Raw genomic sequence first — 288,358 nt, 5'->3', positions numbered from 1 at the left:
CTTCATTTTATGTGGCAAATTAGGATAAAGACAGCCACAGACAGCCTTCCAGTTAGGTGTCTTTATTCTTAATTACTAAAAGACTGAGGCTCAGAGAAGTTAGGTAACTGGCCCAAATCACACAGCTTTGGAACCAGGAATTGAACCTAGGTCTCCAGACTCCCAGTCCAGATCTCAGTGCAAGGATGTGGCTGCCCTCACTCCTTGCCCCTGCCCAGCACCTCTGTGGGCCCTGGGAGTCAGGAAGTTCCCTCATCAGTCCCTATTGGGGGCTCTGTCTTTTGGGGCAGAACCCTGGGTTCCCCAGTTTTTCTGCCCACCCTCCCTTGCTCCCTAGGGAAACTGGGCTCAGACCATACCAGCTATGGGCCACCTCCCAGAGGGTCAGTAGGAAAGGAGAGCAAATGTTGCTGGGTGTCAGCTGTAGGAAGGAGTTTGTGGGCAAGAAGCCAACACTGGGTGGTTGGGAAACAAACAGTTATAAGGGGACTGGTGGTACGTCCCTTGCTCTGAAGAATAGCTCAAGTGTTAAATGGGATTAATGAGGGCTTGCAGGACTGGGCCTGGTGCCCGGGACTTTACTTGAATTATCTCCTCACAGCCATCAAGGAAGAGGGGACTATGATTGCCTGTCTTTTATAGAAGAGGGACCGAGGCTCAGAGGGATTCTGTGACTTATCCATACTCACATAGGTAACAGATGGGAAAGGGCAGGGCACAGCAACCATTCCCATCTAAGCCCTCTGACTCCAAGGCCCTTGTGCATGTCCAGCAATTGGCTTGGCTGGTTTTCTGTTCTCACTGAGGGTACAAGTCACCCCCTCACTGGGGTCCTCGGGGCGACCAGTGCAGGGGAAACAGGTGCTGGTGAGGCCCATGTGCCCCAGCTGCCACACCAGAGGCTTCTCGCTCTGAGTCTGGTCAAGGAGAACCGAGGCTGAGGAGCCTGGAGGCTCCCAGAGGCCCCGAGGGAGAGAGGGGATATTAGGTGAGAAAATTCGAGACTGGGTGAAGCAGGATCAGAAGCCGTTCCACACCTTGACTAGGCTGTGTCACCGACCATGAAACCACAACTCTCTGCAAGTGCCCAGGCTGCTGGGAACCTGAAGGTTTGTCCCTTTGAGCCACGCAACTTTTTCCTCCATTTTAACCATTTGAAGTTTAAACCTGACATACCATTTTCTTGATGATTCAGGGTTACTGGTATGGGCTTTGGTTGGCCCATGATGTCATAAAATGTTATCTTCACTTTAACAACAGCTACAGAGCCAAGCCCAGTGTGAGACAGCAACAGATATGTGAGTGCCTCTGAAGGCAGCGCTAATTAGAAGAAGGCCACCACAAGGGACAACTCATTTCCCTCTGGCAGGCAGTCTCAGTTTCTCATCTATAAAACTGGGCAGTCATTCTGCCACTTCAGGGGGATGTTGAGATGATGACACTGTGAAAACCTGAATGGTGCAGGGGTTGGGTCAGTATGATTATTGATATTACGGTCCTCATGTGGAAGTCAGTTTGACTGAAGGGACCTGTTGACAGATGGAGCACTCAGTGATGGGAGACAATGACTGAGAGGGGACTGAGTTGGGGAGACTCTATCACTGCAAGCTCAGTGGTCCCAGAGCAGAAGTAGCTCCAGGCTTCCTTGGGGATAATGGCTGTGGCTCAGATAGGGCATCCCATGGTGGAGGTACCTTGCCTCCAGAGGTTCCCTGGAGGTCCCTTCCCAACTTCCCAATCCTTCCCAACTTCAGATTCTTTGCTATGCTGAGCTCCCAGCAAGCTGTAGGCTCCTGTCTTCATCTGGGTGGTCAAAGCCCTGAGGGCTGGTAGAGCTTTCAGAAACAGACTCATGTGTACCCAGATGATCCCTACAGATAATGGTTACCTCTTGAAGTGCCAGAGAATCCCCTCCCCCACCCTACTTCCTTTCACTTGCCTCACATGAGGTACTTACTCCCAGTTCACACAGCAAGCTCCTCAGGGTTCTAGCCCAGGTCCTCTCAAACTTTGGAGAGTATCAGAAAGAACCCCCAAGGGTATTAAAACAGACTGCCAGGAATTGTATTTTCCTCCCTCTTGAGTGGCGTGAGGAGGGCACAGCTAATGGAGATAAGCAGCCAGGTTTCAGAGAGAGACCCACCTGGGTTCCCATCCTCACTGTACTGGCCACTGCTGTGTTACTTTGAGTTGGTGACCTCACCTCTCTGAACCCATTCTGTCTCTGTAAAGTAGAGCAATGATGGGCAACTAGGGCTACTTGAAGAGTAAGCTTCTTTTTTTTTTCTTTTCTTTTTTTTAATATATCTTTATTGATTTCAGAGAGAGGAAGAGAGAGAGAGAGAGAGAGAGAGAGAAACATCAATGATGAGAGAGTCATTGATCTTCTGCCTCCTGCACGTCCCCCTCACCAGGGATAGAGCCTGCAACCCGAGCATGTGCCCTGGCCTGGAATCCAACCTCAATCTGGATGCTCAGCAGCTGAGCCGTGCTGACTGGGCAAGAGTGAGCTTCCAGTGCCCGCCCACCCATGGTACTCGCCCGACCGGGCAGGGCCTGTGATTCCCGGCCGGGTTATTTGCGTTTTTGGCAGCAGCTCTATCTTCTTCATGCTGGCTTAGTTCAGGGAGGGGCATAAAGTGGTTTGTGAAACTTCCCCTGGCTGTGCTCAGGGGATGTGGGGAGGGGACCTGCTGTGACTGCCTTTCAGGGGCAGTGAGAGTGGGCAGCATTCCCATTCTGCAAGGGACAGGTGGGGCCCCCAGAGGATGGACGGGTGGGCGGGGGAGCCGAGGCCTGGGCATACCCAGCTCTCACTGGGACCATCCTCTTTGGCACAGGCCACTGTGACCCAATGTCCCACTCACATTGCCCTCCTCCTCCTGACCATATGGCCTTCCTAGAAGATGTCAAATGCCAGCTTTTGGGGGAATCTGCCCTTAGTGGGACAGGAACTAGCTCAGGTCATACAGCCAGGAGATGCCAAAGTGGAAGCTGCAACTCTGCCTCTCTCCGCTGTGCTAGGTTGTCATGCTCCCCCCGTGGCATCCCTACACACACACAAGCTCCCCCATGGACACAGTACACCGCAGAAGTGTACTCCCTCCAACAGACACACACTTACACACACCCTTCATATGTACCCTCAGACACACAGGCCACACAGGGGCACAGTTCATGAAAACAACAGGCATCAACCTCACACAAAAATTTCATGCAGGCACACGTGCTATCCACAGACATTTCAAACATCTCACAGGAACACTCTCAAAAGTGACCACACACAGATGCACATGCCCTCACATATTCAATTCTCATATATACAGCATGGGTGCAGCACACAACACAGCATGCACATTCAACATACATGATGTGCACACAGAATATATATATATATATATATACACACACAGAAATATATGTATATATAAGTATATGTACACATATATACTATATGTGTGTGTGTATATATATATATATATGCACACAGGGTGTATCAAAAAATATATACACATTTTGAATAATTATTTATTCCAGTGGGTTAAATTGAGCTATCAGCTGTTAAAGTGTGTATACATTTTTGGGAAGACACCATATATATATATGGGACACCAAACGCCACAGTCACAAACACTCCACACACATTGCCAACAAACACAAGTCAAAATCCATATGTACAGTGAAGACTTAAAACAGCCGGGCTCCCAAACGCAGTGCACACACATCAGACACAGTGCGCAGATGGGTGTATGTCTGTGTGTGGACATGTACATGCACAGACAAGTGCACAGGTGCTCTTGCCCATGGGAGCTAGGCTGTGATCTTGCATTGCTGTGACTCTGATTTTCTCAGAAGCACACCACATAGAAGTCAAGAGGCTCCACTAGGGTTAACTTCCTGGAGTGTGATGGGGAAGAAGGGGAAAGGGCACGGTTTGACAGGCCACTGTGCCTCCCAGGGATCCCATGATTAATTTTGATGGGATGCTGTGAGCTCAGAATCCCAGGAGTCTAGAGGCTAGGCTGGGGCTCCAGGGCGCAGAGGGCTGGATCCTGTCTCCTAGCTTTGTCCCCTGAGTCAGCCCCTTTCTTTAGGTCTGGAAACTTGGGAATGGGTATTCAGCCTTCAGACTGCTGCTCTCTGGCCTCTTCTGGGCTATGTGGCTTCTGCCTGCTTGCCTTCCCTCTATCCTGTGTGCTGGGGCAGGAGACCTGGGTCTGAGGCCTGAACCAGACCCTTAAAACCAACCTCACCTCTGCCTGCATCAGGGCCTGCCTGGCCTGGGAGTGGGCTGTGCTTCCTGCTGGCAGGGCTGCCTCTTGGAAAAGCTTCTGGGCAGCCCCTTTCCCTACAGGCTCTCCCATCAGCATGGACATTCCCATTTCACAAACCCCTTCTAGGCCTCCCAGGTCCCCAGCCAGCTACTGCCCTGCCCTCTTGTCTTCTCCTAGCCAGACCTGTCAAGGTTGTCACCTACTCTTGCTGTCTCTGCTTCCCTCCACTCTCCTCACTTCTTCCTCCACGTGTTTCCAGCCCCATCATTTCAACCAGCTCATCCCTGGCCTCCACGTCTAGAACAACAATGGATAGACCCTCTTCTGACCCCAGCTGCCTCGGTCACTTGGTCACTGGGCTGCATTCCTCACAACTGCTCCCTCCCCCTTCCTGAGCTGTGCTCTTCCTTGGCACCTGTAATGCCTTCTACTGGTTCACTTACCATCTCTCCAGCATTTCCTCCTGGATCCTTGGGCTAGCCCCCCTCTTCCTTCTCTTCCTCCACCTGATCTTTGAAGTGGAAGCTCCTGGGTCTCCCTCCCCCTTTGGCCTTGGCTTTTCTCTCCCCCCCCTCCCCCCAGGGGAACTTCCTGCCCCAGGGTCTCCCTTTCCTGTTCATCCATCCAGCCGCTCATCCCCCACATGGCGGCCAGATGGAGTCTCTCCAAACACAGATTCGACTAGGTCACTCCCCTGCTTAAAACCCTTTGATGGCCCTGGGGGTCCAAGCACATGTCACATTTCCCATTTTCCTGTCTCTTTCACTACTCAGGGGGGCCAGATTCCATATCATGCATCCACATACATCCTCCATCATCCCCTCTCCTTCCTGCTCTCTCCCAACTCTGCTCAGTTATCTCTGTCAAACTCCCTCTCCTCTCTCATTCTCTCTGTCTCTGTCTCTCTCTCCATTTAGAGTTGCCAGAGGTGAGCACTGTAGGAAATAACTTATGAGGCTCTCATACAGAGTGGAGATTGTGGTCACAAGACTGAAAAAGCCACTCTCCACTTGGGGTGTCCACAGGGGTAACCTTAGAGACATCCTTTCCAGTGCCGAGAAAGCCCGAAGCAGCTCTTTAAAAGGGCTCTGGATGGCCAGGGGAATTGGCTTTCCTGCCTTTCACTCTCCCACTGCCCTACTTTCACTGCAAGTTATGACCTTGGCCTCTGTTCACATCACACTCTGAGGTCTGCTCTATTTAGCTCCTCCATCCGCCAGCCGGACACCTGGCTGTTGGCCTTGGCTTTACCAGGGTCCCGGGCCTCGCCTGCCTGCTGCTCCAGACTTCACCCCAGAACTCACCCCATTTCCTTTGGCTGGTCCCACCTTGTGTCTGGTGACTGAGGCTGTTGCTGCATGTGCGTCACCTCTTTCCATGTAGTATGTGGCAATGGCTGACAAGGCAGCCAGGGTGGTGTGCGTGGTGGGGGCTTTGGAGTCAAGGTCCAGTTCTGCCATTGGCTTGCTGGGTAATTTGGGAGTCTCAGCTTCATTGAAAATATGGGGAGAATACGGTCTACCTTACATGTGTGTAGTGAGGATTAAAGGGCAGATATTCCATCCATTTCAGTTCCTTCTTTTCAGTGAAATAAAGACCCTCCCGCAGGCTGCCTGCAGGGGGAGCCTTGAAGACCTGAGCCTGGGAAGGCCTGAATCTGCCCTGTAAAAGGCTCCTGGGCTTGACATTGATCTTGCAGTTGCTCTCTGTTTAAGTATCAATGAAACTGGAAGCTGAGACTGGGTGCTGGCTGGCTTGGGACAAGAGGGGGTTGGGAGGCAAGGGAGTGGTGAGGAGGAGGAGGGAGAGGGGTGGTGGCAGGGAGGGAACCAGGAGGTTTGGAGGAGTTCATGAAGCTTGGCTGCTCGATGCAGGATGATACACTCTCTTCTCTGGTTCCCAGGAAAGCTCCAGCAAACTCTCCATTTCTCGTTGATACACAGGGAAGTCGGGTCTGATTTTAGGGCTGTATCAAAGTGTTAAGTGTTGGCTCAAGATGGACACACGGAGAAACAAAGGCTGCCGCCATGGCTTAGCTTCCCCCAGGCCACGAACATAATGACAATCCCTGAAATACACTGAGTGGATATTCCCATGTTCCTCAAGCTGGAAAGATTCTGCACGTGGACACAATGGTGTAAGGGGAAGGTTATACAGTCTCAAGGTGACTGGTTCCAGGTCTTGGGGGGGTTATTATCACTGCTAATAGAAATATTTTTATAATAAAAATCCTCTAGGTTGACACTGGGGTCTGAGCAATTTGAGAGGACAAGAAGTGGCTAGGCGTCAGGGGAGACGGAGGGGAGAGGGTCTGCTGGCAGGAGCATCATGACAAGGGGCCCTGGCCATCAGCAGTGGAGAGCCTGCTAAGTAGGAAAGTGACACGGCGAGGTCTGTGCTGCAGGTAGTCTAGGAACGCCACGAGCTGGTTGGGGAGTGGAGGCAGGAGAGCAGCACGGAGGCCGGTGCTGTCACTGAAGATCCAGGCGATGGGGCCTGGACAAAGGCAGAGACTATGGTGGTGGGTGGGACAGACATGGGGATTGATTGTGGGGGTGGGGGAGAGGGTTACGGGAAGGCCAGGGCAGAGCACAGTCAGGGTGATTGGGGAGGTGTTTGGCAGGCTGGGCCTGGACCCCAGAAGGAAAATCTAAGTCAGCAATGAAAGGTAACTGCCAGCAAGAGCCTCGTCTTCCTGTCTGTGCGTGGAGACCGTCACACCTGCCTCCTAGGAGGGGGTGTGTATGCCATGTGAGCCAACATCCAGGATAGCATTGAAGGGCACAGTGTTACCTATGTGCTATTTAACAGGAAATGCAAGTGACTGGAGGCTGGACAAACCTCGGACATATGCTTACTTGGGCCAGGCCTTTTAGATGGGGACAGGACACTGAGATCTGCTGTCCTCTCACTGTCCTTTAGTAGTCAGGGAGATTCCTCAAGCAAGACTTCTCTGTGGGGTGGGGCCCCACCTATTACTCAGTGCAGCACCATCCTAGCTCTCTGAGAAGTCCAACCCAGGGAGGCTGCAGGCTGAGGAGGGGCCAGGAATCTCCAGGTTGCCAGAGGGGCTTCTGGTTCTCTCTGGAACAGCTTGCCTGCCCCCTAGTGGACTTCTGAAGAGTCTTGAGGACTCATGGAAACCCAGAGCAGGAGTGTTGTGCAAGCAAGGCCAGGACAGAGTAGGAACAAGAGGCAGCATGGCAAGCCCTTGGGAAAGAACTGAGGCCTTGCTGTCCTACTGCCCCAGGTGAACTCAGGAACAATGGGGATAATGACATCCACTTCCTAGGGCTTTGAGGACGGCTCCCTGAGACAATGCACATGCAACAACACGCTCAGTACATGTGTGGCCCCTTCCTCCTGCTCTACATCACTCCCCCTCCCCCTGTAAGAGTATAGATGCAGCTCTAACAGTCTTTGAGCACACCTGGATTTTCATGCATTCATGTAGGTGAATCTCCTTAAAGTGGGGTTCACCTGCCACCACAGTGGCCTCCTCCACCTCCCCTACCTTGTTATATTTCTTCTCCCACCAGGGTCACAGACAGAGGACTTAGACACAGCCCTGCCCTCAGGAAGCCCGAAGTCTGCTAGACAGGGTGGCCAGGAGGCTGAGGAGCCAGAGAGGGAGGTGCTCCTCTCACAGCACTTGGGGGTGGAAGGGAGGATTTCAGGGAAGTCTTCCTGGAGGAGGCAGCAAAGGAGCAGAGGTATGAAGGGTGAGGAGGAGTTATCCAGAATGCAGTGGGAGGGATAGGGACTGGAGAAGAGCACCCAGGCTGGTGCAGAGGTTGGAGGTGGAGTGTCCATAGTAACAGGAGGAGTGGCAGCAAGGAGAGAGAAAGCAGCCAGGGAAGCCACAAGCTGACCCACCTGGCATGCAGGATTCCAACTAAGCATTAGACTAAGCAAGCCCAGATGTGGAGAATAGCAGAGAAGAAACTAGGCAGGAGACCTCAGGGGCAGAGATGGTTCACTAGTTAGCCTTTGGGCTACCTAGTTCACTAGCCTGTACAAGCATTCACCCTCCCACACACACCTCTTCATGGACATTGGAATGAAGGAATGAACTAGATAAGGTTGCTGCCATCAGGTGAGAGTCAGGCATGGCAACAAATTATAAGGGGCAGTTGGAAAAGGGTTTCAGGAGGAGGTAGCTTTTCAGGTGGGCTTTGAAGGATGTGTAGGAGTTCACCAAATGTTGAAAAAGGGATAAGGTCATCTAGGTAGAGAAAACAGCGAGAGCAAGGTGTGGCATTACGAGGGGCCTGAGGAAGAGTAAGCAGTCTGTCACAACCAGAGAGCTGGGTTGTAGGGGGCAGATGAAGTGAGGGCAGCATGTGTAGGGCTTTGAATGCCAGGTTAAAGTATTTGGACTTTTCCAAGGAGCCCATCCCCAGTTATACCTGCCTGAAGAACCAAACAAGTCCAGATCACCTGGCCCTTCTGGAGCCCCATGGCCCCATCTATGACTGCAAGAACCCCATCCCCTAGAGATGCCAGGAGTGTCCCATTGCTGGGAACCATCCAAAGGGACTGGAGGGTGGTCTCAGGCTGGCAGGGGAAGATAAGGGGACTTCATAAGGACCAGCTGGCACTGACTCATCATGAAAGTCATGACGTGGGGGCCCCACCCCATCTCTGGGGTTCCACCTAGGCATGTGCCCGGAAGCCCCATGCAAATACTGGGCTGGCTCCTCATGAGAGGAGGGCCAGCTTTGAGGGCCTCATCTGTCCTCACCCTGGCTTGCAGAAGAGAAAGATGTGTGCCGCCTGAGACCATCCCCTCTGGGAAACTCCAAGGACCTTTGCCATTTCTCTGGCTGTTGTAGCACCGGGTAACCACTTCAGATCAGGAGGCAGACAGATGCTGGCATGAACAAGCCACTTCACCCTCTGAGCCTCTGTTTCCTCATCTAGAAAGTGGGCAAATAACTCCTATCTCAGAGAGTGGCTGTGGTTGAGATAATATGAGTGGAAGCTCCAGGTGTGGGATCTGTCCCACAGCAGGCAGTGGGGTAATGTGGAATAAATGAGCCAAAAGCCTCCCAGGACAAAGAAAACCAGCCCAGCCCCTGCCAGGCGTATAACACAGGAGCCAAAAGGGCACTGGCCTTCCTCCTCGGAGCTCTTGTTCCCAGGTGATGGGAGAAGGTTGGGGAGAGGTGAGGACCCCAGCGTGCAGTGGTCTGTTTATTTGCAGTATGTCAGCTTTGGAGCCAGAGCTCCCTTCCAGAAGCCCCAGGTTCTGCCCTGGGGGCCTGAGCAGGGTCATCTGAGAACAGAGCTGCCTCAGTCCTTCTCAGAAGATGGGCACGGGGCCAGCCAGGGGCTGGCCCCCAACACTATCATTCTGGAGGGCTCAAGAATAAGGAGAGCCATGGCTGGATGCAGACATGCCCTGACATACAACCGACACAAGTACAAGGCATGCACTTGGACAGATACCACACATGCAGACACACAATGTGTACACAGACACCAATGTAAAGAGATCCACCACTGCTCCCAGACTGGTGCCCAGACAGACATACTTGGACACATAACATACACAGCTAAAGCAGCATACATGCAGACACACCAAGGGCCACGTATACACAAGTGTATACACAACTCACACAGACACTTAAATGCACATAGGCACAGACAGGCAGCATGCACACACATTCACAGACATACACAGGTACATGGTCGCTTGTTGCGCAGGGCACTTTGAGCTCCGACATCCACACAGCATGCACAAAGCCATGCAAGTCTGTCACACATACATGCACCCTAAGTCATGGCTGCAGAACACTGCTCAGTTGGGAGCATTCGTTCACAGCTGTTGCCGCCTTGACCTAACAGCAGCCCGTAAGGCCGCAGGGCCAGGGTCCCCTTGTGCAGTGAGGAGCTAAGGCTTTAGAGAGGCCCACTGACCAGCTTATGGTAGGACAGCTGGGTCCTGGTTTGAATTCTGTTCTCCTTGTATCTGCCCACCAGGCTGGGCCTCTACTTGCCTAAAGTGTGCTCATGGATCCTCATACCCAGAGGAACCTCACAGACACCTCAACCAGACACTCCTTTTACTGATGAAGAGACTGAGGCCCTGAGAAGAAATCTACAGTCCTGAAGTGGGCCACACAGAGGTCAGTGGAGGAACCAGGATCGTGCTTCTGTTCCCCACCCCATGGCTGCAGCACACGCACGGGCCCAATCACGCATATAGCCATGGGCACGTCCCACAGACCGGTAAGTGCGGATCCTCCCTTCTCAACACTCCCACAGGCTTGCTTGGGGCCAGACCCACGTGGTGTTTCCACAGTCCTCTCCATTAATTCTCACAATAGCACGGGAGGTAGGGTGACTGGCCTCATTTTGCATTTGAGGAAACTGAGGTGTAAAATGTTTAGGTCCAAAGTCGTACAGGTAGGGTATCTTCCAAAGCCAAGTCCAGCACTTTCCACCGCACAGCAGCGCATGGCTCCAAACATACATCGCCCATGTATGTCCCTTTCACATCACCTCTCTCTCTCTCTCTCTCTCTCTCACACACACTCAGCCTGGCCTCTGAGGGCACAGCATGCAGGTAGAACATTTCCCCAACAACTCCCAAGGGGTCTTTTGAAGAAGTTTCTTTAGAGCTAAACCTGGCCCCTGGGCCCTGGCCCACACCCCCACACCCCCACACCCCCATCAGGAAAATGAATTCCACATGCTCCTGGTCTGCCTGAGGGTTTTGATGAACACTCTTTGATGTTGGAAGCCAGTCTAATGAGTTGACTGTGGATTTGGCTTTTTTCTATAGGACAGAAGTCTCATTTTCCTAAGAATCAAGGCATTATCATTCCCCTTCTCTCCCCAGAGATTCTAGGAGCCCATGACCTGGACTCCCAGCACAGTGCTCACGGAGGCCCTAAGAATTAGACTCCGGGAAGAGAGGCAGGGAAGGAGGCAGCATTCTTTGAGCATTTGCTGTGGGCTGAGACCTGTGTTTGGAAAAAGCCTTGTGTGGGCCCTCTCAACTCCCATTTTAGAGGTGACAAAACAAAGGCTCCTGGAAGAGATGCAATGTAAGTAGGTGGCCCTGCTGAGCCTGGAGCCCTCTTCTGCCTGGCTCCAGTTCCTGGCACCTATCTTCTTTCCGCTCCTGCCACCAGGGCAAATGACCTCCTCTCTGTGCACCTGGGCACCTTGGCTGCACAGTGGAAGCACTGTTCTTGGTGTGAGGAGTAATGAGCTCTAATAACGAGCTCTCAGAGTCCAAACGATTTGTCAAGAACAAAGCACTGCTTGAAAGGAAGGGAATATTTCTATTTTTATTGTTTATGTGTCAAGAGGCAGTTACCCATAGGATTCATACTGGAACACATCAATTAATATTGCTCTATGGTACTTATTAATGAGCACCCAGTTGGCTGCTAGGGGGCTCAGCAAGAGAATTCTTTCAGGGGAGTGAAGCAGGGAGAGGGGTTGGGGGTTTCCAGTCACAAGAGTCTCCGGGCTGGTGCAGGCCCCTGTCCCACTCTGTCTTTCTCCTCAGGGCCCAGCCTAGGCCTTCCCTGAGCTCGAAGGCCCAGCTGAGCCCTGGCGGACTTTGGCAAAAGCTGCCCTAATTTCTTGGTTTATGAGGTCCTTCCAGGGATCCCTGGGGAAAAAGGAGAAACAAGAATTATAAAACCCCACCCAGAACAACAATGGGGGGATTAAGAGACCACACTGCTTCCAAGGAGCCCCTTTCCCTTCCTTGGCTTCTCCTGGTCCCTATACTAGCCCTGCTGTGGGCTTACCAGTGCCCTCCCCATTTGCACTATAGGGGACTAGGCTCGGAGAGGTGCAGTGCTGCTAATCATCTGCACATGTGGCTTCGAGTCCAGAGGTCTCCCAGGAGATGGGGATCTAGCCCCAGCTCTGTCCCTTACTTAGCACATGATCTTGGGGGGCGATAAGGGTGAGGGGCTCTGTGACTTTCTGGGTATTATGCAACAGGGTAGGGACACTGGACCCCCACCCTGCACACACTCATTTTCTAATTCGCTTCCCGAATGTGCCTAGAGGAGGGTAGAGTGGGGTTATTGCCCTTGCACAGAGAAGGGAGCAAGGCTCTGAGTGACTCAGAGCAACCTGTCCAGGGGGCGCTTTCGAGCCTGGTTAGCCAGAGCAGGGGGGGAGAGAAGCTGTCACTATATGGACTGTTTCTGTGACACACGACAGGAGGCATTTCTGTGGGCCCTGCTGCCTGGGGCATGGCTACACCAAGACATGGAGGGGGCTTATGCCCCCTTCTCCTAATCTCCCTGAACATCCCCAAATAAAAAGATGAATAACTTATACAGACATGGCAAATACAGAAAGTGGAGGTAAAAGCATCTTTAGAAAATTTGACTTTAAAAAAAATCAAGCTATAGCACGCAGTTCAAGTAAAATTCAGTAACTGCCTTGTAAATGCAACTCTAAGACAAGTTCCCATCCAGCTGGCATCCTAGCCCTTCCTGTAGAGATGCTGTGTTTCTGTGTGTCTGTTATCTGCCTGTTATCTCATCCCCAAGCAGGCTGATGGGCATGTGGTGGTGTTTCTATGTGTGTATATGCCTGATGTCAAGATGAGTGTAGTGTGTGTGCACTTGTGTGTGTGTGCCGTGTGCACAGTCCCCTGTGAGCCCACGGCCTCGGTTGGTGCGGGATTCTTCCTTGCCCACCTGGAGGCCTGGGAGAATGACCTCTACTCTCTTCCCTCCCTGAGCCAAAAAGATGAAAACGTTTCTGGCACTTTCTAAAGTTTCTGTCTGGGAGTGGAAAAGTCATCAGCTGAGGGAGTTCAGAATGACAAATGGCTGCCAGACCTGCCGGTTCCCACTCCCAGGACAGGGTGAGTCGGGGAGGGCTAGGAGCTGGGCTGCCCAGGGCCTGCCTAACCAGAGCTCGCCTCCCCTGGGCGCCGGGCACTGGGGCTGAGCGGGCACATGGCGGCCAGGATATCCGGGCTTGTTCATGCAGGGGAAAGTTCCATACACGTGTCAACAGGAAATATCAGGGAGTAACAAGTGCAACAGGGACATGATTCTGGGAGATGGGGCAGAGGGTGACAGCAAGGCTCCATTTAGAGTTGTGATCAGAGCTGTCTCATGAAGGAGGAAGCATCATAACTGAGACCTGCAGGATAGGAGGGGACCAGGTCAGGGAGCTTCAGGTACAGGAGACAGCGAGAGCAAAGGCCCCGGGGTGGGAAGAAGCTCAGTGTATATTAAGGAACAGTGAGAAGGCCCCAAGCAGGTGGCTTGGCAGCAGAAAGTGGCCGATGGGATGAGGCCAAGGGGCAGGCAGAGGCCGGAGGGAGCATGAAAGAGTTCGGGTTTGAGCCTCAGAGGAGTAGGAAGCCCCAGAGGGTTAAACAGGGGACTTTTCTATTGATCATGTTTGTGTTTTCTTTAAAAGATCACTCTGGTTGCCAGTGGATGAGGGGAAATGGGAGGAGCTCCTGCAGCAGCCAGAGAGAGGCGTGGAGGTGGGGAGCTGGCAGGTTAGGGGTGTGAAGGAGGCAGAACTGCTGAGGACTCTGGGACAGTGTCCCTGAGGGAGGATGGCAAGGCCATCCACCAGAAAAGAATTCTGGAGGAGGGCCCAGCTGCCAGGTGGGCCTAGGGGATCTGAGATGCTGTGAGGGTTCCAGAAGGAATCAATGAGGGGCAGTGTTGAGCTGTGTGGTCCTGGAGCTCAGAGGAATGGTGGGGGCCCGAGGCCCATCTAGACAGGACAGAGAGCCCCAGGGAAGAGCCCTGTACATCCCAAGCATTTAAGGGTTGGGGAGAGGAGAGGAGCCCCAGGAGGATGAATTGGAGTGGACAGAGCACAGCCGGAGTGCCCAAGAGCACAGCCGGGAGCCCATTTCTAGGAAGAAGGAGGTCAAAGGGGAAATGCTGCTGAGAGTCAGTTGAGAACTAAAACTGCCCACGAATCTAGTGACATGGGTGGAGGTCACAGGTGACCTTCACAGAGTTCTGGGTGGGTAGTGGTGGAAATAAGACTGAGGGGGCTGGGCAGGGAGTGGGAGGTGAGGAAGTGAAGTCAGCATAAGCCGACAGGCCTTCTGAGAAGTGCAGCTCCGAGTGGAGGCGAGAAGTGGGGTGGGAAGCGGAGGGCTGTGCGGTCAGAGGACTGCTCGCTCTCTGCTTGCTCTTCGAAGGGCAAGAGAGGTGAGTAGGAATAAAGAACCTAGATGGGTGGGGAAAGGGCACAAAGGGCCACAGCGGCTCTCCTGGGGGTGGGTGCGCCGAGGCTGCTGTGGCACATGGAAAGGCGCAGGAGGACAGGGACCTGCCCAAGGCCATACCAACAGTCATGTCCCGGACCCAAACCCCATCTTCACACCATGCTGCAGCCCCAGTGAGCTGTCTCCACAAAGACTTCCTGCAGAGTTGAACGACCTGGGCCGTGTGGAGGCCTTTCTGAACATAAGCTGGTTCTGCACCCAGGAGACTGATGTGTCCTTATAAAAAGAGCACACCTGTGTGCTCTGTACCCTGGCAGCTTCTCCATATGCCAGCGTGTGCCCATCCACGCCCTTCCCCTCTCCCTGCCTCACTGGGCCCCGCTGTTTGTTGGGGGAAAGCACTCAAAGTTGGATGGGGCCAGTTCCTGTCTGGCAGTGCTCTGCCCTGGGTTCCCGGGGGTCCCGAGGCCTTGGGGCGCCCTGACAGCAGGGTGGAAAGGAAATGGCTGCTGCAAGCGGCTCCCTGCCAGTCACTGCTGTCCACATCAATCCACCACTTGAAGAACACACAGCCTGGGCTGCTCCAGCACTGGTCCTTTTCCATGAAGCCCAGGTGTGTCCCACACATTTCTCATCTTTGAGAGATGGCAGGAGTCTAGGTGGAGGGGAGGCATCCTGAAAGAGCTGGGAGGAGCCAGTGGGAAGTTCTGATAAAGGAAAAACTTTGGTCAGGAAGCTGTGATGTGGTCATGCTGGGGGACCCTGGGTGGGTTCTGGCCATTCCCAGGCTCAGCCTCCCCACTGGTGTGATAACCTGTGGGCCCTGGGACCTTCTTATTTATAGGAAACTGTAACTCTCAGTAATTGGCAGCACCTGTGACCCTTACCCTCCAGCCTCCGCAGATGTAGTCTGAATGGCAACAAATGCCCAATGTATTACCTACAAGCAGCTCAAAATGGGAAGGTTCTACACACTCAGCAGCAAGAGAAAGGTTGGGCTAATCGTGGTGCACCCGCATGTTGCAGTCCTGATGCCGTCACTATGAGTGTGTTTATGAAAGTGCTCTGAACAGTACAGAGGACACTTGGGGCGTGGAACTGAGAGCACAGATCTGAGCAAGAAGTCATCAAGGCAGCGTGATCTCATCCACGACAAACGCATCAGAAACAGGAACTGTGCTACGTGCTAATAGTGCTGTCTCTCAGGAGTGGGAAGGTGGCAATTATTTAATCGTCAAAGAATTCTGTAATTTCCAAGTTTTATACACTAGGCAGGTAAGACCCTTATAATCAGAAAAATAACAAATATCAAATTTCTCACACAAAAAGGTCAAACTTCTGGGGAAATTTCTTACTCACTCAGGCTTGATGTCCAGAGGTGTGGGGAGGGGGCTGGGGAAGCCTTCCTTCCCCACCAGCCAATAGGTCTCTTCCACGCCCTTCCCCTGGGAGAGACAGGAAAGAGGACTGAACGACCTTCTCAAGCAGAGGGCAGGGCAGAGGCTCACAATCCCGACAGCTTGGTGGGCAGCAGCCTAGCGCCTGGAGGCCGGCTGTCTGGGCCCAAACCTAGCATTTTCACTTGCTGTGTGACTTTGGCCGACTTACTTCACCTCTCTGTGCTTTGGTTGCCCTAATACCTCATAGAGTTGCTGTGTGGATTAAATGAATTAATATTTATCCGTCAGAGAAATAAAGAATAAATCATATATTTTATGGCCAGCAGATCTGGAATGCTAAGATGCCAGGATTCTATGGTCTGGGATTCTCCCCAACTACTGAAGGACCTGGTAGCCTCCCCTGGGATGGGGGTGCAGCTGCCTGGGGGTTAGGAGTGGAGGGGGCATGACGGGCACTAAGGTGAGGGCTAGCTGATCTAGATGTTCTATACCCCACCCTGGCACAGAGATGGATATTGCCCCTTGGGTCCCCCACGCCAGCCTGAAGAACCTGAGGTTGGCTTGCAGTCCTCTTCATTCCCTCTTGGCATCCCTTTCTGTCATCAGAGTGTCTCTGTTCCTCAGGACACCCAGTGTCCCTTTACCCAAACAAGGCACACCTGCCCTCACTTACTCCAGCTCACTTTCCCATAACCTCAGCCTCCAGGGTAAAGGATTCCACATTGGCAGCCCCCACAGGCTGTGTGACCATGGACCAGTCATTCCCCCTCTCTGGGCTACACCCTCCTGCTCTAACATCCACAGCATAACACAGTAAATCCCCTGGAGCACCCAATTTCTGAGGCCCAGTCGTAGCTCTGGGTGTTTAAATGACTAGGCTGCTCTAGTCTCCCCACCAGGCCTGACTCTAGTTGAGGAATGGGGGAAAAGAGTGGAGGTAGAGTAGGAAGAAAAATCATTCATAGGAATACTGTACCATTTAATGAACATTAACATTAAAAAAGAATGCAGAGGTTATAGAGTTGTCTCTGCCTTTGAGGTGCTCATGGGTAATTACGACCGAAAATCACACCTACAAGAGCAGAGGGCTGGTCTTTAGACAGGTGGGTGCACAGAGAAGGCATGAGAGTCACTGCTGGGGGAAAGGAAGAAGAGTGTTCCTGGGTCAGGGCAGGCTTCAGTGAGAGGTCTATGTTAGGGTTCTGAGGGATGTGTAGGAGCCCAACAGTGCTATGGAGAAAGCTTTGGAGCCACCAGACCTAGGATACAAGCTGTGGGACTTTGGACAAGTCACTTTGTCTCTCTAATTTAATTTTCTCAACTATAAAATGGGGACATTGATCCCTATTTCATGATTGCTATGAGTAATAAATATGTTAATGTATGTTGTACACCAGCATGCTGCCCAGGTAGATCATCAATAGAAGTAATTTCTTTGCCCTGGTCCTTCTCATGAGGAGCCAAATGAAGGACTGACTCCAGAAAGAAATGTTTCCTTAGAATTTGGGCAGTGGAGAGAACATGTAAAGGTGATCAGCTCCATCCCCAACACCAGGCAGGCATTTTTTTCAACCACATCACTCAGATGAAACTCTCTCCTGCTGGAACTGGACCTTTGGGAACTTTTCTCACCAACACCATGGAATAAAGTCTCTCACCTTTAGCTCAGTCTGGCCTCTGACGTCAATTTTGTAGCCTTCGTCCAGGCTGAGCAGTGTCTGGACAGTGCTTCTGCTGACATGAATTCTGTATGCTGAGAAGAAAGGTAGTAATAATCCAAGTCACCACCTAGTGGCAGCATACCTAGTGTTTGGTGAAATCATTGAGACCTGTCAGAGCCCCAGTTTTAGCCAGAATAAGCACAATTCTGATTCATGTGATACCCTTTGCCTGGCTCTTTTGTCCCTCTAGTAGATAGCTAGTCCCTAAAATAGAGACCCCTAAGAAAAGCATATTACATAGATTGAGTGTTAAGAGGAACTCAAGATGAAGTCAGAACCTCTAGAATATAATTTCCACTTGTAGGGATGTCTATGAAGGCTGAGTCAGGACAGATAAGCAGTTTTTTTCTTTTATAAACAGGACTCCCCAGTAGGGCCACCAGGTCTGGTTTTGCAGAATGTGCACTGAACGGCCTTACAGAGCACACAAGCTCGGTAGCCAGAAGGAGAGGTCTTAGGACTTCAACTTTTTGGCTGCTCTAACCAAATGACAAAGTGGCTTCTGCTGCCAGCAAGAACCTAAAATGGCATTGTAAAAGCAGGGAAACCAAGACCTAGAAGACGAGCATTTTGCTCAAGGACCCTAAGCAAGCCAGTTGCAGTCAGTCCTTTCCTTACCTCTTGAGTCATCACTTTCTCTACTAATTTTCTCATGAGGTCATCACAAAAAGCTCTTGGAAAGTTAAAAGCACCTGTGACATACATCATCTCCTTACAGTTGCTTTACGAACAACTAAGGCACGCTGCCACCAGGTGGTGATTTGGTTACTGAGCACTGTTTCTAACAGCCAAACTGGAGGGTCATTGAGATAGACAGTCCTTTCCTGCAGGATAGAAATAGGAGACACTCACGTAGCCCTGTGGACTCCATCCGAGATGCAGTGTTAACAGTGTCCCCAAAGAGGCAATACCGAGGCATGGTGAGACCCACGACCCCCGCCACACAGGGCCCTGAAACCCAAATGTGTTTAGTGAGCTCCAGCAGGTCCAGGGCCACAAAGAAGTCCCTATGACAGTTTTGCCCTTCCCTACCCCGACTGTCATCCCCACCCCATATCCTGGGCTCCAGCTGGGGGGTAAAGATGAAGCTATCTGGAGTTTTCAACAACATCCAGAGAGGAGATGACATCTATGTCAAGCTCTGTGCTGGGGATAGAGGGGCACAGATAAACCAAAGCCAGTCTCTGCTCTTGGGGAGCTCCCAGCTCAGTGTGGGGAGATGTGTAAACTATGATCAATGCTCTGAAAAGGAAGCATGAAGACTATGCCAATCCAGAGAGGAAATTCTGACCCAGCCTAGAGGACTTCCTGGAGGAGGTGGTGCATGAGCTGTGTCTTGAAGGATGAGAGAATGAGTCAGCAGGGAACATCAGGTGCCAAGGAGGAAGGAATGGGGTGTGAGAAGGATATATCAGAGACTCTGTGGTCTCTCCCAGGCCCATCCCAGCAAACATTTAGTTGTTTTTGTGACCACAGAAGGTCTCTGTCCTGCCTCTTCCATCAGACTATCAGCTCCTCAGCATGGATTTAGATGCTCTTGATGGATGCTGAGACATATATATATATAATATATGTGTGTGTGTGTGTGTGTGTATAAATCACAGAATCACATGGATTCTGTGATTTATAACATCTTAGAACCTTAAAATAATAGAAGAAAAAAACAGCAATGTAAATTTTTTCTATCACAGAGTTCTAGAATCTCTGACTTCCAGAAGCTCATCATTGGGTGCCTCAGCTAGGCAGGCCTGGGAGACCTGCCCCTACCTGAGTGCAGGCCAGCCCTGATGCAGACGGGCACGTCGGGTGCGTGCCCCATCCGGAAGCCCCCCACGGAGCTGAGGAGGTCCAGGGCCATGTTGGCGATCTCAGCTGCGTGCCGGCTCCCGTTGCGCCGCGGCAGCCCCGATGCCACCATGTAGGCGTCCCCGATGGTCTCTACCTAGAAATCACAGCCTTCACACTCCAGCACGAGAACACGCTCTCCCTGGTCTGCCCTGCGTCCCACACAAGGCTGCCTCTCGGGAGCCCATGCCCACCCCTCTGGTCTGTGGCCACAGGGCCGTCTCTGCCAGGCCTCTCATTCCATCCACGCTAGCAATGATTGGACCTGCATGTTTCAGGTCGCCTTTGTCTAAATTACACGCGGACATGTCTGTCGCATCTCCTCTGACCCCAGGCCATGAGCTCCTTGGTGGCAGAACTGGGTGCCCTGTCTGCACAATGCCACAGGGCAGATCAGGGCTTCATCTGGAGAAGAGTATGTGTATATTGAATATATATCTTATTTTCCAAACCCCATTGGCTTCCAACATGTACTGAGAAAGATGTAGATTTTGGAATCAGATAGATGTGGGTCTGCCGTTTACCTTGGGCCACTTCACCTGTGTGAGCCCGTTTTCTCTTATGTGGAATGCATATTAAAGGTAAAATATTTAAAGAATCAGGCTCATCATAGATGCTCAATAAATGGAGACTTCTGTCTCAATCATCATCATCATCATCATCATTTCCTTTGGCTAATGGTTTTGGTGAAGAGAGAATCACAGAACCTCAGAATTGGGAGGGATTTTAAAGTCCACCCAGTCTTTTGGAGAGAGAGGATCTGCCTGCTGTGTGCATCTCCCTTTGGTCCTGTACTACCTGTAGTTACCTCATGTGTCTGGGCTGAGTCCTGCTCCCATAGGCAGCCTGGGAGACCTGCTGCTTGATGGGCCCCACCACCAGCCCACCAGGTGTGCAACTGCCAATCAGGGACAGTGCACCTGCTCTGGGGACCTAGCATTGCCTCAGATGGGTGACCCCAAAGCCCAGACTGGGGAGGAGGAACAGTAGAAAGCCCCATGGTGACCACACATCCACGTTCAACAAACTGCTAAAGCTGACCTCTAGCCTTCCACCTGCCTACAGCCTGAGCTGGAAAGGAGAGTATGGTGCAATCAACAATCACCTCTACAACCCCAGCAACAGAAAGATAACCAGGCACAGATTCTGCTCTCTGGGAACTCAGACTCCTAAAGATGATCTCTCAAAGATTTAGTTAGATCTTAGATCATGGCTGTAAGTGAGGGCCATGACTCCTTCTAGTACATAGTTGTGGTCCTTTTGCATATGGGAGAACACAGCCAGGGGAGAGGTGAGAGCAAAGGTTTCCATACCAACAAACAGATGTGAATCCCAACTCCACCACTGGCTTGCTATGTGGGCCAGTCACTTACCTCTCGGAGCCTGCGTTCTCATCTGTACAGTAGAATAATGATCCATCCCTCTGAGGGGCACTACAAGGGCTAAATGAGATACCCTATGACAATCCGTAGGCTGGGCCAGCCCTCTGTAGATGCTTAAATAGTCCTGGGGCCCCTGTTCTCAGTCTGCGCTTTCAGGGAAAGGCCTCAGTGGCTGTACCTCCAGCACTATATGTTGTATCATGTTGGTGAATGAATGAACGATAGCACTTTCTTTCTCATTACTTAGTCTGCAGAACAACTGTAAGCCATAGACACTTTCATCTCTGTTTACAAATGGGAGCTTGAGGTTCCGAGTGGTGAGGTGATTTGTCCAGGGTCACTGGGCAGTATGGCTGGGGCCAAACTCACCCCTTGGGACAGCCCACGTGGGCTCTGCTCTAGAGTTCTGTCCATAAAAATGCTCACTCAGCGCGTGCCGGGAGGGAATCACAGACCCCCGTGGAACCAGGAAATGATTGCCTGGCTGCCTCCCAACCCAGACTGGATTAAAGAGCAGTAACCAGATCCTGCTGGGGACGAAGGGGAAACCAAGGCGGATGGCGTGAGTGATGAGAGACGCGCTCGCACATCATGAGGAATGGGCCTCCTGTTTCCCCACATCTGGAGGGGTGTGCACGCCTTGTTTTATTTCATTTCACTCTGCCAGAAAGATGCAGACCTCTTGGCCAGAGTTCAGAGTAGATCAGAAGGCATGATTCAGAGCTGGGAGAGACACGTGTGAGAAAAGATTAACAGGGGAGGAAGAGACAGGCCAGGGGTGACTCAGGGCAGATCAAAGCCGCAGGGCTCAGCAAGACGAGACGAGATTAGGAATCTTTTCCTGGGGCCCATGGGCCAGGGTGGCTCTGGAGGCAAGAGAGAAATTCAGCCAGCACAGGAGACAACGCCTCAGAACCACAGACTGGGGCAGCAGCATGGGGTCCTGAACAGGGAACAGGAGGGAAGCTGCATCCTTGGAATGTTGACTCGGGTCTCTGCAGGTCTACGTTGGGCAGTGTGGTGCAGTGGGCAGAGCAGGTGGTGGTGGACATTGCAGACTCCTGTTCTGGCTCTGCCGCCTACCTGCTGTGTGACCTCAGGCAAGTCACTTCTTCTCCAGGCCTCAGTGAGCAATTCATTCAGCTAATATATTTCCTGAGGACCTACCATATGTTGGACATTGCCAGCACTGGGGACAGAGCGGTTTAGGTTGGAACCATAAAGTGTGGCTGTTGTCCAGGAGTAGTTATGAGAGCATCACGCAGGAGCCCAAACCATGTCTGGAATGGCAAGGAAGCTAACCTGAGACCAGGATAACCAACGGGGAGCCAGGTGAAGAGGCGGGAGGGCAGTGTTCCAGGACAAGGGAACAGTATGTGCAAAGGCCTAGTGGCTAGAGAGAGCAAAGCACGCTTGTGGGGGTTGAGTAACCAGAGGTGCAGCTGGGGAGGTGGGCAGAGCCAGCTCCTGGAGGAACTTGTGGGCCACTATGAACCTGTGGCTTTAACCTGAGAACATCCATATCATGGGGATAGCGGGTCCCTCTAAAGAGGGGTCTTGGGACTGGAATGCCCAAGTTCAAATTTCAGCTTCATATCCCGCTGGGAATATGTAATTAGACAAACCACTTAGTTACCTCAGTTTCCTCATTTATAAATTAGGGGTACTGGTACCTATCTCACAGATTATTATGATTATTAAATAGGTTAATACATATAAAGTACATAGAATAATGTCTAGTATACAGCACTCAACAAGTACTGATTATTGTTGTTCAGATACTGTACGTAATGCTATCAGCAGGCTGCCTGGCACCTTTAATAGTTCTCTCCCCTGAAGCTTCCTGTCCAGGAATCCTTTCCACTCTGGCTTCAGCCCCAAGGCCTGGCTCACCCCTTCCCTGTGTCCTTGGAGAGCTATGGTAGGAAGGGAGCTGGGGAGTCACAAATGAAGGCTGAGGCCAGTGGAGCTTGAATATAGCCATTTGCTGGGACCTCCCTCCTCACCTCCTCCACCGTGTCTGGAGCTGATCTAAGACCCCCAGCAACAGGGCAGGGTTGGGGTGGGAAGGTCCCCACAGCAGGCTCAAAGGGGCAGGAAGCTATTTTCAGTTTACGCCACACTTATACAGGGGGGTAAGATCCAACAATTATCTGTGACCCCCCGTTCTGGGACTGGAGTCATTGTTTCTGTTTTATACATAAAGAACAGAGGCCCAGAGAGGGGAAGCCGTTTGTCCAAAGCCACATAAAAGCTAGTGGCCAGGCTGGGATTCAAAGCCATGGTCAATAGGTGCACAGATCATGAAGAGTCTTGACAGCTCTACCAAGGCCCCTACCCACCCACTTACTCACACCACAGACCCACTTCATGTCCAGCCATCACAATCCATTCAGCATTCTTCACGCTCACCAGGCCCACTCTCTTAAGCCTTAAACTTTAGTATATATTCCACTATTGCTTACTGGGAGCTGCCACGCCCAGAATGAACAAAACTAGGAAGACATCACCTCTTCCAGAAAGCCTTTCTTACTCTTTATTCTGCGTGTCTACCCCTGGCTGGGTAGAAGGCCTTCTCAGCCTCCTCTGCTTCCCCTGCTCATCACTTTCACTCTGGATTGCCTTTATCTTTTAGCTACAGCACCAAGAGCTCCCTGAAGGAAGGCACAGGAGCTGACTTACCTTTTTGCCCTTGCCCAGCTAGCCTGCTGGAGGCCGAGAGACTCTGTGGACCAGAACTGAGTTGTCCCAGCCAAGGCTCCAGAGACGTGAAGAGCCCAACCAAGATCAACAGAGCTTCCTATCTCATCCACAGCTGACCACAGATGTATGAGTGAGTCCAGAGAACTTTCCAACTCACCCATAGGCTTGCAGGCAATAATAAATACTTATTGCTTTACATGCCTGGATTTTGGGGTTATTTGTTACACAGCAATAGCAACCCGATAAAAACACATGAATAAGTGAATGGAAGTAAATGTGTGACATAAACCCATCTGGTAAAGTGATAAAGGAAGGAGAGATGGAATGCCAGCCTCCTGGTACTCTCACCTTATACACATCATGACTGCCCAGAACAGCATCAAACAGTGTGTAGAGGTCGTTGAGCAAGCCTACCACCTCAATGGGCTCGCTCAGGGCTGAGATGGTGGTGAAACCCACAATGTCACTGAAGTATATGGTAACTTGGTCAAAGTACTCCGGCTTCACAGTCACCCCCATTTTCAGAGCTTCTGCCACAGACCTGGAGGGATAGGAAGGGTCAGAGTCACAAGGCAGAAGGAACCCCTTTCCATAGTTTGGAGGTAAAAGGGGGATATTTAGGGAGAAATCCTAGGTTGAGCATCAGGGAATCTGGCACAAGTCTGCTGGTAAGCTGGCTGCCCTCCAGCAAATAACTGTCCCTCTCTGGACATTACTTTTTCTGAAGTGAGACAGGGGACATTATGCCCTCTCCTTGGCTCCCAAGAGAGTGAAATAGCAGAAATTCCAAACCTGTGTGCCCAGCATAGTACCTAGCACATGTAAGGGCTCTATGAAAATATGTTGGATAAATAAATAATGAATGAATTGAATGAATTCATGGAATCCAGATTTACTAAGCACCTATGTACTATGTTCCAGGTCTCATGCTCAGAACCTCCAAGGCTAGAGGCACAATCAAGTCCTAAGGGCCCACTCACGGAGGGAACATCTGAGAGAGCAGCCTTTCTGTCTTCTGCCTCTCCAGCTCCAGTTCCTCAGTCCGCTCCTGGACCAGGTCCTCCAGGTTCTGGGAATACTTCTCCAACATCTGCAGCATGGAGTCAGCAACACTGGTCTTCTTGCCTTGGTTGATGCTTTTGAACTGAAGATGGAACAAAATTCCCAATTCATCCATGACGGTCAATACACCCAGCCCAAAGCTTGGAAGTCTGGGCCACAGGAATGAGCCAGGCACAGGCCTTGCCTGGAGGAGATGGATTGGTGAGGGCCAGATATATAATAGACTGATGATGGCAGCCCCACTGAGGGAAAGCACAGATGGCTGGGAGGAAAAATGGGTTAGTTCTGTGTGAGGTGGGCAGAAAGAACTTTGCAAAGGAGCTCATGCTCAGCACATTACAGTTAATAAACATTAACCCTACTCCATTGCTCTTACAATACTGTGGAAAAGGCATTCTTTGTTCTCAAAGATAAATGGATGGACAGAAGGATGGATACTGGGTGGGTGGATGTGGTATATGTATGGATGAATAAGTGGATGGGTAGATGGGTGGATAGATAGGTAGAAAGAATATATGTAGATTATTTATATAATAATCTATTTCTACCTCTCTATTTCTCTGTGTGCTCCCAATTTTTTTTAAGCACTAGGAAATAGAAAGCAATGACACAAAATAAAATAATAAATATATAAGGACACTGGGACCAAAGGAGAGTAAAGTTTTAAAAAAAAGGCTATTCTAGGAGTGAGGTCTGTGTGCAAAATGCACGCTAAAATTTGGCCACAAGTTTGGATACGAGCTTCCTGGCTACAAGGCAAAGAGAAAGATCTAGATTACATGACCCATAGAGCCTGTGAGACAATGGAGCAGTAAGCTAGCTGCTCAAGAAAAACATGCCTACTGCTGGCACTGCGCAGAGAGAAGTACCTCTCTTGGGTCTTCCTGTGAAGACATTCATGTGTGGTTACAAACCATACCTTCAACAACAACCTCTCCTTGATGATGTCCTGCTGTGGCGGGGTGGTGGGGGGCAGGAAAGAGAGGCTTGAAGATGCCACTTCAGGCTGGATGGGTTGGCCCAGCGGGAGCCATTAGCCAGTTCAGCCAGACCCACACACTCCACTGCCCCACAGACTCGTACAGACTTGCCTCGTGCCTCCCGCTGCAGTCCCCAGGGCAGGCCCAGTGGCCCCAGTGCCCCTCACACGCCCCAAGCACTCCTCGGGGAGCCAGTCCTGCCACCACAGCCAAGAAGGGCCTCTCTGCTCTGGTGGCAGGAGGCCCAGTACAGGGTTGGGGCTCCCAGTGCCAGCTCTGCAGACAGACAAACCTACGTTTGGACACCAGCCCCATCTGTCCTTCCTCAGTTACCTTGGGCAAGTCCCCTCCCCTCTCTGTGCCTCAGTTTCTCTCCTGTAAAGCCCAGATAATAACAAAGCTTCTTTGGAGAATGGTAACTAGGATTAAAGGGAGTAAGCGGAGCACTTAGCATGGGGCTTGGCGCTCAGGAAGGCACTCAGAGGGAGTACCTCCGGCTCCACCCTCAGGGGTTGTGGTGCTGGCCTGTTGCCTCCTTTCTGCATGGGGTTCAGGGATAGCTTGGGGCTCCCACTGGGCAAAGTGAGGTGAATTGATCAGCCATTTCTTGTGAGCACCCAGCTCCTCCTGGGAGCACTGACCTGGGTGTAGATCTGGTCCAGGTTGGGTCTGTCCTCCGGAGCCTCCTCCCAGCACTGTTCCATCAGCTGGATGCACTCGGGTGGCCCACAGTCAGGGGACACCAGTGGCCGGCACAGGGGAGGCGGTGATGCCACCTTTCTGATGATTTCTGCAACAAACACATGTGGGTGGTGGCCCTGAGGTCCCCTAACCCTGCCACTGATCTTCCTGTCCCCAGTGTATGTGATAAAGACCACCAGACTAAGTTAAGATCAGACAGATCAGTGTTCTAGTTTTGGCCCTGCCACCTGGCATCACTCTGCAGCTTGGTTTCTCCACCTAACAAAGGATAGCGATAACCTCCGGAAGCTGTTGGGGAGCCCAAGGGAGCTGAGAGATTCATAAGAACACTGGGAAGAAGTGGGGCTGGGCACAAGTTCAGGCTTTCAGGGGACCAGGAGGGAACTTCAAGATCATCCATTTACATTCTGTACAAGTTACATCGCCTCTCTGAGCCTCAGTTTTCCTCACCAATAAAAGGGCATAATAATAGCACAGACCTCATAAGGCTGTTCTGAGGCATAGCTGATTAATCTCCTCCAAGGAGACTGTGACCCTCCTCTCCTGGGTGGGGAGGAGGGCATCCTGGGGGCTGGTGAGAAGAAGTCTTTCTGGATTTTACTCTCCCTCCCATCCCTTTGTCGGCCTTCTTGTTAGAGGTAGTACCTGCATCACTGTCCCATTTTACAGACAGATAAACTGAGGTTCCTGCTGTTAAGTAAGTCTCCCACAGCCACAGGGCAGCTAAAAAGCAGACTCTAAAATTGGGCTGTATCTCCTCGCGACCTGTGCAATTTCCTTCGTCCATCCAGAGGTTCCCAGCCTGTGGGCCTCAGACCCGAGGGCCTCTGAGTAAAGGGTCTGGAAGCTGTATGTGCTCACAAAGGAGTGTGTGCAGATGGAACCAATAATACATCGCGCACACACATGTACAACACTTTTTCAAAAGTATTCAGCTGGTATTATGATGACTAAAATACAAATCCATTTCAAAGTGTTACTGATTTCAGAGCAGATTTTGTCTTTGGGTATTTTCTCAGTCAGCGGATATTAAAAGTCAAATAGTAGCATGTGAGGCTTCGACCTTTCCTGACATTGAAACGGAGTCCTCCTATGCGAACATGCTGGGAACCACTGGCCCAGACCAGGCGGGCCTCGTGTTCCTGCACTGTGCCAGGCCCGCTGTCCGCACCCAATGCGTCACCATGATTGATGGGCCCGGGGGCGGTCGAGGGAGCAGCCTGCACATCCAGCTCCACGGGGAGATGCTCCTTGGATGACGCCGAGAGATTTTAGGGCAAAAGCACTGAGCTTGGATCAGGGAACTTTCACCCAAATCCCAGACCCTCTGCTTCCCACTGAGAAGTCCCTTCTCTCTGAGCCTCACTTAACTGTCTATGAAAAGAGTGCACTAACCCACCTCACAAGTGCCTACACATACAGGATCTTAAAAAGATGCTATTTCTAACACGGTTTGCTTCTAAGTGGGAGAGTCAGGAGAGAACCCAAGATCCTCATTAGCACAACCCTAAAACCACTCGGGCAGATATTTATTGGGTGCCCATTGGGCAGATTTTTATTGGGTGCCGGGCACTTTGTCTAAAGTATTTCATTGAATCCTCGCAACTACTCTGGGAGGCAGGCATGATAGTCCCATTTTACAGAGGAGGAAACTGAGGCTCAGAGCCTGAAAGGGATTTACTCAAAGTCATGAATAAATTGGTGTGGAGCTGGGCTTTGGTCGGTGTCCTCCAATGCCTGTGCTCTTGACATTTTACTCCGTGAGACCAGGAAAAGCACCCCAGGAAGTAGAAGGCCCTGGCCTCACAGCCCAACCCAAGGGTGGTCATGGGATTCCAGGCCTGGTCTCTGAACCTAAGGCGGAATGGAGCCCCAGCCTGAAGGGCCCTGCACTGGTTGCATGGCTTGCAGGTCCCATCTGGTTGGTCTTCCCTCTCTCAGAGGGTAGATGGGGAGGAGGGCACAGCTGAGGAGTGTTGAACAAATGGCCTGATGAAGCCCCCTCCTTCCCACTCCTCCACCTCATAAATTTGGGGCCTGGAATGCTCATTATTCACGGAGCAGCACTTTGGTGGAGAAAGGAAGCAGGGCTGGGCCTCCTTGTGAGTTACAGATTATCCACTGGGGGTGGGAGGGGATGGTGGGCTCGGCTCCACCACTGCCTTCCACTGCCTTGCACTTTGGACTGAGATGCCAGGGCACCTGTGGGGACAGGTGCCTGGGACTGGACAGAGGCAGCAGGGGGACAACTGGAAGAGCAGCCTGGAGTCCAGGAAGCCCTGAGAGAGAACATGGAAGGGGAGGAAATGTTTTTGAAGTTGGACCCTGACACTGAGGTCAGAAGAGAGAAAATGTCTAAGACCGGGTGACAATGGAGAAGGTGTGATTCTCTTGTACACCCAAAAGTATGGGGACAGAGATGCTCTTGAAGGAGTCCCACCCAGGCAGAGAACCAAGCCCCCAAGACCGAGCAGCCTGGCCACATCAGACATGGGCCAGATGTCTGGCACATTTTAAATTTGATTCCCATTTTAAAGGGGAGAAAGCTGAGGCTCAGAGAGGGTGAGTGATTTGTGTTAGGTCACACAGTAGGCAAGTGATACAGCTGGGGAAGAACTGACATCTGTATAGACACAACGTCTGTGCTTGGCAGTGGGTTGGTTACTGCATGAGCATCTGCACACTTGGCAATGACACTGGGAGAGGCAGGAAGGGGTTGAGGCTTTCACTCAGAAACCAGTGTCTTTAAGGCCAGAACTAGTCAATTGCCATTTTGGCAGAAGGCTGCCTGGCTTAAGCCAAAGAATCCCAACCCTTGCGGTCAAACAAGGCAAGTGTGTGTGTGTGGTTATTTTCAGGCCCGAATTTCCTGATGGTCACAGAGCTCCCTGACTATGTGGGGGGGAGGGGGGGAGGATGCTGTACCTTCTGCTGAGAGCCCTGAGGAGCCGTAGGGTGGGCCTCGAGTCAGAACCTCCTGCAGGATGATGCCAACACTGAAGACATCTCCACTGAGGGTGCCCTGCCTGGGCGCCCCGAACCCCCGCAGCAGCTCCGGAGCCGTCCACAGCAGCTCTGCAATCACAGGGCAGCGTCACCCACTAACCACCAAGCTGGGCTGAGCTGGGCAGGCGTTTCACACATGTGGTGACACCACCCGCTCCCTCCAGCCACAGGAGGAAGCAGGTTCTTCCCCATTCATAGGTAAGGGGCCCGAGGCTCATAGAAGACAGACATCAGCTTCAGGTCACCCCACATGAAGTGCTGGAGGGCTGGAAGTCTCACCCACTCCCCTGCCTCACAAGCACCCGATTTAAACAGAGGACTCAGAACCAGCTGCCCACCCATGAGCTGACCCTCCGGGGCTGGCCATGGGCCGGGGGCCCCCTGAGCATCCAGGAGCGCCGAGTAACCATGGTCAGTGATCTTCAGCACGAAGCGCTCGTCCACCACACAGTTTCGGGACTTGAGGCGACCATGTGGGAAATGTAGATGGTGCAGATACCGCACTCCCTGGAGTGGACATAATGGGGGCCATTAGGCCTGTGGTGAATGAAGGGGACTCTGGTGCCTTCAAAATTCCCACAGAGCCCAGAAAACCTTCCTGCCTCCCCTCACCCTTTGCCACACTATTCAGACTTTTCTCACACAAAGTGAAGAGGGCCCAGGTCTGGGAAGTCTGAGCATCTTGTCTCCCTGCCCGCCCCAGTTCCTCCGCAGCTCCAGGCCCAGGGGAGGGTTCTCACGCGAATCAAATCCAGCAGCAGGGAGGCCTTGAAGGTCCAGTCCAGCCGCAGAGCCTCGTTCTGCAGCAGGTCCTCCAGGCTGCCCCGGGCACAGTGCTCCAGCACCAGAGCACTCGCCCCAGGGGCCACGAAGAGCCCCAGGCACGCAGCAACGTTCTCATGCTGCAGCTCTCGCACCTGCCAGGGCAATGAGCATCTTTAGGAGCCCCCAGGGGTTGGGCCAGGTGAAATCCACATCAGGGCTCTCAGTACATCCCGCACAGGGCTGAGCACAGAGAGGCACCAGAAATGTTGGGTGGGTGGATGGATGGGTGGGTGGATGCATGATGAACAGATGACTGGATGGATGGATGACTGGATGGATGGATGGATGGATGGATGGATGGATGGATGGATGATTGGATGGATGGATGGATGGATGATTGGATGGATGGATGGATGGATGGATGGATGGATGGATGGATGGATGGATGAGCAGATGAGCAGATGAGTGGATAGATGGGTGGGTGAGCGAGTGAGTGGAAACATAATAGATGAATAAGTGAATGAGCTGTAACCAATTCCACAGCACAGGGGTCTAAGCCTGACTCAGATCCTGTGTTCGGTCCTCCCTCCCACAGCACCTCTGAAGATGGTGACAGTTTTGAGGGAGAAGGGACTTATTTGATTAGTGATGACAAGTTGCTGGAAACTCACTTTCTTTCCCAAGGGAAAGAATCCTGTCTCTTCTCCATGGTTGTATCCTCCAAACCCAGAGCACAGCTTGGCACAAGGCTGATGCTCAATAAATGGTGAATAAATGGGTGGGTGGATGGAGGGATGGCGGGTACAGGATGAGGCCCTTTGATGGTGTCAATTATGCATGTGGTGATACTGATGGAAGGGATCATGCCTCTGGTGGCCATGGTGATGATCATGTTAAAGTGGTGACATGACTTTGGGATGGCGTTGTGACGGTGTGTATAACTGTGATTGATGCGGTGGCAATGTGGTGGCGATTGTGATAACAGGACTTCCTTCCTGAGGCTAGAAGCTTCCACACTGAATAGACACCAGTCCAGACCTACCTGGCTCTCCTGAGCGCACACTGTCCCCAGCCCCCTCCAGGCCCTCCACAGCCCTACCTTCCTTAGGAGGCCGAGGCAGCTGGGCCGCAGCTCAGGAGCCGTGCCAGCTTCAAACTTCTTCAGCCACACCCACTCGCCCTGCTCAAGGAGGAGTGCCAGTTCAGCTTCTGCGAGGTCCCAGCTGTGCGACCTCGGGCAGGTCCTTCAGCATCTCTCAGCCTCAGCTGCTTCCCCATAAATATGTTCTTTCCGTGTGCTCCAAGGCCAGGCGAAACAAAAGTTGGACTTTTACTGCAGCCCCAAGGAACAGCCTGACTTGGCTGACAGACTCGAGTGCCTGTCCTAACTCCACCTTTTTCAAGTTCTGTGACCTTGGGCAGGTGACTTCAGATCTCTGAGCTTCATGTTTCAATTCTGTAAAAGGAGGATGATACCTCCCCACCCTTACCCCAAGGGCTAACTAGATGGTGGATATAAAGTGTTCGCTCCCGGGCCAAGGTCAGCTTTACTCTGCAGGGCCTCAGACACCCAGGACACCCCAGACCCTGGGAGTGAGGGGGCTCTGTGACCCAGGGGCTCCAGAGGAGGGCAGAGGGGAGGGTGGGAGCACTGTGACCCTAGCCCTCTCCCCTCTCAGCAGTGGCTTCCTGCCTCCTCAACCTCGGTGGCAGCCCATCAGCCAACTCAGAGGAGCAGACAAAATGTGCTTTGTACATCTTTAATGCCTCCTTTCAGTAGAAAAGAAAAAGAGATAGAATTCCCCAAGGAGAAGGTAGAAAGAAGCACAAGCCTCATCCCTTCCTGTAGAAACAATTAGCCCGGCCCGTCAAGCGTGAGTCAGGGAGCAGGAGAGACGGAGCATCAGGGGACTGTTAGAGAGCACAGCACCTGAGAAGCCGCAGTGTCCTCAGTGACTCGAGAATCTTGTCAGTCCAACCCCTGACCTTCCAGCCTCCTTGCCAGCGGGTGGCCCAAGCTCTGCCCAGAGGCTGTTCTGGGCTGGGTGCTGCCCCCACATGTCAGGGCCTCAGGGACTGGGATCTCACTACCCATCACCAGAGCAAGCAGGAGGGTGACCTAGGCCGGCCCCCGTGCTGAGAGGGGAGTGGACTCATCACTGACAGTGCCCAGCAACAAGTTGTTTACCAAGGTCAGATCACGAACCATGCTGGACTGGAAGTTGGGAGTCCTGCTTCCCAATTCTAGCCCTGACACCGACTTGCTATGGGACCCAGGAAAGCCATTGCCTTTATTCAGGCCTCAGTTTTCCATTCTGCAACAAGGGTGGGGCATACAGAGACCCAAGAGGCTGTGGGCTCCCTCTGCTTCTCCCAGACTGACTACAGTTCCCCAGGTCTGGGCACGGGTGTGGCAGAGGCTCTCACCTGGTACAAGGCCACGTTGGTAGGCTCCTGTGGGGCTGACAGGCTCCTTGCTGACCCCTGGGCCACTGACCTCGGGCTCCCACCATCTGCCACATTTCTTGATTCACTCGCACTGTCCATATGCAGCCTCTGAAGGGGGCGGCACGGTCAAGAGCTTAGATTGGGCCTCAGTCCACTGCCTGCCCACCCAGCCCAGTGCCTGCCCACCCACCGGTCTGCTCAGGGGTGTATGGATGAAGGTGAGCTCCTGGGCTGTCAGCAGGATCTGGCGGCGCCCCTGCACCAGCTGCAGCTGCTGGATGCCCAGTCTGGAGGCAAGAGAAAGTGCAGGGGAGAGGGGATGGCGTGAATGTCGCAACTGCCGCAGACTGGCCCCTTTCACTTGCCTCTGACCCACAGCCCTCACCTATCCTCTCCTTGTTTTCCTTCTCGCCTCCCCAGCAGTCCCAGCCAAGCAGTGCCCCCACAGAGGCCCTCAGCCCTGGCTCAGAGCTGGACTCCCAGCTCTGGTCTGAGCCTCAGTGTTCCCATGTCGCCTGGAGACCTCATGGGTGGCCAGAGCCTGGAGTGAGCGCTGGGAATGGAGGGCTGCCCCTTCCTGGATGTGGCTGAGGCTCAGGAAAAATGGGGTCTTGTCCTAGGCCCAGGCTTCTTCCCCAAGTCTCCCATGGGCTTCCTCAGAGGGCACCCTGGCCTTCACAGAGTCTGACAGAGGCTCTAGGATGGACAGGAGTGCGGGACCACCTGAGATCCTAGGGACCAAGGATGGGAAAGCCCCCTGCGGATTGTCAGGGTTATGCCCACAGGAGAGAGGCCCTGTGGGACCACAGGGACAGAGGGGCAGTGCCAAGCTCAGGCACACAGTCTCACCTGATGAGGCAAGTGAGGGCCCCACCGGCCAGCAACAGGACACAGGCCAGGGCCAGAACGAGAAGGCTGCCAGGGGGCTGTGTACCTGGTGGGGGAGGCGGAGGCAGAAGTGAATCCTACGAGTAACAGCCGCACAAGGAGTCCAGCCCCTTCACTCAGCCCCTGCACCTGTTTCTTGGTCCCCCTGTAGGAAATGGGAACACAAACCTCTGCCCACGCCCTCCCCAGGGGCGAGGCTCAGAATGGCCTGCAACTAGGGAAGTCCTATCTGTGGCTAGATCATCACACACAAATATTGACTTCCAGTATTGCTGTCTAAGTTCTCACCTCCGGCTCCCTGCCTTGGGACCCCAAGGACCCCACTCAGGCCCCATTACAGTCCTGATCGCACTGTGGCCTTTTGTCCACCGGATGCCAGGTACCTTTTTACTAGACTGAGAGCAGCTGAGCGGCAGGGCCTATGTCTTACTCATCTCAGGGTCCCTGGCTCCTAACACTGGGCCTGGACAGGGCAGGTGCTGGGTACAAATTGTGTATCCCTGTCAATTGTTATCCTACTTCTTCTTGCATCCCCTTCACAATGGACCGCTCATTGCTTGTTCTGGCAGTCAGCTTCATTGTCATTCACTTTGACTGTTAGAAGAGTCCTCCTGACACTGAATCCAAATTTCAAGCCCTGATGTCAGGAGTTAGATGAAAAGAGGCTGCTCTGGAAATGTTTTAGCCCTGCTCAGCTGAGGGGAGGCCTTGCTAAGCTAACCTTCCTTGGCACTTCACAACTGTTGGTTCAGTCTTCTCAAAGAGTGGCAAGTCTCATCTCTATTTTTAAATCTTCACCAGAGAATATTTTTTCCATTGCTTTTTAGTGAGAATGGAAGGCACGGGGGGCGGGGGGGAACATTGATGTGAAAGACACCCATCAATTGGGCCAAGGATCCAGCCTATAACCAAGGTACCTGCCCTTGACTGGACTTGAACCTGAGACCCTTCAGTCCGAGGTGCCAAGACTTTAACCACTGAGCAGAACTTGCCAGGGTGGCAAGTCTCTTCTTTGTATCTGCTCTGCACTTCATGTGACTGACTTGACTGTCCACATGGAAAGCCTTAATGAGGGATGGATGGATGGATGGATGGATGGATGGATGGATGGGTGGATGGATGGGTGAATTACCTCTCATGCATAGTGTATTGGGGTCAAACCAGCAGCTGGAGTCACGTGCCGGAGGGGCCCCTCCTGGAAAGTGTATGGCCCTGCCCAGGGGCTGCACTTGCCATGTGCCTGTGTCCAGAATGTGGGTGGGGACCAGCTGGCTTTCCCAGCCATCTGTGTCCAAAATGACGTACTGAGCCAGCCTCCTGCCCTTTTCATCCGTCCTGATCCTCTGGCTAAAGCCAGCCACATCCAGAGCCCCTGTGTGGTCCCCTAAGCTGGCCCCCGAGAACCCTGTCCCGTGGCTTTCAGAGCGGTTCAGGGCATGAGCCAGCAGGACAACAGCATCATAGATGGTGCCAAAGAGTGGGGACACCTGTGGAAGAAAAGGTCCCTCAATCCCATAACCCCACAGCACAGGCTCCCAGACATCTCTGAGTCCTGGCTCTCCTGCCAGCAGCAATTATTTGTATTGTCCCCTAACCATCACCACCCCAAATACACTCCTCTCTTTGATCCCACCATCACCTCAGTCCTCACTCAGCAGCCTCACACCTCCATGACTACCCCATCATGACCATCCCCAGCCACTCTGATGCCCCACAAGCCTCTCAAACCTACCTGTCATGCCCAAAACAGAACTCCTGGTTCTGCAAGGTTCTGCTTGGCTCTACCACACCAAGCCCCCTCCTCCCGCATTTTAGGAAATGGAACTACCACCTGCCCAGTGTCTCAAGCTTCAGCTTGAGTCCCAATTCCTCTCTTCCTGTTCATCGTCACATCTTTTTGGCTTTATTTCAGAATTTATTCCGAACTCAATTGACTGCTCACCAACTGTGTTCCTGCCACCTGGGTCTGAATTACCCTCACTGCTCACCTGGACCACACAGGAGCTTCCTAGGGGCCTCCTTGCTTCATTTGGCCCTCTTCAGGCTATTCCCCATAAAACAAAGTGATTTTTTAAAGGACAAATCAAATAATTTCTTACTTAAAACCCATTGATGCTTTCTCTTGTGATAAGTCCAGGCTCCTAACCCTGGTCTGCAATGCCTCACATGATAAAGGCACGCTCATCTCGGATCCCTCTCCCCATCACTCATGACAGTCCAGCCGCCCCACACTCCTTTCTGCCTGCTCCCCTAGCCTTTGAAGCTCACGCTGCCTCAGGTCCTTTGCACTTGCTGTTTCCTCTACCTGGTTGCTCTTCATCCAGAGCTTCACCTGGCTGCCTCCTTATCAATCAGCACTCAGCTCAAGTGCCACCTCCTAAGTGGGCTTCCCTGTCCAGCCTATTTCTTTCTGCCCTCTACTCCATCCAGGCCACTCTCTGTCACTCTACCCTGTTTTATTTTATTGGCAATATTATCACTATAAAATCTTGTTATTGGGTTGCTTGGTTTTTGCATATCTCACCCTAACAGAAGGGAAGCACCTTGAAAGACAGATCTGTCTTGCCCATCACTGTGTCCCTACCACCTGGCACAGTGGCACATGAGAAAGACTCAATTCACATTTGTCAAGTGAATCACTGGTTGAATGACCCTCCATCAGCATCCAAATCTCTGTCACCACCTCTACACAGCATTGTCCTCTTAGCATCAAGTAGCACAGACATCTGAGTTCTATGAGCTAAAACCAAGCAGGCAGCCACATCCCCCACCCAACACTCCTCAGATTCACAGCGGTGACTTCAGAAAACCTTCCCACTCTCCCACCCTCCCAACACTCTCTCCTTCTGACCTTCACAATTTGCTCAAGAGATACAGAGAAAGGAGAGGAAGAATGTCTACAAGAGAAAGAGTAGCTGGGCCAGAAATGACAAAGAGAGGAACTGAGTCAGAGATAGAAAAACAGAAGCAAAAGAGACTCAAGAGGAGAATTGACCCAGCAGGCCAAAAGAGTGAAAAATATGAGAAAGAAGAGAGACAGAGACAGACAGACAGACAGACAGACACACACACACACACACAAACCCTATGAAAGGAAGAGAGTGAATATACCAGAGATTAGACAAAGTCATTTTGTCAAATAAGGGGCTGGTGGTGTGCCCACAAGGAAGGTCAGACTGGTAGGCCAGGTGGGCAGCTGGCCAAGGCCAGAAAGGCCCGAAGTGGGCGAGGAGAGCATGCACACCCGCTCCTGGTCCCCTGCTCAGAACCCCTGACCTACCTGTTCTGGCTCCAGGAGGGTAGCCACCTCTCCGCTGGCCCCAGCAGCTTTGAAAACCTTGTCCATGGGGCCAGACTCCAGGGTGACGCTGAGCACTGCATCATAGGCCTCTCGGAGGAGCCCACTGTGGCCAAGAGCTGGGTAGGAGCGGTTTCGGTAGGGCAAGGCGAAGAGCATGGTGTCGTAGGGCAGGAAGATCAGCCTCCCATCTGCCAGGCCCTGGGCCCACGCTTGTCTCAGAAGGGCCATCTGCTCTGGGCCACCCAGGAGCGCCGAGTGCATGCACAGCACCACGACTGGAGGCAGACGGGGCAGGCTCACTTTTGCAGGCCTTCCCGGCAGCCCAGAAGTCGGTGGCCCTGGAGAGCTGCTCAGAGCTCTTAGGTCCACCCCCACCCCTCTGCTGCTGCTGCCAAGCTCCCTTCCCTCCCCATCAGTCTGGGGAAAGGAGAAATATCCCCTCTATCTGCTCCCTCTGTAACAATAACATCCAGGGCCACCAAATCTGGGTTCGATCTGGTATAAAAAGGTCGGCTCACCTGAGGATAGATTTGTATTAATATGTCCCTTCTAGCCTGCACACCCAATCATTTTGACTAACTCTCCACCTTCCCTCTGCTGTCTCTGACAATTGCTAATGTGTATTGACAGCTTGCTCGGTGTCATCCTAAAATACTTTTGCAAACATTTAGTCATTTGATATTACAACAGTAAAAATAAATATGTTTATTATCTCTACTTTCAAATGAGGAAACCAAGGCCCAGAGAGGTTAAGGAGTGGCTCCGGTACATTTACCCCCATGGTGACAGGGCCAGCATCTGAACCTGGACAGACTGGATCCCAGCTTGTATTTTTTTTAAGATTTAAAAAAAAAATGACACAATTCATATACCATTAGATTCACCCTTCAAAAAATGGACAATTCAAAATAAAAGTCAACTCAGTGGTTTCAGTATATACACAAGGTTGTGTAACCATCACCACAATTTAATTCTAGAACATTTTAATTACCCCCAAAACAAACCCTGTACCCATTAGTAGTCATTCCACATTCCTCCCTCTCCCTAACCCAGTTAACTATTCATCCACTTTCTGTCTCTATGGGTTTGCCTATTCCAGACATTTCATATAAATGGAATCATACAATATATGGTCCTTTGTGACTGGTTTCTTTCACTTAGCACAATGTTTTCCAGGTTCATCCATATAATAGCCTGTATCAGTACTTCTCTCATTGTTATAGCTACACAATATTTCACTGTATGGATAGATCACATTTTGTTTATCCATTTATCGCCAGCTTGTAATCTCAACTGTGGCTCTGGGTGGCATCCTCAAGGTCTAAGCAGACATGAATGCATTCCCCTTTGCCTCAGTAAAAGAAATCGGCCCTGGGTAGTAAGATAGCCAATTTCATCCCCAGGTACCCAGTCCAGAAGGGAGTCCTGCCCAAGGAAAGGGTCCCACATCTCTGCTCAAGGTAAAGATGTTTTGCATCTTGGGTCCCTGACCAGGGCTGCAGCACAGCCAAAAAAAGGACTACCACTTGCTTTGAGTGTGGCCCAGGTTTCTGCTGCAATCCATTTCTCCAGAAAATCCAAGAATATGGAGCCACCAAGGAAGGCTGAAGGTCTCCTTGTTGGGGCCTGAGGAACCCTGGACATGTGGAAATCAGAGCCTGAAACCCTAGTCTCTGCTGAGCCCCTGGGTGGCCATGCTATGTGGGCATGTGCAGGAACCACCCCTCATGGCCCCAGGATAGTGAGGAAGGTCCTCAGAGAGAGACCCCTCTAGGACTGGGGGGAAACAGAACCAGGGCTTCCTTTGTCCCATCTCCTCTGCCTGGCTCCTGTTCAACCTCTCACCGAACCTTCCCTTTCTCAGACAAGGAGCCAGAGGCACTGCTCTGTATTGGGCCACAAGAGGGAGCTAATGCACAAAACTGGGGAGGTTAATGGGTAACCTGCATTGATTGTAGGCCGTGCTCGCTGTGTGCACAGCACGGTTCTCAGCCCTTTAACTGCAGTAATTCATCTCATCTTCACAACCTTATGAAGTAAGGACTTTTATTAGGCTCATATCATTGATGAGGAAACTATAGCACAGAGAGGTTTAATGACTTGCCTGAGGTCACACAGCTGGTAGGAAGTGTGGCCAAGGGTGGGATCATGACTGTCTGAATGCAGAGAACACACCCCTAACCACTCTGACTCCTGGCTCCTGAAAGTCACCACAGTGGCTGGAACTCAATCTCCTGTGAGTGATGAAGAAGGGGTATGATGTGGTTCCCCAACTGACTGCCACCATGCTCCAGCCACACAGGGAAACGGTTCATTGTCCTAGTCCCGTTAACACGCTGCCTCCATTCCTTTGCACACTAGCTGACCCCCCTGCTTGGAATGCCTTTCCCTTCATTTGGGCCTGCAGTCAACTTCTCATTTCCAGGCCCTGCCCTATTGTCACCTCCTCTATAAAGCCCTGCCCACCCCCAACTAGATCAGCTTCCCCAGCCTCTGGGCTCCTCTGTTGCCTAAATATACACCTGCCTCCAGCCAGACTCGAGCTCCTCACTGCTGGGACCCAGCCAGCTCCTCCCCACACTCCCGGAGCCAAGCCAGGGTCAGGCGCAGAGCAGTGCTCAGTGACTGTTGGTTGAATGGTGCTTACAAAGCACTTGGGCATACACATCTGCTCCTCGTGAGGGTTTCATTATTCTCATTTCACTTGCTCCAAAGTTGGGGCTCAAAGGAGTGAGGCACAGTTCCTGAGGGGCAGCGGGAACGCCTGGGCCAGGCCCTAGGCTCCCCTCTGCTCTAACTTGCTGCCCAGCCATGCGAGCTGGGGGGCTGCCAGCCCATCCCTCCTCACTGGAACTGGTCTCAGCTTCCTCAAATCTAGAGCACTTGGTGGGTGGTCTCAGTGCCTTTCAAACTGTTTTACCAGTGCCCAGTAGTAAAAAATACATTTTTTACCTTTGTACGCTCTTAAACCGAGTATATAAAACGAGTACACTCACGAAACCGAAAGTTTTCACAGAACGAGACCTTATCTTGCTACCTGCAGTGCACCCTCACATTCCACCCTGCTACCTGCAGTGCACCCTCACATTCCATCCCGCTACCTGCAGTGCACCCTCACATTCCACCCTGCTACCTGCAGTGCACCCTCACATTCCATCCCGCTACCTGCAGTGCACCCTCACATTCCATCCCGCTACCTGCAGTGCACCCTCATATTCCATTCTATTCTACTCTATCCCATCCCATCCCATCCCATCCCATCCCATCCCATCCCATCCCATCCCATCCCATCCCATCCCATCCCATCCCATCCCATCCCATCCCATATCACTTTCTATTTCATTTCCTTCCTTCCTTCCTTCCTTCCTTCCTTCCTTCCTTCCTTCCTTCCTTCCTTCCTTCCTTCCTTCCTTTCTTTCTTTCTTTCTTTCTTTCTTTCTTTCTTTCTTTCTTTCTTTCTTTCTTTCTTTCTTTCATGTTATTCTTGAGTCACCAAATTGGTTTACGGACCCAAATGGCCCACAGTTTGAACAATTGCAGTCTAGATTAACTCTAAGGTCCCTCTGTCTTCCAGGCGACACCTCTCCCTATACCCCACTCTACCATCCCTCTCCCTGCCTAACTACTTCCTTAAGGACAGGCCAAGTGTCGCCTCCTCCAAGAAGCCGCCTCAGATCCCCCAGGGCCCAGTCCCATGCTTCCTCTGATTCTCCAGGCCTCTGCTTCCTGGGGTGGCCTTGACTTCTCTTCATAACCACCGGCCTGTTCATTACCCATGCAACCCAGCACCAAGCACAGCAGGGGCTTGATAAATTCAGGAAGCTATCAATCAATCAATGAGTTCATGAATGTTCTGATTCTAATTTCAAGAAACTAAGAATGGCTCCCTTGCTGGGGCTCCCTTCCTGCTCTTTCATTTCCTTCATTGTACCAGGTAAGGACTAAGACAGTCCTTGGCTCCCACTCCACAACTGATGTTTGAGTCAGAATTCAAAATCCACTGAGCTCCTTGCCAGCTGTGTGACCGGGGGATGTTACTTCCCTTCTCTGAGCTGCAAAGTGCAGGCCTCAGCAGGACTAGCTCACTGGGCTGCTGGGAGGTTAAATACGGGGGCATTGTCAAGTGCGTAGCCCAGTGTTCGATGTGGAGGAAACTCCCCATCAGTGGCCCCAGGAAGTCCAGGCTGCCCACAGGAGGAAGGCGCCATGTGTACTCACTTTTCAGGCTGTCCACACTGCAAAGCTGCTTCAGTACCTCTGTGGCCCCCTGCTCCCCAGGTCCCAGAGAAGTCACCAGCGCCACAGGCAACCCATGTGTCCTGAGAGTCGTGGCCACCTGCCGGGCTGTAGCCACCCAGATGTCCTGGTGGGAGGACACAATGGCCACTCGAGCCCAGCCAAAGTGTTTCATGATGGACAGCAGCACGTGGGCAGCAGGAGGCAAAGTGGGCACCAGCTCACCGCCTCCCTCTGGAGCCCCGCATGCCCAGGAGAAGAGGGTCTTGCCCCAGCCTTGGGCCATCAGGGCTGCTGCTGGGCAGTAACCAGGGTTGACAGGACCCACGAAAGCAGCTACGGTGTTCTTGTGGGCCAGAAACGTGGCCAGGGCTTGAGGGGTGTGACAGCCCATGGGAAGGACAAGGGAAGCCAGCCGGGAGCCCAGCACCAGTGAGGAGTCCTGGTTGGCTCGGTCCACAGCCAGCTGGGCAGCCACACTGGGGAGAGCCTGGGCAAAGATGGGGTCACAATCCCAGGGGCCCAGCACCCCCAGGGTGAAGGTTCCCGCCCCCCAGGCCAGAGTAGGGAGGGAGCCAGCCCACAGGAGGGCACCCCAAAGAACCACAGAGAAAGGTGGCAGGGAAGGGGTTATTCTTGGATGGCTGAAAGTGGACTCCCACTGACCCAGGCAGGTCTTCCTGTGTGGCAGCTTCCAGTACCAATCTTCAGGGGACAAGTTCCCCTGCAGTCCTGGGAAAGAAAAAGGACAAGGTTTCTAGCATTTTCTGCCAGCAATTTCTACAATTTTGAGGAAGACACCCCCTCGCAGAACCTCAGCTTCCTCATTGGTAAAACAAGGGATTTGGACCCATGATGTTGGAAGACCCCCTGGATGCTCATGTATGGTCCCGGGCTGGAGCTCAGCGGCTCAGTGTGTGGGCTCTTGAGTCGGAGCTGGCCAGATCTGCTCACTGCTTCCCAGCCTTGTGGCCCTACACTAGTCTCTGAAGTTTTTGAGTCCCACGAATTCTGCATCTGATGGCCTGCAGGGACTCACAGAAGGCTAAGGCCTATAGCAGGGTCAGCCGGGGCCCAGCACAGGAGCCAGCTTTAGCAGCAGCTCTGCTGCTGAGTTGTGGGATGGAGCCCACATTTCTTTATGTCTTGGTTTTTCCATTTGTAAAGGGAGGGCTTAGTTTAGATGTTTAGGTCTCCAAAGATCCTTCATTTCTGATGTCCTAGTTGTTAATAAAAATCAGAAAACAGGTGACTTTTGTCTCTGAAGCTGGCCATGTCCCCTCTCCCAGACCTTCCCCCAGGAGTATGTGGGCCGTCAGTGCTCCCACCTCCAGCACAGTGGATTAGTACACCACCTCCTGGGGAGAGATCATTTGTATTTTTAACCATAGATTGCTTGGCTCATAGAGCCAAGTCTATGGAATTAGTCAACTCCATACTATCACAACTCAAAAAGATGAAAATGCCTTTAGCTACAATAACAGACAAAACACCAAAATAGGGAAGATGACGGGAACCCAGGGAAGTGGGATGGGGATTCCTGTCAGAGCCAAGGCTCCTCCAGCCTCTGTATCCAAGGGTCACTCTCCTGACCCCCAACTGGGCCCTTCTTGCCTTCCTTCAGGACAAGATCCCCGAAGACCCACCTGCCATACTGCGCTGCTGGGGCTGACTCACTGCCTCTTTGGGGATCCTAGGCTCTCGCACCAGGATCCTCGATGCCAAGCTCTTCAAACAAGCTGTGGCCTGGGGAGGCCCCATTGCCACCACAGCCTGCGTGGTCACCACTCCTGCTACTGTCAGCTTCCAGTGACTCCTGCCTGAGGAGTGCTTCATATATGGCTCATTCCCTCCCTGTCCCCCTCAGCAACCCGAAGAAGCCACTTGGAAAATTTGATCTGCTCAGACCCCAGGGCTCTAGGGAACCAAGCCAGAAAAGAAGGAGGGAATGAAGAAGAGAGGACCCAAGGGAGGGAGAGAGGAAGGAAGGGGAAGGAGGGAGGATGTCTTCAGCACTCCGGACAGCTCCAGGCCTGGCTGGGGCTCCCAGGAGGGAGGAAGTGTGAGCCTGCGCTAAAAAAACCGGCATTATTGAACACCCGCTATGTGCCAACACATTTATACGACCCACTGAGACAGGTATTATTACTGTATTCTCACTTCATAGATAAGAAAAGTACAACCCAGAGAGGTTAGGCCATTTGACCAAAGGCATAAAGCTAGTGAATGGAAAGGTGATTATAGATTCAGATTTCTGCTCATTATGCCACATTGATTCTTTGGGAATTATAATGAAGGCTTTTTTATTCTCTCTTTTAGGGTGGACCCTAATGGGGAGGTAGATGCCACTCCCCAGTGAACTGTCAGCCCTTCCTCCGCCACCTGCTCTCTCCTACCTGAGTGAAATTAGCCTTCACTCAGCACACTACCCGCCATGTGGTAGGGCTCATGCATACCCCTCCCTTAGCCTCACAGCAACCCTGTGAAGTGAACGTTTATTTTGCATCAACTACGTTTCAGGTACTCTTCACTTGAGGTACATCAACAAAGAAACAAAAAAAACCCAAGTTTTTACCCCTCACAGAGCTAACTTTATAGCAGAATTAGGGAATGATGTGTGTGAGTCAGCAGCAATAAACCTGACAAATCAGTAGATTTCTCTTTTATGTTAGGAAGTGGTAGGTGGCATAAAAAAGAAAAAAGAAAGACTGGTAATAATGTATAAACATTTTCCATAATTCTATACAAGCTTTAAAATTATAATTTGATGGTCAGGGAACACATTGAGCAGATGTATCATAACTCAGAAATTGTCTTTGTGCTGGATATTTTTATTTAGCCCTTATTTTGTTCTGGAAGAATTTTAGGGTCCCCACTGATGTGCCAGACATGTGCCTGTTTGCTCTCCGATCATCATTCCCTGACCTGCCCAAACCCGGCTAGGTTCCCAAACGGGAGGTTAGGGAGGGACCTCTGTCCTGCAGGGTGCTAAGCCTGAAAACTTCACTTCCTGGCATCCCTGCCACTGCCTTCTGGCCAGATTCAGCCAACAGGGGACACTGGCAGGGGACTAGAGGACAAGAAAAAGGCAGAAGCCAGGAGATCTCCCTCTCTCTCTCTCTCTCTCTCTCTCTCTCTGTGTGTGTGTGTGTGTGTGTGTGCACGTGCACACTTTGGACAGTGTCCAGCAATGGCTGGTCTCTCTGGTTCTGGCCTCTCAGATACCCCTCCCTGCATGGCCCCAATTTCTGGCCTCAGGTACCACCCCTCCTTCCTCCCTTTGTCCCTCCCTGCCAGGAGTGGGAGAGACTTCCTGCTGTTCCCAATCTCTGAACTGCTTCCAATCCCAACACCTTTGCCATCACTTCCCCGCTCTGATTTTCCACTATTTAACTACTGGTGAGGATCCTGTTTTCCACAGTGTACCCCTGACTGATACACTACACATCTGATTTGTTTGCAATTTCTCACCATTGTGATATATTAATTTCTTTAATAAATATCATGCTTGTATAATCTTTTGAATTTTTCCCTTATGATAAATCCTCTGGAATAGCCATCCTGGATCAAAGAATGGATATGTTATTCAGGTTTTTGTTGCATATAGTTTCATATTGCAAGTTCAAAAAAAATGTATTTGGTCAAGATATTCTTCAGATAATTGGAGATATTTTAATATGAACTGAGCATTAGCTGATACAAGATTACTTTTACGGTTTTTGGGGTGTGATACTGGCAAGGTGGTTATGCAAGAAATTAGACATTTTTCAAGTAGGCATCCTTGAATTCATGTAACGGGAAATGACATGATGCCTGGGACTTGTTTGAAATTATTATACAAAAAGAGGGATGGATAAATAAAGTATGAAAAAAAATCTTAATTTTTGAATCTAAGCCATGGTTGTATTTGGGTTCATTGTACTATTCTTCCTACTTTTGTGTATGTTTGAAAACTTTCAGAATAAAAGAAAATAGTGTTAACACCCATTAAAAATGTACAAGTTTCACCATATTCTCAGTATTTAGTATTCTGATTTTTTCTAATTTAACCAGCACTTTAAAATATCATGCATTGTATTAGATTTCCATATTGTATAACAAATTACCACAAACTTAGCAACTTAGAACAACATACATATTATAGTTTCTGTAAGTCAGAAGTCTGGGCACAACTTAACTGGAACTTCTACTTAGGGTCTCACAGGCTGCAATCAAGGCGTCAGTCTGGGCGAGTCCTCAACTGGAAGCTCAAGTAGGGAAGGATCCACCTCCAAACTCCCTCAGGTTGTTGGCTGTGGGGTTCCTGGCAGCTCGCTTCATCAAAGCCAGCAACAGAGCCAGTGTCAGAGAACAATCACCCTGGTAAATGACCACAGAACCCCTTGGAGAAAATTTATAACATATGCTTTCCTCAAAGCTGACCCAGAATTCAGCTCAGACAAGAGCTCTGAGCCTGCAAGCTGCTCAGTCTGGGGCCCGGGTAAAAGGCAAGGCATCCACATGGTAATGACTCAAGGTCTCTCCCCCACAGACCTAGAATTTTTCTTCCTGTGTGCATCTAGCAGCACCTTGGAAGGCTTCCATGCATTTCCCTCTATGGGCCTTGTGGTTAATTAGCCATCCCCACAGATCCCTAAAACACCCCAAGAACCACTCCGTACCTATGGCTTCACTGTGCTCATCTTGTTTCTGATGGTTAAGTGCTGCCATCTACCTGGGCTCCCATTATCCACACAGAGATCAGGAACCTTCGTTAAACACCCCCATGGCTACCTCCAGCTCATAGAGAACAAGCACCATAGAGTTCTGCGAAGATGGTGAGGTGCCCTCACCTCCATGAATGCATTTCTTAATGTGTTGGGGAAGGGAGTGTCCTCAGCTTCTCCTAGGGGTGTGAGCAGATTGCAGGTAATAGATCCACTCCAATGTGTCCATTTTCCTGAGCCTCAGACTCTTTCCTACACAGTGTTCCAAGGAAGGTTTGGCATTTCGATCTCATTTAGTGAGGCAAGAGACCCCGAAGATATTATTTATACAGATCAGCCACTTGGGGCCCAGAAGGGGTGGGTAAAAGCAGGGAGAGGATCTGGGCTGGCAAATAGAAGACAATGGCACAGTTTTACCCTGAAAGAGTCAATGGGCAGGCAGCTTTAGTCTATCCAGGCCTTGACAAAGGGGGGGAGGGTTTCCCAAGGGCAGAAAGTAGGTCACCTAAGGAGAAAGGAGTGACACAAATGAATGTGAAGATCAGAGAGTGCCTCTCTCTAAGCATGTCCTTGGGTGATGATTATAAATAAATAAATAAATAAATAAATAAATAAATAAATAAATACATAAAATGAACTATTCCCTCATCTTTTGTTTTCCCAAGAAAGCAGGAAAGCATCCCCAAATCCTTTCATGGTCCTCACATAGGTAATAACAATGATGTGACATAAGTGGCCCTTACATGGCACTGTGATATATGCTCATCTCATTTAAGCTTCATTATAACCTCCACAGTGTAAAGTTCAGAGGAGCAGAGGCCTTTCCAGTCTTGTTCATTGCTGTACCCCCAAAACCAAGCCTGGCACATAACATATGCACAATAAATATAAGTGGCATAAGTTAACTTTACAAATGAGGGACTGGGGTTCATACAGCTTAAGAAACTTGCCTGAAGTGACAATTAGTAAACGAGACAGCCCTGATTTGAAACCAGTCTCTGTCCCAAAGACAATCTCTACTGTACCATGCTGCCTGGTCTCTCTGGGCCTCAGCTTCCTCTCCAGTTAAATGGGGATCTTAAGGCTCCGTAGGGCTATAGTGGGGACAAAGAATATACTGGATGTAAAGGTGCTCTGCAAACTGGAGAGGGATCACAGGTGTGGGGCTTCCTTGTTTCTGTCTTTGTATCACTGAGACCTACTAAGATCTGGCACAGAGCAGGAGTTGGGGGTGTTGCAATGACAGCCCCAGTGAGTGACGATGGTGCCTACAGGACATCAGTGAAACTGGGATGGATAAATGGATGGATGGATGGATGGATGGATGGATGGATGGATGGATGGATGATCGGAATATGGATTGGTAGATGGGTGGGTGGATGGATAAATGATGGATGGACATATGGAAGGATGGATGGACAGACAGATGGGTGAGTGGGTGGGTGGATGGATGGATGGATGGATGGATGAATGGAAGGATGGATAGATGGGTGGATGAGTGAATGGGTAGATGGAAGGATGAATGGAAGGATGTACAAATGGATAGATGAGGAAATAGATGCCCTTTTGAAAAAGACATTAATATACTTGTGGTCTCAGGCTGGTATTTTCGTTTTTGTCCAGCAGAGGGCACCAAGGCCCCAATAATGGGCCTAAACGAGAGTTTCTTGGCAGTAAAAAGCTTCCTGCAGGAGGACACACCTGTAGCCGGCACTGGACCTGGCCTGTAGTTTGGCAACTCTGGCAGGTGAAAGAATCAAAGACACAGAGGACCCGGTCAGAGTCTTTGGGGAGCAGGGGAGAGGCATAAAGAGCACAGGCTTAGAGACAGATCCAGGAGCCCCTCCTCCAGTGACGGGGGACTCGGGGAGAGTATTTCACACCCCAGAGCCCAGTTCCCTTTTGTAAAGTGGAAAAATAAGTGTACCCTCTGGGCTTGTCATGAGGATTAAATGAGATACACTCGAGAATGCTCAGTCCACTGGAGGCCTCAACACTCAGGTGAGGCATTCACAGCCCAGACAGGTTTGCATGACGTACAAGCACAGGTGGGAAGTAAAGATGGCCTCTAAAGCCCCTGATGAGGTTTCTATGAGAACAGAGACAGTTCTGTTCAGATCAGAGGTTCCGGGGAATGAAGACAGTTGTAGGCAAGGGTGGAAGTTTTGTGGAGGAAGCTGCTCAGAAGCTGGGAAGGTTCTTGGAGTCAGAATTAAGTGAGCTCATCCTGCCACCAGGGTGGATACCAAATACCCACTTAACAGCCCACCCAGGAGCTTCAAGTGTGCCTTCTTAATGTGGGGATCTAACATTTTTAATGTGGAACTTGACTTTGACCTCCTCTAGCAGCTGGGTGTGAATTTGCCATCTTCATGGAGTGTTTCAGGCTGAGCTTTTCCTTCTGAGTTTATTTCTTGTGCTACTGTTGCTCTTGATCTCTGCCAGAGATTTATCACAGGGACCAGGCCTAGCTTAAACTGCCGTGGGCAGGCGGCACCCTGCAGAAAGCTAAGCCCAGTTCTACACGCTTTGAAAAAATAAACAGAAAACCAGCGTTTTCTGGAGTAAGCGGCTTTGCTGGGCAGAGGGAGTGTCTGGCCCAGAGCACAAACAGCGAGTGGGCTTCAGATGGAAAGCTGGTCCCCTGGCCTGGGCTGTGACCAGAAACATTGTCCATGCCACAGTGTTCCTATTTCAGAAAGTGGCTTGCATGGGGCAGGCCTTGAGACTGGGAGAGGACCCCAAGAGGGGGGATGCTTTCAGTTTGCCCTTTTTCTACTCCTAAGACTGTGTCTGGAACCTGCTGAGGTGCTGCAGGGTAATGCAGTGTTGAGCAGGACCACACCCAACTGTGGTCTAAATCTGCTTCTGCTGGGGCCCAAGACCACCTTTGGGTTTCGGCAGCTCCCAAAGTTACTCACCAGTGTGGTGTGCCACCTGGAGGGTCTGCCTCTTCCACCAGCAGCACATGGCCCAATTGCCTGTCCCAGCTCCAGCAGGATCTTGGCGTTCAATTAATAAAGTTACTCTGGGCACCTCCCATTCATGAGTCCAGCTTGTTGAGATTCGACCCTTCATTCATCTGGGACTTCAACATTTTCTGATCCCCTACTCTATGCCAGCTCTGTCCTTGGTTCCCAGGGAGACAGGTGACTAGGCCAGGGAGCCTTCTATAACCTAAGGGGGAAGCAGAGGATTGCAGCCTGGTGGAGGGTGGTGGCACAAAAGGCGGTAGGAATGTATTTTGGGTCCAGCGAACCTCGGGCCCTCCCCTCCCCAAACTTGCGCAGGCTGATGAGCTGACCTGCTGCTTCCCCCAGTCTCAGCAAAATGATTGAGCAGAGAGGCAACACCGGGCAGCCTGGCGAGATTCACCAGCTGATAGAGAGCCAGTGGCAAATAGAAAAGAGTGGATGGAAAAATCTAGAAAACCTGGAGCAGCAGCATGATGAGAAGGTGAGCCACGCTTGTCAGGTGGGTCCCGGCCAGCACCCGGAGGACACAGGGCTAAGAATTTGCAGCCCAAAGCACTGTCAAAGTACTGTCCATGGCCCCAGTACCCCAGATAGTGCAGGCCCAGCACAGCATCTGTAGACCTAACCCCAGGCTGGGAGCAGGGCCGAGCGCACAGAGCCAACACTAGGCCCTGGAGGCCCAGGAGCCGCTCCCACTCAATGCCAAGGGGCCGGGCAGTGAGCAGGGAAGAGGGCACCTCCTCCCTGTACCATCAGGCCGCCAGCAGAACACCTCCGAACAGGCGCTGCCACTCCTCACTCTGACATCTGAGGCCACTCTTTAGGGCCTTCTTGCTCCCTTTAAGGGTGTGCTACCAGTGACATGGCCTGCCCCCCGACCCTGATCGCCACACTCCCTCCCTCATCCCTGACACGCAGATCCGAGCTTTGCTCAGAAAACTTACCGCATCGTGGCGCCTACTGGGATATCAGACCTGACCGGTTCCAGTTCTGCTTTTCCTTTTTCAAGACTTGAGCCGGCTGTCAATGGTCGGCTTCCACAGGACCTCTCAGCCTCTCCTTCCACTGTCAAATTTCCGCCGTTGGGTTGTCATGGTGGATAGAGGACAATGCAGCAGATCAGACTTGTGTGGGCCTATGACCTTGGGAGCCTAAGTCTCCTTACTGTGGAGTGGGGGACCATTGTGCCTGCCTTCGGGGTTGCTATGAGGTTTGTGTGGGTGACAGGTGCTCCTGGCACTGGTAGGGAGTTGCCCAGTAAATGTATGTTAAATCTGGACTCTAGAAAGCATGGGGCCAGACTGCAAGGTGCAGAACCTGTGGGTTTGATGGGAATGAAACCGATCCTAACCCATGGATAGGTTAGAATTCTCTCTTCCTACTGAGTCTTGACCCATGTCCACGCGCAGAACATTCCAAGGGCTGGAAACTAGCAATTAAAGCCAGACTAGACGCCAGAGAGGAAGCACTCTTTAGGTGAACCTGAGTGCCAGCAGCATTTCTCAATGAGAGATGACTGCCAGTGCTCATGCCCCAGCTGTGTGTGTGTGCCTGTGTGTACATGTGTGTGCATACGCACAAACATTGGAGGAAATTGCTTGCGCAGCTGGTGCCCACTCTCTGGGTTTGGGCGTTGGCGGGATGGGGCACCCCATCTGAGCTAGTGCTGCATCTGATTTTCGGAGCTTCTGTGAGACGGAGGCAGCCAACTGGGCCCAACCTGCTTCCTGGAGCCAGCCTCACAGCTGCTGCTTCCATCACAGGGAGGAGCCCGGCTCCGGTAGGGCCACGTGGCACAGGCTCCCAGCTCCCAGCTCCCAGCTCCCAGCCCCAGGCCAGGCCACAAATGGGAAAGGGGACTCTGGGCAGGGATAGGAAAAGGGTGGGGACCCAGAAACATTGACTCAGGAATAGGCTGAGAGAGCGATGCCAGGCAAGGAGTGGAGGAGCCGTGATCAAGTAGTAATGGGCTGAGGAGGAACAGAATTCAGAACACACTTGCCATAGGCGGGGAAGGGCAGAAGGCAGAGGGAAGGGCAGGGAGACAGCGTTCAGGGTCGGGAGTGATGGAAACAGAGGAAGGGAGAGAGAGAAACAGATTCAAGAAAGAAAAGTTAAGATAGGAAGGAGGGCCTGGCCGGGCGTGGCTCAGCAGTTGAGCATCGGCCTAGGATCCAGGCGATCAGGGTTCGATTCCCGGTCAGGGCACATGCCCGGGTTGCGGGCTCGATCAATGACTCTCTCATCATTGATGTTTCTCTCTCTCTCCCTTCCTCTCTCTGAAATCAATAAAGATATATTTTTAAAAAAAGATAGGAAGGAGATGTTCAGAAAGGGAAATAAAGTCATAGAAAGGGGGAGGAGAGAGACAAGAGAATCCAGGGCAGAGAGGAAGAGTATGCGATAAGTAAGACTAGGAGCACAAAGAGGGGGCAAATAAAAGGCCGTGCGCCAGAGTCTGGAGCTAGGAGAGGGCAGAGCCAGCAGGGGCTTTAGACTCTACCACAGTTAACCCTCCCCCATTTTATAGGCGAGAAAACTGAGGTCCAGCAAATCAGTGGCAGAATCAGGCTTAGAATACAGGTGACAAAGATAGTGAAAGGAGAAAGAAACTTGGCATAAAAGTTGAGAGCCTGAAAGAAAACCCCAGAGTGGGGAGGAGCAGGAAGGGATGGGGGAGAGGGCCAGGGTCTGGCCCATAAGTCGGGCCACTGTGGCAGGCAGACCCAGGACACCCAGAGCAGTGAGCACATGGCCTCCCCCTCAGCTGGGGACCTGGCAATGGCGACAGACCTCCTAAGAACCTCTTGCCTGATCCAGGTCCCAGTCACAGGTAGAAAAACTGAGGTGTAGTGTGGGCTGAACAAAAACTAACACAGTGATTTTCATTTCCACACATTATTATCGATCCCAGTGATCTGGCAATAAGCACCCCTACCACTTAGATCTTGGCTTCCAAAAGAAGCCAGGGTTCCTTATACAAATAACTTATTTCAGGCCTGAGGTAGGGAAAGACCAGGATGAGCCTGGAATGGCTTGTTGTTCTGGAAAGTAAGGAAGAGTTCAAAGAATGATGGGGATATATACAAAAGACACAGACGTCTCTGGTCAAATCCGGAACACTGTGCACCAAAATAAATAGTGATCATAACAGATTACAGCTCACTGAATAAAATGAGAAGCCATGAATCCAAACAGTCAGGGAGGGAAGGAAGGAGGAGGAGAGAGGGAGCATTTGATGAGGAATGGAATATTTATATAGTTTCAAAGTACTTCCCCACATAATACTTATTTATTACAAATGAACAATGAATAATTTTCTGCAGCGTTTTTCCTGTGGAGAAGCTTGACAAACACCATCAAAGTGATCAAAGTGATCAGCAGTAATGGGACAAATTGGAATTAAGTACCATCTGATAGGATGCAATGAGGAGACTGCAGTGTTCCTACTGTGATATTCCTGCTAAAGATTCAAAACCTAAATTTAATCATGAGGACACATCAGACAATCCAACATTGAAACACACTGAAAGTATCAAGATCATAGCCCAGCCGGGGAGCTCAGTGGTTGAGAGTCAACCAGGAGGTTTCAGTTCAATTCCATGGTCAGGGCACATGCCTGGGTTGTGGGCTTGATCCCCAGTAGGGAGCGTGCAGGAGGCAGCTGATCGATTGATGTTTCTCTCTCACTTCAATGTTTCTCGCTTTCTCTCTAAAAATCAATAAACTATTTAAAATTTTTTTATTTTTCCACAATAAAGCTCACAAGATAGAGTTTTTCATATAAGCAATGTCAAACCTTAGATGAATGAATAACTAAATTCATACAACTGTCCCATACAAAAACCAAAGTGAATGTGGCAGAGGAAAGTTGTAAGCTTATAGAACTAATCAACAAGTATGTAAAAATCCCCAATAAAATACAAGCAAAGTCCGGGGCACCAGAATCCAAGAGCCAGTTTACCAGTACTTTGCCCTGCGGTCCTTCAGTCCCTGCAGCAAGTGACTGTGCTATAAGAGCGCCATCAGGGTAAGCTTCCTTGAGAGGTGACAGAGTGCAGAATGGGAGAGCCTGGGGCATTGAGGACTTCCTGGAGCACAGTTGCCAAACCACCCTGAACTGCCTTCTACAGACTTGTATGTGAGAAAGACAAACTCCTCTTATGTTTAAGCCACTATTATTTGGGGATTTCTGTAGTTCATAGCCAAGTCTTGCCTTAGCTAATGTCCAACAATAACAGATTAAAGGAGAAAAGCAATATTTTTGTCTCCGATGAAAAATAAAAAGATTCCAATAAAATTCAATGTTAATTCATGAATTTTATTTTATTTTTTTTTGAAAACTTCATATATGAGAGCTGCACTGAAGGTGAAGAAAGGACGAGTCACCGAATGGTGCTGACGCTTCTGGTTATCCTTCTGGGAAGAAATGAAATGTGGTCTGCACCTTACACTGTACACAAAAATCAGTTCCAGATGGAGCAAGGACTTAAATGTGAAAGCCAATTAATTTTAGGAGAAAATATAGGAACATTCCTTTATGAAGTTAAGGTAGAGAAGGACTTCTTAAACAAGACATTAAAAAATGCACACATAAATGGGAAAAAAGGTGCAATAAATTTGACTACTACAGAGTTTAGATCTGTTCATCAAGTGTAGATACAAGCTGCAAAGTGGTACGTGTGGCAGACCGTGTTTTCCATAGATGACGGCAATAGCGTCTCTTATCCCACAGGCTCTTTTAGAACCTCGCTGCTCCCCACCAAGAAGTAGAATTATGTCCCCTCCCCTTGGACCTGGCAAGTCCTTATAACTGCTAAAGCAAAGCGATGTGACTTCCAAGGCTAGGTCATAAAATGCCGTACAGGTCAACCTCCATCCCCTGCTTCCAACCTTGCCCCACCCCCACCCCTAGCACTTGGCAGGTGACACAGCTGCTGTCTGACTCAGACCCTGGCTTCACCACATCTGACAGGATAATGTTTACTTGGGCTTGACTTCTCCAGCTATCCCAGCAAAACCCTCCCCCAGGATCACCTGGCCTGGAGACCTGCTTTGGCCTTATTTGGGGCAGACACTTTCATAGTCTGCAACCTGAGAGGTAGAGGGAGGCACAGAAAACAGAAATCAAAGGCATATCCAACACCCATTTGTGCTGAAGAGTTGAGGAAAGGAGTGGCCTGGGGCCAGCCCATGTGGGTACACTCAGAGTGGGGAGCCAAGTCCCCTCTAGCTGCCTGGTGCTGTCCTCCAGAGTCATGCAGGAAGGGTGAGGAAAGGTTGGGAACTGAGCAATGAAGGGTCCCAACCTTTGAGCCCTTACTCTGAGCATGATGTGCTGAGTGACTGAGAATGTCACTTTGCTCCCTGGAACTCAGGTTCCTCAGCACCAGAGTTCTTGTGTTTCTCATTTTCATACAGCTACTACCTCACAGGGGGCCTGCTATATGGAGCAGGTGCTCCCCAAATGGAGCTGAAGGAATGCCCTCTTTCCCTACTCCCCACATTGATCCTAGCCAGCAAACTTCTCTTCACTCCCCAAGACCCATCTCGTTTATCACCCCTGCAGGAATTCTCCCTTGACTCATCAAGCAACTTGGGATCTCCATGCTTCCCTCCATCACAGTGCTGAACTCTGTCTCCCATCTCAGCCGGCCCTGATGGTGTGTCCTCTGAGAGCAGGAATCGTGTCTGAACCACCTCTGTGTCCCAGGACCCGCCCCAGGGCCTGGCACAAAGCAGGCACCAGGAAATGGCTGCTGAACTAATGGTTTAATTAGCACATCAGGAAACTTGTTCCTGTAAGAAGACACATAGGGTCTGCTCTGGCTGAAGGCCATGCAGCATGTTTCCAACAGAGTCCCCAGGCTTCTTTGAGATTCTGAGAGTCACGGGGCTGTCGGGGAAAGTCACCAGCTTCCAGGCAGCTGCCTTCTCAGCTGGTCTCATGATACACATGAGTCTCTCATTTATTCATTTATTTTCCAACATTGGCAATATTCCAGTATTGGCATGCTATTTTTATCTGGTAAGATCTACAGATATATATGAGGACATTAATTGGCATCGATGCTGATTTAAATACATCTTCATGCCTTTCATGCTTTAGTCAAAGGCACAGGGCAAACTCTCATTCACCTGCATGTGGATCGTCTGTGGCCACTGTGGACTCCCAGGTGTCTCCCCCCCTCATCAGAAGCTAAGGACCCAGCCTTTCCAGTGAGCCTGAACCAAATAAAATCTGACTTGCTCACACACCTCTGGCCTGCTTCAATCCAGTCTGACAAGATTTTATGTAAATATAAGATGGTGTATACATCGAATTGTATGTCAATCAATGGAAAGCTAAAGGCAATTGTAAAAATGATGATGTAGAATAATATTTAATTTAATGACAGGGAAAGATGATTCCAGGATTTTATTAAGTTAAAAAATAGAGCCTAAAAATTCGTATTTATAGATAAGAGTGTATGTGTGATTATGCATGTACGTGGGCATATATAATGAATTCCAATAGCAGACCACTCAGGCTCAGAAGTGCAAAACAAAGTGGGTGCTTCATTTTTATAATTTAATTTCTATTGGGAACCCCCATTCTATGAGATGGAAACTTAACCTCAGTCATTTCTGGGTCCCCCACCCACAAAACCCACCCCATCTCCTTTTCCCTGTTCTTACAGGTAGGTCCTCAAATGTCATCATCTGTCCACAATGGTGTCCACTGAGACCTCCTATCAGCTTCTCTGAGCTGTAGCTGCTAGTCCTCAGGGCACTGTCTAGTCAGGCCTTGCTCCCGACCACATGGCCCTTCACTTCTAGAAGCTTTCTTGGCTACTGCAGGGACCCTGTGATAGGCAGAAAAAACAACAACTCCTCTCCCCCAAGACATATTCACTTTCTAATCCCCTAGAACCTGTGATATTACCTTATATGGCAAGAGATGGAATTGCTTTATCTGGCAAAATATGTGATTAAGATAAAGATCTTGAGAGAAGTTTATCCTGGATTATCCAGATGGGTCCTCACTGCGATCACCTGTACCCTTGACGTGTATCTGTGTAAGAGGGAAGCAGAGGCAGATTTGACAGACATGAAGATGGAATGGAGAAAGATGCAGCCACAGGCTGAAGAATGCCAACAGCCACCAGAAGCTGGAAGAAGCAAAGGGAACATTCTCCTGGAGAACCTGAGAGCCTCAGAGGGAGCTGGCCCTGCCAGCACCTTGATTTCAATTCAGTGATTTCAGACCTCCAGCCTCCAGAACAGTGAAAGAATAAGTTTGTTTTTTTAAGCCAGCGAGTATGTGGCAGTTTGTTGCAGCAGCAGTCGCAGGAAACTGATCCAGCTGCACAGCAGGTGCACTTTCCACCTGTGTGTGAGCCAAGGGGACCCCGGGGAGCTTTCCATTCTGTCCTACAACACCCCCTCCCTGGGCCGGGACCTCCTTCTTTCACCTCCAAGCCTCTCCTGGGCTCTGGGCATTCTGCCAGGCTCCCTCAGCCCATCTGCTTGCACCTCTGCAGCCACCTCTGCTCTGCTATCCAGAGCTTCAGCCGGGGGCAAGGAAGTCACATGTCCTGGCCTCCTCCGGGCTCGTGGAGCCTCCCGCACGCCTCTGCCTCCCTGGGGCCGGGCCAGCACACCGGCTTCCTGGGGAAAATGGAGGTGGGTGGGGATGGATGATACTGGGCCCCTTCTTAGCACCCCCAATTCTTCATCTTCCCTCCACCTCTCTCCTTCTCTCCATTAGAACATTCCTTGTCTGGTCTGGAATCTGACTCTTCCTCAGTTCCTTCAAATGTGTTGCTTTCACTCAAACCTCGAAAGCCACTGTTTGCTGCCTTTATTATGTGTGTTCCACCAGGGCACACAGGTGCAACTGCCCAGCAGCCTGCTCAAGGACACTGGCAAGGGACTAAAGGAGTAAAAGTTCTTATCTCTGGGTCACAGATATTTTCTTCATGGCAGTTTACGTGTCTATTCCCCAAAATATCTAACATTGGCATGTATTATTTTGTAATTGAGGAAAAATTGTTATATGAAGGAAATTATTTAAAGCATATAACATTTAAAGTGTTTTTTAAAGTAGGCATGGAAAGGAACAAGCACAAGAATAAAGCTGCAACTGCCTCCAGATCAATGTATTTGCTCTGTGTGGACACCCGCTTTGCTTTCAGTTTCCCAGCAGCCAGGAAGCATGAGAAATGCCTCCACAGTGTTCGTGAGATTGAAATGAACCAACTGCTCAGAAGGACTGCTATTCTTAGGCCTCAAAGCAGACAGGAATTTCTGCCAAGGATCTGTTAGACACATAGTCTTAATATGCTTTTTTACAGAGAGGAAACTGAAGCTGAGTGGTAAAATGTCTTGCCCCGTGATGCAGCTACAAAGAGATAGAGCTGGATTTAAACACATAGAACAGTCATGCAGGATAATTCTTTTTAAAGATATGTCAAATCATGTCACTCCTCTGCTCAAAAAAATCCAATGGCTTTTTAGTTTATTCAGGGCAAAAATCAAAGTCCTTATGATGGCTCCTTATGGTGAGCTCAGCCAGTAACACCCAGTAACATCCATATAATAATGCTCCCTCTTCTCCTCCACCCCAACAGGTCAGGTCAGTTCACCTTAGGGCCTTTGTCCTGGCTCTTCCCCTCGCCAGGAACGCACCTCCCACAGATATTTCATTATAACCAGCTCCCTCACCCCTTCAAACCTTAGCTCAAAGGTTCTCTTCTAAGGGACCCTACACCACCTCCCTATTTAAAATTGTAACCCACTCCCCTTCCCCCACACTCCCCATTCTACTGCTCTATTTTCATTCATAGCACTGGTCATCTTCTAACATTTACTGTTTGCTGTTTGTCATCTGCTCCCTCCGCTAGAAAACAAGCTCCATGAGGACAGAATTTATGACTCATTCACTGGTGTTACCTAAGTGCTATTGACAGAACCTGACACATAGTAAATGCTCACTAAGTATTTGTTGAGTGTTTGAAAGATTCTCGAAGAATGCTTCCCATGTTGCCTGGTGCATAGTAAGACCTCAGAGAATGTGGCTTAATTTATCTTGTGACAGTCAGGACCAGGGACACTTCCCTTTGTGCATGTTGTGTTGGGTCCAGTCCTGTGGCAAGCAATGGAGGTGGGAATAACTCTGTCCTCAAGGACTTCCCATTCTGATGGGACACACATGCCAACTAACAGAAGGGGACAGCAAGACAAATGTTTTATTGGAGAAAGAAAGTGTCCATATAAGGGAGAATTTATGTGCCAAGATCACATTGAACACTCTCACATGAGTTTTCTCACTAAATGCTCATTAGACCCACAGGTAGGTATAAACAGCCCTATCCTATAGATGAGTAACTGAGGCTCAGTGCGGCAGGTAACTTGCCCAAGGTCGGGTTAGCGAGTGGTTCATTCTGACCTGGGGAAACCTTAGTGGGCTGCAGTAGAGCTGGCAGCTGAAGGGTGGCTGGGACAGTAACAGAAAGAGAAGGCCGGGCTGCACAGCTCAAGGCACAGACGGGTGGAGTGGGGGAAGAAGAAACTTACCCCTACCTTTCCAGGCTCTTTCATTTGATCTAAAAATTAAATCTACATGAGAAAGATTAATCAAAGAAGATAAACAAATGTAATTACATATATAGTCACCCCCAGGCCTATAACTTCTTTACTAAAAGGTTTATCTTTGTCTTAAGCAAGCCCTGTTCACTGTTTCTGTGCATCTAGGTTAACACTCCTTTGAAATGCCTCTTTTCAGACTCCTCAAGAGAAATCACCCTCAATTACCAGAGGGAAGGCGGCTAAGGGAGGTAGAGGAGGGTAAAGGGGAGATAAACAGTGATGGAAGGAGACTTGGCTTGGGGTGGTGAACACACAGTACAATATACAGATGATGTGTTGTAGAATTGCCCACCTGAAACCTCTATAATTTTATTAACCAATGTCACCTCAATAAAGTCAATAAAAATGTTTTCAAAAAGAGAAACGGCCCTCAAGAAAGCACACACTCTTGTTAACTACCCTATAATTCAATCCCAATCTTGCTTTCTCCACCTTCTTGGAATTTTCCCTACATTCCCTCCTGAATTCCAAATGCACAAAAGAAGCTGCAAACTGCCATTCTGAAAAGCACTTATTGCCATCTGTTGAGATCTTGCCTCCAGGCATATCCTGTTTGGCTCAAATAAATTTTAATAAAAGTTCTCTATAGGTTTGGATGTTCTTACATCAACCAAGGAAAGAGAAGTACAAAGAGCAAATAGAGAGAAAGGCAGAGAAAGAGAAAACAAAACCAGAGGCACAGAGGCCAAGAGACAGACACACAGAGAGAAACATGAGAAGGACACAGAGACAGGGAGTGGCACAGAGAAAGAAAGAGTCGAAGGAGGGCAGAGAGACGCTTAGGACAGCTCCTAGGCGGGGGCTGGGCTGGGGCCTGCTGGACTCCAGGAAAGAGGCAGGGACCACACCCATCTGGGAGCCTCAGGTCCCTCAAGGAGGAGGGCGTGGGGAGGAAGCCAAACAAGAGCCACATCTGGAAAGAAGAAGAAATAAGATTTTGCAAAGGCCTGAATTGGAGGGGGCAGAGAGGTAGCACAAACTGAGTTCTCTAGTCTGGAATTTCTTAGTGGGCAGAGAGGACAGAGCACCCCGAAGTTTGGGGCTTCCTGGGTAAAAGAAGAACTGGGTAGGTGAGGCTGTCAGAGAAGCCCAGCCCCCCACCCTCACCCCCACCCCCATCACTTCTTTGAAGATGGAAAACAGGCCTAGGGAGGGGGGAATGACTAGCCCAAGGTCACACAGTTTTTGGGTCTACTATAAATGCAGCCCTTCTCCCTCATTTATTCTTTTATTCACTCTTTTATTCAACAAGCCTTAACTGAGCAGCTGCCATGTGCTAAGTACTGTGCTAGATGCTAAGGGTACAATGATGCATAGCAGATGGCCCCCGTCCCCCAGAGCTCACAGTCTGATGGGGGAGGCAAGCATGACAACACAGTGAGCTAAATGCTGTGATAAAGGGAAGCTCAGGGCTGTGGAAGCCAGTCTGGGGATTCTAGGCAGTTCCCTGAGGAGGGAAATCAAGGCTAAGATGAGAGGAAAATAGGAGCTACTGGGAAGGGGGAGAGAGAACATGCCAGGCAGAGGAAACTGACCCCACAAAGTACCCTGCGTCAGGGTCACAAAATTCAGCTCACTGTGTGCCCCAACGAAGAAGGAAGCTGCAATATTTTGTTTGTTACTCAAGTGACTTTCCTCCCAAACCACTCCCCCTTGATTAGCAGGAAAAAATTACGTAATGTCATCTAATGTGGTTTAAAGCCTGGTCTGATCTGGTCATTTAAACAGTCTCGTTAGGGAATCTTCAGCCTGCCTGTCTTGTATAAAAATGCTCCACTCCTCAGGTAGCTTCCCCCTCCACCTGCCTCCCTAGGTGTGTATGTGTGGAGTGGCCTTAGTATGAGCACCAGGTAGGTGCCTGAAGGGGCAGATGCAGTCCGTATCTCTCCAGGGTGATCCTGTACCTGGCTGGTTGCTGGCTCCTCAAGTGAGATCTTGAGCTGGTGAACTCAGGGTCTCCTTCCAACCCAGTGGTGGCTCTGGCTGACCTGGCCACACCTTTCCTCGAGATGCCCGCAGAACCACAGTCTCTGCCTTGTCCCCCATTAGCCCCCTGCCCAGTGGTCTCTCCTCAGTCTTTGCCTTTACCCTCCTGCTTCATTAGCTCCCTGGCTCTCAATTCAGACTCTAGGTCACTGAGAATGCAGGACAGTCCAAGGAAGCAAACACTCAGGCCTCCTTCTCTGCACCACCTATAAGTCCAAGTTTACAAGGCTCCCTGCCCCTGTGGTTGCAGGTATTGCATAGAGTGAATGCACCATCCTTATTCTTGCATATTTTCCTCCAATTTTTCACTCTTGTGAGCAGTCCTGTAACAAACCCCTTTGTACCTTCCTCTCTGTGCACATCTCTGGGGTAGATACTAAGAGGTGAATCTCTAGGTCAAATACACCAAGGTGTGTACTTTCAATTCTAATAGTCTATCAGTTGACCTCCAAAAGAGTTTTACCAACTTCCATTCCAAAAGCTCTCATCAATGTTGAATATCATCAATATTTTCCAAAACTTGTCAATCTTATGGACTAAAACTAATTTCCCTATCAATGTTCATTTTAAACTTTTGTCTCCCTGAAGAGCAGCAGGGTGAGCATCTTTGCATGTGGAAGTCCTTATTTCTTTTGTGACTTTCCTGTTCATTTTGTCCAGTTTTCTATTGGCTTGTCTGTCTTTTTCTTATTGATTTATAGTTTTTTCTATATTCTAGACATTGATTTCTTCTAATACTTGTGGCAAATATTTCTCTTGATTTGTCTTTTGTATTTTAATGTTACATTGTGTCTGGTTACAAAGAAGTTCCTAACTGATATGTGCTCAAATGGAGCAAACTTACCCCTTTAGGACTCTTGTTATTATTTTTAATTAAAATAAAAATGTGCTCAGTTCTCCAATATGGTCTCTCTCTCGGGGAAAGATCTCCTGAATTGTCCCCTACACAAAGGACTTATTCCAAGTTTTCCAGCAGTGAGAGAGCACCTGTGTCCAAGCGGCCTCTGCCACCATGGCTCCTGCCTATGGCCTGGCATCACCACACAGAAACCTCCCCCCACCATCTGCAGCAAAAACAGGGCCCTCTGCCAGTCCACATGTGCCTCCCAGAGGCCATTCTGCCACCTTCAAGCCAAGTTCAGATCATTGCACACAGCACCTGGGCTCCATGCCTGGCAGATCCCCTTGCTGGGCCCATGGCCACAGGCGGTTCTAGCAAGGCGAGGTTTGGCCTTCAGTCTCTCTTGGATAAGAATTTGGTAACTTTTCCTCCTCCAGGATGTGGCAGCTTTCCCTTTTCAACCCACAAAACATGCTAATTACACTCTAAATCCACTCCCTGTCGCTGCCCAGGCTGCTGGTCCCACCCAGGGACGGCTTTTCTCCATACCTCCTGCCGCACCCCTGTCAAAGGGCGGCTGTGTTTCCCAGAGAGGGGCAGAGAGGAATGCTCCAAGTCCACCTCGCCCCCTCGCAGCCCCTCGCACCCACAGCCCAGCCCAGCCCACAGCATGGCAGCTCTTAGGGGGCCCTTTCTCAGTTTTCATTCCCAGGCAACCCCAGAGCCAGAGATTCAAGTTGCTTCCAGTGTCTGTCTTCTCAGCAACCCTGACCCACTGCCCCTCCCCCCAAAGGATCCCTCACTTTCCTAGGACAGGGAGGGGAAGGGGGGCTTCCCTAAAATGAGGGTTCTAAGAAAGGCCACACTTGGGGATTCAAAAGCTCCTGTCTGCCTATAATTTCTCCCATTGAAGAAAATATAACTTAATTCCTTACAGGACACTGCTTCTGATAGGATACCCAGTGCCCCTCTGAATTGTAGGATGACCACTAAGCTGCACCTAGACATTCAGAGTGGCACCCATCAGCCACTGTGCTGAAATGTCACCATGTGTGACTCCATTCTATTGTGCAGAACCTACCCCTTCCATTTCTGCTTCCAGAAAGTAGTTCTGTTGTGTGCTAGGGAGCAAGGGGCCACTATGGTAGGATGGAATTTTCTCCTGGTTGCCTGACCTTTAGCAAATTATTTCCCTTCCTTGGAGAGTCTGCTTTTTTCCTCTGTAAAGTGGGGATAATCGTCTACCTGCCAGGGCACAGAGGAAGGGGAGCTGAGTTCTACATGAAGGGCCAAGCGCAGTGTCCAGGCGAGTTCTGCTCTTCCCTTCTCCCGTGCTTGGTTCTCCCCACTCCCTCTCCCGCCAGAGGCCAGATCCTCTGCAGGATGGATCCAATGGTGGTCTTTGCTGTGAGATCTAAGTTAGGGCCACGTTTGCCTCGTGTGGCCCAGAATTTCTCCAAGGCCCCTGACATTAGCCTCCCCTTCCCCTTTCAGACGGAGGGTCCCCTCATCCCAAGACACCAAAAGACCCTGGGAAAAAGTAAAACTGGAGTCTCTTGGCTCGAAGCTGCTGGACTGGCCCACCAAGCCTGCTGACTGCTGGGCCCTCGTTCCAAACGCACACCTCCACTCCAAGGCGGAAGGCCAGCAGCACGTGATGGTCTTTGTTCAATGTTCTCTGAATTTTTAAATGTAATGAGTTTCCTTGTGTGGGTGCACATTCTCGCGCGCAAGCCCTGTTCTCACTATGCTCACATCAAGCCCACAGTCGCACGCACTCATAGCCAAGAATGTATAATCCAAGCAGTCACCTGCTGCCCACTGAGGAAGGGCTGTGGTTTGCAGTGGGTGGGCAGGATAAGAACTCTGTGGCACGGGAGGCGTCATAGTTCTGCACAAATGGAGTTGTGGTTCAGCTCCCACTCCAAAAAGGGAGTGACACTTCCACTTTGAATGGGCTCTGATGCTCCTCCATTGTAGCAAAATGGAAGGTGCTCACCTAGGAGACCAGACACAGGCTCAGGTTGGAGAGCGGGATGGGCTGTGTCAGGCGCACAAGTGTAAACTTGAGGCTTCGCTTCTGCTCTTGATGGAAACGACTCTGGTCAGTTCAGGGTTCTCTCAGACAATGCAGGGATTTCCCCTTCCCTTCCTGCCTGGGGTGATGGAGTTCTAGAGGCGGGTAGGGAGCATAGTGCCAGGGCAATGGCAAGAACCACCTGTCCTTGGTCACCTTCATTCCATAACGTGAAGCCCCTGCTGCCCTTTCATTCCCACTGCTAGCTCTGGTCACCAACACCTCTCCCCGCTGGCCTCTGTTGAAGGGCCCACATTCCCATCTGCTTAGACTCACTCTGACATCTGACACTTGACAAGGGCCCCTGCCTGGGCCTTGTGTTCTAGAGGCTCACGTATATCACAGAGACTGAAATACAGATATAAATATAGATATAGATATACTGTATAAATATAGTCTTGTAAGAAATTATTTGGGAAGCCCACTAAGTGGTTGAGCAAACAAAAAGACCAGAGAAGGGAGTAAGAGACAGGCTGCGTCCATCCCCACCAGGCCAGAGGCTCCAGGACTGAGGATGCTCAGGGTATGACCATCAGGCCCTCCTGTATCAAACACACTGAGATGCCAGGAGGCAAAAGAGCATCAGAGAAGTGGAGCCCTCACCCCCTCACATATCCAGGTGGGCTCTCAGCTGCCCCCAGCATGCTTGGACCCTTTGGAGCAGCACTATTAGCACGATTAACCTCACAGCAAGTCAAGCACCCCAGAAGTAATGAGATCGGACAGGTTTAGGTGCAGTAATTGAATCAGGGCCAAGGGGAGCAGGTGGCAACTGAGTGCAGGGAAGTGAGGCAGCAACCTCAAGGTCCTGAAGGAAAGCAGAAGTACAGAGGCATTCATGCAGTGAGCCTGTCAAAAGCTCTGGGGATGGCATGGGAAAGGGACAGTAGTCCACCGCTGTGGCCTCCTCCCAGACTCAGCAAACCTCAAAGCTGGAGGTCCCAGCAGCCTCTGTACAGCTGAGGAGGCAGCCCCAGAGGGAGGCAGGGGCTCCTTCGAGGGCACGTAGCAGAGCTGGAGTAGAAGCCAAGTCTTGTGATCAATGGGCTCTGCCTACCTCTCTGTGTACCCAGGAGTCCTAGAAGTTCTGGGGCTGTGACTTGTTCTCAAACGACTTTCTGCTGGTTACATGGCTTCCATCTCATCTGACCCACCCCCAGACCTACTCAAGGAAGCAGGCAGTCCGATCACATCTCAGGATGGCTTATCAGTGTTTTTTGATCAATCAAAGGTCAGGAGCTGGGCCCCACTCCTCCCTGGCTCCCTGGCTTCTCACAAAGGCCTCAAGGACACTTGATGAATGAGTGAATTAATTAATTAATTAATGAACTAACATCTGTTTTTCCTTGAATAGCATCTTCATACCAATAGAAGAGCCTCACACTGCACAATGCCAGGAGAAATATATAAGGTGGATGGGTGGTGTCTTCCTTTTGCAGCTCTAGATCTCTTGTCCACCTCTCTGCACCCTGCTCTGTGCCCCAGATGCTGACCTGAAGGGATTGCAATAACCGGCTCCAGTGCCTTTGACTTCCGGTTAAGTCTAGACAAAGGGGAGCCCAGCAAAAGATGGAAGAAGGAGAGGAAGGGAGGAAGCCAGAGCTATTCCCCAGGCCCCCTCTCTGAGTGGTGCCTCAGACTGGTGCACCTCTGGACAAAGGGTACCACTCCTGCTAGGCCCCTCTCCACATGTCTCTCTCCCCAGATTCTATTAACCTCTCCCTCCCCTCACCCCTTCAGGTTTAGGCAATACCAACTTTGCTTTTCCTGACTAGGATACTGCAGGATCCTGTATGGTTTCCCTTAGTACCCCTCCCCCATCTTTATGCATAGTCCTTATATTAATCTGTTTTCTACTGGAACCCTGTCTGATACAAATGAGTAATTGGTTGGATGGATGGATGAAACTAGTATAATGTAGTAGTTAGTCCAAGTTTTGTAGCTCGATTTGTATCTTAACTCTACAACTTATTAAGTGTCTGAACTTCGACAAGTTATATAATATCTCTAAGATTTTGTTTTCTCAGCTGTAAAATGAGAATAAAAATAGTAATTTGCTCACAAGGCTGTTGTGAGGATCACATGTGAAAATAAATGCAAAGAGTCGAGCATCTTGCTTTGCACACAGTAAGTGCTCAGTAAATGGTCACAGTTGTTACTATGGGGGGCCTGTCAGATGGTAAAAGGAAGGCCCATAATGTCTCCCTCATGAGTCAACTCAAGTTCATGAATCAGGAGTTGGTCATGGTGTGCACTAAACATGAGCTCTTTCCCTGGGGGCTGCCAGACTTCCCTCCCTTCCCTAGCCTGGCAGTGGAAATCACTAGTGTTTTCTCACTCCTCCCCTCTGATCTGAAGGCGGGTGGGATGTGGGGTACCTAAGCCAGGCAGACAGACAGCTCTGTCTCCTGCTGGGCTTGATCTTTCTCTAGAGTGGGAGTGGAGGAACATGACTGAGCACTTGGTGACATAAGAGACTGTGGCAGTTCAAGAGAAGCCTCTAAACACTGCAGTCCCCTAGCAAGCTTCCAACTCCCACCTTTCAGAAGATGCAATAAAGGTCAAGAGCAGCGGGCCTTTCTGTTGAGGGGCGTCTTAGGCTACAAGGCCCCCAGGGAGGCTGGGGAGTATTTCCCAGAATCTCTCCCTTTAGAGGCCTGTCTGAGGCCTGAGCAGAGAGGACTCACCCTGACACTAGGAAGGCAGTCTCCCACCCCACCCCTGGCACACTCACTTGGTGCCCGAGAGCCAACCCCTCCCCCAGCCCAGCCACATAAGCTCCCTCCCACCCCCACAGTCAACTCAGGTTCACTGAAGCCCACTCTGAACAAAGGGCCACCTCAGGTCCTGGGAGCACCAGCTGTCATACACATCACCATCCAGAGGTAGTCACAGTGAGGCATAGCTGAGTTCCACCCCTCCCTTTACAGATTGGAGAGTGAATCCCAGAGAGGGCAGAGACCTGCTCAAGGCCACCCAGCACTTTGGGACAGAGCCTGTTCCAGCCGGTTTCCCAACCCCCAGGCCAGTGTCTTTTCACCTCCTGAGTGAGCATGAGTTTCAGGACAGGAGACTGTACACAGTGACTCTTGATTTGAGGTCATGGAACTGAGGGCTTTGGAAACTGACCTGAATTCAAGGCCTGGCCCCACTACTGATGTGCTGGAAGGCATTGGCAAGTCCCCTGAACTCTCTCAGCCTCAATTTCTTTGGCTTTGAAATCAGAAGAATAACACCTTCCTTACAGAGAAGATAGAACGTCCTGTGTTGTGCCTGAATAACATGTATTAGGTTGAACCACAAGAAATTATTGGTTTTTCAAATAATGGTTTCACCTAATAATGTTCAGTTGATTAGTAGTAGCATAGTCACCATTAACTGTGTGCTCTTGTACATATTACTTTATCTCTGTCTCCTCATCCCCCCAAAAATAGCACATAGTAGGTGCTCACTAAAGCTTAGCCTCTTCCATCTCATTCCCCTTCTCATGCAGTTGTTTCTTCTGTGGCCAAAGGGGAACCTGACCTCTTTGCTGAGAATCACAGCCCCGTGGGGATAAAGATGAAATTGTGACAGAAATGTGAGAAGAGTAAGGAGCTAGCATCTATAATCATCTTCTCGGAAAAGTTTTCAAAGTTAGCCTTGGCCTGCGTGGCTCAGTTGGTTGGCTGTTGTCCTGGGCACCAAAAAGTTACCAGGTTGATTCCTGGTCAGGGCATATGCCCAGGTTGCAGTTTCGATCCCCAGTAGGGGGCCGTGCAGGAAGCAACTGAGAGATGTTTTGCTCTCACATTGATGTTTCTCTCTCTCTCTCCCTCTCCCTCCCTTTCTCTCTAAAAGTCAATAAAAATCCTTTTAAAAAATGTTTTAAAAGTTAAAAGAAAAAAACAAACCAAAGTCATGCTTTCAAAAACCTGACACAGTGCAACCCTATTAAGTTATGCCTGGGACTTTGGTGGGCTTGGGGACAGGAGACCAAAGTAATGTGGCTGGGGCCTCTCCCTTTTCCATTGTCCCTGCCAGCTCTGTCCCAGACTCCCTGAGCAGGATTTAACAAGAAAGTCAGTTCAGTGTGTTCTGGGTCACAGCTGAGCAAACAGCCAAAATGTTCTTTTGGCAGCTGGATGCCACCTGGAGCCATAGCAGAACTGAAGATGGCAGATCCGAGAAAGCCCCAGCATCTCTGAGTCCAGCCTCCTTCCCCTGGATGGGTGTCTGTCAAACACTGAGGGCAGAAGTTGGTTCTTTCCAGGGTTGGAGATGCCACCCCTCCCCTAGTTCCCCTGCAGAGTTTTCTCTCATGCCAGTCAGGAAACCCATTTGTCCAATCTCAGCCCTTCCTTTCTTTATCCAATAGTCAATAGCCCCTGACAGCATGTCTGTGCTGGCCTCAGGGACACAGGGACAAACAGAACAGCCCTGTAGACTCCCTAGTCTGTTTCACTGTTTAGCACCCAAACCCTCCACCAGCCTGGACCCAGGTGAGGGCAGGACCCAGGTGGCACAGGACACATGGGAGATACTTCCTAAATAGCTGTTCAATACTAAATAAAGGGATGAACAAATGAATGACTAGCTAGATTCCAAAGGAACATTTTCGATAACAAGATATTCACTGCTTTGCAAGTTGCCCTTTTCCCTGGAGGAAACAGGTTCGAGGTGGTGGACCCCAGATGAGGCAGGAGCAGGGGCGTCCCCAGGTGTCCTGCTATTGTCCATTAGAGAGGCCATGAAACTTCCTTCACACTGGGCTCCAAACCAGGAGCTGGGGGCTCCCCAGGTCTGGAAATTCCCTCATGTCTCGCCTTGGGCTTATCCCACTCCACCCTGCCTCCCACACAGGCCTGGACATTCTCAGAACCATTTCTTGGAAGGAGACAATGGCTGATTAGAAGTTCTGGAATTCAGTACAGGAAGTGGTCATTTGAACAAGGGGAGAGGATGTTAACTGAAAAGATAAGAATTCTGTGCCTGGTCCAAGTGGCTCAGTTGGTTGAGGGTCGGCCCATGTACCAGGATATTGTTGGTTCTGTTCCAGGTCAGGGCACGTGCCTGGGTTTCGGCCTCAGTCCCCAGTGGGAGGCGTGCAGGAGGCAGCCAGTCTTGTGGGTTCTGATCCCCAGAGGCATGGAACACAGGCAGCTCTGATGTTTAGAAACAATCTGATTTTTGGCAAGTCACTGCCCTCATGAGCCCTGGTTTCCTTTTTTTTTTTTTTTTAATATGTCTTTATTGATTTCAGAGAGAGGAAGGGAGAGATAGAAACATCAATGATGAGAGAGTCATTGATCGGCTGCCTCCTGCACACCCCCGACCGGGGATCGAGCCCGCAACCCAGGCATGTGCCCTGAGTGGGAATCGAACACTGATCGCCTGGATCCTAGGTTAACGCTCAACTGCTGAGCCACCCCTGGCCGGGCGGTTTCCTTTTTTTAAGAAGAGATTCTTATATCTGCCTCAGCAGATTTCTGTGAGGATTACATGAAGAACTAGGAGCACAGGTATTCAGCTGGCATACAAAGATGCCAGCTTAATTGCTTGGTCAATAGCTGCTGCTCAGAGCCCCTCTCAGGGCCCCTCACATCCAGCACACCACCCTACCCCGTGGTCCAGCAACCAAAGGGTAAACATTTAGCCCAAAAGTGGATCTCCAGGATCCCCGAGGCCCTTCTGATTGGTTGGTGCCCATATTAAAGTAATGGCTATGCAGAAATGCTCTGCAAACTGCCCAGGCAGGTGAACTCCTAGATCCGCACCTCTAGCTCAGATCCCTCTCCTGATCATGAGCATTCTCCCTGCCTCCTGGGCTCCACCTGGATGTCTCAGAGGCATGGCATGCTGTCCACTCCCAAACTGAACTGAGTCCTGTAAAATCCATTCCAGGAATTGGCTCCACTTCTGGCCAACTGCTCCAGCTATCTCCCATACCCAGGCTGTCTTGTCTGGCGATTTTGTTTCCTGTAAGTCTTCCAGATCTATCCCTCTTTCCCAGCCCCACCCACCTGTATCTTCATTATTCTTCTGCTAAGTCAGAACAACCTCCTCACTGGCCTCTGGGCTCCAGTCTCTCCCCCTATTTCAGTCTCACTCTGTGGGCAGAGCTACCTTCCAAAAGAAGGGGTCTCTCTTTGACCCCTCAATGAGATGGCAACCGTCATTGACAGCCTTCAATGATGGTTGTCGCGGATTGGGGTTCTTGGGCAAGGAGATTCTCAGATGAGGATTTGCTGGCAGAAGGTTGACTGGGGATTGATCTTAAGATCAATACCTGTGGGGCAGTGATTGAAGCAGAACTGGGCAGTGGGGCAACTGGGGCTGTGATGAAGACTCTACAAGGGCCTCAGCTCACCTTTTGGGAAGCTCTGGAGCTGGAATGACTTTTCATAGTTGTCCCAAGTTGGGGTAAGGGAGCTGGGTCTTAATATAGAGCAACTGCTGGATGCCAGCTTGTCCAGGAAAAGGGAGTGACATTAGATGAGGAATATCTCTTCAGCCTAACCCAATGGCAGGAACAGAGTTTCATCTGGGAGCTGTCAGCTGATGGAGAGACCAATGCTCCAGTCCGAGAGGGGAGGCGCTGGCAGCTGGGCAGTGTACCACAGGGTCCACTACAAAGGCGCTGTGAACCTAGTAGACTCTCAGGAATGTTTGTTTCATGATGAAAAGAATAAGTGGCCATGGCCTTCAAGATACGTTCTGAATGTCTTAGTTAGCACACAAAGCTCTTCGTGATCTGCCCCCAACATCCTCTCCATTCCACTCTCATCTCTCACCCCTCCCACTTGCTTCCAGCTTTCCACCCAAACTGTGCTTCTTGCAGCTCCCAAGCTCAGCATGCTGTTTCACACCTCTCTGCTTTTGTACATGTTATCTCATCTGCCTGGAATGCCTTTAAATGGAAAAAGAAATCCCATTCTCTCCTTCCAGCCCATTCCTACCCATCCATCAAGACTCAGGCTAAACTCTGCCTCCCCTGGGGAGCCTTCTACTAATTCCTCCGAATCGGGGCTCGCACACTCCCAGGGTGCAGTGTTGGGTGCTGATCTGCTTGAGCTCCTCACCCGGGCCGTATCCTGGGGCCGGGGCCTGGGCAGGGGCTTGGGCTGGGAGGGCCCTCGGGTACTCAGGACGTATTTGTGGTTCGGGAGTAGGTGTCTGGGGACCGGTCGCCAGGGAGAAGAAACAGTCGGTGCAAACCGGGAAGCGGGAAAGTACGCACATGCTGGGAGAGGGCGCGGCAGTGTCTCACACTGTCTGGTGTAACTGTTGTCATCAGGCTTCTCCCTACACTGTCATCATCATCCTTGTCATCAAGGCCACAACGTTGAGTGCTTACGACATACCAGGCTCTGCGCCAAGTGCTGCAGAGACTCACTTCTCTTTAATTCTTACTTTATCCTATCAATAACCCCCAATAGTGGGTACTATTATCATCCACACTTTATGGATATGGAAACTGAAGTTCAAGAAGGCTAAGAGCTCTGACACAGCTGGGTAACGGTCTGTCTGACCTAAGGACACTATTCACCTCACCAGCAGGCAGCTAGACTTGGCTGATCTCATGCTCTCCTGCCCCTCCCATCCCATCACTGACTAGGAACTCCTTTCCTAAATGAAAGAACATCCCGCTGAGGATGTAGGGTGGGCCCCGCTGCTGTCCCCAGAGACTTGGGAGAGGCCTTGGGAGCGGTTGGGGAGGACATTCAGAATCATGACTGCCCTTCTAGATCAGACCAAAACTGTATTTAATTCAGCTACAGCTGTGAGTGTTGCTTGGAGAGCTTGTCCCGTCCTCCTGTCTGAGACTAGGGAATCTGGAGCCCTGAAAGGAAAGAGCCAGCCAGGGCTATAGCCTGGGCTTGGGGCTCCCAGACCAGGGCCTTGCCACTGCCAGGCTACTGTAGCAAAGGCCATCTTTAAGGGGACATCTGAGGGTGCTGGGAAACCCCCTTCTCACCCACACAAAGGCCTACCTCCCAAGGCTGCTGGCAATACCTGAAATCCCTGCAGTGATGAGCATCCTGACCCTCCACCCCAGCTGGGAGCCCCCTGCCTTGGTTCCCTCACTTAAGAAAATGCACAAGCAGTCAGAGCTGATTCTGAGGACTTGTGAAGGGAGCAGACCCCAGATCATGTGATGACAGGGACAGATGGGCACCCAAGAGGCAGCCTAGAGAGAAGCTTTTAGCCAGACTGGTTTAAATTGGACTCCAAGAGCACTGACCATGTGAACTTTGGGAGGATACCTGATTGCTCTGGGCCTCAGTTTTTTCATCTACAAAATAGAATAAGAGTTACTATCTGGCAGGGTTATGGTGCGGATTCAATGAGATGGATATTGAGGGTATTTGACGAGGCAGCAGGGCCTGGCGCCCAGAAGGAGATGTAGATGGCAGATGAGATTATTAGTCATTCTGGGGTCAGATAGAGCTAGTGGATTTGGCACATCACTCTAGTCCTTGCTAGACAACATAGAAATGTCTTGGCCTGGCACTTAAGACACCCACCCTATGCATATTTTTAAAAAAAACCTAAAAGACTAATTTGAAAGACTGTATGTTCGTTGTAGCATTGTTTACAATAGCCCAGATATGGAAGCAATCCAAGTGTCCATCAATAGGCAAGTGGGTTAAAAAGCAGTGGTACATGTATTCAATGGAATATTATTCAGCCATAAAAAATAATGTGATCTTGACATTTGCAACAGCAAGAATGGACATACAGGGTATTATGCTAAGTGCAATAAGTCAGTCAGAGAAAGACAAATACCATATCATTTCACTTATATGTGCAATCTAAAGAACAAAATAAACAGATAAACAAAACAGAAACTGACTCATAGATACAGAGAACAGACTGATGGTTGCCAGAGAGGAGGGGGGTTTGGGAGGACTGGGTGAAAAAGGTGAAGGGATTAAGAAACAGATTGGTAGTTACAGAATAGTCACAGGGATGTATATCCTAGCATAGGGAATACAGTCAGTAAATAACTATGTATGCTGCCAGGTGTGTACTGGAAATATTGGGGGGGCACTTTGTAAAGTATATGATTATCTAACCACTATGCTGTTCACCTGAACTAATACAAAATAATATTGACTATAAACTGTAATGGAAAAAATTTAAAAAGGATGCTAATATATTTTTTAAAAAGACACCCACCTGCCTTTTCACCTCCTTCACTCTTGCTTTGCTCCAGCAGCTCCAGCATTCTTTCATACCCTAAGCTTTTACTGAAATTACATGTTTACTATGTGTTTATTGGTCTTTCTCCCCAGCTTGACAATGATCCCCTAAAGAACCATGACTATTTCTGGTTTCTCCATGTCCCTGGAGGCCAGCACAAGGTCTGGCCAGGGTGCCCAGTGCCTAAAGTTCATTGCATTATATGGAGTTCTGTGGCTTCTGAAGGCAGAACTGACCCTGTGGTTCAGTGATGCAGGAAGGAATGTGCAGTGTGAGGAAGGCGTTCCTGTCTGAACTGTCCAAAGGCAGAAGGGAGACGTGGTTAGTTTCCTGAAAGCGTTCAAGCAGAACCTGAGCGGGTATTTGGCAGTGATGTGATCACCAAAGCCCAACTGGATCAGCAGAATCTATGAGCCGGGGGAGAATGTCTGAGTTGGAAAGCTGTTCAGAGACCCTCAAGTCCAACCTCCTCAACACACAGATAGGAAGACTGAGGCACAAAAGGGGAACAGAGTTGCCCAAGGTAAGCCAATGCCAAATCCAGGATGAGGAGCGGGTCTCCTGGCTCTGCAGAAAGAGGACAGGTATTGCTATATCCGTTTTACAAAAGAAGAGACTGAGGCCCAGAAAGAGGTGGAAACTTGCAGAGATCTCCAAGGGAGTCTATGACAGATCAAAATCCACCTCTGGCTTTAAGGTTCCCCCATGGCTACCTGGGCTGAATGGTTTCTGGCTGCAAGAGGAGGTAAGAGCCAGGAGCCTGATTCCCAGCCTTGGTGAGGCTGGAATGGGTCACACTTCCTGGGGCCATTGGTCAGCGTCTCCTGGCTGGAAAAGCCACCTCACACACCCCTGGCTCCAATCACCAAAACTCTGAGAGTGGAGGCCCGCAAGGCACTTATTACCCACCCACTGTGGAGTCTGAGGAGGAAACTGGGCCTCAGAAAGGGGATGGCTGACCCAAGAGCCCACTGCCACCCTGGCCCAGCAGGACAGTCCTTGGCCACAAACCCTTTTTCTCTCAGGAGAGAGAGAGAGAAAGAGAGAGATTCTCCCCCCCCACCCCCACCCCCAGCTCAGAGAGGAAATTACACTAACCTGCTGGGAAAGCCAAGCAGCAAGGAGGAAGCATCTGCAACCACTGGGCACACAGCTGCAGCCCCTGGGCAGCCCTACCTCTCCTTTGAGAACATGTTGAAGCTCTGCTCCCATCAGACCCGTTTTTCCCTCAGGTGCCCCTCCCCACCCCCAGAATCCATCTTCTCAGCTGCTGTCCTGCCTCTACAGCATCAGATGCTTCTAACTCAGCATCATCTCTCATGCCTCTGTGCCTTTGTACATGCTGTTCTTGGTCTGAAATACTGTTCCCTTCCTTGACCCTCTAACTCCTACTCACCTTATACTCCTTCCACTGAGGCATCTCTGAGAGACCTCCCAGGCCCTTCCACCTGGCCTCTGCTGCTCCCTGACGTGGATCACATGCTATCTGCTCTGGCTTCCCCCAGCCCAGGTGCCTCCTTGCATCTGTCACAGCACAGGTCACACCAACGATCACTGTCTGTGTCTGTGTCTGCCTCCACCACCAGACTGTAAGCCTCTAGAAAACAGGGCTGGGCTCTGACTTAGGCAACAGCCCCAAGGGCAGCAAAGGGCTGACCACAAAGTTTCAACTCATTCATTCACTCAGTCACTGCACAAATAATGACCAAACACTGACTATAAGCCAGACATTGTTCTAGGTGCAAGAGACAGAGCAGGTAACAACATAGACAAGTCCTTGCTGCATGATCGTCAGTCATCCCGGGGAGGGGCGGCATGCAGGGGACAGTGACAATAAAGTAATTCAAATGATTTGAATGATGACAGGTGCTGTGAAAAAAGTAAAGGAGTCTTTATTGAACCAGAAACTACAAATAGGGGCACAGTGGTTTCTAAAAGGTACAGTAGGCTGGGGGGAGGTCAATTCCAGACCCACCTGCCCCCACCCCTGCCCACAGGTCTCTCTGTTCCACTCCTTTTCAAGAGCTGCCAGGCACTGGGGTAGGAGGCATGTGAGACCGAAGCCTTGCCTCTCTCTTTGGAAGTGCCAGATGTCTCCCCCACTCACAGTCATGCTGCCTGGCTCTCCTGGAATTTGATTCAGTAACCATTACTGAGCAGTTAGTTATGAAGCAGTAACAATAGCTGCCAATTATTACAGGCCTGAGAGTTCCAGGGGCAGATGTGGGCTCCCTCTCACACGGAGCCTGTCAACAGCCTGGCCAGGTGGGGAATTGCCCAGGGTCACACCACCTTGTCCCTGGTCCAGCTGAGGTTTGAGCCTAGGTCTGGTGACTCCTGGGTCCATGTGCTTCCCACCACAGCCCACAGCCTCCCGAAGCTTGAAGGGCAAGCAAGTAGTCCCCGTGGTGGAAAGAACCAGGGCCTGAGTCTAGATTCCAAGGTCCTAATCCCAATGCTAGTTTGCTGAGTCAGGAGAAGTCCTTTAACTTCTCTGAGCCTCGGTTTCGCTTTGTGTCAAGAGGAGCCTAATCCACCTGAAAAGGTTGCTGTGAGCATCAGATGAGATATGGAATACAAGTATTTTGGAAAATACCACCATGGCACACAGTCAGCCCCTTTGTCCCTGAGACCCCCTGGGCCACCCTCACTACCCCGCCAACTCTACCCGGTGTCAGGGCCTAAGCCAAGTTGGCCGAACACTCATGGCAGGTTTGCTGCTGAGCCTCTCTGAACCCAGCATCACGGCCAGGGATGGAGCTCAGGACAGGATTGCCAGTCTGCAGAAAGGTGAGGGCTGGGTCAAGTGTCAGGAATCCTGCAGGTTCATACTGCAGCAGAATGGCTCGATAATATCTCTACTCCCCTGCTTAGAGGGGAAGGGACTACTATGTGCTAGTGCTTTCTCAGACATTATCTCAATCTACAACATGAAGCACAGAAATGTTTATTAACTAGCTCGATGTTGCATGCTGAGTGTATTAGTCAGCTCTGCTGTCATAACAAAGTTCCACAGACTGGGTGGCTCAAACAACAGAAATTGATTTCCTCACAGTTCTGCAGGCTAGAAGTCTGCGATTAAGGTGTTGGCAGGGTTGGTTTCTTCCTGAGGCTTCCCTCCTTGTTTGTAGATGGCAGTCTTCATGTTCACATGGCACTCTTTCTCTGTGTCTGTGTCCAAATCTCCTCTTCCTAGAAGGGCACCAATCATATTGCATTAGAGACCACCCATAGGACCTCATTTTAACTTAATTACCTTTCTAAAGATGGTCATCTCCAAATACAATCACATCCTGAGGTCCTTGGGGGTTAGGACTCCAACATATGGATTTGGGGGATATTCAATTCAGCCCCTAACAATGAGTAAGTGACAGAGCAAGATTTGAAATTGGATCTTTCTGGCTCAAAAATCTACCCTTTTTCTAGAAGGCAGAAAATGCCAAAGTTCCCCTCTCCCTTGCCCCTGAACCCAAACACTTCTCATTGGCCTGCCACCAGGGGGCCTAATGTGTTCTGAGTGTCTACTACATACATAAAGGTGCTTTGTCACCATTATATCATTTAATATAACAACCCTGTGAAGTGGGCATCTTGAAGAAACTGAGGCTGAAGGAAGGGAAGGGGCCCAAGGACACACAGTATATTAGTGGCCGAGGCAGGGCATGCATTGGCATGTCTGACCCCCTCCATCCACCACACTGCTTCCCCTCCTGGGTTGATATTCTCCTGACTTGACCATGATACAGCTGCAAAGCAGTATGGCAGCATGGCCAAATGGATTTTGGCACTCCTGGCTGGAGCACCGGGCTACCATTAACCACTGAATTGCTGGAATACCTGGGAAGAATGGGGAGCACTAGGGGAAATTAAGGGAAATGGCTATTTACCAACCAACCAATATACGGTAAAAGTATATCAGCCTTTTGCAACCAGTAAAGCAGTTCTGATGCATACAGTCTGAATACCAGTCCTGTTCTCCTCTCTTAGTCATTCCTTTGGGGGTTAGGACCATGGCTAAAAGCCAGAATTAGGTGATGGGAATGGGAAAACTGCTAGGAACTCCTCCTGATCTAGAAGGTGCTTGATAAGAAGGCGCTTCCTTCCTTTGAGAAGAGAAGCCATGTCTAAGGAGCTATAGTTCAGAGCAGAGGGAGCAGGGCTGGAAAAGACCTGGGACATCATACTCTCCACTACCCTTACTATATAGATAGGGAGACTGGAGCCCAGGGGTAAGAATTGGACCAGCTTTGTGCAGTGAGCAGGACCAGAGCCAGGGCTGACTATATCTGCCCAAGTGCCCAGACCCCACCAGGACCAGCCTTTCATGTCCACTCATTGCCTCACCCCTTGAGGGCGTGAGTTCAATAGCCTCTTGGTCTGCTGGGTTCTCCCAGAGATAAAAAGCCAAGAACAGGGCACCAGAGTTCCCTGGAGTGCCCTGACCTGACCTGAGCTGAGCTGAGCTAGGCTGAATGATTCTGGCAGCCGTCCCTGGAGGAGATGCCTCATCCACCTGCCTGTCCAGGGCCAGGTCAGCTGACCTTGCTGTCATCCACAGGCCTGGATGGGCTGCTCTCCATGAGTGAGAGGGCAGGGACCTCATGGCATAATTGGAACTCCCTCCACCCTGACCCAGATGTAAGTGAAGCTGTTGAGAGCACAGTCTCTCTGAAACCAAAGGGCCTGTGTTCAAGTCTTAGCTGCATCACTTACTAGCTCCACAAATTTAAGTTATTTAATAACTCTATGCCTCAGCTTCCCCTTCTGTAAAATAGGGATGATAACTGTAGTGCCTTTTACATAGAGTTGTGAGGATTAAATGAGATAAGACAAGAACTGTACCTTGCCTGTTGTAAGTTTTGGGGAAGTTGTTAACTGTAAGTTTTATTTACTGGGGCTACTGTCACAGGTGCCAACAGCACAATTAACTTCAAGTCCCAGCTCTCCTTTCTCACTGTGTGGCCTTGGACAACCACTTTCCCCCTCTGAGCCCCCATCTATAAAATGAGGGCATGAGCCCTACCTCCTAGGGTCACTGTGAGCATCAAAGGTGACAATGGCATGAGCCCTAGGAAATGCTCTTCAAATATTTTATTCCTGTGACTAGCACAGAAATTTAAATAAAAGCATGTTGACAGGCAAATATCTTTTTCTTCTTTTTGGTACAGGCCCTCCCCTGCAGCTCCAAATAGTAGGACATAGAGCTCGCTGGGGTGGGAGAGTCCCCCCCCCCCCCCGACTCCCCGCCCTCAGCCGCAGGCAGTTCACTGACCCTGGCTGCTTACCATCCATGGAAACCTCCCTCCTTTGCGCAATTGTTCCTGGGATATCTGTCCTGATAGCTCGGAGCTGTAGCTAATGAACTTTCCTCACCCACCTGGAAGGCCCCGAGTTAGGTCATGCCCTGGCCTTGGGCACACACCCTTATATAACTGCACACTGGGTCCTGCCCTGCTCCTTCACCCCCTCCTCTTCCTCTTTCCCTTCCCCTCTTACTCTCTACTTCCTGCCTCCTAAACTGAGACCATCCTACTTCCTGCGCTCAGGCCCTGGTTTTGAGGACAGATCTTGACCTCCAGGCTCCTAGGTCTTTAACTGAAGATACTCAGGATTTCAATCTTTGGGGGTGGGGGTCAGGTATAATGAATAGTGGACACAGCCAGAGCAAAGGTTTAGAGGATGGAAAGCCCTGAATGTCTGTGGCCCTGTCATCTAGTGGAGGTGATCATTAGCCATATGTATGGAGGCGGGCAGATGTACGGTGGGGAATGAGACTGGACAGGTAGGTGGGACCTCATCTTGTGGTCCCTCAAGAACGTTGAGAGGTTGAGACTGGCAGGGGCAATGCGTTAAAGTCCTGATGGTCAGTGTGCTCCCTGGGACCACAGCCCACTTGGAAGATCCAGCAAGGCAAATCGCAGGGTGTGGCACAGGGCACCTCTCAGCAGGTGAGCTAGAGCTGAACTCGTTCTGAGTGAAACTGAGCGTGGACGGGTGTGGCCAAGTGCTCAAGGGCTCTCAGGTCCCACAGCCTGAGATTTAAATCTCCTTTAGCCACTCGTACACCACTTCCCTGCTCTGAGTCTCAGTTTCCCCAACTACAACATCAGACTGATAATTGCACCTGCATTCACACAGGCGATGGCAGCAATGACAAACGTTTATCATAATGCATGGCACGCAGCAGGAGCTCGATTAATATTAGTCTCCTCCCTTGCCCTCTGCTCCATTACCCTCTGGTTTCAGCTGAGGGCAGGTGTGTGAACTGAGTCACCCTATTATGCAACAGGGCTTTACTGAGCACCTACTTCTAAAATGTTTATTGTAAGAGATTATGATTATTGATAATAGTAAATACTCTCAAAGCAATTATTATGTGTCCAGAACTGTGTGAACCAATTAAGTGATTCCATTAAATCCCTTCTACTGCCTTCTAAGGTAATAATTTTCTTCATTTTACAGAAAAGAAAATGGAGTCTATAAGGGGATTAAAGGGAGCAGCAGAGCCAAAATTCAACCTCAGCTCTGTGTGGTCTAAGAGTTGCGCATTTTCCCACTTCTTCTTGCTGTTTCCACCTGTTTTTGGCCTGTCCATTTTCCCAGCAGCCTCCCTGCTCCCTCACTTCCCAGAGCACGAGCCAGTGCCCAAGGGAGGTAGTGTGATACAGCAGAAATAGCATGGGCCTCAGAATCAGAGACGCAGGTTCAAGTTCTGGCTCTTCCACTTGTGAGCTGAGTCACTTTGAGCAAGTTGTTTTACCTCTCTGAGCCTTGGTTTCCTCATCTAGACAACAGAGAGAAGATGAAGTAATGGTTGTACGCACTCAGCCCAGAGCCTGACCTAAATGCCTCTTTCCTTCTCTTCCTCTCACGCAGCGGTGTGAGAACCACCTTGTGCACTTGACCTTGCTGTGGTCACATAAGGAGTCCTTAACCAGAACTCTCTGTTTAGCTGGTGGCCCCGGAATGTAATGGTCTGGCATCATTTGAAGAATGGACCCTGAACATCACTGTCTTTAGAAATCTCAAGCATTGTTCCTGTGGTTCCAGACCAAAGCAAGTGCCTCCGGACAATCTAGAACTAGGGAGGTTGGGAATTTAAGAAGAAGCCTGACTTGGAGCCCAAAGGAATGGATTCTAGCTGTAGCCCTGCCCCAACATGCTGTGTAACCCTGAACAAGCCCCTACCCTCTCTAAGCCTCGTTTCTCCTGTAGAATCCAGGCTTCTAAGGTAGTGGCGCCTGTGCTGATTGTAGAGAATCCCTCCTGAAGGGTGCGTGTCCTTGCCCCCAGGCTCTAATCCTGTCCAGGCCAGGGCAGAGGCTCTGTCCTTTGGGCCTCCAGGAAAATAGGCCCCAACGCACAGTCAGCTCAGGAAAAATAGCCAACCGAGGTCATCCAGTCAGAGCCCATGGACAGTTGTTTATTACAAAGAGACTCAGTCAGGTGAGTCAGCTGCCTTCCCTGTCAAGGAGGGACCAAGATGTGCATTGACTGTGGGGGCAAGGAAGAGGGTCTTTGACTGCTGGGTGGGTGGTGGTAGCTTTCCCTAAGGTGAGGACTTGGGAGAGGCGTGTTTGAGTGAGAATTAAATCTTTGATTCAGGGAAATGGGGAGTACAGCCTGTGGGGCTCTACGAAGTGGAGACAATGAGCCGGCAGGTGGCCAGAGAGGTCTGACAGAGGCTGAGATGAGAGGTGGCAGCTAAAAATACAGATATGCAATATTCAGCATGGCAAACAACTGATGCATGGGGCTGGGTGGGGTGAGCTGCCCCAGGAACCGCCTGGAGACTGAAAGGGGTAGAGGGGTGCAGAGCAGTGCATGGGGAGCAGTCCTGAATGGGCTGGGGACCAAGAAGGAGTCAGCAAAGGAGACCAAGAAGGAACAGCCAGTGATATGGGAGAAAATGAGGAAGGAAGCCAGGAGAGTCGGCTGTGACGAATGTCACATGGTGAGGGTTGGTGAAGCATTGTTGGCAGCTTAGCAGTAGCAAAGGCCATTTTATGGTTTTCTAGAGGGGATGAATGGAAAATGCAAACAATGAATCTAGACTGCCACTAAGTTTAACTGATATAAGGTGAGGAACACAGTAAATGCTCAGTAAATATTTCTAAGTGAATGTAACAGAGAAAGGGTTGGAGAGCGAGGCGGCAGTGAACACAGAGCAACTAGGCTGGAGGAGGTATTCTTTTGCCCTTTCGGTTCGTTGTGTTTGAACATGGGAGATACTGAAACAGAGGTTCTCAAACCTGTGAGTGGGATGTAAAGTCAATTTTCAGGGTTGTGACCACTATTGTTATTCCTAAGATAGAGAAGAAATTAGCAGAGTGTATTACCTGTGGTCCAGGTAAGCATTGGTCTGTCAAACTTTTGTTTCAGCTCTCTCTCTCTATATATATATGTACCTGTGTCTTGGGTTGTGTGATAATATCCATTTCTTATCATGGGCTCTCATTTAAAAAAATCTGAAAACTTCTTGCTAAAACTTGTTTGCTCAGGGACTGGGAATGATTCTAATGTTCTGTGAGATTCAACTGCTGTGGGGAGAGCATTCTGTAGTTCTGTTTGACCTGGTACAGAAGGTTATAAATTGAGCACACATCCCTTTGCATGCCATAATATAATCATGAACCCCAAGCCTGATAACAAAGTTCCCTGAGTTCATCAGCCCTCAAAGACTAGACTAGCCAGGAAGGCTTCTGCGCCATGGTGTAAATGAGACATCATCATCAATAGAGGGTGCTGCAGTGAAGGACCAAGGGGATAATGGTTGAACAGATTCGTTAGGGGAAAATGGCCTTGCAAATATGTTGTTAGCAATAAGCTGTTCTTGTCCATGACAACTGGGGACAAAGCCAGGACTGGAATCTCACGTCTAACTTCCGGTCAGGGCCCTTTGCCTGCACAGTGTGGTGATAGGATACGGTCTGATTTTGTCAGGAAGACAGGCCAAAGAGGAAAGGGGGGAGGGCCCAAGTAATTGATAAGGACTGAGAGGTTAAAAGGAGAGGGAGAGGGAGGGAGGAACAGAGGAGGGAACCGATGGATGGAGAAAGGAATGAATAATGCCTACGGGGAAGGAGCAGAAGGCTAGAGAGAGTTGTCAGGCCTTAGAAAGGAGACTGACAGGCTCACAAGAGAGGAAAAGGGCCTCCCAGAGCCTTCCCTCCTCCCTGGGCATCCTTCTCTGGGCTCTCTCACATGAACATCTGATGATGCAGAGATCATCTATCTGTTCATGACAGAGGTGTCCTCACTGTACCACGGAAGCCCAAAGGAAGGACTCCAATGGTAGAGCTAAGGATTGGGAAGGTCAAGGGAGGCTTCCTGGGAGAGGTGGTACTGAGCTGAACTTTCAATAGTAAGTAAGAGATGGGATGGGGCAAGAGGCACTCCTGTATGGGGGACAGCAGGAGCAAAAACATGGAAGAAGCAAGAAACTACCCGAATCTGTGGGGAAACCCCGACAGCTGGGAGTGTTGGCACATCAAGTCCCAGCAAGAGGCAGGGCTGGAGAGGGGGCTGCATGGAGACGCAGACCAACTGCTTCCAGGCTTAAAGGAAGAAAAAGTATGGGAAATGGAAATGTCTTTGTGGAGGAGGCAGCCCACTTGCAAGACAGCAGGACTGCAGCTGGTAGGCTGGGCTGAGAACATCATTCCAGGCAGGGGGAAAAGCATGGAGGTGGGAGAGTGAGAGATAAATACTCAGGGAAGCATTTGGTTTGGTAGGAGGGAAGGAGTGTTCATCATGCAGTGACTGCTGAGACACCAGCAAAGCCCATGCACAGAATGTCACCCTGCTGAGGAATGGCTGGAGTTGTCTCAAAGATGAATCACTTCTGAGTCTCAGTTTTCACATCTTTGAAATGGAGGTAATAGGAGACTACCTAAGACATTTGCTCAGAGGTTTGAAAATGAGAATGTGTGGGGAAGTGCTTTGCAAAACCCTAAGGCATTCTACCATGTTCCCCAGTCCCTGAACTGACATCAGAATCACCACGGGGGCTTTTAAAAAACACAATATACTGCAGGTCAACCCAGATCTACAGAATCAGAAGGGGGCTTGGGCAGGCATTCTTTTTCTTCCAGCTCTTCTTTTCTATTATTTCTTCCCATGGTTCTGGTGCTCTATTAACGTTAGATCTGCCAGCTTCTGACAGGTGAGAAGAAGAAAACGCAGCAAGAAAAATAGTTAGAGATCCTGGGGGTTCCTGGAAATACGTTGGATTGGAGGGTTTTCTGGTCAGGGCTTGATAGCTATATAAGGGAAAGAAAAAGAAAGACCTCTTAGTTTTTTCCAAACAGTGGAAATGAGCAAGGTAGCCAAAGGGACTGATAATGCCTTTGACCTTCACTCTGGAGAGTACTGAGAGAAAAGAGGCCCTCCACTGTCACCTTCAGTTGCAGGTGGTCAAGAAATCAATTAAATCACACAACATCCTACAGCTTACACCATATTTGTATCAGTATTAATTCATTTGATCCTCATATCCCTGTGAAATGAAGCTTCTTACTTATTTTCATTTTACAGGTAAGGAAACTGATGCTCAGGGAAGGAAGTAACTAGCCAGTAAGTAGCCAGAGACAGAGCAATGATTTGCACCTGGGACTCTCAGTTTCCAAGGCCTCCCTACCACATTCTGCTTCTTATGTTGATTGGAAGGTAGAAAGAGCATTGGAGCTCTGTTGTTCGGGCTCTGCCAGAACATGCTGTGCAATCCCAGACAGATCTCTTGCCTTCTCTGGGCCACACCACTATCAATCCAACGTGATTGTCCTCAACACCGTCCTTGGTATGCGATAACCACCATGATGACCACAAGAGGGTGAAGAGAATGGGGAATGTGACAGTGCATATGTACAAAGGGTGTGGCAATATAACAGAAGGAGAGACCAACTTTGCCAGGTGGAGGGCTTCCTGGGAGAGGAGAATTTGGTCAGAGACTTGAAGAATGCAGAGGCACTTCCCTCCCTTCCCTTCCTCCCCCTAGTGCCATGTGACTAGAGGCCTAGAGCTTGGGATGTGCAAGAGGGGGTGGCTAGAAATGAGGCCTAAGAGGTGGAGGTTGTGGGGGGCTAAAAAAAATAATACCTTTCCTCACACCTTCTAAGCTCTTCTCGCTGGGCTTATAATCAAATCAGCAGGAACAGGTTGGGTATATATGACACTTTGGACAAAGGAGAAAGGGGAGGAACATAGTCTTAGATTTCAGAGGTGAAAATGGGTTATTTACAGGCAGTTGAAAAAGATCAGGGGCCCGGCTGGGCGTGGCACAGCAGTTGAGCGTCGACCTAGGATCCAGGCGATCAGGGTTCGATTTCCGATCAGGGCACATGCCCGGGTTGCAGCTCGATCCCCAGTCGGGGGCATGCAGGAGGCAGCTGATCAATGACTCTCTCATCATTGATGTTTCTATCTCTCTCTCTCTCCCTCTCCTTTGCTCTCTCTGAAATCAATAAAGATATATTTTTTTTAAATTTAAGAAAAAGAGCTGAACACACAGGCAGGCAAATTCTTACTAGGCATCTCAGAAAAAAATGGGACACGGTATCTAGCTAACAGGCCCCTATTTACCATATTTAAAGCCACCCTATTTACCATATTTAATTCCAATTAGGCTAAGGCAGCATTCTCTGGTTCCCTTTCCTGAAGGTTTTTCTATCTAAATCTCTTGTGCAGGTAAGGGCGGGGTAGTGTTAAAGGTTCTTTCTGAGTCTTTTGTTTCTTAATAACCAAGTTAAAATCAATATCCCAAAAGGCAAAACTTTTGGTCCCCTTCAAGGTGAAAGAGGCATATCACATGGGCCTTGAATGCCAAGCCAAGGAGTTTGAATTTTGCCACTGAAAGATTTTAAGCAGGTGTTCGTGGTCCATTTTGCAGGTTTGCTGTTTAGAAAGGCCTTTTTTTTTTTTTTTGGCTACAGTGTGACAGCAGACAGGAGGGGGAGCCTAGAGGCAGAGAGCATAGTGCAGGGGGCAGATAGAGCTGATGGAGATTCCCCACCGGAAGCCCTCTGGAGGCCACTTCCCAGTTAGAGAAAATCAGAGATTTGATGAAAGCAGAAGTGCTCAGAAACTGCCCCGGCCACCAGCCCAGGTGTGAAGAGTTGTTTGTCACACTTATGGTAACTAAGAGGCCCTTTGGAGGGGCCACCTCCAGCTCAGGTGGCTCAACCTTGCACACTAAGGGCAGTGGGAGGCATGTGTAGCCCTCCCCATCCCCAACCGGAGTTCCCTGGGAGTGGAGTATTCATCTCCTTTTCTGGGATGTTGAAGTGAGCTCACTCCACAGCACCACATCAAAGGAGAGGTTGAAAATCTCTAGGCCAGGGCCAAGAGGGGGTTCCTTTGAAAGAAAGTCCCTTCCCCAGGGGAGTGGAGGAGCTGACCACAGGTGGGCTAGAGGGACCAGAGGGGCCAGAGGGGCCGGTGACCTTTTCCCTATCTCCTCTCCTCTCAAGGGATTTCCAGACTCTACCCCATCCCTGACAGGAGATATCTTGGGAAAATAGTAATGGCTTAACACACAATGGCCCTTCCTGTGAGCCAGACTAATGCTTTACTTAGTTGCTTTGTTTACTCCTCAAAACAGCCTCTCAGAGACCTTAGATAACTTCCCTAAGGTTTCTAAGAGCTGGTAAGTGTCAGGGCTGGAGTCTGACCCCTGTCCAAGCTTAGGATCCTCACCAAATGCTGGTTTTGGGGTCCCTGGCGTAAGAAAGGCTCTGACTCCTCTTGAGGGCCTTGGGATGCACGAACAGAACACTAAGGGGCTGCAGAGTTGACTCTCAGCAGCCCATTTATTCAACTGGATTGTGAGGAGGTGACTGGAGGCAAAGGAGTCTCTGGTACAATTTCAAAGACTGTTTGATGAGAAGTCTGAGAGGGGTGGCCCCCACTGGCCTCACAGTTCCGGAAGCGGGGGGTTCTAACTGGGGGAGGATGACAGGCAGAGAGGAGAGAGGGGAGCTCTCCCTGCCCCACACTGATGAGGCCAGGTTCCCAGCCTTCCCCCTGCATATCCTTACTGGCAGGGTCCACAGGGCCCACAGGTCTCAGCCCAGGTGAGTGGAGTCCCCACCCCTCCACCACACAGAGCCTTGGAGTGCAGGGGGAGGACTTTGTTTTCTGGGCAGCAGATTTGATTTTGCTGCCCTGAGGCCTGGGGTAGTGGCCTCTACTTCCCCCTATCCTAACTCCCTACTTGCCTCCCTCCTTCCCCAGGCAGACATAAACACACAAGCCCAAACAACATTTTTTACAAATATTTTTATTGATTTTTTAGAGAAAGAAGAAGGGGAGAGGGAGAGAGAGAGAGAGAGAAAGAGAAACAGCAATGCAAGAGTGAAACATGGATTGGCTGCCTCCTGTTTGCCCTACAGGGGGCATTGAGCCTACAACCTGGGCCAGTGCCCTGACCAGGAATTGAACCAGTAACCCTTCAATGCAGGAGACGACGCCCAACTAACTGAGCCACACCTAAGCAAAATTTTAATTTTCAAATAAGTAATAAGGAAGAAAGAGCAAAAAGACTGGGTGTTCAAGCCTGGGCCACTGCATTGCCCAATCTCTCCACAGCAGGAAAGTTCCTGGGAGGTCCAGGGTTCAAGACTAAAGCCTCTCTCAGCAATGCCCCCCCCCATGCCTCTAGGTTGCCTAAGAATTGCCCCCTCCCTCCTCCAATCTGTAGAATGGGAGACGCAGACCACCCCCACCCACCTGCCCTTGTAGGGAATGCATCCACCAGGCAATTTTTAAAAGTATTTTGGATGCTTTTCTGCCCTTTTTACCATAAAGTGGGGTGAGAGAAGGCGGGCTGCTGAGGAAAGAATAGACTTACCGCTGCCTAGTCACACATGCAGTTCCCCTTCTTAGAATCCCAACCAGAAGTTCCACGGTTCCCTCCAGAAAAAAAAAAAAAAGAAAGAAAGAAAGAAAAAAAAAAAAAGTGTGTTGCTTTCTTTCTTCTCTCCTGCCAGGCTTTTTGCCTCGGTCGGGCTCTCTTCTCTGTGCTGCTCTGCGGGTTCGCCTTTCAGCCCGTCTCTCTGCTTCGGATGTTTGGTTTGCCTCTCACAAACTCTCTGGACCTCTTTCACCCTTTAAAAGGTGTGTGGGGGGGGGGGGGGACTAAAGAAGAGGGAAGCCTCACCCACCCAATCTCTTTCTTGCCAACCCCGCCCCCGCCCCCCTAGCGACCACCAGATGTTCACGACCACGCGGGCCAGCTGCCGAGATTGCTCGGTCTCCCGAGAGGGGGCAGGGATTCGGGTTCCTGGAAGCTGGGAGCCGGGCCGACTAGAGTGGGAGGGAACTACGTACGCACTTTTGAGACGCTCCCTAGGGTGGAACCCGGGCTCGGCGCGGTCTCCGCGGGCGAGCCTCGGACCGGGAGCGCTCCAGGAAAGGCCCGCACTTTGGCAACACTCCCTAAGTCTCCGGGCCGCGGGGTTGAGCCGCCACTGGGCGTGGGGCGGCCGGCGGGTTCTCCCGGCCGCGGGCGGGGACCGGGGGGCGGGCCGCGCGGCGCTGAGAAAAGCGCCAGCCGAGGGCCCGCGGCGGGGCCGCCTGGGTGAGCGTGCCGAGGCGGCTGCTGCGCAGGCTTCCAGGTGGGTGCGGGTCCCCGGGAGAGCGGGAGTCCGCGATGCGGGACAAAGTCTGGAGCCCCCGACCCCAACCTGGCCGCCCCATCCGGCAGGCGGGCGGCGCTGGACACCGGGGCGGGGACGGGGGCCTCTTAACTTTTCCTGGACTCGGGGTGTCGGCAGCGGCTGCTGGACGCCCAGGGCTGGGCCGGAGCGGGGAACCCAGACCGAGGGGAGAGGGCTTGAAAGAGACAAAGGCTCCGGCGGGGGGCGAGGGCCCGCGCCTCTGGGGTCTTTGTGCGGACATGTGCATCTCTCGTTGGTGGGCCTTTGTGGATTTGAATCTGGGGACGTGCATCTGTCTGTCCGCTTTTGTGTGTCCTTGGCTTTGCGTGACTGTTTCGCGCCTGTGTCCACGTTTTGTGGGCCCGCGTTTGGTTGTGCGTGCTGGGGGGCGCATGGTTGCGTGTCCGCGGACGTGGTCTGTGCCTGTCGACGTGTCTGGTCGGGGAGCCCGTGGAGCGTGTGCGCGCCGAGAGCCAGACGCCGCCCCCAGCTCCTCGCTCCCCTGCTGCCCACCCCGGGCCCCCGCTTGGCTTCAAACTTTTCTCCGGGTTCCTCGGCTAACAGCCCCGGTCCTCCTCTCACTGAAGCCTGGGGAAGGGGCGCTGGCAGCCCGCCCCCGTTTCGTCTTTTGGGGTCGGTAGAGCCCAGAGGGGATGAGAGGACGGGGGGGAGGTGGTGACCGGCAGCGCCTGGGGACCGGCCCGGCCAGGGCGTGAGGAACGTGCCGACACCCCTGTGGAACCCGCGAGGGGGAGAGGGGAGCGGCCGGCCTGGGGCCCGGCTGGGAGCCGAGCGGAGGAGAGGACAGGAGAGGGTTGCGGGTGTTGCCCACCCCGCACTTCTCGGAGAGAGTGTATATGACCGAGAGAGACGCGTCTACCGGCGAGAGGCCTGCCCCCGGGGTGGGGGGACCAGCCTTCGGATCCCGCAGGTGAGAAGGCGAAGGCTTCTCTAGATCCTGGCCTGCCCGCGGCCCTGGCTCCAAGCCCCCCCCCTCCCCGTTGGACTGTGGAGAGTTAGAAACCTTGCACATACTGGTTCCCACTGGGCTGGCCACCGGCCCACAGTACGACATTGGGCAAGTTGCTCAGATGGTAAGACTGAGAGCACTCCCTCGCGGTGCCCATGCCGATGTTTTTGGTCGGGATTACCAGTGCTGCCTTCAACAGCCGGCCTGAGAACCGTGCTGCCCACTTGGCCCAGGTGAGGAGGTGTCTCAGGAACCTCTTCTATCCTTCCTCCTTTCTTGCTCTACCCTTCAGAGAAGTCCATGCTTGCAGAGCCCAAGTTTGACCAGAGAGAGAGGGTTCAGACAGTGGGAGCCTGCTGGGCTTTTGATCCTGAGTGGCAAAGATAACCCTAACCCCTTCCCACCCCCATCTCTGCTCCAGTCTTTTTTTTTTTTTTTTTTAAACATATCTTTATTGATTTCAGAGAGGAAGGGAGAGGGAGAGGGATAGAAACATCGATGATGAGAGTCATTGATCGGCTGCAGCCGGCAACCCGGGGCATGTGCCCTGACCAGGAATAGAACCCTATCGCCTGGATCCTAGGTCCAGGCTCAACTGCTAAACCACGCCCAGCTGGGCTCTGCTCCAGTTTTAAACCTAGAATTTTGCCAGATGCTGCAGAAGTGAAGGAGAGGCACAAGCCACTCACGTGGGAAAGAGGCCACTGTAGGCACTTCCCTTTCCCTCTCTGGGCCTCAGTTTCCCCTCTGGAAAGATAGGTGTTGACAGCCTTTCTCCTCCCTTCCTGTCTGGCTAGACCCCAGAACCTGGAAACACTTTGATGTTTATTTTCACACACACCTCCATTCTGACATGAACAATCCCCAGGCACTAATTTGCTCTTTTGAAGGGGGAGGGGCGGCTTTGAAGTTAGGGAGGGATGGAGTGAAGTGGGCCAGGAGCCCCTGGAGCCCAGGAACTGGAAGGTTGGAATGCAGCAACCTGGGGCAGCCCAGTTAATACACCCTGGAGGGAGGAAGTGTTTCCCACAGAGGGAAGAGCACTGCATGGCTCTGTGCCTTCTGATAACAGCACAGAGGTGGTCAGCACTGTGGACCCTCAGGTGGGGGCGGGGGGTTAAAATTCAACTTGAAGCTGGGAGGGATGGCAGGGGCCAAATATGATGGCCTTGGATGCCAGGCCTAGGAGCTGGGATTTGAATCTGTAGGCAGCAGAGAGCTGCTGGAGGGCTTAAAGGAGCCCAATAGGGTGGTATTGGTAATTCTAAGAAACCATCCTTTGGCTTGTTTCTGGTGCTGGAGACTGGGAGACCAATTTGGAGGTTGTTGAGTGCTCCAGCCTCTTAGAGTCAGAAGGGTCTGGATTTTACTCCTACTCCCATTGTTTTCTAGCTCTGTGACCCTAGGCAAGTATCTTGACCTTTCTGTTTCTCAGTCTTCTCATCCTTCAGATGAAGATAGGAATTCCTGTCTCACTGATCTGTTGTGAATGTTAAATAAGATAATGAATTACATGTGCTAGTAAAATGAGAAGAGGTTTGTAGTCTGTATTATATTATGTAGACACTTGTTGAATTGCACTGACAGTAGAAGACAGAGACTGCATCTACTATGGTCCTACACCTCATTTCACCAACTAGCAAAGCCCTTAGTGTCTTACAAGCTTGGGTGACTTGTTAGTCTCTCCAAGTAGAGGGAAGCTTTCTGTCCAGGGCATTTCATTCATCTGGTTTATCCCCCTTCATATGGCCAGGCCCCGCGCAGGAGAGGAGCTGGACACAGTTCCATTCGGAGATGGCCGCAGACCACAAAGTGTGTGGTATTTGATGGATGGCCCAGGAGCCATGGAGGCCCAGGGGGAAGGTGACCTTTTGCCAGATGAGGGGCAGGTTAAATTGGGAAGGCTTCCTAGAGGAGGCGGCTTTGGAATCGAATGAGGGAGATAGACAAAGAAAAGAAGGCCACCTCTGACATCTTCCTCAGAGGAAACAGCCTGTGTAAAGGCGTAGGGCCCTGGGAGTGAGAGAGGCCTCTGGATTGATAAGCTCTCCCTGTGGGATGGGTTAAAAACAGGGAGCAGTGGTGGGGTACTAGTCTTCTGTTGGGATTGCACTCTGGTGCCAGGCAAGGCTGACCATTGGAGGCAGGAGGCCAGGAAGAAGGCTGTTGCATCAGCCCAGGCCTGGAGGCCTCCCAAGCCAGACTTGGGCAGGGTGGGTAACTGCTGGGCTTGGGAGTGAGGGAGGGGGAAGACATTGACCCCCCCACCCAGGGGTAGCTGCTGATTCTCATTTTGTCCCCATTCTGTCACCGGAAACAACTTCTTCAGCCTTCTTTGGCCTCTGAGACCTTTCAAAACCCCCTTACCAATTTCCTGGTAGAGCCCCAGCAAGGCCCAGGAAAGGTACATTGAGAGAATCCAAGGCCTCAAGGGGTGCATTTTGGATTCTTGTCTATCCTCTGCCCCTGCCTGGCCTTCATATCTGGTGGTGTCACAACTCCTTTTTGTTTCCTGGTCCCTGAAATCACCCATTATGGAGGCAAGCACCCACATGCAGTGAGCACCCATGTGTGCCAGGCGCCAGCCTGGAGTGTTTACTCTCTCTCGTGTCATCATCCCGGTTACTTACTGAGAGCAGTGCCAGGGTGCTCACTACTTCACACATGAAGACTCAGATTCAGGGGCGAGGGCACATGCAAGCCTCACCGTGGGGGAGGCACTGTGGGATTGCAGCCCTTTCTTCCTGGCTATGAAACCTGTTTCCTCTGCCCCAGACTGCCTCCCCGTGTGTACACACATGCTGCCTCAGACTGAAGGGAACTTGAAGAGCTTCAGAAAAAACACTGAAAGAAGAAAATGGTATTGGGAGCCTTGCCCATTTCCTGTAGATTATCCTCCTGAGGGGAGGTTGCTGGGCCCCCAGGGCCCACCTGCACCAGGGTTGATGTCATGAGGAGGCCAGCACTGCGTGTCTGGTTATCTGGTTCCTGGGTCCAGCCCCTGGCCTCCCTGGCTGTGTGACTCTGAACATATCACTGAACCTCCCTGTAAAATAGATAGGATGCCACCTAACCTGCTGCTGATCTCGAAGGGTGACTGAACAGATAACAGTTGGGGAGGCACTGAAAAAGCTGAGAGGTGTCTTTAGGTGAGGCGGTAGTATTCTAAATGCCTGGTACATCTTCATATAGTACCCACTGTGTGCCAGGCCCAGTGCTCAGCCCCAAGGTCATAGGCATGAATCTAACCCCATCCCTGCCCATGGCAGGACAGACAGGTGAATGTAATTATAGTCTAGCACGATCATTTGCCATCCACACATTTATACGTTGAGGCACATGGTATAAGAAGCACTGGATTTGGAGCTAAGACCTCTGGGGTTGAGACCTGGTTCCTCTACTACCCAGCTGACAGTAATCCCCACGGTCAGAGGTTGTGGTGGGCAGACACGAGGTGCTGGTGTAGAAGTGCTTGGTGAGCTGATGTGTTTGTACAGATGGGCGACATTAGTGGTTCTTTTGGGAGAGCCAGCCCCCAAGGCTCCAGGAGTTGGCTCTGAAATTCTTTTTGCCTTGAGTTTCCAGAGCTGACTAAATGGTTGGGGGGCAGGATGTTAATGGACTTTCCACCTGGGGATTTCATTGGCATCAGCTGGAGTGAGCTCATGAGAAAGGGAGCAGGGTGGGAGGCAGCTAGGCACTGAGGAACAGCTGGTGGAGGCAAAGGCCTGTCTCAGGTCGATGCTGGGGCTCTGGTCCAGCCTGAGGCTCAGCTCCCCACCCACCTGGTTCCTATGCCAGGGGCTCCCTCTTGAAGCTGTGGTGAGGAGCTGGCAAATCTATGGGCCAGAGATGCTGTGTTGCAGCGCCAGAGGCAGGCAGCTGGGGCCAAGAGGACCAAGCCGGAACTCCTAACCCTAGAGAAGGCTCAGAGGAGGGAGCTTGGGGCCTTGCCAGCAGACACCAGCACAGTGACTAGAGAATGTTGGCACAACAGCCACAGACCTGCAGGTGTCTGGCACTGCATTGGGTTCTTGGGTACAGAGGAACATAAGGAAAAATGACCCAGTCATTGCCCTCAGGAAGCTTAGTAAATCATCATCATCACTGTCTACCATGACCTGAGCCCTTCACATGTGGCAAATAGTGAGCTGAATGCTTCACATGCTGTCCCTTAATGTTTCCCCCAACCCCGCGCAGTCATCCCTACTAAGGACACTGAGACTGAACCAGATTGAGACTTTTCTGAGGCTAGTAGATACAGAACTGCATTCAGATCTGTGTCCAGCGGTTGACTCAACTACTGGGCTCTTTATTTATCCAGCAGTGTTGGCTGCCAGGCCTGGCTCTGGCCTCAGGTGGGGGAAGGGATGAACAGGTGAAGATGGCAAGGTCATTGCTTCAAGCTGCTCACACTTCATGTGAGGAACTGGGCAGGTAAATAACTAATGACAGAGAATTTACTCAGTATGTGTCTGAGGAGGTGTGCCCAAAGTGTGGTGTGGCAGGCCTGGGGAGCAAGGAAAGGAGGGAGGGGTGGCCCTGGAGCCTGAGTGGACAGAACGGGCTTTGTTCCACTGGCAGGCCCAGGACAGGCTGGGTGGATGCGGGCAATGCTGGCAGCAGTGTGAGGCATCGGGACCTATGTCCTGGGTCCTTTTCCTTGCCATCACTGCCCCTCTCTGTGCCTCTGTTGCTCTCTGAGGGGCCTTCCAGCTCCCCAGCCCTGGGATTCTCTGAGTGTGGGGAAGTGTGAGCAGAGGCTGAGATTTGTTCAGCGACTGTCACCATCACTGTAGGGTCAAATCAAGATAGGAGGAAGGTGGGGACAACTTGCGATGTCTCCATGCTAGGGAGAACTTGATTTCTGATGGTAAAAGTAGAAGTCAAGAGGTTTTTGAGAAGGGAAGTGATGTAGCCGACATCGTTGTAGGGGCTTTCTAGCAAGGCCTAGCGTGTCACAGTGGGGAGACTTGCCTGGAGCCTGTTAGGGCCACACTATTTACTCTTTTGACCGCACAGGCCATTAGCAAACTTTCATTAGGCACAGTGAGCACAAGGAATAATTCATGTTCCCTGCCCAGAGAATTTTATGTTATGTCCCCCAAACCAAGGGTGGGTACAATTTCTAAGCCCTTGTCCCCCTATCCTAGTGTTCTGTAACCTGGCTGATCAGTGACTGAAACCTTTTATCTGCACGTCGGGGTTTGGAAAAGACGTGATGTATCTAGGGCCAAAGATCCCTGTCCTCCCTCAGCCTTCCCTGGTGACCACCTGTCTGCCTTTTCCTTTCTCCAGAGGGTAGATCATAGCTCCCAGAGGGAGGCTTAATTAATACTTTTACACAGGTGTGAAAACTGAAGCTCAAAGAAATAAAGAAACTGTAAAGGTGACACAGATAGTGGTAGACCTGGGACTGGAGTCCTGGTCTCCTGGGCCCAAGGCAGGTGTTAGTGATCTTGTTGTAATTGATATCCTGTCCCCAGGGCTGGTCAGTAAGCCCTTGAGGACTTGGTATCCCCACTCCACCACAACGTACACCTCACACAGTACTTAGTAGTGATTTAGTAAATGCTTTTGTTAAATTTTGAAATCCTGAAACACTGGAGCTGGATTATCTAGACCTAACCTCCTATGTGGAGCTGGAGAAGCTGAGGCTTAGCGAGGGGAAGGGACTTGTCTGAGGATGTGAACAGGCCATACAGAGCAGGGACCAACACTGGGGTTCATGACTGTCCTCCAGGACCTGCCTCGTCACTATGCACAGCTGCCCATTTGCCTCCCCTTCACCCCTACCTCCACCCCCAGAGAGTGGTGAAGGAGGTGGGGGGTAGCCCGTGGGTGCCCTTTCTGGGGGACTTCTCCTACCATATAGCCTAGGAGAGACATGAGCACCCACTGACTGTACATCTGTCAGTGTTCTGGCCCTGTGATCTTTAGTTCTCAGAGCAATCCCTTGAGGAAGGGATTGTTTAGGAAGACACTTTCCAAAGTTTCCCAGTTTAGCAGGTGACTCCTGTTCCCAGTGTTGTAACTCCTTCAAATCAGAGAATTGATCCCAAATGACAGTTTTCATCTCAAGGGCCAACTCTAATCAATGGGTAGAGAGCACCATGTTGAGAAGAGCTCTGAGATCCTGTGCAGATTCCCTAGGAAGTGGTGCTGGGGTTGATTATGTCTGCAGGGGATGTGGGTATAGGTAGAATGAAAAGGAACAGTCTTTCCATGATGTGGCTTCCACCCATTGTGGCCTCATTTCTCTATAGGAGTGTTTAGCTTCTTAGTCTGATCTTCACAACCAGCCTTTCTGAGACCAGTGGATCTCCAGTACCACCTCAAACTCATGACCAAAGGAACTGGTCCAGAGAAGGAAAGTGACTTTCCCAGTTAGCACTGCAAGTTGGTGTCCAGGGCCTTCTTGCACTCTGTGAAGGCCTTTCCTCTCCACGGAGCTGAGACTGGTGTTTTTTGTCAAGAGGAACTCACATTATACATCCCTTCCCAGACCCAGCAGTCCTGTTGAGAAATAGCATAGTGTGGCCTGCCTGGAAAGAATGACTCCAGGAGAGCACCGATAAGAGCTTTGACATGTTTGATATATGCTGCTAAAGGAAGGAGGAAGAGAGATGGAGTCAGGCCCACCTGCAGATCCCCACCCCACCAGTTCCCTGTCTGCGGAGGAAGGCAGGCAGCCCACACTGTGCCCTTCCCCTGTACTGGGATCCCTGCTAGGTGCCTTAGTTCTACCATTTTGTTTCCTCTTCATGATGGTCCTGTGACGTGGCTATTAATATCCCATTTTACAGATGAGACTGAAGCTCAGAGATTGTGGCTACCCAAGACCAGAGAAAGCAGAGATGGCCATGAGGCAGTCCTATTAGGGGCCTTTGTTACTCATTGTTTTTTTATTTATATATTTATATATTTATATAAATATGTATATATAATTGTGCATATATTATATATATATTTACTATAAGAGGACATAGAGGGGTATGTGAAGAGATTAAGACAGGTCGAAATCACCCAGAGTTCTACCATCTAAAGAAAACCACTGTTATGTCGATATATTTTCTTTTGGCCTTTCTAAAATTAGGATTTGGGCTGTGTTTTTTTAATGCATAGTTACAGGTTTCCTAGACATGTAATTTATCCTTATGATACCTAACATTATGGCATCAGCCCTCTCCATGAGGTTGCCAGCTCTTCTGAGCATTATTGTGATCGACTGCTTGGAACCCTAGGAGAGTTGGCATCTTGAGTGGCTGGGGAAGCCCTGGGCCTGGAGTCAGGAGGCCAGAGCCTGAGCATCGGCTAGGGATGCTCTAGGGATCTGCGGACAAGTCACTGCACACTCTCTTCATCACTAAAGTGAGGGATGGCATGCCTGCTCTGGGTCCTTCCAGCATCACATAGGCAAAGGCCTTTTTTAACTATAAAGTTCTGTGTCCCTGGCAGGAATTTTCCTTTCTTCCCTCAGTGTCCTGGGAAAGTTCTGTACTTCCCTTGGCTCCTGAGCCTTTTGCTAAGAGGCTTCTTGCAGCTGTGCCAGAGCCCAGCATCCCTGAGATACTCACATGAGGCACACTCCTGTATGTTATCCCAAAGGGGACATTTACTCTGAACAGAACAGGGGCCCTGACTTTCAAAGACCACCAGCCCACACCTCTGCCTTTGTCCGCTTCTGGTCCAAAGTTGTGAGGACTCTCAGGGATTTCTCCCTTCTCTTTTCCCAACAGCCTGGGACACCCCTGAGAGGCCTCTAGGTTCTGCTGTGACCTCAGGAAAGCCCCAGGCCACTGAATACTAAAAAGCTTGGGACCTGCCTCATCAAAGGAGTCAGCTGCAGCTAGAGCTTGGCCCTAGGACTCTGGACACTTACCTCTTCTTTTTCCAGCAACACACAGAAGTATACATTCCACTGCAACCAAACCAATTATGAGGCTACAAAGGCCAGAGCTCAGTTCCCGGCTCCACCACCTTCCTTTTCTCATCCTCAGTTTCCTCCGCTCTAAAATGGACATAAGACCGCTGACCTGGAGTGACTGAGAGAACATGTGTCCAGCACTAACACATAGTGAGGACTGGCTCTGACTGTCAATGTCAGCGCTTTCCAGGTGAATGTCCAGGCCTGGCACAGAAGACAGAGGCCCAGGGAGAGGTGTCCACTGTGCAGGGCTGAGCAAGAACCAGTCCAGGATGCCCTGAGAGTGTCCCCAAGCAGTTATCGTACGCCCCTGCTTCTTTTACATCAGCTGTCCTTACCGTTGCCTCAGTTCCATTTCTACAGTGGCCCAGTGATGGCCACCTTGCATGCGTGCATAGCTCTTCATAGTTTGGATTGTACTTCGGTGAGAGTCAATCAACTTATGTGAGGAGGGCAGGTCAAGAATTACTGCTGTGTGGTTCAGAGGACAAGGCTGAGGCCTGGAGCAGGACGGTGAGAGGCCCCCTCTCTGGAGGGGGTAGCTTTTGGGTTATGTTTGGGCTCCTGGTTACATAAGCAGGAGCTCATGAGAGGCCATTTGGCATTTAATAGGCACATTGTACAATCACCTTTGGGAACCAAAGGGTAATCTCAGGGCATTTTTTTGGTACATGTTTGTTTAAACCCCAGGAAGGGTGGGTGTGAGCAGATCAGCTTAGCAGCGAAGGTGGGGCCCAGAGTGGTAATAAGCCCCTGTGGTAAGCAGCTCACTCAGGAGAACAAAAGGTGCCTGAAGCAAATTCATTCTTTTCCTTTTAGTTCCAGACATTGGAGCACCCTGTCCTGCCTCAGTTGGGACCAAGCCCAGGATGCACCTGGGCTGGGTTTAATCCTCAAATTGAACTCTATAATAGAAAGGGATAGAAAAGGAGGGGCCCCCATAGGAGGCAGGGGAGAAGATCCCCACTTCTTCCTGCCCCCACACAGAGCCAGTGTGGATCAAGTAGCTCCCCCGTTAAAGTTTCATGGAAGGCTGGTAATACTATCGTGCTGGTCCCTCCCCGCTCACCCCAGTCTAGAAGGTGGGCTGGTTCCTGGTCCATCCCTCCCTGAAGGCCAGTGGGAGGGTTGGGTGGGGAGAAAACAGGGCAGGGCAGGGCAGGGCAGGGGAGCAGAACAGGGCTACCCCAGATGAAGAGGCCTGCGTGGTGCCTCCCAGGCTGAGTGGCTGCTGTGTGGTGGGAGGGGATAACCACACACTGTCCAGCTAGACGCTTTCACTGCTCAGCCCCCTTTCTCATTCTGCCACGAGCACCACCGAGCACCACCACTGAGCTACAGCGGGCACACACACAGGCTTTGGGCCAGACAGATGTGCATGGGTGTGAGGATTGAATAGAAGAGTGTACATGTAATGCCTGGCATCTGTGGCAGCTACGGTATAATTGTTCAGGGACGGAAACTGAGGCCAGGGAAGGGGACGTGGCTTGTATCATAACCTGTGTCTGGGGAAAGCCCCTCTTAGATCTTGTCTCTCCACCAGCCTCCCTGCCAGTCCTGCTGGAGGCAGCAGATGAAAACAGAGGAATTGGAACTGAGCAGGCCTGGGTTTTAATCCTGCCCTGCTTTTTACCAATGTGGGGTAAACCCGTTTCCTCTCTGAGCCTCTATTTTATTTCTTCATCTGTATAATGCAGGAAGCACCTCAGGTGCCTAGATTAAAGGAAGAGGTAAAGAGGAGTAATAGCTGTATCAGCTGGGGGTAGGGGCAGGGCACAGGTATACCCAGAGCCCATCTGGAAGTCTAGACAGTTGGAATGAAGGATCCTGCCTCTGGAGGACAGGCCAGGTGAGGAAGCTTAGGACTGTAGACTCATCCATTGTCACAAAAGAGGTGAGGTGGGGCCAGTCCTTGCAGGACGAGGCTTCAGTTTGGGAGGTTGGTATATGAGTCTCAGACATGGCTCAGCCACTGCCAAACCGTGACAGTGAGCCATGTGTCCTCAGTGCTCCAACTAGTTCCCCTCCCAGTTACTTGTGGCTATGCGTGACTTTCTGAACCTAAGTCTCAATTCCCTCTTCATGAAGCGACGACAGAAATTGCTACCTTGCCATTTTCGTGGTTGTGAGGGTCAAATGAATCTGTGTGGTGAGTCAGTTAGCACAGCACCTGGCACATGACACATGCTCAGCACAGGTGAATGGAGCACCCTGACCCTGACCGCTGAGCTGTGAGCTCCTCCAGACCAGCGCATAGACCCTGGACCGTCAGAGCCCCAGAGGCCAGCCAAAGATCCATGTAGTCCAGTGGGTTCCTTAACCTCCTATGGCAGAGATGGTGAGCAGGCCCCCACCCTCACTTCAGCCACAACAAGCCTACTTTCATCTGCTAATCTTACTTAGGAAAGGGTTCTGCTGCTTCCAGTTTAATATCCACCAATCTGGCCTAACCGCCTTTACCATACAGGCCGGGAGACCAAGGCCTGAGAGGAACAGGGGCAAGGAATTATGAGGAGTATTCAGGGAAAGCAGCCTGCAGGGACAGGGTGCTGGTGGCAACTTTCAGCTTTGCCTAGACACACTGGCTGGTGTCTTAGGGGTGGGGTTAGAACCATCTGGCATGGGGTGCCTGCTGTCATCCCTCACCTATGTCTCTCTTTCTAGCCCCCACCATGCTGTGGCCCCTGCTGCTGCCCCTGCTGCTGTTGCTGGCTGTGAGCTGGGTCCAGACGACCCGGCCATGCTTCCCTGGGTGCCAGTGTGAGGTGGAGACCTTCGGCCTCTTTGATAGCTTCAGCCTGACACGAGTGGATTGCAGCGGCCTGGGCCCCCACATCGTGCCCGTGCCCATCCCTCTGGACACAGCCCACCTGGACCTGTCCTCCAACCGGCTGGAGACCGTGAATGAGTCGGCGTTGGCAGGGCCAGGCTATACCACGCTGGCTGGCCTGGATCTCAGCCACAACCTGCTCACCAGCATCTCGCCCACCGCCTTCTCCCGCCTTCGCTACCTAGAGTCGCTTGACCTCAGTCATAATGGCCTGGCAGCCCTGCCTGCGGACAGCTTCACCAGCTCGCCCCTGAGTGATGTGAACCTCAGCCACAACCGGCTCCGTGAGGTCCCAGTGTCTGCCTTCACTACCCACAGCCAGGGCAGAGCGCTCCATGTGGACCTCTCCCACAACCGCATCCACCGCCTCGTGCCCCACCCCGCCCAGGCCAGCCTGCCCACACCTACCATCCAGAGCCTGAACCTGGCCTGGAACCGGCTCCGCACTGTGCCTGACCTCCGGGACTTGCCCCTACGCTACCTGAGCCTGGATGGGAACCCACTGACTGTCATCAGCCCAGGTGCCTTCACAGGACTGGCTGGCCTGACACACCTGTCTCTGGGCAGTCTGCAGGGTATCCCCCAACTGGCACCCTACAGTTTCTGTGAGCTGCATAGCCTGCAGGTCCTGGACCTGTCAGGCAACCCCAAGCTCAAGTGGGCAGGAGCTGAGGTGTTCTCAGGCCTGGGCTCCCTGCAGGAGCTGGACCTGTCGGGCACAAGCCTGGTACCCCAGACTGAGATGCTGTTCCTCCACCTCCCAGCGCTGCAGAGCATCAGCGTGGGCCAGGGTATGCAGTGCCGGCGCCTGGTACGGGAGGGTGCCTACCCCCGGCAGCCTGGCTCCAGCCCCAAGGTGGCACTGCACTGCATAGACACTGGGGAACTGGCTTCCAAGGGCCCTAACGTCTTGTGACAAATGGTGTGACCTGGGGCCACATAAAAGACTGCTGCTCTGAGCTGACTCGGGTCCTGGGTAACTTATATTTTAATGTGCCAATGCCAGTGGGGACTCTGCAGGCCTATGTGGCAGCAGCATCAAAAGACAGCTGTGAACCTGGAAAGAGGTTCTGGACCTGGGAACAACACCCAGAAGCAAAGTCTTGCCCCTTTGTCTGTATTGTCCCCAAACCGTAAGCAGAGGGTCTTAGATGCCAAACCAGACAGCAGTCCCCTGCTGTCCTTCCTCACTTGACCCCAAAGTGCCTTCCCTCAGTCCTGGGCCAACCTGATTGTGACAGAAGGTCAGAGGTCAGGTCCATGGCTGAGTGCCCCCTTGGGCCTATGGTCCAGTCCCTCAGGGGTGTGGGTTTCTTTTGCTCTGGGCACACGAGGCCCATTTTATCATTTTTCTCTTCCCCTAGAATCCTGGGTAGAATTTTAGTTATAGAAAGGACTGGGGGAATCAAGTCCACCTCCTCACGTGACAGATGGGAGAACTGAGGCCTAGAGAAGGAAGATTGTTAATCTGAGGTACTGCAGTGGCAGGGGCATAACTGGACCAGCACCCTGCCTCCCAGCCAAGCCCCTTTGTACTTTGCTGTCTTCTCTAAATCATGCCCTCCCTCTCCCCTTTCTGGGCTCCCCTTTGCTGCCAACATCCACATCCTGCCATGTGTGCCCTTTTCCTGTCATCCCGAGGAGGACAGGTAAGGGCCTCAGAGGTGGGACGCTGGGCCCACTGCCCGGCTGTGTTGCATGGGCTAAGTCATTTCACCTCTCAGAGCCTCTGGAAGCTTCAGGCATGCCAGTTTCCCACTTTGGGGTGGGGTCCCCCAGCATCCAAGACTGGAAATGTGTGCATTGACCCTTAAGGCACTGCCTCTAGATGCTCACCCAGCAGTCCTGGAGCCCACCTGGCCACAAGCACGGTGGGGCCTCCCAGATTCAGCCTCCACTGGCCCAGAGCTCACAGCACATCTCCCCCTACTAAGAAAGCAAGGAGGCAGGCAGTTCCCACCCAATTTTATTTTCCCCCACCAGGGTGGCATCTCAGATTCCCAGCCCTGGGTTCTTTCCTTAGTGCTCATTTTATACAAGTTGTTGCCTTTTTAATGGACTGTCACTTTTAACCAGCTCCCCGTCCCCACCCCTGCTGGCAGGGGATGGAAAGTATCATTTGTAAAAGAAAAAGGTTGCATTTGTTCACTTTTGTAATAGTGTGTCCTGGGGGGGTTGTTGGAGGAGGAGGTGTTGGGTGGCAGCCAGCCATCAGTGGCCATCAAAGGGCTAGACCCACAAAGACACTCATAGGACAATGAGAGCTCAGTCCTCCCCCACCAGCCTCACCCAACACCTAACTAGTCCTTGGTTTAATAAAGGTTATAAAGAATCCCTCTTTCCATCACTTGACCAGTGTCCATTCACATTCCCTGGGCTGTGCCCTGGGGCCACAAGGATGAATTAGGACCAGCCCTGCCCTGGGCAATATTTTCTCCCTGAAAAGCCCAATAACCTCCCAGGATGGGGGAGTGAGGTAACATGGGGAGGGGGATTACTGGGGGGGGGGGGTGATGGGTTGCACCTTTCACAGCAGCTTGCACTGTCCACCTTCCTTATGTCCCCTCTCCCTGCTACCCCAGTTCCATGAACTTGCATGCCTCTGCCTTTGCTCAGGCTGCTACTCGGGACCTTGCCCTTGCCCTTGCCTTCATCCCTACCTCTCCACTCCTTCCCATCCTAATAGACCCATTTCCCATCTCGCCTCCTTCAGAGCTTTCCCTGAAGTCCCTCCACCTCCCTCCTCTGAGCTCCAACAGTACTTTGTTCTTTCCTGGCATTTCAACTGCTGTGGTAGCCTAACTGCCCTGTACTCTTCCAGTGATGGGGAGCTCCTTTCCAGCTCATTCTGACGGGTCTGCAGGAATATTCATCATCACCAACAACCATAGGTCCACCCCCATCTTTGACTTAAAGGGACTCACATTTCCTGGTTTCCTGGGGGGGGGGGGGCACCATGGTCAATATGAGAAGGGGCTGAGGCATGGGAAGGGATGTTGTCAGAGTGAGACCCCAGCCCTTAGAATCCTCAGATTGGTTCTCCACCCCTTCCACATTCCCTGGGATTAGAGACTTCAAATGCAGGGGTTGGGGGAAAGATGCCTGGGGCTTTCACCCAATGGGTGTGGGCCCTCCTATAGCCCCTGCTTGAAGAAGAAGCCCTTGGGGGAGGGACGTGGAACATAGGTGTCTTAAAGATAGGGACAAGGTGGTGCTGAAGGCAGGAGAGGGAAGGCCGGGGCTCCTGCAGAAGAAGAAGGAGCTCTGAGGCAGGTTGTCGCCCTAAGACACAGCTGTAGTGGGAGGGTGGGTGCGGATGCCATCACATTGAGCAGGTTCCTCCTTCCCGTGGGGTCATTACTCTGTGACCCCAGTCCTGGCCTCCTGTGCCTGTCTTAGGGACAGCAGAAGCCCCCCCAGAGAATCAGCATCCCTGAGGCCCCTCCAGAGGCTCCAAGCCCACAGTGCCACCTTGTGGTCGTGCATGGCCAGACACCCCAGGTTCAAGGGTTCATCAGATCAAGGACAGAGTGAACCTGCACAGTTCGTGCAGCCAGCCTCACTTCCCCTAGCTAGACTGCTTTCATCCTGCCATACCCTGCCCTCCTGGAATCCTGGGGCCAAGAATAGGGTCATTAAAATCTTACAGAATTATAGAAATAAGTGCAAAGATTTCATTTTGGAGTTCATAGAAAAGGGTTAATATCCTGGGTCCATCACAAATCAGTTGTGTGACTTTGGCCAAGTCACTTTACCTGTCTGGGCCTGGAAATTGGGGATGAAAATGTCTCCCTCAACAGAATTGTATGAAGAGTAATGAAGTAACATTTGTAAAGAATCAAGCACAGTGCTGTCACAAAACAGACACTCCATAATGCTTGTTCTGGAAGCCCCTCATTCAACCACAGGATCGTGAATTAGATTACAGAACCATGTCGTCTTAGATTCATATTTTGATAACCGACTCAGAACTGGACAACTTCATAAAAGTTTAAAATTCAGAATTGCAGAATAATCTGCAGCGTCTTTGCTCTGTGTGCCTGATGTGGAATAGGCCTTCAATGCACACGTCGAATGAGTTTTAGAGATGGCAAAACAACTAAGACACAGTTTGCCATCGTGGCACAGGCTGGATGACAAACATTTCCTTGCATGTCATTAATTATGCAGCTGCTATTTACTGGGCACATGTCTCTTGGACTTTGTGCACATACTGCCCTTTCCTCATGGTAACTGCCGTCAAGATTATTGTCATTGTACAGATAAGGAAACCACCTGGGCCTGGCTTCATCTGTCAGATGGTGTGTCCCTCCTTCTCACCTGTCCTCTCTGAGTGGCCAGGCCAGCAGTGCACATAGCTCAACATCTGGCAACAGCAAACAGCCACCCAGTTAAGTCATGTGCCTTGTGTTTATTTTTCTCTTTTATTTATTTAAGTACCAGTAGTTGTATTTACAGGAATTATTTTGTTCCTTGAGTTAGGTGGGAAATTCTTCCAGTGTTTACTATTTAATTCCAAAAGCTATTTATTATTACCTTTTACATGCCCATTAGTCAAAATATTCTGAAGTAGGAATGCCAACATACATTTCTGTTTCTTGATACATACGCATATGTATATATAGCATGTATATATAATTATTAGATACACAATACAGGAAAACAGAGAAAAAGAAACTGGCTTGAGGAAAGAACTGTCAATCCTGAAACAATTTCCTAAGTAGATGATTCTTGGAAGCAGCAACTTTTCCAATGTGGAGTGATGATTCGTGGCATCAGCCCTTCTGCTCCAGCAAAAAACTGACAAAGAGCCCTACTTTGGGCTGAAAAAAACCAGGTTCCCTAATAAGATTAAGGCACAACACATGGGCTCCTTAAGGCAACATAACTAGTGGTTAAGACATCGGCTCCAAAGGGAGGCTGCCTGGGCTCAAAGCCCGGCTCTGCTGCTTAGGGCTGAGTGGCCTGGGGTAAGCCACTCAATCTCTCTGAGCCTCTGTTTCCACATCTGTAAAATGGAGATAGTAGCTACCTCACGGAGTCGTTGTGGGAAATCGAAGTAAATCAATGCATATAAAACACTTCAAATTGTGCCTGGCATATAATAGGTGCCACATAATAAATAATACAAAAAATTATTTTTTTGAAAATTCTTTCTTTTGTCAAACTGACAAGCATGCTGTGACTCAAAATATTCTCAGGCAAGGTTTCTTCAGTGGCCACCAGCTCTCGGCAGGTGACCGCATCCAACTCGTTATGCTTAGAAATTTGTCTGAAAAGTTTCTACCCTCCACACCAGTACATGTCAAAATTGCCTCCTGGGTTACAGCTTCCTTCTGACCCAACACATAAGGACACAGTGCTTGTGCTCATGTCCGTCTTCTGCAGGCCTGGCAGTCAGGCTGAATGGCCGGCCTGCTGTGGTTTGAGGGGCAGGGAAAACCTTCCACGCGTCTCACTCTCCCCCACAGCCTCGCTCTGTCTGAAATTCCGCCGCTACTCTTTGGCTCGGGCTGTGATTGTCGTCTGATATCCTTGCTAGATAGCCAGGAGCCCAGAAAAGCAGAGTGTGATTGGGGGGCAGAGACAAGTGTCTGTGTGGCAGTAGGGCATTCATTCACTCATGGGGAACAAGGGGGACCTGGCTACTTCCTCCAAACATGATATACCCTAAAAGTGATTTTAAAGTGCTATGTTGATAGGACAGTTGTTAAGAGTGTGATGCTAGGAGCGAGACGGTGAGACCCACAAAAAAGGTGGTTGAAAGATAAGATCTCTTACATAAGCTGCCTTCTCTACCACCCAGTGTGATATCCTGTCATATGGGTGGCTCCCAGTGACCCACACCTCCTAGGATTATCCCCCTGTGTAGAACCTTCCTCTTGAGTCTGGGCTAGGCCTGTGATTGGCTTTAATCAATCCAACGTAATAGAAGTGGCACTGAGCCAGTTCCAGACCTAAGTCTTAAAAGGGCCTGGCAACTTTCACTTTTGCAATCTTGGGAGCTGCCATGTAGGAGCCTGGTAAAACCACATGGAGAACCTGGGGTGAGGCCAGTCATGAGAGGGGCTGGTGAGAGCTGCTCACCTAAGGCTATAGGGAGGCAGAAAAGCTCAACCATCCAAGAGATCTCAGACCTCAGGCCGACCCACTAGCTTAATGCACATGAGCGACCACAACAAAACCAGTAGAAGATACAACCAGCTGATCCCAGCCCTGGCTGCAGAATCATGAGCAAATAAAATAATCATTGTGCTAAGCCACTGTGCTCTGACATGGCAATAGACAACCAGGCCACAAGCTCTATGTCTTCCCAGCCCCCTTGCCCCTGCTCCACCCACTCTGGCTTCCCTGGTAAAAGAACTGCTATCTTTACCTTGGGACGTGATCAGCTGAAAATTCAAAATTTAAAGAAGATGCCAAATGACAAAGCCAGACACCCAGAGCCTCCTTGAAGATGGTTAGTCCGAAGGGACCAAGCAGAGAGGCACAGTTGAAAGGAAACACACGTTCTCAGTGTTTTAAAGTTTATGAGGTGCCACCTGCCCATGAGTTTGCCTCTTATTATATTTTTGTCTCACAGCCACCCAGCAGGCTTGGCCTGTCTCCCTTCAGCCTCACTCTCCCCCTAGGTCCTCCCCCAGCCCAAACAAATGACTTGCAGGTCCCCATACAGACCCACCTCTTACTCTGGGACTTCCCCTGATCTCTCCCTGCTGCCCCAGCTAGGAACTGCAGGAACAAAGACCTAAACCTCACTGTCCTGCTAAGGTGCCTTCTCCTTCCCTCAGGAGCTTTCCTCCAACCCAGGGACTTGTATGAGGGGAGCTGAGACTGGGGTGAGGTCAGTCACTGGAGAGCTGGAGAGAGCTGCTCAGAGGAGACCAGAAGGAAGCTGGTCTGGAACACAGGGCACTCCCAGCTGACCCTGGGAAAGGCTTGGCTTTTGGATGCTTCCCGCAGACTGTGGATAAAGTCATACTTAGCTCAAGCTTTAAAAATATTCTTCCCTCACAGACACAAACACTGTAATTCCCTTGACTTGCTCCACCCTCCAGTAAAATCTGACATCGTGTGCAGACACGTGAGAGGGGGTGGGGACTCAGGATGAGTGCTGGGAGGGAGTGCGGCTCCCATGCCTAGCAGACCTCTCAGCAGTGAGGACACAGGACTTCCCCTTGCTAGCATGTTCTAAAGGAAGGTGACCCTCAGCGGAGTAAGGGTGGGGGCAATGAATGCTTCCCTGTTCTTACACCCACCAGCCTGATTACCTCCTTCCTGTATGAGCCTCTGTGCCACCTCCTCTGGGAAGCGTCCCTGACCACCTCCCCCAATCATACCCCAGGCAAGGTTAGATGCCCTTGTCTTCCCTCCACAGGCACACTCATCACATTTATTTTCTGTTTGTTTTTCCAGCTTCCACTTTACACTGGAGGGCAAAAACTGTGCCTACCTTGCTCCCCAGAGGGTCCCTAGTTTTCAGGCTAGTGCCTGGCACATACCTGGTTGTCAATACACACCCAATAAATGAATAAATAGGTCTATTACATCCATTTTACCAATTGTTAAATGAAAGCCCAGAGAGGTTAAGTGACTATACCGAGGTTGCACAGCAAGCTCAGGACAGAAACCAGGTCTTGAGACTTCCAGTTCCTCTGTGATTAGAACCTTCCTTTCCTGCCCCTCCTTTCTCCCTCAGGCGACAGGTGTGTGCACTGACAGGTCTGAAGCTGGAATGGGGCAGGAGTCCCCAGTGAGATTCCACCTCCTCCTCTCCGGCCCCTTGGCGGGGACCTGCCTCTGCTCTGACTTCCTCCCAGTGACTAAGTCTGTGCCCTGCCTCTCCCACCCCAACAGCAGCCTCACTGGCTGTGGAGGGGTGGTCCTACCTCTGAGCCTGCTGCCCCAGCTGTAAGATGAGTCAGCCCGGGAGATGGCGAGGCTCTTTCTGAGAGCCTGTGAACCCCTGTGAAAAAGACCAGCATGTCAGCTCTGTGCTGCCTGCAGCCTGGCACAAAGCACAAACCTTCACCAACCACCAGAAAGGTCCAGAAATCTCATTTCTTCTTCAAATGTACCAGAATTTTATTTCAATGATACATAAGTTTTTAACTTGTTTGTGTGTGTGTGTGGACGCGTGCATGCCCATGGATGGTGGTGGTGGTAGTTTTCACGTTTTAAAACCAAACAAATCCACAGAATTCTACTGCATAATCAGGTGTGGGCAAGACTTTAAAGTTCACACAGATCTTACATTCACACCCACACCTCGTTTGCTTTTCACAACTCTCAGGAGGAAAGCAGGGCAGGGCTTATCACTAACCCATTTCACAGATGGGGAACATGATGCCCAGGGAGTAGCTGGCAGAATCTGGGACTTGTTGTACTCAGAAGCCCTCCTCCAAACTCTGTCCTCTTTCCATTCCTCTGCAGGGTGATTCCGTTTCCAAAAAAAGTGGGGGGGGGGCAATATAATTACTTGGCTGGTAGTCCTGCCCAAAGAGCTTGCTTAGCCCTGGCAGGGAGTGAAATCCTTTGGTGGAGAGCCCATTCTCTAGGAAATGGGGGTGAGAGCAATGACAGGAATAATAAAATTCTAGGACAAAGGCAACAGGATTCTGAGAGGGTGACTCAAAAGATTGGGGCAGCCCCGGGGGTGAGCCCTTGGGCCTCGGTGCTCAGGGTGCGCTCACACAAACACTTTGAAGCCCTGTGTTTGTCGGAAAGACACCATAGTCCTGGCCACAGGGCACCCAGAAGGTGACCAAGCACAGCCCACGCCCCAGTGTCTCCCTCTGGACTAAAATACAAGGTTGCAAGAGGCTACTGTGGCGGGGCCGGACCTTGCGTTCCAAACTGGGAAAACTTACGAGAACTGAGTTGCAGGCCTGGCTTGGGGTCACGTCTCTGGCCTGTTACAGCGCTGTGCCCACTAGAGGGCGCGCTGCCTGCGCACTCCCTGTCCTTCCTCAGACTGTTTGCCCCCGCCCGGCCCTGGAGTTGGCGCTCTAGCCCAGACCTGGGGGTTTGGGGGGGGGGGGGGGGGGGGAGTGGTCTCCACGGATTGAGAGCAGAGGGCAAACTCAGAGTAGCAGAAGTCCGAATGAGCACTGGTTTGGGGCAGTCACCAAGGACTGCGTTCACATCTTCCCCGCTGATAAAATAACTACCAATCTTTGTATTTTACAGAATTTTAAAACGAATATTTATTCAGGTGGTTTTTAAAAATTCAACAATCAATGATTATATAGTGACTTATTTCCTACTCACTATACAAAAAGATGATTGACAAATGAGAAAAGTCAGGCTCAGAAACATTAAATAATTTGCCCAAGGTCTCACAGCAGGTAAGCGAGAGAGTCCAGGTTTTAAAAGCAAGTCTGTCTGATTCTGGAGCCCACAAATAAACTGCCAAGTTCATAGAATGGAGAGGAGAATGCTAACCTTACAGAATCCGAAACTGAGAATCCTAGATGTTAGCCCCCTTGGCTCTTCCCTCACGGAAGCCAAGGCTGGGGTTTGGCAGGGACCTTGGAAGGGGCTTGATGTCCTACGGGCCAGTGGTCCAACTGCTTTGATCAGGGCCCCAGTCCAACCCACCGTCCTCTGAGCAGGGTCAGTCAGAGCAGCTTCTAGTCATCACTGCTTGGTTGTTCTCTGGGCCAAGGTTACTCTGGGTCGGGAAGCTCCTCAGAGAAAGGCCCTGTAGGCCCAAGTCTTCATTTTCCCCCTTCTTGGGTAACCTGCTCAAGGTCACCCTGCCAAGTGAGCCTGAGTTTGAACCCCAGTTCTGTGACCTACTTGTCCAGGTCTCTCCTTACCCCTACTGGGGCCCTGCTCAGCACAAGGTAAACCCAAGAATGTCTCATGAGTCACTGTTCAAGGCAGCTGAAAGCACAGTGTAGTCCCCACCTAAGCCTGTGGCTTTTTAACAGGCACCTCAGAGATTTAACTAAAAATATTTGGTTATATGGGGATACCCAGGCATGGAAATAGGTCAACAGGGAAATAGTTTGCCTCTCAAATCAGGGTGGCAAGAAAAGTTGAGGGCATCCCAACTGCTCCAGCCACTTTCTCCCTGCATCACCCCAGACAAGGCATTTACCCCCTGAGATTCAGTTCCCTCAGCAGACAGTGGGGACATTTACCCCACACTCAGACCCACATCACATGGCCTGACACGCCGAAGCGCTCAGGTAGCATACCGCAAGCTCCTTACTCCGCTCCCCATGGTTGAGGTTCAGGGCACAAGCCCCAGGACAAGGTCCCTTGCCAGTTTTGCCTGGGAAACACCGGTGCCCTGTGACCCTCTTCCTGCTGCCCCTATGTCATTATGTCTAATCTGGACCCAAGAGAGGACGGAGGCACTATTTCATTGACAGTTAGCCAGGGGCACTGATGAAACAAATTACGAGAATGCAAAGTGTAGCCAGAAGTTATGGAAGAAAAGGAACTAAAAGTAACAATAAAAAGAGTAATGCCTATCTAGCATCTAAACAGCATGTGATGTTTCAAAGCAATTGCAGATCCATGATACGTTTGGATCTTCACAAAAATCTTGTGAGGAGCTAGGATGGCACTGTTAGCTCTCTTTTCAAAAGAGGAAACTGAGTGTCAGAGAGGAGGTGTATGGTTTGTTCAGGGCCACATGTCCAGTGACAGAGAAGAGAGTCAGCTCTGATCTTGGTCCCCTGGCCTGGTGAGAACAGGTAAGAGGGAAGGCACAAATGGGGAAGGAGGAATGGACATGGAAGCACAGAATCCCCTTTTTCTGCACCCACAAATTGCCTTTAGTAATAAATTTAAAAACACAGTTAAAACACTGTGGAGATCCCATTTGCACTGTTTTTGTTTTGCTTCTAGAAGGTGATCCCTCCTTGGAGAAAAGGGTAGGAAACTAGTCTGTCTCATGCCAGGCTTGAGAAAGAGAACATTGGTCTGAACTTTGCTGAAGAGCAGCTTGTCAATACCCAATGCCCTAAAAACTGCCACAGTAATTCCATTTTTGAAATGCATTTCTTAGGAAACACTCATGAAGAAGTAAAAATTTTAGCTATAAGGATATTTATTACTCATTTATTGCTCAAGAGCAAAAATATTGAAAATAATCTAAAGGTGCATCAATTGGGAAGTTGTTTAAGTAACTTATGATATGTCTAAGGAGAGAATGTTGGCCAACCATTAAAAATTAAGTGGCACATAGGCAAAACAAGCAAAAAACCAACCCTTAATCCAAGCTTCATATGTTATACAAATTAACTCAAAATGGATCACAGGCTCAAACGTACCACATAAAATTATACAACTTTCAGGGGGGAAAAAACAGGATAAAATCTTCAAGATCAAAGGCTAGGTAAAGAGATTTTTGACTTGATATGCCCCTGTCCCTAGTTCCTATGGGTAGAACCCCAAGTTTCTAATTTTCTAGTTCCAGACCTTGAAACCCAGAGAAGTTGAGTGACATACCTAAGGTCACACAGTAATTTTAATAAATGATTACTGAATATCTGCCATAGTACAGCACGCTGTTGACCCTGCTGGTATGGCTGGAGCTACCTGGATACTGGGGGACCACCTGGGATCCCCCTTTCAGGAGTAAGGAGTAGAAAGGAGACATGGAGAGACCTCAGTGTCAGACCTGCTCTGGGGTCCTTTGGGAGCCATTAGCACTGCTCCCCCTCACCCCCGCAGGAGAGTCTGCATGTACTCTTGCAGCCCTGAGGGAAATGGGTTAGGTGGGAGGAGCTGAGGAGAGAATGCGAGCAAGGAAGGAAACAGTTCCTGGTCTCCACAACGGGTTCTGAGGTGACCTTGAGCAAGTCACTTCTCCCCGTAGGACCTCAGCTTCCTCATTTTCCTACCAGGGTACAGGTTCCTACCCTAAACCACTTCAACGGCTACTGTAAAGATCCAGTAAGATCAGAGATAGGAAAGGGCTTAGAAAAATCAGAGACCTTGGATAACAGTGGTGGTACAGGAACTATTGATGTTTAAAGTGATCCGAGACCCTTCTTTCTTTCCTTCTTCATTCATTCACTCATTCATTCATTCACTCATTCATTCATTCATTCATTCATTCATTCATTCATTCATTCCTCTTCTCTTGGCCAAGCGCAGGCCAGGCACAAGAGATAGAGATGTGAATTGGACAGGGTACTACCTTCAGAAGTGTCCATGGTGGGTGGGAAAGGGGTTCAGAATGCAGACAAGCAAACCAACAATTGCAAATGATAAAGAGAAGCTCAGGGTATTGAGGGAGTATCCAGAGAAATGGAATCTGCTCCATCTTCATGAAACAGGGAAGGAGAAAGTAACCATGGACTGGGGTTTGGAGAAGGAATGAGAGTTTGCCTTGGTGGGCAAGATGGGGAAGGGCATAGCCAAGGCATGGATGTGAGAAAGTGCCTCCCTCTTGTGGTCCAAGAAGAACTTTCTAAAGACCCGTGCAAAGACCAAAAGACTTCCTGTGAAGTCAGGGCCTGGGAAAAAGCTGGCTTTGTTTGGAATTCTCTGGGGAGAGAACATAAGCAGAGAACAGAGAGGCTGGAATAAAAGGCCTTTCAGGTGTTTCTAAGGTCTGAGTTGACCCTGATTAGAAGGAAAACATAAGCTTATTTTCCCTCTGCGCCCAAGAGGCAGTGTCACATCTCAGGACTAAAGAAGGGTCTTGAGCCAAAGTGACAGGATCACAGAACTACAAGTGGGATCTGAATGCCACTGCAGGCACCTCAGCCATGCACAGCCTTTCCTGACCCGAGGGCCTCATCTTCCCAGAATCAAGCTTTTAGTATCCTTTTCTGAGCTTCTCTTGGGAGGGCATGGGCCCCACTCTTCCCTCCAGGGTGAGGACCTTGTGAAACAGGGTGTGGGCAGAAGAAGGGCCAGCAGCTGAGCTCCCAGCAGCAGAGCCAGCACAGCCAGTCCTGACACCCAGGACTCCCGACCGGCGCCCAGGTGACTCAGAAGTCCTTTCTCACTCTGGTGCCCAGTCACTAATTTCTCCCCTGTCCCTTGGAGACCTGCCTCCCTAAAACACAGGTACAGTGATCCCCATTAAACACGGTTTTCCTCCTCTGCCAAGACTAGGAGCTTTTGCTTTCTTTTTTGCCCCCAAGAATGATAGGCGAGTAAACTGAGTATTATCCTGGTTTTAAGATTAATTCAGAATGGAGAGGAGGAAAAATGGGGGTATAGAGGGGGTGTCTCTAGTAGGCCTAGCCTTTGTGTTGGTCCAGAGAGAACAATGAAGTCCAAGCTAGGGTTGAGGGTCCGGAGGCTGGTGACTGGATGTGGAAATGAGAGACGGGGGGCGGTCAGGGTTGACTTCTCAGTTCTGAAGTCAAGTTGGTGGTGAAAACGCAGAAGGAAAAAGAAGGGGAGAGGGTTACACAGTGAGTTAGCAGGAAATGGCCATTATCTCTTTTCAAAATTCAACTTTTGTATAATAGGGAAAATGAATAACTCAATGTCAATAGAGAGATAAGTTAAACTGTTACATCATATTAGGCAATATTGTGAAATTATAGTGTGGAAATAGTCACAATAATTTATGCTTTGAAAGGGAGGCATACAAAAGTATTGCAGAATAATCCTATTTTTGTAAAGAAAATAGATGTATGTGTCTGCATGTGAATTCTTAAAAACTGAAATAATAAACATCAAAATGTTAAAAGTGGTTATCTCTTGATGATGAATTCTTACTGTCATTGTGTATTTTCCCCATTCTTTCGTAAGGAAAAACAAATGTTGCTTATCTATGTTCTGTGCTATGAAGCAGTATGGAGTCTGGACTGAGAGTCCCTTAGAGCAATGCCAGAGGCCCCTGCGACTGTGCCCCCACCCTGGGTGTTCAGTCACATGGGGAAGCAGCTCCCTGGAGCCCAGGCAGTGGCAGAGTGCCTGCTTCTCTGGGTTCTGAGTGACACAATCCCTCTTGATTCTTGGGTCCTGGCCCAGTTGGAACAGAGGCCACCAGGAATTACATCAAGATCTCTGGCCTATGAGGGCTTTGGGAGTTCACTCCAAGTGGGTTAAGGACTACCTGCCAGGGCCAGGAGTGTGGAAGAGGGAAAGAACAAAGGTAAGGTGCTGCTGAGCTGGTCCAGGAGCACATGATTGGTGTGCAATAAAAATGAATCAATTAATGAAGGGGCAAGATTAACTTCATGAACCTTTTGAGTACATTGGGAATTCTTTTTTCAAATGACAAGTGACTTCAACAGAATTATAAAGAAATTAATTCCAACACCAGTGCTACTCACTGTTTATTAACTGCCCCAGATAAGTAGAGCTCAGTCCAATAAGATTCAATGGGCAAGAGACACCACTGACCCCTTGAGCTACAGCTGAGTTTTGCTCTTCCCTGTGGCAGGGCCCAGTCCACGGTCGCAGCTCAGTTATAATCCACTTAGTGAAGAGGAGGGGATGGAAGTGAGGGCCTCACTAGCTGTGTCTTGTCACCCCTCTGAGCTCGTTAATGTTTTCTCATACTTGCCTCCAGAAGTTCTGCACATACAGGATGTCCTTGTACACTTGACCAAAGTTGGCAGAAAGCCCCTGTCCTTTCCTGAGTGAGTGTTATTAATGTTCTCTGATCCCAGAATGGAAGTTCATTGTTTTTTCTTCTTTTCCTGAAAGCCTATTAATGTAGGAACATCGAGGGGATTTCAAAGTTGGCCATGACCTTGATGGCTTCTCCAGCCGCTGTCTGGGAAGCCCTCGGGCATTCAGTGGTATTTCATTGAGTCATGTGAGCCTTCCAAAAAGCACCACAGTATCTAGACCAATCCCCATCTAATTACTCTGACATCTTCTGAGCAGACGTGGTTGCCATTTGCTGGCAATTTCTCTTCGCCCTGCCTCCCTCTGTTCTGAACCCCTGTAGTTTCTGCCCCTTGGGGCTGGCAGGGGTTTAGAATCAAACACCGAGCTGTGCACTCATGAAGGTCAGAGCTGGAGGGGTCCTGGGAGAACACTGTGTCCAATCCTCTCATGTGCGAATTCATTTCTGTTCTTTTCATCCATCATTACCAAGCAGCTCCTCTGTGCCAGGCTCAGTGCCAGGTTCTAGGGGCACAGAGCTGGCACTCCTTAATTTCCCCAGCAGCCCTTGAAGAATTTGCTCACAGTCTGAGAGTAGAGACAGGCTGTAAGTTTACCAAGTTTATTCAGAAAGATAAGACTTCAGTCCAGGAATGGAGAGCATGGAACAGAGGAGGGAATGGCCAGCTGGACTTGGTGAGGCCAAAGAAGGAATCATAAGTGGAAGTGACATTCAAAATTTATTTATTTAATTATTTTATTTTTTAAAAATATATCTTTATTGATTTCAGAGAGAGGAAGAGAGAGATAGAAACATCAATGATGAGAGAGTCATTGATTCGCTGCAGCCGGCAACCCAGGCATGTGCCCTGACCGGGAATCGAACCCTGATCGCCTGGATCCTAGATCAACGCTCAACTGCTGAGCCACGCCGGCCCGGGCGACATTCGAAATTTAAAATGTGACATTGCAAGGATAATAGTCAAGGGTGTGTCAGACAGATGAGGGAGTAACAAAGATTTTCAGTAAAAACAGAGCAGCTTGAGCTCTAGAGTCGGACGGGCTGACTTTGAATCCGCCTCTAACTGGCTGTGTGACCCTAGTCAAGTTATTCACCCTCTCTCAGCTCAGCTTCCTCATCTGTGAAGTCGACAGACACTTAGAAGCCATCTGTCACAGGCAGTCATGCAGAATGTCACAACACTCCTTCTAAGGATGTGCCCTTCACCACTAAGAGCCGTCTGTTTGTGGTGACAGTTTTCCAGTGCATGATAGCCAAGTGCTTGTTTTCTCAAAATACTAGGACAGTTTGTGACAGATGAAAGTAAAGTGTGCTGAGGAAGGGTGCCTTTTGCCAACCTGCACAAAGGCGCCAAGTGGGCTCCAGGTGGCTTGGTACCCATGGTGTCTTCTTTCTCCTTTCAAAAGTGAAACTTTCTAACAGATGGGTTAGAGGAGCCTCAGTCTTCTCGCCTCTCTTGAGACGTCCACCCAGAAGCACTTCTGGCTCCTGGGGCCACTGTCCAGGGAAACCTTCGGGATCTTTCATAAAGAGAGAGGTTCCTTCCAGGCACACCCCAGTTTCTGATCTCTGCCTTCAGCCGCCCCCCTCCCCAATGGGAGGGCGATGACCCTTCTGCACAGAAGCCCTAGGGGAGATGGGAAAGAACAGGGCTCCTTCCCCTTCACTGCTCTGTCCCTTTGCTCCCCCTAAAATTACACACCCAACCAGACAGGGGATAAACGTTTCTGCACAGAGGAATGGGACAATCTTAAAAGGCGCTACAATACCTGAAGAGAAAGTTAAAGCTCTTTTTCTCTTAATATTTCCCAGCATTGGAAGGGAAACCTTCGGGATCTTTCATAAAGAGAGAGGTTCCCTCCAGGCACACCCCAGTTTCTGATCTCACCTCCCTTGCTCTGAGAGTCACACCTGTCTAACCCCAGGAGCCTCCTTGAGCCTCTCCAGCCGCCTCTACTCCAGTCCCACAGAAATCCAGTCCCCACCCCAGGGAGGGAGGGCTCGCTTTCTGGACCCACCCTGACCCCTGACCCCTGACCCCAGACCTGCTAAATCAAGATCCTTGGGGGTGAGATCAGAGATCTGCGCTTTTGAATCTGTGTTTTTAGACCCATTAAGGCTTAGAAACTTCTACCCTTGGTTCTCTCTCTCTCAGATAAAGGAAGTGCTAGGATGGACCATTCTAGTAAGGATTTTATTAAATTCTTTCATTTTCCTTATGGCATATGTATGTGTATGGTTGTATTTGTGTGTTTGCATGTGTGTGATGTATGTGTGTGTATGTGGTATGTGCATGTGATGTGTATGCATGGATAGGCTGTGTATGCTGTGAGTGTGTGTATTGTGTGTATATATTGTGTGTGCATGTGAGTGTTATGTCTTTGTGAGTATGTACGGGTGGTGTGTGTGTGTGTGTGTGTGTTGGTGGGGCAGCAGGCAGGCAGAGGGAAGGTAAATTAGTTTTCACACCATACACCAAAATGATAAAAGTGCTTATCTCAGGTAGTGGGGTTAATAACTATTTTTCTTTCACCTTCACTATATTTTTCAACTTTTCAACAAGGAACATATGACTTATGTAATGAAAAGAAAGAAAATGTAAAGGAATTCACCGTATCTATCATTCGTCTTGAATCTCTCTTCATCCCAGCAAAGCCCCGTGTGTTGGTGGGAGAGCACTCCCGGGCTGCTTCCAGGGATGGAGTGTTCACCGGAGCCATCTGGAGACACAGACCCCACCCTGTTCTGCCATCCAGGGCTCCCCTAGACTGCCAGGCAGGGCCTTGGCAGGGTCCTGAGCATTTGATGGCCAGGGTTCCAGACAGCTGTGGAGCTAGTGCTGGCCAAGGTGGGGAAAGTGGGTGCAGAGCCCGGCACCAGAGAGGGGCCTGGTGGGAGCCAGGATGGCACCGCAGCGGTCCTATCCAGGAGAGCTGCCATCGCTCCTCACTTCTAAGCCGTGCATCATCTTCCTAGTATTGTTTTTTGAAATCGAGATATAGCTGGAAATTGGCATGTACGTTTAGTGAGGTGATGTTTCTTGTTTTCCTGAAAGGCTCTTATTAAATTGGCAAATTATACACAGAATGGAGCACAGTGCCTGGCTTATAGTAGATGCCAATAAATGTCTGTTAATAAATGAATGCATATCTGAAAAAGGAAAAATGATACCTATCTTTTTGTAAAAGCAACATGCCTCCCACTCATCCCAAAGTAAATGATGTTTGCTTGGCAGTCTCGCTTGGGCTTGGTTTGCTTGGCACAGTCCCCCTGGGAACCTCGCAGAGACACAGTGATCTGTGAGCCTGCCTAAGGGGACACTCATTTTTCCTCATGTCTTTATACACACAGAGCTCCCCAACCATCTTCCTCCCAGGAGCATGAGAGAGCTCCTGCTCACCACACAAAGCCGACGTTCAGTGCTGGTTCCACCATGTCACCACGCCTCCTCCCATCTATGGTATGTGCCCGGTCCTGTTCAGAGCCAGGCTTTTCCTTCAGGAACATCTGTGCTCACAGAAGTTAAGGGATGGAAGTGAGTGCCCACAGTCTAACCAGATGTTAATTGAAAACAATAGGCCCCTCTCGCTCCTGTTCCAGAGCGAAGGAATAACAGTATTTAAAGGTATATTGGGCTGAACTTTACCAATGTAAAAAAAGTGATTTATTCCAGGTATGGAGTGTTTCATCACTACAAAAACAAACAAACAAAGGACGATTTTGAATGACTTTCCTCTTGGCCTTAGAAGGGAAGTGACAGATCAGTGTCCAAAGGGGTGTGGCCTCTAACTCTGAGGTCTCTAAGTGGGGCCCTTTGGTGAGCTGGGCATCTCTATCCCTTTTCTTTGGCTGATGTTTTCCTCCCCTGCCCCACTCTAACCCCCTGCTAGGTGCAAGTGGACAGGAGGAGAGATAGGGACAGACAAGGTCTAATGACTGGTACAGATAAAGTTTGACCATAGCTATGTGAAATTGTTGGCATTTGTCCTGTGTGTGGAGGGAAGGGGCGTCCATGGGTCCCTCAAAGCCCTTCCTCATGCATAGGGAAGTCCCTTGACTTGGCTTTTTTTTTTTCTGTGGCTGAAAGCTGTCTTTTCTCTCAGCTCAGCTCCTGTTGGTCCCCCTGAGGGGTCACCTGCCCTTCTAGGTGGTCCTCTTAATCCAGATCCTCTCCATGGGGACACATCTGGCCCATGGGAAACCCAAGGCATCCTTGTCCTGCCAGAATCTGGGCTGTTCCAAAGCACCTACATCTCATGACTCATCAACCAGTAGGAGCTCTAGCCAAGCCTCTCGCCCATAGACATTTTTAGGTGTGGGTCAGAGACCAGTCCTTACACCCAATAAGTGGCAAGGCACACAGGCCGCATTGTCTGGATGGTTTGCTGGTTTGGGTTAAGTAAAGAAGAAGTTCCCTTGTGGGGGTTGGGATGGGGCGCAGACAGGGACAGAGATGGACAGTACTGTCCACTCTCCAGTGAACCCCTCATCACCCCCGCCTTCATCTGCTAAAGCCTCAGCCTCCGTGTATCTTCACTGTGAGGGTTTTAATCTCTTAGTAAGTTCCGTGTAGCTTGTCTGCCCTTGGTCTCTGGTGCCTCCTGGACTCTGACAAACAGGAAGTTGCCTCAGCCCCGTCAGTCTCCACTGATCCCAGCACAGCCTAGAGTCACAGGAGTCAGTGGGGTGTACACTTAGACCCCTGCCCTTTGCTTAACAACCCCTTGGGGCAACTTCCTCTTGCAAATTGGGTTTAAAAATCCTTATTTCACAGGGCATGGGAGAAGTGCAGAGAGAGAACATTGCAGGGCATTTGGCACAGTGCCTGGCTTATAATAAACGCTCACTAAGTGGGAATCGTTATTCACACGGTCCTGCTGAGATGCAGGCTTCTGCCCTGGCCTGGAAGGCGCTTTGGATCTCAGGGCTGTTCCGCAGCGGGATAGTCCATCCGTTACACTGCCTGAGCTGTCTGGCTCCCAGGCAGGCGTGGTGGGGAAGACCACAGGCGTTTATCTTCACCAAGGGCCAGGCTCCTTGTCACTTCTCAGCTAGGTGATCTTAAATATCTCTGAGCTCCCAGCTCCTCCCCTGAAAAGTGAAAACAATGTCAAACTGGGAAATAAACCTTCTTCGGCCTCATCTCTCTGTTGTGAGGATAAAATTAGGTGGCATATGGCAGGTGTCTGGCACCACAAGGCTTGTGGCCTGGGAGTCCTCAGCAGTGGTTAATTCCCCCCCCCCCCGCCTCCTCCTGTGAGAGGGAGCAAAGGGGTGGTATGGATTGCCTCAATCCACAAAACTGTGGTGACAGTTGAAGAAAAGAGTGTCCAAGAGTGTCCCTTGTAAAGGGTCGCATGCACTGCGAAGGGTGAGTCGGCTCTGACCATTAGCAGGAAGAAAGGAGAGGCCAGATGTGCTGTGAAAATTTCCTGAAGAAAAAGCCACTTTAAATGCACCTCCCACAGGAAGGCTCCAACCACTCTGCTGCCAAAATGTGTTTCTTTCACAGGAAAAGCTGGCACACGAGGTGAAGAGGGCACAGTATCCATATCATAAGGAAGTCAAGTCGTATGGATTCATGTGCAATATATTCCTGCATGCTCGTGTTTTGAAGCGCTTAGAACAAACTTTCTGACAACTAAAGAGGAAGCTGTAGCCGCTTACGAAGACCTCCTGAGCACGCTGAAAATCTGCAGAAGCGATTTTCTCTGCTGCAAGTTGTCACTGATTTAGTGGCTTCGAGAACCACTAGGCTTTCCGCTCTGTTAGGCTCTCTGGGGAAGCGGGGACTGCAGATGAAGAAGTTGTGGAGCTACTTCCTCTAGTATTTATAAAAAAAAAAAAATTTAGTTTTTGAAGAAGTCTAAACCTTAGATCAGATTTTTCACTTTGATAAATCCAGTCACTGGTAGAAGCCGTTGCCATAAAGGTCATGCTTCTGAAAGGAAGCAAAAACCTCAGGTTTAGGGGAAGTGATCATGAGGTTGGGTACAAATGCTGATGGTGATTAGTCCTGGTCCTGTTTTCGTTAGAGTTCTGCATACAAAGGTGCATAGGTTTTAAGTGATCCACCCAAAACTTATTTTTTGTTTAACCCTATAATTTTCACACCACAAGATTTTGCAAAAGGATATTTTTACTTTGTTTTATTTTGAGGTTTATATATATTATATTAGGGCAAAAATGTCCACATCAGGATCCCATGGCAAATCAGGATCATACAAACATCCAAGAAACAAAAATTAAAATGTTTGGAGGTAGTTCATTTCCCCTCAACCACATGTTTTCCAGATTTGATGAAAGCCATGCTATCAGAACAAGAGAATATTCCTCACACAGAAAAAAAAGAAAAAGAAATTCAGATGTCATCTCCTCCATGAGGCCCTCCCTGCAGCCTTCTACCTGCTGTTGAGCTAGGGACCCCTCCTCTGGGCTTTCCTAGCTTCCTGAATTTCTCTCTGTCTCTGCTCAGATTATATCATGTGGTCATTGCCTATGTCCATGTCTGCTCCCATCCTCCAGACTGGCCTCACTGGTCTTCAGGGGTCCAGGGGCCAGCGCAAGGCCAACCACTGGGGTGGAATCAGGAAATATTGTGAACTGAAGTGAATGATACAGAAGCACAGTCAGGGGTTGGTGAACATAGCAGTGTGTTTCTGCCTATATTTCCATTCAGTGAGAGCTTATTTCAGAGAATTTACCATGGTAAGCCAGTAGTAAGCCTGGGTATAAACATTTTTGATAAAACTTATAAAGTTTTTCAGCTTTGTTTATTAGCTCTGGCACAGGCTTCCTCACAGCCTAAAAATCCCCCTGAGGCTTGAGGAGCTGTGTGGATGCATACAAAACCTAAGACAGGACCCAGAATGCTGAACAATGAATAAAACCAGAGCAGATTAAGGGGAATAAAAAAGTGCTGAGCTCTAAATTAAGCAATATGCTAAGCCACACTCTGCCATTCACATGCTGTGTGATCTGGACAGTCACTTTGCCTCTCTGAGCTACAGTTTCCTCATGTGCCCAATGAGGGCTTTGGGGTGAGTTCCGCCGTTTATTTATCATATAGAGGTCTTCAGAACAAGGCTTCTCTGAGGAGGTCACAACCTGGAGACTAAAACAGGCTCACACCCACATAGTCCTTCAGTAGAGGGAGGAGAAATGAACATTTATTCAGTACCAACTGTATCCCCAGCACTTCATATCTAATATCTAATTTAATGCCTCCTCCAAGGTAGACATTATTACTCCCATTTCATAGCTGTGGGAACTGAGGCTCAAGAGGGAAAGTGACCTATACATGTTTGTGGAGCTAGCAAGCAACAGAGCTGGCATTTGAACCCAGGTCTGCCTGACTCTAAGAAAACTTAGATGGTTCCTACCCATCTTGGACAGTCTATGAGTCTGTGATTTAAAGAAAAAAAGATTAATTCAGGAGAATGCATGTTTATTTTTTCCCCTTAGATTTATTCTTTTAATCATGATAATTAATTTTTTCTGATTCAAGAAATGGAAAATGTCCTGTTCTAGGCTGTGTGTTACAGAAAACTAAAAGATGGCTCATTCATTTGTTCATTCACTCCCTCATTCATTCAACAAATACTTATTGAGTGTCTACTATGTACTGACCATGCACTGTTCTAAGCACTGGATGTTCATAATCACAAGGTCTATCACACGGAACTGATATTGTACTGGGAAGACAGCTGGTAAAGATGTAAACAACTAAATAAGATGATTTATCATAAGTTCTAGGAGTAACGTAAACTAGGAGAATTGTTAAGTCAGATGGGGGGCATCTAAGTTAAGGTAGTCAGAAATGGCCTTTCTGAGGAGCTGGAATTTGAGCTGAGATCAGGTTGAGAAGGGCCTAGCCATGCGATGATCTAGGGAAAGTGCTTCTTAAGCTGAGGGAACAGCAGGTGAAAAGACACTGAGGTAGGGTTAAGCTCGACTATCTGAGGAACAGAAATGGAGCTAGTGTGGCTGTAGTAATTAAAGATAGGAAACATGGTGGAAAATTATGTGGGACATGGGGTTATGAGGCCGTGGTTAAGAGTTTAAATAGTTAGAGAAAGTCATTGGTGGAAGGTAAGCACAGGCATTCAACCTTAGAGTTGACAGGAACCTTAGAGACACTCTGACCCAAGCACCTCACATTGGCCCCTCTGAAATGACCTGTCCGGAGACCCAACAAGGTCAGTTAGTGGTGAAGTCAAGAGTGAGTGGAACACTGGTGTCCTTACTCCCCAGGGAGTTAGAACAGCGCTCTTAGCCAAACCAGTGACACCCAGGCAGTAATGCAACCACCCAGGCCACCGTTGTGTCTCTCTCCTGCTCAGTTACGCCAGCCTTCCCTGTCTTCTGATCCTCACCTTTACCCTCCTGAGGTTTATTGTCTATACAGCAGGCAGAATGAACATGTAAAACTTAGTTGAGATCACGTCGTGCCTCCGCTCGAACCCTCCGACGGCTTCCCTGTACCACACTGCACCTGTTCGTTGTTGCTCCCCACCAGACTTGAGGGCAGGCCCTTGTCTTGGATATTCTCGGCTCTTTGCTCTGCCAAATATAGGATTTGACATGTAAAAGGAGTTCAATGACTGCTGAATGAATAAATAGATATCTGCAAAATAAGCAGATTAGGTGATTTAATTTATGTCTATGTATGAAAGTCTTTCTGGTTATTATTTATGTATAACAACACATTGGTTAAGAGCATGGGCTTTGGACCAGACTGCCTAGGTTCAAATCCTATCTCTTCCACTTCCCAGTGGTTTGACTTTGGATAAACTATTAGCCCCTTTGTGTCTCAGTTTCCTTGTCTATATAATGGGGATAATAATAGTATCTAACTCAGGGGTTGCTGCAAGTATTAAATTAGTTCATATATATAAAGAGCCCAGAACAATTCTTGGTACCTCTCACCTATTAGATTTTTTTTTTTTATAAATGTTCCTTTTTTTTATAATAAATCTGTATTGATTTCAGAGAGAGGAAAGGAGAGGGAGAGAGAGAGAAACAGAAACATTAATGATGAGAGAGTCATTGGGGATCAAGCCCGCAACCCGGGCATGTGCCCTGACTGAGAATCGAACCTCAATCTCCTGGATCCTAGGTCAATGCTCAACCGCTGAGCCACTCCCTGCCGGGCTCACCTATTAGTTATTGATATCATCACTGATATCTACATGTGCAATGAGGAAAATGAGTGCAAAACCAGTCTGGATGGCTTCAATGGAGACTCTTGGTTCAGGAGACAAAGCACTGTCTTTGGCGGGTTTCCCTAATTTGCTGGTGTTACAACCTTGGGCAAGTTCACTTCCTTCAGAATCTGTTTTCATATCTGAAAAATGGAGATAACCTACACCATTTGACTGTAGCTTTGAGCTTAAGTGAGATCATGTATATCAAGTTTCTGGCACACAGTACCTAGCACCTAATCCAAAGGCAACAAATGTTTCCTTTCTCTCTTCTCCCAGCTAGCCTGTGAGCTTGCCAAGCATGAGATCCCTGTTAACTGTGCCTGAATTGCCCACACCCTCAGTGTGTAGCTCAGAATCTGGCCCTGTGAACAGACAATAAACAGTGAACAAACAATAAACACTTGTGGACCTTAAGTAGGCTGCCATTGTAACATTTCACACATCTGTCCCCTCGGTTTCATTTTTTCTGCCAAAAATCTTGTACAGAGCGTCATCTCCTCTCATGGTGGCTACGCCAATGTCCCTCCAGCTGCACTGAACATGGTACCAGATTTATCTTTCTAATGCACAGCTAGACCATGCCCTTTGCCCAGAAGCCTTTGTGACCCTCTAGGAGTGACTCAACCCACCCCTGCTCCTTAAGCTGGTGTTTGAGGCTCACCACAGCCTGCCCCTGGCTGCCCTTGTCCTATCTCCCTCTCCCTCTAACCTTAAACACACACACACAGGAGCACCAGACTGAATCACAGTTCCTTGGACCTTGACATTGCTGTGCCCTTGCTCACACTGTTCCTCCTGCCTGGAGTAGCCTCCCAAAGCATCACACACCCTATACCCCAAGGTCCCACTCTAATGCCACCTCTCTACCTGGCCTTAGCCAATTCCACAAGGTAGAAGTGTCCCTCCTGCACCTAAGTTCCCACAGTGCTTCACGGTACTGCTCCTTGCACACTTGCCACTGTGGACTTGTATTGTATCTGTGTCCATAAGCCAAGAAGACAGTCAGTGTGATGAACCAATGTGTGTTGGCCTCCCACTGTCAGGGTAGGGCTGTCTCTCATTCATCTCTGTACCTCTCTTCTCACACAGGCACATGTTTTCTTGAACACAGGAGGAGCACGACGCATGTTTACTAGATGAGTCACCTAGCCTTGTCTGCTCCAGTGTGCAGAGGTGTCTTAAATCAGTCCCTTATTCCCCAGTTCCTCTAAGTCAGACCACACCGTCTCATTTGGAAGGTTAGCAGCCTCCTAGCAGCCTCTCTTTTTTCCTTCTGACCCACACAGGCTACCAGAGTGACCGCTCTACAACAAAAATCTCATCATGCCTTTCCTCTACTGAAAATCTTTCCTTAGCTCCCCAGTGCCACAGGATAAAGCCTCAGGTGCTTTCCTCTTCAGCCTCATCTTCCGCTTCCCCATGTCTCCCTTCCCCACACAGGCTTCCTTGCACTCCTCCTGAGCTCCTTGCAATACCATGGCAACCGTGTGTTATGTTAGGCCTCTGCGACCTAGCATATACTGTTCCCTCTTCTTCAAATGACACCTCACTTCCACTCCCCTTCTCCCATCACCTGATAAACGGCTGCCCATAACTCAATACTCAGTTCTGACAAAAGCTTCCTCTGTAAAGGAGATGGCAGACTGCATGCACGCCCCCCACTAACCATTCACCCCACAAATACTGGGCATTCACTGTGCACCAGACACACCCTCTAGGTAGCTGCTCTGCTGGTCAGATTCCTGTGGTTGCAGTCATAGCCCTGTGCTGAGGTGAAATGCACTCATACCTGCCTCATTTCCCTGGAGCCCTGAGGTCCCGGCTGCTCCTGGCTCTTGTCACTGAGTGCCTATGGTCCCTGAGCACTCACACAGTGCCAGCACAGGCAGGCAACCCGTAAATGAGCTGCACTGTGTGCAGGGGAATGGAGGGGAGGAGGTCAAGTGGGGAATACAGCAGGACGACTGTGAGGGTCTCTTGCATCTTATTTTAGAGTCCAGATCCTGCTTCTCAATAGCAAAATGATGCTTCAGCTTTGACTGTCCAGGGGCTCCTGCTCAGGCTTCTGGTGAGTGATGTTCAGTGGCAACGTCCTCAGAAAATTCCCTTTAGCCCCCCAAATGCTGGGCCAGTGAACAGGTTATACAGGCTGCTGATAGCCCAGCACAGTGCGAAGTGCAGCTTTGTTACCTTCGGGGTAGCAGAAAATAAGTAAATTGTGGTCTTAGCAGCAACTCTTCAGACTCTCAAATGTGTCAGTTCTTCTCTTTAACAAAGATGCTTGGCACTGAGGACACAGAGAAACTGGACTGTTCTTGCTCTAGAGAGGCACCTTGTCCTGGGAAGCAGGCCGAATGCTTCAAAACAATTCCCTCAGTGAATAAGTCCCAAAGTGGCTAAGTCCCAACGAGCAAGTCCCTAAAGGACGAAGGAGTATGGCACATTCTCAGAATGAAAAGAAGACAGGTGGGGAATATCTGGACATTAGGGAAAAGATCCCAAGGTGAGCCTGGAGAGGTCTTGCAAGCTGGAGGTAGGGGGTGGGGCACAGCCTTAGGACCACAATAACAGCTAACATTTGTGTGGGACTCACAATGTCCAGGCACTCACTCTTTTAGACGTTTTATGGGTGCACTTCTTTAATTGTCCCAGTCACCTATGAGGTTAATAATTGTGATTATTACCCTACGAGCCATGGGAAGTCATTGAATGGTGTCAAGCAGGGAAAAGAGATCAGACTTATGTACGAGAATTTTCCCTCTAGCTCTGCTGTGGAGCACTGAAGGGGGTCAGAGTGGGTGCTGGGAGTCCCAGCAGGCTAGATGCCAGGAGCTTGGACTGGATGGGTGGCTGAGGGGTGGAGAGAAGTGAGCATATGGGAGAGCTATTCGGAGGGAGAGCAGACAGAACTGCTCAGCACTATTCATTCTTCAGGATTCAGCCTCGGGCTCCAACAAACCTCCCCTCCTCCAGGCTTGCCCACGCCTGCCTGCCTTCTAACAGCCCTGATCTTACCCAACACCAGACTCTAGGACAATTTTTCAACAAACAAATCACAGAAAGCCAGCTGCCCAAATAAATAATTCTTCAAACCATTACTTTGCCAAGCGGCTAGTAAGCCAGAAAATAATTCCTCAAAAGCTGAATCATTCATTCAAAGTTAATTCCCTACATTTGCTCGTTTCTTTTTAAAACTATCACACAATTTACAGCAGTTGGTATTAAATGAGATAGTTTTTTATTTTATCTTCACCCGAGGATACGTTTATTGATTTTAGAGAGAGAAGAAGGGAGAGAGAGAGAGGAGAGAGAGGTGAGGGAGAACCATTGACCAGATGCCTCGCGTGCATACCCCTATCAGAGGATCAGGGATCTAAGGAATCCGAAACCGAGGTATGCGCCCTGCCTGGGAATTGAACCAGCAACCTTTTGGAGTGCGGGACGAAGCTCCAACCAACTAAGCCATCCAGTCAGGGTGAGACAGGTTTTTTTAATTGGTGGAGGAGTTGGTGAAGGACCACAACACTGAGCTGACCTCTAAGGAACTCCGAGACCTTCCCAGGGAACAGCTAGAGACTGCAGAAAAGGAGCTCTCTTCAGAGGAGGAGGGAAGGGAAGATATTTCTCCTTCGCTAACCAAAGAAAGGCTTGGGAAATGGGGAGAAATGCAAAGTTTTATTGAAAAATATCACCCTGACAAAGAAGTAGCAAACCTTGTGATAAACTTGTTTAATGACAATATAGTATTTCAATTCAGGCAAGTGTTAAAACATAGGCAAAAGCAAACACTGTTGGACAGGTTTCCCCTGTTTTAACCTTTCTTACATACAGTACCTGTCTAATGTACTGTTTAATCTGTAAATAAACACTTTAAAAACAAAAAGGACATAAAAAGGAAAAATTTTAGTGAGACAAAGGCCCAGTGAGCCTGAAGCAAGTTCTAATGGAGCAAAGCCACCAAAGATACATTTCATTTCCTTTTTGTTCAATTTTCATTTACATTTCATATCCTTTTTGTTTTTAAAGTGTTTATTTATAGATTAAACAGTACCTTAGACATGTACTGTATATAAGAAAGGTTAAAACAAGGAATCATTTGGTGGTCTAGAATGGATTAATTCAATTTACATTATTTCCAATGGGAAAAAAATCATTTGCTTTTCTAACAGATAGCTTCTCGAACAACCTCCTGGATGAATTAAGTTCGAAAACCAAGGTTCCACTACATTTAATCTCCCCCTGTCATGAAGTAGCCTCTCAGAAGAGAAACTCACCCTCTAACTCACCCCCTAATCAAAGAGTTCCTCTTGCGGTGACCCCTCCCCCTAGCCAGTGCCCCCGCCCCCCACTATCCTGTTCCTCACAGCATCCCACCAGTTTCCCTCTCCCAACCTCATTCATCCCTCTCTATCCCTAAAACCCACCATTGTTCATGTTTCAAGTTGATGCTAACCACCCACTTAGTTAGAACCAAGAGTCAAAGACATTAATCTCCCACCCACTGCTGCTTCCCACCTTCCCCGTGTCTCAGCCTCTTGCATTCAGGCGGGCATCTTCCCTCCACCTCTGAGCACCCACAGCTCTGACCTGCTCTGATACCCTGATTACTCTGCCCAGGCTACAGCATATCACTCTCCCAGATGGCAGCTCTTTGAGCAAGGGTCTGGGTCAATCCTGTCTATTTCCATAGCAGTTCCAGAGAACATCTCTAGCAATATTTAGCAATTTCCGTCCCATGTTATAAAGGGTCTGTTTTATTCTCTTTTATCTCCCCAGGATCCAGCTCAGGGCCTTGCACTGAGTGAAAAACAAATATTTAATGAAAAGAATGATTTTCACCCAAACTACTTCCCATGCTGTGCTTGGATTAATTTTAGGTTAATGTTACTGATCTGATTTAAAGTACCAAATACTCGTGCTCTGGGCGAGCCAAGCCCTCTCCCCCCACCCCCTCCTATGTCATCTCTCCAGGCTCAAGCAAAGGGCCTGCTCTGCATCTGGTACCTCGCTGGACAGTCTTCTTCAGAGACATCCTAAAATTCTAGCCCTTAACAAGCACTAACATTCATATAGCTCTTTCAAGTTTAAGCACAGTCAGACCCATTTGATCTGCCCACCCACAGTGCTACAGGGGTCATAGTCACCAGTTTGCAAGTAAAAAACCAAGGTCCAGAGATATCAAGTGATTGGCCCTCATTCACACAGAAAGTCTCCAGAACTGAATCCAACTTTTCTAACTTGAGAGCTCTTACCTTTCTACTACATTAAGCCATCTCCCCCCAAAAGCCTTCATTAAGGCAATGGAAGTTGACGAGGTAGCATGGAGTAATGGGGCAGAATATCAGCTTGGGGTAAGTCAGCCTTTGAGTCTGAGTTTGAGTTTGAGCTCCATCACTTAGTAACTGTGTGACCTTAATCAAGTCGCTAACTTGATTAATGCTGAGGGTTTCATCTGCAAGTGGGGCAGTAACACCTCACAAAATTATGAGGACTCAGTGGGGAAAAAAGTGTATATAAACTGCCTTACATGCAGTCAGGGCTAAGTAAATGTTAGTCCCTTACCTGGCCCCACCATGCCAGTCTGGTTCAGTGTTTCTCAGGATCTAGTTCCTAGGCCATCTGCCTCATGGTGATCCAGGCTGCTTGTTCAGCATGCAGATTCCTGGACCTCCCAGCGAATCTGATTCTGTAGTTGTCTGGAAGAGCATCACAAGCAGAGTTTCTGACATTCTCATAAGTCTGAGAACCACTGATCTTGGTGAGGAAGCCAAGGAAACAGATGGCTACAGTGCAGAATGATAGGGTACAATGGCAGATCCTGAAAGAGTTTCTGGAGGAAGCCTAGACTGATCTGAGACCTGAAAGATAGAAAAAAGTTGGCCAAGGAAGCAGAAAGGGAAGAGAAGATTCCAGTTGAAGGGAAAATGTTCACAAAAGCCCGTAAGTGAGAGATGTGGCTCTTTTAGGGGAGAGTATAGCGACTAGTGTGTGGAATGCAGCCAAGAGACCTGGGAGGTGGGCAGGGGCCAGGTCACAAAGGGCCTTGTCGGTCATGTCAGGGAATTTGAACTTTATCCTACAAGCAGTGGAAAATCACTAAAATTTATTTATACTTAGAGGAGGGCATTGATAGTTTCGAATTTAAGAAAGAGCCCTCTGGCAGCCACAGTGTAAAGGATAGGCTGTGGGATTGGCACAGGGCAAACATTTCCTTAGGACTGTGAGGTAGGGAACAGGCAACGCTGACCTGAGCCGAGGCAATGGCAGTGAGAGAAGGAAGGAAATGGACAGAGAAGAATCTGCAAAGACTGACACTTATAGGGCCGGGCCGGGTGGGGATAGGAAGACTCCAGGCTTCTTTCTTTAGCAAACTGGGTCAATGGTTGTGAATTTCACTGTAGTAAAAAAACAACTGGAAGAGAAACCAGTGTGGAGGGAAAAGGGTGAGATCGCTTTAGGACATACTGAATTTGGGATCTTTATGAAATATCCAAGGAGAACTGTCCAGAAGATAGTGGGAAATGCAGGTACATGGGACATTCTGCTGGTTGCTTACTCAATACCCTCTCTCCTGTCTTTCCTAACAGAAGCCAGCTGTGGGACAGTGATGTGCCCAGTTAAAATATCCACCATCCTAGGCTCTCTTGCCAGTCTTCCCAGGCTCTCTACAGCTGGTCGTGAGATCTAGTTCTGACCCACGAGCTCTCAGCGGAAATCACTGAGTAGCGTTTCCAGAGAAGTGATTGTTTTCCTGATAAAATGAATAGGCCCAGCTGGCTTCTGACTTTTGCCCTTATTCTTTTTTCTTTTTCCTGCCTAAACGGAGTTGCGATGCTTCAATAAGATGCGGCCATTTTAGCCTTGGCTGATGTGGCTTAGTTGGCTGGGCCGCATCCCATGTGACAAAAGGTCGCCAGTTAGATTCCCAGTTAGGGAGCACGCCCAGGTTGTGGGCTCGATCCCCTGTAGGGGGCGTGCAGGAGGCAGCTGATGGATGTTGTTTCTCTCTCCTCCTCTCCTTTCCTCTCGCTCTAAAATCAATAAAAACATATATTTTTTAAAAATATGCAGCCATTTTGTGACCATGAGGATACAGGCCCTATGCTAAGGGGTGCAGAGCAGAAAGACAGAAGGATTCTGGCATGATGGAGCTGCTGTGTGTCCCTGGGTTGTCTACCATCTGAGAAAAATAAGTCCTAATTTAGTGAAGCCACTGGGATTGGTTTTCTGTCACCTGCAGCAAAACATGATCCTAATTGATTCAAGCGCTAAAGCTCTGGAGACAGATCTGGGTTAGAGATAGAGATTTGGGTCACCATCTAGATGGTAATTGAAAGCATTTGAGTGGATACAAGAAAACCAGGTACCCAAATATGTGCAAATGTAAACAATTCTTGTGAGTTAAAGGACAGAGAGAGCTCAGTTTGTAGGTGACATTGAAAGAAGGAATTCCTGTTTATAGGGCAAGTGTCTTTAGGTTACTTTTTTATTGTTGATGTTTCCATAGCTGCATTCAGCACAAAACAATTTAGGGCTATTCAATTAATACTCAAACCCATGAAATTTATTTTGTTACAACTTTCCAGGTGCTTAACCTAGGGCTGATGACTCGTCATATGTGTGGTGACTTACTGCCCAGGGCATGGCATGTTTGGGGCTCAGGAGCTGACTTGGTAAATCTCAGCTCTCCTGTTTTCCATGAGGCAAGTGCCCCTGGAGTCCCTCCCAGGAAGGTTAGTGCAAGGACTATGCGGGACCTGAGTTGCAATTTAACCTGTCTGTCCTGTTTTTTCGTATTATTTTATTTTTTCTTTTAAATTACTTCTTAATGTGCTATAATATTTTTTGTTCTATTTCATTTCTTTTAGATGATGATTGCAAGTCACAGCTTACAGAGTTCAGGGCCAGGCCTGGAAAACTCTGTTCACATTATTCTGGTCCTTCCACAGCTGCCTTTGTCAGTGTTTATATCATTTCCCTGCGGTGACAAGCACTCAGCCTTTTCCTTCTTAGGTCTCTGCGCAGCTACTACATAACTTCTGCCACCCTGACACAGCAGGGAGTGTGGCAGAGCTGAAGGAACGTTAGCCTGTGGTTTTTCTTTCTCATTTTGCTTGAAGAAGAATTTGGCCTCTTTAGATGTAGCACCCGCTGCCTCAGTCACTCTGACTTCCTCACTAGCAAAATCAAACACCTTGGTGATTTTAACTTTTTCTGTTTCTTTAGGCTTCTCTAGCTCTTCTGCTTTGACCAGCAATTTATCTGAACTCGTCTCTTCAGTCTCCTCTCTTTTTTTTAACTTGTGGACTCGGGGGCACTTTTGATTTTGGTCCCACGTTGCTGGGGAAGCTCCCCCACAGTTCACCCTTCTTTTCCTTGCATCCTCTGACCCCGCGCCTCCGCTCTGCTCTGCAGCCCTGTCTTCCTCCTCACTGCTCCTGCCTCCAGATCCCCCATTCACCTCCTCCTCTTCTTCTTCCATAGCTGGGTGGTAGCTATATCAAGATTCATTTCATTATTATTCTTGATACTTTTGATATGTTATATGTTATTTTTACATATTATCATTTTATAATAAAACTTTTCTCATCTGTATTTTTAAAATTTCCATATGAGTATATACTGTCTGTTATATTAAACTGAGAAAGTAAATAACAGATGTATTAACATTTTAAAAATTGTTACTCTTTGTACCTTTTCTCACCTCCCTTTTTATGCCATTCATTCACATATTCATTGAGGACTGTATCTGTACCAGCCAAGCTGTATGTTGGGGGGACAGTACTCTTGCATGGTTCCTATCCTCATGCAGCTTACCCTCACGCTTGCTCTATTCCTGTAAAATCTTAGAGTTAGCCTTCATTATCAGTATCTTATAAATTCATTAGCAATTTTTCTTGATGTAGCTGTTAAACACCTATGCTCTGAAGCTAGACTGCCTAAATTCAAATCCTGGCTCTCCTACTAACTAGTTATATATATATTCAGGCAAGTAACTTTCCCTCTTTGTACTTTAATGTTCTTAACCATGAAATGGGAAAAAGAATAGTATCTACCTCTTAGGTTTGTTGTAAAATTTAACTGAGTTAATATATATAAAGAACTCAGAACAGGGCCTGGCCATGGTAAATGTTCAATAAATGTTACCTATTATTATTGTTGTTGTTCTATAAATACTCCCTGAGCACAAATTCTCTGTCAGGCCCAAGTGAGGGACTGGAGATATGGAGATAGAATGAGACAGGGTCTGGAAGACCAATTCCTAAACAGATTGTTATGAAATGTGAGAGGAGCTATGGTGGAGGGAAATCCAGGGGCTACAGGAGCGTGGAGGGGGCCCAATGCAGCCTGGGGGTCAGGGGACTCTTCCCAGAGAGGCTTGGTGTTGTGTCACCCAGGTTGTGATCTGTTGCACGTGGGGAACACTCTAATATCCCCCATAGACAGGGGCTGGGAAGTGTTGATAGGCTGCCATAAATGTGCCTGACTGTAAGAGAGGCCAAGAGGTAACACGTAGATCATAAGATCACTTAATTGGCAGTGAGCCTACACATTTGGTTTTCATGGTTTTCAAATTTTCTTTTGCAGATATGAAATAGTACAACAAAGTTCATGTGGGAAAAATGGATTAAACTTGGATTTCTTTTGTTATGGGAACTAGTAAAAAGGGTTTTCAATAGGAATCTGGTTGAAAGCTTTCAAAATTTCGGTTCTCATTTGCTAGTTAAAAAATAAATATAGGCATTGGAAATAACCTAAATACCCAGTATTAAGGAAACGGTAACATGAAAATATAATAATTAAATTGTGGTATATCTATAAAAATGAATATTATATAACTATTTATATATTTACAAGGATTTTTTTAATGGCATGTGAAATGCTAATGAAAGAATGTGAAATATAAAAGTAATATGAGCATTGTCATGTAAAAATAATCCATAGATAAAATGCTGGAAGAAAATATACTTAAATGGTAACAACGGTTATTGCTAGTTCATGGGATTATAAGTAATTTCCTTTATTTTTTACACTTTTTTGGGTGTTGTCTAAATTTTCCAACATAAGAATGTATTATTGTTTTATTTAAAATAACAGCTTTATTAAGATATAATTCACATACCATTTAGAACATTTTGTGTTCAATTTAAAGTACACAATTCATGGGGTTTTTTGCATATTCACAGAGTAGTGCAACCATTAACCACAATCTAATTTCAGGACACTTGCATCATCCCAAAAGAAACCATGCACCCATTAGTAGTCCTTCCCACTTCCTCTCTCACCAATCACTAATTTACTTTGTGTCTCTATAGATTTGCTTATTCTGGATATTTTATATAAAGGGAGTCATACAATATGTACCTTTTTGTGTTTGGCTTCTTTGGTGCACTTCAAGTTCATCCATGTTGTATTATGTATCAGTATTTCATTTCTTTTCATTGCCAAATAATATTTCACTGTATGAATATTCCACATTTTATGAATTCATTAGTTCATAGAATTTGGTTTGTTTCCACTTTTTGGTTATTATGAATAATGCTGCTATGAAGATGCTTGTACAATTTTTTGTGGACATATGTTTTTAATTCTCTTGGTAAATATCTAGGAATAGAATTGTTAGGTCATACAGTAACTTTGCTTGGCATTTTGAGGAACTGCCAAACTGTTTCCCAAAGTGGCTGCAGCATTTTACATACCAGCAATGTATGAAGGTTCATGATCTCCACATCTTTGTCAACACTTGCTATTATTTCTCTTTTTGATTATCGCCATCCTAGCGTGTGAGAAGTAGCATCTCATTGTGGTTTTGATTTGCATTTCTCTAATGGAAAACATGAACATCTTTTCATGTGGTTATTGGCCATTTGCATATCTTCCTTGGAAAAATGTCTATTCAGATGCTTTGCCCACTTTTTAATTGTGTTATGTTTTTATTCAGTTGCGAGAATTCTTTATATATTTTGAATACAAGTCTCCTTATCAGAAATAGGATTTGCAAGTATTTCTCCCATTTTTGGGTTGTCCTTTCACTTTCTTGATCATACCAATTATAACAAAAAAGTTTTTAATTTCGATGAAGTTCAATTTATCTATTTTTTTTGTTTTTTTTGTTACCTGTGCTTTTGGCATTCTATATAAGCAAAGATTTACTTTTATGTAAACTTCTGTGAGTTTTATAGTTTTAGCTCTTACATGTAAATCTGTGATCCATTTTGAGTTAAATTTTGTTTATTGTGGCAGGAAGGAGTCTAATTTCATTCTTTCGCATGTGAATATCCAGTTGTCACAACACCATTTGTTGAAAAGGCAATTTTTTCTCTATTGAATTGTTTTGGCATCCTTGTTGGAAAAAGAGAGAAAGAAAGAGAGAAGAAAGAAAGAAAGAAAGAAAGAAAGAAAGAAAGAAAGAAAGAAAGAAAGAAAGAAAGAAAGAAAGAGGGAGGGAGGGAGGGAGGGAGGGAGGGAGGGAGGGAGGGAGGGAGGGAGGGAGGGAGGGAAGAAAGAAAGAAAGAAAGAAAGAAAGAAAGAAAGAAAGAAAGAAAGAAAGAAAGAAAGAAAGAAAGAAAGAAAGAAAGTCAATCAGCTGTAAATATAAGGGTTTATTTCTGGACTGTCAATTCTACTCCATTGATCTACATGTTTATCCTCATGCCAGAACTACATTGTCTTGATTAGTGTAGCTTTGTAGTAAGTGTTGAAATAGGAAAATGTGAGTTCTTCAACTTTGTTCTTCTTTTCCAAGATAGTTTTGGTTATTCTGGGTCCCTTACATTTCCACACATTGCTTTTATACTCAGAGGGGAAAAGTTCTTTTAGAAAGGAGAAAAAGGAAGACAGATGTTGCTGAAGGAACGATGAAATCCACTTTGTGTTTTCTGTGTGGTACTATGCAGTGCACCTTTCTCTTGGGCAGGGGAATTTTTCTCTCCTAAATTTTGTCCTGGTCATAGATTTTTTTTTTTCTCCCCACTGTTGATGAACAATGTGCGGGGTATTGATTTAGTCAAGGCCTCATTTCCTGCTTTGAATCACTTGGCTGGGTTAGGGGTTCTTTCCGTAAAGGGGCTCCCACAACACCCTAATTTTGGGTTTACTCCTAGCAAAGTATTACCACACTATTGTTGTCGACTCTATACCGTTTTCATTGTAATCTCATCAGCAAATCACTATTGAGTATGTATTTCTGCATATTCATTTTGAGTATACAAATATATGTATTTATTCATTTGTAAAATATATACACTTATTATAATATATATGAATACATAAATAAAATGAAAATTTTAGAGAATGACCTAAAAATGATTAGAAATAGTTTTCCCACACCTCAGTGACTTTTATCTGTCTGGAGACTGGCCTCTTGGATCTTTCTTATTTACCTCCTTGTGTTCCCAACACCAGCCAAGGGCTGGGTACCTAGCAGCTCAATGTCTGCTGCTCAAAAGAAAAATTTCAGATATTCTGCTATTTTTATTGAAGCACATCACCTCTATTCCTAAATTTTGCACCCTGTCATAAAGGTTCTGCATCTATCATCTGCTAGGGTCACTTTATGAAGAGGCCGTGGGCTCATCTCTCCTTGTTTTCTCTTTTACCTTTGATCACACCTATCTGACTTACTTCCTTGGAAAACAGCATTTCTATAACCCTTAGCTACACTCTTCATTTCAAACTGCATGGTCAGGCAGGGTCCTAGGCGGTAGGACCCTAACGAATAGAAAGCACGCTCTCTAATCTGGATGTATCATGGGAGGATGGCGACAAAGGGCAAGGGAGTTCTTGGGGGTGGGAGTCAGAGTGGGCTTCAAGAAGCTGGCTTTTGAAGGGCCAGTGGTAGTGCCCTTGGCCGCATTTGAACCCGGGACCTTTCAGTTGGGACCTTTCAGTCCGCGGGGCCCACTTTCTAAGCACTGAGCCAAACCGGCTGGGGCCTTTCCCTGTGTCTTCCAGGAGACCCTTACTTATACCTTCAACGGAAAATCAGTGCACTCCCGGGGAATCCCGGGGCTAGGAATGCGCTGTTTCCGGGCTCCTTTGAGGCCTGCGGCCACAGGAAGATACTGAGGTGCATTTCTGCACAGGTTTTATCAAGCCAGAGCTTGGCTGAAGGCTTCATCCCACCCCCGTCCCAATTAAATCAAACCACACACACAGATGGAGGTTCAGACACATCCTGACAGAAAGCCGCCTCCGGGACATCAGGAACCCCGAACCAGCGGCCAAAAGCGTGTCGAGGCGGGGCAGCCATGCAAATCACACCCTTTCCCGGGAAGGAGGGGGCAGGATAACCTCGGCGCCCCGGGGTAGGGATTCCTGCGCCGGCGCGGGCGCGGGCGGGGCGGGGCGGCTTCGCGGCGCCGGTGGGCGGGGCCTCCCCGCTGGATTGTGTTGGCGACGGCGCTGGGCCCCGCCCCTAGAGAAAGGAGGGCGGGGCGCGCGGAGAGCGCGCGAGCAGGGCCGGAGCGGGCCTGGGAGTCCGCGAAGCCGAACTCAGCGAGAGGAGCGCCTGGGCGGCGGCGGCGCGCGTGATGGCTCCAGCCGGGGACCGTGAGGGCTACTGGGGCCGCACGACTTCCACCCTGGACTGGTGCGAGGAGAACTACGCGGTGACCTGGTACATCGCCGAGTTCTGTGAGTGCGAGTGCCGGCCCCGGGCTCCGGCCTGAGGGTGGCCGGAGGGAGAGAGGGCGCCGGGCTGAGGGGGGGATTCCGTGTGAGGAAGGGTGAGGGCGGACCTGGCGGCCCGGGAGGCAGCAGGCCGGGCCGCGGCGGGTGGAGTGGGGTTCCTGGCCGGGGGGTAGGAATGGGAAGGCTACAGCTAAAGGGACCAGATAGGGATCCAGGGTGTCGCCGAGGAGTGCTGGGGGCTGGACGGGTTGGGGGAGGGGGGCGACACCTGCTCCTACGGTTGCTGCCACCACGGTGAGGGCACAGGTGAAGGGAACAGATCTTCATTTAATCTCCCCTCCCCCACACGTGAAAACTCTAAGGTCTTTGCTTTCCTCTTTCTCTGTTAATATTAGACCTCGTCGGTCACCTCCAGGAAACAGTTTTCTAGTCTCAGATCTCCACCCCCTACCTTCCATTCCTTCCCACCTCTGGGATATCTGTGAGTACAGAGATCGTCTACTCTGAGTACAACTGTTCAACTATCTCCTTGCACCAGAAGTATAAGGCAGAGCACCTAGTTAGTCTGTACCTTCCTGCTGGTGCCAGGCGCCAAGAGCACAAGGGACCCAGTCCTTTCTACTCTGCCTCCTGTCCGACTGCCTAAGGGTTAGGGGTCATCTGAGGACACTACTTCCACTGATTGCACTTTCTGAGGACTTGGGGGAAGGATCCTCCTTCAGCTGCTACCCCTGACATGCACCACTGGCCCCTTCTGGCTTTTTTCCTGTGTGTGTGTGTGTGTTTCCCCAGATGATTATTCCTGCCAGGCTAGGAGAGTACCTGAAAAATCTGCCACTAATATTTCTGTTGTTTGCTTTGGTCATGTTTTGAGAGCACAGTGTTTGATACTTCTTCAGGCACCTGCTTCTGGCGAGGTACAGAGAGTATTTTTTGGCTATTCCTTCTTTCCATTTGATTCTCTTTCTCAGGACATGAAACAAACTCTTTTTAGCTAACCTTCCCATTGTTGGGTCCTTCTCCCAGGCATGTGTGTTTGGCTTGTGGAAAAGAGGCAAAGTTTCATGCCAGCTGATTTTACTTAATTCTGTTCCCAGTAATTGGCTAAGTTAAGAGAAAGAAAGAAAACAAAACTCCTGCTGCAGTTTTCAGGACTTTAGTACCATTCCCTTTATATTATGATTTAAGCTGAGATTTTTCCTGAACTACTGGTTTAAATTAATATTTTTTACATAAGAGTGAAAGAATATGGGCAAAGGTTTCGTTTGCAGTGTAATTACTTGGCAGTCTAAATGTTGGCAAAGGAAGTGCTTTACCGATTTGTTAGATCATGTTGGCAAGTCCATATGTGGTCCAGAGGAGGTCTATGAGGGAAGGGACTTAAAACCATGCTTTCTGAACTCGAAATGGAAGAGAAACTCAAGGGTTTTCAAATGTTGGATGAGCTGTCATAGAGCATTAAACTTTCTGTATTTCCCTATAATGTGGAATTAGCGTCTATGAGTGGAAACTAACTGTAAGGGGAGATTTTGCTTCAACATAGGCAGCTTTACAAAGATAGGATCTTGGAATGGGTTGACTTGTAAGGTAGAGGGATTTCTGTCACTGAAAGTATTAAAACAGACATTGCTCAACTAACTCACATGAATATTTTAGGTGGAATTAATTGTTAGCGGAGAAAAAGGGTTGGCTTTTGTTGGCCTTTAGATGCTTTCCGTCTTTAGAGGTAATACTGACTCTTAGTTTAGAACCAAGAATTAGAATCAAAAGAGAAAAGTGACAGTTAAGTCATGTGAGCTGTCAGAGAGCAAGATACTACTGTTCTGGCAGATAGCTCTGAGAAATGGGAAATGGCTTTAGTTCTTAATGTCTTCAGAAGAGGAAACTGTGAGCAGACTGTAGAGAGGGTTTTGACATAGGAATTAGGGGTTGCAAGAAGAGAATGAGTGAATGTTGGCTGTCCTTTGCACATGGACCTTGGGAGAAAAAATGATCTGGAGGAAGTTGAGGTAAAGTGTCTTTACCCAGCGAGTGGTGGGTATCTATCGTATCTTGGAGTAAGAGAATTTGATCTTTGAAAAATATGCTGACTAATAATGGTGTTTTTAAAACAAATGCAACTTTATCATTCCAATATTTACATTAATGATAGAAATATTAAGGATAATAATGGTGATAATAGTTATATCTAAGTGCCTCCTATGTACCACACTTTCCTGAGCACTTCATATATCTTATCTCTTTTGATCTTTGCTATAATTCTCAAAAGAAGGTATTATTATCCTCATTTCACAGAATAGGAATTTGAGCTCTAAGAAGTAACTTATCTAAGGTTGCAGAAGTGGTGTAGAGGTAGTATTCAAGTTGAGGTCTGACTCAAGAGCTACTATACCATTTTGCTTCTATCACATTCATTGTTTTGCCCCTACATGCAAGGGATGAGGACAGGCATGAAATAGTGTACTGTCACAAAGGACAAACTGAGCAACTGTTTAAGAAGCCTATCTTTCAGCATTGGGGTGTGTATATTTTGGATAACTTAAAGATGAGTTTGGGGAATTGCATGTTCAGATATGGCAACAGTTCTCAGTCAAAAGCTATCTTCTTAACATCAGCCAAGTTCAATTCAAATTTCTTTTTTGTTTGAGCAGATTATAAGGACCAGGGGAAAAGGGTATAAGGTTTCCCTTTAGTTGTGAAATAATAAGCACCTTGATGTGCCAAAAGTTATAGGTACAGGTAGTCTTCACTTTGCAATGTAGTGTGGGGCAACATAAATGACCATGCCTGTTAAAACTGGCAATGTGATCTTAATAGGAAATTTACAATTGCTCTGTGACCTTTAAAAATGTTGTCAAACATTGTAAATTCTTTTGTTGTTGTTGTTGATTGTAAATATATAGAGAAATGAAAAAGATAGTAAAACTAATATTTATTTAGTACACTGTAGTTAAAAACATTAAAAACATTCAGAATTAAAATGTTTTATTTATTTTTTGTAAAAGAATTTATGAAGGAGTTTGGACAATGCCTGCCCTCTTGTCTAATAACTTGTGATATGGAATGAGCGTTTTTTCTATGCCTTGGTGAATTGTCATATGCCTCTAAATTTGGATCACCTTCCAACATTTTATTCTTTGCACTTTCCATATTATGAAATTTCTCTGAGAATTCCTTTAATACAAAGTTTTTTGCTGGCGTCACTTCTTCTAGTCCATCTTCATGCTTTTGTCACAAGCACTTTCTTCATCTGTGTCAATAAGCTTCCCTTCATTAAGTTCTTCTGGCTATGTATCTAGAGTCTCTCAAATGGCAGGAGGGTCAACATTATTGTGGTCAGATATTTCTTCTGTCACTCCATTTATGAATGATTGGAATTTCGCTTCTAACATTCACTTTTTGTTTCTTTGTTGGCCTATTCCCTCTTTTGGTTATTCATTTTTGTAAAATGTCACATACATTCATCACCAGTAGACAAGGAGGCAACTCAACTACACGCTTTGCTATATGTACAAGAACTGAATAACAGATGTGCAGTGACTGATCACTAACAGATTTTGCCCTGATGTTTTATCCATAGTTAGCAATGTAGACAGAGATATATTCTTCTCTCAGCACTTTGAAAATAGTATTCGAATGTGTCCTGGCTTTTATTGTTGCTGATGAGAAGCCCCCAACAGCCTAATTGTTGTTCCTTTGTAGCTTATTTTGTTAAATCCACCAACAGAATTTGAAAGAAGTGACTTGGTTAATCACTGATGGTGATGTGCTTTTATTATTTACATAGTGATTTGTGAACTGAAGAGCTAGAAGCAAAATTTGTAGTACTATATTTAATTACTCTCAGTTAATATGCTGTAGTAACTGAAATTTGAATTGTGTTGTTGGGGGATTGGTATTGACCAAACTGTGGTAACTGAAATTTGTGCATTTTAGAACCTTGCAAAGTGAAGACTGCTTATGTATTTCTAATCCTCAGAACATTCCTAGTAGGTGATGTTATTCCCATTTTTTAGATGAGGACATGGAGTTAGAGAAGTTAAGTAACCCTCTCAGCATCATACAGCTATTAAGTGGCAGAAATAATATTCAAATATAGGTCTGGCAGCTCTTTCTACCAATACATACTGTGTACAGGAAGTGGACTTTCAGGTGCTGTTGGTTTCATGGAAGAAATATTACCTAAGGGGAAGTGGACATGAATTCTATGCTTTATTTATAGCCTTTGAGGAGAATTGCCTAGTGAAAAAATTTTCAGAATGTTTTGTTTATTCAGCAAGTACTTGTTGAACACTTTTGTCACTGACTCAGAATACAAAACTATGCAAAGGCTGTATCTCTATTCAAGGTAGCTAACAGGCCAGTAGGGATATGAACAAATAAGTTCAAATAGGCATTTCCTACTTTCAAGGGAAATGCATTACTAAAAATATATTTGAAAGAAGAATGTCCAAGAATTGACATACTATGAAGGAGGGGTTATTTATCAGAAAGCTAAAACATATTTTAAAATTTCTAATTATGGGTTTTATAGGGACTATAAAAGCTAGGTAGGTGCTGCCCCTTCTTGCAGGTTTGTTGCCCCTCTTCCCATCCTATTCACAGGAATTGGGCAGAAGAAAAGTAGGGTAACCCTCACTTGTTAGATCTTAATTATGGTATTCATTTAGATGGCAAAGGTGTCTTTTCTTTCCTTGCCACTGCAGCACAAGACCAGAGAGGCTTTAACCAGCTGCCTCTGCTATACATATAAGCCATTCAAGGCACCTAGCTGCTTATAGTTCATTGCTGCCTTTCTTTTTCTTTCCTTTTTTTCAGGCACTTTTCCATTATCTTCTCTGTAGCCTTAAGTGAGTGAGCATATGCCAGGCTTTTTTTGGCCCTGGGGTCCAATGGGCTGGCACAGGAGAGACATCTTTTCACCTTCAGGAAGACACTCTTTTTCCCGAGGGTTATTGATAAGCAAGCAGCACTGCCTCTGACTTATAGCTCAAAAGCACCATAAGTCAACTGAAGAAAGAAGGCCAAATGAAGGGCCAAATTCAGTGCACAAAAGGGTTTAGATTTAATGTATACAAGTCAAAGACTGCCAGTTTCAGGTGCTGTGATGGACATATGTATGTGGTACATTGAAATTCAAGGAAAGGGTGCTTATTAAGAACTTAAAGCATAAAAGCTTTACAGTATTAGTGCTGGAAGAATTACCATACCAGCTGTTTATTTATTTATTTTTTTGTGGAAAAATACACACAGAATTTACTATCTTAACCATTTTTAAGTGTACAGTTCAGTAGTGTTAAGTACATTCACATTGTCATGCAACCAGTCTCTAGAACTCTTTTCATCTTGCAAAACTGAAACTCTACACCCATTAAACAACTCCCCATTCCCTTCTCACCCTCAGACCCTGGCAATCACTCTTCTACTTTCTATCTCTGACTACTCTAGGTATCTCATATAAGTGAATTATACAGTATTTGTCTTTTTGTGACTGGCTTATTTCACTTAGCATAATGTTTTTGTGGTTCATCCATGTTGTAGCATATGTTACATTTTCCTTCTTTTTAAAGACTGCATAATTTTCCATTGTATTATATATATATGTGTGTGTATGTATACACACACACAGCTCACATTTTGCTTATCCATCTCTGTTGATGGACACATGGGTTGCTTCCACCTCTTTGCTATTGTGAATAGAGCTGCCATGACAGGGGTGTACAGATATCTCTTTGAGGCCCAAAAGTGTAGTTACTGGATCATATGGTAACATAGCAGCTGTTTTAATGTTTTCATTAGAAAGAAGCCCTTTACTATTTTCTTTCTTGGAACCCATGAATTTATTATTCTTACATAAATTGTAATTTATCATTATTTCTACATAAATTATAATTATTAATGTATTTACCCCCATTTTAATTAATCAAAGGACATGTAACTGTCAGAGGAGATCTAGTTACTGTTATCACACTATATTGATCTGTATAAGATGCATTCACTGATTACTTTAATGTATTGATATAACTGATATAAGCAAAGCAGAACTACATATATCTTCATTGCATCCTTATTGTGGATAAATGTGATTTTTGAAATATTGAAAAAAGCCAATAGAAATAACAATAGCCAACACTGTGGGGCACTTAATGTGCAAAGTTCTATGTAGGTATTATTTCAAAAGAACCTTTATTATGATTCTTATAACAACCCTTTTAAATTAGATTCTGTTAGTAGTCCTGTTTTATAGGTGTGGAAATTTAGGACACAGAGATGTTAAATAATTTGTGCAAAGTTTTCCACTTTGCAAGAGGCAAAGCAAGGATTTAAATTCACACAGTCTGACTCCAGAGCTCATTCTCTTTCTTCTCTCTTTTTTACTTTTCAAATTAGCTTTGTTAGGTATAATTTACTTATAATAAAATGCATCCATTTTAAGCGTATAGTTGGCAAAGTTTTGACAGGTGTCTACATCTGTGCAACCATCCCAGTCAAGATGTAGACTGTTTCCATCACCCTGAAAAAGTTACCGAGCAGAGCACTCATTTGTAACTATATGGTATACTGCTTGATCTCCGAGGTAGGTACTAATTCTAATTTTGCCATCGAAGACATTGACGTTTAGGAAGGTTAAGTAACTTCCTCTAGGTCACACACTATTAAGTTGCAGAGCCTAAGTGACCCAAGGGCCATTTGATTCCAAAGCTATACTCTTAACTACCATACTATCTTCTCTCCCTCTATTACCTCTTTTTCAGACCCCAATGGGTGCAGAGACCTCAAGTTGGGAATAGTGGTCTAATTTCATTCAAAGCTAATTTGAAAAGTAAAAAAGAGGGACGAAAGAGAATGTGCTCTGGAGTCAGATTGTGTGAATTCAAATCCTTGTTTGAGAATTGAAGTGATTTGCCCAAGATTATGTTGCAAATTAGTGGTGAAACCTAGACCAGAATCCACATTCAGTAGTTTTTCAGTTTGGGAAATGGTTGAGCTGAGGAGGATGTCAAATGTTGTTGATATTATATTGTTAATGAGTTATGAGATCATAGGACTGACTCAGAACAAAAAGAGCTCCTAATGAACTTTTTTTAATGGTGAAAATCCCTAATATATATAGAATGCTTTGCAGCAGTGGCTCTCAGACTTTAATGTGCTTGTGATTTACCTAGAGATCTTGTTAAAATACATATTCTGATTCAGTAGGTCTGGACTGTGGCTTTAGATTCTGCATTTCTTATCAGCTCTCAGGTGATTCCAGTGCTGCTGATTTGGAGACTATACTTGGAGAAGCAAGGCTTTCCAGTTCAAAAAGCACTTGTAATTCTTTTTTTCTTGTAAGGTGTAGTAGATGTTATCCCTGTTTGTATGTAAGGAAACCAAATTCAGAGACTTGTTCAGAATCACAGGGATGGTACTGGAACCTAGGTTTCTAACTTTGAAAACCAAGTTAAATGTTCCTTCTCCCCCCCCCATCCCCTACCCCAGCAACAGGCTGAAAACACTGCATGTGAAAATTTGAAAATGCTTGTCCTTTATAATGAGCAAAATTAGAACTTAAAATGGAACTAACTACTTTTTAAAAATTTTTGTTTATTAATTTTAGGGGGGGAGAGAAAGAGAGATTGATTTGTTGTCCCACTTATTTATGCATTTATTGGTTGATTCTTATATGTGCCTGGGGATCAAACCCACAACCTTGGTGTACTGGGACGATGCTATACCCAACTGAGCTACACTGCCAGGGTGAACTAACTACTTTTTCATTTCAGAAAGTTTTCATTCACTTATTGTTGTTGTTAATCCTCATCCAAGGATAGTTTTTCCATTGATTTTGAGAGAGAAACATTGCCGTGAGAGAGACGACAGTTGCCTCCTGCATGCGCCCCCACTGGGGCAGGGAATCAAACCTGCAAACCAGGCATGTGCCCTTGACTGGGAATCAAACCCGAGACCCTTCAGTGCTCCAGCTGATGCTCTAACTACTGAGCAAAACTGGCCAGGGTTCACCTTTTAGACTTAAGTCTATAGTTTATTAATTAGAATTTAGTAATACTTGAAGGCTAAGTACATTTTGAAGTCTAATCTTGACTTAGCATTTACCTAGGTCATCCAAGATATTAACTAGGAAGAATTGTCATTTGGTAGCACATGTTGTAAGAAATTATTGATTTAAAATTTTTTATTTCTTTTATTATTATTATTATTTTTTGTTAATCCTTACCCGAGGATATTTTTCCATTGATTTTTAGAGGGATGGGGGGAGAGAGAAACATCCAGGTGAGAGACACATTGATTGGTTGCCTCCTGCACACTCCCCAACTGGGGCCGGGGATAGAACCTGCAACCCAGGTACATGCCCTTGACCAGGAATCGAACCCAAGACCCTTCACTGTGCAGGCCAACACTCTAACCACTGAGCCACACCAGCCAGGGCGATTTTAAAAAATAAAATAGTAACTGGTGTGTGGGTAAATAAGGAAACAAATACCTCATGGTAATTTGGGGAACTTTACTGAGCTCTGTCTCCAGAGCCCACAACCATAGATTCTCCTCACACAGCTCCATTCCACTCTGCCCTCCCTCTGCTGGAGCCCAAGGAGGGGTGGCTGCACACAAAACTTTGTGCGCTGGCTCTTTAAGAGGGTGCTGCATTTCCAGCCATTTCTCCCAGGCAGACAGAAACTCAACTGCTTTTCACAGCCAGATGTTGTGTGGGTACCTTTCTCAGTTCTGGTGCTCTTGGCTGGGGAGCCCAGCCGAGGGTTTACGCCCCAGAGTCCTCAGGGGGAATTGCCACAGCTGAGATATCCCTCTGGACCTTCAGCTGCTGCCTGTGGGAGCCCAGCCAGCCTTCTCACTACTCTGTACTTCCTACCAGTCTCCGTGCGGTCTCCACTTTTCCTCCTTGGTTATGAGGGTGCTCTCCAGCTCATCTTCAGTTGTAGTTGATTATTCAGGATGGTTTTTCTATATTTTAGTTGTAATTCCAGTTTGGTCTTGGGAGAGTGTCAGTGTAGCTTCCACTCAGTCTGCCACCACCTTTAAGCCAATAAAATAGCTTTATAGTAGTAGGTCTCAAAGTAAACTACTATAAGTCTTCCAACTTGGTTCTTTTTAAAGATTGTTTTGGATATTCTAGGTTTTATGCATTTCCATATTTTAGAATCACCTTGTCAATTGTGGTTCTAAAAGATGTGCACAGATCCTTTCCAGACTTGGAACTTAACTTTTATCTGCCCCTTGAGTATGGGACTAATTTAGTAACTTGCTTCTAATAAAATAAAAGTAATGGGGTGAGACTTCAGATACTAGGTTATAAAGGCATGGCTGTTTCTCTCTTGGCTTATTTCTTGCATCGCTCATTCTGGGGTAAGCCAGTTCTATTGTCATGAAGAGAGATTTATGGGGTGAGAAACTGAGGTCTCCAGCAAACAACCAGGTGAGTTAGCCATCTTGGAAGTATATTCTCCAACCCCATTCAGGCCTTCAGATAACTTTAGACCTGGATTCATAAAAGATCCTGAGTCTGAACTGCTTTCATATTTCTGACTCTCAGAAACTATGTGAGATAATAAATGCTTGATTTTTTTTAAACTGCTAAGTTTTGGGGTAATTTCTTAGATAAAATAGATACCTAATAAATACATCAATTTTTATTTTTAAAGAGCCTATTGGAACTATGATTGGAATTGTATTATATCTATCAGTTTGGGGAGAACAAACATCTTAAAAATATGAGTCTTACAATCCACCATAGTAAATTTCTCTATTTATTTAGGTTTCCTTTAATTTCTCTCAGTTTTATAGTTTCACTGTAGAGGTCTTAAACATCTTGTTAAATTTATTTCTAAGTATTTTATGATTTTTGATGCTCTTATAAATTGTATTAAATTTTTTTTTCTTTATTGTTCTTCTATCTTCTAGCTTACTGAATTCACCTATTAGGTTTTTTTATTGTTACTAAGTAAACAATCATGTAATCTGTGTATAGAAAGTTTCCCATTTTCCTTTCTGATCTTTATGTATTTTATTTTTTTCTTGACTTATTGCACTGGCTAGTTCCTTTCAGTACAATGTTGAGTAGAAGTGGTATGAGTGGAAATCCTTGCCTTTTCTTGATCAGAGGGGAAAAACATTCAATATTTCGTTGTTAAGTATGATGTTAGCTGTAGGTTTTTTGTAGATAGCCTTTGATTGACAAAATTCTTTTCCTAACTTGCTGATTTTATCATGACTGGGTATTGAATTTTGTCAAATGTTATTGTGTATCATTGACGTGATCATGTTATTTTGTCCATTCTACTTATATGATGAAATGACTGATTTTTTAAAATGTTGAACCAACTTTACTTCCATATATATATATATATATATATATATATATATATATATATATATATATGTTTGATTTGCCAATATTTTAAGGATTTTTGCATCTTTGTTCATGAGAGATTGAGAGATTCTGGTCTATAATTTTATTTTTCATTAGGTTTCTTGCATTGTGTTTATAAGTTGTATTTTCAAGGACTTTGTTCATTTCATTTAGTTGTTGAATTTATTGACAAAATTATTTCTGATCTTTTCTTATTGCTCTTTTGGTGTCTATAGAATCTGCTTTGATTCCTGATATTGGTAGTTTGTGTATTCTCTCTTTTTTGTTGATTAATCATCCTAATGGCTTTGAATAGCTTTGAATATCATCATCATTGTGGTTCTTTTGGGGTTATAAAGTAACTCTGGAGAAGCTACTTTTTTTTTTCGTGAAAAAAACCTACAAGTGGTTTTATGGAATCAGGATTTAACCCTCCCACTGCCACTCACCCACTTCCTAACCCCCCCCCCCCCGCCGCATCCCTCACACAAGGGTTCTTATCTATAATTTCAGTTACCCCTATTCAACCTCAATCTTTCAGAGGCCCAGCTTAAATATTATTTGCTCCTGATTCTTCAGGAGCAAGATAGACTTGCTCCTTCCTCAGGGCTCCCTCAACTCTTCCTGTGTAATGTTTTATACTCTTATTTGTTTATGTCATTGCTTTTCCCCCAGATTTAGAGTTTTTCAGAGCTCTCTCGACCTTTGAATCATCTTGTACCAGCAGTGCTTGACACACAGTAGGAATTCAATAAATGCAGGGTGGGCAAAAGTGAGTTTATTGTAGTACAAATAAATAATACAATAATAAATAATAATACAAGAATAAACTTTTGTGTACTCACAACTGTAAAACTACTTTTACCACCCTTGTATTTATTGAATGATTGGATGAATATTTGTACATTACTTTTTCAATTTATTTAAAATTTTTTTGACATATAACTGCACATATTTAAAGCGTACAATTTGATAAATTTTGACAGATATACTCCTGTGAAACCATCACCACAATTAAGATATTGACCATATTCATTACCCCTAAAAGTTTTCTTCTGCACCTTTGTTTCATATATTTTGTCCATTTTGGTTGTTTCCAGTAGAAGAGTAAATCTGGTCCTCGTTACTTTACCTTGAGTGGAAGTGTGATGTGTATTACTTAAAATCCTGTCATTTATACAGCCCACCTTGCTTGTTAATGCCCTTTGTTAGAATGGTTTTCCTTAATTATATGGTAAGCATGCTGTGTAGGTATCTTTATTAAATTGCTCTACCAGCTGTGAGATTGGTACAAAGCTATTATGTATAGTCAGTAAATGGTTTGCTTCTTTAAGAGCTTGGACTAAACATTACTAATTCAAAAAATGACCTGAAATTTAAGTTATATATTGAATTTTTGCTTTAAAATCTATTGTTTCTTTTGGCCCTGGCCAGTGGCTCAGTTGGTTGGAGTGCTGGCCTATATACCAAAAAGGTTGTGGGTTTGATTTCCAGTCAGGTCACTTTTGGGAGGCAACTGATTGATGTTTCTCACATTGATATTTCTCTCTCTCTCTCTCTCTCTCTCCCTCCCTCCCTCTCTCTCCCCCCCATCACTCCCTCTCTCTCTGCCCTCCTCTCTCCCCCTCCCCTGTCACTCTCTCTCTCTCTTCCCCCCCTTCCTCGCTCAAATCAATAAAAACATATCCTCAGGTGAGGATTAAGAGCTGCTGTTTTCTTTGCCTGGAATATTTTTTCCCAGGCTTTTAGCTTCACCTATAATGGGCCCTTATGTTTTAGGTGTTTATCTTGTAAATAGCAGAGAGTTGTTTCTGTTACTTTTAAAATTCAGTCTTATTCTGTCTTCCTACTACATTAACTGTGATTATTGATACATTTTTATTTATTTCCACCCTTTTTGATGCTTTTTATTTATCCTACATTTATAAGAAATTTTCTTCCCTATATTTCTTGCCTTCTGTTGACATTGATGTTTTCTTTTCTTCTTTTCTCCTCTCTACTGGTTTGAAAGCCACTAAGTTTATTCTAGTTCTATTCTTTTAGTGGTTACTTAGAATTTTTCAAAAGACATATTTGACTTAAAGTCCAAATTTATCTCTTCTCTCCTTTTAGACAATCAAAGAACCTACTTTAACATTGAACATGCTCCTCCTAACTTACATGCTATTGTTGTGCAGTATTTAGTTCTACCTTGTATTAGTCTTCTTTGCTGCATAACAAATTACCACAAATTTAGTGGCTTCAGTTAACACACATTTATAATCTCACACTTCCTATAGATTAGGAGTGTGGGCCTGGCTTAGCTGAGTTCTTTGCTTAGGGTCTTACAAGGTGGCAATCAAGGTGTTAGCTGGAGCTGTGGTGTCACCTGAAGTTTGAATAGGGCAGACTCTAGCTGAATTCAGTTCCCTGTGGTTGTAGGACTAAAGCTTCAGTTTCTTGCTGGCTTTTGGATGGAGCTACCCTTAGCTCCAAGAGTCTACTTTCAGTTCCTTTCCACATGGGACTTCCAAAATAGGCAACCCATAGTGTGGTAGCTTGCTTCTTCAAAGCCAGCAAGGAGTGAGAACTAAATACTGCACATATACATATATATATCTTGTCAACTTTCTGTATTCTGTTGGTTAGAAGCAAGTCACAGGTTCTGCCTACACACAAGGGGAGGGTGTTACACAAATGTGTGGCTACTAGGAAGCGAGTCTCAGGGGGACCATTTTAGAATATGCTTGCCATGCATATTGAGTTTAGACTTCCAAGTGAAGTAATTAATTGTCTTTATTCATTTTATAAATTTTTACTGTGTCAATGTGGAACAGCTTTTTGTTGTTTCTCTCTGCTAGTGGATGGTTACTTTCCTATTTCACTTAGCTACTGAGTAGGTAGTCCCTCAAGCATCTCAGCTTTATGTAGATGATCTCAGATCCAATTCCCATTCTTGCATGGAAGGCCTCATCTATTCTTGCGTTAGCATTGAAACTCAACCTCCTGTCGCATCATCACAGGCAATTCACTGCCTTATCTCTTTCCTGCTTTAGAACAGTTAACCCAGCTACCATATTGATTTTAAATTTTCTCCCCTTTGGGAATTACCTTTAGTCTTTTGGGAACTCAGCTGTGCATTTAAAAACATATTTATTAAATTTTATCCAGCTTATCTGGGTATTTCTGATCAGAGGATTTTTGGGTAGAACTAAATACTTCACAACAATAGCATATAAATTAGGAGCATATTCAAATATGCTCAATAGCTATTCTTTACTTTCTTTTAGCTAAGGACTTACATATTTCAAAACTGGAAATACTGTTTGCTAAATATGTGTATTTACAGATATATAAAATAAGAACTGGAAATAATCAGTGTCAGCACACATGGGATTTAGTGTATGAAGACTTTCACAGTCTAGCCCTTGATGACTTTTCTGAGGTAATCTCTTGCCTTTCTAAACATTTGCACTTTATACTTCAGCAGTATAACTCAGCTTTTATTCCTTCAACACAGAATGAAGCTTCATAGTCTTATGTGTTTGCATACATTATCCTTTCTGGCTGGAATGTCCTGCTTTATCCATCTTATCTCTTTCTATGTGGTTAATTCAGCCTTTTTTTTTTTTCCTTCTAAATTTACTTTTTAGTACTTTTAATTAATATATTTTTCGTTTCTAAAGTTTCAGTTGTTTTTTTTTAAATCTGCCTGATAATTTTCAATAATTTTTTCTTCCTTGGTTATTTTTTATTCCTTTCTTTTATTACTTTAAACATATCAAACATACTTATTTAATATTCTGTATCCATTAATTTCAGTATCTTTCATCTTTGCTTGTCTGTCTTTGTTGCTTGTTGTTTTACTGATTCTTCCTTTATGGCTGCATGTTTTCCCATGTGTTCTTGTAATTTTTGACCATGAGTTTATTTTTCTGGAGCCTTGGGAAATCTTTGAGACCATGTTTGATTGCAAAGTCTGTGAGTGCAGGAACTGTAGAGTCTTGTTTATTGCTGTATCCCAATGCTTGTTACAGTGCTTGGTAAGTACATGAGGCTTTCGATAAATACTTCCTGAATGAATTATGTATATATACTTCATACTGTATTGTAATTACTTATATGCATGTCTATATTCTTCAGTATATTGATACTGCCTCAAGTTAAAAAGCTTTTTAGCTTTTCCTCTGTATCCACAACACTTAGCACAGTGTATAATATAAATAAAGTTCTCAGTAAATGTTTGTTAAACCAGTGAGGAATTACTTTGCATATTCTACCTGTTGTAATCTATAGAATAAAAAAGATTTCTTTTTGCTTAGTTGTCATTCTGAAGCCATTTTTATAAAATGGAGAATACTAAATAAATGATGAATCAATTCAGATAACCAGTAGTGTGTCTTGGTCATGATCCATTAAAGCAGAACACTTTTCCAGACTGAACTCCAAAACCAGAACTTTAGTTCTATTGTCACTGAAGGTAATCATATCATTAACTATTCAAGTATTCACTGACTACAAAGTATTCAACCAACAAATATTTACTAAATACCTATTGTGTGTATACTACTTTGCAAAGTCATATGTTGGATTTTTCCCCCGATAGATTATGTTCCACCTAGGGTATACACTTAAATATGTGAAAAGGTAAATAACAAAAGATAAGTGGTTCATTACAGCAGTGAAGGAATTGTCTTTAGACAGTATCATTTCTTTAATCATATGGATGACAAATGAATAAATTCTATAGAGGTTTAGATGAGTTAGTATAGTTGCCAGAATTATATGGTTTGCTTGCCTTTTAAGAATTATTAGTATAGAGCAAACACTCATGATTAAGTCTCTTTTGTCCCTTTCTTCTCTTTTTCTTTTTGCATGATGTGGTAGGAGGCACACAGTTTGTTGGTAAAGAGAATTGACATGAGATTAAGTCTAGATATTCCCACTTAGGAGCTATATGACATTGGGCAAGTTTCTTAATCTTGCTGTGCCTCAGTTTCCTGAGATTTAAAATAAGAATGATAAACCCACCTCACAAAGTGATTTTTTATATTAAAAGAGATTATGTAAATAAAGTCACTAGCATGGTTTAAGGCATATAAACCTCAATAGATGTTAGTATTCTTCTGGTTTCTTTTTTATTATTTAATTCGTGTAATTTTTTTCACCTCCATTCTTTTTATTATTTTAAATTTTTATTGAATATATTGGGGTGACATTGTTTAATAAATTATAGTATAGTTGCCAGAATTATGTGGTTTGCTTGCCTCTTTAAGAATTATTAGTATACGCCCGGCTGGGTGTGGCTCAGTGGTTGAGCGTCGACCTAGGATCCAGGCGATCGGGGTTCGATTCCCTGTCAGGGCACATGCCCGGGTTGCGGACTTGATCAATGACTCTCTCATCATTGATGTTTCTATCTCTCTCTCTCCCCTCCTATCCTCTCTCTGAAATCAATAAAGATATATTTAAATTAAAAAAAAAAGAATTATTAGTATAGACCAAACACTTGGTCACTAATTATCAGAGAAATGCAAATTAAAAGCACAATGAGATATGATCTCGATGCCTATAAGAATGGCTATCATCAATATGTCAACAAATAAAAAGTGTTGGTGAAGATGAGGAGAAAAGGAAACCTTATTCTTTAAGGGTACAATTCTATAATACTTCATCTGTATATTGTATTATGTGTTCAACACCCCAAGTCAAGTCTCCTTCTATCACCATTTTTCTACCCTTTGCCCTCTCCTCCCTCTCCCTGTCCCTCTGGTCATCACTATACTGTTGTTTGTCTTTGAGGTTTTTGGGGAGTTTTTGCTTAATCCCTTAACCTTTTTCACCCAGCCCCCCACTTCCCTCCCCTCTGACAGCTGTCAGTCTGTTCTCTGTATCTATGAGTCTGTTTCTGTTTTGTTTGTTAGTTTATTTTGTCCATTAGATTCCACATATAAGTGAAATCATATGGTATTTGTCTTTCTCTGACTGGCTTATTTCACTTAGCATAATATTCTCCAGGTCCATTCATGCTGTTGCAAAAGGTAAGATTACCTTTTTTTTGCAGCCGAGTAGTATTCCATTGTGTAAATGTACCACAGCTTTTTTATCCACTCATCTACTGATGGCTACTTGGGCTGCTTCTCTGTCTTGGCTATTGTAAATAATGCTGCAGTGAACATAGGGGTGCATATGTTCTTTCGAATTAGTGTTTTGGGTTTCTTCAAATATATTCCCAGAAGTGGAATCACTAGGTCATAAGGCAGTTCCATTTTTAATTTTTTGAGTAAACTCCATGCTGTTTTCCACAGTGGCTGCACCAATCTGCATTCCCACCAACAGCGCATAAGGTTTCCTTTTCCCTCATCTTCGCCAACACTTTTTGTTGGTTGAGATATTGATGATAGCCATTCTTACAGGCATCGAGGTCATACCTCATTGTGCTTTTAATTTGCATTTCTCTGACAATTAGTGACGTTGAGCATCTTTTCATATGTCTATTGGCCATCTGTATGTCCTCTTTGGAGAAGTGTCTATTCAGGTCCTTTGCCCATTTTTTAATTGGATTTTTTTGGTGTTGAGTTGTATAAGTTCTTTATAAATTTTAGTCCTGTCTTAGATGTACCATTAACAAATATGTTCTCCCATTCAGTGGATTGTCTTCATTTTGTTGACGGTTTCCTTTGCTATGCAAGAGCTTTTTAGTTTGATGTAGTCCCATTTGATTAGTTTTTCTTTTGTTTCTCTTGCCCAAAAAGGCATATCAGAAAAAATATTGCTATGAGAAATGTTTGAGATTATACTACCTATGTTTTCTTCTAGGATTTTTATGGTTTCGAGTCTTACATTTTCATTTTGAGTTTATTCTTGTGTATGGTGTAAGAAGTTCGGATATTTGAAAAGACTCACAAGTCTCCATAAGAGCATTATTCACCTGAGGCTTTTATTTAAAGGAAAAGGGTATGGTACCACAAAAGAAAAAGATGGCAAGCATTGAGAATGTGGGGGACATCAAGGGAAAACTCCCTAGGATTCTAATTCACACCAGGTCCACTTCATCTCTGGATTGAACCACCAAGATCTGTGTGATAAATTTCCCAGTGAGGTATTCTTATGTTGCTCTGGACATGTAGTCAGGCCAAGCTGACTAACCAGTTCTATCTGGTGAAAACCATGAGAATTTTAAACAGCATATCATAAATCCAACTGACCTTAGCTTGCCCGAGAGCCAGATATCCAGATGTCCCTAGAAATAAGGATAGAGCTTTCTCAGATCAGCTGTAAATTGACTCTCTCCTACACAATTATGTTTGAAGCATCTATTGTGCACAAGGTATATGCTATGCTTTTGGAATACCAAGAGGAGTAAAACATCATCCTAGACTACTAGAGAGATCGGAGATAAGTGAGGAAAAAAATAGAAAATCAACAAAGTGGTAGTATTGGTATTTAGAGGAGTAAGCAACTAACTCTGTAAAGATAACTGGGTGACTTCTTCCCTATTTATTTAAAGCTTCACTGAGGAAATAACAGTTTAGATGGTGTTAAATAATAGAATTTTGTCAGTGACCAAGTAGGCATTCAATTAATATTTGATAAATTTAATTATCAGACACCTAAAATAGGGAACGGTATGTTCAAATTTATAGATAATAAAATACGAAGTTTTTCTGGGGAATGGATAATGTAATGTGGTTGTGCATAGTATGCATGGTGGTAATGGAAAGGTGATTTAGGGACAGATTATTAAAGCTCTTATGTGATATCTTAGTGAGTCTCAATTTTATCCTATAGATAATAGGATATCCTGTAAACCTGTTTTAGACAATTTGGGTTTGGAACCCCTTATACTCAAAACTTAATTGAGGACTTCAAAGAGTTTTTGTTTATGTAGGTTGTATCTATCGGTATTTGCCATATTAGAAATAAACATATCCATTCACTTCTTCAACCATGCTGCTTTGAGTTGGCTCTGTGCATGCATCATGGTTCAGGGGTCTGCCAGAGACTTGGGCAGAGTTCATAAAGAGAATTTAGGGACTCCCCTTCCCATCTGTTTGTCCTCTCACTTTTAGATGACAGTGGTTGGGCTGCTCCACTCCCTGGTTCCTCAAGCCAAAAAGATTTTATCTCTGGAGGTTAGCTGCACCATTATAACTGAGGCTTGCCTTTAGGCCTCGCAAAACTGGAAAATTCACTCCTTATCAGTCCCTTTTTTGCAAAGGGATTTTGTTTTTAAATACTTGAATTCTTGAAACATCTTTTACACATATACTATCCATTGGATCCTTACTATCGTACTAAAGCCCAAGATTCTGGAGCTACATCTGGGGTTTTCAGGAAGTGTTAGCCTTTCTTTTTATCCCTCCATACCATGGTTAAAGGGCATAAAAAGACTAATGGAATCTCCCCTTCAAGCTTTCTCACCGCTGTCCCCCTATGTGTAAATCTTTGAGACAGAGGTGTGTTATGGTAACTTAGCTAAAGGAGACCCCTCTTCCCTCATCCCCCTAATTCTGGCTTTTTCTGAATAGAAAAAAGGGACTCTGTTGTAGACTACTCTGCTCTCCTGTTAGCAAACATTCTGCCTTCATGACCCCTTTCTACTCTTAAAAATTGAGAACCCCCAAAGGCTTTTATTTATGTGTTTTATCTATTGGTATTTACCGTATTAGAAATTAAAGCTGAGAAAAAGAGTTAAATATTTGTTTTAACTCATTTAAAATAATCTATTACATGTTAATATAAACAATATAATTTTATGGAAAATAACCAAAACAAACAATTTAATGATAAGAGTGACATTGTTTACATTTTGGAGGTCCCTTTAATGTCTGGCTTAATAGAAATCATCTGGATGCGCACATCTGCTTCTGCATGTAATCTGTTGTAATATATTGGTTTGATTGAAATGTATAAAGAAAATCAGGCTTTACACAGTCATGTAGTTGGAAAAGAGAGAATTATTTTAGTAATCACCTTTTCAGAAAATTGTTGATGTTCTTCTTTGATAGTATACCAAAAATTTACAAGTCACAGTCTTAGGATTAATTGAAATGTGGAATCTGAGACCATTATCATTGAACTTTTTGTACTACGTTACATTAAAATCTATTGGTCTGTCTTGCACTTTGAATGGATTTTTATCCAGACATGATTTTATAGTATCATGCATCAACCTTGTGGAAAATATTGGTTCACTGTTGAAGCAGACCTCTAGATGTTGACATATTTTCTTTATATAATATCAAAAGATCACATTTATTAATATAGCACCTCTGATTTCATCAATTTTTAAGAATTGGGAAGCTGTCAAACTAACAGTGGTAGATGCAGGTTTTTAAGAATTTTAATTTTTGCTCAGAAGCTTGAATTTTATTATTGGTAAAAATATTGTCAGTTCTTATTCTTAAAGCGGAAGTCTCACTTTACTCATTTTCAGGAAAATGTCTTCCAGATGCCCAAAGTGAATAATCAGTTCTTTTAAGTAAAAATGGCATTTCATGGAAAAAACAGCTAATTGAGGTCACAACTCAAAACAGTCACACAGATGCTTTTCTTTGAAACAACCGTCATACTTCAATATAAAGAAGTTATTTGTGAAAATTTCTGTTTCATTACAGAGAATATTAAAATGATGTGCACTTGAGTCGAGATTTAATACAATTTATAATTTTTATTTTCATCAAAATAAAAGGCACTGTTAAAAGACTTTAAAATAAAATACTTTATCAAAGACATTGTTAGTTGGCTTTTTAAAAAAACTGTGAATGTTTGGTGGTGGGGAAGAACACAATGACTATCGTGTAGTTTGGTGCTACTGCCCTGATTTGTGCAAAGGTGCCAGCAATTGTACCCACCATTGGTTTTGTGCCACCAGTGCAAATGTCAATGCAGTGACTAAGGTAAATAACTCTTAGTATTACAAAGATAGTTTTGAACTCAAGGACGACTGAAAGGGTCCACATACCACAGTTTGAGAACTGTTGCTCTAACCTACTAAAAAAGATTTGTTTACTTGCGCACAGTATTTAACATTCAACAATTAGATCTGATGAAATTCCTTATGCTCTAGGCAGCCACGAAGATTTAAATTCTGAGAGCTCATGCCAAGATTTCAAGGAAGAACCACTGACTGTTTGTTAGTTAAAGAATATACAGATTTCCAGGGGAAATTAGTTCATTTTGTGGCCTTTTAGGTAATATTCAAAACAATAGTATTAATATAGCAGCTAATATTTGTTGGTACTTACTATGTGCCAGCCACCATGCTAAGCATCTATTTAATGATAATGAAAAATCTGTGTAGGGAATATTTATGATGATGGCCCTGCACATTTAAAGTTATTCCCCCCCTTCTATGGAAAGAAAGCAGGGTAACTCTCTTAACATTTCTGACATTTTATTAGTTTTCAGCTCAATAATAATTGCTTATTTGCATATTTTTGGTTGCCTTTTGCATAACCAATTGGGAATTCATCATAGAAAACTCTCTTAAATTAGTCAAATTCTTGCTTTCACTTCCCTCTCTCTTATCTCACAGCTATCTTAGTAGTGTCCTGATTTTCCCCTTCTACCATATCCAGTCTACTAGGCTTATCTTAAAGTTATTTTTCTTTTTTGTTTTGTTTTAAATTAATCCTCACCCAAGGATATGCTCCCATTGACTGGGGAGAGAGAGAGAGAGAGAGAGGGAGGGAGAGGTGTGAGGGAGAAACATCGACTGGCTGCTTCCTGTACAGATTCCCAATGGGGATCAAACCTACAACCTGGCATGTGCCCTGACAGGAATCTAACCTGGGACTCTGTGGTGCACAGAATGCTCCAACCAACTGAGCCACACAGGCAAGGGCAAAGTTACTTGTGTTTTATTATTCCCCTGCCTCATTTGCTCTCCATTTGCTTCCTGGGGTGGAATTCATACTTTTTAGTTCGGTAGGGAGATCACAGACATGTTATCTATGTTTATCTCACTTTCAGGTTATCTTAGTAGCTTTATCTCCTGAGACAACTTGCTCTCTAGTCATGTTACTTCATGGTTTTCTAGGCATGCTATGTTCTTTCTTGCTTTTCCATATGTCAGTATTATCTCCACCCTGAATACTGTTCTCTGTACTTGTGTAAGTCCTAGTCACACTTAAGGCATACTCAAATATTTTCTCTTCTGTGAAATTTTTATCAATTATATTAAGCCTACAGTTAATTAGTTGATACCATTTTCTGTAAACCTCCATTATGGTAAGTTGTATTTTTTAAAAATTAATGTTATATTTATATAGGTTTCCCTTGTGAAAACAACTTTTCTCATTTTTCTTATTAGAAAGTAATTACTTTCCTATTGTAGAACATTTTGAATCATTCAGCAGATATTGACTGATTACTTTCAGTATGCCAGGCAAAATACTAAGCTTGGGATAAACAAAGGTAAAATCTTCTTGGAGCTCATAGTTTAGATTTGCGGAAGTACTTAAACAAATAATTCAACTCTTCAAAAGTTTGTGAAAAAAAAATATAGAAAATACAAAGAAGCAGAAATGAAAAATACCAGTAATCACTCTCTTCAGCATTACATTATAAAATGAAATTGGTAAAAATGGGACCCAGCCCAAGGAGGTCCATGAGGCACAATTAAACGGCACAAATAGGTGGCTTAGATTCCATGGTACCAGCTCTTACTGTATCACCACTTCATCTTTAACCCACCCCTGCAGCCTCATGGGAAGTTTCTTATGATCAGTTAATTATTTGCTATATATCCTCTGGACTGTTCTCTTTCTATATTTATATATATATATGTGTATATACACACACACATATATACATATAAGTACATATATATTTATACATATATATTTTTAAATAAAATATTATGCATAATGTAATATTTTGTGACCTGATTTTCTTAATATGCATTATGTGATATTTTGTGACCTTATTTTCTTACTTAATATAATGAACACTTCCATGTCTTTAAAAAGTGATTTAGAAGATAAACTTAAAAAAATTCTATGTAAGAGCTTACCTATATATATATTATATATCCTACATTTATCTTTCAAGAGTAAAACAATATCTATTGATGGTCCCTCATGTAAAATGATACATTTAGCATGCATTATTCTTTTACTTTTCACTTTACTTTTTATCGTACAAGTCAAGGTAAGAGCCTGCAACACGGCAGTGATAGTGAGGATGAATGTTAGAGAATTCTGCTCCAGTGAGCATTCCCATCCCTTGTCCATTGACCTTCTTCCTGTGATAGCTCAGTATCCCTTTCCATCACTTCCCTCTTTTCCTTTTCTTCTCCCCAGCTAGGAAGACTCTTCTGTGTGCATATAAGGCACAAAGCAAGACACTTATATAAATATACATAAAGAAGGATGTTCACTGAAATACTGTTTAATAGAAAAATATAGGAAACAACCTAGAATGTCCATTGGTATGGTAATAAATAAATATAATTTGATATATTCCTATGAGAGCAGTTGAAAGGAATGAACTAGACTATCTATGTGATAGATCTCTCAATTAAAATTTTTATTAATAAAAACTATTTGAAGATACCCCAGTCAGGTGACTCAGTTGATTGGGGCGTCGTCCTGTACGCCAAAAAGGTCTCTAGTTCGATTACCAGTCAGGGCACATACCTAGATTGTGGGTTTGATCCCTGGTCGGGGTGTGTATGAAAGGCAACCAACTGATATTTCTCTTTCACATTGATGTTTCTCTCTCTCCCTTCCTCTCTCTCTAAAATCAGTAATCATATCCTTGGGTAAAAAAACAAACATTACTTGAAAAATGATATATACAGAGTTATACTATTAAAATAAAAAAAAATACAGCAAAGCAAAACTTTATGTTTATGGACACATATATGTAAAATAATTTTAAAATGAATTACAGTGATTGACACCGAATTACACTAGCCATTACCTCTGGAAATGTGTGAAGGGGAATTGGACTGGAGAGATGGGTGACCTTGACTTTATCTGTAATAATTTATTTCCTTTATTAAAATAAAAGGCTTGACACAGGCATAAAATTGGTCACATAAACAGTGATCAATTCCAAGGAGTGGATGTTTGTTACATTACTCTTATAATTTCTGAAATGAAAACAGTCATGTTGTAGAGCATCTGGTACAAAATAGATATTTAATGGATTTCAGTTCTCTCCCCATTTTCTTTACCAGTTCCTACAGGAAGAATGGATCAGTAACTTATATTATACAGCCAGTTTAATATCCTAGTTATTTAAAGCTTCTCCAGCAACTTGAAAGATCCCTCCCCCCATGATGATATATTCTGAGGTACATATTCAGGAAACAAACATTCTTTATGATAGATTGGGCCAGAAACCAGTTCTTACGAGAAATACCAATGATCCTGTCAAGCAACTTTTGTGTTGCTATCTGGTTTTTGCTTCTATACTTGAAAGTCTATAGGTTGTAACTCTCTAGACACTGTTTCAAATGAATTTATCCTGAGACCTGTGTTATTTAGCTAATTTGTTCCTAGTTAGACATGCTGTTGGTGTCTATTTCTGTGGTTGTCTCTTTCATATTGTTTAGCTTAAGTAGATAAGACATTTATCTATATTTTGACTTAGTGAAAAAAGTGCTATCTGTGCAAGGCAGTCTGTGCTGAGTACCAGATGAGAGGTTAGAACATTAAGTGCTGTCAGAAAAGGGAGTGATCGTTTTCAGTAGGGTGATTAGGCAAAACTTGCCTAATTGAGATGGGCCCTGAAAAAGTTCCAATAAAAATGGAAAGGGCCCTAGCCAGTTTGGCTCAGGGGTTAGAGCATTGGCCCACTGACTGAAGGGTCTCAGGTCGGTTCTGGTCAAGGTCACATACCTGGGTTGCTGGCTCGATTGATCCCTGGCCCCTTGTGGGAAGCAACCAATCAGTATGTCTCTCTGACATCGGTGTTCTCTCTCTCCCCCCCCCCTTTTTCCCTCCCTCCCTTTCCCTTCCTTGAAAAAAAATATCCTTGGGTGAGGATTAAAAAAAAAAATGGAAAGGAAGTAGGGATTATATAAATAATCATTTTCAGTTTTGTTACTTCTGTAATGCATCTTCATCCTGTGCATGGTTTGGAAACTTCCCCCTTTTGACCTTTGGATAAATCTAAAGTCTTCATTTCACCAAATATTTCTCCAGGGATCAAGTCCATCTTGCTTTCCTGACTCTTCTCCATCACACTTATTTTATTTGTTAACTGTTCAGCTTTCATCCTTGAACTTTCTTCAAAGCAGCATTATATTCACATAATGCTTTTTGCTGAGTCTTTCCCCTTTATAATCTCCATCCTGTTAGGCTAGAGTTTACCAGGACCATAACTGATAATGGAGCTCCCAGGTTCTTGTCTTATCCCTTTACCACTGTTTACTTTACCGTTCTTTTCAAACCTAAAATTGTCCATCATCTTGAATTTCATATGAACACTTCCATTTTTACAGTATGTGCTTTTAAAATATTTTTGTTACATCTTGCATGCAATAAAGTGAAAGTGTAATGTATGTTTTTAAAAATAATATTTTAAAAAGTTTTAATAAATTAATTTTTTTGAAGCCAATACGTATGTGCCAAAGAAAATAGAATGAAGCCTGTATTAGTAGTGATAAAAACCCTTCTTATCTTAAGGCATAGCTCAAGTGCTACCTCCTTACTAAAGCCCCTGTTGGGTTCCCTACCTCCCCCTAAGAATGTTGTTTATGCTGTTTGGTCTTGCCATTCTCCCTTGTTAGTTGTTTACCTATTTATCTTCCTATGAAATTGTATGTGTACTTTCTTAGGACAGGAATCAGGGTTATTTACTTACTAACCTTCCCATTTCTCACCTCAGTGCATTGCCCATAGAAAATACTAATGCTTGGCCTGGCTGGTGTGGCCCAGTGGATTGAGCATCATCCCATGAACCACGAGGTCCCCAGTTTGATTCCTGGTCAGGGCACATGCCCGGGTTGTGGGCTCAATCCCCAGTAGGGGGTGTGTAGGAGGCAGCAGATCGATGTGTCTCTCTCATCGATATTTCTCTCTTTCTCTCTTCCCTTCCTCTCTATCTAAAGAATCAAAACACATTAAAAAAGAAAATACTGATATTTGTCAAATTGAACTGAATTTGTGTTTATCACTTTTTAAAGTAGGACAGCAGATCCTGGAATAATGTTGCTTCATTCAACATTGTTTCATTATAGTGTTGATGAAGAAAAATAATCAATTCCAGGCCAGGGTCACTATGTGTGTGGAGTTTGCACGTTCTCCCCATGTTTATGTGTGTTTTCTCTGGGTATTCTAGTCTCTTCTTACATCCCAAAGATGTGCATGTTAGGTTACCTAGTGTGTGTCTGTCTACGTTGTCCTGGTCTGAGTGAGTGTGGGTGTGGGAGTGAGTCGCCCAGTGATGAAGAGTGTCCTGTCCAGGGTTGATTCCCACCTTACACCTTCCCACCTGCCTGAAGAGGCTCTGGACTCCCATGACTCTGAACTGGAATAAGTGGGTTGGAAAAGAATTATCTTACTTGGTTTTATTCATCTTTCTTAAATGTATGTATAACTCACATTTATTTCAGTTTTAATATTAGAAGTGTTTTGGGTCTTTACCTAGAAGTTTGTTGATAGTTTTGTGACCAGAAATACGCTGTAGGAACTTAACTCTTATTTATATCAAGAAGCCTATGCTAAAATTGGTTCCATTATACGTTGTTTCACTTAAAGTTGCAGTTTCCAAGAACCTATCAATGACGTTAAGTGAGAACTTACTTACTGTAACCTGTATTGGTTTCCTGTTTTTATTCTGATATCAGTCTTACATAAAAGCTACTAAGGAGTAGAGTACCTGATACTGTAACACACATTTATATGATTTTTTAAAAACTTTGGATAAACCAGAGTACCCTACAACTTTCATTACTATTGTCTGGATTGGAAGGCAAACTTTCTCCCTTGTGACAACTGTTCTCGAGCTAGTACAGGTACAAGAACTTTTGCCAGGCGCAACACTTTACAGGCAGCATTTAATTTTTAACATAGCAAGATTATGGAAGTTCCTGTATAATGTTCAATGGATCTTTCTCATATTAGAATGATCTTTATATTATTTGGTCATATTTATTGTTTTCATCATATTTCATTATTTAAATATTTTAAATATTATTGGGTTTCTTTTCCTATTTTACAGGTCAGGAAACTAAGGTTTAAGCATAAAGTTGCCCAAGTTCACAAATCTAGAAAGTGGTAGTAGGTATGAACAAAATGTTGCCTACTATAAACTGAGGAGATTAAGTTAGATGATCTCCCTGTCTTCTTCTGAAGTTCTGGGGTCTTTAGCATTATTTGAAAAATGCTGTGGGGAAAGTGCTGAGTTTCTTTAAGACTAAGCCAGTTACTGTATTATTTTCACCTAGCTCATTTGCTTGCTGTGTGCAGGAGGACTCCTCATGAAACACTATATAAATCACTTTTGTTTTTAGCTTCATCAGGTTTTAATGCTTCTATTTTTTATCCTTAGTTCTGGGCCATGGTTATACAATTGTAAATACAACTGAGCTCTAAAGTGTCTGCCCAGTTGCCCCAGGGTTTTGTATATTCTGCCATACTTAGGAGACCTAAGACTCTTGAACACACTGGCTCCACCTACTGTCAGGCTGAAGTACAAACATCTTGCCACTGTATCTTTTTCCCCTTTCTTTCCTATACTTCTTTTTAAAGGAAAAGCCGTATTAATGCATATTTACTGTATAATTATTATGCCCACATAAGACTAAAGCACAGCACTAAATAAGATAGTAGAAAATAATCTCTACAAATTTACCTAATATGATAAATAAATGTTAACACACAATTACAAAATAAAAACTGTACTGAGAAGATAAGAACTTGACAAAACACCATTGTAAGAATAACAAAATATTGTTTTGAATTCCTGTAATAAAAACTATACTCATGTAGAATAAGCATTTGCAGCGTTAACCATTGATGCATGAGAGTTGTAACATATTCAAAAATCATTATCTGTAAATCAAACATTTTAGGAACTCATAAAAATCCAGAAGGTAAATAAGTAAACACAATTCTAAATAATTATAAGCTGTGAAATTTTAAAGATTTCCTTCAGAACAAATGAAAGGACTTTTATTCCTGGAGTACATAATATGAGAATTAGAAAATATGTTAAGAATCATTGACTTTTGATATATCCACTTCAGATAAACACATAATATATTAAAGACTTAAGAATTGGGGAAGGCAATCAGAAACCAGAATTATGATTTCATGCCTGCAGTTAAGTAAAAATCATAAAGAGCCAATTTTCTAACTATGAAGCAGCCTTTAATTATGCAATTCTGCAGTCACAAAGTACATGTACTACAGAATGTGTGCTTTGAACATTTATTAACTGAGGTCTGAGACAATATTGGTATGAAACAAATTACAAAATGAATACAGGCAAAATATAATGCAGGCAAAGTTCAATCACATATTAAACATAAGAGAAAGTTTAAAAATCTTAGTAAACAAAGGTAACCTTTCTGTCCTTACTATATGCCATGCAATGTTCTAAGCTATCTAACATCATTAACATACTGAAATATTCTTGAGGTAAATTATCACAATTTTTCAGCTAAAACAATAGGCCCAGGGGGGTTGTATATACAAGTTCAAACAGAAAGTAAATTTGAGAGCCAAGATTTGAACCTGGGCTTACAGTGTGATCACATGTTCTTAAGCACTAAACACCACTGCCCACTTAAGAATTGAGTACAAAGATAACAGCAAAACCCAGCACATACAGAGAAATGCTTCCAGAAAATTCCAGGAGTGGTGCTGTGTTACCAACAGTGTTACTGAGGTACCCCTCTCTGTATAATGGCATCTGAATCGTCATTTCTTGAGTGTGCTGATTTACACAGTGGCTAGACCATGGTGCTGTCTTGAGCAAGCTGTCCTCTGGAAGGGTAGAGGTCTTTATACAGTGTGAGGGAAGGGGTGAGGCGTAGGGGGCTCTGAGAAAACTTGGATGTCCAGGAGCCAAAAATTAATATGCTAAAAAAGTAACAGTGTGCGCCATCCTGATTGATAAATAATCTGAGGAAAGGCAGAAGAACAAAGCTTGTGCTTCCACATTTATAAAAATATAAATGTGTTAGGACAGGAAAAGTCCTTATCTTAGAAAAAAGATAAACTGATTAGAATGTGACACAATGGTGATCCATTCTGAGGGAAATATAATATGGGTGTGGGGGGAAATGGAAGAGATTAAAAAAAGAGTGTGATATGGTAGAAGGAACATAGGTTTAACTCTATTGTAATATTTGCCCTGAAATTTATCAAATTGAATACCCTTGAATTTCTATTTGTAGGCATATACTCGAGAGTTTTACATATATATAAAATTGTTGTTAAGAAGTATAAAAAGCATAATTCTGGAAATGGCTATCAAGAGGAAAGTGGATGAAGTCACTCTGTCCATGCACATACAGATGCAATGAAACTGTCAAGAATACAGTAATGGAGGGTTACCATGAGTGCAAGATGATGAATCCCTGCTGGGGAGGACCTGTTAGATTCATTTGGTCTCAAGTGTAGTTGAAATCCAGCTTTTCTGTACAGTAGTTTCCCCTTATTTGTGGTTTTGCTTTCCACAGTTTTAGAATTGCAGTCAACTTTGGCCTGAAAATATTAATGGAAAATTCCAGAAATAGTTCATAAGTTCTAAATTCAGTGCTGTTCTGCTCTGTTCTGTGAATCATCCCTTTGCTCAGCATATCCACACTGTGTACTCTACTCACCGATTAGTCACTTAGTAGCGGTTTTAGTTATTAGATTGACTGTTAGGACTGTTCAAGTAACCTTTATTTTACTTAATAGTGGTTCCAAAGCACAAAAGTAGTGATGCTAGCAATTTGGATATGCTAAAAAGAAGCTGTAAACTTTATCATAGGTATGTATGTATAGGAAAAAATATAGTATATGGTTCAGTACTATGTGAGATTTCAGGGGATCTTGGAACATTAGGGTGTCTACTGTACTGATTTTCTGTCTGGATGATCTATCCATTGTTGAAAGTGGAGTATTAAAGTCCCCTACTATTATTGTATTGTTTATTTCCTTCAGAACTGTATTTGCTTACTGTGTTTAGGTGCTCTGATGTTGGGTGCATATATATTTATAATTGCTATGTTCTCTTGATGAATTAACCTTTCATTATTATATAATGATCTTTGTCTCTTGTTACAGTTTTTGGCTTAAAGTCTATTTCGTCTGATAAAGAGTAGCTCCCCTTGCTCTCTTGGTTTTCACTTGCATGGAATATCTTTTTTCATCACTTCACTTTAAGCCTATGTGTATCCTTGAAGCTGAAGTGAATCTCTTAGAGAACTTAATCCATTTACATTTAGAGTAATTATTAATAGCCTACGGTGGACTACTAATGCCTTTCTTGCTGTTCTGTAGTTCTCTTATTCCTTTCTTCCTCTCCTGCTGTATTCCTTTGTGAATTGATGATTTTCTGTAGTGATAGGCTTTGCTTCCCTTCTCTTAATTTTTGTGTATCTCCTGTAGGTTTTTGCTTTGTGGTTGCCATGAGGCTTACATAGAACAGTTTCTTCTATGCTGATAACTTCCCATACTAAAACTCTAACCTTTACTCTCCCCTTTAGGTTTTTGATATTACAATTTTCCTGTTTTTGTGTGTGTGTATTCATTAACAAATTATTGTAGCTCTAGTTATTTTTAATACTTTTTTCCTTTTACCTTTGTTTTAGAGTGGTTAATGCAACATCATATTACATTATTAGAGTGTTCTGAATTTGGTTATGTATTTATCTGTACCAGTGTGTTGTAAATTTTCACGTCACTAAGTAGCATTCTTTCAAATCAACTTGAAGATCCCTGTTTTTTACATGTTTACAGCTATAAAATTTCCCTTTAGCACTGCTGTTGTTGTGTTCTATTAATGTTGTTATGTTGCATATTCATTTTAATCTCTAAGTATTTTCTAATTTCCTTTGAGATTTCTTCTTTGATCCATTGGTTGTTTTAAAAATGTGGTATTTAATTTCCATAAGTTTGTAAAAGTTTCCAGTTTTCCTTCTGTTATTTATTTCTAACTTTATTTTGTTGTGGTTGGAGGAGATACTTTATATAATATCTGTCTTTTTAAGTCTGTTGAGACTTAATTTATGGCCTAATATATGGTCTATCCTGGAAAATGTTCCATGTGCACTTAAGAAGAATGTATATGCTGTAGTTGAAGGGTAAAGTGTTCTATATATGTCCATTAGCTGATATATTATGTCCTAACATCAGCTCCAATGTTGAAAGTCATTTGTTTGAAATTTTGAATGTATTGTGCCACTTTATTCTACACACAACCAATTTATAAAATAGTTTATTTCTCCATTTTACTATTTATTTCTGCTGTTAGGTTTTTTTTGTTGTTTGTTTCTTTGCTATTCATGTTTGAGCTCTCTTTTTGTAAAGACCAAAACAGCCCTTGGCCTGTGTGGCTCAGTTGGTTGAGCATTATGGCCGGTTCAATTCCCAGTCACAGCATATGCCCAAGTTTCAGGTTTGGTACCTGGTCAGGGTGCGTACTAGAGGAAGCCGATCATCAATGTTTCTCTCCCCCCCCACCTCCTTTCCTCTCTCTCTAAAGTTAATTTAAAAAAATATTTTAAAAAGACAAGAACAAAGATCAGATTAAAATTTGTTGCCTTTCATGTTTTACTAGAAACATAGAAACTAGAAACTAAAAACATTGCCACAAAAATGAAATTTTAAAAAGGAATGCAAATCCTGATTTGTTGCTATTTGATCAGTAGACAAAATTAATTTAATTCTGTATTTTATCTTGTCATATGGTATCCATGGGCCACCCTTTGTGTGGTATTGGTGTAGGCTGCCTCTCCAACTCATTTTTTGCTGTATCTTTGAGGGGGTTTTTCTGAGATACTTTTTCTTTTTACCTTTAGAATTTACAATTTTATTTAGTGGATGTTCAGGTTAACAATTCTTAGTTTCATTTGTCTGAAGGTATCTTTATTTTACTTGGGTTCTTGTAAGAAATTTTTGTTGAGTAGAGAATTTTCTTTTAACACCTTGTAAATATCATTCTAAAATCTTTCTGAGAAGTTATCTGTTTAATTTTTGTTAAGGGCCAAGTGCATATATCTTTATTTAAAGTAGTATTGATTAACCTAATTATCTTCTTGTATTTTTCTCCTATAGGGAATACAGTGAGTAACCTGATTATGATTATACCTCCAATTTTTGGTGCAATTCAGAGTATTAGAGATGGACTGGAAAAGCGGTACATTGCTTCTTATTTAGCACTCACAGGTATGTATAATACTTCATCTAAAAATGATATACAGTATTCAGGCTGTTTTTCTCATTCATTCCTAATATTGGTTCTCAATTTTGTGTTGTTTATTACATAACTTGAACATATTCAGAAACTTCTGAATTAAAACTCCATGAATCTTGCCAGTGAATTGGATGCATTTTTTTTTTAAATCATGAAATATTTTGCCCGGCTGGCATGACTTGGAGGTTGAACATCAACCTATTGTCCAGGAGATCGAAGTTCGATTCCTGGTCAGGACACACATGCCCCAGTTGCAGGCCTGATCCCCAGTGGGGGGAGGGTGCAGGAGGCAGCCAATCAATGACTCTCTCATCATTGATGTTTCTATCTCTCTCTCTCACACTCCCTTCCTCTCTCTGAAATCAATAAAGATATATATATATTTTTAAATCATGAAATATTTCAAGCATACAGAAAATAATAGAGATAATATAACAAATGCACCCATGTTTCTTATCAAGCTTTGTCAGATCTTAGCACTTTGCAATATTTGTTTCAGATCTTACTTTTTCTTTTTTAAAGAAATAAACTATAAAGAAATAGTTTATTTTTTAAAGAAATAAACTATAAACTGTAGATAAACTATAAACTGTAGATAAATTTGTTTTCCTACCTGATTTTATTTCCCTCATTCTCCCAGCTCAACCTCTCAGAGTTAACCTCTATACTAAATTTGATTATCATTTTTCCACATTTTTTGTATTATACTACATATATATGTATTGTTAAAATTATATATAGTATGGTTTGCATATTTTTGCACTTTTTGTAAAGGACACTGTACTGTATTTAACTATCTGCAACTTTCTTATATTCCTCTACTTTCTGTGAGGTAGGGACTGTGTCTTAGTTATTATCCCTATTATTTGGCAATTTAGTGGTCCTCAATAAATGTTGGATAGATGCATGAATGAACTTTACTAGAGCCCAAGATGGGAAAATCACTCTGTCATGTTATTGTATTATTATCATAAAGACAAAAATAGCAAAGAACATGGATTCTATTCTAGTTTGTCTCTTTTATATAACTTTCTAAGCTAAACACATTATCTTTTGTTTTAGCTCAAGGTAGATGTTATTTATATATGAGCATAAAGGACTTCTAATTACCACAAAACTGTAAGCTATAGTGTATCATACCAAATTCTACCATAACTAGATTAGTAATTGGATATGAGAGATTTTGATTTCTGAATCTGTTTGTCTATGCCTGGATGATTTAAGAAAATTACTTGATTTTTCTTCAGAAGGAAGACTTGTCCACAGACTTATCCCTTTGCTTTATTTCCTGGAGTGTGTTAAGAATGTTCATAAAATACCAACAATCACAATCAGTAATAACTAGGAATAAAAAGATCTTAGGGATTTCCAGGTTTTCTTAGGTTAATAGTGGCCTCCTACGTTAGAATTTGTCCACTCATTTCCCCAGAAAACCATACAGGTTGAGAAATAATGTAAGTTTTTAAAAAAAGAAATAATGTAAATAAAACCATACTTAACCCACACTTCTAGCCTTAATAGGAGAAAAAGAATACTATAAGAACTTCAAATTGTTTTTGAATAAGAAGTAAACATCACATTCCAACAGAACTATATCTAATGTTTTAGACTTGGGGAGGTTTGAAAAACTTTGTGGAAAAGTGGATAGAGGAGTTGAGGGCCTAAATCTGACAAAAACCCCAATAGAGAGAGAAAACTTCACCATAAATACAAACATTTCTGAAAGCAATTTTGTATTTATCAAAATACCATAGATCACAGTACTAGCTAATGGTAAAGGACTTGAAAGTATGTGAGACCTATGGTGGCAGTTTGGGAAATGTATCACTTCTGTGAAAGAGACAAATAGAAAGAGGGAGGTACCCTTTGGAGATATGTTAATGAAGGGAAAGAAGGAAGTTAGAGGGGGAATTAAGGAATATCCTACTGAAACAAAAGAGCTATAAAACATCAGATTTTTCCCCTACACTCCCCCCCCCCCCCAATAAATAAATATATGTGAAAAAGGACACTGAACTTCACTATTCTGACAGAAGTGAGCACTGTCTTGAACTACAGAATTTTTTTTAAGCCACCCAAAACTTTTACTCTTTGGACAGAAATGGACCAAAAAATGCAGTCTATACCCATATAAAATTACTATAAAAAGAAAACAGAACATGAGAATCTAAACCTATTGGCTCATGGACATTCTTCCCCCACAACTAATTATAAAGCAAAAAGAAACTAGCAAAATACTTCTGAATTAAATAGCCTCAAACAAAGAAATGAATAAAAAATTTAGAAACAAATAACAAAAATATCACTGCCTCCCCCAGAAGAAATAAAATTAGAATTGATTAAACTTGGTTGGCATAGAAAATCCTTGACTTGCATTTACAATGCTGTTCCATGCATATACCTTTCTTTGTATGTTGCTGATAAGGTCTAAAGCCAGCCTAATTGTCTTGTCTTTTTAAATAATCTGGTCAGTTCCCAGAGCTTTGAGGACTTTTTTTACTTTTAATATCTAGTGGTTTTATTAGGCTGTGTTTCAGAGGTGTCCATTCCAACTCAGTTTTATGAGGCAAAAATAGACCTGGTCTTTTTTTTATTTTCAAAAAGTCTTCTTGAATTATAGTTTTAAATATGAGTTCTGTTTCATTGTTTTGCTATTTTTTTCAGGGGATCCAATTATGAATGAAGATTCTATATGGATATTTTTGTATATGTCTTTTGATGGACATATGCACTCATTTTTTGGGTATATGTCTAGGAATAGATTTGCTATGTTGTAGGGTAGTATGTGTTTAAATTTATTAGAAACTGCCAAACAATTTTCTGAAATGGTTGGACCATTTTACACTCCCATCAGCAATATCTGAGAGTTCCATTTATTCCACATTGTCAGTTTAGGCATAAAGCCCAAACTTCTTAGGACAACTCTCCGAAGCTCATGCTTTTTAATCATTGCACTCTACTGCGTCTCTGATGTTATAGTGTATTTTGTTTCTAATGTGAATGCTAACTTCAACTGGAAAGTACAATTCTGCATGCCCTATAATTGTAGCTGGCATTGTTTTGACACCACCAATAACACTAAAAATTCTACCTGCTTTCATAGATTTTATAACAGTCACACATTATACTGTTAATTCCTTTGATACTTTATAGTTAATTTGCCCTTTTCCTTTTTCCTCTATTCTGGGTCCCTTCTTATGCATTATGGTAAATCACGATGTGATTCAAAAGGAACTCATGCCTGGTTGGGATGGCGCAGCTGTTGAGCATTTACCTATGATCCAGGAGATTGTGGTTCGATTCCTGGTCAGAGCACATGCCCAGGTCGCAGGCTCCATCCCCAGCAGGTGCCATGCAGGAGGCAGCCGATCAATGACTCTCTCTCATCATTGATATTTCTATCTCCCCCACTCCCTTCCTGTCTCTGAAATCAATAAAAATATATTTAAAAATAAATAAATAAATAAATAAATAAATAAATAAATAAATAAATAAATAAATAAATAAATAAAAGGAACTCAGTATTGCTTGGGCCTTTAATTTTGTGTCATGGCAAATAAGCTACCTACTTCCCAAATCTAATGATTCCATTGTCTATGTACATGAATTGTTTCATAGCTTGAGTTAGGGACTAGAAAATAAAATTTGTTGATACATATTGTATGCCAGGTGCATGCTAGGTAATCCTCAAGCAAATTTTCATGATAAACATTGTTATCTTTATAGCTGAGGCAGCTGAGTCTCAAAGAGATTTAAGCAACTTGCTCAAGTTGATAAGTAATAAATGATAGACCTGAGATTCTACTTAAGGTCTGATTCCAAAGCCCTTGTACACTCTCCACAGTATGGTTAGTCAAATGGATCAAAATAAATGTATATCAGAACATATCTTTATTCTATTGTAACCTTGAAAACCTTGAACTGGTAGCATGCCAAAGTATTTGAATCAAGAGGTTCCAACTTAGTGAAATTCTGTTATACACTTGAGAAACTCTTAAAACTGTAGTAAAGTGCTGTGAATATGAACATTTAATTAGAAGATGCAGATGGAACATTGACCTCTTTATTCCAATTCCATTACTATTTTGACTGCCTCAGTTTTCACTTTAGCCATGGCCATGTAGGGAAACTTGTCCCTGTTACTCGTTTTTTGGAATGCTTTGGATAATTTCTACAAATGTGAATTTTATTTTAACTTTGATACCTCAGTCTTATTTCTCATGGTTCTGGAGGCTGGGAAGTCCAAGATTAAGGTGCTGGTCAGTTTCTGTTCAGAGCCCTCTTCTTACTTTGCAGTTAACCACCTTCTCCCTGTGTCTTCATTGCCTGTTTTTTGTTGCATGTAGGCAGAGAGAGAGAGTGGGGGTCCTGTCTCTTCCTCTTCTTGTAAGGACACTAATCCCATTATGGAGCCCCACCCTCATGACCTCACCTAAACCTAATTACCTCCCAAAGGCCCCACGTCCAAACTCTATCATGTTGGATGTTAGAGCTTCAACATATGAAATTGTAGGGACACAAACACACAATTTATAACAATGTCCATAAATTAGTGAATGGATAAATAAAATGTAGTATGTCCATGCAGTGGAATCCTATTCATCCATAAAAGGAATGAGTTCTTGATATGTGCTATGTATAGTAGGAGTGAACCTTGAAAATATTATGCTAAGCGAAAGAAAGTAGACAGAAAAGACTACATATTGTATGATTCAATTTATATAAAAAGTCCAGATCAGACAAATCTGTAGAGACAGAAAATAAATTAAAGGTTATCTAGGAACGAGGAGATGGGAGATTTCAGGAGAAATAGGGTGACTACTAATAGGTATTAGGTTTCTCTTTGGGGTTGATGAAAATGTTCTAAAATTAGGTGATGATGGTTGCACAACTTTATGAACATACAACAACCAAATTGTGTACTTTAAATAAATTAATTTTGAATTGTCTCTCCATCAAGCTGATAAAGTTTAGTAAATATTGGTGGTTTGTTTTACTCTGGCTGAGTAGCTCCGTTGGTTGGCACGTCATCCCGATATGCCAAGGTTGTGGGTTTGATCTCCAGTCAGGCACATACAAGAATCAACAATGAATGCATAATTAAGTGGAACAACAAATCGATGTCTCTCTCTCTCTCTCCCTCTCTCTCTGCCTCCTCCCTCCTTTCTCTCTCTAAAAATCAATTAAAAAAAAAAGATGTGACAGGTGATTTTCTTTAAAGTGGCAAAATATAAAATATTGTGTGGACAAAGGTGATGCTGTTCTATTATATTTCTTTGCATTCTAAATAGATATGTTGAAAATAAATAAATTGTAAAGAGCTCTAAAAAATATCAGACTTTTAATGCTCTCTATATAAACAGTACCAAGAGAACATTTGAAAGGGTTTGGATAAAATTGTTCCTTGAGTGAGGCATGATTGAAGTAGCCTGTCTCCCTTTCAGGATGAATAGCCATGCCACTTCATTTTCCTTTTTTTACTTCATGACTATATTGTGTGACTTGAAATAACTAACAGGGTTTATTTTTTTCCCCTTCCATTAATTTATCTACCTTTGCACCTTCTAAATTCTCCTTTTGAAAAAAGACACAACCATCCTGCTTCTTCATTTCTTTAGTAAAACAAGTGCAATAATGGTTTACTTTTCTCATCTTATTTTGAGCAGTAAAAAATAATGTAATCATGTATCTAGTTGGTTTTGTTTTAAAAAAAAAAAAGCAAGAGTAACAAAGAGTTTGAGATTTTTCTCAAGTGGTTTTGTGGAAAGTACTTGGGCTAACTCCTATGGCATCATTCTTGCATTCTCTGACTTCCTTCGTAAGTGCCCCTCTTCTGTGCTCCCATGGTATTCTATGAATATCTCCTTATCATATCTCCATGTACTGGTGTCTTCTATTTATCAGCCTGTGTCTTCCATTAGACTATCTGCTTCATTAAGGACAAGGAGTAGACATTATCTTTGAACCTCAGCATCTGTAACTGACTTAGGCAAATAGAAAGTGCTCAGTAAATGCTTGTTGAACTGAACTTAACAAATCATACTAGAAGCCCAATTATCAGATGTGATAGGGACTGATATTTGGTCAGTTGATTTTTAAAAAGTCAAAGCATATAATTTAAATTAACTAAAAGATTTATTTTAATTAGCACATAGTAGTATGATCTTTGACAATTATTTGTTATAGGGCATGGCCTTTGAATATGGGATTCTAATTATAGTTCTACTTAGTCTTTCTTAGATTAAAAAACAACAAATTTTTAAGATTTTTAAAAAATATGTCTTTATTGATTTCAGAGAGAGGAAGGGAGAGGGAGAGAGAAAGATAGAAACATCAATGATGAGAGCCATTGATCGGCTGCCTCCTGCACGCCCCTTACTGGGGATTGAGCCCGCAACCCGGGCATGTGCCCTGACCTGGAAGTGAACCTCAATCTCCTAGATCATAGGTCGATGCTCAACCTGAGTCATGCCGGCTGGGCCAAACAACAAATTTTTAAAACCCTAAAATGAAAGCAGGGAAGAACTTTGAGACATGAATACAGAATCTTTAGATTTTTATTATTTTTCCTCATCAGAAACATATATCTTATCCACACCTAATTCAATAGCAATTTTTATTAGCAACTCACTTTTATTGAGTGTATTTTAAGCATTTAAAATAGTGTTTGTAGAAACAGAAGCTCTCTTATGGCAGTCATAGTTCTGATAACTAAATACAGTGGCATTAACAGGTTTGGGAATAAACCTAACCGACTAGCTCATAGTAAGCATACGTTTCAGCTATTTGAATCAGAAATGCAAGGAAGTATTGAAGAGTAGCTAACCAGCTATGGCATTAAAGCTTACCCTGAGCATCAGGTAATATATTTTATAGAAAGAATAGATAATATTGATTAATAAGTCATGTTCTGGAGGGAATTTAAGAGAACTTACACTGTATTTGTTTTTTTCTATACCAAAATTTCATTAATTATAGAGTTATTCAGTCTGTTATATTCTGCCACAAGATTTCACAAACTTTTTTCTTCTTAAAACTCAGTGCTTTGAAATGTCTTATTGTCTTCTTAAGTCACTCTGGCCATCTCCAAAGAATTTAATGCTAATTGTTTTGTTTGTTTTAATTTCAGTGGTAGGAATGGGATCCTGGTGCTTCCACATGACTCTGAAATATGAAATGCAGGTCAGTAATGACAAAATTGACTAAATGCTTATTTCTTCTAATCCAGAGACACTTTAGATTTGAGAAAAGAGCATGTTACTAGAGGATTGCTGAGATAAGAGACGGGGGGAAAACTGAGATTAGTGATCTCTCAAATTTTTACTTCAGGCCAAAGGATCCAGATAGACTAAGTGAAGTAAAGAGGCAAGCAACTAAGCTGTCCATGACAAGTGAAGAATATAACTTTTTGACCACCTCTGTGTGGGTATGTACAATTTTAGAGCAAGATTAAAGAGTAGAGTCCTGCTCTAGCCAGTTTGGTTCAGTGGTTAAAGCATTGCCTGTGGACCGAAGGGTCCTGTGTTTGATTCCAGCCAAGGGCATGTACCTCGGTTGCAGGCTCAATCCCCGGCCCCAGTAGAAGTGCGTGCGGGAGGCAACCAATCAGTTTGTGTCTCTCATATCGATGTTTCTCTCTCTCTCCCCCTTCCACTCTCTCTGAAAGGAAATGGGGGGGAAAATGTCCTCGGGTGAGAATTAAGGGAAAAAAAAAAAAGTAGAGTCCCATGGAGACATCTTAAAAAGGCATAATCAGTTCATCAAAATAATATATTTTTATTCTTATATGCCTGCATTCCCTCATGTCTCTCTCTCAACAGAGTCCATTTGAATCGTCTGGTCCCTCTGGCTAGCAAGGTTTTAGAGCTATGCAAGGTTTTTTATTTACTGCCCTTGCTCTAAGGACGCCATATATCTAGTCCTCAATCTTTTGACCTCTCTTTTCTCCATCACTAACCTAGAAACTTCTAGAACAGCACTGTCCAGTAGAAATATAATGTGAACTACATAGGTAATTTAAAATTTTTGAGTAGCCACATTAATAAAAACCACATTAAAAAATAGGTGAAATAAATTTTAATAATTTATTTAACCCAATATTTCCAAAGTATTACTTCAACCTGTAATTAATATAATAATGTTTTAATGAAATGCTTCATATCCTGAAATCATACATATATTTCATACTTTCAGTAGTTCTTCACTTAAATTAGGTTTATTTTGAGTGCTCAGTAGCCACACAAGGCTAGTGGCTTCTGTATTGGATAGTGTTAATTCTGGAAGGATCTTTATCTACAACAGTCTATAAATTATTAATTATAGCTATATTAAATGTATAAGAGTTAGTTCTTAGAATTCATTGTAATATTCAACACATATTTATAAGAAAGTGTCATGTGTGCTGTGCATGCCATGCTTGACTTGGAGAATATGCAAAAGATGAGACACTGGTCTGACCTAATCAAGCCTAGAAAACACTTCTTACACTTTCTGGCTGGGAAAATATAATATTAAAACTATTTATTTATTTATTTATTTATTTATTTATTTATTTTTACTCCTCACCCGAGGATATTTTTTCCATTGCTTTTCAGAGAGAGTGGAGGAGGGATGGGGGAGAGAGAAACATTGATGTGAGAGAGACACATTCATTGGTTGCCTCCTGCATGCGCCCTGACCAGGGCTGGGAATTGAGCCTGCAACTGAGGTACGTGCCCTTGGCCAGAATCGAACCTGGGACCTTTCAGTCCATGGGCCAAAACTCTAACCGCTGTGTCAAACAGGCTAAGCTAAAACTGTTTTTAAAGAAGTGCAAATAATTTATGGCAACAGAGAGCTTGGAAAGAATCTATAAAAGTTAAAGACATTCAAACAGAATCTAATTTCAGGGTATTTTTATCACCCCAAAGAGAAACCCCACTAGCAATCACTCCTTACTACTCCCTCCACCTATCTGTCCCCTGACAACCATGGATTTGTCTATTTTGAACATTTCATCACAATGAATCACACAATATGTGGCCTTTTGTGTGTATCTTCTTTTAGATAGGCCAAATAATATTCCATTGTCTGGATATACCACATTTTCCATATCCATTTATCAACTAATGGACACTTGGGTTATTTTCATTTTTTAGCTTTCATGCATAATGTTGCTATAAACATTCATGTACAAGTTTTTGTGGATATATGTTTTCAGTTTTCCTGTGTGTATACTTAGCAGTGGAATTGCTAGGTCGGCCACATGGTAACACTATGCTTAATCTTTTGAGGAGCTGCCAGATGGCTTTTCAAAGTGGCTGCACCATTTACATTCCCACCAACCATTTATTCACATCCTTGCCAATACTTTTACTGTCTGTCCTTTTGATTATATCCATCCTCATGGGTGTGAAGTGGTATCTCACTGTGGTTTTGGTTTGCATTTCCTAACGACTAATGATATTAAGCATCTTTTCATTTACTTATTGATCATCTGTATATTTTCTTAAGAGAAATATCTGTTCAGATCCTTTGCTCATTTTTAAATTGGGTTATTTTCCTTTTTATCATTGAGTTGTAAGAGTCTTTATCTGTTCTGGATACTAAACTCTTATCAAATATATGGTTTGTGAATACTTTCTTCCATTCTGTCAGGGGTTTTTTCTTTTCTTTTTTTTTATTTAATATTTTTTATTGATTCAGAGAGAGGAAGGCAGAGGGAGAGGGAGAGATAGAAACATGAATGATGAGAGAGAGTCATTGACTGGCTTCCTCCTGCACACTCCCGACTGGGGATCGAGCTCGCAACCTGGGCATGAGCCCTGACCGGGATTCAGACCTTGATCTCCTGGATCATAGGTCATTGCTCAACCTCTGAACCATGCTGGCTGGGCTCATTTTCTTAATAGCATTCTATGAAGCAAAAAGTTTTCAGTTTTGCTGAAGCCCATTTTATTTATTTATTTATCTGTCCCATATATATATGAAGAAACAACTGGATGAATGTGCAGAGACAAGATGTTACGCAAGACTGGGCATCTGAGTGAGGGAAGGGAGACCCTTTCCTACTGTGTGTTGATCTGATCACGACAAGGATATTGCATTCAGTTCTGAGGACTAACCTAGCATGTGTTCAAATGAAAGATACCAGAATGGTGACCTAAAAACCTAGTTATGATGCCTAAGGGGAAGGAACTGGGAATACAGTCATGCGCTGCTTAACATCAGACTATGTTCTGAGAAATGTGTTGTTAGACAATTTCATTGTTGTGCAGACATCATAGAGTGTACTTCTATAAACCTAGATGGTATAGCCTACTACTGCAATTGTATGTGTTATACTTTTATATGGCTGGCAGTGCAATAGGTTTGTTTACACCAGCATCACCACAAGCATGTGAGTAATGCGTGTGCTAAGACATTACTTTGGCCACAACATCACTAAGTGATAAGAATTTTTAATATTTTATTATAATCTTATGGGTCCACTGTCGTATATTTTTCCATGATTGAATGAAATGTCATTATGTAGTGCATGACTATATTTAGCCAGAAGAAGAGAAGGTATGCTCAGTTACCCACAGTCAGTTCTAAACACCAGATTCTCTGGTCTATGCATTTGTTCATGTCTGGCCCTGTTATATTTCCCTCTCTCCCATGGACAATTCCTGTTTGTTCTTTAAGGTCTCAGGCAAGCTGGCAGCCCCTCCAGGAAGCAGTCCATGGCCCTGGGGCAGGATACGTACCCTTCATATGTTCTTCCATGACATTCTACGAATCTCTTATTACTGCTCTTATCAATGTTGTTTCATAAATATATTTATGTGTCTGATTTCTCTATCAGAATGTGAGTTACCTAAGAGCAGGAACTCTCAAAAAAAAAAAAGGGGGGGGACTCTCACTGGTTGACCTTGGTGCATCTCTATTTATATCATGGGGCTGTCACATAGGACACCATAAATGTTTTATGAATCAGTGTTTAAGGGTTGACATGTTGACTCTTAGTTTATTCTGTGTGGTCCTAGGGACATTAAAGATAAAGAGACATTTTGCTCAGCATAGGGAAGAATTGTCTGAGCCAATAGATGGCAAAGCTGCCTTGGGTGTTTCTGCCTCACCTATCCGTTTGTCATACTGGAACAGAAGTACTCTTCCTACAACAAAACTAATTGTTTTCATTCTTTGAACAATATTTGCTAAGCTTTGTACAAGTGCATGAGATGCATAAAATGCTGTCCCTGCTCTCCCAGCATACCACTTTTTATAGTTCAAACTCATAAATTTGAACCATGGGCTTTGTGATCTAGCCCCTGCCTACCTCTCAAGACTCATCTTCAGATCCACACCTCACTCCACTCTGGAACTCTGTGCCCTTTTACCAGTAATAATTTTGCTAGTTATGGTTTTGAAATAAGACTTCTATTTGTATCACCCAGATTTTAAAATCCGTGCTCTTTTAACATATGCTCAGTTTTATTTAGTTCTTTAGACAAATAAAAAGTAGCCAACATCTGGAGTCTAGACCTTTCTTTTCAGCTACAGATTTGTATTTCTCATTGCCTGATTGATATTTTCACCTGGCTGTCTCACAGGTACCTCAAACTCAACATGTTGAAAATTGTTCTTTTAATTTTCTGTTTTCACAATCTCAGTAAACTGTACTACCATCATCTGAAGTGTTTAGGCAAAACACTGGGGAATCATTCTTAGCAGTTTCTTCTCCCTCACTTTTTTATCAAATCAATAACAAATCCCTGTTTATTTCACTTCCTAAACATTTCTCAAGTCTGTTCCCAATTCTGCTACCCTAATCCAAGTTGCAACTTTCCTTAGCCTGGACTGCTGTAACCTCTTGGCTAGTCCTCCCACATCTACGCTTTGTCCCTTCATAGCACTCTCCACACATAGGATTGGTTTAAGGATTAGCAATAACCTATCTATAACACTTAGCTTAGTGTCTCGCTTGTAATTTAATACATAATAGCTATAATTATTATTGCTAATAATAATATTTTTCAGAGACATAGGTTGCTTAGTTTAACTAAATGACTTCTCTGACAATTAATACCTCTTCTTATATATATTAGTGGACATTTTATCCATCTTAAGTGCTATAGAAAAGAGCAGAAATGCAAATACTGATAGAACCCACAGATCTCTAGATGGTGGACATCATTCTTTTCTGGAAGTATGATGTTATAGTTTGTGATACAAGATGATTCAAGCTGCCCAGTGAGTCCTGCATTCTACTTAGATATGTACATTAGGACAGGTTGATGGATAGATGAGCTTGTTTGTTCAGAAACAATTAAAATAAACACACTCGGGGTAAATTAGATAATAAATATATAAAAGAATAAAATATTAGATAATGAGGTGACCATTTTAATTATGAAGTTTTATTTTTATTTGCATAATAATTGTAACTCTATCCTCTTATCTGTCTTTGTTTCTTATAGCTATTGGATGAACTCCCAATGATTTACAGCTGTTGTATGTTTGTGTACTGCATGTAAGTATTTAACTTTAAAATTTAGTTATTTGATATATTTTAAAATTCATATTGGCCTCATAGCAAATGAAGTTATATAACCAATTCTGTTAATATTACTGAGAGATTGTAATAATGTAGAAGATTATAATATTTGTGACCTTAATGTAGAGTACAATCTCTGGGAAGTTATAATAATGTTTATTAACTTTTGTGATATCAATACCCTATAGCCAACTTAGGTAGACTCTTACTTAAATTTGATATAACTTGCATAATTTGCCTTTCCTTGAGTTATACATGTTTAGATAAAGATTTTATATATTATGCCATAAAAATAATAATTATCTACTCTGTACTTATAATTGTTCTAGAGATACCAAGTCATCTCTAAGATAAATGCGTATTGTCCCCATATTATAGATGAAGTGAAGTACAGAGAGGCTTAGTAACTTGTCTAAGGATATGTTGACATAAGAAACATCCAAGCCTGTAGAGAGTTTTTATGAGAGTTTGTTTGAGCCAAAACTGACAACAGTTGCTTCGAAGCAAGAGCTCAAATGCTTTAGAGAATGACAGTTTTTGCAGTTTCTTTTATGCATTTGGAATTAAGGAGGGAACTAAGGAAGATTACATGAAGGTGGGAGAAAGCAAGGCAGGGATTGGATTACAGGATAGTTAAGATTTTGTGCTCTCTTAAGGGTGGTTAGACTTATTCCAAAGGTGTGTTAACTAGATGCACAGAAACAGTAGACAGGGCTTGCTTAAGGCAAAGATAAACCTTTTACTAAAAAGTTATATGCCTGGGGCATTGCTTCCCACCGTGACCTGACCATTTAGGAATTTATCATGAAATCACTTGGGAAGTTACTTAATGTAGAACCCCTTTTCCATCTACAGATATAAGCAGAACTTATGATTAGGTGACTTACCTAAGGTCATGTAGTTAGTATCAGAGTTGGAAATTGAACTACAAGTTTAATAATCTTGTTACCAGAAAGGGTCTGCCTAGGGCCAGGGGTAGTGCATGGGTTTTTGACTTTGTGCAGGAAAAATTTCACAACTTAAGTTCCTGTGAATTTTAGAGGATGTTTATTAAAGCTGAGGACAGTGAAACAAGAAAGGGCTGGGGAAATGAGCCTAAGCTCATCTGGTTTGGCTCACTAAGAAGTCAGAGAAAAAGGGGCATTGGGGGCAGGTTCAAGGGATTTGCCCCAGATGAACTGCTACTGCCCATTGCTGCCATGGTTGCAAGCCTCCTGGGGGTCCTTAGTGTTTAGGAGATGCATGCCTGTGGTGAGAGAAGGGGCAGAGAACCTTCTTTTGAGAGTTTAGGGGAGGATCTCAATAGAATATTCATCAGCTTTATACTGCTGTACCAAGATGAGATTTATTCTCTTTATCTGTCCTTGGATGTGGTTGGCAAATGGCACTAATTGGATTTCTGCTATCTGTTTCCCCGAGTAGGGTAATTTAAGCTATTTTCCCTCTGGTTGGGGAGGAGAAGTGCAAACCATTTGCTCTTAAGTGTCCTTGGTTTAGGGAAGATAGGATTTAGTAGGTGGCTGCGAACTGCTTGGCATCTAGATTTTCAAGGCCGATGCAAACTGCTCTTTAGTTATCTGTCTCAGTCTCCCTAATTACACTTGTCCTGACTTACTAGCCTGTCTCAGCCTTACCTTCTAAATGTACTAATACTTAAGATGTCTCTGAGCCCCTTATGTGATGGTTATCTGATTCTTTTCAGTATGATTATTGCTAACTCAAGAATGTCTTCTAAAGATATATAAAATTCAGAAGAGTTCAAAAATATATATTTAAAAAGTTCTGAAATTTTTTTCTGTAAAGGGCCAGATAGTAATTGTTTTTGGCTTTGTGTACCTATATTCTCTGTTGCAACTCTTCAACTTTGCTGTTGTAGCGTGTAAGATATGTAAACAAATGGGTGTGACTGTGTTTCATAAAATTTATTTACGAAAAACAGGCTTAGTCTGAGAAATTGCCCTTGGGCTGTAGTTTGCTGCCCAGATCTAGACAAATACTTTCAGGTGAGCTCTTTTTACTAAGTAATCAAGTTCCAGAATTTAAAGATAAAAGAGGTCTTAGAAATCACCTGTGCCACCACCTTTTTTTACAAGTAAGGAAATAGGAGTTGGGTCCAATTCCCACAGCCAATTAATTAGTAAACTGAGAGAATTCTCCTGCTGCTTGTATTAAAACATAGGTTCAGAGGTTGGATACTTAACTGATGGTCAGATATATGTTTATATTTTCTTACTTACTAAATATTTCCTCTGTGTCAGACACTATCCTAGTGACTAGATATAGGGAAAAAAGATTTTATCCCTGCACACAAGGAATTCACAGTCTGGTTGGGAGACAGATAAGTAAAGAGATGATTAAAATAGAGTGATACTTTCTTTTTTTTTCTTTTTTTAAATTTAAAGAAAAAATTTATTGAAGATCTGAAAAACAATTCCTTGCGTCTATCATGTTAAAACGTGCATTAGACAAAAATACAAAAACCATAAACAAGCCACCACTCTTCAACAATCTGAGCAAAGATAAAATGCCTAAGGAACAATGTGGATGACTTGCAAAGGATAAGCTCTTTACTGTAAGCACCAATAAAAAAAAAAAAGTACAAATGGATGAGTGTGATCAGTTATATACACTGAATTGAACCTTTGGCACTAGGAATCAGAGCATTTTGTAATATAGCATTAACACATATTATAAAAGTGCGTAGTGTCAAAGGAGTAGAACCACCAGCATTCAAAAGCAGCTTTGTCAACTAGGCAATAGAACACTACAGTATGTCCCTCCGTTGTCCATCAATACATTGGTAGCAACTTTGAAATGAAAAACGGGAAAGAAAAAGGAGCTGTAACCCCTTCTATTTTCTGTTTAAAATCAAACAGAAACAAACATCGATTCTGTTATACACTAACATTTTCAAAGTACATCATTTGTACAAGAGAAGGACTAAGAACAGAAACGTGTCACAGATCCAAACGTAAGCTGAGTAAGCGCCTCACACAGCTTTCCAGTGGTACTGGGGGGGGGGGGGGGGAGCCACTTCATAGTCGCTGGTGCTAAACAAGGTCCCAGAATTCTTTGCCAGGTATTTCAGGAAATCATGAAGGTAATTCAGTAACAAAGCAAGGCTCTTCTCATCCAGAGGTGTATAGGCCAGCATCACTCTAATTCGAACGAATAATCTCAGTAGATGTGGCGCTCCATACACATGGGACATGGGTGCGTCAGGGTGGTCTGCGAGGATTTCAGCATACTGCGGTCTCTCAAATTTGTAGAGCAGCTGAGTGCCCAACATTACATTGAAGTATTCCTTTATCCCCGCCACGACTTCATTAACAGCATGCTCCATATTATCCGTGTTTCCTCGTGATTTCTTATAATTTGCATAATCCTCCAGAATGGAATCCAAATTCTTCTTGGCAGGAAGATAAAAGAGCTGTTTCTGGTGGGTAATTAAGTCCCAGTCATCAACCAGCCATGGTTTTAGTTCTTCAGGAATCTTTACTTTAACTTCAACTCTGTTCATGAATGTTTCCTCGTTTTCAACCAGTAGGATCTACTCGAGCTCTTTTCTTGCGAGGAGGCTGAGGTGTCTCACTGGTGCTGCCACCATCTCCATTTCCAGGCGTTTTCTGTTTGTTCTTTTCGTTTTCACTTCAGCGTTTTTCTGCTGCAGACCAGATGTCTTCTTTCCTGGGGCAGCCCCTCTCATCTTGCCCTCTGCATACTGCTCTTGATTGGCTTTTTGAAGTTCTCGCTGTTTCTGCAGATTGGTGTCCACATATTTGAGCACTCTGCTCTCTGGAACCCATTCATCCCAATTTTTATTCCAACCACTGTAATGTATAAAGTATTTCACTTGTTTGTCCTTTATGGCAACCTTTACACACTTTGCTTCATAAAGAAGAGGCCCATGGAAGCACAGCACTCGCTCACCCTCTTGGAATTTAGGCTTCGGGTCCTGCTTCGGCACCATTTATAGGGATTCGCTGCCACCTCCTCTTTTTCCCACCACCCCGACTACCGTCCCCCCACTCGCTACCCCACCCAGCTCCGCGTCTAGAGTGATATTTTCTATAAGTGTGTCTTAGTCCAGGCTCATTAGTTGAAAGCTGTAGGAACCTACTCAAGCTAGCTTGATTTAAGAGATTTATTTATTGTAAGGACTTGAAATTATGTGGAACCCAACATCAGTAGGTAGAGCCTCATTCGACTGAAAGGACAGCTTCTCTCTCTCCCTCCCTCTTTTCTCCATTCCTTCCTCTCAACATGGTTTCAAGACTGTGTGTCTGCTTTATTTTCCCCTCCCTGCAGACCACTCCTCTGCTCATTCATCTACTTGTTCATTCAATTTGGCTGACCTGTTATCAGAATCACACCTGGAATCCATATGGCTTTATACTTTGATTCTCCACACTTAATTGATTCAGTCTCCAGTTTCCAAACACCAAATTTCCAGGGGAGAGCCTCTCATTGGCCCATTTTAAGTAAGGTGCCTACTCTTGTTCCGCTCAACCTGTTGGAGGCTGTAGACAGTACAAGTTCTCTAAGATGAGAGTATGGATGGGAAGAAAAATGATGGGCATCACTAAATCCAGAGGATTGTGTGTAAGTGGTCAAACAGCATTCTATTTGTTTTTCTAGTTATATATTCTAAAGGAATTTTCTTTTTCTCTCTCTTTTTAAGGTTTGAATGTTTCAAGATCAAGAACTCAGTAAATTACCATCTGCTTTTTACCTTAGTTCTATTCAGTTTAATAGTAACCACAGTAAGTCACATTTTGTTTCTAACAGATTAAGCATGTGAACTAGCCATTTATGGAGTTTGGCACATTTTGCTTCCAGTGTTTGCTTCATGCTGTTGAAACTGAAATGTTTGGTTTTTTTTTAAATATATCTTTATTGATTTCAGAGAGAGAAAGGGAGAGGGAGAGAGAGAGATAGAAATATCAATGATGAGAGAGAGTCATTGATCACCCCTCACTGCCTCCTGAACACCCCTAACTGGCTGGGTATCGAGCCCGCAACCTGGGCATGTGCCCGGACCAAGAATTGAACCTCGATCTCCTGGATCCTAGGTTGATGCTCAACGGCTGAGCCAGCCTGAAAACTCACAGATACTGCTTCTTTGTTTCTCTTTTAAGTGTTATTTCTCAACAAAACGTTGAAACAACTTTTTAAAACTCTGGTTTAAAAAAAAAACTGGGGAAAAACCAAAATGCTCATATTTAGTAGAAATGGGGGAAAAATGAACTTTTTCTCATGGATGGATATATTGCCTTCTGTTTGTTAAAAAAGAGAGATTCACTCTGCTCTATTGAGTCTCATATGACTATTTTTTAACCTTTTCCTACTAAGTTGAGATAACTGGTTACTTCTTAGCCTACCCAAGTGCTTTTTTACCTCAAGTGAACTGCATTTTGTATAAAGAGATACCCATTTCACAAACTTTTATTACAAACCTTCCATATCAGGCAGTAGAAAATATAAAGATGATTGAGAAGCAGTTGTTTTGCTTGAGGAGTACATTCTAATAGGGAAGTCAAACATGTAAACAGAGAATTCTTCAAAAGATGATAATTGCAATAATGGAGGTAAAAACTAGTTATACAATGATGAAATGAAGGAGTATCAATGAGGATTGCTAGACGTGGGTCAAGGAAAGCTCCACAGAGAAGGCATTTTAAGCTGGGTTTTAACTGATGATTAGGAGTTCACCAGGTCCTTGGACAAGAGTGTGGTGAAGCATTTCTAAATAGACAACTACATTGTCCTTAGGCATAGAACTATGTGTACATGGACAGTGAGGGTACAGAGGAAGGTGAGTGGTTGCTTTTGCTGAACAGAGAAAGGATCAGAAAAGGCTTCAAGAAAGAGGTATAGTTTGAACTGAATCATGAAAGATGAGTGTTTGCCAGCAGGAGAGGATTTCTGAACAAAGTGAAGAGCAGCATGTTTAAAGATAGAGAGGCATGAAATTAGCACATTTGGGGAAGCACCATACTTTCTAGAGCCTAGAATGAAAAAGACAAGAGGAGAGCAGTGAAGCCAAACAGAAAAGCAGGAATGAGATCATGGAAGGCTTTGAAATTTGGACTTTATCATGTAAGTGATGGGAGTCATTTCAAGATTCTGACTTGAATTTTGATTCTCTCTACCATGTCATTTTAAAGATGTACTCCTATAATGCAATAAATGCATGCTATATCTTGAGTAGCCATTGAACTTAACCACCCACATGACATTAGAGCCTAAAACTAGGGTTTGTGTTAACTGGGAACACATCTAGGTGAGTGAGTTAGAGGTTTGGGGAAGCAGAGGCACAAGAGATTTGTTTTAAATATTTTCACTTACTGAGCACCTGTTATGCTAGACACTATTATGTGTTTTTTTAAAGATTTTTTTATTGATATTTAGAGAAAGAGGAAGAGAGAAATATCGATGTGAGAGTGAGATATTGACCCACTGCCTCCCTCATACCCTCTAGGAGGGATCAAGCCCGCAACCCAGGCATGTACTCTGACCAGGGATCAAACCTGCAGGCAACCCTTCGGTGCATGGTCTGAGGCCCAACCAACTGAGCCACACTGGCTGGGCTACTTTTACATATTTTAGTTTCTTATTTCTAACCACTATTATTCCCTTTATCCTGATAAGGAAAAATTGGTCTTTTGGTTGCGATGCCACTAATACTTGCTCAAACCATGTAGCAAGTAAATGGCAGAGTCTGAAATTTATCTTGTGTCTCTAACTCTAAGGCCAGTGTTCTTTCTACTATAGAACAGATCTGCTACAGGGTTGTCAGGAATAACCTCTTTAGCCATCATGAGTGTCCCTGTATCTTTGCCTCTCTTTGATGCTGATGTGAAGCCAAGAGGCCAGAGCCATCCACAACAACTTTGAAACATGTAGTTTACCATGGTAAAGCTAGCACTGGGGAAGGCCCAGCTGTAGGTACTAGCTCTCCTGTGGTGTTGCCACCGAATCTGATTGGTTTTATATGACTGGAGTCAGATCTATGTAGCAGAATTAGGGAAGCAGGAGAGGTTGGGATTTGCAGAATTGTTGGAATAGGTTTTCTTTTTCCCTCCTTACTGCACTTCATTCACATGTGTTTTAATATTTTGCAGGTTTACCTTAAGGTAAAGGAGCCTGTATTCCATCAGGTAATTCTTAAAAATTATTACACATTTGAATGGTTAATAATACTTGCCTGCTTGTGTTTTCCTTTTCTGGTAAATAATATGTAGATACAACTTTTGAAAATGAAATGGTAGATGTCTTAAGAAAATTCAGTGTTGAAAACAGAGGTTGCAAACTCAAGTGCCTACAGGAGCCAGCTGTAGGTAACAGGACTCTACGTGGAACATTCAATGCCCAGGACACCTGGCTGTTGGTAGTCAGTAATGCAAGTGCAGCATTGCTCTTATAAGTAGAAAAAAAACAGGAAGCCTTATGCACATATATATATAAAGTCTTTTTATAACATTTTCTAGAAAAGATAGACAGAAAAGTCCTTGAATATTTTCCCCCTAATATATATTTTAATAAAATTTTTGAAGTAGAGTGTTACTTAAATTGAGGGAAGCAAACACAGGAAACTTTGCTGTAGGAAATAATGATTTAAGTGCATCCCATAATGAAACCAGAATGAAATAAAGTAGCAGACCCTAACAAAAGAGAGCTATTGTTTATTGAGTGCTACCATGTGCCTGGCACTATGCTCATTGTTACACAGACTAATCTCCCCAGCAGCCCCGCAAATTAGGGATTATTGTCTGAGTTATAAGGAAAATGAGCTCAGAAATATTAAGTAATTTGCCCCAGGGTTACACAGTTATTAAGAGGCAAAGCCAGGATTATAACCTAGATTTGTCTCCTGTCACCACTGTTTTAACAAACTAGTAAATGAAAATAAAGAAATAAATAAGTACACATTTCAGGAGTGCCAGGGACCTTGTAGTTTTAGATTATTTTTTGCCTAAATAATAAGTAAATATTCCTATAACTTTTTTTAACTGAAGCCAGACAATAATCATCTACCTGAAATCTGTTATTTTACTTTTTATTTATTTTAAACAGAGATGTCAGACTTTATATATTTATTTATTATTTATTATTTATTTATTTTTAAGAGAGAGGAAAGGGGAGAGAGAGAAAGAAACATTGTTTGTTTTTTCACTTATTTATGCATTCCTTGGTTGATTCTTATATGTAGCCTGACCAGAGATCAAACCTGCAACCTGGGCGTATCACAACGACACTTGAACCAACTATGCTACCTGTCCAGGGCTGAAATCTGTTTTTTAAAATAAATTCCAAAACCACATTATTGTGCCTTGCTTTTCTACAGACCAGCTGAAAGTAGACATACTAAAGTGGATGTTACAGGAGAGGACAACCTTCAGCTCACTTCCCTGTTTATTATAGCTTGAAGCGATGTCATTATTTAGAAAGATTTATTGACAGTGTAAAAAATGAAGTTTATATGAAAAATAGTTTTTGTTTGCCTTTAGAAGAGAAAAATCCACAAAAAAAACAAAATTTGGAAAATGAGGTTTATTTTTGTAAGTTTATGACCATCAATTTTCCATTTTAGACCTATTTGACATTGTTTATATAAGAAAAGTAAACTATTCATATAATATCCCATGCTGTAATTTCTATGTGTTTTTCCAGTAATAAATATTTTCTTCTCTGTGTAGAAGGGTAATGTTTGCTGATAGGATGGGAGGTAGAATTAAAGCTTATAGCTATGGCTTATATCCTAGGCTTAGAGATTAAAAATCAGAATAGAGAAGTGAAGAAGTAGGAGAATGCTAGGGTGAAGTGGATAAGCAACCTGAAGGTAGAACATATTCATTAATTCAACAGGTGTCCACTGTGTACCTTCTCAGTACCAAATTCTGAGCTGGAAGTTGGAATTAAAAAGACATTAGAGTAAGACTTTAAGATCTAAAGTCAGACAGACCTGGATTCTAATCAAGTCTCTCCACTTACTAGCTGTATACCCTGGACAAGTTACTTAACTTCTTTGAGCTTTTTAAGTGCCAGGCCTTGTACTAGGCACAAGAGATATATTAGCAAATGAAATAAAGAGGTCCCTGCTCTTGAAGAGCTTATTATACTACCTAAAATTGGTATAATAATCTCCTAAAGTTGTCTGAGGATTAAATGAGATATGAATATAAAAAACCTTTAGCACATAGTAAACACTCAGTAAACATTAACTAATATTAATATAGCAAGGCAAATAAGGTATGGCTGCTGATCTCAAGGTGCTCACTGGTCAGGAAAATAGACATGTAACAAAAATTTTTTAGTATATATGTCTTGTAATAAATATGTAAAAGTGGTGCTTATGTAGAGAAGGGCACAGTCTGTCTTAGACGACTCGAGAGGATTACAAAGTACATCTATTCCATGTAGCTAAATTATTACTTACTCTAGTCTTAAAAAGCAAGGTAGGTAAAATGGCCCACTATTGTGATGCAGTAGTATTTCTTGCTGTTGTAAAGCTTTATTTAAAGAGGCCTTTGCCTCAAATATCTAATCTAGAATATCCTATGCTGATCTGCTAAGTAATTAGAAGAGAAACTATCTATATTTATGGCTTTCAAAAAAATCTATCCATATTTATTTTCTGGATATCATTCTTAAAAGAAAACTGCTTTTTCTGAGATTCTTCTATTTGTCAAAGTTCGGAGTATTGCTTGCATTCTTTCGTATAACTGTTGATGTTCTTTTTTTTTTTTAAGGTCTTTTATTAAAACAATGCTTACAAATAGTTCACATGGCTTCTGTGTCTTTCTCCTACATCTCCCAGCTCAGAGGCAGCACTTGGCCTTCCCTTTGTAACAGATGCCTTCAATCCTGGTGTAGAATGGGCACAGGGAAAAGTGGCAGGTCCTTCCCTTTTTGGAACATTGGTATTCTGAATACCTGTGGCATAGTCCCGTAAGAAGGCCAATGGCTGGGGCCATCTGGGAGAAGAGTAGGCAGACAGGTAGCAACAGAATGTAGAAAACCCTCATGGTGGTGCCTGGCTTGGCTGGGATGGCAGGAGGAGGAGAGGCTGCTTAGAGGCTAAGCCCACAGGCTTCTAACTGCTGATGTTCTTATGTATAGAAACTTAAGAAAAGTTATTTTGGAATTCTTAAGTGGAAAATTGTTTTGGAATTTGTGACGATTTAGAACAACGTTTAAGATCTTAAAAACAATGGAAAAGGAGGGAAAAGCAACGTTGTCCAATCTAAAGAAGCCCTGGCTTGAGAGTTTGGAATCTTGATTTCTATACCACTTTGACTTCTTGCCACTTTGTTTGCCATGGGCAAATTTCTTGCCATGACTATTCTTCAACTTCCTCACCTGTAAAATGTTCAAAAAAATAACTATTAGTTCACAAGAATAATATAAAAATAATTAATATAATAAAAACACAAGGCAGTGAACACAGTACAGTTTGATACTAAAAGTACATATTAAAATGTAAGGTGATGCACACATTTTTGCCTGTGATAATAACAGAAAGCTTCTGAAAGGAGATATTTGAGTTGGGCCTAGAGAGGTAAGTAGTGATATACTGTTAGAAGGAAGGAGTCAATAAATACTTTAAAAATATCTGCCACAACCAGGATGATTGTCTTACTAATTAGATTAGCTTCCCAGAGGGAGGAATTACTGATAACAGTTCTGCTTTACCATATTAAATATAAGGTGATCCAAACATCTTCAAAAGAGAGCCAAATACTATCTATATAATTTGATAGTCTTGCAAAGTGTAAAGTATACACTTTGAATAGCCACCACACTCAATAGAAACACTCATGTATCTTAAATAAGGAAACAAAAAAAAGCATATATGAAGTAAAATATTTAAAAAGTTATGCCTGGCTGGCGTGGCTCAGCAGTTGAGCATCAGCCTATGATTCAAGAGATTGAGGTTCAGTTCCTGGTCAGGGCACACGCCTGGGTTTCTGGCTTGATCCCCAGCAGGGGGCGTGCAGGAAGCAGCTGATTGATTACTCATCATTGATGTTTCTCTCTCTCCCTCTCCTTTCCTCTCTGATATCAACAAAAAAATATATTTTCAGAAAATAAATAAAAAGTTAGTGAACCCTCTTTAAGCAGCTAATTAACAAATCAATACTTGAATATCTCAGATGTCATTTCATCTAATGTCTCAAAGAGTACTGTTGCTTAAAATCTTCCTGCCAAAGTGATGTCTCCTCAAGATTGTTTCTAGACAGGAACTTAAACAGATTTGTTTAAATTTTATTATGTTCCATTTGTGCCATTTCATTACAAATTAGAGATGTAAGGAAACTACTGTGTAAGCACACTTGGAAAAGAAGCTGACGTTTTTAAATATCTGTTACGTGCTAAATATTGTATATTCTTTCATATAGTTTATATGGATTTACTTACCTATTATCTTAAAAAATCAAACCTGTATGGAAATTATCATCTTCATTTTGTAGATGAGATAACTAAGAGTCAGAAAGGTTAAGTAATCTGTCCAATTTTTTAAAAAAATATATTCTTATTGATTTTAGAGAGAGAGGGAGAGAGAAAGAGAGAGAAACATTGATGCTAGAGAGAAACATCGATCAGCTGCCACCTGCACACCCCATAGCCCTGGCTGGGAATCGAACCAACCTTTCCCCAAGGATATTTTTTCCATTGCTTTTCAAAGAGGGAGGGGGGAGAGAGAGAGAGAGAGAGAGAGAGAAACAGATGTTAGAGAGACACATCGATTGGTTGCCTCCTGCACATGCCCCAGTGAGGCAGGGATCTAGCCTGCAACTGAAGTACGTGCCCTTGGCTGGAATCAAACCAGGGACCCTTCAGTCTGCAGGCCAGTGCTCTAACCACCAAGCCAAACCGGCTAGGGCTTAAACCGACCTTTTGGTGTGTGGACTTTGCTCAATCAACTGAGCCACACTGGCCAGGGCTACCCAATGCTTTTCATCTAGTTAGCGGCAGAGCTAGATGTTGTACCCAGGTCTTTTTAATTTCAAAGTCGATATGTCTTCCATGTGATGATGCCCCTGTAGCAGATTACTTTGGAATCTAATTTATTATCAGAAAAATACATTTTTTTAAAAGAATGAAAAAATGCTGTTTAGATTTTAGTGCAATGATGAACTTATTAGAAAGTTAAGATTAAATATGTAAAATTTAAGTATAGCTATGCTTTACTTGAGGTAAACTAGAATTCAGTTATCCACTTTAAAAACTACCCAAAGTCAAAAATAAGTGAAGTACTTTGGGAATAAAAAGAGATTAAGTAATATCTATAGAAGGATTTCAGGAAGGCTTCACACAGGAGATGACATCTGAGCACAATTTATTTGACTGTAGAATTCTTTCTCATAGAGTATCTCTTAGCATCTCCCAGCACAATAGTATTCTGGGTAATATTATTTGGAAAATCCTGTGCTAAAATACAAGCTCCTGCATAACATGAGAAGAGAAAGGAAAACTGGAACCAAATTGTGAAGCACTGGATGTCAGGCTAAAGCTTAGATCTTATGCTTTTGCCATTGACAGAGGCATGACGTAAGATTTATTTCAGATAATTTTGGCAGTTTTATGTAGGATGAATTAGGATTTTAAACCAGCTCTGAATATCTGTAAAAACTATATTTTTACCACCAATAGACCTCATTGCTTTATGAGACTTGTGTCATTGTTTTATAGTTATATTGCTAAATGTAATATCTACATTTAGCTTGTTAGTATTTAAACTAGCACTTAATTATGTAGGAAGCACCAACCTTATCATGTAAGAATAACTTATATTAAGTCCCCAAATAAAGTGCCTCTTACATCCTCGTTTGACTATAATTATAGGAAGATGAAACCACTGTCACCTCGTTAAGTCCCTTCATTTTACAAATGGGAATCCAAAGCCAAGATAAATGAAGTTGTTCAAGGTTATATAGTGAAGCAGTAATCAGATAATAGAAAATCTAGATCCCTTTGCTTTTTCTGTTAGAGTTTCTTTACTATGCTTGAACAGTTGATTGTCATTAATACAATGAGTGAATCCATTACAAACTCCAAATGCCTAAATCTCTTTCCATATATGAGATGACTCATATATCGAAACCAACTGAGACACACTGGCCAGGGCAATTTTAAAAGTTTTTAAACTTAAAAAAGGAACAAATAAGAAAGTGACAGACAAGCAAATGTAAAAATAGGTTTGAAAAATAGACATCAAATAACCAGTAAACATAACATACAATGTTCAACCATAATCAGGGAAATACATATTAAAAACCACAGAGATTAACAGAAACTTAGAAGCCTGACTGCTATGTGTTGGTGATTATGTGGCACAAAAGAAACACTCATACACATTGGTTGGAGTCAAAATTGGTATAACCACTTTTGAAAACATTTTAGCATTTTTTAGTAATTTTGATAATATGTATATCCTCTGACCCAGCAATTGCATTCCTAAGTACATACCCTAGGTAAATTTGTGTAAATGTGCACTAGGATATGTGAAGAAGAATGTTCATAGCAGTGAAATTGGAAATAACCTGAAGATGTTCATCAGCACAAGAATGGGTAAATTGTGGCATGTTTATCCAATTAAATAGTATATAACATAAAAAAATGAATGAACTAAGGCTACATACACAACATAACTGAATTTGAAAAGACAACACAAAAACAAATGTATGCAATATTATTCTACTGTAAATTCAAATTCTATTAAAATTCAAAAACCAAATATTTAGGATTGCATATTTAGGAGACAAGTTTAAGTTAGTAAATATGTAGAGAAAAGCAAGAAAATGTTTATTATAAAAGTCAGGAAAATGGTTTCCTCTAAGGAGGAGGGGAGAGGGTTGCACTGGGAAGAGATACATGCAGCACTTCTAGGTATTAACCCGGATCCATTTCTTGCCATGAATGGTACTCTCCCAGCTGTTGACTTTGTAAGTATTAGTTAAGTATTCATTTATGTCCTATGCAATTTTTTGTATTTAATAATTCACACTTTTAAAAGTTCAATTTTTCCACTAGGTTCAATTTTCTAGCTACTAGTACTTACACAGGGCCCCATATAGGAAAAAAAGAGGTTAGTTGATGGAGCCAAGTCTCGGAAGATGTGGAAGCACATTTGTAAAATAAAGAACCCAAATTAGATTAAATTCAGTCAAGAAGAAATGGGCACCACTTTCTTTGGAGACTAGGAATGAGAGAAAGAATGCAGTGAGAGCACCCATATATGAATACGGAAACATTTAGGAGAGTTTAAAAGAGGAGTTCATAGTTATACTGTTATAAAATGGAAAGTAGAATAAGTTGCTGAAAGGGAAGTTAAAGAGAAGGGAAGGATCTAGGGAGTGTGAGGCAAAATTTCAGCATTTGTTCAGGTTTCAGCAGATACTTAAAATTTCACATAACCACAGAACTAAAATTGACATAGGATTTCTGATAACTGGTTATTTACAAGAAGGCTCTGAATTTTTCCTCAAGGGTTAGCGTGACTCTTAATTATATAATTACATATTTTGAAAAATTTTTTAAAATGTGATGAAGGATAATAAATGTTTACATTGAATTGAGAGGGCTATTTTTGTAGGCAAAATGTCCTTCCTTTGCCAAAAAATAATGATTTTACTAACATCATTTTTTCTTTTCTTATTTAGGTCATGTATGGAATGTTGGTCTTCACATTAGTACTTCGATCTATTTATATTGTTACATGGTAAGTAGTTTGGATCATGAACACTATGATTAGAGTACATTCAGATGGTAAATCTATAGCCTAAATTGAAATAACACATAAAACCCAATTCCAGCAGGGATGTTCATTGAAAACTATAACCCAACATTTATTATGGTATAATCACAAGGAATACTAGTTCTTTAAGCAAGTCATTAGCATCATGTGAAAACAAGAGGTCCAGAATTAAAGAAATTTGAGCAAAACTATGTCTTATGGCCTCTTTTTGTTTATAATGTACAAGTATATTAAAGGCTTTTAAAAATTCTAGAGTAAAAAAAATTTTTGTTTCTCAAACACCTTTTAAGGAAAGCTATTAATGTCACACAAAAATCAAGTGTTCCAGAAATATTTAGGAAAAGTTATAATCTTTATAGAGTTTATGAAGATTAAATAAATATTCATATGAGTACCTTACATAGGGCCTGGCCATACAGTAGGGACTCAATAAATAAATAGTATGACTTAGTTTTATTCTTTTAATTAAAATTTTATTTTGAGGTAATTGTAGAAGTACATGCATTTGTAAGAAATTGGTACCCTTTATCAATTTCCTGCAATGGTAACGTTTTTCAAAACTATAGTACAATATTACAACCAGGATTTGACATTGATAGAGTCAAGATACAGAACAGTTCTGTTACCACTCCCTATGTTGACCTTTTATAGTCACATCTACTTCCCTCCCACTGGTGCCTTTACCCCATATTCTTAACCCCTGGCAACCACTAATCTGTCCTTCATTTCTATAATTTTTTTATTCAAAGAATATTTGTTATATAAATTGAATCATATAATGTATGAAACCTTTGGGATTGGCCTTTTGCACTTAGCATAATTCACTGGAGATTAATATAAGTTGTTGAGTGTGTCAGTAGTTTATTCCTTTCTGTTGTTGAGCAGTATTCCACGATAGGGATATCCCACAGTTTAACCATTCACCTGTTTAATGACACCTGGATTGTTTCCAGTTTTTTACTATAATAAATAAAGCTTCTATGAATATTTGTTTACATGATTTTATGTGAATATAAGTTTTTATTTCTCTGGAATAAATGCCCAGACTGGAGTTGTTAGGTTATATTGTAGTTTTATGTTTAGTTTTTCCTAAAACTGCCAAACTGTTTTCCAGAGTGGCTCTACCATTTTACATTCCCACTAGTTGTGTATGAGTGACCCAGTTTCTCTGCATCCTTGCAAACATTTGGCGTTGTCACTGTTTTTTATTTCAGCTATTCATAGGTATATGTACTGATATCTCATTGTGGTTTTAATTCTCATTTCCTTAATATCTAATTATATCGAATACATTTCCATGTGCTTATTTGCTATCTGTATATCCTCTTTGGTGAAATGTCTGTTCGAGTCTTTACCCATTTTTTAATGGGATTGTTTCTCCTTTTTTTCCAGTTCAGTTTTGAGCTTTCTTTATATATTCTAGGTACTAATTCTTCGTCAAATATGTGGCTCACGCCCTGGCCGGGTCACTTGTTTGGAATGTCTTCCTGTGCACCAAAAAAGGTTGTGAGTTGAGTCCCTGGTCAGAGCACATACCCAGATTTTGGGCTTGATTCCTAGTCAGGGAACGTACAGGAGGCAACCGATCAAAGTTTCTCTCTCCCTCTCTTCCTCTCCCTCTCTCTCTCCGCCTTCCTCTCTCTTAAAAAAAAAAAATCAATACAAACATATTCTCAGGTGAGGATTTAAAAAAAACCAACTGTGGCTCACAAATATTTTCTTCCAGTCTGTACCTTGTGTTTTCATCCACTTCACAGGGTCATTCACAGAACAAAAGTTTTTAATTTTTTTTTAAAAAATATATCTTTATTGATTTCAGAGAGAGGAAAGGAGAGGGAGAGAGAGAGATAGAAACATCAATGATGAGAGAGTCATTGATCAGCCCAAGCCTGCAACCCGGGCATGTGCCCTGACCGGGAATCGAACCCCAATCGCCTGGATCCTAGGTCGACGCTCAACCGCTGAGCCACGCCCGGTCGGGCAAAAGTTTTAAATGTTGATGAAGTTCAGCTTAACAATTTTTTTTATGGGTCATGCTTTTGCCAAATCCTAGATTTTCTCCTATGTTTTTTTCTAAAAGTTTTGTATAGTTTTGCATTTCACATTTAAGTTCATTATTTATTTTGGGTTAGTTTTTGTTTAAGATATGAGGCTTAGGTTGAGGTCTGTTTTTTTACCTATGGATGCCCAACTGCTCCAGGATCATTGGTTGAAAAGGCTATCTTTATCTACTGAATTGCTTTTACACCTTTCTTACAATTTATTTGGGTATATTTGTGTGGATCTATTTATGGGTTTTTTAATTCTGTTGCATTAATCTATGTGTATCTCTTCACCAATGCCACACTCTCTTATTTACTGTAGCTGTATAATTCCTCTACAAATCATATAGTCATGGAGGCTAGTAGTCAAAAATCAAGCTGTCAGTAGGGCTATGCTTCCTCTGAAACCTGTATGGGAATCCATCTTTACCTCTTCCTAGCTTTTGATGGTTTGCTGGCAATCTTTGGCATTCCTTGCCTTTTACTTGCATAATTCCAGTCTCTGCCTTTGTCATGGCATGTATTCTCTTTGTGTCTCTGTGTCTTCACATGTCTTTATAAGGACATCAGTCATATTGGATAAAGAGCCTACTGTACTCCAGCACAACTTCATCCTAATTATATCTGTATTGATTCTATTTCCAAGTAAGGTCACATTCTGAGGTACTGGTGTTAGGACTTAAACATATCTTTTTTGAGGGGAAACAATTCAACCCATAACAGTGCCTTTTCCTTGTCCCATTTAAAATATATTAAATATTTTCTCTACATGCATTTATAACTTCAGACAGTATTATGATTTTTGCTCCAACCATAAAACAATATTAAAACTCCAAAGGAGAAGGAAAATGCATTATATTTACCCACATTTTTACTCTTCTCATTTGTCTTCTTTCTTAATATTCTAAAATTCTTTCTCTCATTTACTTTCTGTTTAGAAAACTTCCTTAGCCATCCTTTTAGGGTATATATGTTGGTGACATAATCTCTTAGCTTTCCTTCATCTGACACTGTCTTGGTTTCTGTTTTATTCCTAAAGGATATTTTCACTGGATACAGTATTCTAGGTTAACAGTTCCTTTTCTTCAGAGCTTGAAAATGGTGTGCCACTTCATTCTGGCTTCCCAAGTTCTCTGACAAGAAATCCTGTCATTCAGATTGTTTTTCCCCTATAGTATAGGTAAGGTGTTTTTTCTCTCTCACTGCTTTCAAGATTTTTCCCTTGTCTTTAGTTTTCAGAAGTTTGACTGTGATGTGTCTTGATGTGGATTTCTTTGAGTTTAACTTGTTTGAGGTTGGCTCAGCTTCTTGAATCAGTGGGTTTATAGTTCTTTAATAGTTTTTTTTTTTTGGAGGTGGGGGTACAGATTTGAAAGTTTTCTGCCGTTATATCATCAAGTACTTTTTCAGCCCCATCCTCTTTCTCCTCTTCTTCTAGGACACCAATAACATGAATGTTAGATCTTTAGTCCCACAGGTCCCTGAGTGCCACCTTATTACTGGCAAATAGTAGTTGGTGTTTAGGTTCCTCCTAGGCCTCTTTTGGCACACAGTGGAGAAAGGAGCTCCTCATTACTGCCTGGCTGGGGTAGAATTCTCATTTTTTTTACTAGGCCTTCCTGATTCCACCCTGGTTGAGAGGGGCAGAAGTGCCTAACTATTTCTCACCATGTGACCTCCACTGACACCTCAGTGATATGACCTTATCTCTGGCCAGTGGTGAAAGTTCTGACTCTCCAATACGTCTCCTCTGACACACTACTCTGACACACCACGGTAGGGAGAGAGAAGAACACTTTGTTGTCACATGAGGATGGAAGTCCAGGCTTCCCATGTGGTCTCCACTAACACTGCAGGGAGTAGGGAGCTCATTACTTTTGGATGGGGGTGAAAGTCCCAGCCCCTCCCTACTTGCCCTTAGCCTGGAAGGAGCTTGGGGTACTTTCTTACAGTCTGATGAGGAGGGAAGTCTAGGCTCCCAGTCAGACTTTGCAGCATGGATGGGGGGGTGCGACCATCGTTTTTTCTGTGGTGTTTGGCTATCGAATATGTAATTTTTATTTCTTGCTAGGCTGCCTCTTTCCTGGTCCTTTGGCTAGAGAGAACAGGCTTTTTAGTTGGGCTATTTTTCTTTGTGTGTGCTTAGAGGCAGTTCTGGGTTCCTAGGTTTTGCAGATCTAAGTCTGGAAAAATGAGGCAAAAAGAAAACACATGGAACTTATTACTGTAGCATTACTAAGGTCCAGAGTCCCTAACCAGTCTGCTTTCTTCTCTTAATCTTTCAAGGTCTCCTTATGTTTGTTTATATATAATGTTCAGAGCTTTTAAATTGTACTTAGTGGGAAGAATAGGGAAAAGTATGCCTGTTTCATCTTCCCAGAAGCAAAAATCCCCAGTTTGTTCTGTTTTTAATCCAGGCACTTTAGGGAAATGTAAAGAAGCAAAAACAAAAACAAAAAACCCCCACAAAACAGTCCTTACCTAAAATCAGGTCTGGTAGATAGGATACCAATACTTTTAGAAACACAAATGACAGACCTATAAAAAGTACGTAACAGTGTAAGTCCTATGAAATAAAAACATCTTTTTTCTACCTGCCTTGCCACAGCTTCTTTCTTATATCAACATTTGGTGATTATCTTATTTAGTACTGTTCATTGTTTACTTATCTGTCTGCCCAACTACATTATAAGTTTCTTGAAGTCTTATTATCTTGGTAACCCCTGGAACTCAGAATAATGTTTATTAGTAAAGATTTTTAAGTCATATCGAATCTCTAAAACTTTTGTTTCTTTTAATGTTTGACAAAATATCTGAAAATCTCTCTTGTAACAAAACATCTAGAAATTCTGGGTAAATTACAACAAACGTCATTTTTTTTTTTTTAATATATCTTTCTTGATTTCAGAGAGGGGAAGGGAGAGGGAGAGAGAGAGATAGAAACATCAATGATGAGAGAGGCATCATTGATCTGCCTCCTGCACACCCCCTACTGGGGATTGAGCCTGCAACCCAGGCATGTGCCCTCATGGGGAATAATACCTCTACCTCCTGGTTCTTAGGTCAGTGCTCAACTGCTGAGCCACACCCGGCAGGGCCAAACGTCCTTTTAAATTCATAGCTGAGCTCAAAAGAATGTAAAGAAAATTCCAGAGCATCAAATCCAAAGAAGGGGCTTCAAACTAGACTGACAAATGAGTTCTGAGATCATGATCAACTTGAAGGTATTTGCAGGTACCAGGAAATCAGAGTCTTAGGTTTGTATAGCTTCAAGAGAGATGAAAGACAAAGCTTTTGGCATGTTTCAGATGGGCACTTGGAACTGTTTCCCCACCACCACACACATGTAGACATAAGGCCAGAACCATCAAAGAGATAAACTGTTAGTGAAAGGCTGGGTAGAAAAAAATTTGCCCTTCAATAACTTGTTTTTCATCTTCAGTTTTAGGTAGGGAAAATGACTATCCTGAAAATTTGTAATCACTATTCTGCATTCACACAGATTTGGGATTCAAATGTATATAACCCTCATTGTCTAGGAAACCTCAAAGTGTAAAATTAACCTCAAACTAATCCAGCTTTTATAGAGTCCCAGCATATCTTAGAGAAGCAAGAGCAAATTATCTTCAAAGAAATGTACCCTTAATGTATGCCTCTCAAGATTTTAACAAATTGGTGATCAAACATGTGCACACAATTAATAATTCCAAGTCTAGAGGAGGAAACAAGCTACCATAAGCAAAAGTCAGAAGAAAACAGAAAACAGCAGAAATAAACCTCCCAAATCAGATGCTGAAACAGAAATAAGTATTTTTAAAATATTTATGAAATAAAAGATAAAATGAAAAGTTGACCAAGGAACAGTAGATTATCAAAAATGAAGTTGAAAAAGAATTAAAGAACTTCTTGCATTTAAAAAAATCATTGAAATAAAAAACTTAATGGATAAATTAAAAGTAGATTAGACAAAAAAAGAGTAGATTAGACAAAGTTGAAAAGACAGTTATTTAAATTGGAAGGCAAGTCTAAAGAAATAAACTATAAAGCTTCACAGAGAAACAACTCTAATTGCAGTTCCAAAGGGAGACAGTAGCAAAAATGGGGTGAAAAAGATACTCAAAGAGATAATAGGTGAGAAATTTCTAGAATTGATAAAAGCCATGACTTTCAGCTTTAAAAACAATTCCCAAGCAGGATAAATGAAAGGAAATATTTCTCAGGTATGGCGGATGTGATAGATTAGCTCTCTCAGCATCATTCCAGACCTCTTCAAGTGCGCCTTCCTATAATGTAGATGCTAAAAAGCTAAAAGCTTTATTTCCCATATTTCCTTTGCAGGTAAGGTTCCAGTCCAGGTACATTCAAGTTCTGCCAATTACATGTATTCACATGAGACTGGAATTCAGAACCAAGTCAAGCTGAGGGAGAGAAGTGGTAGTGTGTAAGGCATCCACTTACTGTTATAGGGTATACATATTATTGCTGTGGAACAAACAGGTGTGATAGCAGCTTCCTGGTTGTGAATTATAGCTAAAATGGTATGGTCGGTCCAGAGGCTTCTCAATTCTCCAGCTTCCTAAACATGAAAAAGAAAAAAGTTCCTTGGCAAAATAATTCTGTGGTCATGTTCATAAATCATTCATGGAGAGCCTAAATCTTGCTCATTCAGTATTTCTGTTGGAATTGAAAGCACTAAACTCTTTTCTGCTTTAAATAGAGATTATCTACGGTTGAATTCTGAAAAAAACATACTAAAATTGCTGAAGTCCAAAGTCAAAGATCTTAAAAATCTGCAGAGATAAAAGACATATTACCAACAAAGGAATAATAGTCTACTGCAGACATATCGACAGCAACAGTGGAAACCAAAACACAGTAGACTGTTATCTTCAAAGTGCTGAGAGAAATTAACATCAACTTAGAATTGTATACTCAAATATCTTTTAAAGACAAATGTAAAATAAAGACATTTTAAGACGAAAATTGAGAAAGCTCAGAGATACAAGAAAGAACAGTGAAAGAAAAAAATAGTAACTTATTGGACTATCTTAACAAAATATTGTGACTGTTTAAAGTAATATCTAATTTGAAAGATTTTAAAAAATGGAACGAAAATGGTGGACATATGAGATACAAAGAGGATAATCTTAGTTATATAGTTTCTAAGGAGTGTTTTTTAATTTGGGGAGCGGGTGCTACAGTGATTAATTTTAGATTTTATGTGTGCATTTTTGGTAACCACTAAAAACAGTAATTGATTTTATAGTAACGTTCAAAAACATGAAGAAGTTAAATGGGATTATGAAAACTAATCCAAAAGAAATCAGGAGAAGGAGGAAAATAGAAGCAAAGAAAAGTCAAGACAAATATAAAGAGAAAATAAAGGAGTAGAAAGAATTCAAAATAGTAATCACAGTAAATGTAAATGGACAAAGCTAAGCAATTAAAAGATAAAGATTGTCAAACAGGAAAATATATTCAGCAATATATACTGTTCATAAGACACACAGTTAAAACAAATATGCAGTAATTTTGAAAGAAAAGTATATAAAAATATATACTACGCAAATATTGACTAAAAGGACTAGCCATTTTAATAAAAGGCAAACAATATTTAAGGCATTATTTAAAACAAATGCATTCATTACATTATTATTAAAAGATTCTGTTTACTAGAAAAAATGGCAATCTTAAATTTGTATGGAAATTTTAAAGCAAAAATTGTCAGAATTTAAAAAAGAAATGGATAAAAACATCATGCTGAGATATTTTAACACAGTAATTGACTAAAAAATATAAACAAGAGTTTAGGTAAAATTTGAGTAACACAATAACATAATGATCTAATACACTCAAAAAGTAAAGAATGCACAGTCTTCACAAGCATACCTGGAGTGATTATTAAATGTATCCAATACTAGCTTTAAAACAGGGTTAAACAAACTCATTCATAACTTGTTCTTCAACTATAGTACAGTTAGTTAAAACAGGATTAGTCAAAATAGCCCATATATTTGGCCCATATATATTTAAAACCACACTTTAAATACAAGTTAAAAAAGAAATCATAATAGAAATATTGAAATGCTTAGAATGGAACCATAATGAAAATACTACAAAATCAAAGTAGGATGTAGTTAAAGTGGATCTTAGGGGGAAATTTATAGGCTTAGTTGTTTACATTAGAAATAGAGAAACTGAAGAATAATGATACAAGCATCCAACTTCAATAATTAGAAAGTAGGTCAACAGAATAAACCCAAAGAGAAATAAAGAATGGGACTGATAAAGGCATAAACTAGAAAATAGGTGGATTACTGCTGCTTTAACTAACCTAAGAAAGCCAACTCCTAAGCCAAGAACCTCCAGTTTCATCAGAGAATTTTCTCAAGTATTGGGCATTAACAGCAACAGGCATTTTGGAAAAGAAGATGCAAGAGGGATCTAAAAGAAAAGCTTTAAGAGACTGTTAAATTATTAGATCCCCTTGCCCACTCAATACCAGTGAGCAACTGCAAAAGTCTAGAGGTTTATTCTCTGGAAAGGATGAACAATGTCTCTAGGTTGGATTTTACCAGGCACAATTGAGCATGTGAATACTATACTGAAATCAGGGAAGTTGGGTGACCTTATGCATTCTGAATGTTCAGTGCAAAGATCTATAGGAAGAAAATTGGAACAGGTCATTTGAACAGCCTGAAAGACTATTCTTAGCTTGCATGGCCCGTGTGCTGATGAAGTTCTTAACTCTTTCCTGTGTACCCTGCTACCTGGATAACCAGACATGCATTTCACCCCACAGAAGAATTTTGCTTTGAACTGCTGAGAGCTGAAGATTGGCCCTGGTAAGTAAGCTTAGAAGCAGAAATAGTATCCAGCTCTTATTGATCATACTCCTGTCACATCTCAGCACTCGTCTACACTGTAACCCTGCCAGGTGCCTTCCCAGCGTTAGGCCTTATGTTACCTGGAACTCATTCTTGCCTCCCCCCAAATGGGGCTATGATAAACTCCCTGAAACAAATTCAAGACAGATTATGATTCTCTTACCCTCACCTTCTCTGAGAACCTTTATCATCAGGCTTGTGCTTTCCTAATGATTTTTAATCACCTTTTTCATTCATTTATATACAAATACTTATCATTAAAATAAAATATTTGAGAAAATCTATTCGTGTCATTCATAATAATAAAAAAGCAAAATTACATAACAATAGACTTAGAGAAACCATTTAATATAATTCAACAGCTATTTATGATCTAAAACTAAACAAAATAAAACTACAAACTAGTAATAGAACTTTCCTAAGCTGTAAACTCTACAGCATCTAACACATTTAGTCATGAAATGTTTTAAAATTTTCTCTTTAAAACAAAGAGCCCTTCCCCGGCTGGTGTGGCTCAGTTAGTTGGGCGTTGTCCCGTGTACCAGGAGGTTGCTGGTTTGATTCCCAGTCAAGGACACATGCCAGGGTTGCAGGCTCAATTCTCTCTCTCTCCCCTTTCCCTCCCTCTGTCTCTAAAAATCAATAAACTTTTAAAAAAAGGAGCCCTGGCCAGGTGGCTCAGTTGGTTGGAGTGTTGTGCACCAAAAGATTGTGGGTTCAATTCCTGATCGGGGCACATACCTGGGTTGCAGGTTCGATTCCTGGTCAGGGCACGTACAGGAGGCAACCAATCAATATTTCTCTCTACCTTCTCTCTCTAAAAATATATCCTTGCATGAGGATTAAAAAAAATTTTTTTTAGCCTGCTCAGGCGTGGCTCAGTGGTTGAGCATCAACCTAGGATCTAGGAGATCGAGGTTGAATTCCCGGTCAGGGCTCATGCCCGGGTTGCAGGCTCGATCCTCAGTCGGGGGACATATGCGTGGCAGCCGATCAATCACCCTCTCTCATCATTGATGTTTCTCTGTCTCTCCCTCTCCCTTCCTCTCTCTGAAATCAATAAAGATAACTTTTTTAATTTTTTTTTAGAGAATAAAGGCTATATATGTTATCACCACTTCTATTCAACATTATACTGATAGAAGGTCTATACAAACATAGTATTTGCAAATGACATGATCATGTACAGAAAATATCACAAGACATGTACCAAAAAACTAGAATTAATAAGTGAAATCCAGCAGGGTCGCAAAATTCAAGTCAATATTCAAAAATCATATTTTTATCTACTAGTACCAAACAGTTGGAAAGTGAAAGGTGGTCTTTCCAGATTGAGACAAATGTACACTTTAAATATATGCATTTTAATGTAAGTCAATGAAATCTCATTGCAGCTTTAAAATATACATATAAGCTGCTATTATTTTGAGTAACTCACCAAGCTTCAGTTTTTTTATCAGTGAAGTAAAAAGGATAATAACTGCTTCATGGGTTTATGGGTTTATTTGAAGATTTTATTTGTGTGTGTGTATGTGTGTAGTGTGTGTCTAATTTACTATAGTGTCTGATACAGAGCAGGTGACTCAATGTTAATTCTGTTCTACCACTCCCCTTGCACTTCTGTGGGACTGATGAAGTGCCTGGGGGCTTTTGAGTTGCCTTCTTGATATACCTAGCCAAGCCTTAGAGGCACGTTCTCTCCCAGTACCCTTTAATGGCTAATTGTAATAGGCAGATGTATTAGAGAATTTATTAGGTTTTGCTTTTAATACTAACAAAAACCTTTCTTTCTCAGGAAAGTGTTGACTTCAAGCTCTGATCATGACATGACTTGACAAAATTTAATTGTGCTTTTTTATTTTTCCACAGGGTTTATCCATGGCTTAGAGGACTGGGTTATACATCTTTGGGTATATTTTTACTAGGATTTTTATTATGGAACATAGATAATATCTTCTGTGATTCACTGAGGTAAGATACATTTTCAGTCTTTGAGAAATGTTTTTGGAAGCAATCTATTACGCAGAGTTTCATAGGCATATAGAATTATTAGTACCCTGAAGGGAATTTTTGCCATTGTTGAAATTAAAAAGATATGTACAATACAATAAAGTTAAATTCTGGGTAGACTTGTTTAAATTACCTAAAAAATTAGACCTAAGAATATTTTGTAACATCTGTAGGGATTTTTAATCAAATGTTGACTAGGTCTTTGAAATCTGCCTAATTTGCTTTACTGAAGACTTAATAATGATTTGAAATAAGGATATGAAATACATGTATATAATTTTGTACTCTCATATAATTAATGCTATTTTATAAGAAAGGCAAGTGTTCCTTTTGTTTCATCTTGCAAGCAATTATGTATTAACTGGAGTTTGAATCTTGGGTCTCAGGACCCTAGTCTGTTACTAAAACACTATCTTTCTGGACCTCAGTTTTCATTAAAATGAATGTGTTAAATAAATTAAAATAGTGGGTCCTTCCAATTCAAAATTCTGTGAGTTAACAGTTTTGCATAAACATGGAGGACAGAGGAATATATTGAACAGCAACACAGAGAGGCAATCAGCAAAATTTAGACAGTGGGAAATTTACAGGATGAATGACTTGGTCTCTGCAGAGGGGAGGAAAAAAAGGAGAAGAAACTACAGGGTATCCCAAAAAATGTATACAACACTTTAGCAGCTGATAGCTTAATTTTGAAAATGAAATGTATTTTAATAAACACTGCCTTTATAATTATTCAAAGTGTGTGTATACATTTTGGGGGAACACCCTATAGATTAAGAGAGACTTAAGAGACATATCTACCAAGTGCAATGTGTTGATCTTTTTTGGATTTTGATTCAAACAAACCAACCTTAAAAAAAAAAAAGTTTATGAGATGATTGGAACTTTGGTAATTGAATATTTGATTATATTAAAGGATTATTGTCAATATTTTAGGTGTGAAAAATGATATTATGGTTATGTTTTAAAGAGGTTTTAATCTTTAAGAGATACATACTGAAATATTTAGAGATAAAATGATATAACATCTGGGATTTAAATAGGGATAGTGGGGAGAAGTGGATGAGAGTTTAGATGATATAAGATTGACCATAAATTATAATTATTGAAACTGGGTAATGGATACATTATAATTTTGCCTACTTTTGCATGTTTGAAATTCTCCATAATAAAAAGTTAAGTAAGTGTAGACTTTAATGTACATAAGCAAACAAGTAACACACCTTACTTAGAAACCTAAAATCTAATCAAGTGGTTCTGAATCAGTAATACCTATCAGAAACCCCACTGGAGCTGGCAATTGTCTCAAAATTAGATGGTAATTGTCTCAAAAATTCATGGGGATATCTATAAAAATAATTTGATGTTTTGTGTTGATTTTCCCCCCTCTAATAAATGAGAATAGTAATATAGTATACACTTAATCAAAAGATCTAGAATTTTAGACTTGGCTGTTCCACTAGCAGAGTGACTTGGACAATTCAATTAATCTCTCTGATGGAAAGAGACTTGACTGGGGATGTGAACACAGAATACAGTATACAAATGATGTATTATAAAATTGTATACCTGAAACCTATATAATTTTATTGACCAATGTCACCCCAATAAATTCAATAAAAAGCGGAGGAATCTCTCTGAATTTTTAGCTTCCTAATCTGTAAAACAAAGCTAATAATACCCACCTCAGAGACTCCCTATGAAATGAAATAATAGATACAAAAGAACTTTATAGACTGTGTGATGCACTTTTAAGGTAATGGTTGTATGCAGGGCGTAGGAAAAGCATGTATGTAGTTCCATAAGTGCATGAATAGCTAAGTAGACCTGTGTTTCCCAAAGTGTTCTCCAGGAAACATTTGTTCCATAAGGTATTAATAGGATAATACCTAAATAAAGGGTAGGTAGGTTACCTGAAAAAAAATTAATGAAGGTAAACTCTTTTAATTATGGTAAGACTTCAGAGTTTTTAATCTGTTAATATGCATCACAGATCTCCAAGAGGGCAATAAACTATGTACTGTTTCCCACATTTATTTTGACCGGAGTCATTTTTCGTGGAGCTTTTGCTAGGAATACTATTCCTGAAAATACAATTTGGAAAATAATACAGCAGACTTGAGGAAATAAAGTAACTGCCATATTTGAGAATGGCATTTCAAAATGCTCTAAGACTGTCAGCGTTAGTTGCTAAATATATATCTATTTAAATTAACATGGTGATTTTTACCCCCTCTCCTCACAGGAACTTTCGAAAGAGGGTACCACCTATTATAGGTGTTACTACACAATTTCATGCATGGTGGCATATTTTAACTGGCCTTGGTTCTTATCTTCACATTCTTTTCAGGTAGGAAATAGACTTTTTAAATCTAGTATTACAATGTTGTTTTTTTCTGTATTCTTCAAATAGGATGTTGTTTAAGTATAAAATGTCAGATACAGAATCAGGAATTTATGTTCCATCTTTGCCTCTGCTACTGGGTGACCTTAAGCAATTCCCTTCCCCTCAGAAGCTCAGTTTTCTCAGCCTTAAAGTGAGACAGTTGTACTAACTAACCTCTGACACATGATCTACATTTTGATGCAAGTAGGATATAAACTTTTTTTAGTACAAGTAGAATGTAAATATTTCCATTTTTTGTTGATCAGCATCAGAGAATAAATTTAAGAAGAAAAGTGCCCAGATCCCCTTAGTAGGGGACTGGAAAATGTGAGTATCTGAAGTCCCCTGCTTAATTTGCCCCCTTCCCTAAAATAAATTGGTTGCCACTTTTCTTTCCCTGCTCGCCTAATAAAGAGTCTATTGGAGGTCAGCCATTAACAAAACAGTGGAATCAGAATTCTCTCGAATCACCCTACCCAAATAATACTTCCATATCATTCTTTCCCCGCATCAGGTCATATTTTTCTTCAAAGCATTTATAACCAGTTATACATTTATTTGTTTACCTCCCCAACTAGACTGTAAGGTTTTTTTAGAGCAGCTGGGACTTTATCTTATTCACTGCAACTCTCCCAAAAGGGTAGAATGATGCCTGTTACATAGTAAGCACTCATTATATATTGTTAAATGATTTAATGAATGAATGTGTACATATCGAGCTCTGTATTAGGGGATCAGGCTATGTTTAATTTTAAATTCTTCTCAAGAATTAAGAGAGCTGAAATATTTGTAGAAAGGGAAAATTTTTTTTCTTTCACCAATGTGAAAATTTACTTAAGTGAAATTTTTAGAATACCTTTTCAAAGTAACATTTGCATCTCACTTATCTGGAGACCAACTTGTTTAGGCAACCTGAATTATCTAAAATATAACTACCTGAGAATTATATGTATATTTTAAAAAAATTCTGTACAACTAAACAGGAATCCTCAATTCATGCTGTGAAGAGCTTAATCATGGAAGAGCTCTTTAAACTCTGACTCTAAGTATATTTAATTTACTTTTTGTGACTTCTTACTACATTGGTTATTTGAATTCTCAGCCCATATCTTATGAGAAATATCTAATTTAAAAGGGAAGAGATATGGGAGAAAATGCTTGGGGAAATTGACATGATAGAAAAGGAAAAACAAGAATAACTATAAAGTGAACCCAAGAATGAAAAACCTAGCACCTTAACACTGCCCAGAAATCCCAAGGATCCCTGGCCAATGTGGCTCCGTTGGTTGGGTGTGTTGTCCCATGCACCGAAAGGTTGCAAGTTTGATTCTGGGTCAGGGCACATACCTAGGTTTCCAGTTCTCTTTCATATCAATGTCTGTCTGTCTGTCTATCTCTCTGTCTCTCTCTTTCTCTCTTCTTTTCCCTCTCTAAAATCAATAAAATCAATAAACATATCCTTGGGTAAGGATTAAAAATTTTTTTTCAAAAAGAGACCTGTAAAAATATCACATATTAGAATTATCAGGGATTATTAAAATAATGTCAGTTTCTATGCTTGAAGAAATAAACTTAACAAGTTCAAAGAAAAAGAAACTCTTCAAACAAATTTTTTAAAGAACCAAATAGAATCTCTAGAAATGAAAACTGTAGTAACCAAAATGCTAAACTCGGTGTACAGGACTAATAACAGATTAAACTCAATTGAAGAGAGAATCAATGAAGTAGAAAATAGATCAGGAAAAAGTTACTTAAATGCAGCAGAGACAAAAAATATGGAATTGAGGTGAAGAGAAATGGAAGATAAAGTGAGTGTCTGACATGTTTAATTGGAGTTCTAGAAAAAGAAGTAGGGAGTGGGAGGCAGCATATTTCACTTACTAATGTTACACAACAACTGCAGATTTACTAGTTTAAAATAAACCAGTTTATTTTGCTCACATTTGTGTAGGTCTTGAATTTGGAAGGGCTCAACTAGGCAGTCCCCACATGGAGTCTCATAGGGCTGGTGTCAGATGTCAGATCTGGGTGCACTCATCTGAAGGCTCCAGCTGGAATAGATGTACAAGATGGCTCACTTACATGGGTTGTCATTTGATACTGGCTGTCATCTAGGAGCTGTGGCTGTAAACTAGAGCTGCCTACGCGTGGTCACTTCATCCTCAATGTAATCAGCCTTCATAGCTGGCAGATGGCTTTTCCCAGAGGGAACATCTCAAGAGAACCAGGCAAAAGTAACAGGGCCTTTCCTAACCCAGTCTCAGTTCACATGGCGTCACTTCCACCATACTCTATTGGTCAGAGTCACAGATCTAAATAGAAGGGATGTAGATTCTATCTCTTGAGGGGAGGAGTACTGAAGAATTTAGAGTCTCCAAATTCAAGTCTGAAGAGGAGGCACTGCTCAGCTGATGTTGGTGTCTGAGCTCAGAGGAGAGACCCCCATTGGGCTGAAACCCAGGCCTCTGAAGAAGGGTACTACTGCTCCAGGAACACAGTGCTGCCGCCACAGGGAGAAAGTGTTGTTGGGATGCTGTTAACAGGAACCACAAGCCAACAGCCCCTCATGAAAATAAAACAGGAAGAACTCCCTTCTTTCTCCTCCAGCTTTGCAGTGACTCTTAAATGTCCTCTATTAGCAGAGTATCTGGGAGCATTTGTCAATACAGAAGTGTGGTTTGTAGTCTCAGCTCCTGCATCACAAACAGAATATAGAAGGGTGGATTTGGAGCTGAGATACTATAATTTAATAACTGATATATCTGGTAAAATTCAACAAGAAGAAAAGAGGAAAACCATAAATAATCAGTATCAGGAGTGTAAAAGGAAACATTATTACAGATGCTACAAATATGAGAAGAAGATTTTTTAACAACTTTATGTGATAGGTACTTTTGTTTATGTTTGAAATTTTCTATAATAAAAAGTTTGAATTTTAGCTCATAACCTCATCTGGGCTAGGCACTTGATATGTATTACCTCCTATATGATAGTCCTATAAGGCAGGTATTGTTTTATCCTTGAGGAAAGAGAAGCTCAGAAAAGTCAAGTACCTCATACATGATCCTTAGTGTCATTGCCTGGATTTGAGCCCAGAGTTTTTCTGTTTCCCAAACCAATCTAGGAAACCTTGGAAATCATCTAATATAACTTCTTCATTTGATGGTGAAGCAAACTGCAGCCCAGAGAGAAGTGATTTGCTCAAGGTCACTTGGCAGTTAGAGTATAATATGTTGGCTAATGGTTATACAGAACTTGAATTCAAGTCCTGTTTCTAGCATTTACTAGCTGTGTCACCTTGAATGGAATATTTGACCTTTCTGAGACCGTTTCTCATATGCAAAACAGGAATAATAATGCCCATGTAGTAGGGTTGTTTAAGAATGAAATGTGTGGCCCTAGCCAGATTGGCTTAGTGGTTAGAGAATTGGCCCTCAAACTGAAGGGTTCGATTCCAGCTAAAGGCACATACCTCGGTTATAGGTCAGGGTGTATTCGGGAGGCAACCAGTCAATGTGCCTCTCTCACATCGATGCTTCTCTCTCTCTCTCTCTCTCTCTCTCTCTTTCTCTCTTTCTCTCTTCTCCCCTCCCCTCCCCTCCCCTCCCCTCCCCTCCCCTCCCCTCCCCTCCCCTCCCCTCCCCTCCCCTTCACTTCCTCACCCTTCCACTGCCTCTGAAAAGCAATGAAAAAATATCCTCAGGCAAGGATTAAAAAATATATATATATATATATTTTTTTAAAGAATGAAATGTGTGCAAAGCCCTGGGTCCAGTGCTTGCCCCACTAGTATAGGTACTTAAGTAGTTGGCAGTGATGGAGGTAACAGCAAGGGTTGGAATCCAGAGCTTCTCCACCCCAGTCCAAGTTCTTGCCTAAAGAAAAGGGAAAAGGTGGCAGCTTTCTTTTAGAGATTAACATCTGAAAAACTGTCAGAGGGGTTATATTTTAAGACAGTAGAGTATTCTTCATAATACTTGATACTCCCCTTTACAGTTCTCTTTTGGGGTACAGTGACATTATAGCCACATTAAATTACACAAATTCAACTATACATGCTCTATCACCTTTTCTTTCTCTTGTTTAAAAGAGAAAAATTTTCACACTATAAAGTTATGTTTTGCATATGCACACATGATACGCTATATTACTATTCAAATACATTTAAGTAGTGTGCTATACAAAAATTCGTATGCTGTATATTGTGGAAAGTTTTATGTTAACTTTACCTTTGCTATATGTACTGATTTTAGACTCTGATATCTTCAGAGGTCTAAAGTATACTTTAGAACTCATAGTATATTTTAAAGTATACTATGAAAAAAGCTCTGTTACCTTCCTGTTTGTTTTATACCTGTATTATAATCTGTAGAGCTCATATAACCATTTTCAAAATATTCTAATACTCTGCTTTAACCCTTACTACCATATATCTTCAAAGATGAAACTGGCAATTGTGATATGAATCCTATAAAACATGAATGAAATGCTCCCTACTAAACTGCAAACATCCTGAGGTCACAGTATGAGAGTTGATCATTTCTCTCTCCCTTAGCATCTTGCCAAGTGCTCTGCACAGAGTAGGTACTCAAAAAAAAACCAACATTGCTAAAAGAACAAAAGATATACCAGTGTTGCTTATTCTTTACATATACATAGGCATTAATGTTAAATTTGTCACTACTCCAGTTTGCATGGATTAAAAATCAGTCTAAAGAGCTTTCTCCCCTCCCCTTTTCTTTCAGTATATATACAAGAACACTTTACCTGAGATGGAGGCCAAAAGTAAAGGTAAGTCCACTTCATAGGGAGGGGTGTGTGTGTGTGTGTGTGTGTGTGTGTGTGTGTGTGTTGGGGGGATGGGATATTGGAAAGATGGGATGGAGGAAGGGGTGGGGTGGAGAGGTAATGGAATGAGTACAAGTTTTGGAACCAGATGCTCTTGAATCTTAATTCTTCCACTTACTGCTCTGTGACCTTAGGCAAGACTCTTCTCTTTAAGCCTTAGTTTCTTCAACAATAAAATGGACTTGTTAATAGCTACATTGCAGAGTTGTTTTAAGGATATGAGATGATTTTAATGCCCAGCTCCATGCTTGACAAAGTAGATGCTTAATACATTTAAATAAATTAAGTAAGCATAGTTTCTGAGATCTGTTGCAAGCCTGGAAAAAATATATTGTGCTCTGGTACTACCTCCAGGACAACCACGAGCAAACCTACCAAGCACTATAGTCATAGCCCATGGGTTCTTTCTCATTTTTTTCAGGGACAATATATATGGAAACTTTTATCTTCTTTCATTTTGTTCCAACTTGTTTCCAAACAGTTTCTCTTCGGAATCTGGCCAGTGATCCTGTTTGAGCCTCTCAGGAAGCACTGATGAATTATTCCACCAAGAAAACAAAAAAACACCTACCATAGGCCCGGCCAAATGAATAGGGAAATCCTTAAGATTTACATGTTCAAATATATCATGACCATCGCAGCAAAGGAGTGGCTTTCTTACTAACGCTGCCAGTCACACAGAGAATGAGGAGTGGGGCTTGTTGGATGTTTAGCTTATGTTGTTATCTCATTTGTTCTCCTCACCCTAAGATGTTTAAAAGGAAACAGACATGGTATGTCTATATATACTTGAATTCTAGAAAAATTGGGCTTTTCTTAACAGGTTAACAGTTTGTGCTTATCATAGGAGATTTACCATTTCCTCTTTTTTTGGCAAGGGTTGCATGTGAATTATAGTTTTTTTAGTATTTGGTTAAATAATGAAAACAACTAGGCTGGCAAAACCCCATATCCAGATGGCCAGCTATGAGCCAGCACTTAGTTGTGTCAGCCTTGATTTATATTTGTAACCTCATGGATGGTTTTCCAAGGTTTCAAAAAAACAACAAGAAAAGAGCTATCAGTGGGATTCTGGTAGTTGTTCACTGTCTGCCTCTGTGCTAGTCAGAGTGTCATGAGCAAGCTCAGACCTGCCACTGGGTAATCGCATCCCAGCTCTGGCTTGTCTGTGTGTGGCCACAGCCAGTCAGTGTGGGACGGTCATCTTGCAACCTTCATGAAGGCTATGAGGACACCTGTAGAATGTTGTAGCTCCAGACAGTTAAAGATGGTTGTTCTGTTTCCTTTTATCTTTGCAGATCTTTACATTTGCTACTGTTTTTATGGCGAGGCAAACATTGGTGGTCTGGCTACCATATTCCATCCTCCTAGCATAACTTATGTAACCCTATCAATGAATGTCATTATACTCTGGCTTTTTAAATTAGGCAACATTTTCCGGTTTTCAGAGAGGCCATGGTTATGCCCAGAGAAATGATCAGGATCCTATTTACATAAAGCTTATTAGAATACCTGCTCCTTCCTTTTTTGAAGGAAATAGATTTCAGGGTTGAGAACAGCTCTAACTTACTTGAACTTGTAACAGAACTCCCAAAAGTCAAAGTGCTGAAAAATGGCAGTGAAATATCATTGTAAGGCAGCTAGTTCTAATTTAGATTTGAATTCTAACAAATTTTATCACTTTTCACAAATATAACACCTGGATTTGACCCCTTTATTCATATATCAACCACATTTGTAGCTCTACACTAGTTAGCATTTTTATGACGTTTTCTTGCTTATATATTATTATAAAATCCAGATTGTTTTTACCACATGGTAGGTGACATTATCCCAGATGAAATCCTGAGCTACAGCTTCAAAAGGACACTTTTTATTTTGCAAAGGTATTAAACACCTCTGTCATTTTTCCAATACTCAGTAAGTAGCCTTAGTACAAATTTAAAACCAGTACAAATTTTATTCTTTTTCTTCACCTACTGGCCTTAGTTTTAGTCCAAATGCTATCTTCCTTGTCATGCCATTAGGCAGATACTTCCACCTACTTTTATGACCCTCCAGCTAGAAAAGTACTTGCTAAAACATAAATGTAAAAAACAACTTTGGTCGTGCCTTAGGAAAACATGAGACTGAACAGTTACAACACACAGCCCATAAGGCTGTTATTTCTTTTACCACAAAAGTCTGACTTCTGGGTACATTTCATGTGCAGCTACCTAGGCTGTCAGCAATCTTACATTTTTTAATGAGTTCCGTTTGTTTCACACCATTGTCTTTTGTACTTTTCCTTCAAGATATACTTCTGCTTAAAGAATCTATATATAGAAACAGAGGCAACTCCTTAATGGTAATGCTGCTAAACATCGGGAGACGGAGGTGTTGCAGTTAAAGTCTAAAGTCACAGTAAGGGCATAGAGAGCACACCCTGAGCAAAGCCCTTTAGAGCAGTTTGTTGAATAGCAGTTCAGCCATCACTTGTTGAATAAAGTTGTCCAGCACCTTCCTGGAGAAGCATGGACACCAGTGGGTGACTTGTAACATTGTGGCCAATTTTTCAAAGACTTGTTTCTATTGTGAAAACAGACAACACGAAACATTTTACAAGTGTTGAGCAAAGGGCAGAGACTAAATCCAGTCTCTTTCATTTTCCAAATTAGTTTTTGCCCCACTGGCTCTCTTTTTAGCAACCTAAGTATTAGCACACTCAAGGCCTTGTATCTGTGCCACAGGTGGTATTTTGGAAATACTGCTGACCTTCAGGGTAATGCTAAATTGTCTTTATGTCAATGGCTTTGTTTTTTCTTTCTAGGATTCTGGGTGGGCATTACAGGGTTGTATTACTACCCCTCTCCCTTCCCTTTATTTTCTTGGAAGACTTCCTGTTAACTAGAGTGTACAAAACACACACACAAACCTGTTTCTTGCTGAGCAAATAATGGTTTTGCATATCACCTGATGTGAAAGATGCTCATCTGTGAGCCCTATAGCAAATTATATTTTAGAAAACAATACTTTATGAAGATATGAAAGAGACAGTTTGCTTGCACATTTTAATATTTTTCCTATGCTGTCATTTTCACTTCAGAAAATTGAAAGCAATTAATTTTTTTTTTTTAAGGAAAAATTAGGTGAAAAGTGGTTGTGTTAATCAGATTGATCACTCCTCCCCACCTTGGTACTTTCATGAAACATTGCCACCACCTGAAGTGATCTTTCATTCTTGTGATATTATATAAATTGATCATTAACAGGAGAAACATTCATTTGAATAATCTACAAATGAGGACCCAAAACAGTGGTATTTGGTTTAGTAGAATTCAGTGAAATATTATGGTTTGACCTTAGTGCAAAATTTCCAGGACTGTTAATCTGGGCTTTCCCTACTCTAAAAGGATTTTTCTTATACTAAGAAGAGGAGGTGTGAGTCAAAGAAAATTAAAAGACCAAAAATTTCAGGTACACAATACATGAAAGTCTTTAAATGCCTGCAAAAACGAAGTTCTATTTTAATACAAACACCTTCCAAATTTAGACAATGCCCCTAAAAGTCTAATAATTTACTTTAAGGTTTTCTTATGAGTTTTATGTGTTCCATATTACTTTGCTCTTGAAAAAAAAAGTGTACAGTTTTAGCTCTTTCTGCATTTTCATGACAGAAGAAATTCTTTTAACCCTATGATTTATGATGTGCTACTAGATAAACATTTGTGTAAAACTGAGGTTTCAAGGAGAACCAGTTATATTGGAATTTGCAACTATGTGGCAATTTGCAGATCTACCTCTGTCTTACATCTTATATCAGTGCTATAATATAATTAATTTGATTACTTTGTCGTGTTTTTTAGTGTCTAAAATTACAGCTTGTTCACTATGTAGTAAACATTTGGAAATAATGACCAAAATTTGGCTAAAAGTAAACACCTGGGGCAGGGGGAACTGTAAAATGGAAAAAAAGAAAAAGAATGGCCATACCTATCTGACTGGAAAAATTCAGTGCTGTTTTTTAAATTGTTGCACTTCCTTCAAGAATAAGGAAACTTTTTTATTTTAATGTGTAGGTGTAGTTGCTGGATGGGAATAAGTTGCCACTATTGCCAAGGTTTATGTGAGCATGCCACTGGACTTAGTTTCTCCTATTGGAGAGGAAAAATCTCTCCCCTATCCTCAGATTCAGTAGTTGGGGGCCTGACAAATGACAGATTAGCAAGGGAAAAGGCAGACTCTTGTTCACATACCTACACGGGAGTTAAGGGGAAAATGTGACTCTAGACAGAATTTGGGACTTAATAAGGAAAGGGGTGGGAGAGAAAGAGCACTTACAGGAAAACAAATGACATTTAGGAAAGATTAGGGGCCCTTAGGGGAATAGATAGGAGACATGATAGTTTTGTGACAATGTCTGTTCAGGTGTAGTATGAAACTCCCAGGGGAGAGTATTTATGACCGTTGAGTTCTTTTGGGAGATTCTACTTTTAGTCAGATAAAGGAACTTCAGAAAAAAAGGCTTGTTTCTGCATTGCTGATTCCCACATGCCTTCAGCTCAAACTAATTCTCGTACCACAGTGGTGTATTCTGCACACCTTTTCTTCCCCTGTCTAAAACCTCCCAAGAAGTTTAACAGATCAGAAGTTTAACAGTTGGTGGCTGTGGAGCAATCTGTGTTAAAAGATGGGAAGTTGGAGATCTGCAAAGGAAAAGACATAGATTTACAGAGAAACAAAAGGGAAAACAAAAATTAATAGTTAGAGCAGATCATAAACTCAATTTTTGAGTCCCGGGGGCAGTCAAAAGGATTTCTAGATGTTGGTCTTGAAGTGTCTTTAGATGGTGGAATGAGGACGGTAGTGACCACCTCACAGTCATGGTTATTTCCTGGAGCTCAGAGAACCATGTTCTGGTGAACTTCTTGAGTGGTGTGAACTGTGGCAGTGACAAAACCTTTACAGTTATAACAAGTAGTCCAGCTTCAGCTTGCAGGGCTTCAGGAAAAAGGCAGTTTTAGTTGTTAGTGATGCCAAGTCAGGAGTGGAAGAAAACTGGAAATGTTAATCACTGACAAAATGCACAAGATGGCAAGATCCAGCTTACAAACAGGTAAATAACTCAAAGAGTATGAACAGGACTAGAATCTAGTTTTCTATTGAAACAAAATTTCCCTTTATAATCACCCTCATTTTTATCAAAGATAATCAGGGTAAGACTATTTTCGTTTGCAAAACAAGTCTAGTCTCATCATACTTGGCCTGATTGTTTACATACAAGAATAATAATTGATGACATAGGCCTCTTAAAGTTTGTTTTGCTGGAACTTTTATTTAGGAATCTCAGACTGTACTTTTTAAAGCCTTGAGGCTGGGGAGCCAAGCCAAGAACTCACCATCAGACTTCACATGCAGCACCTGCAGATTTAGATGAATCCCTCCTCAGGGTTCCCACAATGTTCTGAGCTTCCTGGGCCTGCCATGGAGTGGCCTTCCTTACCTGTAAGGCTGGGAACCCTGTAAGGGTGCCAGGCCAGTTTTCCAGGAGAGCTTTGTAAGCACTGGCCCCTTTAAGTCAACCTTAGTTCCTTAGAACTCTATGCACATCTTCTCAAATATTACATTCTAGTCAAAGCCTTGGTAATATAATCAGTGTTTCCAATTCTGTCCTGTTACAAGGAGAACAAATTCTTATTGAACATATTCAGATAACTATTGCCATAAAAATAAGAATATTCAATAAGAGTTTCCAAATTTTGGAGGAATTGGGCAAGGAGAAAAGGTAAATGTTTCATTTTTGTTTACAAAGATATAATCTACTAAATTCTGCAAGTCATAGATAGCTTAAGAGTAAAGGTGTTCCTTCAATCTGGAAAATAGGACATTAAACAGCCAGCAATACTCCAAGCAAAAGTCATAGAAGAAATAACAATTATTCTTTATTGGTCTACTCAGTTCCATGTGATAAATCCAGGTCTTAATTTTGGGTTAGTAGTTTTATGAACCCATGAGCTTCTCCATTAGTTCTGGAAATCATTACTTAGTCTAGCGGTGTGATCTTAAAGTTATGTAAGCAATGATGTCAGAAGCCTGTACCCCTGAGTACCTGCTATTGTCTCTCAGACAGTCCTTTTTTGTTGAAGATGAAGCCTATAGCTGCTTACAAGAGTTTTCAGAAAAGTATCAGAGTAAAATATCTGTGAATGACAAAAGGCTTTAAATGACCATGGTTAAAGATCTGATGAGAGTTCATTATAACACAATTGACAAGGAAATTTAGTTGTTTCTGTGACATTCAGCATTTTAAGATAACTGGAGTTATGACTGATCACATTATGCCAGGGTATAATAATATGGACAGCTATGAAACTAAAAGGTTCTAAAATTTCATTCCGTTTCTGAACTATTTATATTAATATACACCCATACAAATATAAACTAGGGAAGGTTAAGCATCACTTCTTATTTGACAATGCTTGCTATGCAAGTTCACATATCAAATTGAATTAGTTCAACATTGTTGTTTGTACAAGGTAAAAGAACAAATCTTTTGAGATTTTTCAGGGACCCTCCAGGAAATCTCAAGTCAGAAGTAAAAAAAGACTTAATTTAGAATTTGATTTGGGAAGTTGTCAAAAGGTTTGAACACTTGATTAAATAAGGTCACAGGTCACTGTGAAACAATATTTTAGTTACCCATGTAACCAGGTGTAGGTAAAACTATAGCCCAGAGGCCAAATCCAGTCTTCAGTTGTATGGGCTGCAAAGTAAGAATGATTTTTCTATACATTCTAACAGTATTGTTTAAACATACAAAAAGAAGACAACCTGCAAAGCCTCAAAGGTTCCCTCTCTGGTTCTGGGAGACCTTCAGCAAATGAGCTCCATAGTGGAAATCCCAAAGTACTTCTTACTGCCCTTCTCTGCATGGTGATTTGGTGTGTATTTGTCAGAATGAAATATTTTATACATTTGAGACATCTCTCGCTTCTTTGTGTTGGATGTAATCATAAGATTTGTGTCTAAATACACTATAAAATTATTTCCTCATAGTTTTACTAGACTGGGAACAGTCTGCTGCAAAGTGCCTAAACCTTTGGGAAAATTACATGATTTTGTTTGTTATAAAAGAAATTCTGTTCCATACTGTAAAGTCGAAAAATGCTAGTTGCATTCATCTTTTGAGTTGACTTCCAGAAAGTTGAGCTCTTTAAACCAGTTTTTCTCATGCCATATAAAATGTGTCATAGTAGTTGCAAAGGAACTAATAAGCTATGTCGTTGTCATGCATGCTTGTTTTTCCCCAAAAGGAAAAATTCAAAGTCCTTTCTACAATTAGCCCTTGTTTCTTTTTGGCTCTTCTTTGTAGCGCTAAATTGTTTAATACCCATTAATACACGAATCTATCATCAATTTCTGTTTAATGTACTGACCGGGCATTGTTTACTGTCAAGCCTTACCATACTTTTAATGTTTCTGAGTCATATATCAATGTGACCAACCGATAAACTATTCAAGTTAATATATGGTTTCCTAGTTTCATTTTGGGGTAGATGTTTGTTCTGCTAGCAATTATTTAATAAACATAGGTTGTACTGAATCTAAATAAGGAACTAGCCATTTTTAGGTGATCCTCAGATCTGCTTATTAACTTTTTCCATTTGATTTGCCAGTGCCACAATCATTTTTCTAGAAGATAGTAGAATTATGTATATTTATCTAATCTGCTATAATCTAGTCTATATATCAGCATTAAAGTACCCTTCTCTGGGTGACAGTATTAAATGATACTATTTCAAATAAGACTTCTGGCAGTGTTGCATCCCTGGTTTATATTTAATACATCGATACATTTATATAAAGGCAGGGTTACCATGGTTAGTTACAGTTTGTGCACTGCACAAAGGCAGCTGTTTAGGAGGCGGGTAGTGGAGGCTGGAGTCTAGCCTCTGCTCGGCTGGTCAAGGTATGCGCCTTGGTAGGGTTGCATCTCAGGACACACCTTATTCCAGTTTCCAAGCAAAGGGGGCCATGTAAGCCAGCAGCAATCCTCTTGTTCATGGGAAAAGATGTTTAGTAATTATACTTTTTTGTCATTAGTCTTAAACTATACTGTGGTACCTTTTGACTCCAAGCCTGGGTAATTTACAAGACTAAAAGCAAAAAGAAAGAAGAAGAATGTGCAGAAGAGATGGGTGTGACCTGCAAAGCCTCAGAGGTTCACTCTGGTTCTGGGAATTTGCCTCCCTTCTTTAGACCTTCAGCAAATGAGCTGCATAGTGGAAATCTGGTAACTTCTATTAAGTGTTTATGATCTGTAAATACACAGTGTTTTCAACTTTAGAAGCTCTGGAGTAAACACATGAACCTTCCAGCTTTACACACGAAGGGAGACAGATCAGAAACAGAAAGGAGTACTGCGTAAGCCACGCATGTGTGTGATTTCTGTCTTCGGCAATCACCAAAGTCCCATCTAAAAATGTAAAACAAATTAGGATTTCCCACAATTCACCTAGTTTTCCAAACCACAGCTTTTTTTTTTTTTTTTTGGAAGTTCTGTGAAAGTTTATGAGAAAAAAATGATCTAGGGCATTATTGTCTTAATTATAAATTTTGAAAAAGATAACAATGAGGAACAAAAATTTTTGCCAAATCAAAGTGGCTATCCTATTAAGAAAATACTTTGTGATTATGTGAAATTGTGTCTGCCTCCCACCTGCAGTGACAACCAGAAAGACCATACCCAAATAGTCTACAAGGGGCCATAATATGCAAGCAGACTGCACTCCTGCCTGGCCTCTACCTGCTCTCTCCAGAGCCTGTCTCCTCTCTGTTCTGACTCACTCCCCTGGAGACGATCATGGAGTTAGCTTACTTTCTCACAGAAATGCTTTCAGCCCAAACCCTCAAGAATCAACCCACTCCAGCCCACTCCCAGCCATCAAGGAAGCTGCAGCTAATGTATTTCAATGGTGACATCAGAAGGGGCTCTGGAGCTGAGGCAGGGAGGGAAGAGAGAGCAGGAGAGAGGACCATGAGGTGGTCTAGCCACTCCAAACCCATAAGGCCCAGTCACTCTCAATAAATAAATTATTCCCTTGGGATCATGGGGCTGGGATTTAGTCATGAAGCAAGGGATTGGGAAATAAGTCTGAACCCTTGTTTACAAACATCTATAAAAGCTTGTCTTTCCCCTGAAGCAGGCACTGTAGATGTGAATGTGGCTTAGTCCCAGGTCTGGAGTATTCAGCAGTCAGAAGGCCCAGGTGAGAAACTATAAAGTGATTCATGTTAGATGCATCTTCCCAGGAGAGTGGCACTGTGTGTGCAATAGGAGGTTCAACATTATTTGCCCTTAATGTGAAATCTGTAGGTCCGAGAGGGAGCAAAGATAGCTGTGGGAGCTGTGGGCAGGTTCTTGTGGAGACACTGAGTTTAAAAAAAAAAAAAGGTTCATTGAGTCTATTGGAAATAGATAATCGGAGACTATGGGATATAAGACAAGGGATAAAATCAGACAAGTAAAAGTATCTCAAGTTCATAGAATTTCAAGTCCAAGAGCAATTGTCCGGGTTAAAGAGGGTGGTTGCAGTGCTTCTTTTAAAGGACCTGTAGTCTTGGAATGGGATGAAAGAAGTCACTGGACAAATCAACCTAAATCTAGAGAATTTTCACTTTGACATGTAACTTTGCGAGAACTGAGACAGTACTTATTTGCCAGTACAAAGGTGTAATGGCCACAATGATGAGTAGGGTTCTTCAGACCAGCAAACAAAGCAGGCAACTCCACAGAACATAACAGATTTATTAGGAGGTCATTTACTTATGAGAATGTAGGGTCAGAGAGGACAGACAACCCAGCAGTTCTGCAAGGATGATTCTCTGCCCCAGGGCCCTGTCATAGTACTTTTTTTTGTATAATTCAGGTCATACCTCCTGGTGATCTTGAGATAGATGACTTTAAAATTGATACTATCACTGGTTTGATATGTATCTCAGTTTTCATGCCATTCCAAGCATTAGTTACTAACAAAACTATGGCTACATTTTAAGGAATGCAGATAATCATCAACCAGAAGGCTTTGATATGCTGGCTAAGGACAGTGGGGTTGGTCAAAGGTCACAAAATGAAACTTAGAAATGAATTGAAGTCTAGGACACAGAGGTGGAGTTGGTTTTGTTCCCATCTACATCTGTGCACACCCACATCCCAAAGATGAGCATGTGAGATTAACTAGTGTGCCTGTGTTGTCCCAGTCTGAGTGGGTGTGGGTGGCCCTTCGATGGAAGGGCGTCCTGTACAGGGCTGGTTCCTGCCTTGCACCCTGAGCTGCCAGGAGAGGCTCTGGCCACCATGACCCTGCACTGGAATAAGCTGGTTGGAAAAGAATTATCTTCCCTAGATGTGTGTACAGCTCACACTTATTTCAATGTTTAATGTTAGAAGTATTTGAGGCCTTTACTTAGATGTTGGTGATGTTTTTGTAACCAGAAATATGCCGTAGGAACTTAACTCTCTATCAACTAGTCTATGGTAGAATGGATTTCGTTACTGTTTCACTTAAATTTGCAGTTTCTAAGAAGATTTTGATGCTGTTAAGTGAGGACTCACTGTATCCGGGTGGAGTTTAAGGATAAAAACTATGGATCTGGAGCTCAGCTGAGAGATCTGGGCTGAATATATAAACCTGAGAAAGCTTACATAATATTTGAAGCTATGAGGGTGGATGAGATCATGGAAGAAAAGAAGAGGGTCTCAGACTGAGTCCTGGAAACCAATCATTTAAGGGTTAGGTAGAGGAATTTTGAAGGACAAGGGCACCTCCAACCGAAGAAAATCACTAGTCACTTGGAAAGGATGCTTGGAGTGAGACCTGAGTTCTAGCTCCTCCGGTCTGTGGATGGCAGGGTTGGGCTGGACACAAATGTGGCTGTCGGCTGGGTCCTTCATGTGGCATGGGGGTGGAGGGCAGTAACCTTGACCCAAGCTCCTAGCTGCAGCCCATTAGTGTTAGTCCTGACAGGGTGCTGCTACATACTTTATGTCCTTGTTGGTGTCTAAAGACCTGGCTTGGGCTGCTGGCCTTCCCCTAAAAAACTGTGATTATGGCCAAGTCACTTTACTTTAAATGTTGGATTCTACATCAGTAAAATGTAGGCTTGTCTTAAGGGTTAGCACCATGGCATAGTATGAATCTAATTAGAATGGGTTTTCTGAATAGGAGTGTTCCTGTAAGAGTAGGCGTGCCTGCTCTTGGCCTGCCAAGGGTACCTCAAAACTTCTGGACAAACCTGAGGAGTCAACCCCATTTCTAGATCCCTCTCCCACTGACCAGTTCCATCTGGAACAAGGGACAATCCAACTCTCCACCCATTCCTGGTCGTCAGGTGCTGGCCTGTGCCCACAGTACCTGTTTATCTTGGAGTGGGGGCAGGTTCCTGAGTTATCCTACCCCAGTTTTTCAGACTAGGGTGTGGTAGAGTAAGCCCTGGACCAGACCAAGACACTTTATACATTAGGTTAAAACACCACCCATTGTAAAGGGGAGGGCTGAAAGGAGTTAGGATTGCTTTCGTTCCATCCCTGATTTCCATCTCTCAACAGTGCACACCTTTCTGAAGCTACCCTGCCACACCCAGCCACTACCCATCTCACAGGGTGCCTCAGGCCGTTCCCAAACCTTCCTAGAGAGGTCAGAGCTGCCTGTCTTAAAGTCTGTTCATTTTACTCCAATAAACTTACCCCCATTTAACTTTCTTCCCACTTCAGCTCACCCCTAAAATTCCCAAAAGACATTTCTGCTAAGGAGAAAAGATGAGTTTTTAGGGGGCTTGACAAATAGGAGCTCACACAAGTCATTCGGCTAACCTGCCTGCCCTGCCAAGCTTGGCGTCTCAGCCATGAGTGCCACAGGAGCTGTTGGTTGGGAGGAGTATGGTCAGGTCCCTCCCTGGGGCTGTGCCCTGGCCCTTGCCCAAATTAATTGGTGCTTCCATCCTCTGTCCTTCATCCTGCCACCACTCGCTTCCCTTCTCATTTTTTTTGGTTTTTTTCAGTCCTCACCCGAGGATATTTTTTCCATTGCTTTTCAGAGAGGGGGGGAGAGGGAGAGGGGGAGGGAGAGGGAGAGGGAGAGGGAGAGGGAGAGGGAGAGGGAGAGGGAGAGGGAGAGGGAGAGGGAGAGGGAGAGGGAGAGGGAGAGGGAGAAAAACATCGATGTGAGGGACACACTGATTGGTTGCCTCCCCCACACGCCCCAACCAGGCCAGATATCGAGCCTGCAACCGAGATACGTGCCCTTGGCCACAACTGAACCAGGGACCTTTCAGTCCACAGGCCGGCGCTCTAACCACCGAGCCGAGCCGGCCAGGGCCCCTCCTCACTCATCCCTCACTCTCTCCCCTGGCCCCTCTAAATTAGTAGGAAGGAGCGGTGAGCATTCCCACAGAATACCCAGTAAGTAACCGAGTTTCAAGGGCACCATCCCTGCCACTCTGACAGCCCCTGCCCTGTGCAGGCCAGGGCCTTGCCTCTCTACCATGGATACTGTGCCACCTGTTTTGGGTCCCCTGCTTCCAGTCTTGGCCTCTCCAGCATCTATATCACCTGTTATAATGGACTCTTGAAAACAGGTATGTTGTCAAAACTTTCAAAGGATTAAGTTAAAAATCCAGGTATGGCATTCAAGGCTCTTGTCAGGGTACCTCTAAACTATCTTTGCACCTTCAACTCCCAATATTTCCCCCTCCAACCACATTAAACCTGGAACGTATCCCAGACGTGTCCTGTTTAGTCCCAGACAGACCTATGTGCCTCTGCCCAGAGTGCCCTCTCCCTCTCCACACCCCTCCTTGCCTGCTGGGACAACTTGCCTCCTCAAAACCCATGGGGTAGGTTACAAATGGCCACAAGTTTTTGGAGCTCCTCCTCACCTTTTGCATCTGGGCTGGTCTTGTGACTTGCTTTGACCAACAGAATGTGGTGGACGTGACATGATGCAAGTTCTGAAGCCCAGGACTCAAGGGGTCTTGCAGCCTCCACCTTCATCATCTGGACTCTGAGACCATCAGGTCATGAAGCAGCCCAGGAAGAAAGAGCACAAGGAGAGCAAAGCCACCATCCCTGCTGAGCAGCTCCCAGCTCACACATTAGCTGAATGGAGCCATACTTTGAAGGACCCTTGTGAGCACAGGGAGCCCACCAAGATAATCCAGAATTATCTTCCTTAAGGTCAGCTGATCAGCAACCTTTATTCATCTATAATGAATTTCCCTTAATTTCCCTTTCGCAGGTAACCTAACATGTTCATAAATTCGAGGGATTATGGCGTGGATATCTTTTGGAGGCCATTATTCTGCCTATCGCAGTGTGTAATGAATATTTGTTGAGTAAATGAACAATAATAAAGGACAAAAATTAATGAACAGATGTGTTAACTTCAAATGCACTCCCTGACGTGGGTTCTCATTCTGGACAACAGAGTCAATAGCCTTGAATTCCCTTTTCCCTAGCTGCCGTTTCTCAAGTGCTTGCAACAGACAAGAAAACACTCCCTGGCCGGGTGACTCATGATCAGAGTATCCTGTACACCAAAAGGTTGCTGGTTCGATTCCCAGTTAGGGCACATACCCAGTTATGGGTTCAATCCCCTGTTGGGGCGCATACGGGAGGAACCTATTGATGTTTCTCTCTCACATCTATGTTTCTCTCTCCCTCTCCCTCTCCCTCTCTCCCTTCCTCTCTCTAAAAATCAGTAAAACCATATCCTCAGGAGGATTAAAAAACAAACAAACAGGAAAAAACAAGAGTCCAGGAAAGAACACCTCCATATCATCCAGAAAGTCTGAGTTCTGTGCTTTGACAGCTTCCCACTTGACAGGCAGGTGGATTATGCCCCACGTTATAAAGAGATTATGGTTCAAGAATTTAACAGCTCTGGAACGTCAGAACGCACAGTTATAGGCCTGCTGCATCACTGTGGGTCCTGGTCACTTCATCTTGGGCTGCTGTCCTTACCAGGCCCAGTGAAGGCAAGGCCTGTGCAGCCCTGGTACCCGGTGTCGCCTGGCTCCCCGGGCTGGCCCTGGCTCTGCTCGCCCGGCTGTTATGCCCCGAGGCCGCCAGAGGGCGTGCCCCCCCACAGTATCCCGCAGAGGCCAGCGGCGGGTCCTGGGTTGGTGTGAATCTGGGCTCTGGGAGCCTCAGTTTCCAGCTACCTTACCCGGGCCAGTGTAACTGACCAGGACCTCATGACCAAGGAAAATGATGGGCCTGTCTCACTCGAACACAGATGCAAAATCCTACAAGAAATACTAGCAGACGGGAGATGGAATGTGGCAATTTGTAAAAAGAATAATGCATCTGCATCTAGATGGATTTATCCCAGAAATTCAAGATGGTTTTAGCATGAGAAAATCAGAATATATGAAGATCTGCCAATGTGGTACATCACATCAAGAGAAATTTGAGTATTTCAGGTGCAAGAGAAAAAAATTTTGAAAATAAAATTAAACATCCATCCGTGATTTTAAAGAAAATCTTCGTAAAAAGTGAGAGAATTTCCTTTAAGATTTGAAAAAAGACTAGATGTTCACCACTTCTGTTCAACACTGTCCAAGCCTTGAGAGCACAGTAAGGCAAAATAAAGATTCAAAAATATGACTTGAAAAAAGAGAAAACTAACAAAACCTTACAGGTTTGCAGCCCGGTCAGATCCAACTTCCCCTTTCTCTAACAAATTAATTCTTAGACAGTATAATATGTCCACACATATATTTTCAAAAATGAATATAATTATTGTAATATAAAATATTAATAAAAGAAAACTACTTTAAGATAAAATAATACGAATTTTGATGTATTAATTATTGGGCACAACAAAAAACTCCCTTACAAATTTCCAAACCTCCCACTAGGGAGCAGCACACCTCATTGAGAACCATTAGTATACACAGACACACATACCAAACAGCACACACACACACACACACATCCTAAATATAAATGATTAAATTAATTTTAAAGAATGTATTAAATTTTCCAGGTAAAAAATCAATGTTCAAATTTCAATTTAATTTCTATGTAATAGTAACAAGTAGTCGGGAAAAGTCACCTTTTAAAAGTAGCATTTATAATAGAAATAAAAGGCACCTAAGACTGAATCTAAAAGATACACAAGAAAATAATAAAAAATTACTTAAAGATATTATTTTAAACATCTAATTAATGTAGACTGATGTCATGTTAATAAGGCACCTCTAAGCCCCTGACTTCTTTGGATTCTCACCCCAACCAGGGAACAGGGATTATGATTATAACCATTGGCCAAATGTGGCGACTGAGGCTCAGGTAGGTGAGTGACCTGTCCAAGGTCACACAAGTCTTTTGGGCACAGGCCTCCTGCCAGCCATTCCTGGGCCCTGAGCCCTGCTCTAGCCACCATGCCTGATGTCCACTACATCCGGAGTCCAAAGGCTGCAGCTGAACAAGGCCAGAGGTCAGGTCTCTGGGCTCCAGAGAGGAGGCAGACAGCAATTTGGATGTAGACACACACACCCCCATACACACACACACACACACCCCATTATTCATGCCTTCAGCCTGGCCCATCTCAGTGGCACTTAGGAGCAAGATGAAGCTAAGGTAAGGCCCCACCTCAATGCCCTCCCTACCCAGTCCCTCAGTCTCAGAAGAAAAGAGTAAAAAATGACTATGGAGAGACAGGAAGTCTGAGCCTGGAGAGCCCTGAGAGATGCCCTCCTTACCCCCAGCCCCAGTGAATGTGCAAGCGGGTTCAGAGAGGAGCAGCGGCCAGCCCAGCATCACACAGCAGGTCGGTGGCAGAGCGCGGAGGCCAGGCCTAAAGTCAGCTCAGCATCCAGCCCTGGGGAGGGGACCGTGTTTGTCTGCCCCTAAACCCCTGAATTTAATCAGGTACAGCTGCATTCACCTGTCCCAGGAATGACACTGCAGTCTCATCACAGCCCGTGCTGTGGGGCCACAGGGGAGGGGTCCCCAACCTAGCCTGGAGCAGCCACTTTGAAATCATGAACTGAGACTCATAAGTGGGTCGTGAAATCAATTCGGAGTCTGAAACCCACATTTAAAAAATTTAAAGAGAACAAAATAGAAATTTTGAGTGAATCACGCATAGTAAAGATAGAAGTTCATGATATAAAATGTGATTCTAATTGTGGTTGTGCTTTTTTAAAAAATGCCAGCAGCTCTTAATAACAAGGTTGCCAGATTCAAAACCAACATGCAAAAATCAATAGCATTTCTCTACCCCAGGCATAACCGACTGGAAAATGTCATTTTCATAAAAGGTGGGACGTTTCTGTATGATGGCTGGAACTTATTTTCTAGTGGTTCAGGAAAAAAGTGTGTATGTGTGAATGTTCATGAAAGAGAGAATTCACCAATATTAAGAACTGGTATTGAATTCAAGTAAAAGGAGTATTCGTCATTCTTTCTACTTTTCTCTCGGTTTGACATTAAAAAACATAAAAAGTTGGGAGAAAGTACCACTTACAATAGCAACAAAAATTATAAAGTATCTAGAAATTAAGTGAATGTCCAAGGCCTCCATGGAGAAAAAAATTATACTCTATAAAGGGCATAGACAATTACCTGAATAGAAAGATAGTTTGTGTTCTTGTATGGAACTACATAATGTTATAAAGATGTCAATTCTTCCCAAATTAATCTTTAAATTTAGTGCAGCCCTAATCAAAATTCCATTTGGATTTTTTAAAAAAATTTTTTAGGAACTTAATAAGCTTATTATAAAATGTAAGCAAATAGCTAAGTCACTCTTAAAAATGAAGAGAGGTGACATTTGCCTTACTGTATGTGACCACAAAGCTGTGGTGATCCAAACAGTGTGGTGCTCATGCTGGAACAGACTGATAAAGAGGAGAAGGTTCAGAGGCAGCCTGTGCCGGTGGGGACCGGACGTGCAGCACCCATGTAGATACGTTGCTGATGGTGTGCCTCACCCTATGGTCAGTCTGCTGGGTCTTTACCTAATGCTGCATTTAAGAATGAACTCTCTCGGGGCTAGAGCCCTAAATTTGAAATGTACAGCTATAAAAATAACAGAAGAAAATACAGGAGAATATCTTTGTGACCTAGGGGTAAGGAAGGACTTTTCAAACAAACTTCACACTGATGAATAACAAGATTTTTAAAAGTTTGAATTTGAATGTAACAAGCTTAAAGATTTCTATTCAGTGAAGAACAAAAGTGATGGAGGCTGATAGCGGGAGAGACATTTACATATTCTAAAGCAAACGACCAGGGCTCAACATCCAGAAAAGATGAACCAAAGCCCAGCAGAAAAGTGAGCAAAGGAGGCAACATCCAAGTTCAGAAGAGGAAACTCCAAAAGTTAACAGCATACAAGGAGGTCCTCTAAATTATTAATGATCACAGCAAAAACCAAATTAAAAACAAAAAGAGATAGAACCCTGGCCCGGTAGCTCAGTTGGTTAGAGCATCATCCTGATATGCCAAGGTTGCCGGTTTGATCCCTGGTCAGGGCACATACAAGAATCAACTGGTGAGTGCATGGAGAGGTAGAACAACAGATCGATGTTTCTCTCTCTCTCTCTCTCTCTCTCTCTCTGCCCTTTCTCCTCTCTTTAAAATCAATAAATAAAAATTTAAAAAAGAGCTACACTTACAGACGTGTAAAAGTTAGAAAGCTCAGGAGTGCAATGTGACTCTCATTTCTGAGCTCTCAGGAGAATACCATTAGCAACCGCTCCCAACCTGAAAGTTCTGTGTCTGACTGGGCTCCTCTAGATGGGAGTGGGGGGACTGGTTAATGTGGTCGCTTGAATATCCCACCCCAAGACGCAGGGCCTTAGAAGCCTCCATCTTGAGCTACTCCCCTGCCAAGGGGCTTCCTTTAGGGCTCTCAAACAAAAGGTAGGCAATGAGATCTGCTGGGGTTTTAAAAGAAATTATTATTATAAGAGTTTCCATGGGCAACCCAGTTGCATACAGAAGCAGTGGAGACAGGCTTTTTCTGGCCCGGAGCAGAGAAGATTCTGTCTCCTGCAGAACCAGGAAAGGGAGGTAGATCAGCTACGGGTGAAAAAAGGCTGTCCCACCTGGAGTGGAAAGGGCTGCCCTGTGAGGCAATGAGCTCCCAGTTACAGGGAAATGCAAGCAGAGGTTGGACAGCCAGTCAGAGTCCATAGAAGCATCTTTTCCCTGTGGGAGAGGAGAGGGAAGGGCACAATGTGGAGTCAGACAGGGCAGGTATGGATCCTGGGGCACCTCCCTGGGGCTCAGTTCTGTTATCTACAAAACCGGGCTCCTGCAGAGGGTGGAAAAAACACCTACACTTGATGGCACCATTAGATGACTCATTTAAGAAAACAACCAGCAGGGTCCTGGGGCCAGAGCTTCACAGGAGCCCCACCCCTTCCCCACACTTGTCAGGGGGCCATGCTCTCCCAGACTTGTCTGGAAACCGCCCCCTTCCCCCACAGCAATGGCCCGGCCAATGCCTTCCCCACTCCACCAGGCTGGGTGCCATGGACAGGTCACTGAATCTTTCTAGGCTCCTTCCCTCATCTGCCAGAGATGGGCTCTGGGTTGAACCTTCCAGTTCTAACATTCTGGGGTGCCTGGCCATCTAACTAGCCACATGTACATGTCTCTGCTTCTGGGGACCTGGTGTCTTCACAAAGTGGGGGGGTTGGGCTAGATGGAAATAGCCATGCTGAGCATTTAGTCACAACCAGGGAGCACTCCAGGGCTTTATATGATTGGTCCATTTAATCCCCACAATGCCCCCATGGTGTGGTGCTGTAATACTGATTGTACAGGTGAGGTGACTGCCGCACAGAGATGCTGGGTCACTTGCCCAAGGCCACATAGCTAATATGAGCCCAGGCAATGAGTCCAGAGTCCATGCTTGCAACCACCACATGACAACCCTCTTGAGGCTCCAACACTGAAATACAAAAGGGGCTGAGGTTGCAGGCTGAGTCACACATATTTTCTCCGACATGACCCCAGCTCAGCTTTGAACACATGGGAGTTGCTCAGCACAGAGGCAATGCTGCCCAACACCCTACATGATGGGGTCTTCCTGGGCCCCGTGACTTGCCTGTACCTGACCATCACACTTCTGCTAGAAGCCCATTTTACAGACAGGAAAACCAGACTTGGAAAGGACAGAGGACTTGCCAGGATTACACAGCCAGTCACCGGCAGAGTGAGGACTGGAGCCCAGAGCTGTCTGGCTTCTCCCAGCACCGTCTTCCCCAGAATGAGCCTCAGCCTGGCCCTCCAGGAGACTCTGCCACCAACTCCCAGAGGCAGCATAAGTTTAGGGCCCCGGAAGAGACACAACCACCAGGTGGGAATGCTGAAGGTGGTGTAGTGGGGCTCGAGGTGGAGACACGGCGTGAGAGCTGAGGCCCGGTAGCAGGACAGGGGTGTGGAGAGGGAAAGAACAGCGTTCCAGACAGGGGCAGGTCAGCAGCAACAGGGTCCGGGAGCGGGGCGGCTGAGCACGCTGGAGAGCAGGGCCCAGGGCCTGCGAGGCTGCAGCCCAGGGCACAGGCGCGGGGCAGGGTGGAGCGTCAACCAGCAGCGCACACTTGGAAGGTGGTCTGAGCGCGGGGGGCCACGGCTACATCTTAGAGTCCCCCTGGCTGAGTAAGAGGCTCCTGGCTGGGTAAGAGGCTCCTGAGGAGGCTGCAGCTACACCCGGATACAGCCGCGAAGCCTGGGCAGAGGCTGGGAGGTGGTGGAAGAGGCCCTCGGGTCAGTCAGAGTGACCGAGGGGTGCATGGAATCCTGACCCGAGACCCGGAGCGCGGAGGGGAGATGAGTGGCCGGAGTCTCTCCCTCTGAAAGCGCGCTGATACAGGCCTTGGGTGAGCAGATCGTAGCGTGTCTGCCCTGCGGCCCCCGAGCAGAGGAGGAAGCCCTGAGCGCCTACTGTGTGCCAGAACTGGCCATGCACACACCTTCTCGGTCTTACTCCTGAAACATGCCCCTCCTCCTGCGGGCCCATCGCAGCACCGTGAAGACTCGGTGTGGGCCTGGAGCCAGTTTTCCCCATCAGACAAGGTCCCTCTGAGCGCCTCCACGGGTCTGGGTAACCCCCTCCTCCACCCCAGGCCTGCGGACGGATATGCACATGGAGGTGGGGAGGGCCGGGCGCCCTCCTCTTCAAGTCCGTCTTTCCCCAGCCCCTGCCGGGTCCTCGCCGAGCTCACAGTACAAGATGCGTGCCCATGCCTTCCGCCTGGCTGGCACGAAATCCTCGGGCACCTGCCGACCCGGGCGCGGCCCTGGGGGGCTCCCGAGGGTATCCCACAGCAGACAGAGCGAGGATGGACGGGAGGACGGAAGAACGGGGACCCGATCGAGCCCAGAGGGGTTAGACGGAGCCGCACGCCCCGAACCCCTTTCGACGCCCCGGCCGGAACTCCGCAGCCAGCTCAGGGCGGGTTAGCCCCACGGCGCGGAGCCAGTTCGCATGCGCAGCAACCCGGGTCCTCCCGCCCCACTGGAGACCACGCCTCTGTCCCCAAATGGGCGGAGGCCGTGGGGCAGGGCGGGGTGGGCAGCAGGCGGGGAGTCCCAGCTCGAGCCCCTGCCTCAGGCCAGCCCCAGCTGATCCCGGCCGGAGCCGGACGCCGCTGCCCGGGGCGCGTCCAGCCTCGGCCCCAGCGCCCGCGCGGCGCCTGCATCTGAGCCCCGCTCGACCAGCGGCGGCGCTGCAGGTAGGAGGCGCTGCGCGGAGGGAGGCGTGTGCGAGCGCGCGTGTTCCTGTGTGTTTCTGGGGTGTGTGTGGGTGGGTGGGTGCAGCGCTGGCCAGTGCGTGCCCCGTGAGCCCCGATCGGTGTGGGGGGGTGCACATACTGCACGCCCAGGGAGGTAGAGGGTGAGCGCTGGCTTTCAGCCCCGGGGGATGGGAGCCTGGAGGATCGACTGGGGGGCGGGGGGGAGAGGCCGGGGTTCGTCCCCACCCAACCCTCCACCCCACAGCTGGGGGCCTCCCAGGCCCCACCTAACCCCCACCTCCCGGACTTCCGGAGCAGGTTTCCTAGTTCAGAGGCTCTGGGGTTGAACCCCGGGGGTTTGGTCATCTCTTCCTCACAATTTCCCTTTCTTTTTCCCTTTCCAGCCCTCCACCCATCAGTTCCACAGCCCCTCCTGGGTGCCCTCCCTCCCTGCCATGCCCCGTCCCGGCAGGCTTGGGACAGGGGGCCTCTTCCTGACCCTCCTCTATTTATTGAACTGGGGCCTTTTTCTTAGGCTGCTGGGCTTGGGTGTGGTGTGAGGGGCGGGGGGAGGGGGCGGGGAGATCTGGGGGAGAGTGGATCCTGGGCTTCTCTGATCCCCCCTGGGCCTTTCCGAGTTGGGGGTCTGGAGAGACCCACCTGTGGTCCAGAGGTAAAGTAGGGTTAGCAGGTGCCAAGTTCTCTCCAGGCTTCCTTTCATGTGGTGGAATTCCTCCCCCTCCACACCTCACCCCATTGGAATGAGGAGAGAGGGCACAAAGGGGTGAAGTGAGCTACTCTCAGAGGTGCTGAGCCAGAATTTGAACCTGGGTCACCTGGCTCTCAAGCCAGAATCTTCTCCCTGCACCTGCCATGAAGAGAGAAGTGCCAGGGGCAACTACTCCTGGGATAGTAGGGATGGAGAAATGTGAGTAGACTTCCTGGAAGAGAGGGATTTGAGGATGGAGTTAAGCCTAGCTTTGAGTGTGAGGCCTCCTGGGGAAACACTGTGTTCAGCTGCAAAATTAACACCCCCACCCTCACCAGAGTCTTTGCGCCTGGTCCTTGCTCCAGTGCCCAAAGTCCTGGAGTAGTGGTGGGAGGCCTGGCTGCTCTACCTGGCTGAGGGACCAAGTGGGATAGGGTGGACCCAGCTGCTGTTGCTTCAGGCTGGGCTGGAGCTGGGTGCCAGGACAAAGGTGCTCAGGCAGGGTTATGCCCTGAGGAGCAGCTCTACTGACTGGTGAGGCAGATGGGTCAACAGATAAGCCCTTACCTAGGGTTACATCCCTTTCTGGGAGCCAAGGCTGGAAGACCAGTCCCTGCCTGTGTGCTGGGGGAGATTTCACTTCAGATACATGAGTGCTAGGTCTCCAGGGATGAAAAGTTCATGCAGAAAAGAGGGCAGGGTCCTGTAGGACCAGGGAGCAGATGGGTAAAGGCCTGGAAATGTAAAACTGAATGATAGTCTGTGGGGCAGGCCATTAAATAGACAAATGTGTGTCTGAGAAAGGTCATCTTTAGCTGCTGTAGTGAGTGGGTCGCTATGAAGGGCAGTGAGGAGGAGGCTAGAGCTCCCTAGCTCCCCACCTCTCCATCTCTCCACTGGTGGGAATCTGATAGGGGTTCCAAGACAGAGGTTGGGGTGAATTGGGGTTGCTGAGGGACTGCACATGGCACCAGCTTGGGGAGGGGTGGATGGGGGAGCCCTGTTTGATTGAGATGGGGCCACCACTGGGGGTGGAGTAGGTCTGGGAGATGTGGACAAGGTAGGGGTTGCACACTGTGGTTGGGAGAGGCTGCGGGCTTTTGGGGTGGCATCCTGGCATTGCTCCCAGGCCAGTGCTGTTCTGGCTGCTTCAGCCTCTGCTTTTCCTTTGGGCTTTCAGGACAGCCCTAAAGCTCTGGTCCCTGCACAGGAGCCCTCCAGGGCCCCCAGTGAGCACAGGGAAGCCTCTCTGCATGACGCCGCCTACCTGGTCTGCTCACCTGGCCCCCTGCCTTTCTCTGCCCCTATTTCCTCAAGTGTTGTGAGTGCCTTTAGAGTCCCCTCCCCACTCCCCTACTCCTCAGACCCCTCCAGAAACCTCTTCTTTTCTTCATGCCTCACCCTTCCTGCTCAAAACATGCCTTGGCCGGCAGTGGTCCCTCCAGCCTCTCCTTGCCCCCCCCCCCCCTCCTCTCTGGTTTGATGTGAGACCCTGGGCTTGTCTTGCTTCAGTTCAGGCCAAGCTGCCAATTTCCCTTTGGCCTCAGGTCTTGCCTTTCCCTGCTCACTAAAGGCAAAATGGACCAAGTCCCATTGGAGTTTTAATCCAGGATGTTTTAGGGAGCCAGCCTCAGGCTTAGACCTGGGAAGTTGTGGAGTGTGAGCATTTGCTTATTGCAGTGACCCGAGTTACTGTTTCCCATTCTAATTGTTCAGGGATGTGTTTCTGGGCTTAACTTTACCGGGGAAGAAGTGCAAGGGTGCTGGTGGCTGAGGCTGTGGTGGCCCGTGGGCATGGCCTGTGGTTTTCTGGCACGTTGGGGCATGTGGTCAGTTGCTGGAAGAGGGGCTGGTGGCCAGAACAGACAAATTCACCATTGGTACCCAGGTGACCATCACTGTCGGGGTATCAGGGTGTGCCCAGTGATGGCCACGGGATCTTGAGGCCTGGGGGATGAAAGGCAGAGAGCTGCTAGCCTGCTCTGTCTGCCCCTGCCCCAGTTGTCATGTCCCTCCACCCTCCCGTGTAACTTCTGCCAGTCAGGTGAGGTGGCAGACCCAACTGGTTTGTAACTAATAATAGCAACTAAGACACGGAAGTTTGGGGTGCCTTTGTTTTACACGGAGCGATTCGAGGTGTAATAACTTGGTCCTCACTCACTCGCTCACTGCCTTGAGCAGGAGAGAGGCGTGAGGCCGCAGACCCGCCGCGCTCCCTCGCAGACAGCGTGGTTCTCTCGTGCTGCGCTGACACATTAACACAGGCTGAGTGATTTAAAGCCACACACATTAATTCTCTTACAGTTTGGGAGCTCAGAAGTCTAAAATGAGTCTTATGGGGCTAAAATCAAGGTGTCTGCAGGCTGATTCCTTCTGGAGGCTCCGGGGGAGACTCTGTTCCTTGCCTCTTCCAGCTTCTGGTGGCTGCTGGCAGTCCTGTGACCTCGTCTTCCCAACTTCCTCTACTTCCCTCTTGCGGAGTCAAGAACACAAGTCTTCTTATAAGAACACTTGTGACTACACTGAGGCCCACCTGGATAATCCAGGATTAGCTCACCATCTCCAAAATCCTTAATGACATCTGCAAAGTCCCTTTTGCCATATAAGGTAACATTCACTGTTCCAGGGATTAGGATGTTAATATCTTTGGGGACTGTTATTCTGCCTCCCACAGGAACCAACTGCAGTGTCATTACAAGCTCCTTCCTCAGGGACCCCTTCCTAGGGGCCCACAGCTGCTGGCTTCTTCCCCCATGAGGCCACTCTCAGTGTCTGTGTCCCCCAGCCTGGGAGCTGTGTGGGCAGGGCCTGGGCCTGCTGCACCTCTGGCTCCAGAGCCCAGCCTGAGACCATGGTAGCCAGAGCTCAGGGATATTTGGAAGAGAGGAATGTGCCCATGGGCTGCCCCAGTGACCAGACCCAATCTTATATTTGACAGTATGTTAGGCCTTTGAGAGTGGAGCGCAGCTCATTTCAGACGTTCATTCAATAAACCCAGTGCTGTGCAGGGGAGATTGCTTGAGCCCCACCATCCCCCTGTGAGGGCTGGCTGGCCAGGAGCCCCGTTCTGTAGATTGAAGGCTGATGGAAGCTAAGTTCTGCCTGGATGGATGCATGTGAGGGGAGCAAGGGGGGCAGGCTGGGCAAGTAGAGGGGACAAGACCTTGATTTTACAGATGAGAAATCTGATGCATAAAGGTTACTGTTTTGCCTCATCCTGGGCCTCAGTGTCCCCATCTGAGGGGGAGGATGTGGATGGGACATCTTCATCATCTGCCTGGGCATGCACGGGGAGGAGGCATTGGCATTCAGGGCCACCATGGGCAGGAAGAAGACATGACGCAGAGCAGGGCCCAGAGCCTGGAAGCTCTGCCAGTACACCCTTTCTCGGAGACATGGCTGCCATCCTAGCAGGTAGTGAGCCTCCTGGAACCTCCGAGGAAGAACCCCCAGCCCAACTTTCAAAGAGCCCCAGTGGGGGCCTCCGTTACACCTCCACGACCAAGGCCATGCCATGTGGAGCCCTGCTTCTCTCTCAGGGGCCATTTTTTACAGCCCAGTCTCTCTGCCTGCATCCTGACCTCCTCTCCATCCCACCTTCTTATGAACCGCCCAGTAGCCCAGCTCACACCCCCGCACACTCCCATGTCCTCAGCCGGGCTCTCGGGGCTGCCCTAACCCGGCCATGGCAGTGTTTCTGTGCTAGCCCCTTCTTCCTTCTCTGTCCCCTGCCCCCTGCTCCCCAGCCTTGCTGAAATGGTTTCTTCCTCCGAGAATATTCTGTTCTTCTCCAAACCTTCCACTTTCATCTCCTGAAACTGCAGTACACACTTTGAGATCCTGCTTAGGTGCCATCTCCTCTGTGCAGCCTCTCCTGCCTCACCTGAATGAATCACTCCCCTTTGAGAGCAGATCTCTCAACCTGGCACGGAGATGGCTCTCTCTCTTCTGCCAGGCTGACCTCCAGGGCAGAGCCCTGTCTGACCCCTCGCTGCCCCCCTTGTCCGGGCCCAGAGCAGGCATGAGTGAAGGAACAGGACTCTGGGGAGCTGGTGAACACATCACTGTCTTTGCTTGAGTGATGGGCCAGGCAGAGCAGAGGTTTAACATGAAATAGGTCCTGGCTCTGCCCTTAATGCTCCCTTTTCCTCTCTGAGCCTCTGGACTTCATCTGTGCAATGAGAACAGTACAGCTTCTTTCTGAGGTGGTGCAGGGTCTTGACCTAGGAAGCAATCCCCAGTCTGAGAAATGGGCACCCTTTCGCTAGGTTTCCAAACTTGAGACTTAGAAGCAGGTGGTGCCAGGGGCAGAGACTGCCCATGCCAGAAGCAGGAAAAGAGGCCATCCTGGTGACAAACCCTGCAGATTGGAAAAGAGCAAGAAGTGTCCCCTTACCCACCATTCCATGGTGAGAACCTACAGGCCAGAGAAGGTAGGAGGTTGCCTGGGGTCACACAGCACAATGGAGCAGAGATGGCTTCAGTGACCTGATCAAGTCTCATTTTGTCAGCTTATTTTCCCTGTGGGGAGTAGCAACACCTGTCACCTGAAGCTCCATCCTCCCACACTACCCATAGGCCTGAGAACAGCCCCTGCTGGAGGCTCTCAGCTGCACCTGCCCCTCCCTCAGCACCTCAGCGGGCTGTGGTGATGGGCTGGGAGCCCTGCGGCAGGATGATCACTGCCCCGGGTTTCTGTGACACAGGACTTTCAGTGCTCACACCAGCTGGGCTGCTCGCCCCACTTGAAGCTGAGCTTTAGCTGCCCCCTGCCCAGGGAAACCCCAGCCTCCAGGAACACGGCCAAGTTCTCCGCTTTTTCCTGCCTTCACTGGAGCGTGCTTTTGGAGGTTTGTCTCCAGGTACACCCCCTCTTACTCCGCACCCCCCCCCCCAACACTCTGGGGTAGGACCCAAATGCCAATGAAGAACAGCTGTGGGGCGGAGACCTCAGGACTCAGCCTGGCCACACAGCAAGCTGACCTGGAGGCTGGATTTTTCCCTCAAAACGCTGCCAGGGGGACATCAGTGAGTGCCTCAGGACCACTGCCCCCAGGACCAGTGAGAGACCCTGCACCCCAACCCCCTGGCCCTGCCCTCCAGGCCCTTTGTGTCTCCTAGCAGGGGAGCTGCTTGTCTGGTGTATGTGCTGGAAAGATTACTGCAGCTGGGTGGAGAATGGATTGGACACAGACAGAAGCGATAAGGAGAGGGGAGTGTAGAAGAAAGACAGGATTTCCCAGCCTCGGTGCCAGCCTGCCTGGCGTTGGCTGAACTGACTCACTGGGCCTGGCCCCTGGTTCTGCTGGCAAAGTTGGGACCCTGGAACCCAGATCCCGGGGACCCAACCCAGCTCTCCCTCCAAGTTCTCCTCTCTCACCCTGCCAATCTTTGTTGGTACACAGTAAGTGGGGGACGTGGGGTCCTGGAAGGCCCAAATACACCCACCCTGGAACAGAGATGCTCATTAAGCATGTTATTGAAACGGTAGCTTTGGGGCAAGAGGAGGATGGGCTAAAAGGGAATGAATACATTGCCAAAAGCAAAAACGCCCAAATAACCAGGAAGTCACCAAACTCTGAGGCTCTGCCCTTTGCAGGCCCCCACCCCTGCCACCCCTGGCATCTGGCCTCCCTGCCTGGCTCACTGCCTCAGCCTCTTTCATAGTATCTGACCCTTTGTCTCGCCCTCCACCCCCTCTCTGGTCCCTGCCTCCTGCCGAGCTGGTCCTGCCAGCTTTCCCCACTCAGAGCTCCGAGCCCTGGCTTCCTGGCTGTTGCTCTGCCTGGTGTATTCCCTGCCTGCTCTCCCCTGTGACCCATCTTGAAGAGCCACCACCACTCTTCCCGCCGCTGGAACCCTGCCGGCCACTTGCCTTCCTCCTACAAGCACTGACCGCTGAGTCTCTGGTTTAGTTCTTGCCTTGGACCTGACCCCCATCTTGTCAGCTCTGGACCAGCCCCGAATGGGTGTCAGTGAAGATGTGCATGTTCATTGACTGTGCCCCCTGAATTATAAGACAGCTATTCAGCCCTCCCCGTACTGGCTGGCTGGCTGTTCCCTGGAGCGGGGTGCAGCGGGAGAGGAGTGTATTGCCAGGCTTTGGGTGTGGACGTCATTGGCGCCTCCGCTCCCCCTGGATGATACCCACTCTGCTGGTCCCGTGCTGTACACTGGCACCCGCCATGGGTATGGGGAACTGGGATACAGAGGAGGAACCCCAGCAGGCCTTCCTCCCTTCTCCCTTTCACCCCCACAACCGCTGGCCACAGATAGAGTCGAGTCTCCCACCCGCACAGCTCTAGACCGTGTGTGCTCACCGTTCACACGTGAGCCTGCCAGGCCAGCTCCACGGCCTTCTGGCCTTTCTGCTCTAGTCTCTTCCTTTCCTGATGCATTCTCCACATGGCAGCGGATGGATCTCAAGTCCCTCCCCTGCTCAGAACACTTCCCCAGCTCTCCCTCACCTCAGGCGAGGCCCGATTCTTGCTCCTGACACCCCAGGACCTCTGACTGGGGTCCTGTGTACCTTCCCACCCCACCTCCATTCTGCCTCAGCTCATTTCCCCTCAGGGCTGAGACTGTCTCCTGAGGACAGGCCCTGGCTGGCTGGCACCCCCTCTCAGATGCAGAGGGAACCTTGGAAGTAGGTGTGCGCCTGGTTAGGGCGAGGGGCTGCCCCCTTCACCTTGTGGGACCCTCTCTTGGACTTGAGCGCTCCAAGTGTGAAAGCTGCAGTGTTCTGAGAGATGGAGACTTGCAGAAGGTCACATGGCTTGTGTGTGACAAGGCCAGGCCTGTGCTCTGACCCAGCCCGGGCGCCTTCCCTCCGGGTGTGTAGTGTCCAGCCTGGCGGGGTTAGAGCTGTGAGGGGCCCAGAACTGGTGAGATCGGGTCCCCAGGTTCAGTCAATTTTTCTGCCCAGGGACACTGCATTGGCTTTAAAAAAAACACATGTTTTATTGAAACATAAAGAACAGTGCATAAATCACAGGTGTGCAGCTCAGTAACCACACCCGGGTAGCCACCGCCCAGATCGAGGAGCAGCGTTCACAGCACCCAGAAGCCCTCTCATTCCCTTTTAGTCACTACCCCCAAAGGTGGCCACTGTCCTGCCTTCTCTTCACCATAGATGGGGCATGCCTGCTTTTTGATTTTATGTAAATGGAATCGTCGTTTTGCTTTTCTTGTTTAATATTATGCTTGTGGGATCCATCCATGGAGTTTCATACAATAGTTTGTTCATTTTCGTTACTGTGTAATATTCCATTACAACGGGCATTTATCCTTTCTTCTCTCGCACTATTGGGTTGTTTCTCATTTTCAGCTATAACGAAACCACTGTGATAAGCTTCTTGTACGTGGTTTTGGTGAACACGTGCATGCATTTCTGTTCAGCATGTACTCAGGAGTGGACTCACTGGATAACAGAGTCGGTGTGTTCAGCTTTAGGAGATATGGTCAAACGATTCTGCAAAGTGGTTGCACCAATGCACACTCACCACCAGTGTGGAAGATCTACTTGGGAGTGTGTGTGAGTGTGTGTGTGAGTGTGTGTGTGTGAGTGTGTGTGTGGTGTCTCTCACTTTAGCCAGTAGAGGTGAGGGATGTCTTGGTATCTCATGTTGTTGTTTTTTAACCCTCACCCAAGGATATGTTTATTTATTTATTTATTTATTTTAGAGAACAGAAGGGAGAGAGAGTGAGAGAGAAACATCAATGTGAGAGAGAAACATTGATTGGTTTCCTCCAGTACAAGCCCTGACCAGGAATCGACCCCGAAACCTTTCGGTGTACAGGACGACACTCCAACCCACTGAGCCACCCGGCCAGGGCTCATTGTGTTTTTAATGTGCATTTATTTCCTTGATGATTAGTGAAGTCAGGCACATTTTCTTTCCATTTATTCGCCATTTGAACATGCTCTCTCTTTTTTTTCTTCAAAAAGCTTTATTGCTTTACTTTTCAGTTGGATTCGCATTCTATGTGGAATTGTTTTTGTGTATAGTGGTAGGTAGGGGTCAAGGTGCAGCTTTTTCCATACGGATAGCCAATTGACCCAGCCCCATTCATTGAAAAGACCGTCTGTGTCACCTTTGTCATAAGTCAGGCGTCCGTCTACTTGTGGCCTCTGTCTGGGCTTTCTGTTCTGTTGCGTTGGTCTGTTCCTCTACCCTGCACCAATCCCACCCTGTGTCAGTTACCAGAGCTTGGTGGTAGGTCTTGTTAACTGTTAGTGTGAGTCCTCCAGCTATTCTTCAAATGGTCTTGGCTACTCATGGCCATCTGTGTGCTGTTTCCATTATCCCACCTCTTAGAGGAGAGCCCCAAGGCTCAGAGAAGTCAAGTGACTTGCCCCTGCCACACAGCCCCCTGACACTTGCTGTAATGCTAAGGTTCCTTCCTACACCAATAAGAACTTAATAGTTTTTTAAAAATCAACTTCCTTTTTCCCTATTTCTTAAAGAAAACTGTGTGTCTACTGTAAATGGAAAGTCAAAATTACTCTCCATAACTACAGGGTAACTGGAAAAATCTTAAAAATCAAGGGAAAAAAATAGACAAATCCTTCAGGTGCTGCGGCTCTGAGCCTGAGGCCGGCTTCTCCCTTGTTAGAGTAGGCAGGCAAAGGCTGTGAGGGATTAACGGCCTGCTGGACCACACTGAGTTCTCCTTGAGAGAGAGATGGCCCAGGGAACAACTTTCCAACTGACATGTTTATTGCCACATGTGAGTAGGCCCTAAAATGGTAATAGTATTAACCCAGGGCCCTGCTGTGGGAAGCCCTGGTGTGATACCGAGCCTGGAAGTTGGGATCCAGCTAACAAGCCACAGATTTGTGTGTGCGTGTGCTGATTAAAAATTTTAATAATAAAATAAGAGTAAAAAATATGCTATATGGTATAACAAAACGTGTTTTCTTAAGATATTATGTGCCAGAGGTCATTTAAACTAAATACTTCAAAACATTCTTCACAAAGAAATTACAGATCCTATTTATTTAATAACACAATGTCTAATTCTTTAAGAAAATGTTTTTAAGAATGTAACTACAATAAAAATTTCAAAAGCAAATATTAAAATAATATTTTTTTATTAGTTAAAATATTAAACAAATTACTTCATGGGACAGGAGATTAAACTTGTTTCTTTAACACAGCAGGCAGATCGCATGCTAGAAACAGAATAGAGGGGAAACTGAGTTAAACAAAAATTCAGGGAATGGTTATCCATAAATTTCTGGTTAATTGAAGCTTAATATATATATTAATATATATATTTTTTAATCCTCACCTGAGGATATTTTTTCTGTTGATTTTTAGAGAGAGTGAAAGTGAGGGAGGAGGGGAGAGAGAGAGAAACATCGATGTAAGAGAGACACATTGGTTGGTTGCCTCCCCCACATGCCCTGATTGGGGCCGGGAATAGAACCTGCAACCCATGCCCTTGACCGAAAATCGAACCCGAGAACCTTTGGCCAACTCTCTAACCATTGAGCTAAACCAGCCAGGGCAAGACTTAGTATTGTTACGGGGGTCTTTGAGCATCAAATTTTGTTTATAAAAATAAAAACGTCCACAAACATCAGAAGTACACCGTCCTACCGCAGGAAAGATTTTTTTCCTTTTACGATTTAGAATTCTCTTCATTTATCAAATATGTGAACAATATCTGGTTAATTTCTTAAACTTAACTACCAGTGTCATCCTTCAGATGATGATTTTGTGGCCTCTCCATATACTTTTTCTCCCTGCTGAACCTAGGGCCTGTGATAGGAAAGTTACTGAAACATGCTTAGATAAAAATTGGTCTTAGAGATACTTCACTCATAAATAATTCAGCAAGTGTTTATTGAAAGCCCACTGCATTTCCCAGTCTAGGAAGAGTAAGACAGACATAAGGCCCCAGAGAGCTTACCATCTAGAATACAGCAGATGAGGCACCAGTTCTGAGTCACTAGGAGCCTTCATTTCATTTTTAAAGATTTGCATAGATATTGATTTCCTCTGAAAGGGCAAATAAAACATGCCTTATGCACCGCATTCTTTAGATTCTCTTGAAGGGTATTTTGAAATCTGCATGTTGACAAGGCCTTTACGTTGCTTTCTCCGATTGCTTTCCGCTCCTTATGACAATGTTGAGTATCCCCTTCGGTTCTCCCAACACAGCCTCTGTCTGCACTCTGGCCTCTCCAGCTGGCTTTTTCTGTGACACTTTGCTACAGCTTTCCGTTTTCCTTGGCTGCTATTCTTTTGTTTCTTTCCTTCTTACTAGAAGCCTGGTCACCTGGGCTTCCCCATCTTTCTCTTACTGGCTTCTCATTCATTTAACTAATTTTAGCATTTTCTTAAATGCTGGGCCCTCTGTGAGTATAATTAATCAGCATTTCCAATGAGCGTTTTCTTGAGCTTTGGTGTGAACTTCAGATCTTCTTTATAATACTCTCTTCCTGAATGAGATTTAGAAATATTATCCTCAAAACAACAACAGCAATATTTCTTGAGAATTCCTGTTTTAAAGGCTGTATTAAAAGAGACTGGTAGCCCTAGCCGGTTTCTCTCTCTCTCTCTTACTTCCACTCTCTCTGAAAAGCAATGGGAAAAATATCCTTGGGTGAGGATTTAAAAAAAAAGAGAGACTGGTAAAAGAATGCATAATTCAGCAAAGGATCGTCTACTTTATTTTCAATTCTTAACATTACAAGTATCAGATTCTGCAGGATCATCATTAAAACTCTTTAGTGTGGAATATCAATTTTACACATAAGGGCTAAATCTAAAAATTTAATTTTGGGCTCTTTGATATTAAATTAAAATTTATATGAACACATGAAGCTTGAAACTTAAAAAAAAACCTATGTAATAAAAAGTTAAGACAGTTAAGTATTCATTGATATGTCTAGATCCTTTATCATAAACCATATATATCTAAGAATTCAACTATTTTTGAGTCTGCAAGTCAGATGCTGTCAAGCAAACTGCCTTGCATGATCCACAATCCTTTTAAAATTTTAACCTAAAGACAAATAGGGAGTTCAATAAATTTTACAAATATTCTCCGAAAGAATGATCAGAAGCATCCTCCAGTAATAAAACAGTCAGATGATCCATTTACTGCAGGTGAACTAGCTGTGTGTGCTGCGAGGTAGCAGCGAACGACGCTATGTTCTGTGGACTTTGTACGCACCCTCAATGCATGAACATTTCCTCTTCACATGACGCATGGGAAGAACAAGGGACAGGGTCACTCCTGTAAGGCAGGCCTGTAGCAGATGCCACTTTCTTACCTGGCCACTTTAGGAGCTGGAACCGGGTGGGGCTGATAGCAGCTCAGAGGGGTTAGTGACTTGCCCCAGCTCTACATGGTGCAGCTGGGACTTGAACTCGGGTCTCACTGACCGGCTGGAAGACTGGGTCCTCTGAGTTCCCTGGCAAGCCCTCCTAATCCAGCTCAGTTCCCCGCGCTCGGTCCCCAGGGCCCTGCTGAGCCAGGCAGGTCGGCATAGCTTTGTGCTTTCCTGCGTGAGACTTTTTGTGAGTTGTTTCCTCTGCCTGGAAAGGGACATCTCTCCCAAAGGACATCTGACTCCTGGGGCCAGGCCTCTGTGTCGCTCTTGCTGGAACCTCTAGAATGGCAGTTTTCATTTTACCTTGTGTTCCTGAAGTTCGTTGTGGTCTGAAACCCTGAATTTTTATAACCCTCCTGGCCTACAAAGTCTGGAAACTTTGTAGATGTCCCCAGACATTGATACTGACATCCCCCGGGCACAGTGCATGAAAGTGTACAAAATGCTACTCCTTGTGGCGGTGTCTCATTTGATCCTTCCAGAGGCCCTGGTGTATTATCTCTTCCTTCCAGACAAGGATGGTGCGGACCAGAGAGGCCACGTGGCCTGTCCTGGATCACTCAGCTTATAGGGACACTGGGGAACTAAAGCCCAGTCTCCATCAGGAGCTGGAGAAAGGCAGAGCTGCAGCCCAGAGCACCCAGCCGTCAGGAGGGGGAGGGAGGGAGGGAGAGGCCTGGTCTTTGGAGACCTGAGAGCTGGTGCTTCTCTGATAGGGAAAGCTGATCCCCCCGGGAGTCCCTGCCACTCTGTAAGCCTGTTTTTCCCATCCTTAAAGGAATTCCTCCCGTATGCCCTGTGTTGGTTCATTCAACACAAATTTACTAAATATGCCCCGCTGATGTTGGACTTGGGATACAGAGAGGAGCTGGACAGGGGCCCTGCCCTGGAGGCTTGTAGGCTGGACTGGGGAGACGGACAAGTCTCCCAAAGATGGGGTACAACGTAATGAGCCTTGTCACAAGGCTTCCAGGATGGTGGAGAGGAGAAGCAATGTCCGGGGCAGGTGGGAGGTCCTTGGGCTGAGCCTTTAAGGGGACCAGGGGCTCTCCCAATATGCACGTGTGGCAGGAACCTGAGTAAACAGCTTTCGGGAGCTGGAAGGAGCTCGCAGCACTGGAACTTGGGCCCAAGGTGGAGAATGGCAGGGGGTCGGTGACATTGGCAGGGGCAGAGGGATGAGGGCAGGATGAAGGGCCGCTGGGAAGCTCCGACTGTCCTGTTAGTGCACGGCTCACACACACAGTAAAACGGTTGAGAAGACAGGTAGTGCTCCGGCCCCTCGCTCAGGTCCAGGCAGAGGAGGCCTGGCTTTCCTGACTCCGGGTTTATCTGTGGCCTTCTGTGCTCATGCCTGGAACTGCAGGGAGAGAGCAAAGTTCAGAGGCTGGTGACTCAGTGACCCCAAGGGGGTGTTGGCTCAGTGGATGGAGTGGGAAATGACCCTGGGGCAAATGGAAGGTGCAGGAGGGTAGTCAGCATGAGGTGCAGCCTGGGCAAAGCCCGGGGCCAGAAGAGACTGGCATAAGTCTGCCAGGGTCAGCCTGGCTGGCAGGGGTGAGCGAGGCAGGGACATGGCTGAACTAGGTCAGACCTTTAGCCAGCCAGGTGTGGCCCAGGTTCTCCCAGGCCCCAGCTGAGCTTTCATCTCTCCTACCCCTAGATCCCTTCTGTCCACCACCCCCCCACCCCACCCCAGGAGCAAACCTTCCCAGCATTGCCGGCTGCTGTATAGCCTGGAGGGCTGCCAGAACCCTCATTCTCCAGCAGCCTGGCTGTGTGACCTCAGCCAGCTCGCTCCCCCTCCCTGGGCCCTTTGGGCTCTCAACACTGGAATTGCTAGAACTGATTTCTGGGCTTCTGCTTTCAGTTTCTTTGATGTAATTCTTGCACCTTAAATTGCTTCCTGTAGAAATTGGAAGCCATGGAACTAATGACTCCTGGATGGTCCTGTGCCAGAAGCCCAGGGACTGGCTCCCCAGGCTCAAAGGGTGGGAGGGGCCAGGGTTATTGGCCTTCCTCGGCAGAGGAATGGCCAGAGAGGTTAAGTCCCGGCCTGAGGTCATTCACAGCAGTGAAGCAAGGCAGCGCAGTAGGATGTGGGGGCAGACAGTGAAGTGGCTGTGGGTTCAGTGCCAGCTCTCAGCCCTCAGCAGGCCGTCAGGGACGATGGCCCTCCTTGTTCTCCCTGCTGTCCGTCGTGTTCCACACTCACTGCCCATTCTCACCTCCTTTCCTTCCTGCTTCTCCCTTCCCTGTGGACCCCCTTTTTCCTTTCCTGGGAGGCTGGCTCGGCCAGGGTGTGTGTGAGGTGAGGCCTGCCCTTCCTGGCACTCAGCTCTTCCTCCTGCCCTGTGGGGTCACCAGGCCAAGGTGGAGGCACCAAAGTCAGAGGATATGGCTCTGAGTCAGACTCTGCCAGGGAACATGAGCAAGTCACCTCCCCTCACTGCACCTCAATTCTCGTCTGAAAAATGGCAACAATGCAAGTCCTACCCAGCACTATTTGCAAACACTACACACAAACCTCTAGCCAGACGGTTTACACATGGGAGGTGCCAGAGGAATGGACGCTCTCTCGGAAATGAGAGATGGCTTGTCTTCTTCTCTCCTCGTTCTTCCTCCCTCTGGCTCACTGCTCGGTCTCCTTGGCCTTTGGTTAATTATAATATCTTCCAATTATTGAAGCAATTATTGTTCCCATTGTGGAGATAGTAAAATGGGGACTCAGAAAGATTCAGTGACTTGTTTAAAGCCACTGAGTAGTACAACTGGGACTGGCACCCACATCAGTCTTGCTCTCAAATTTGTGTTTGGCCCCAAAGCCAACCTGCCTTGCCTCGGTTTCCCTCAGCTGCGTGGGGACGTTGGAAGCTGTGCCTTGGTGGGGTTGCAGTGTTGCCCTGGGCAGGTTCAGGCCAGATGTGGCCCAGGTTCTCCCAGGCCCCAGCTGAGCTTTCACCTCTCCTACCCCTAGATCCCTTCTGTCTCTCCCCCCCCCCCCCCCCCCCCCCCCGAGCAAATCTTCCCAGCATTGCTGGCTGCTATATAGCCTGGAGGGCTGTATAGCCTGGACTAGGGGAGTGTGGAGCTCTGCCAGCAGCCCAGATGGAGCCTGAGATACGGGACATACATGGGGATGTCAGTCGTGTGCCTGGCTGTCCGAGCATCTGTCAGGGTGTCTGATGTGTCAGGCCCCGCTGGCTACCGCTCCTCACCCTGCCCTCCTCTCCCAGAGATGTCTTGCCAAGTCAGTCCAGTTCGTGTCCCTTGTGTTTGGTTAACACATGGCTATAAGGTTCAGGGTACCTGGAAGCATGGGGGCAGAAGGGAGGGTGATGTGTGCACCCACCTCCTGTGCCAGGGTCTGAGCCAGCAGCTGTGTGCGCATGGAGACCAGACCAAGTACACTCTGCCTTCTGGGGCTTCTGGTCTCATCGGTGCTTGTGGTCCTGATCCCTGGGCTGAGGAGTCTGGGGGATGTGTAGGGGGAGTTGAGGAATTGGGTTTCGGATTAGTACCTGTAAGGGGCCCTTGGTTCTTATAGGGAGTGGGCCAGTCAGGGTCCCAGAAAAGGGGTCCAGGCTGAACACAGGGATCATTAGCTGGCGGGTGAGAGTGAGCAGACAGACCACTGGGGTCTCTTGTGGAAGAGGGAAGGTTGGAGTTGGGGCAGGGGTCAGAATCAGCTCCAGGGGTCTCTGAAGTCCAGGAGAAGCTGTTCAGGAGTGTGAGACACGGTGGTCTGGGAAGCTGTCCTGAGAAAGTCTGACTTTGGGGATTGGGAGACCACGTGATGGGGATGGGGGTCTTCAGGGGAATTAGGTCATTGGGATGAAGGAGCAATGAGACTGTGCCTACAGAACTGAAGACATTTATTCTAGAAGTTCTGGAGGGAGGGGACAAGAGGGAATGAATGTGAATGATGGCTGGAGGGGGCCTGGATCAAGGTTTTTCCACACAGGGCACAATTGTGCTGCTCTAGACTAAAGGATGAGTGTCCAGAGGAGAGAGACTTGGAGACAATGCCGCTGCTTTCCTGTGGGCGTGACACCAGCCAGAGAGGTTTAGGGAAGGCTGATGAAACAAAGAAAGTCGGGGGTGGATGCGGCCTGGCAGCCCGGAGCACCATGTGGTTGTGCCCTTGGCCTGCTGGCCTGGCGTCACCTCTAAGCATCAGAAATGAGAGAATTCAGGCTATGGAGTCAGGCCAGTCAGCTCCTATTCCTGCTCCGTGTGTACCAGCTGTGTGACCCTGAGCAGGTCTCTCGCCTTCTCTGAGCCTTCATTCCCAGCCAGTGGGAATGAGGATGCTTACTTCACAGGGCTGCAGGGAGGGGGCAGGTGGGGACCACCTGACTCAGGGCCTCTGGTCCTCAGAAAGTAATGATCTTCTTGCCTTCTGTCCTCGCAGGTAACCCTGGGCTCGCCCACACACCCACGCAGCCCTCTGCTGGCTTGTCTTGGCCTCCCCTCTCCGGGCAGCAGCTACCATGTTCTCCTGCGTGAAGCCCTACAAAGACCAGAACTATTCAGCCCTGAAGCGGAAATGTCTGCGCAGGAAGGTGCTCTTTGAGGACCCCAGCTTCCCAGCCACCGACGACTCGCTGTACTACAAGGGCACCCCGGGGCCCACTGTCAGGTGGAAGCGGCCCAAGGTCAGTGCCTGGTCTGAACTGGAGCTCAGGCGAGCAGGCCCAGACCCACCCAGTCTGCAGGGGACAGTGGGGTGGTGGGAGGGGCCCTCCAAGGCCCTAAATGGCTGATGCAGGGCCCTCCTGCTGTGGGATTTGATCTGATTGAAGGGGAGGGGATCCAGGAGAATGGGCCTTAATCCCCACTGCCCAGGATTCACCCTGCCCCAGGCCTCTGCTTCCTCATAGGGAAAACTGGGCCCTCTGCCCTGTCACCCTCCCAGCGTCGTTTTTGGGATAAAAATGAGGGGATGTGGATGTGATCTTTTTTAGTGAAATTCAAGCATAAGTGACATTTAAGTCCCATTTAGTGACAGTCAAGTGCAAGGAGTTTGCTGATTAGATTCATAGTGACTGTGACATAGTCGTTTGCTGTAAATGAAAAGTATTTATTATGATGATTAATCAATAATAATAATAGTAGTAAAAAATAATAGTGCCTCATCAGGTTGTAAAAGAGATGTTGCCTGGGAGCTTGGCTCAGAGCCTGGCACCCACTACGGACAGCTATTACTGTCACTCTTGAGGATGGCGAATTATGTGGCATCTGGCTGGCTGCTCCCCATGTCCTGGCCTTGGCCGCTGAGGCTAGAACATGTTTAGTGGAAGTGTTTGGCCTCATGGGGGCCTAGGTGATGTGTGGAGGCTGCTGGAGTCACTGCCCCAGGTGACACTGTGAGAGTTGGTCACACAGAAGGGACTTTAGTGCAGGAGACTGAGCTGTACCCCAGTGCTTGGGGCCAGGAGGAGACTCCCACTGTCCAATAGTCAGAGAAAGCGTTTGCCAGGAAGGGCTGTGCAGGCAGAAAGCACAGTGTGAAGAAGACTTGGAGGCATGAAGCCCTCCAGCATGTTTGGGACGTTGCAGTGCCACTGGGGCATGGCTTGTGGAGGGGAGAGAAGGGAAGCGGAGGCTGGGGTCCTGGGTCCATAGGGCTGGTGTGTTCTGAGGTGGTGGGCCATCTAAGGTGAGGCTTTCAGCAGGGTGTGCAGATCAGATTAACATTAGAAAGTTCACTCTGAGCACCTGGACATTTTGGAAAAAAGATTTAGTTTTCATATTCCTCTCCTACACTACGATCCCCAGTCCATGCTAACTCAAAACATCCTGTGTATTTCCTTGGACTGAGTAAGGAAAAGAAACTGAGGCTGAGAGGGGAAGGTGGATGCCCAGATTGCCCAGCTAGCCAGCAGCAGAGCTGGGCAGGAACCCAGCTCCCTGACAACAGATAAAGGGTCCCTGCTGCCTTTGACTTCAGCCCCATGAGCCATACTAGAATCGCTGGGCCCTGCCTTGGCTCTCCAGAACTCCCAGCAGCCTCCTGACTTGGCCACATGATTCCTGCCTCTTGGGCCACCCCACTCTCCCACGCCTTTCTCTCTCCTTTGTCTGGTGATAGGGAAGGAGGCTAGCTAGCCTCAAAGGGCCTTTGTGAGGCCTTGGGTGGAAGGAGGAGGGGGAGACACTCGAGCTCTCTGCCTTCCTCTCACTCCACCCCTTTGCTGCCCTCCTGCCGTCACCCAGACGGTTTAGGTCTATGGCTGTGAAGGAGGCTGGTGAGGCCTGGTTGGGGAGTGTGGGTTTGGTGCCCTGAGAGGAGGAAATGCCAGGCGGGTGGGCTCAGCATCCCCCTGCTGTGCGACCCCAGCAGAGTCATCTGCCCTCTCTGGGCCTCTTTCCTTCCCTGCCACACTGCCTTCTCTTTCACTGCCTTCCTCCCTGCTCTTGGTGCCTGGTGCTTTCCAGACACTGAAAGAGAAGGAGCAGAGCTGCCCCTGTCCTGGATGTGCAGGCTGGTGACACACGGCATGTGGTGGTTGGTGTTGAAAGGGAGATGTCTGAGCGGGGAGCACAGGGACGGCGGTGGGGGATCAGCTCCGCTTTGGGTTGGGGATGCAACTCAGGGCCAGGCATGGCCGAGTGGTGTGGAGGAGGGGAGACCATGTGGGCCAGGGTGTGATGGACCGTCCTTGTCAGCAGTGCCTGCGGGGTGGTGGCAGTGCCAGTGTGCGGGGCAGGCCCTCATGCCACTGACAGGTTGGAGGGTTGGTGGAACAGGAAGTTAGGCCAGGCTTGCCTTTGGCAGGTGGCCTGAGACTGGCCAAGCAGGGTGACCATTAACTCCTGGCCACCTGGCCCTTGGCCAGCGAGATGGAACTTGCACTGCGGCTGCTGTATTTCTGTGGAATCCCACTTCCTGGATCCTGTGGCCTGACTGTTTACAAACAGCCAACTTTCTCAACAGCCCAGGGACACCCTTCCTCACTCCCACCCATCTCCAGCTCCTTCTCTGTAGGTCGTGGGTATCGCGGCCTCTGTGTTCCTGGGGAGCTCCTTGTTCAGCTTCCCGGCCTGCCAGCCTCCCTCTGCCTTTCTTCCCAAATGGAATGAAAGGGCTGGTTTTCAGCCAGATGGACTTGGCCTTACAGGAGGTGGGACCTTGAGCAAGTCACTTCCCCTCCCTGGGCCTCAGTTCCCTCATTGTAAATGGAGAGAATAATTCTCATGATCATGATTTCTGGAGGTTGCAATGACTTGAGGCATCTGTGGTGTCAGATACATGGCAGACAGATGACAAACTGGCTCCCCTCTCTCACCCACCTGCCAACCCTTTGTTGGGGACCCAGAGCTGGCCCTGCGTGGAAAGTCCCATCTCTAATGGGCTCTGCAGGTGGGGCCAGGCCTAGTGCTTCTCAGTCCCCATCCCGGGCATCCCCACCATGGCACCAGCCAGGGCATCCTCCCCCTCTCCCTCCTCCTCCCCCAGATTCATTGTTTCTTTGTTTCTTCCAGTTCAGTAAACATCTGCTGGCCTCCCCACCAGCCAGGCCAGGGAGATAAAAGGGGGGACGTCAGCAAGGCTTGTGACTCAGGGAATCCCCGTGTAAAGGGGGGTGCGCTTCCTTCTCTCTCAGGCTCAGAGCCTTTAGTAGGGGCCCCTTCTCATCCCTGAGGAGGCAGAGAGCCCCCAGCCTCTATCCAGCACTCTGCTTCCCCTGTCTCTGGAGGTAAGCCTGCAGGTCCGTTGGTGGGACCAAGAAGGGAACCAGTGGGGGTTCTACTAACAGATGTTAGTTTTGGAACCTCCCAGAATTCTCCCAAGGTGACCTGCTGGTCCCCAGCTTCATGCTCATCATACCAGCACCTGGAGGAGGCCCCCTCCTGGCCGTGCTGAACAATAGCCCCTTTATGCCATGAAACAGGTGGTTTGCAGCAAGGCCAGCCACCTGGGGCCCTGCCCTGCCCAGGAATGATCCCCTCCATGGGATATGATACTCTCATGGGACTGCCGTGGGGAGCAGGGGGTGGGAGGCCAGTCTGTTGCAGGAGTTGGGGGAGGGCAAGCTGTAACCCCTGAGAGCACTGCCCTGGTTTCCTGTCCTAGGCAGAGGTCCTGCTTCCTTCCTCAGCCTCTTGCCCACTTGTCTGGTCAATTTCTGCTGTGAGCTGAGATTCTAGAGGGGAGGTGACTGGGGTGAGGTGAATGGTTGAAGAGGGGGAGAGGGAGGAAGGGGGAAGATACCCTGGATCCGCTGTCTGCTGCATTCCTGTGTGTACACCGGGCCTGGAACCTGAAGTTCTTGTTATGCCGCTGAGGGAGGTGGTTACTCAGCAGTGACCTGTGTTGGTGGAACTGGTCTAACATGTTGGGAGGGGCTGGGAGGGGCCGCAGGTGCAGAAGGCTGTGCCCCAAGAGGGGTTGGGGATGGCCTGGCCCAGGGCTCACAGCACGTGTCTGTCCAGTCCAGTCCTGCAGGGCACTCTGTCCTCCCTCCTAGGGCTCCTGCCTGCGACCCAGTGATGGAAGGGAACACAGATGGCCAGGAGCCTGGGGAGGATGGTGACAAAGTGGGAGCTGTCTTGAGACTGTGGCACTATTGTGTCTTGGGGGCATTTGGAATCCCTGTTCCCCTCCAGAGCCTCCCTGCCCACCATGCTTTCCATGCCTGGTCTGCTGGGGTTACCTCCTCCAGGCAGCCTCCTCTGATCTCTCTGGGTTCTGCTGTCAGCTGTGCTGTCACATGGAGGGCGAGAGCTGGTTTCCTCCTCAAGGGCCCTGCCTGTGGGCTGGGAACCTCTCTGTCCAGCTCTGTACTCTGTGTCTAGCTGATGGCCCAGGACAGGTGGAAAGACAGACGATGGCCTTGAGAAGCCTGACCCTGTGGTGGTGAGGGTGAGGGTCTGGGTTCCCCCTGACCCCTTGGTCTCATTATTATACAGTGAGACCCCCAAAGCTGGGCTAAGAACAGGTACAGGGGGACGAGGGAAGGAAGGGTGGCTTTGTCACCCATAAATCTTAGCCCACCTGGAGGCTCTGGAGCTGACTGCCTGAGTTTGAATCTCAGTTCACTTCTTCCTGTGTGGCCCTGAATAAGTGACTTCACCTCTCTGTGCCTTTCTTTCCTTATCTGTGAAGTGGGGACGCACAGGACCCCTCTCTCAGGATCATTTTGCACAGTGTGGGGGACACTGCAGGTTCCCAGTCATTGTGGGTTCTTTCTGTGATTGTTCCATTTAGGGTGCCCCAAGATGGCTTCTGAGCTCTGGGACAGACTCCAGGTGCTGCCATCCTCAAGTGGTTTCTCTAGGTTGGAGATGGCGAACCCGAACCTCTCTTGGCAGTGAGAACATGCTCAGACCTCCACCTCTTCTCTGCTCCCTCCCAGGCTTGTGGATTTGCCCCGGGTCTCTTTTTTGCTACAGCAAGTCAGGGCAATGCTGGGCCTGGAACCCAGGCCTCCTGACTCCTGAGCTCAGTCTCTCTCTCCCCCTCTCTCTCCCTGGAGCTGCAGAAATGTCTGGAGTCAGCCCTGCTCTGGCGTGGCAGGACCAAGCTGAGACAGTTGCTGCTCTGTGGGGAGGAGAGCTCTGGGTGGAGAGCCCAGCAGACCTGGGCTCTGTCCCATCGGTCCCCATACTTGACTCGTGAGCTTGGGTGTCATTTGTCTCCTCCTGGGCCTCAGTGTCCTCCTCTGTGGAATAGGCAGTCATGTTTCTGTCCAGGGCCCTGGCTGGGAGGACCTGACAAGGAGGAGCGCCTTGGAGGTCACCTCTGCTGCAGACCCTGGTGATCCAGGCTGCAGCTGTCTCTTCCTGTGGTGGGCTGTGGCTTTGGTCCTCCAGATATGAAACCCCCATCCATCCCTGTCCTGCTGGTCCTTCTGGACCCCAGGGAGGCAGGTGCTAAGTCATGGCTGTCTCTGGCTCAGAGTGCTGGGCTGGGAGATAAGGAGGACAGCGGGGAGGAAAGAAAGACTTCCAGATAGCTGCCTTGCTGGGGTTCTGTGACCTGGGGCAATATTCCTGCCGTCTGTGATGTGGGGAAGTCTCCTTGCAGCTTGGCCCTGAACTTATCACTCTGAAGTCCCATCTGGAGCCACTCATATCCTCAGGGGAGTTATGGCCCTCAATCTGGCCCTCCAAAACACTAGTTTTCCCAGGCAGAGGTGCCGACAGGGGTCCCAGACACCTTAGTGAGAAGGGATAGCCCTTTGCCCCATTTTCCCCTGCAAGTGCTGTGCCTCCATGACCTGTGGAATCCTTACACAGCCCTGCAGGGAGAATAACCTCCTTTGCACAGGGTAGGAAACAGGCTCAGAGAGGCTCAAAGTTGCACAGCCAATAGTAAGTGGGGAGCAGGAATTTGAATTCTGACTTCCTGACTCTGGAACCCTCTGCTGGCTGTCTTTGGTAGGAACTCAGTAGTCCTATTGTGGTTAAACTAGCTTGGGAGCACCTGCTGAAGTGGGGGCAGGCTGAAGTGGAAGCAGGCCCATGTGGTGGCCTGTTATTCCACCTCCCTGGGCCTCAGTTTGTTCATCTGTAAAATGGACACAGTGCCCACCCACCTCTGAGAACCATGGTGAGGATTGATCATAATGCCAGCAGGATGCGTGGCACTGGGAAGGTATGTCTTAGTGTTTACCTCCACCAACCCCCCAACAGTAGCCACACACCCCCTTAGAGCTCTGTGGAAGTGAAGATGCTGATGGGAGAGGAAGTCGGGCCTGGGGTGGGCACTCTGGGAGTTCTGTGGGTGTCTGTTCAGCTCTGTTCGGCATTTGCTTGCTGTGTGCCCTTGGCAAGTCACTGCCCCTCTCTGAACCTTCATTCCTCATCTATAAAATGGAATGACAGTGTCACACTCCCTGGCAGAGTGAGGGTCAGATGAAACAGTCTGAGGATGTGCCCATACGTGGTGCATCAGCTCACCACTTCTCCCGCCCTCTGCACTCATCACATGTACTTTTCATGTGTGTTTCCCCATGTGCCCTCACCCGGCTTAATGACTGTGGGCACCTGAGGGCTGCTGGTGCTGGAGAAGGATGTGCTGGCCAGGGGAGGCACAGGGCAGGAGAAAGGTGGTGGCTCAGGGTCCAGCCCCCTGAAGTCCTTCCACAGTATTCGTTCATTGCAGAACCTTTAGCAGAGAGCAGAGCTCTTCAGCCAGGGGAAGGGAGAAGGGCCGTCCAGGCAGCACCTGGGGGAAGCTGGTCTGGGGAAACCGCCTGGCCCCCAGTCTGCAAGGGGAGACAGGTGAATCTCTGCTCTGACGGTGAGGTCTCCTCTCGGCTTCTCTGCAGGACATCTGCGAGGACCCCCGCCTCTTTGTGGACGGCATTAGCTCCCACGACCTGCACCAGGGCCAGGTGGGCAACTGCTGGTTTGTGGCAGCCTGCTCATCGCTCGCCTCCCGAGAGTCGCTGTGGCAAAAGGTGAGGACCGGGGTGCAGCGGGGGTTGCTGGGGAGTCTTAGTGAGAGACTGCCCTCAGGGGTAGGTGCAGCCTGAACATGCAGGTGAGGCTTTATGGAAGCCCGGGGAGGGGATGGGATGGGGTGACACCGGGGCTCTCCAGCATCAGCTGAGCTTTAGAATCACCTTCCCCTCACCTGCCGGTCTGAGGTCCCTGAGGCCCCTGAGGCAGCAGCTGGGAATCTGTGCAGCTCCCACAGGGATTCTGACGTGTTTCCTCCCCACTGTGGGGGCCCACAGTGTCCCTGGAGCCATTTGGCAGAATCTGTACTTGAGAAACGTGGAAGCTGCCTGAATCACTTGCAGCGTGGAGAGACCACTAGCTGGGACTCAGGAAACCCCTGCCAGCACCTTCTGTGTGACATGGCCAGTCCTTGTTCTTCTCTGGGCCTTAATTTGCTTACTTGTTCAGTGAGAGTGATCTACGATTCTTGGTTCCAAGCTGCTGATGTTCTGGACCAGCATCAAGGGTTTGGGGGGAAAGAATGGGCACCGGTCCCGACACTTCGCCCTCTTGTGGCAACAGTTGGCAGTGCAGCCCCTCAATCAGACACCGGGCTCCTCTCCCGGGGAGGCAGAGGGGCTGGAGTGGAGGGGGAACTTGTGCTCTCTTAAGAATTATCAATGGGGATTGCACCCTGGGTTCCCATGCCAGCAAATACAAGTCATTCCTCTTTCTCATCCCTGCCTTTCTGCTCTTCCTGTAGGGCGAGCAGGGGGGCTTAAGAGCACTGGGTGTCTCAGTCTTACCATTCAGGTGCAAGCCTCAGGCTCACCATTTAGTAGCTTTATAAATATCCTCAGCTGAAAAATCAAGATATCAGGTAGCTCCCTCTCAGGGAGTTGTGTGGATGAAACTGTACTTAGAGGGCCTTAGTCAGTGCTCTGTGAATGGTGGCTGCGTTACTGGTGTTATGGTAATTAATATTCATAGACTCTGTGGGTATTCTTATGTAAGTGGGACACCAGGAGCAGAGTGAGTTTGTTCTCACCTTCTAAGACGTCCCTCAGCCATCAGAGGGAGCTGTGCATTCAGCTGAGGCTGGGACTATGGTGGGGCCCTGCTGTCATGTCTTCTGAATGGAGTGTGACTTCTCAAAGCCACACCGGGGTGGGTATCCCTGGGGCCTGGCCCCTGCTGGTCCTGTGGGAATAGGGTAGCTGTGAGCTGTAGGGCCCGCAGAATGGGTGCTCTTGGGGTGTTGGAGGTAGGGGGCCTCAGAGAGCCACATGGGGGATCGTTGTACTCACGGGCCTCAAAGTCCAGAGAGGGTTGGGCCCTGGCACTGTTCTCTGGGTGTAGGGCTGTCCTCGGGGCTCCAACCACCTTTTTTGAGCCCAGAACCAGGTCCCCCTGCCTCTGAGTCCCACCCTCAGCTCGGTCAGGACAGTCTGGGGGTGGAGGTGGCCCACTGGAATCCTATAGTGCTGGCCTCACACCTCACACCCTGCCCTGTAATTTCCCACCCAGCTACTGGCCAGCAGCGCCACAGCTGACCTTGCTGCATAGGCATCCTGGGGCCTTCAGGGGGATGGAGCCTGACCTGCTGTGTCCCCTCCTGGGGAGTGGGCTGTCTGGTCATTTGTAGGGAAGAGCCGCAGCTTGCTCCTGCCTTGGGCCCTGGTGCAGCTGCTCATCTGGAGAGTGGATAAAGAGGCCCAGAACCTACAGGACACGCCTGCCATTGACGTTGTGTGACCGTGGCAGGCCTGTGTTTTTCTCTGGGCTGGAGGTTCCTCCTGCAGATGCTGGGGCACCTGGCCTGGCTGGAGGCTCCGAGGGCCAGGAGGCTGAGCTCCAAGATCTCGTGTCCTCAGGGGGCTGCGGCAGGGTGGGGTGCTCTGGAGTAATTGCACTATGCCTCCAGGTGCTGTTGTGGTGACAGCCCCTGGGTCCTGGGAGGAGAGATGAGGCCCTGGGGAGCTCATTACTGTGCCTTACCTCCCTTCCCGTCCCCGCTGCTGGGCCCTGTTTGTTGTCACCCCTCACCTCTGGGCCTGTGGCCTTCTGGGGCCTCCCCTGCTCTACCCTGTTTTCTCCGTGGAATGGGGAAGGGGCTGCTCAGCCTGACCTGCACCCATGCTTCCCCCACCCACCTCACTCTGGGGATGCTGAGCCTCAGATGTGGGCATATCACACCCTCGACACATGTGCCCTTCTCCAGGAAGCCAGTCTGTTACCTCAGTTCTTAATGAAGCCTGGGGCGGATGATTGGAAGCGAGCCAGACCTGGGTCCCTTGCTAGCCATGTGACTTTGGGCAGGTCATGTTCCTTCTCTTGGTCTCAGTGTAAACCTGACCTTTCCAGTCCACAGGGTTGAAAATTAAAGGAGCCGAGGGGAAGGGGAGGGGCAAGTCCTTGGCATAAGGGGCAATTTGAACCCATTAAACCCCCCTCCCTGTCCCTCCTCTGGGCTCTCGCCTATTTCTCTGTTCTGCCAGACACCCCTTGGCAGCGGGCCTCCCCCACTATGGGATTCCTTGAGGGGGCATTATGTTCTCCCCAAGTTGACCACACATTCCCTGAAGCAGGGCATGGACTTCAGGGGGTCCAGAAATCAGGATGTGACATTGGGGTGCGGCATGTGCCATCAGGCCTAGCCTGATCCAAGCTGGGGAAGTTCACCTCCCTCAGAGCCCTGTGAAGCCTCAGGGGGTGAGGGCAGGCCTGATCCCTGCTCTGAGCCATGGGGTGCCCGGGCCTAGGAGGAGTCAGCTGTGCCCCTGGCCATAGGAAGCAGAAGTAACAGCAGAGTCCTAGTGGGATGCCTGGATGTCTGAGAGTAAGTGTGGGGGCCGGGCAGTCCTAGGGCAGAGCACCTGGTGGCAGGGCCAGGATGTCTTTTGGTTACATTTAAATGTTTCCCATTCCACCTCTGCCCCTGTTGTATGAGCAGTTCATGCCCTTTAGCAGGTCATTCGACACACATTAATTGAGTACTAGCTATGCCCCAGCACCATTCTAGGCACTGGGGACAGAAGATTTGAAAAAGTACAGTTACTGAAGATGTTCTTTACCCAGAAACAACTAGTGTCAAGGGTTTCAGTATTTTCTTTCTAGTCTTTTTTCTGTTTGGTGTTTAAGAAGTGTTTATTTATCTGTTTTGTTTCTAAATACACACTTTTGCAATCACGTACTCAAGTTTGTAGCTCCTTTTCTCCTCTCTGTCATTCCAGCCTTTGGTGGGTCCTCTCAAGGCACCTAGTCGCTGAGCAGAGGTCTGTGGGCCTCAGTGGGCCCAGCCCCACCTGCACCCTCCAGCCTCCCCTGCCTTCCCTCCTCTGCTTCCCCGGTTCTCACTGCCCTCTCCCTCCTTCCCTGTCTGTCTGTGAGGTCTGAGTCCTGGTGACAGCTTCCACCTCAGACTCCTCCTGCAAGTCAGTAACCCTCTGCCCAGGCCGAGGCCAGGCTCTCCCTAGGGTCATGTGCCCCTGGATTCCCATCAGTAGAAGCTGAACACTTCCCCCCATGTCCTGCAGGTTTAGGAAGGGTGGGCATTCTCTGCCCTCAGTGCTGCCTCCAGGCCATACCCTCCCCATATAAACCCCTATGGGCTCATGCCACTTGCCCTCCCCCCAGCCCAGCCCACCTTATTGCCATCCCCTGCCAATCAGCTACCATGGCCTCCCACCCACACACCAAGACCTTGGTACCTCCAGTTTCCCAGCCTTTCTACCCCATCCATCCATTCTACTGCTATGTCCCAGGGGTTACTATGCTCGGGTGCTGACACCCTGCCCTCATCCCCCCGCCTCAGTTCTTGAAATATCTCCGTCATCCTTCACCATCAACTGCCTTAAACTCCTGTTCCCATGGCAGCCATTTGCCCACATGTAATAGCTAAGCTCTTGGTTCCACCTCAGGTACTGGGGATATAGGCGTTTGTCAAATTCTTCCTCTGCCTCAAGCCTTCTGGGGGAAACTGAGGATCAATACAGGTGGAATAAGAGGTGAGATTTTAACAGGAGAGAAACTTGGGCATGTGGCTGCCATGTGGTGCAGGGTTGAGGCTGGGCCCACAGACAAGAATCATCTAAGTCAGTGGTTCTCCAAGCACAGCGCCTGGACCAGCAGCAGCAGCACTTGGGAGAAATGCAAATTCCCAGGCCTCATCAGAGATCTGTTAAATCAAGACTCTAGGGGGTGGGGCCCAGCAGTCCGTGTTTCAGGTCCTGCCGGTGGTCCTGATGCTCACTAAAGTTTGAGAACACGGGTCTCGGTGAGAGACGATGGTGGCTGGGCTGGGGCCCTGGCAGTGGGTATCTGGGAGGCAGAATTGACAGGCCTTGGTGATCGGGTGTGGAGGGGTTAGAGCTATGCTGAGTCACGGACGGTTCCTGGGTTTGGCTCCCGTGACTCCAGATCTCAAATCAGCAGGTCCTTTGATCCTGCCAGGGGGTCTTCTAGGCCCTTCTTGCATGCCTCCAGTGAGCACCTGCTCCCCACCTCCCTCCCCGTCTCCCTGCCCTGATTCAGTGCTCCCTTCGTCACAAACAAGCCGGCTCCCAGCCCGTCTGTGGTAGTCAGGGTAGTTGCCACAGCAGTTGACATCAGCGATCTGGTCCCCGAGGAGCCCGTCACCCTCCTGCCTGCCTGCCTGCAGTGCCTCTATTACCGCTTCTGCGAGGAGCGGAGAGGAGCCATTTGGGGACTCCCACCCTCCTACACACCCCGTTTTGAGGACTGGTTGGAGCTGGGAAGGGCCAGTGGCCTAGAGAGGAGGGGAGGAGGGGAGGGTGGACCGGTAGACGGGGCCCCTCTTTGGTGGCCTTTTGCCTCGGCTCCTGGGTGGCGGCAGGGGCGCGCAGCACCCGCATGGCAGAGGAGGGGGCGAAGCAGCCGCAGCTCAGCATGCCGCTGGTCCTGGACCAGGCCCTGACCAGGCAGCTGCGGCTGCGCGCCGAGGGCCTGCGCCAGCGCGGGGAGAAGCGCCAGGACGGCGAGAAGCTGCTGCGGCCCGCCGAGTCCGTGTACCGCCTCGACTTCACGCGGCAGCAGAAGCTGCAGTTCGAGCGCTGGGACGTCGTGCTGGACAAGCCGGGCAAGGTGACCATCACGGGCACCTCCCAGAACTGGACGCCCGACCTCACCAACCTCATGACGCGCCAGCTGCTGGAGCCCGCTGCCATCTTCTGGCGCAAGGAGGACTCGGATGCCATGGATTGGAACGAGGCCGACGCCCTGGAGTTTGGGGAGCGCCTGTCGGAATTGGCCAAGATCCGCAAGGTCATGTACTTCCTCGTCACCTTGGGCGAGGGCGTGGAGCCCGCCAACCTCCAGGCCTCTGTGGTCTTTAACCAGCTCTGAGGCGGCTGCTCACTGCTGCCCCCCCCCCCGCCCCCCTGCCCTGTCCCCTCCCCGGCCTCCTCCCCCTAGCTGTGTATTTGGGGACATTTTCCTAGTTGCTGGCATGTACTCAGCTTGGCCAGGACCCCAAGCCCGTGTCCTCCCTCCTCCCTTTTCCCTGCTGCCGGCGCTCTGCTCAGGGAGGAACACGCAGAGTCCCCGTAGCCTAGGAGCTGAAGCGGCTGCTGGTGCTTCTACTGTAGACGACGGAGGCCAGGCTGCAGCCAGTGCGGGAGGAGGGCGGGCCCGTGGCGTCTGCCTTCTTTGTGCCTCATTGCTGGGAGAGACTGCGGGGGACCAAGAGAGACACAGACACAGAGAGAGAGCCAAAGAACCAGCCATCGGGCTTCCCCTGGAGATGGGGACATGGAGACAGCAGAGCAGCCCCATCGGACAGGCACCTGCAGCCCATCCGGCCATGTGCAGGAAGGCGCTGCTCCTGGCCTGGGCCGTGCTCCCGCAATGCCTCGGGGCGCTCAGGACATTGGGCAGGGTGGCTGCGGGCATTGGTTTGGGCAGTGAGGAGTGGCTGGCTTCTGGAGGCTCTGCAGGCCAACGCTTGCTCTTCTGAGAATGACTTCAGGAGGGGAGAAGTGAAGGAAAGCACAAAAAAGTCACATAGAGGTGTGTCTATACATATACATATATATTGAGAGAGAGCATGTTATATTCATATGGATTTATTCTAGAGTCTATGCCTGCCCTGCGGACAAATCTGATTTTAGATGATCTATTATATAATTGCCCAGCTGGTTCATGACTGGCGCTTAGCAGGGCTTGGTCAGGATGACCTTGGGGAGGGATCTTCCTGAGTTGGGAGGCTCTGAGGTTCACACACTGAAGTGGGAACAGTATAGTATAGGGGTTTCCCTCTGCCTGGGGGAGCTGATAGAGGGGTCCAGAGCCCTGGAGCTGGGACGGTAGGTTCTCTGGGGCCTCAGGTTTCCCCTGCTGGGACATCAGCTTTACTAGCTCACTGGTCAGAGAATGCAAGTGTTCCACCTGTGTGGCATCTCTGGCATCTTTAGTGGAGCTGAGGGGTGGGGTGGCCTGCTAAGGCAGTGTGATGGCTGATGGTCAGAGGTGGGTGGAGGTGGCAGTGTGCTGTGATGGGAGGACACTGGCCTCAGAAGTCACTGGGCACAATCCACCAAATAGATGGAAACTGAGACATAATTATCAGCAGATTCAGCTCTGCTCCCCAAGCCTCACACTCATCCACACTGCACTGGCCCAGTGAGCCCCCTTTGAAGGAGGGGCGTGACCTGCCTGGCATCAGCTGAGGGCACCTCAGGAAGTGCCCCCAACACCTTGCATCAAGGCCAGCTCTAGTTTTTGTTTTTGTCAGGGACATGCCCATGACATTTCCTTCATGAAGCAGAGCTGTCGGAGGGCCTCAGTGCCCTGGGAACAGATGCACTGAGATGGAAGGTCAGAGCCATCCCCACTGGCCGTGGCTGCTGGGAGGGCAGGCCCCCACTTTGGAGGCATGCAAGCAGGAGCGGGTGTGGGAGTCTGGATTCTTCAGGTGGGAGGTTGGCTGTGGTGTGGGCTATGGAACCCTCAGCTCCCGCCTGTTCCGGGATGTGCTTAAAGTCTTGGCACTGCCTGCCTTGCTTCTCCACTATTGGCCCTGCCCTCTGCCTCTTTGCTTGCCCTGTCCCTGCAGCTCTGGGGACCCTCTTGTGTAGACAGACTGCCTGTACCCACCCTGCCCAACCATACCTGCTCTGTGAGTCCCTCCACTGTGCCCACCGTGTGGCCCCAATAAAGCCGATGAGCCCCTGCCTCAGTGGTGTGCAGTCTCTTGCCGTGAGCCACCCCCTCCCCTTCAGAAGCTCTGACTTAGCTCCACCCCTCACAGCCCAGAGCACCCCTCTCCATGCTTTTCCCCCACACTCTCGCTTCCCCCTCCTACTGCTGTCTGGGATGAGGCCCAGAGTGGTCAGGTGACTGGCCCAAGGCCAGACAGCTGGCAGGAGTTTAGAACCAGGTCTCCTGACATTCATCCAGAACCAATGCCCCTGACAGTATTTTCTCCAGTGGCCCCCATACCAGCCTCTGTCGGGGACATGCAGAGCCCTGCTGAGGCCATAGGGAGGCACCATCTGGTCCTTGGTAGGTGGGGCCCAGAGGGGATGGGTAGGGATACACCAAGCCTGCCCAACCTTGCAAGGTGGCTAGGTGGATGCAGAGGGACAGGGGTGTAGCTAAGGGGTGGGGTGAGGTCAAGCCTGTGCCCAGGTTTCATCAGGCAGCTCCTGACTTCTGCCCAACCTCAGACTCTCAAGAGAACAACCTGCTCCTGTGAAGTTTTTTCCACCCTGTCCTGCTCACTAGATAAGACATTTATTGCCACATCACCTTAGTGTCCCACTGGACCCTTCCTCAGAGCTCTGGCCCCTTGCCATCTCTAGCTCGCTCACTTTTTGGACAGAGACAGAGGCCCAAAGGAGGAAGCAGCCTGCCCCAAATCACAGAAGGTGTGGAGGGACCAGAGGGTGTGTATGGACCAGGCTCTGGGTCTGTGGACCTTTGAGTCCATGACACTGGCTCCCTGGGATGGTCAGAGGCAATGCCTCCACCCTACCTGAGGGCCCAATCTTGGGAGGAAGCTAGCTTTTCCCCAGATGCCAAGGTCAGACCCTGCTTCAGAGTCTAGACTTGGAGTTTTGCTTGGGAACAACCCCTGCTTCAGAATGCTTCCCCAGCCAGGTCTCACATCCTGTTCTCCACCGCAGAGCCCTCCCCAGAGCTCTGCCACACACCTGGGAGAGTCCCGGTCAGCCCCATGCCCCAGCAGGATTTGAGCCCAGCCACTTGGGTCCAGGTGGGAGTCCCCAGGGAAAATCCTGAGAGTGCCCCAGATGCCGGGGACTGCAAGGGGGCACTGTGATGCACCCATTAGTGGGGTCCAGAAGTTTCTGAGTGATTCTGCCGAGAATGACAGCTATGGGGTCCCCTGGGTGTGAGGGGGGGCTCCAAATCCCACACAGTTTTTACCTTGCTGCCTGGTCAGCCCGTGTAAGTGCCTTGGTGCCTCAGGCCTCGCTTTCCCCATCGGCACAGGGGGCTGTTGTGGAGGTTTCCCTTTCTCCTTTGGGAGGGAGGTTGACTGGGTACCTCAGCTCCCTCCCCACCGTGAAGTTTATGAATTGTGTGAGTGCACCACACACTCCATACACCAACGGGGATGACCCTTCACATGTGCACAGCCCTCCACAGTTTATGCAGCACCTCCTAGGCCATGATCCACCTTAGTTCTCGCAACCCTGGAGGAAGGGTAGGTAGATGAAGACATGAGAATAGTGGTCTGGTCAAAACTTAAGTGCCTGCCATGCACTGTGTCTGGTGATGTGGTGTCCACTAGTGTGTACAGCCAGGGCCTCATGGAAGCCTACGCTTGGGGATTGTCCTCTCAGAAACACCTGGAGCTGACCAGGCCCTATGCTGGGTGCTGGGGATCTGGGCATGAGTGAGACACGACCCTGCCCTCCAGAAGTTCCCCTCAGTGAGCAGAGAAAGAGCTGGAGGAGGGGGTTTCCAAGGGGAGTGTGAGGTCAAGAGGCCCCTGAAAGCTGTGGCTCAGGATCCCCTGAGGGACAAAGAACAGGGTGGGTACCACACATGCATAGCTGAGGTGGCCTAATGCCTCACAGGGTGTGGATTCTGTGGGCCCGAGGGAGGCAGTGTTCAGGGGTGAGGCTGAGAGAGTCAGCACAGCCGCCCCACAGGGCTTTGAATGCCCTGCCAGGGAGCTGGTGTCCCTGGTGATGGGGCATTTCAACTGTAGACAACACAAGAAGAGAGATGGGCTAATGAGCTGCCTGTATCCATCTCTCCACTTCAACAACGGTGGCCCATCTCCGTTCCTCTCCACCCCCTCTCCCCAGGCAACATATTATATTTCTGGATGCATTTCTGAATGATAAAGACTTGTTCAAAACAAAACAAAAAACTAACTGTAACACAACTAAAATAATTTTACACTATTTTTCTAATATCCTCAAATACCCAGTAAATGTTCTGGTTTACAATTTGGCCAGCAATGTGTATGCTTTACAGTTTGTTTGAATGAGACCCGAACCAAGGTCTGTAACTGCAATTGGTTGCTTCCACTCATCTTTTAATGTTTTCCTTGCAATTTATTTGCTGAAGGAACCGCTGTCCTGTGCAATTTCCCACTGCAGTAATCCCCTCTTCTCTGTGGTTTTACTTTCTGCAATTTCTGTTACCCAGGGGCAACCGTGGTCCGAAAATATTAAATGAAAAATTCCAGAAAGAAATAGTTCGTCAGTTTTAAATTGTGCGTTCTGAGTAGTGTAAGTTCTTGTGCAGTCCTGATCCATCCCCCCTTGGACGTGAACCATCCCTTTGTCTAATGTATCCGGCTGTCTAAGCTGCCCGTCTGTTAGTCACTTGGTAGCTGCAGTCAACTGTCACAGCATCCAAGTGCTCGTCTCTTACTGCGCCTAATTTATAAGTTGAGCTCTATCATTGGTATGCACGTATAGAAAAGAAATTATATAGGAAAAATATAGCTTATATTTACTAAATATAAACTTACGAAGCTAATATCTTACTGTGCCTGATTTATAAATGAAGCTTTACCATATGTCCATATAGGAAAAAACAGTCTGTGTGGTACTATCCACGGTTTCAGACATCCCCTGGGGGTCTTGGAACGTACCCTGCGAGGATGGGGCCACTACTCTATCTGGGTTTTACTGGCTTTGGTTTCATGGTGTCGTTTAACACGGTCTCAGTGCTCTGTATTTCCTGTAAGCTAGGACTTAGCTCCAGAGGCTTGATAAGGTTCAGGCACGAATTTTATTTGGCACAGCTGCTTCATAGGCGATGGTCTCTCAGGAGGCACGTAATGTCTGGTCGTCTCCCTTTTTTGTAATGTTATAAGCCATGAGTTCATAAATCCATTATTCGTCCGCGGTTGCAAAATAGTGGGAGTCTAATACTCTCATTTCTTAGCTGGAATTCATCTCCACATAAAAACCTCCCTTCATCTGCTATTGGTTGCTCTCTGGTAGTTTGTGTAGAAAAGGCAGGATAAATCTTCCATTCTTTCCCCTCATTTTCCAGTTTTAAAAAAAAATGAGTTGATTCCCTGCCATCCTCCAGCAGTGACTAACTGTGTGTGTATCTTCATGATCTCACGGATGTGAGTGTGTTTGACATGCTTTCATCTGTCAGGGTTGTTATCCTTCCTGCTGCTCACATTGGCCTGTCTTTGGCCAGTGGGAGCCTCTTCAAGTTGGTCCTGAATCCTTTGATGTGGCCTCAGGGGCTTTGGTTTCTTCCTTGATTTCCGCCTTAACCTGATGTTTGGAAGGGAGTTGTGTGCCCCGGAGTACTCCTTCCTGACAGCCCAGCAGGCAGCAGAGGGGCTGGGTTGCTGGGGCCATTGGGGGAGTGGGGGGGGGGTGTAAGGCTGGCCTGAGGCCCTGCCCCTGCTCTGTCCAATGGCTGTGATGCAGAAGGGGGCAGTGAGGCCCGTGGGATCTCTGACTGCATCTCTAGGCCCTGGAGCCTTATTAGATGCTTCTTGAACCACAGAGGACTCCGAGCCAAGCCCTGCGTTTTACTAATGATCCTCCCACTGCCCCAGTAGGCCCTCCCAGCGCTTAGGGAGGGCTCTTCTTCCCCCCTCCTCAGTTCCCCTCCCCTGTCTCCCCTCTTCTTCCCTCCTCCCCCATTCCAACGCAGTCCAGGGCTTTCAGAGCCGGAGGAGCTGATGAGCTCTATTGGCCAGGCCAGTGTTCTCAGCTTTGGACTCACCACCACTCTGTGCCCTTGGGTAGCTCCTTGCTCCTCTGTGGACCTCAGCCTTCCCGTCTGTGTAGTGAGGATGATACCCCACCCTGCATGTGCCCCATTTTTGATACAACTTTCTGCCTTGAGAGTAAAGCTGGAGACAGTGCTAGGGTTCAGGACAGAGGCCAGTGTGGTAGTTTTTACTTAGAAAGGACACGGAATGACTTGAAGGGGAGGTAAGGAGGCAGGAGGGAAAGGGACCAGCCAGTACCAAGCCCTTGCTGGGTTCCAGACACTGTGCCAAGCTCTGAAGCCCTGAGTGTGAATCCTGCCTCCCTCACTGTGCCCCTGGGTGGCCTCTGCCAATGATTTCTGCAGTGTTGTCCCAAAAGATAGCAGTGAAGTTCAGGGCAATAAAGTCAACAGCAGGCCCACGCCTGGCACCTCACTGACCTGGCACCTCACTGGCCTGGCACCTTGCAGGCTTGGCACCTTGCAGGCTCTGCCAGTGACCATGGTGCCTCTCGCTGTGCTTAGCATTTTCATTTTCTTGGTCTCAAATGTCCCAGTAGGGAACATTTCTCTTTGCCAACATCCTTGCTGATGGTACAAGGCGTATAAACAAAAACATCTTTAATGAACGTGGGGGCTGGGGAATGGCTTTTGGCTGAAGTCTCTGTGCTTAGGCTGGCCCTGCCCTGGGGTTTACAGCCTCCTGATGCATGTCTGGCTCCCCAGCCTGGATGACTGTGTGTCTGCCCCCCATACTGGGAGTGGTTTTCCTCTAGAAGGAGCTGCCCATGGTCCTGATGGTGCTTGGCCCCTCTGGTCCCATGGTTAGCAGGGCCAGCAGGGCCCCCTTCCCTGCCCACCCCCTGCTGCCCACATTGCCACTATTTGTCCTTGTCTGTTAGGGACACTCACTGCCAGCACTCAGAACACCTGATCAGAAGCTGCTGCTGGCCCCGGGCCGGGCCCTCCACTCCTTTCTCTCCAAGGCCCCAATGTACCCTGTGTGCCTGCCTCTCTCACCAGATCGGGAGCCTCCCGAGGGCAGGGACCATGTCTGAGGGACCATGGGTCCTCGGTGGCAGGATGGGGCTGGGCAACGAGTAGTCCTCACTGACAAAGAATGCGTGTATTTTCTAGCTGTGTGACCCTGGACAAGTTACTTACCCTCTCTGAGGCTTGATGTTTTTCATCTGTAAAGTAAGGATGGAAAATAGTAATCTACTCATGGGGTTATTGTGCTGATTAAACTGACATAACCCATGTCACAGGCTTGCTACCTGACATTTCCAAGATGCTCCATAATAATAATTGTTATTAGAGTCCCATGTAATGCCTGTGAATTTATTTGTTCAGTCAACATGTGTTTATTAAGCACCCTCCAGGCCAGGCTCTGGGCTAGGTGCTGGGGGATAGCAGTGACCAAGACTGAAGTGTCCCTACCTTCAGAGAGCTGATGTTCCAGTGATAGTATCAGAGCTATTCACACCATCACACACTTGTTTAATTATAACTGTAATAAGTATTTCAGAGGAGAAGTACCAGAGGCCATGAGACTAATGGACAGGGGTCCTGGCCTAGTCTGAAGAGTCAAGGAGGGCTTCCTGGAGGAGGAGGGTGGATCCTAAAGGACAAGTGAGAGTCAGTTGGAGGAAGAACAAATGCAGAGTTCCTAACTGGAGAAAGACCTTGGAGCAGGGAGCAGGGGTGGGGCTTGGGGGTTGGGTAGAGAGGGAGGTGATGGGGAGGGCAGAGGACCTTAGGTTTCTGGACCTCATTTTCCAGGGAAGTGATGATCAGAAAGTTCATTCTGCTGCTGTAGGGTGTGAAGGCAGATGTGGTTGCCGATGCTGTTACAGTGTCCCAGGGCCAGGAGATGGGGGACTGGTCCAGTGAGGTGCCTGGGGAAGGACAGGAGGAGACGGATTTTAGCGGAATGTAGGAACTAGGTTTGGCCTGATTAGATGGAGGAGAGGAGGAGGCCAACTTTTGTCTCAGGCTGGAGGTGGAGGAGATTGTGGCACCATTCACCCGGCAGGAATTGGGATGAATATATTTCTGGGGGGGGGGGGGGGGGGGAGGGAACAGATGGAGGCATGAGGAAGGAAGGGGGAAACTCATAGGATCTTAGAATGACAGAGCTGGAAGGAGACTAGGAGCCTCCAGCTACGGCAGAGATGGGGAAACAGAGGTTCAGAGATGAGAAGGATTTGCCCAAGTCCTACGTTGTTCATGGCAGAGATGGGAATAGAACCCAGTTTTCTTTTTCATTTTGATTCCCTGGAAGCATGTCCCCCTATTTCCTCAGGAAACCAGATGTAACTTCAATGTGCCCCCATTCTGTCCCCCTACATCCAGGTCATCCCAAACTGGAAGGAGCAGGAGTGGGACCCCGAGAAGCCTGATGCCTATGCGGGCATCTTCCACTTCCACTTCTGGCGCTTTGGGAAGTGGGTGGACGTGGTCATCGACGACCGGCTGCCCACGGTCAACAACCAGCTCATCTACTGCCACTCCAACTCTCGCAATGAGTTCTGGTGTGCCCTGGTGGAGAAGGCCTATGCCAAGTAGGTGCCGGCAGTGGGCAGGTGGCCAGGCTGGGGTGGCACTGCTGATGGGCATGGGTGTTCCTTTCACCAGGGCTCCCAGCACCAAGAGATCAGGGGCTGGTGCTCAGAGCCCAGGCACCTAGGGCATGGCCAGCAGAGCCTATGCTGAGTGTGTGGGGAGGGACTGGACTGAAGGTCCTCTGGGTACCTGCTTGCCAAGCCCCCACAACTGACCCACACAGGGAGGAATAGTTACTCCCACTTATACTTGAGAAGACTGAGGCCCAGGACAGTTTCCTGCTGGTAGCCAGGCGCAGAGCCAGCACTCACATTCAGGTTAGTGGTTCTTTCCCAAAGATCCAAGCTGCTGAGCCCTCACTGGAGGCCTTGTTGGGGATGTGGTATCTCTGAGTCTGGGCCAGCTGTGGAGCCTTCCCTGCTCACTGGCCTCCTGTCTACCTGAATGACCGTGCATCTATTCATTCTATCTTTGCTGACCACTTCCCCCTGCTCTGTGCCAGGCCCTGGGTCCCCAGCATGGGCAAGAGCAAGGGTTTGCTAAGCTGTTGGGAGAGTGGCCTGCCCAGGCCTCTGCAGGATGGGCAGGTCCGGGGCAGGAGGGCCAGAGGGTCAGAGACCATCCACCAACTCTGAGGGAGCCTGGTTCCTCCTCTCCGGCCCATTTGTCAGTCTCCTTGGACTCTGTTTTGTGTGTGTGTGTGTGTGTGTGTGTGTGAGAGAGAGAGAGAGAGAGAGAGAGAGAGAACTCCCAACATTAAAAACAATCCTTAGAGGCCCTAGTTGGGTAGCTCAGTTGGTTAGAGTGTCGTCCCGATACGCCAAGGTACAACAAATTGATGTTTGTCTCTCCCTTCCTCTCTTTCTAAAATTAATACATTAAAAAAAAAATTATTTAAACCCATAGAAAACAGCCTTAGCCAGTACCATTTTTAATCCTAAGAAAGCAAAGCCTGCCCCCTGGTGGTCACTAAGTCTCCACAGTCCTTCGTTCAGGCCCCTCTCCTCTCACCTGCGAGAGCCATTTGGTGGGCTTGCTCATTTTTGTTTTGTTTTGTTTTTAAATAACAATTTATTTTTTATTGTGGTCAAATATAGTATTTATCATTTTCACCACCTTTAAGTGTATGATTCAGTGCCATTGCTACATTCACGGTGCTATGTACCCAGCCTTTTCATGCCCACCTGAAATCTGCACCCACGCAACAGCACCTCCCCTTTGCACTCCTCTCCCAGCCCCTGGGGGCCTCTGTTCTGCTTTCTGTCTCTATAAACTGCCTAGACCAGGTAGCTCATATAAGTGGAATAATCCAATACAGTGGTCCCTCGGTTTTCGAATGTAATCCGTTCCGGAGACCGTTGAAGTTCTGAAACGTTCGAAAACCGAGGGGTCCACAGCCGACAACCAGGCCTCAGGGTCTTGCCCTCAGCGGAGGCCGCGGGGCATGTTCGACTTCCGAGGCGTGTTCGAGAACCGAAGCATGCATGTCCGTGTTTACAGCGTTTGTAACCCGAAATGTTCGTCAACGGAGACGTTTGAAAACCGAGGTACCGCTGTATTTGATCTTCCGCGCCTGGCTTAATGTCACATAATATTTTAACGTTAGCATAATGTTTCCAAGGTGCAGCCATGTTGTAGCACATGCAGGATTTCATTCCTCTTTGTGGCCGCATAGCGTTTCATCGCATGGATGTGCGCGTTTTGCTTACTCGTTCATCTGTTGACGGACACTGGGTGGTTCCCACGCCTTTGGCTGTTGCAAACGATGCCGTGTGAACGCCAGTGTCCAGGTATCTTCCTGAGTCTCTGCTTTCTGCTGTTTGGAATATATACCTGGCAGTGAACTTCTGGGCCGTGTGGTTCTGTGTTTACAGTTTTGAGTAACCACCAGCCTGTTTTTCACAGTGGCTGCACCATTTATGTTCGCTTGTTTTTTCACTGATTTATTTTTTAAACTGTAAAACGAATGCATGTCTGTTATAGTGAATCCGGAGAATAAAGGAAAATCATGCAGAAGATAACGAAAGTGTCCTGTACTCTGGCGCATTCTTCCAGCCCCACCTCTCTGTTTCCCTGTTTTGGGTCATCTGAGATCATCGGGCTCCTCCTGTGTTCAGGAACACCATCTGTGACCATTGTCCCCTCAAGCCCCACCTCTGCCTACTCCTGTCTCCATTTCCTCCCTTTGCTCTCACACTTCTTCCCCCACCAGTGGCAAGTCTTTTTCTTTTCATTTTAATTCTCACCCGAGGATATGTTTTTATTGATTTTAGAGAGAAAGGAAGGAAAGAGAGAGAAACATCGATGTGAAAGAGAAACATCGATCAGTTGCCTCCTATATGCACCCCGACTGGGGATCAACCCCACACCCCGGGTATATGCCCTGACCAGGAATCGAACCCACAACCCTTTGGTGCATGGGACAATACTCCAACCAACTGAGCCACTAGCCCGGGCTCTTTCAACATCTTTGATGCGTGTTTTTTTGTTTGTAGTTTACCTTGCAAAACCTGTGTTGTTGTTTTCAATTTACATAAATAGTATTTTGTTGTATATCCTATTCCACTTCTCACAGTCACATTCGGTGCTCTGCCTTTAGGACCCCAACCCTTTTCCTAACATTTAAATAGGGAGCCACAGTTGTGCTCCTAATACCTGGTATGTTGCACATAATAGATGCTTAATATTTTTTAAATGAATGCATTTAAATATAATTGGAACCCAGCTGTATGGCTTTCTCAAATGTAATGAGCCAGCCCTACCATGTCCCGGCCACGGGAGCTCTTCCACAGCGCTTTGCTCAATGACTGCTGAGTGGTCTTGAGTAGAGCTGCAGTGTTAGTTTTTAAAACCAGTTCCCTGTTAGACATTTAGGTGATTTCTTGTTTTACATTATTACAAATAATGTTACTCATCCAAAATTGATGTATCAAAAGATATATGAGCTTTTAACGCTTTTGAAAAGAATTGATAGATTTCTGGACAGCTAATATTTGAAGATGGGGATGCTTAGTCTAAGGGGAATTTGAGTGATAAAGTGGTGTGGCTCAGTGGGACAAATGTTGGCTCTGCTGTGTGACCATAGCAGTTTGGCTGACTCTCTCTGAGTCTCAAAAATCTCCCCTATAATGTGGAGGATTTAGACTAGCTGGGGAACATGAGCTGGGAATTCTTTCCACGTTGCTCCCTAGGCTGGCGGGCTGTTACCAGGCCCTGGATGGAGGCAACACGGCGGATGCACTGGTGGACTTTACAGGTGGTGTTTCTGAGCCCATCGACCTGACCGAAGGTGACTTTGCCAACGATGAGGCCAAGAGAAACGCACTCTTTGAGCGTGTGTTAAAGGTGCACAGCCGGGGAGGCCTCATCAGCGCCTCCATCAAGGTAAGAACCCAGAGTCAGACCCCAGAGGTGACCCCTCCCTTCATCAACCTTAATAGGGGTGGGAGGTGGCTGTGGTGTCACAGGCAGAGCCCCTGCCCAGGTTGGCTAGTAAATCCAGACCCTCAGCCTCATGGGGGAAGGGAGCAGTTGGAGGGTGCAAGCCCCTCCCCAGTGCTGGGCAACACAAGCCCCAAGCCCCCTGCCTTAGCCCCCTACAATGAAATGCCTTGCCCACACTGTTTGACCAACACCCCCCTTTTCTGGCCCCCTCATATTGGGTTGAATGTTGTCTGTACATCTGAGGGTCCCTCAGTCAAGGTTTGAGGCCTCACAAACTATGAGGTGACTGGGAGAGGGGAGGGAGCCCCCGCTGCCTGCTGGCACATGCCTGGGTCCTTCAAGAGTCTTATTTCATTGACTGCTCATGTTTCGGTTGGGAAATCTAGGGCTCAGTGAAGGCAGAACTTGAATCCAGGTTTGGCTGACCCAGTGGTACGTTGATAAACTGGCTCTCTGGAAAAATAAAAAGCCCTGACTTGTGGCATTTGCTGATTTCCACGGTGTAAATACTCCTATCATGGTTGATTTCAAGCTAACAGTCTAACATCCACCTTGCAAAATTGAGTCAGTGTTAGTGGACTCCAACACACTGCTGGGCCAACCCCACTGCAGATCCGGGTCTTACTCCACACTGCTGCTCCGCGGAGCTTTGTAAAGGGCTGTGAATGGCAGAGCTCAGTCCCTAACCACGGAAGATCCAGATCCCCCCTTTTTGTGGGGCTGCCATTCTCTCCCCATCTGTAGGGGGCGCTGTGGCCCCTGGCTCCAGCTGGAGCCTGACATGGCCCTGCATCTCTGAGCAACCCTGTCCCTCGCAGGCTGTGACAGCGGCAGACATGGAGGTCCGCTTGGCCTGTGGCTTGGTGAAAGGCCACGCCTATGCCATCACCGATGTGCGCAAGGTGCGCCTGGGCCATGGCCTGCTGGCCTTTTTCAAGTCCGAGAAGCTGGACATGATCCGCCTGCGCAACCCCTGGGGCGAGCGAGAGTGGAACGGGCCCTGGAGCGACACGTGAGGCCTGGGGTGGGAATGCAGGCACAGGGCGGACCAAGGGCAATTGGTGGGGGCGGCTTGGTCTGAGGGCTCGGGCAAGGACGAGGGTGGGCTTCCTGGAGAAGGTTGATACCTGGGCTGGGTCTTGAAGGATTTGGGGGTTGGATGACATTAGGAAACTGTAGAGTGGGCGAGTGGAATCAGCATGAGCAAAGGTCTGGAGGTGTGGATGAGCTGACTCCTGTAGGGGACACAGAGACCAGTCTGGCGAGTGAGAGGGGAGGAAAGCAGGGAGGGAGGCCACCAGGAGTGAGAATGGGGGTGACTTCTCTGTGCTTGGTGAACTGAAACCTGACCCCCAGTAAAAGGAGTGCCTCCATTGAGGGTCTTGTCCCCCTTGTCCCCTACCTTGCAGCTTTGCTCCTTGACCTCCAGGGCCTGGCATGGTGACAGTCCATGGTTACCTGTGGGAATGGGCAGACAGGCTTCTTAGAGAGGGGCTGGGCCTGGCCCCAGGGGCCCGAACCACACCCACACTGAGGGAGGCCTGGTGCTGCACATCCCTCATCCTCTTTGTCCCTGCCACGGTGGCCCTGGTGGGGTCCCTCCCTTACTCTCTTTTCCCTTCCACATGCTCACACCCCAGCTCAGAGGAGTGGCAGAAGGTGAGCAAGAGCGAGCGGGAGAAGATGGGTGTGACTGTGCAGGACGATGGCGAGTTCTGGTGAGTGTGCTCTTGCCCCGGGTGGAGGTCCAGGCTGAGGGAGGACCTCCTGTGTGCTGGGCAGGGTCTCTGAGGGGAGGTAGGAGCCAGGGCTCTAGCAAATGCCACACCCTCAACTTGCCGCGTGGCCTTGGACAAGTCATGCTGTCCTGAGACTTTTTCCTGCTCTGAAAGATGAGTTGGGCAGCCCTTTCATTTTCACAGTGTCCCCTGCCCACCTCAGAGGACCCTTGGCTGCTCAGGCACCCAGGCTGAGCCCTTCAGCAGCCCTTCAACTTGGCCAGGACGCCAGCAGGGTGGGATCGACCAGAGGGCAGGGGGCATGCTCGCAGTCTGATTGCCCAGAGCAGATAGGGAAAAAGAGAGGCCTAATGGGGCTGGGGGGGGGGGCGCCTCCTAAGCTGAGACCAGTGGTGCAGAGGAGCCGTTGGTGGTCAGGGAGAGAGACCCAATCCACAGGCAAGAGTGCACACTTGGGATTTGGAAGAGTAAGTTTAGGGAGGCACATGGGTGGAGGTGGACTGGGAAGATGGCAGCAGCATTGCTAAAGAGCCCAATGATTCCTGCATTCATTCACCTTGCATTCATTCATTCTTGCATTCTCTCATTCCTGCATTCATTCACTTCTATATTCATTCACTCCTGCATTCACTCACTCCTGCATTCATTCATTTGCATTCATTCATTCCTGCAGTCATTCATCCTGCATCCATTCACTTCTGCATTCATTCAGCCTGCATTTAGTCCTGACTGTGTGCCAGGCTCAGTGTCATTCTTCAACAGGACATTTGATTCAGAGTCTCAGCCACTTCTTGGAGGGGTACTGGGCACCTTGTGTGTGGTGGATGCTGTGAGGGCCCCAGGCAGGCCCAGAGGCAGATGGCGGTGACCTTGGTACCCCAGTGATGACCCCTCCTGCAGGTGTCAGGGGAGCCCCTGGTCCCCTGGTCTAGGCTCCTGTGGGTGAGATCCCACTGTGCCCAGTCTGCCTCAGGGCTCAGTTGAGTTAAAACTTAGTAATAGAAACTCCTCATTAGTGTAAGGGGCTTCTTCCTAAGGCCTTTCTCATATGTGTTCACATACAGTGCATATATGTGCATGTTCTCATGTGTGCCTACTTGAAGGGCGATAGGCACTTTCCCCTGACGCACCCAGGCTCCTGGAGCTGTATTCAGTGCACAGTGACCATTACAACATCCTGGCCACTGCAGCACGCTTACCAAGGGGTTCCCGCCACCAGTTTATTCAGGCCCCACAACAGCCATGGAGGATAATGGATGGAAACATGCTTTATAAACTGTAGAGGGCCGTATATATTAGTTCTTCATACTATTAATACTTGTAACAGCCAGACTTTGCAACTGCTTCTTTCTGCCAGGAGTTGTACAACATGCTTTTATTGCATTAGCTGATTTCTACACTAGCTCTGTGCAATGAACAGGTGTTGTTAGATCCATTCCCAATTTACAAATCAGAAAACTGAGGCCAAAATAGATGTGAAGGGTTAGTGTGATTCCATGTCCATGCTTACTGTTGTGTGAGTCGTGGTTCAGAGCATGCAGGACAAGCAGACGGTGGGCCGGCTGGCTAGGGAACCTGCCTGGCTCAGCCCCTTGCCACGCCAGGATGACCTTCGAGGACCTGTGCCGGCACTTCACCGACATCATCAAGTGCCGCCTGCTCAACACGTCTTACCTGAGCATCCACAAGACGTGGGAGGAAGTCCAGCTGCGTGGGGCCTGGACGCGGCACGAGGACCCATGGCAGAACCGCAGCGGGGGCTGCATCAACCACAAGGACACCTTCTTCCAGAACCCACAGGTGAGCATTCTTGGGGACCCCCACCCTGCCCCTCGAGCAGCTGCGGGACCCTCTCCACTGTCCCGCCACAGACTCCTGCCTCGGCTCTGGTATACCCCCGGCCCTCTTTGGGCTTCAGCGCACCCGTCCCTACGGTGGGGGTTGGGTGGCATGTCTGGGCGGTCGTGTAGTCCCCAACCTCACAATCTGACCCACAGATGGCAAAACTGAGGAAACAGGCTCTGAGGACTGAGTGTCTTGTCCAGAGTTACTGGGACATTTAGAGGCTGAACTGGGGGCTCAGACCTCTTGTTTCCACACACATAGTGCTGCTCCTTCTGGAGGAGGATGGCCAGGCTGGCTCCTCCACAGGACCTCTCCCCTGCAGCCTCCTCGGTCATGCCTCTTTCTACTGCTTAGCCCCGGTGCTTGGTGTGTCTTTATGGAGCCCCAACTGCATGCGTTCTCTGAGCTGAGCAAACATGATCTCATCAAGTCCTCCCACCCCTCATGCAGGGTAGGCATTTTAGGCCCATCTTGCTGATGAGGGACTGAGTCTCAGAGAGGTGATGTGACTTGCCCAAGCTCACACGGCTGAGCGGGGGCCTGGCTGTGGGCTGAGTTTCTGGGAGCCAGCAAGCCGATTATCAGCGTGGTCTCACTGTGGCGTCTCTCTTCCTCCGTCATACTGGCAGTACATCTTTGACGTCAAGAAGGCAGAAGATGAAGTGCTGATCTCTCTCCAGCAGCGGCCAAAACAGTCCACGCGTCAGGATGGCAAGGGTGAAAACCTGGCCATTGGCTTCGACATCTACAAGGTGAGGTCTGCTCTGGGTGAGGAAAGTGAGGCAGCTGGTGTTTGGGCCGCCTGCACCAAAGGAAGAACATCTTGGTCACTGACTTGATCCCTGCCACCCTAACCACATTGGCTGATGCCATGGGCTTACTGTGGCATGGGCCCTGTTTGCGGTATCCACAGAGGGCCCAGTCTGCCTGGAATTGGCTCCCAGGGGAGCACTCAGCCTGATTTCTTCCTGTCCCAGACCCACAGGCCTGGACTGTTTGGTGTCTGGGGAAGGGGAGGATTGGTGCATGGGGCTGGGCTCTGGGAGCCCCATGCTGCCCCCTCCCTCAGGGTGCTGGGTCCCTCTGAATTAGAGGCTTTGCTAGGCACAGGGAGGAGGCATCTTGGGCAGACCCAGGCAGGCTCACCAGTGGCCTCTTGTCCTGGCTTGGACCCAAGTACCTTCCACCTACTGTGAAGCTCAGTGTGTGATGACACTCAGCTTAGAGGGTCGGCATGCCAGAGCCGAGAACCTAATGACACCGCATGAATATGCGAGGCACGTATTGAGTCCCTGGCATTTGACAGGCTTGGTCATGTCATGACAGTTTGTTCATATCATTGTGGTGGTCCATTCATTGTGTGCTGATGTGCTGTGACTTTGACATGACATGTCTGACCTTCACTGATGTGACTGTAGGTTATCACGTCACTTATTCCAGCAATTGTCCAGCATGTCTTACCAGCTGGCAATATCACTTCCTGGACACCTGCCGAGACCTGGGCAGGTAGTGATAGTTGCTTCTGTTGTGATGGTTAGAAACCCAACAGACGTTGTCATCAGGAGAATTCCTATTGCTCCCTCCCCTTTAAGAAGCTTTATTGAGATATAATTCACATACCACACATACCGTACAATCCAGTCATTTAAAGTGTACAGTGACTTTAGTGTATTCATAGAATTGTGCAGCCATCGCCACAATCAATTTTAGAACATTTTCATCACACCAAGAAGAAACCCCACACCCTTTAGTCATCAACACCGAGTCCCATGCACCCCCACCCCAGCCCTAGCAAACACTCATCTCTTTCTGTCTGTGGATTTGCCTGCTCTGGCCATTTTGTGTGAGTGGATTCTATCACCCTTCTGCACCGTGGTGAGGGAAAGGTGTGGGATGTGGGTGGCGTGGCGCTGGGGCCTCCGTGTGACCGGCCCGCCTCTGCCCGCAGGTGGAGGAGAACCGCCAGTACCGCATGCACAGCCTGCAGCACAGGGCCGCCAGCTCCATCTACATCAACTCCCGCAGCGTCTTCCTGCGCATGGACCAGCGCGCGGGCCGCTACGTCATCATCCCCACCACCTTTGAGCCAGGCCACACTGGCGAGTTCCTGCTCCGAGTCTTCACTGACGTGCCCTCCAACTGCCGGTGCGCCGGGCCTGGCTCGGGCCAGGGTGGGTGGGTGAGGCTGAGGTCCACGCCAGGCTGGCCTGGAATCTGAGCCCAGAGATGCTCAGTGTCTGCCCAGGCGTCGGGCCCAGGCCTCCAGCCTCCCCCGTGCCTGTCTCCCTCCTCTCCCTTCCCCTGCTCCCTTGTGCCAGCTCCTCTCGGCCACATAATGGAATAGCTTCTCATATGAGCATAGCACTTCACAGTTTACAAAGACGCTTTCACTTGTCTCATTTTTCTTTTCTCAAACCCAGACTAGGAGATCTGATCCTTCCGTTTTATGGATCAGAGGTGGGGATTGAGGTTGGGGATGTTTTCCAAGATCTTGCAACCAGTGGTAGAGTCGGGCTGGGTGGACTGCTAAAGCCATCTCGTCCCTGCAGGGGTGTGCACACTACTGTCCCACCTGAGTAGGCAGCCCACATCCTACACCTGGGAGACAGTTTGGTGAACCAGTGGACCTTGGTCCCACCAGCCTAGGCTCCACCAGCTGTGCGGGTGGGCGAGTCCCTTCCCTGCTGAGCCTGATGCTTTCTAATCTGTAAAATGGGCATAATAGTCACCCACCTTCCAGGGCTTTGTAAAGATTAGAAATAATTCCTTTAACATCCCGACAGAGGGCTTGGCACACAGTAGGTGCTCAGTAAATTGCTTTTCCCTTGGGGAAGGATGGGGCACCCTTGGGTGAGCATAGAGCAGCAGGAAGCCCAGGGGGTTGTCCAGGACAAGCAATGTCTGGACTAAATAGTGCTCCTCTTCCCCTCCCCCTCTTATTGAACTCCCTCACCTTCCATCTTCCTGACCCCCCTCTGTGACCTCACCCCTTTCTTCTCTGCCCTGTACCAGGGAGCTGTGCCTGGATAAGCCGCCCCGCTCTTGCTGGAGCTACCTGTGTGGCGACCCTAAGCAAGTGACCCAGGTGCATGTCCTGGGGGCTGCTGGTCTCAAGGACTCCCTGAGAGGTGCGTTCATTCAAGGAAAGCCCTCCCACTCTCCTCCCCAGGGTGGTTTTCCCATGCCCCCCCCCCCCCCAGCTGCAGACACCCAGCCTCCAGAGCTCTTATGCTCTCGATCACTGAATGAGCAAACCTTTTCTGATGTCCACTCAGGCCCAGCCCTGGGATGAAGCTGGGTGCATAGAGAGGAACGCTCTGCCTCTTACTCTTGGGAGGCTTCTAGTGAGGTGGGACAATAAGGCACAGGGATGGGCAGCTATGAGGGAGGCTCAGGGAGAGCTTCCTGAAGGGAGTGGCCTTTCTCCAGGCTGAGGAGGTATTAAGGTACGAAGCCTGGTGAAATGGAGTAGGGCAGAAGGATGCTCTGGACAGGGGAAACAACATGGGTATAGGCCTGGAGGCTAAAGATTACCAGTGTGTCCCTCCTATCTCTGGTCTGTGTTCTCTTGAATACATGAGCCCAGGCTTCTCAGGTGATGGGACCTCACCTCCCAGATATCTGCCCCATCCAGTCCCTGCCCTAGCCCCCACCCTCACCCATCACCCCCTCCCTCTCTCTAGGGGTTAACTCTTACGTGATCATCAAGTGTGAGGGGGACAAAGTCCGCTCAGCTTTGCAGAAGGGTACTTCGACGCCCGAGTACAATGTGAAAGGCATCTTCTACCGCAGAAAGCCAGGCCAGCCGGTCACTGTCCAGGTGAGCCCGCTGGCCCTGGGGCCACTCCTGTGCCCCTAGCCCGACACTTCCCCACTCAGAGGGGCGAGGCCTGGAATGGCAGAGCCTTTGATGGGACCTGAGAATGCTCAGTTCTGGTTCCCACTCTGTCCTTGACACAGTGTGACCTTGAGAATTCTCTTACCTGCTCCTCCTGGTGCCCCAGAGACCCCTCTGTAGGGTGGGTAAGTTAGATTAGCTGATGTGACTCTGAGACCCAGCAGGGTTAGTCTTCTGGCCAGGGACAGTTGCCATCTTTGTTGACTTTACCCCAAAGCCTTGGGAGTTGTTCCCTAAATTCCCCTGTAGGTGGGTTCACCTGGAAAAGTTGCACTGAGGTGGCATGTGGTGAGGTGGTTGCTTCCTGAGGGTAGGGGTCAGAAAGCCAGGTCCCTGTGCCTGGGCTTCCTTTTCCTCTCAGGCCAGGGTGTCCAGTGGACAACAATTCTGAGCTCATTAGTGGGAAGCCCTCTGTCCCCTGGGCCTAGGCCAGCATCTCTCTGGGTGAGCAACCATCCATAAATAAACACTTAGGTACCCCAGGGGAGGCACTATAGGTTTTCCAAGTTTTCCTAACACCGGATCTAATCACAGACCCATGGATGTGGGGGCCAGAAGGACTCTTAGGGGCCATTGATACCCTCATATTAAAGATGAGAAACACAGTGCAGGGGGTGTATCACTTTTCAAGGTCAGCAGCAAAGCTAATAGTAACAGACTTAACTTTATACGTGGAAAGGAACTTTGACAGAGGGGCAAACCTTGCCTAGGGTTCATGGTGAGGCAGAAGCAATGCAGGAAGGGGATTCAAGGCCCTGCCACCACTGCCAGTCCCCCCCACACACCAATCCTTAGAGATGGCCCCCCACAATCTTCTGTCTCCTCCTAGATCTGGAACCACCGAATCCTGAAGGATGAGTTTCTGGGTCAGGTGCACCTGAAGGCTCACCCAGATGACCTCCAGGCCCTGCACACACTCCACCTCCAAGACCGAAACAGCCAGCAGCCCAGCGACCTGCCAGGAACCATTGCTGTGCACGTTCTCAGCAGTACCTCCCTCACGGCTTTCTGATGCCTCTCCACCTACCTGGCCCCCACATTTCTCACTACCGTCTGCATGTCCCCAACCAGGGACTAGCCTGGGAGCCAGGACACGGGTCTTTTTCTCAGCTTTTGCTGTGTGACCTTGGGAGGTCACTGCCCCTCTCTGGGCCTCAGTATCCTGAGGATCCAAGGCATTCCTTTCTCATGGAGGTCTTCTTGCCTGAGATTTAAAATAGCCCTCCTTACCCCAACTGTTACCACTGCTAAGAGACTCTTATCTGTTGAAAATGTTTTTCCAAGGCCCTGCTGTCTGCCAACAGAGTGCCAAGAAGATGTTACTGTTTACACACAAACTGCTACATCCCCAAGCCCCATTCTTGCCCCTCCTTCCCTGTGCCTGCCCCAGTGTCCCAGACATTATTTTCTCTGTCACTAAACCTGGTTTTTTAGCCACCTTGAAAGGACTCTTGGCTCTTGCTAGGTTCCTGCTCAGGCTGGAATTTGGGAAACATGCAGGTGACATTTGTTCATTCTCGAATCCCATCCACCCTCCCACCCATTCATTTATTCAACAGAGATTTGCCAAGTGAATAAGCAATGCTCATGAGACCCCAGGTGGAGCGGGGCCCCTGCCCACAGCTCTGGGAGACCTGGTGTCGATGCTGGGCCTCACCTCTGCTCTGCGGCCCTCTGAGGCAGATGCCCGGATGCCCAGAGGAGCTGCAGCTGCCTTCTCACTCCATGTTCTGATTTCATCCCCAGCCTCTGGAGAAGCTTCATCAGTGATGGAAAAGAAGGGCGTCTTCCCGTCTCCACTGCCCTGATGCCAGGAGGAGTGTGCCCAGTTTGGTGGCCAGGAACCAGGCAGGTAGAGAGGACATGTAGACCCGAGGGGGAGGCCCATGTTCTCAGGACCCCCTTTGCTGCAAAACCTGGGCTTTCCTGGGAGAAGGGGCTCTGTGGGGTTGGTATCAGGCCTGCAAGGGTCAGGTCACCCACTGGGCTTGGCAGGAGATAGGACAATCCATCACCTGACCAGAGGCTCTCCACCAACATTCCCCCCAAAATGCAGCCAAGGAGGCCACAGCTCTCTTCTTGCTGCCCGGACCAAAATGTTCCTTTCAGTCCTCAACATTTTATATTCTTCCTGTTTTAAAACTCTCCATTTTAACTAGGGGTTTTAAAAGGAACCCCTTTTCTCTTCTTAAACTCCATTTCTTGTGGTCTTCTGATTTTATTTTGATTCCACCTGGGGAGGGATCAGGAGACGTCACCCCTTCTCAGGCGAGGTCTGGAGGTAGATAAAGAAGAGGGTGGTTTGTACTTTGATGTTTTACAAGTTGGCACCAATCATGTTGGCACTGTGACCCGCTTCAGGCCTCTCTGTGCCCTTCTTGGGCACCAGAGCAGACAATGTAAATTTAAAAAGCTCCACTGGATCAAGAACAGGCATTCCCGTGGGCTGTGGGGGACTTCCTTTGGAGAAGAATTTTCGGCTCCAGAGCTGGCTCTTTGGGCCAGTGTCCTGGCTGGAGGGGCTGGATTCTTGACTTTGCTGCCTCACTCCATGGCCGGCTCTGCTCCTGTGTCGTGGCCCTGGGCCATGTGAGGGCCGGGAGCTGCACGACAAGGAGGACAAGAGGACTCCTGGAAAAACTGCACCTTCCTCTCGAGAACCTGGGCCTGAGGCCGGGACTCTACGGATGACCAGGAGCAAGTCATTCAAACCTCCTGTGCCTCAATTTCCCCCTTCTGCAAAGTGGGGCCAATGATTCCTGTTTGCCAGCACTCTTACTAACAAGTGCTGAAGAAGGGCAAAACCACACCCTTTCTCTATGTGTCTGTATGCGTGCACACTGTACACACTCATGTAATCACTTTTCAATGTCTATTTCAAATGCACACTCCCGAGTTGGGGTGGAGAGGCAAGGGCCAGATAAGCCAGCTTGGGGCCTCTGGGACAGACATGTGGGTCTTTTCTCAGGCACATCAACCTGGGCCTTGGAACGAATCAGGACCAACTGGCAGGTCTGTGGCCTGGGGCAAGGGTGGTGTGTGCCCAGAGATAAGGGAAAAAGGGCTGGGGACCCTCCCGCACTTCCTGCTCCTCTGGGTGGGCCAGGCTGGATCCTGGATGTGCGGAGGTCTCTGGTCCCTGGGAGGTCCCGCGGACGGGGCAGGTGAAGTTGGAGTTCTTCCAGGCTGGGACTGGAGGGTGGGTGGGGAGAACATTGCTCTGTGCGCCTGATGCACCCTTCAGTCCACAGGGGCCCAGTCCCCTTTTGCAGATGGGTGGGGCCTCTGGTTCACACCACCTGATCTGGGCTTCACTCCCTTTATGGCGCACCGTGGGGTCGGGGAGACCTGTTCTGTTCTCAGAATAAACATTACCATAATCCAAGAAAGACCTTCCTGTGTCTGTCTGTCCCTCTGGGTTTAAGGATAATGGAGGAGCTATTTCCCAGGCCCGGATGACTGTCCTCTGGTCAGAGACAACGTAAAGGAGAACGGGTGTTACAGCTGAGGCTGGACCCCCGCTACTTGCCCGTTGCATCTGTGAGCTGACATCACTGGCATCGTTCAGTTACTCCCTCAGCTGGCCTTGTCCCAAAGAACTAGGCATGCAGGGGACCAGCCACAGTCCCTGCTCTGGGGCAGTCTACAAACTAGTGGGAAAACCAATAGAAATACAGTGGTATCTCAGTTTTCTAATGTAATCCATTCTGGAGACCGTTCTAGTTCTGAAACATTCGAAAACTGAGGGGCCAACAGCCAACAGCTGGGCCTCAGGATCTTGCACTCAGCAGAAGCCATGGGGCATGTTCGACTTCTGAGGCATTTCGGTTCGAAAACCGAAGCATTTCCTTCCGGGTTTACAGCCTTCCTAAACCGCAGTGTTCGTCAACCGAGACATTTGAAAACCGAGGTACCACTGTACTCTGATCTGGACAAGCGTTTCACAGAGAATTGCTAGCAAGGTGGTGGGGGAGTTACTGGGCTGTTTGAGCCTGCTGGGGGAAGGAAGGCCTAACCCTGATCCAATCGTCAGATGGAGGGAACAGCCGGGTGAAGGGCCGCAGACAGAGGAGATGGGCTTGTGCAGGTGCAGGTGGATGTGGGGAGACCAGAGCACACAGCTTGAGCCAAGAAGCCAGGGGTGGTGGTGGGGAGAAACAAATAGAATGTGGAGGTACAATGGACAGAACTCGATGGCTGGGTTGCAATGGAGAGTGAGAAAAACAAATGAATTAAGACCAATTCCTAGATTTCCCCATAGGGCTGTGAGAAATGAATTCTGTGCTCACTTTAGTGCAGAGCCTGGCCGCTGGCGGGCCCTGAGTACATTGTGGCTGTTACGGCGTCTGGAGATCACATCATACCTCGCAGCTCCCCACCACCCCTCGCCCATCGCTCACAGCTCAGACCTGCATTCTGCCTGGGGCACCATGTGCCTCTTGGGGCTCAGCTCTCCCATCTGCTTAGGGCTGACTCCACTTGCCTGCCCGGCATGGCTTAGTAGAGAGGTGACTGGAGGAATGGTAGGTACCTGTCTACGGCAAGCGTGAGTCTAGGAGTGGGGACGGTGTTCCAGAGCAATTCCTGCGAAGGCCACCTGACCAAGCACACTCTGGCATCCAGGGGTCTTCAAGGGTCACGACTGTTGTCTGTCAGAAGTCAGAGGAAGCCCTGGCTTCCGCAGAGGCCGAGTTCCCCACTGTCACTTCTCCAGGCAGAGCTGGATGCTCAGCCTTGCTCCCAAGGGGGAGCCATCATCATACAGCTACACCTTTGCCCAGCAGGTGGCGCACTTGGACCACTGGGTTCTGGGGGATGGGCGCCCCATCTTTTGGAGTGGTCCCTTCCTGCCTACCTGCCCCAGTTACAGCCACTGGGGATCCAAAGAGCACCTCTCTCTGCTCAGGCCTAGAGCTGCCCCTGAAAAGGCCCGCACTGATGGGGCACCTGCCACGCAGAGGGGTGAGGAGGAAGCCCCAGGACTGTCGGGAATCCTCAAAAAACAAACTTCCTGTTTGCTCCTCCTTGTTTGTCCCCCACATCCCCTTAAAAACCACACATTTCACTTTACTTCGTATGTGTCCCCGCTACATGCAGGTTGCTCCAAGTCGGCTGGTCTGAGAAAGTTTCCTGCATGATCATAGACGACAACGCTCCTCCCCAGCAGGTTGTGGGCCTGTGGTGAAGTGAGGGGCACACATCTGAGGGGAGCCCTCAGGGAGTGGCCTGGGGTGAGGGTGCTGTGTGCACAGGGATGAGGAAGGAGAAAGGGCTGGAACGGGGCTTGCAGCATCTTGCCCTACCTGGTCCTTTCTTCTCAGAGTCTCAAACGGCCTCTTATGGAGGAGAAAACAGTCTTGGTGGAGGACAGGCAGGGGCCGAGACTCAGCAAATCAGTGACCGAATCAGGATTAGGACATGGTTTCCTGCCAGGTGCTGAGAGCAGGTGGTGGTACTGCGAACACTAGGGGGGAGCTGAGGCTTGGGTGGGCCAGCCAGGGTCCCACGCTGGTCACGGAACAGCCAAGAGAGACCCCCGTGCCCTGCCTCCCTCTGGGCAGCCAGCGCTCTGCACAGAGTCCTGAGCGGCACAGCCCGTCCCCCACGCTGATGTCATGGCACCCGGACCTTGGAGGCCCCTCCGACTCCGCCTCCGCCTCCTGGGGGAAGGCTCTGGAGAGGGAAGGAGAGGGCAGCAGTGTCGCTGGACAGCCGACCTGGGCAGGGACGAGAGGGAGACTGAGAGGGAGAGTCACACAGTGAAAAACCGGAAGGCCCAGAGAGACCCCCAGAGCAAGCTTTGGAGCAAGACAGGAGAAGAGAGGCCGTGTGTCTACAGACTACCCCAGAACCCGTGACCCCAGCCCTCCGTGCAGGTGGCAGCTGAGAGTGGGCAGCCGGGACACAGGTAAGTATGGGCTGCCCCTGTCCTGGGCATTGGAGAAGGGTTTGCTGGACTTCAGGGGGTGTCATGGGCGTGGTCCAACCTGGAGCCCCCGTGACCACAGCCATTTGCTTCCGGTCTGGGCCTCCTGTCACCTTTGGGGGCTCAGCCACAGCAGCCATCAAAGGAAACTGTCCTGAGCCTGGAAAGATGGAGGCTTGTACCCTGGAAATGGGAAGAGCCAGGGGCAGACTGTTCATTGAATTGTCTGTCAGGGCTGGGGCAGGGAGCAGCCATGAGAAAGAGAGAGACAGAGAGAGAGAGAGAGACCTCTGTTCCTGTCCCTGTCCCCTT

At 46.5% G+C, this 288,358-nt stretch overlaps 5 protein-coding genes and 1 pseudogene across 10 annotated transcripts; 4 read left to right on the top strand and 2 right to left on the bottom strand.

Annotated features, from left to right (window-relative positions):
- Positions 1-11,807: 11,807 nt before the first annotated feature.
- On the bottom strand, positions 11,808-42,666 carry LOC308565004 (guanylate cyclase D-like; the record flags this gene model as incomplete). Its single annotated transcript, XM_081153761.1, has 19 exons — positions 11,808-11,904; positions 15,826-15,911; positions 17,525-17,619; positions 18,440-18,538; positions 19,355-19,529; positions 23,866-24,058; positions 24,498-24,661; positions 26,201-26,349; positions 29,187-29,336; positions 29,618-29,774; positions 30,008-30,184; positions 31,132-31,212; positions 32,460-32,588; positions 32,671-32,767; positions 33,330-33,414; positions 34,501-34,855; positions 36,649-36,944; positions 40,888-41,637; positions 42,552-42,666. The coding sequence occupies 19 exons, from the start codon at positions 42,664-42,666 to the stop codon at positions 11,808-11,810; spliced, it is 3,450 nt and encodes a 1,149-aa protein (XP_081009887.1).
- A 43,457-nt stretch (positions 42,667-86,123) lies between these two features.
- On the top strand, positions 86,124-254,086 carry TSKU (tsukushi, small leucine rich proteoglycan). 5 transcript variants are annotated; one of them, XR_013999977.1, is made up of 3 exons: positions 86,124-86,418; positions 98,522-100,864; positions 254,077-254,086. XR_013999977.1 is itself a non-coding variant. In XM_081153080.1 (2 exons), exon 2 carries the CDS (start codon positions 98,530-98,532, stop codon positions 99,601-99,603), a length of 1,074 nt encoding a protein of 357 aa, XP_081009206.1. In that variant the 5' UTR covers positions 86,765-86,918; positions 98,522-98,529; the 3' UTR covers positions 99,604-101,034. The 5 variants fall into 5 exon arrangements, 4 of the variants coding, with proteins under 4 accessions (XP_081009206.1, XP_081009209.1, XP_081009208.1 ...); XM_081153080.1 differs by lacking the exons at positions 86,124-86,418; positions 254,077-254,086 and adding an exon at positions 86,765-86,918 and having other exon boundaries at positions 98,522-101,034; XM_081153083.1 differs by lacking the exons at positions 86,124-86,418; positions 254,077-254,086 and adding an exon at positions 87,873-87,891 and having other exon boundaries at positions 98,522-101,034.
- Positions 135,882-220,763, top strand: ACER3 (alkaline ceramidase 3). Its single transcript, XM_081153084.1, has 11 exons — positions 135,882-136,091; positions 167,667-167,777; positions 174,935-174,987; positions 180,246-180,298; positions 185,004-185,085; positions 187,447-187,482; positions 194,989-195,047; positions 205,882-205,983; positions 208,271-208,375; positions 213,157-213,202; positions 213,741-220,763. The coding sequence occupies exons 1-11, from the start codon at positions 135,989-135,991 to the stop codon at positions 213,792-213,794; spliced, it is 804 nt and encodes a 267-aa protein (XP_081009210.1). The 5' UTR covers positions 135,882-135,988; the 3' UTR covers positions 213,795-220,763.
- On the bottom strand, positions 183,276-184,057 carry LOC308565643 (mortality factor 4-like protein 1 pseudogene; annotated as a pseudogene). The gene has a single exon. The product of its transcript is annotated as a mortality factor 4-like protein 1 pseudogene (transcript).
- On the top strand, positions 233,799-285,503 carry CAPN5 (calpain 5). Its single transcript, XM_081153079.1, has 13 exons — positions 233,799-233,995; positions 250,466-250,709; positions 257,331-257,462; positions 270,985-271,193; positions 274,386-274,578; positions 275,457-275,650; positions 276,279-276,356; positions 277,982-278,177; positions 278,852-278,974; positions 280,171-280,367; positions 281,235-281,350; positions 281,906-282,042; positions 282,950-285,503. The coding sequence occupies exons 2-13, from the start codon at positions 250,545-250,547 to the stop codon at positions 283,130-283,132; spliced, it is 1,923 nt and encodes a 640-aa protein (XP_081009205.1). The 5' UTR covers positions 233,799-233,995; positions 250,466-250,544; the 3' UTR covers positions 283,133-285,503.
- On the top strand, positions 262,318-262,809 carry OMP (olfactory marker protein; the record flags this gene model as incomplete). The annotated part of the gene is made up of 1 exon (XM_081153085.1): positions 262,318-262,809. One exon carries the CDS (start codon positions 262,318-262,320, stop codon positions 262,807-262,809), a length of 492 nt encoding a protein of 163 aa, XP_081009211.1.
- Positions 285,504-288,358: the final 2,855 nt, after the last annotated feature.

Source organism: Miniopterus schreibersii (genome assembly GCF_964146895.1).
Source record: "Miniopterus schreibersii genome assembly, chromosome: 12".
Taxonomy (NCBI): Eukaryota; Metazoa; Chordata; class Mammalia; order Chiroptera; family Miniopteridae; genus Miniopterus; species Miniopterus schreibersii.
The sequence above is the reverse complement of the archived record's forward strand: the minus strand, read 5'-3'. Positions and strand labels throughout refer to the sequence as shown.

Excerpts from the sequence above, each read along its gene's own strand:
- TSKU (XM_081153080.1), top strand. The coding sequence starts at position 98,530 with ATGCTGTGGCCCCTGCTGCTGCCCCTGCTGCTGTTGCTGGCTGTGAGC.
- CAPN5 (XM_081153079.1), top strand. The coding sequence starts at position 250,545 with ATGTTCTCCTGCGTGAAGCCCTACAAAGACCAGAACTATTCAGCCCTG. Across the intron at positions 271,194-274,385 it reads GTGGAGAAGGCCTATGCCAA|GCTGGCGGGCTGTTACCAGG; the intron begins GTAGGTGCCGGC and ends GTTGCTCCCTAG. Across the intron at positions 278,178-278,851 it reads CCTTCTTCCAGAACCCACAG|TACATCTTTGACGTCAAGAA; the intron begins GTGAGCATTCTT and ends TCATACTGGCAG.
- ACER3 (XM_081153084.1), top strand. The coding sequence starts at position 135,989 with ATGGCTCCAGCCGGGGACCGTGAGGGCTACTGGGGCCGCACGACTTCC. Across the intron at positions 136,092-167,666 it reads CTGGTACATCGCCGAGTTCT|GGAATACAGTGAGTAACCTG; the intron begins GTGAGTGCGAGT and ends TTTCTCCTATAG. Across the intron at positions 185,086-187,446 it reads TCAGTTTAATAGTAACCACA|GTTTACCTTAAGGTAAAGGA; the intron begins GTAAGTCACATT and ends AATATTTTGCAG.